We start from the raw sequence: 286,661 nt of genomic DNA, 5'->3' as shown, positions 1-286,661 counted from the left end.
CAGGGGTTGAGGGCCAAGTTCTGAATCCAGCCTGCTGGAGTTTGAATCCAGCTCTTTCTCTTGCTGTGTGGGCTTGGCCAAGCTGTTTAACTTCTCCGTGCTCGCTTCCTCATCTGTAACGTGGGGATAATAACACCACTCGCCTCCCACGGCTGCTCATGAGGATTAGCCGAGTTCACACCTGTAACTGTTTGGAATGGCGCCTGCTGCAAGGCAGGGCTCAGTAACTGTTGCTCATTATTTCTGTAGCAAGGTCTGCTGGCTTAGTGGAGGCAAATGGGTCTGGGTCAAAGTGCGAGGCTTCCACGTGGAGTTACACAGCTGCATCCAAGTGGCTCAACCTCTCTGAGCCTCAGTTTCTTCATCTGTAAAGCAGTTAGTGGTACGTGCTTCTCAGTGTTTTCAAGAGGAGTGCCCTATGTTACTAATGCTTGACAAGTTCCTGCTGCGTTTTTCGGTGCCTAGATCCTCGCTCCCTTTTGCTCCCGCCACTGTCCTCATTTGGAAATCCAGCTCCCTATGCCCAGGTATGGCCATCCCTGCAATCCCTTTCCAATGGATTACAGAATGCCAGACTTGGAAGAGATGTTAGACCTGGACTGTCTAGTCTAGGTTGCTCAGTTTACAGATAGGGAGACCGAGGCCTATAGTGGGCAGTGATAGTCCACAGTCACACACCTCACGGTTCTGCTCACTTTATACCTCCTTCTCTGTGACAACTTAGACATGTTCGGCCCCTCAAATGACCTGCTGTCCCCACTTGCCTGGGACCAAAGACATTCCTGGGACCAGGACTTTCCTGTTAACGCTAGGATGGGGTGTTCACTCTGGCCACCTCCAGAAGAAACGTGCTTGGAAATGTCAAATGCTGAAAAAACGTAATGGGCTTTAAGAACAGTGTTTAAGAATCACTGGGTCACGGGTGTGCACATATGCCCGAGCTCATCAAATCGTACACTTTAAATGTGTGCAGTTTATTTGATATCAATTATATCTCAATAAAGCTGTAAATGAAAGAAAAGAAGAAAGAGATCCATCAATTAATTGGCCCTGAGAGATAGCAGTTGGTCATAAAATTGCAGTGGTGAGTATTAGTTGAACATGTGTTATGTGCCAAGCACTTTACATGCATTGCCTCCTCCTCATGGTGGCTGGAAATCTCTCTTTGTTGTATCAAGAGGGAAACTGGGGCCCGGAGGGGTGAGTGAGTTGTCCAAAGGCCCACAGTCAGTCCTCCAGCAGTGTTTGCTTTATCTTCTATTTATCTCATATGTGTATTGAGAGATCTTCATTTCCTCATCAAGAAATGCAGACAAGGCCAGGCATGGTGGCTCACACCTACAATCCCAGCACTTTGGGAAGCCAAGGTAGATTGGCCCAGGAGTTCAAGACCAGCCTGGGCAACATGGAGAAACCCCACCTCTACTAAAAATACAAAAAATTAGCCAGGTGTTGTGGCGCAGCCTGTAGTCCCAGCTACTCGGGAGGCTGAGATGGGAGGATCCCTTGAGCTTGGGAGGCAGAGGTTCCAGTGAACTGAGATTGTGCCACTGCACTCCAGCCTGGGCGACAGAGCCAGACCTTGTCTCAAAAAAAAAAAAAAAAAAAAGAAAGAAAGAAAGAAAGAAAAAAAGAAATGCGGGTGAACACAAGGAAGTTTATGGCTTAAACTGCTTTATTATGCAACAGCCCATGCCAGAGACCCAGCAAGTGTCCTCCCAGACTCAAGGAAAGGAGCAACTGCAGTTCTTTGCTCAAGCCTGTCTTGGAAGCCACAGAGTACAGAGTCTACCAAATCTCCAGGCTTGGGTTCCCAAGGGAAACGGAGATGGGGCCTCATGGAGCTCAGTTCTGGTGAATCTTTCCTAGTAGAGGGTGTCTGGGTCTCTGGATCACAGAGTTGCAAGATTCAGATTCACCTAACTTGAAATCGGAAAGAGTCCCTAATCCCCCCCACTCCCCATTAGCAGATGGGATAAGCTAATGCCCAGAGAGGGGGCATGACTTTCCAAGGTCACACAGCAAGACAGCGGAATCCCAGGTGGGCCTCCTGACTGTGCTCTGACCATTTAGGTTCCCCTGAGCAGCACTGAATGGGATGTCTGCAAGGCAGAGACTTTGGAGAACTTACAGTTTTGGGGTTCCCTAAGCTGGATGCAGAATCACCTGAGAATCTTTGAAGAGATACCCATGTCTGGACCCCACCCCAGACCGATAAATCAAAACCTCTGGGGGTGAGACCTGACATAGACATCCTTCTAAAGCTCCTCAAGTAATTCTAATACGCGGCTGGCACTGAGCACCACTGCTCTACACAAACTAAGCGTGAGCCCCAAAGATGGGAAATGCCAGGCTGTAGTGAGAGCTCTGAAGACCAGAGAGGAGCTCACCCCTGGTCTTCAACCCCACCTTCAGGGATTTTTTTTTGAGACAGGGTCTCATTCTGTCGCCCAGGCTGGAGTGCAGTGGCCTGGTATCGGCTCTCTGCAACCTCTCTCTCCTGTGTTCAAGTGATTCTCTTGCCTCAGCCTCCTAAGTAGCTGGGATTATAGGCCCCCCCAACCATGCCCCGCTAATTTTTGTATTTTTAGTAGAGACGGGGTTTCGCCATGTTGGGCAAGCTGGTCTCGAACTCCTGACCTTGTGATCCACCCACCTCGGCCTCCCAAAGTGCTGGAATTACAGGCATGAGCCACTGCGTCTGTCCCAGGGCTCTTTCCAATCCAATACGCTGCTGCCTTCTACAAGGAGTCTGATGTTTGATCCCCATCAGAGCAGCGCCAAATCTGGCCGGGGAGGACGTTGTGCTCAGATGTGTTTGGAGCAGAGAGCCCCAGTGAGGGAGGCAGACTCCAGGTCAAGTCCCGAGCAAGTTGAGAATTCTAGTGTCACCATAGCTGAGTTCACTAATTTCCAGACTTGGAGAGACATAGCCACCCCACTATCCCCTAAGTCATTCTGTCCACCCTCCCAGTGGCAAGGCCTCTACGGTCTGTCATTCCAGCCGACCTGCAGTGTTTATTGCTAGTGCTAATCCACAGATGAACTGAATGAGGCCTCAGGGAGGTTAAGCAACTTGTCCATGGTCACAGGCCGATAAACAGGCCTTGGCCAATAATTTGAACCCAGTTCAGCATAAAACCAAAGAACATGTTCTTGTTCCAGTCTTTTGCCAACTCCGTTTGGGTCTTTCCTGGATAGGCTCAGATTAGCCATTTGGTCATCATGCACCCTGGTGTCTTTCTAGCCCCAAGTGCTCTTTTCCTTGAGTCTGGGAGGACACTGCCTCGGTGTCTGGCAATGGGCTGTTTCCTCCTGCTCCTCCTTGCCCAGAAACCACTGGCTGGATTATGGACCAGGGGCACACACAGCGTCTGTCAGGGTCTGAGACAACCTGAGGCTTGAGACCCATTAAGAACCAGCTCTGGCTCCAAAAATCTGCCTGTTGATCTCTGCAAAGAGCCGGTATAGCTGGAAGAGAAACAATTAAATCAGAGCCAAGATTCTGTGAGGCTTATGTTGCAGCAAATCCTGTCATCTGAAGCCTGGACTTTCTTTTTCATCTTCATTTAAAAGGAGGGTGTTTATGCAAATTTGTCATGAAGGTTTAGCAATCTTGGCTTGTCCTGGTGCCAAGCTCTGCTTCCTAATTGGATCAGAGGTAATTGTTAATGCTTACAACCAATGTTCCTCTTAAAATTGCATGCTTTGTAAGAGTGGCTCTTGAAAACATATAATTCTGATGTCGTGAAACCATTGCATCAATGCAGAGTTTTGAAAACATGGAAAAGTTCACCAGGAAACTGAGGGGGTTGTTATTCTTACTTGTGACAGTCTTGGATGTCACTGGTTGTGATGCTGTCTGGACATCATGGAGAAGGAGACACAGGCACTTGTGGGTTGATGTCTCAAAGGAAGATCGGTAATTCTGGGATGGGACACAAAGAAGAAAGAGAATCAGATTAGGAGGCCTGGCCATGCTGTGCCCCAGGCTGCTCAGCTGTCTGAGGCAAATCTTTGCAGCCTCAGTTTCCTCACCTGTGAAATGAAAGGGTTGGGCTAGATGCCCCCAAGTGACTTTGAGTCACTGAGAAACTTCACTTCTCTGGGCTTCACTTTTCCCATATGGCAGTCAAAGGTATTCACCTGGATGACTCAGAAAGAGCCTGGCCCTAAAATTCCATCACCTCTGAAATGTTCTAGTATTGCCAAATGATTCCCAACCTGCAAGAGGTGTTGCTGGGCATCCCCCTTCATCGTCTTCTTCCCTTCTTCCCAGCAAAGTTAGTGGAATATTTCCTTGACTGCACGTAGCTTGATCTTTCCAGTGCTGGTAATACGGGTGGATTTAAGGAAACTTCATTTTCTCCTTTCAGAGTCAATCACAGTTTAGCCTTTTTTTTTTATCCATTATAAATGTATCGATGGATGATGGGGGAGAATGAAAGGTGCAGAGCAGGCTTAGAGTCACATTCTTCCTTCTTTATTTTGAGACAGAGTCTCGCTCTGTCTCCCAGGCTGGAGTGCGGTGGTGCGATCTCAGCTCACTGCAACCTCTGCCTCCTGGATTCAAGCACTTTCCTGCCTCAGCCTTCCAGGTCACTGGGACTACAGGTGCACACCACCACACCCGGCTAATTTTTGTACTTTTAGTAGAGATGGGGTTTCACCATGTTGACCAGGGTGGTCTTGAACTCCTGAGCTCAGGTGATCCTCCGTCCTTGGCCTCTCAAAGTCCTGGGATTACAGGTGTGAGCCATGGTGCCCAGCTGAAACCCCCATTTATTTCTAAAGGGAAACATGGGAGTCTAGATGCCAGAATGCACACAAATCCTAGATTGAATTGGGGGAAAAACCTTGAAAAAGCAAGACCAAATTGGCAGAAATGTGGAAAATGTCACTGGAGGCCAGAAAGTCAAGAAAACAGAAATCCAGAGAGAAAAGTGGTCACTGAGGCTGGGGTTTGCCTGAACAGACACTGAGTCACATAGGTGGGATCCCAGCGACTCGTTCGAGGTGGAAGGTCACACTGGAGACCCACCCCCAACATAAAGCCACCACCACCACTTCCAAGAAAGGTGTTTGGGATTCTTGCCTGCCTGTGCCTGGACTCTGGCTTTAGGGGAAAAAAAGAAAAATTGTCCACTGAAAATGTGTAGCATAAGCCCCAAATCTTACTCAGGTTTAGGGCCAGAATTCTAGCAACCTACTGCCATTTTTTTTTTGTTTTGTTTTTCCTTCTAGCTGCCTTTTAAACAAAAATCCTGTTGCTGATTTAAATAAATGTTTGGCTTTGGGTCTTTCAGGCCACACAGATAGCATGAATTCCAATGCCTGGCTGGAGCAAACAGGAATCCTATCTGAGGGAAAAGCACTTAAAGCCAGGCCTCAGTGGATTTCCACAGATAAAATTCTAAGGAACATGAGCTGTCAACTAAAAATCACAAGACACATGCCAAACAAGTAAGCAGAAAAATCAATTCCAGAACCAGACCCTTAAGACTGCACATATTGGAAATATCAGACCTGGAATACAAAACAGGTAGGGTTGAGGTTTTGTTTTGTTTTGTTTTGTTTTTGAGAGAGAGAGGGTCTTGCTCTGTCACTCAGGCTGGTCTTGAACTCCTGACCCCAGGTGATCCACCCGCTTCAGCCTCCCAAAGTGCTGGGATTACAGGCATGAGCCACTGTGCCTAGCTGATTAATTTTAGATTCTATTTCAGAAACTATGCATATCAAGATATCTAGATAAGTACGAAAGGGGTAATAATTGGTGTGTAAACTTCCAAACCAAAAGGGGGAAAGAATGGAATGAGAAAATCAATCAATACAATACAAAAGAGTAAGACAGCGAAAAAAAAACAACAACAGAAAAAGTGGGATGATTAGAAAGCACAAAATAAGATGGTAGGAATGATTCAAATATGTCAATCATTTCCCAATAAATGTAAACAGACTAAATTATCTGGATAAAAGACAAAGATCATTGGAATGGCTGAAAAAGGTGGTTAGAAGAGATTTATTAATAACATAAGAAGAGAGGAAAGTCAAAAGTAAAAGGATGTTTAAAGATGTAAGTAAAATACTAACCAAAAGAAATGATATGAATATTTATTTAAAAATGAGAAAACAGACAATATGACCTCTATCACTATTTCTATTTTGAATTTCATGGAGTCTTAGTATAATAAAAATATTAAAATAAAACTTGTAAACACTAGAAAGAAAAAAATTGCCATTATTCACATATTACATAATTGTCTTCAAAGAAAATTCAAAATATACTACAAACCTACTCACATGGTAAAAATTTAAATGAGTATTGAGTGAAAATTAACTTCCCTGTTATCCCGGTCACCAGCTCTCCTTCCCAGCAGCAACTACTGTTACTGATTTTCTAGAGTACCCTTTCAAAGATATTCTATCTACCTATCTTCAGACTTAATGATTTTACTCCAAGACCCCCGTGTGATTCTTTTACAATCACACCCCCAGCAGCATTCTCAAAGGGCTTGTCTCCCATATTGTGTGTCTGGGGGAGCTGCATTCAATGTGTCGGCAAGGTTTTACTGAGCACCCACTATGTACCAGGTACTGTGCTGGGGACTAAAAGATGAAGAAAACATTATCCTTCCCTGAAGGTTCTCAGGATCAAGTGAGGAGAGACAGGCAACCAACTAAGCCTCATATGGCAGATCAAATGATAGATGTCAGATGTCATAATGGAGGTAGAGAGAGGTAAAGAAAGCCTGGGGAAGCCCAGAGGAGAGAGGAATGGACTTGGCATCAAAACAGGACTACAGAGGAGGAACTTGAAGAACAAGTAGGGTTTTCAGGTGTAAAGAAGGTGGGGAAAAGCACTCTAAGCTAAAGGAATAATGTGATGAAGTGCAGAGACACAGAAGAGCTTAGTGTGTTTCCCAAAGTGGGGAAGTGATCTGATGGGGCTTTGTGGTTTGGGGCAGGGTGGTGCTGGAATGGAGAGGCCAAAACGAGTCAGATGGTGAAGAACCTCAAATGCTAGGCCAAGGGTTTATGACTCAGGCACAGGCACAGGAGAGAGAAGAGAGGGGGGATGTGAGCAGGTCCATGTTTCCAGAAGCTTACTCTGCCTTGTTTAGGGGCCCCACATCCCTGTCCATTCCCTCTTCTTAGGCCTCCCCTCCACCAAGGTGGTCTTTGTTTTCTGGGTGCACTGGCAAGTAGTGTGGGATGGATTTGCTCTAATGCTGAGCAGTTCCCTGCAATTTCAGAAACACCTATCATCAAGCTTGAGGGGCAAAACTGCAGGAGAAGTTTAGGGGAAGAAGCCTGACCCCTATATAGGGGATGTTGTATCATAATTTTATCCCACGTGACTGTCATATTTCAAGGCCTTGGGCAAATGGCACCTCTTCCAAGAAACTACAATGTCACTATTATCTTTTCTGGAGAAACTTTCTTTACCTTCCTTATGCTCATCTAGCACGTCCCCTACTGACTTTATTGGAACACTTGCTGGGCCAGCCCTTGTATGAATTTAGTTGGATTATATGAATCCATCAAGTAACTGCAGAGGTCCACCCATGCCAGGACCTGAACCCAGCTCTGAGGATGTAGAAATGAAAACATTGAGTCCTTGTCTTCAAGGAAGGAAGCTCACCCCAGAGATCACCTGGGGATCTTTATCTGCGTAGTAAAACAACATTTGTTCCTGTGCAGCTCTGCCTTTCACCTTCCTGTAACTTGTCCCATCTAGCGCTGAAAGAGAATCAATTACCAACCATCGTCTGAGCATCGGGCCTAGTCATTTCCCCACGCCCCTCTCTGTTATGAAGAGGGCATTAAGCCTCAACCATCTGGTCCCTCTTCGAGTTCATGTTTTGTAAACACTGTTGCACATGTGTGCACATAATACCTTTGTTAAGATTTTCTCTTGTTAACCTGTTTTTTGTCATAGGGGTGTTGGCTGTGACCCTTTATGATGGGGAGAAAGGGGATCACCCCTTTCTGTCCCTACATTTTCAAGGTTTATTTACATTCTAGCATGTGTCAGAATTCCATGCCTTTTTATGGCTGAATAATATTCCATCACGTGAATATGCCACATTTCGTGTATCCATTCATCTATTGAAGGACGTTCGGGTTGTTTTGCTATGGTCAATAATGCTGCTATGAACGTGAGTGTACAAGTACCTGTGTGGGTCCCCGATGTTTTGGGTAGATACTTGGGAGTGGAATTGCTAGGTCACACAGCAGTTACTGTGCTGAACTGTGTGAGGAGATTCCTCCCTCTCAGCAGTTCTTATGCTCACCTTCCTTTCTGTGTCTACTGCTGCCTTCTGCCTTCAGAAGCCCCCTCCTTCTTTCTGCACCTGGGCTAAGACAGCAGCTTCCTATTTGGTGTCTACTTCCCACACCCACCTCCAGAGCTCATCCCAAAGAGTGATGGTGCTGTGGACCAAACTGTCTCCCAAATGCACGCATCGAAGATCTTACCCAGCTGTGACTGTATTTGGAGATAGGGCCTTTGTGGAGGTAACAAAGGTTAATGGAGATTATAAGGGTGACCTCAGTTACCTAATCCAATAGGACTGGTTTGGAAATAGATTTCTGTTGTCTAAGCTCCCAGCCTGTGGTATTGTATCATGGCAGCCCGCGCACATGAACGCAGGTGGTGAGCTGCTCTTCCCCTGAGCCACACTGCCAAGGCTGCCCTGCTGGAAATCTTTGGTGTTGCTGCCCTGCAAGACAGAATCCTAACGCTTCATCATTCGAGGCCGGCCATTCGCAGCCTTGCCTGCACTTCTGGGACTGTCTCTCCTTGCTCTTCCACCCCCAAGCTCTTCTTCAGCTGAGTCAGTGTATTGGCTCTTTCTGGAATAGGTGTTATGCATTCAGCCTCTGTCCAAATGTCCCCCTACTCCCCCGAGTGCCCTACTCTCCCTAGTACCCCCTACTTCCTCTAGTACCCCCCACTCGCCCGATGCCCTACTCCCTTTAGTACTCCCCACTCCTTCTAGTAATCCCCACTCCCCCAGTACCCCTCACTTCCTCTAGTACCCCTGACTCCCCCAGTATCCCCCACTCCCCCTAGTGCTCTACTCACTCTAGTCCCCCTGCTCCCTCTAGTACTCCCCACTCCCCCTAGTGCCCCCAAGTCCCTCTAGTACCCCCGCTCCTCCTAGTACCCCCACTCCCTCTAGTACCCCCAGCTCCTCCTAGTACCCCCACTCCCCCTAGTGCCCCCATTCCTCCTAGTGCCCCCCACTTCCTCTAGTACCCCCACTCCCTCTAGTGCCCCCCACTCCCTCTAGTACCCCTGACTCCCCCAGTACCCCCCACTCCCCCTAATGCCCCCCACTTCCTCTAGTACCCCCCAGTACCCCTCACTCCCCCGTTACATCCCACTCCCCCAAACCCCCCACTTCCTCTAGTACCCCCTACTTCCCCAGTACCTCCCACTCCCCCTAGTGCCCCCACCCCATCTAGTACCCCCCACACTCCCACTCCCTCTAGTACGCCCCACACCCCCTAGTCCCCCCCAGTCACTTTGGAATGCCTTCTCCTGCTTTCTGCTTATTCCCCTCCTACAGGAGCTGCCCTTGGGGGTGGGGTGCAGGAGTGCAGTGATGTCCACTCGAGAAGCTCCTTGGGACATTTGCATTAGTGCCATCTCTGTGCACATACAGTGGCGCACACAGTCGTTCAGCCCAGAAACTTGTGAACACACAGCTACTACTGACCGAGCACCTTCCATGCAGACTTTAAGAGGATACTTTGAGATATAAATAAGAGAAAAAGCTCAAAATGGCTTGTAATAGTCATAGCTGACCCTTACATAATACAACATGCCAGATGCGATTTGAATACTTTCTACACATTAACCCCTTCAATCCTCACGATGATCTCATAAACCAGATACAGTTATTATCACCATCCCCATTTCACAGATGAGGAAACTGAGAAGAGAGAGAAAATAAACAAGCCAAAAGTCCTTGGTGGTAGTGGTGGTGGATTGGGCCGTCAAGCTCCATAGTCTTTGCCCCTGGCCCCCACTATCCCATGTCTCTGACCTTGGGACAGCTTTCTCTCACTTAATGAGATGTCTCAAGGTGGGGACATCCCATGGGAAATTAATTCAACCGCTCAAGGCTGTCACCAAGGGCTTGGCTTCTTTTCATCTCGACACTCTGCCGCCGTTAGCCTCTTGGCTTTTATGTTGGTTATTATCCCTTTATGTCACAATATGGCTGCAGCAGTTCTAAGTATCATGTTCTCACCCAGCCACACCCAAAGGTCAGAAAGAGAGAAAGCCCCTTCTTTCTGGCTCTTTTTTTAAGAGTAAGGGAAACTTTCCCCAAATTCACCCAGAGATTTCCCCTCGTGTCCTGTTAGTCAGAATGAAGTTACACGCCTGTTCATAAACTAATCACCGGGTCACACTGACTGACTTAGACCAATCAAGACACTCTACTAGGCTCCCAGGGAGTCCTGCTTCTCCTGAAGCATGTGGCTGCCCGAAAACCTGAATAAAACAGGTGTCTGGCTTGCTGGTGAAGGAGAGGAACGGGAAGGGTTGCAGGCCTGTCACACACCATCGCTATTTCTGGCTGTCACATCAGCCTTGTGAGATCAGGACTTTTATCGTTTTATAAATAAGGAAACCAAGAATCAGAGACAAGGAGGTGCTTGGCCAAGGTCAGCGGCTGGTGAGTGAGAGAGTCCGCATGCTCAGCCCATCCCCAGGAGTCTGGCAAGGCTGGAAATTGGTCTTTCTTTTCCCATCCTAGACTGATTGCGTTGGAAAGATTCATGCTCTGTCAGCTGGCTCTTGCTGTCCCTTCCTGACGGCTGTGACTCTGAGAACAGTTTAATTTCAGAAACCCTCACAGGGTGGCTCCTCTCCCTGCCAGGCATCAGGAGGCCCCAGAGGAGCAGCAGAGACAACACTCGCTGTCCAGACTCCCTTCTGGAGGGACTGCGGTCAGGGAGCCCAGGCTGACCCTCGTGTTCTCATGCCTCGGTCCTGTTGATAAGACGGAAGTCTGTGCTGGGTTCCTATCCACAAAGCCCTTGCGGGGAGTGGGTCCCACGCGCTGCTTCTGCAGACCCAGCTCGTCCTGTTTCCGGTTTCTTTTTCTTTTTTTTGAGACGGAGTCTCGCTCTGTTGCGATCCGACCCCCTCAGCCTCCGGAGGTGCTGGGATTACAGGCGTGAGCTACCGCGCCCGGCCCTGTTTCTGGTTTCTAATTCTCTTAGGACGTCATTGCCTTTGATCTTCTGAGCCCCCGGAAGGGCTCATCCCTCTCACATCTGCCTTCCTCCTAGAGGTGTGGCGCCTGCTCTTCCGCCGCGCAAGGGAGGGGAGTGACTGGGCGCCCAAGTCCTGTTGCCCGTCCCCTCTCCCTTGCCTGTGCTCAGAGCCAGGGACTCTGCTATTTGTAGGCCCTGCAGGCTCTGTCTGGGGTCTTTCCCCAGGTGAGGCTGTGCGTCCGGGAAGCAGAGGCAGCCTGGAGTTCCTTCTGGATGCCGGCCAGGGCTGCGCTGTTTGCCTGGAGAGGCCATCGGCACCACTGAGAAGGTCCCTGGGACTCGCTGCTCAGACACAAATGTGGCAGCCAGTCAGGAGCTACGTTCTTCTTTGCTGGAAACAAGCAAGGATAGACTGTGATTTTCCTCTCCCTCTGTTGTGTATTTTTCACTCCTGTCTCTCCACCCACCCATCCATCCGCCCATCCACTCATCCATGCACCCACCCATCTATCCATCCATCCATCCATCCATCCATCCATCCATCCACTCATCCATCCACCCACCCACCCATCTATCCACCCATCCATCCACCCATCCATCCATCCATCCACCCATCCACCCATCCACCCACCCATCGAACCATCCACCCACCCATCGAACCATCCACCCACCCATTGAACCATCCATCCACCCACCCACCCATCTATCCACCCATCCATCCACCCATCCATCCATCTATCCATCCACCCACCCATCCATCCATCCATCCATTCATCCATCCACCCATCCATCCATCCATCCACCCATCCACCCATCCACCCACCCATCGAACCATCCACCCACCCATCAAACCATCCACCCACCCACCCATCCATCCATCCATCCACCCACCCACCCATTGAACCATCCACCCACCCACCCGTTGAACCATCCACCCACCCACCCATCCATCCACCCATCCATCCATCCATTCACCCACCCACCCATCCACCCATCTATCCACCTACCCACCCATTGAACCATCCACCCACCCACCCATCCATCCACCCATCCATCCATCCATTCACCCACCCACCCATCCACCCATCCACCCATCTATCCATTCACCCACCTGTCACATAGCATAGCAAATACAACAAAGACTCACGTATGGTTCCTGCCCCTACACCCTCAACACTCACATCCTGGTGGGGAACTCCTACAACCAACGAATGCAGAAGGTTTTAGCTCCCTGATGGGCATTTGTATTTGAAGTTGGGGGTGGGGAGCTGCACAAATGTGCACAACTTAATAGAGGTCTCTGGCATTGTGCCAAAGTGAAGCTGAGAAGGAGTTAAATTTTTGTCTTTTTGGTTGTTCAGCCTCTGTAGAGAGTCTCAAAAATTCTCGATGCCAACTATATTTCAAGTTGTCATGGCAAGGTATTGGGAAAAGTTTTCAATTAGCAATAATCATGCCTCAGGCAAACCTCATTGGCTATGGTACCGCCACTGCAGAAAGCTGAGGAGTTATTTTTAAGCAAGGGCGCTGCCTTCCCAGCATGTCTTAAATTTCTCCAGGGTGAGTCAGATCACCCCTGTTCTTGGGGACCTCTTACACTGGCTTCTGGTCACCAGGTCTAGGGGAGGTTAGTGACCTTAGCCCTGGAAGGGGAGCCTCAAAGTCACTGGTGAGCCTCAAAAGAGGCTGGCAGGGCTGCCTGCCCAGACCCATCTGCTACAGTTACAATGGGGAGTGTCCTTGGGTAATGAACTGCTATGTAGAGCTCATGATTAAGCACTAATTAATTATTAATGCACTGTGTCATAATTTTGCCTGGCCCTTTCTATGCCAAAGAATTGTATCCCGCAGTTCCATTTCTGATCCCACATTTTCTGATTTGTGGCCATGGTGGCCCCTTTTCAAGCTCACCTGTCTCTGCAGTGGCCGGATGGAGCATTGATGGTACCTGCGCCACGAGGTCATTGTCCACTGGTAGTAGGTGGCATGGATGATGACTCGTGGGTGTAACGTGTGTAAACAACAACAGATACACCAGCTGGGGTCAGCCACACCTGGAATTCTGGCTGTAATGCTGCTGTGGTTTGGATATTTGTCTCCTGAAACCTCATGTTGAAATTTGATCCTGGATGTTGGAGGTGGGGGCTTATGGGAGGTGTTTGCATCATGGGGACAAATCCCTCATGAAGGTCTTGGTACTGTCCTTGTCCTTGTTATAATGAGTAGGTTCTCACTCTATTAGTTCCCTCAAAAGCTGGTTGTTTAAAGAGCCTGGCATATCCCCCTCCTCTCTCTGGCTTTCCCTCTCCGCATGTGATCCTTACACATACCAGCTTCCCTTTGCCTTCTGCTGTGAGTGGAAGCAGCCTGAAGCCCTCACCAGAGGCAGATGCTGGCACCGTGCTTGTTGTACAGTCTGCAGAACCATGAGCCAAAGAAACCTCTTTTGTTTGTAAGTTACCCAGTCTCAGGTATATCCTTTATGGCAATGCAAATGGACTAAGGCAAATGTACTCACCTTGGTGTTACCTCAATCATGTTACTTAACCCTTTGAGCCCTTCTCATCCATACAGGAAGGAGAAGAGTAGCACCTGCCTCACATGTTTTACCAGAAAGAGGACCTCAGGCTCCAGTGATGGATTGGGACATGTCTTGTCCTGAGGTTTCCTTCGCTGTACTTCACTTGGGGCCATCTCAGGAACCTCTGAGACACCACTTGGAGGAGGCATTCAGCTCTGCCTCTGGCCTGCACCTGTCCTTGGTTTATGGGTGGGGTCAGTTGTTGGGACTATTTTAGTTACAGGTTCCAGAAATCCATCTTCAAGCTGCAAAGGGGAATTCTTGTAAGGATTTGGGGGTATCTCCCAGAATCTGAGGGTAAGAACTGAGCTGGTTTTCAGGAGCGATGGGAAATCGTGGTTCGGCTCCACCTATGTCTCGTCCTGGCTCCTCTTTGTGAATATGCATTTTTCTTTTCCTGGAGATGAGATTTTCCTCCTTCTCTGTCTATGTGGCATGACATGTAGTCACAAATGCTCCCAAAATTTAGCTTCTCGTAATCCCAATGCTTTGGGAGGCTGAGGCGGGTGGATCACCTGACTTCAGGAGTTCAAGACCAGCCTGGCCAACATGGTGAAACCCTGTCTCTACTAAAAACAAAAAATTAGCCGGGCCTGGTGGCAGGCGCCTGTAGTCCCAGCTGCTCGGGAGGCTGAGGCAGGGGAATCACCTGAACGTGGGAGGTGGAGCTTGCAGTGAGCCGAGATCTCACCACTGCACTCCAGTCTGGGTGACTAGAGCAAAGCTCTGTCTCAAAAAAAAAAAAAAAAAGAAAAGAAAAGAAAAGAAATGCAGCTTCTCTACTCAAGTTATTGGTTAAGACTGAGCTGACATGTCTTGGTCCTAAGTTCCAGATGTCCAGCTGGGGCCAGGGGTCTGTGACTGGCACATCACCTGCAGCCACAGATGGGGTCTGAGAGACCGGCGTTCGCTGGCAACACGCGAACAGTGGGAAAGCCGGGCCAGCAGTCCTCAATGAGGTGGGGTGGTGTTGGGACGAGCAGGGTCCCAGGAAAAGGGGTTGTGGAAACTGCTCTACCACCACCTGCCTGGGGCTGCTTACTGAGAGGACACAGTTTCCTGGAGTGTCATCATTCCCCCATGATGGCTTCCAAGAGGCTGAGTGAGCATGCACTTAGGGCACCAGCAAGGCCAGCAACAACACTGAAAACATTTTTTTTTTCCTGGTAAAAATTGTTTGGTAGGCCGGGCGCGGTGGCTCAAGCCTGTAATCCCAGCACTTTGGGAGGCCGAGACGGGCGGATCACGAGGTCAGGAGATCGAGACCATCCTGGCTAACATGGTGAAACGCCGTCTCTACTAAAACATACAAAAAACTAGCCGGGCGAGGTGGCGGGCGCCTGTAGTCCCAGCTACGCAGGAGGCTGAGCCAGGAGAATGGCGTGAACCTGGGAGGCGGAGCTTGCAGTGAGCTGAGATCCAGCCACTGCACTCTAGCCTGGGTGACAAAGCAAGACTCCGTCTCAAAAAAAAAAAAAAAAAAAAAAATTGTTTGGGTTTTTTTTAGATGGAGTTCTGTCACCTAGACTGGAGTGTATTTGCTAGATCCCGGCTCACTGCATCCTCTGCCTCCTGGGTTCAAGGGATTGTCCTGTCTCAGCCTCCCAAGTAGCTGGGACTACAGGTTCACACCACCATGCCCAGCTATTTTTTCTATTTTCAGTAGAGACATGGTTTTGCCATGTTGCCCCAGCTAGTCTCAAACTCCTGGCCTCAAATGATCCTCCTGCCTCAGCCTCCCAAATGCTGAGATTACAGGCATGAACCACCGCACCCAGCCAAAAATTGTTTTTAAAAATCAAAGTCATCATAAGAAAAAAATTAGAAGCCTTCTGGACTTTTCTTACGCTTCTTATAAAGTTGATGATTGTTTTTATCTTGAATGATATTATTGGGTGCATTGGATTGCAGAGTGTCCCCCCAAAATTCATGTTCTTCCCAGAAGCTCAGAGTGTGACCTTATTTGGAAATAGGGTCATTGCAGATGTGATTACTTAAGATGGAGTCATACTGGAGTAGAGCAGGCCCTAACTCCAAAAAAGATTGATGTCATATGAAGAGGAGAAGAGACAGAGACAACACACACAGGGAGAGAGCCACACAGGGAGGCAGGGACTGGAGGGAGGCACCTGCAAGCCAGGGAACGCCATGGCTACTGATGACACCAGAAGTTACAAAAGTCAGGAAGGGTCCTCCCCTGGAGCCTTCAGCAGGATCACAGCCGTGTGGACGTTTGTATGTCAGGTTTCTAGCCTCCAGTGTGTGAGGGGACACGTTTGTGTTGCTCTGAGCCACTCAGTTTGTGGTTCTTCCTCACAGCAGCCACGGGTTGGGTTGGGGAGGTTTATGCTTTTCAATACTGTAGTTTATTCCTGGATAGAGGTGAACAGCACAGGCTGGAGAGTTATCTGTGTCTGAATAAGAACCTTATCTCTGCTATTTACTAGTTATATTGCCTTGGCAGGTAATGTAACCTCTTTGTGCCTCAGTTTCCACATTGGTAAAATGAGGTGAATAATCCTACCCAGGTAACGGAGGTGTAAATCAGCTACTGCATGCAAAGGCTTGAAAAGGTGCCTGGCATGTGACAAGGCCTCAGTGTAAAACACGTGTTCTCATCACATCCCTCAGCAGGTCGGATGATGGCGGGGGTGGCCAGTCCAGGGGCTGTGGGCTCCCTTTCTAGGTGTGCAGGCTGAGAGGGGTCATCTGCAGGGACCTGGCTTTGTTGGGGGCCGCCTGGGAACCATGAACTTCCTGCAGGAAGAGCTCTTTTCCTGGGGCAGGCTGCTGTAGGAGGGGTCCTCTGGCACCGGGACAGGAACTGAAGCTGGTCTGGATCTGCTCAGGGACTCAGCAGAGCTGCCGCCCCGAGCCGCCTGGCTGCTGGTCTAGTGGGGGACGTGTTTACCACCAGACCCTTTGCCCCGTGATTCTCTGCCCGACGGAGAATTGGCCCCATCCAAGCCTTGCCCTGTACTTATGACCATTTTAAACACATCTGCAGATGCTGTCATATTCAATAAAATATATCCTTGGAAAGGCAATGTGAAATTTATAGTGGCTTTTCATTCTTGCACATTTTCTCAATTACGGATACTAAAAGCCTAATCATGATCGTGTGAGGCTTTGTAATAAAATGGTTTCATAAAATCTTGAGAAAGTGTCTGAAAAACGTTGGAAGCCTGTCCCACTGGAGGGTGACCCCTCCGCAATCCCGACAGGAGGTTGTGCAAGCTGGAGTCCACACCCGCCACAGGAACTCCTGCCTCCAGGGGAGCCTGTCTACAGGCAGCTCTGATTTTCAGAAAGCTGACAGCTACGCTGCCTGTGACCCTGCCTTTAAGCCGGCGACTACGCTGCCTGCAACCCTGCCTTCCTGTCACTGCACCCCACGGTCCTGTTATCCCTCCTGGAGCACCTGAGAACAAGGGTCCCTCTTTTCCCCACCACAGTCCTCCCCATCCCCCGCTTCTGCTGACTGCCATCTTCAAGGTCACTCCCTGGGCCACCTCACCAGGGCCTTTAGCCCAGCTCAGCCCCTTCTGCAGGCAGCACCATTGGCGCTGGTGGCTGCCCTGACTCTCGGTCCCCTGTGAGTGTCCTGTCTTTATTTGGCAGCAGAAGGGGAAGGATCCAAGGAGAAAGCCAATAGGTGTCCTCACGAATCCAGAAACGTCTCTCCCTTCCCACCACCTTGGAGAAGTGGTGCCTCCCCCTGCTACTGCCATCCCCTTTCCTCCCCACACACACTGTGGGAAGCAGCACGGTGCCATGGAAAGGCCTAGAACTGGGAATCAGGGCACGTTGGGTGTGCATTCCTTTTGTACCACTCACTAGCTTTGCAACCCAGGCAACTTCCTTGACCTCTGCCTTCAGTTTCTTCATCCAAAAATGAGATTGGCAATTCCGCCTCCCAGGGCTTTTATAAGGATTAGGTGCATGGTACTTAGTAGGTGCTTTGTAAATATTAGATAAGCCTCGACCTCCTGGGCTCAAGCAATCCTCCCACCTCAGCCTCCAGAGTAGCTGGGACTATAGGTGCACACCATCACACCCACCTAATTTTAAAATTTTTTATAGTGACAGGGTCTCGTTCAAGTGATCCTGCCACCTTGGCCTTCCAAAATGTTGAGATTACAGGCATGAGCCAAAATTCTTGAACAGGGGCCACAGGATCATATTACAACTTCATAATATTTACTTGGAGAGAATTAAACTGATAAGTGGATATAACAGGTGTCAGATTCATCTTTTCCCTGGCCAGAGCATCTCAAGAAGAAAAGAGTGATCCCAATCACCATTACTGAAGCAAATCCTATCCTCTGGTTCTATCTTCACCTGGAGGCCTCTAGCATCCTTCAAAGATGCTTCTCCGCAATTCCTTCCGGAAGTCTCTGCAGATGCTTGCCTGTGCTTGGCCATGCTGGAGTGACCACGTGGATCATGTCCTGGCTCTTCTTCTAGGTGCTCAGGACCGCTGGGGGTGGGGGTGGGGAAGTGAGAAATTGGAGGTTGATGCATTACCTATGGATCCTTAATAAGTACCCCAAAACCTAGCAGCTTACAACAGCTTTATGATCTTACACAGTTTCCGAGGGTCGGAAGCCCAGCTTAGCTGGGTGCCTCTGGCTCGGGGCCTCCTGGGAGGCTGTAGCCAAGTTGTTGGCTAGATCTGCATCACTGAAATCCCGGAAGGCTGGAGGATCCATTTCTAAAATGGGGAACTCCCATGGCTGGTGGCTGGTGTCCTCAGTTCCAGGATGGCTGTTGTCTGGGGCCCCCAGGGAACCCCCAGCCACCTCCAGACTCCATAGAGCTGTCTCCAGGGCAGTTGACTCCACAGAGTAAGTGATTTGGGAGTAGCAAGTGACAGTGCCACCAAAGCAGAAGCTGCAGTGTCCTTTATAACCTAACCTCAGAAGTGACATGCCCTCCCTGTGGCTGTGTTTACTGAGTTGAGTCCACACTCCAGGAGCAGGCTGTGAGGGCCAGGAAATGGGATCACTGGGCGCCCCCCTGGAGCCTGGCTCCCATGGCTGCTAAGCATAGCATCCAAGCAGAGAGGCCTGGGCACTCTTAAGTGACATTTCCCTCAGTCTGGGCAGCCTGAGGAGTTGTCGTCTACTCTGAGCCGGGGTGGGGGAGCCATCTGCTCCCAAGCTTTTCCCGGGGCAGTGCCAGATAATCCAGGCAACCCCCCTTTTCTATAATGTTTTTCCTACGAGCCATTACATTCCTCCTCTTTGATCTAGAAATCACCTTACTGTTGCCCTTACCATGAGCTTTCCAAACCAACAACCTCAAATTAATAATCAGCACAGCTCTCGTACTAATTACCATTTTAGTCCTAGTCCTAGTCCTAGGTCCTTGGTGCGGAACTCCCACCTGGGGAGGCTCAGCCAGTGACCCAAAGGACCCGTCCTCATGCTAATCTGCCCCCCCCGCCCGGTCTCAGGGGTTCCAGAAGGCAGAGCGTTCCTCGTGTGACCCACAGGGCAAACCTCCTGTCATGGCATCAGGACCAGGCTACATAGTTTGGGACGCCCAGTGCCAAATGAAATGTGTGGACCCTTGTTCAAAAATTATTAGGAATTTTGGCAGGGCTCAGTGGCTCATGCCTGTAATCTCAGTGCTTTGGGAGGCTAAGGTGGGAGGATCACTTGAGTCCAGGAGTTTGAGACCAGCCTGGGCAATGTAGTGAGTGAGACTCCATTTCTACAAAAAATTTAAAAATTAGCTGGGTGTGTTGGCATGCACTTGTAGTCCCAGCTATCTGGGAGGCTGAGAAGGGAGGGTTGCTTGAGCTGGGAAGGTAGAGGCTGCAGTGAGCCATGATTGCACCTCTGCACTCCAGCCTGGGCAACAGCGAGATCCCATCTCAAAAAAAAAAAAATAAATGTTTTAACATGATGACAACATCAAAGCAATTGCAGGAACCTTGTAAGTGCGGGGCTCTGTGCACCTCTGTGGGTCACATGGCCATGAATAGCATGCAGCAGGTCTGTTGGAGTGAAAGGTGTCACAGTGGGTTTGTGTCTCTGTCCCAGGGCCTGGCACTGGGATGTACTCCCTTGGCCAAGGCTGCTTATGTCCCTAGCCCTGGTGAAGATGTGGCTAATGGTCACAGCATCTTCACAGACCCCTCCCCTACCCCCATAGAGTCAATTCACTTCACTTCAAGGGTCATGGGAGTCTGAAATGTTTATGAAGCTGCCTGTTAATTCCTCCTTAGTTTTAAATGTGGCCCCTTTTTCTACAACTCAGATAGAAGTCACATCAGGCTTGAGGATAAACCCTGCCTACTTAATTTCAATTCTCTCAGACTCCTCAGCGTTTCAGAAATATATTTTATATATGTATGTATGTATGTACGGAGATAGGGTCTCACTTTGTTGTCAGCTGGAGGGCAGTGTGATCACAGCTCACTGCAACCTTGAATTCCTGGGATTAAGTGATCCTCCCGCCTCAGGTTCCCAAAGTGCTGGGATTAAGGGCATGAGCCACTGTCTTTCAATATATAGTAGCTGGTTTATTTCATAATTGCTATGTTTTGAATGTATCCCCCAGAAGTTAGGGCTTTAGAAACCTAATCCCTTTGCCCTCTTGAATGGATTAATGGATTCATGAGGGCTTTACCTTTACGAATGGGTCAATGTCACTATCACAGGAGTAGTTTCATTATCACAGGAGTGATTTTGTTATAACATGGAGCTCTCTCTGGCTCTCTCGCTCTTGCTCTCTCACCATGTCCCATGCTGGGATGCATCATCATGCAGCACAAAGGCCCTCGCCAGAGGCTGGTGCCATGCTCTTAGACTTCTCAGCCTCCAGAACTGTGAGCTAAATAACCTTTCTTTAAAAAAATAAATTACCCAGTCTGTGATATTCTGTTATAGCAATGGAAAACAGATTAAGACAGTAATTCTATGTATTATTTTATTTGATTTGTTATTGGCAGTCACCAAACTACCAAAGGGGTTCATGGCACAAAAAGGATAAGACTGTTAGGAGCAGATGACCTGGCAAATGCAGATGTGGAAAAGGAATAGGCTTGGAGCAAATGCAAGGTTTAATCGTTCTTTCAGGGTTTTATGCTCCTTGCCTCTATTAATTTAGTAAATGGCTTTGTCACGGGTGTGTTATTGTTTGCTTTTCTTTGATGGCATCCCTCATGTCTGGGCTGAGCAGGTGACTAAGCACTTGGGACTTGATGGGCTGAAGATGGGACATCCCCAGGCTCTCTGTTCTTGGAGAAACAGCTGCAGCAGGTTCCTTGAATATGTGTCAGGATCTAATTTTCCTAGGAGGAAAAAAACCCCCTGTGAAACTATATATGCAAATGTGAAAGAACAGAGGGGAGGTTATCTCCCTTGGGCATTCCCTTCTCCTCCTAGTCATTTGTTGAGCATTTACATGCATCGCCCCCATTTAATTCTCATAGAGCCTGGGAAGTAGTTTTCTATTTCTACCTAACAGAAGAGGAAACGTTACAGGAGATATTTCAAGACTTACTCCAGGTAAAGCTGTTTGCAAGTGACAGAGCTAGAACTTGGTGGTCTCAAAGCCTGTGTCACACTGTTCTCACTGCCTCTGTGCCCAGCCTATGCAGGGCAGGGAGAAGAGCACCAGGGTGGCCTTAGGCAACTCATGGGTATCTGGGGAATCAAACAAGGCAGCATATACCTGATGAAAGGAGCCTCAGAAATTCAAAGCAAGTGATTGCTTTCATCTAGGGTGGTCCGAGAAGTCTTTCTTGAGCTGGATCATAACAGATTCAGACATGGAGAGGTGGAGAGAAAGCTGTGGGGCTGATCGTGGGGGGCAGGGGCAGCAAGGGGATGGGTAAGCACACATCAAAGGAGGTGCAGGGGATCAGTAAGAGAGGAGGCTGGTGGCCTGGGATGGATGAATGCAAGCCTGATTCCCAAGTTGAGCAGTTTATACTTATTTCAGCAGGATATTGGGGAGCCACCAAAGGTTCTTGAGAGGGGAAGTCATACAATAAAGCTTCACTTTAAGAAATGAATTGGGAGTTGGAAGATGGTTTAGGGGGTGGCAGGCCTGGAGACTGTGAAACTGGTTAGGAAGTTATTGCAACTGCTTGGGTGAGAAATGCTGAGGACCTGAAATAAGGTGATGGAGGGGAGACAGGAAGGTCAGCAGGAGCTGGATGCCTGATTGCATGGCAGGGCACGGGTGGCTGGGAGGACCCAGTGGGGCATGTGGACAAGAGAGAAGTCAAGGGAGGCTGAGAGGACCAGCCATATGGCTCTTAGCATTGGAGTGACCGTGGGGAGTTTTAGCTCATTCATCCTGCAGTATCCCATAGGTCCTGCAAGGCAAGTCCAATTGGCCTGTGATAGAGACCTGTCTGGAGCCCAGGCTCTCCAAGCTGTCTCCTGGTTTTCAGGAGAGATCAGCCCTTGCCCCAGGCCTGCTACATTGGCTTTCACTTTTCCCACAATTTAGCCCCAGAAGTGGTGGGAGCAGAAGCTTTGACCACAAACTGGAGCCATGAAGCCAGTTGTGGTGGCATGAAATGAACGGCCTCAGACCTGCGGAAGTATTGCACCTGTTCATAGATGATCAAAGGAGCGGCAGGTGCATTTCCTTCCTCCTTTGCAAATGGCCAATTGCCCTGAGTTTTCCATGAAAGAAGGGCCATGGAGAGTAATAGTGCAGCTCTCAGACTCTGGAGCCCAACTATTACAGGTGGGCCCAAATCCCAGCTCTGCCGGGTACTTGCCGTGAGACTTTGGGCCAGTTACTTAATCTCTCTGTCCATCAGTTGCTTCATCTGTAAAATGGGAATAATATTGGTATGCCCCTCCATGGACTACGGAGGATAAGTGAGTTAAAACACATAATGCTAATCGTGCCTGGTATGTAGTTGGTACTTAATAAATAAATGTTGAATGAATTCGTTTTTTAGAATGAAACATCCCACGGAGAAGAATCAGAGGTGATTTTTTTTTCCCTTTTGCATGTGAAATGGAAAAATCTAGATAAGAAAGGGCCTAGCTTTGTTCTGGCCACTTCACAATAGTCCACTTGAGTTGGGGGAGAGGAGAGTTACTGGAGGGAGTACGCTAAAAACTCATGAAAAATGATTTCCTTTCTCTGCTTGTTGAAATTCTGCCTTCAAGGCCCAGTTTAAGTGTCACCTCCTCAGAGGAGCCCTCCTTGGTTTCCACCCTTCCTCACCCCTGTCAGACTCGTGGCTTCCTTCTCTATTCTCCCCAGTGTTCAGCATGTAGGTTGATGGTAGCACTCACTAATTCTGCTTTGTTTTACCTGTACTCAAGTTCATGGCTGTCTCCTCTCTGTGGCGGAGCTTTGCGTTGGATGGGTCTGGGAAGTCCCACCTACAGCTGACAAGCTGGGCTGGGCTCCAGGCCATCACAGGTCCTCCATCAGCAGCTCTGTCCACCCTGGCCTTGTTCCTTCAGACAAATGTGGCCAATGCGTTGAATTAACAGCACTTTTAGGATCAAATCACAAAGCAACTCCCGATTTAGTCGGTGGAATCACCTCTTCCCTGGCCACTGCTGCAAACTCAGGCAATCCTATAACTTTTCTGGTTGCTCTTAGTTAATAAAAACTGTCTCACTGCAGGAAGGTGAAATGTTCCGTCCAGAATCTGAGTTAAAATGAAGGCTTCTTGCCTCTGCCGTCCTGAGCTTGCTGCAGGTAGGAAGCCTGCAGCTGGGAAGGGGCTTAGCTTTTCCCTCCTTCCTCACCCAGCTCACTGTCCACATGCTACTCAGACTTCCCGGTATTTGACCCAGCGGACGGCTCCTGCAGGTGTCTCCCCTGGCTCCTGTGAGGCCCACTGGCCTTGGTTCCGCTCTTTCTGAGGCTGTGACATTGGAGTTGTCTCTTTGGCTCTTCTCTGTCCACACTCTGTCCCTGGAAAGCCGCACCCCAGCAACATTCCCATCTCTCCCTTCAACCCAGACCCTCCCTGAGCTCCGGACTCTGGTTTCCAGTACTGGATTCCAGCGTTCAACCTGACAACAGCCGCTGGCGCCAAGGCTTCCTGAACTCAGTAACTGCCCCCGCTTAATTGCTGAGATGAGAAACCCCTGGCAGTGCTTGTTTTCTCCCTTTCACTCCAAATCCATGCACAATCTAGCCCTAAGTTCTGCAGGCTCTGCAGCAATGGTTCTCAGCCCAGAGTGACTGTGGCCCCCAGGGGACATTTGGCAATGTCTGAAGACATGTTTTATTGGCTTAACTGGGGGTGGGTGGTGCTATGGGTGTCTAGTGGACTGAGGCCAGGGATGCTTCTAAACACCCTACAGTGCACAGGCCAGATCCCACAGTGAAGTGTCTTCCAGTCCAAAATGTCAGTAGCAGCACCCCAAGAAACCCGCTCTGCAGCCAGAATGCATCCTGCACCCCACGCTCCTCCCGCCTCCACTGCCATGGCCCGGCCAGAGCAACATCTCGTCTGGCCTGACTGACTGCAATGGCCTCTTCCACTCTTGCCCTCCCGTAGACTGGTTTCCACTGCACAGCCAGCAGTGCCTTTCTTTCTTTCTTTCTTTCTTTTTATTTTTTTGTTTTGAGATGGAGTTTTGCTCTGTCACCCAGGCTGGAGTGTAGTGGTGTGATCTCAGCTCACTGTAACCTCTGCCTCCTGGGTTCAAGCGATTCTCGTGCCTCAGCCTCTTGAGTAGCTGGGATTACAGGCACGTGCCACCACACCCAGCTAATTTTTTGGGTATTTTTAGTAGAAATGGGTTTTCACCATGTTGGTGAGGCTGGTCTCGAATTCCTAACCTCCTCGGCCTCCCAAAGTGCTGGGATTACAGGCATGAGCCACGGCGCTTGGCCAGCAGTGCCGTTCTAGAACAGGAAGATCCTGCCCTTCCCCAGCCTAAAACCTTCCGGTGGTTTTCCGTGGCTCTTAGAACCAAACTCATCTCTGGTCAGCAAAGCTCTGGACAGTCCCTGCTGCCCATCATCCTCCAGGCTCAGTCTCAGGCATGGCTGCCCTGGCCTGTCTCTTGTCCCTTGTTGTCCCTTGCTGGGGGACTTTGCTCTTGCCATCCCACGGGCTTAGCATGCTCCTCCCAGACCTCAGTGCCCCTCCTCATCTCTCAGGTCTCTGCTCCCACGAGCCAATCTCAGGAAGCTGGGGGGGCGGTGGGCGGGCTGTGGCCCAGGGCAGGTTTGGGGCTGTGCTTTGTGACTCAGCGCCGGTTCACTCCTCTGCACTGGGGTGTGGTGGGGGTGATGCTGCTTTGAGTCAAAGCAGCTACAAAACTCCGAGCGCAAGTCAGCTGTTTTCTACATCTGGAAGCGGGCCGGGCTCCTTCTCAGATTTATCGAAGGCAGGCAGCCGCTGACCCCTCCCTTTGCTGTTGGAGGTGAGGAGAAGGAAGGGGACACAGGCCCTGGGAACTCGCCCCTGCTGAGTTAGTCTACCTTTGGCAGCCTGAAGTTCGGGCTCCTGGCCCAGCATTGCAGGTCCCCCGCTGTCGGGATGGACCCCAGGCTCAGAACCCTCATCTGGTCAGGGCTCTCCCCCTGCCTGGAACCAACCCACAGACCTTCCATTCCCTCCCTTGACTCAGGACTCAGGCCAGGGCAAAAGTAAGGGGCACAAGTGGGGAGAAAACCTGTGGAGGTGCCTGCTTGGTGCAAGTTCAGGCAGAGGCGCTTGACGTGACACTTCCCCCTTTAACTGACTCATCACTCCCAGCGTCCAGGCTGCGTCATGGCCGTTATGCAGTGAAGTCAACCAAAGCGCAGAGAGTTCATTGACGGGACAGAGCCTTGCAGGGGAACAGATTCAATCGCAGAACTCAGGCCCAAATGACTCCGCACCATGCGTGCAAGTGCAGACACACACACACAGCCTGCCTGTGCTGCTGAGGGTGCAATAAGGACCAAGACCAAGAGAAAGAGTAGCCAAGGGAAGAGGGACAGGCCTTTGTTGGGACAGTCCTGGTGGCAAAGGGCATTTTGGCTGAGAAACCCCTAAAGTTAGATTTGACCCCATGACTGGGGTGGGGGGCACAGGCTTATCTCAGAGCTGTCAACTCCCCTGCTCTGGGGTCTGGTTGATCCGTGCAGGGACACAGCCCTGTGTGCTGAGAGGAAAGCTGGCCCTGTGGGGGGGGCGGGACAGGCACCCAAGGGCCCCGTGGCCCTCCCTTTTCTTCCCCAGGTGGCTGCCCCGCCCCAGAGGCGCTCCTGCCACTGGCCCCTGAGGGGGATGCCTCCAGCCACTTGTCCCAGCCTCGGGAGTCTCCACAGCAGAGACAGACGTGGGAGGGTGAGTTCTGAGGAGATTCGGAGTTCTGAGGAGATTGGGATCCTCTCCAGGGATGAGGGAGCCGGGCTGGAGGGGCTCGTGGGGAGCGGGGGGCCTCTGCTCCTGCTGATAGAAGAGGAGCGCGCTGTGGGCATCTAGTGAACTGAGGCTGATAGAAAAGAAGGGGCCCCTGGCCAGGCTCCGTGCTGAGGGCCAGGCACCTTTGTTGCTTTTGAAGAGAGAGAGTCTTGGGGGAGCAAGCCCGCGGCTGCCTCTTCCTCCCTCAGATGATCCCTTTGCCCTAATTGGACACCCGGTGGGGCTCAGAGTTGATGGGGTCACAGGGGATCTGCCAGCTCAGGAAAGAAGAAGGTGAGCAACAGGGACAACTTCGGTTCTCCCATTCAGGGATGGGGTGGCCTCGGGCAGGTTACCCCATGGATCTGCTCCTAAGCCTCCTCCCTGGGAAACCGGGCCAACACCTCCTACCTCACGGGCAGGCCGTGAGAACCAAACCTCGGGGTCATCCGCCACCAGGAAATGCAAACGAAAGCCACAGTGAGATGCCACCACACGCCCACGGCTACAGTGACCATCAGTAATGGCGGTGGGGGGGCGGGGGGCAGACGCCCCCCCACCTCCCCACTCCTCTCTGGCGGGAACAGAAAACAGCCTAGCCCCCTTGGAAAACAGTTTGACCATTTCTTAGAAAGTTCCACATCACCTCCTTATACTAGATGGAAGAAGAGTGTGTGCTGCATGATTCCATTCAGATAAGTTTCTAGAAAATGCACACTCGTCACAGTGACAGAGGCAGATCACAGTCTGCCTGGAGAGGGAGGGTACGCAGGGGCAGGAGGGACAGGCGACAGAGGGGCACATGGCTTCTGGAGGCGGTTTCACAGGTGTAGACATGTCAAACTCATCAAATTGTACTGCTTCATTAAATATCAGTTACACCTGGGTAAAGCTGTAGAAAATAGCTTTTTGGAGGCAATAAAGGGCGGATTTACGCTGCAAAAAAATGGCAAGGCAAGTGAGGCGCCTGGCACAGGACTGTTTAGTCAATGCCGGCCGCTGGACATGTGAGCCCAGACTAGTTTCTCACAACTTCCATTCATTCTTTCCTCCCCGAACACAGAAACGGAGCAAGGGGAGGGATGGGAGCTCCGAGCCCTGCCTGCAGGAGCGCTCAGAGACACGCACCACAGAACTGGGTCACGGTGCTGGGGATCCAGGACAGGAGGGCCTCACAGACGCCCGGAAGGTTCAGAGGAAGCGGCTGGAGAGCAGGCAGAGAAGAGGGTGAAGGAAGATTGCAGAGAGGAAATGGCATATGGGGTTGTGAGGGACTCTCCTCGAGGCCACTGCTTAGGGCTGTCTGGGCTGGTGAGTGGGGCCTAAGGGATCCTCTCCTCCACGTGGTGGGGTATGGAACACGGGACATGGGACAGGAGAGCTCAGTCCAGGAGTGGTCCCAGAGCCCCTGGGAGCAGAGCAGCCACAAGCAGATGAGGGGCCCGGAAGCAAGAGGGGCTGAAGGGCCAAGTCTTTGGTGGGGTATCAGTTTCCCAGGGCTCCGTAACGACCAGGTCAGGAAATGCACCGGGTGGCACTGCTTTGGGAGAAAGAGCCTCCCGTGCCCCTAATCCCTAACCCTTACCCGGGGGCAGGGAAGCCACTGGGATTCCGGGACGAGGCCTTCGCAGTCTTCTTTCGGGAAGTGGCTCCCGTTTGAGAATGAGGGTGGAACACAGGGAGATGGAGGCGGCACAGCGTGGAGCACCAGCTCCAGGGTCTGATGAAGTAGCTTCGTATTTGCCTTTGCCACATCCTAGCAAGGTGACTTTGGGCGCAGTACTTTGCCTTTCTGGCCCTCTGCGTGATTGGTTGTTACTTTTATTTTGTTCTGAACTCTCGGCAACATCTAGCATGTATATGAGCCTGACTAATGGTTCACTTCGTTCGTTCATTCAGACACTCATTGATCAAATCTGACCAGCTCACACTCTCCTGGGTTAGCCGTTAAATCCCAGCACCTGTAGCCAGGTGGACATCATTCCCCACAGCTGGGCCCTGCTGGGGACTCATCTCCCTGTGCTCTTGCCACACACCTACCTGCAGTTTCCAGAATGTGCCAGGCTCCCTGGTGCTGCTGAGCCTCTGCAAGTGTGGCTCCCCTGCCTGAAACGCCCCCACCCGCCCCCACCCTCCTGCTGGTCTGGCCGCCTCCCAGTCAGCCTTGTCCAGTTACATTTTCCTGCCTCACTTCCCCGCTGAGTGAGTGTGGCCCCTCTCAGCTCTCCCAGCCCCTTACCCTTGGGCCTCTAGTTTGGCAGCTGTCACACAAGCTACAGTCACAACTGGTCTGCCACCCATTGCAGACGGGGCTCCTGGAAGGGTGATGCTACGGCTCCCCCCACCTCTAGCACGGTGCCCAGCACAGAATGGGAGCTGAGGAAATGTTTGTAGCAAGAGGTAAAACTGCTTCACAGTGTGTGTTATGAGTTGAACTGTTTCCCCCAAAAAGGTATGTTGAAGTCTTATGACCTGAATTGTGTTTCTCCAAAATCCATATGTTGAAGCCCTAACCCCTGTACCTCAGAATGTGACTGCATTTGGAGAAAGGGCCTTTAAAAAGTAGTGTAATTAAGTTAAAATGAGGTCATGTGGGTGGGCTATAATCCCATCTGCCTGGAGTGCTTACGAGAAGGGAAGATATGGACATAGCCACACCTGGAGGAAAGGCCAGGTGAAGACACGGGGAGGAGATGTTCCTCTGCAAGCCAAGGAGAGAAACCTTGGAAGAAACCAGCCCTGCGAACCCCTTGGTCATGGACTTCCAGCCTCCAGAACTGGGAGAAATCCATTTCTATTGTTTAAGCCCCTGGGTCTGCAGTACTTTGTTATGGCAGTCCTGGCAAACAAATACAAAGTCCTAAGCCCCGGTGCCTCCAAAGGACCCTTATTTGGAATTAGGGTGATTGCAGATGTGATAAGTTAAGATGATGTCATACTGGAGTAGGGTGGGCCCTGATCCAATATGAATGTATCCTGATAAAAAGGGGAAATGTGGACACAGACACGCACACAGGGAGACTGCCATGTGGACACGAAGGCAGAGATTGAGGTGACACATGTAGAAGCCCAGGAATGCCAAAGGTGGCCAGAAAACCATCCAGAGCTGGGGAGGCCTGGAATAGAGTCTCGGTCACAGCCCCAGCAGGACCCATCCCTGCTCTCACCTCGATCAGAGACTTTTGGCCTGCAGAACTGCAAGGCAGTGAATTTCTATTGCTTCAAGCCACCTAGTTTGTGGTACTTTGTTAGGGCAGCTCTGGCAAACTAACAGAATATGGGAGATTAAAATATCACCCCACTACAAGTTCATCCAAACAAGGGGTTCTGCTGGCAGCAGCACAAAGCTACCATGAAAACACCTAATTATGAGAAATGAGCTCCCAGACCCTCCTGCCCGTCACTCCCTGATCTTATCAACTTCTGCCCCCTCCACTCACACAGACAACTGTTTACATGTCTGTGTTGCCCCCAAGCCAGCCACCCCCAGAACCATGCTCTGCCCATTGCTGGGCTCAGTAAATACTCTCACTTACGGCTAGGTCACTCATCCAGAGTCGTCCTCTGCTCCCTGAAATCCCATCTCCAGGAAATCCAGACCCAGGCGGCACTGAGCCCTCCCACGTGGGTACAAGAGCACATTTAGACCAAATTTCAGTCGGTCCAGGGAGGCCCTGGATGCCAAACTTTTGCACTTTCTGGTGCTTCCCGACATGCCACCCGTGGCTGACTTGCGTTCTACCTTGGCTGCTGCCTGTCCACCTGCACACCTGTCCACACCCCAGCTCCAAATAAGGAGAGGAACTAAACCCAGCACTGCCCCATGGCAAGCTGTGGAGAAGGAATGGGAGTGAGTGGAGATGTACCTCCCTGCTCCGTGGACGTGTGGTTAGGAAACGCCATTCCTGGCTAGGAGCAGAAGCTGGACTGGGGTGAGCCGAAATCTCGGCCAAGACTCGACCTTCAGGGAGTGCCTGAGACGCTGCACAGCCAACAAACTGAGGGGCCAAGGACACTTGCAGAATGAGGATTGGCCTACTTTAGCCCCCTGCCCAAGGCTTCAATCCCCTCTGCAGTCTCCCTGCTGAGGGGACACCGCTGTTTGAACACCTCAGCTGACGTGGGACAGCTGGCATCTTTCCTGCCTAGACCTGAGAATGGCTGGCCGAGGCTGAGGCTTGGGGGGACTCATTCCCTTCCAAACTTGCTCATATCCGTGCAGTGGGCCACAGTTCCTGTCTGGGAGCCCCCCACTCCTACAGGTCTTCCTCAGCAGCCTTCCCCATGGCTCCATGTAAAATTTCACCCCCATTTTTCCTGCCATGTTTCTCTTCTTGTCACTTTCCACCCTCTAAATCCTGTTTGTGTATTTAACTGATTGCTTTTGGTCACTGTCTGTCTCCTCCCCTTAGAGAGAGGCCGCCTGGGAGGGAGGGTTTATTTGAGGGCTTGGGGTTGCTATGGCAGGCACAAAGTCTGCAGCTGTGGCCTGCCCGAATAGAAGAGAGGCTGGAGCGCTAAGTGGGAGACATTTCTGCAGTGGGTCCACAGCCATGCAGGGCTGGCTGGAGGGGGCTAGGCGGGGGTCCCACAGGGAGGCAATGGGTCCTAGTAGTTGCTCCGGGTCTCCTGCAGAAGAGGTTGCAATTTCAGATCCGTGAGCTTCTCCTCATTCCAAACACTGGCTTCCTCCACTTCTTTTTCCTCTCCTGGGAATAATTGGAAAAATGATTCCTAAGCTGTCAGGAGAAAATAAAGAAACCATAGCGACCGATTTGCAGCCTCTCCTAAATCAGCCAAATGAGAAATGGATTTGGAACCACCTCTGGAGGGGGCGGCTAACATCTCCAGGAAGGCGATAACCATAGGTTGTGTTTCAGCAGGCGAGGAGGGGCAGGGCTGGGGTGGAGCTGCCGAAAGCCTCCCTCAGCCACCCCCTGCGCTTCTAGTCCCTTCCCTGGCTCAGGGCTGGCCAGAAAGACAGCGACGTTTCATGCAGGGCTCCGCAGACGGCAGGCGTTCCACACCCATTCCCTCCCTTCTCTGGAAATAGCCCTGGGAAGTAGGCAGTGTTACTGACTCCAGGTCACAGACCAGGACACACAGACCTGCCTGTGGCCGCAGAGCTGGTTCATGGGAGGAGGCTGGAGCCACTGCTCATGCTGACATTGGCCTGGTCCCCACAACTGTGCCTTTTCTGTCGTGTCCCCAGAATTTTAACATTCTCCAGCCAGACACAGGCCAAGACCAACAACGCTTCACTTGGTGAAGACCATTTCGTGTTCCTCCAGCAGCCTCTGTGACCTCGGGTGAGCCATTCTGTCAAGTAATCCTGAATTTACCTCCCAGTGACATTGTGTCTCTGGGTCATCATCAGACTTCTCAGGGCAGACCCACGGGACTGTGGAGAAAAGGGCTTGAAGGAAGGAGGAGATTTGTGCCAGAGCCCCTGGTGCTGTCAAAGTCAAATAAAATATACAGACGAATCTCTAAGTTTAAAATGTTTTATTTGGGAAGCAAGAATTTCAGTTTGGGACATACACACAGACTGGGCGGTCTTCAGTATGTCCAAAGAGCAAAGAGAAGGTTGGAGGTTTCATAAAAATGAGAAATGTTAACGGATCGTTAGGAAAGCAAGTTCGTTAGCGCTGGAAACGTTTTGGGGATCCAGCAAGCTCTGATTGGTGGGTGGGTGAAACTGGTCTTAGATTTCCGCAGGTCGTTTCAGTAGCTATTAGATCAAACTGGTTTCAGGTTGCAACACTTGTTCCAGCAGCCAGGGTTGGAGACAGTTATATTCTTGGAGCAATGTTACATGCTTTTTCCCCTGGTCTCCTAACTCTGCTGGCCTATGACAACAGTGACCTTTGTATGATCAACTTTCACAGTGGCAACAGGAGGAACCAGATCTGAGCCCACACCCATGCCTTCTGGCCGGCTTTCTCTCTCTTGCTCCTAGCAGGGAAATGCAGGGTGAGTGACAGAAGTGGACTCAGCTGCAGGCAACATCGAGTGATCTAGGTTCCAGGTTCAGCACTTTGACCATTGTCTTATCAACATAAAGAATTGGTGCTTTGAAATTTTGTCAAGTTCAGGTTTGAGCAGCCTGATGCAGAAGTTCCCAGGTCAGGGACTCCAGGGCAGGGAGTTGGAGGGGTGAGCTGGCTGCAAAGTCTCTGGTCAATGTAGGTTCTGGAAAGAAAGAAAGAAGGAAGGGAGTCTCCTCACTTTACCTCTCTGGTCTCTGAAACAGTGTCCGCCGTTCTGAGTCCTCAGCTGCCTGTAGCTCTTTACAGAACAGACCCTACCCTGCTGTCCTTACAAAAGGCCAACTTACTATCCAGCATCTCAGATGTTGCCACAAGGGGCAACACCAGAGGTTGGGTGACTCCCTAGCCAGAACTCCAAGGCTACACACAGCTATTTAGACAAAAGAAGTGTGCTTGTTTATTTGCTTTAGAATGCAATTTCATGAGTGACATTTAGCATTTGTTGAGCCCCTATGTTTACAAAGTGCTTCCACCCACATGGTCTCACCGGACCACCTGTGAGGGAGCACAATGTGATCTCCACCTTAAGGACTGAGGATGGGACTCAGCCAGGAGCCCAGGACTGTCCACCTCCTATTCTAGGGGGTTCTTTACATCCACAGAGGTTTCGAAACCAAGGAGCGTGCCTTACGGAGCATTTCAATTGCATTTGATGTTTAATGACTCTTATTTACTTATCACAAGTACGATTTTTTTTTTTTTTCCGGAGACAGAGTTTTGCTCTTTTCGCCCAGGCTGGAGTGCAGTGGCACGATCTCGGCTCACTGCAAGCTCCACCTCCCAGGTTCATGCCATTCTCCTGCCTCAGCCTCTTGAGTAGCTGGGACTACAGGTGCCCACCACCACACCCAGCTAATTTTTTTTCTTTGTATTTTTTAGTAGAGACGGGGTTTCACTATGTTAACCAGGATGGTCTCGATCTCCTGACCTCGTGATCCACCCGCCTCAGCCTCCCACAAATACGATTTTTAGTGATATGAGAGCCAAGTCGCAAAGACGAGATTAAACATGTCCTCTCTTCTGTTGCACTGGCTTCTCTACATCATGGTAACGGGTTGTCAGGTTCAACTGCAGCATTGCTGTTAGAGGCAAAGGTAGTCAGGAAGCTCATTCTTGCAATCTCTGGAACTTTAGTAAAAACTCAAGGATATCTATTTTTTCCTTTCCCTAAAATTTTCTCAGCATTCTCACTAACCAGATAATGTTAGCTTTATTTTGCATCCATTCATTTACTGAAGCCTACATGTGTTTCAGTAACTATGCTAAAAGATTCTGTTTGTCCCTATTTGAGGGCATTCTTAGTTCAGTGGGAGTTGGTGGCAGTGGCAGATATGTACAGTTACAAGGTGATGCAATGACAGTGGCAGGCAGAGGGAGGTCTGGGAGCACAGAGGGGAGGCACCTAATCCATACTGGTAATATCAGGGAGGGCTTCTTGGAGGAGGTGACATCTGAGTTTCCCAAAGGAGAAGGTAGCCAAGGGAAGGAAAAGAAGTTGCAGGAAGTAGAGAGGGGCTGTTGAAGGAACTGGGGCACGGGAGCATTGGGTACTCAAACAAGGAGTGGTCTGGGGAGACGGACCTTAGGGAACACAGTGGAAGTGGGAAAAGCTCAGCCCAGCCCTCTGCCATGGGTTTTGTATGCTGAATCACTGGGAGACTTAAAACAAAGAAGACCTTTCTTAAAGAGCAGTTTTAGGTTCACAGCAAAACTGAGCAAAAGGTACAGAGAGTTCCCACAGAGCCCCTGCCCCCAGCAGACGTTTGTTACAATAAGGAGCCTGCATCAACACATCATTATCATCCCACTGGAAGATTCTGAGCGGGGAAAACATTTTCACATTACCTTTTACAAAGTCTTCTTCCTGGCCCTGAGTCACAGTCGTTTTTAAAGAATTAATGGTGTAGGTTGTTACTTAGCATTTCCCCGGAGCAAATGTTTCTATGATCCCCAAAAGCCAGAGGCTACGATGTCTTCTTGTCCCACGCTGTAGATCTGTAAACCTAGAACAATGCCTGATCTAGCAGATGCTTAGAAAGTAGAGGAGGGTAGAGGCGGGAGAAAAGCAGGGGTAGAGGGAGGGAGGGAGGGAGGAAGATAGCAACAAGGTCTGTTGTGTATTTCCGAAACATCATTCTGGCAGCAAATAGAGGAAAGACGGCAGAGGGTGTGGCTTGTGGTCAGGGACAGTTAGGAGGCTACTGTCATGTTCCAGGTGCAAAGGGCAAGTGGTCTGAGTAGGTAGCTGTGGTGGAGAGGAGGGGACATTGAAAAGGTGGGCTCTACCCCATCAGGTGCCTGAGGACGTGAGTGCAGTAGAAAACCACCAGGAAGCTTTCGAGACCCAGGCCCAGCTCTCAGTCTTCTCTGAACCATCGAAGTAGAGGGAGAGTTTGTAAGGACTCCAAAGGGAAAGAGAACACGGGAGGGAAGGCGGGTTGGGGAGGGTCAGGTAGGGTACTTAAGTTGGATTGAGTTTGAAATATACAAACTAAGGAAAATGTCAGATGGTTCTTGTTTATTGTCTAAAGAGTAGAGGGGAGAAGAACAGAAAACAGACGTTTACGTTGGTTGGGTGTTAGATAAAAGGCCCCGAGTCCTCTGCTTCTGAGTGAGAATGACGATGCGCCATGGGATGATAGGGCCCTTTGGAGGTTCTGTCTGCAAGGTAATGTGTTTGCAGATGAGCTCAGGCACGGGGAAGGTGCATGGTGTGAGTGTGGCTTGCTGAACTCACAGCGAGCCATTTCAGGGATGCTGGGACGGAAGCCGCCCTCCCTTTCCTGCCTCTGCTTCCAAGTTCTTTCTCTGCAGCCCTGTCAACGCGCTGCCTTTGCTTCATAGCACATTTCCTAATGGGCTCTGGCGGCACTGAGGCAGCCTTCATATTCCATTTGTTCCTTGGATAATAAGCTTAGCCTCGAAGCCAAAAAGAGAAAGCTCTGATGATTGTTAAATACACATGCACGGGGCTGACTGCTCCCCAAAACCTCCAGTCAGACATTGCACCAGCTCAGCAAGGCCATTTGCATCCGGGCAAATGGCCCTCAATGACTAATAGAAATCCAACTCTATCTTGGCAAGGAAGGCCTTCAGTATTCAGCATTAATTTGGTTTGCACAGTGGAATGGAACACATCTTTAGTTCCTTTTAGGGAACCTGACTTACGGTTTCTCCAAAGGGTGCTTCCTGGGGGCTCCCAGGCATTGGAAATGCCGGCTGTAACTCATCTCGGGGGCTCCCTAGTCCCAAGCACAATCTGCCTTATTTTTTTTCCAGTTTTATAGCTCAGAGAGGATTGTGCTGACGAGGTCACCTGAATCCTAATCACGCTTCGAGTCATCATTAGGACTTGATGCATTTGTTCTGGCACGGACAGCACCGCTGCAGCTCATAGCCAGAATGATTCTGTCTGGCTTCCCACTCCGCACCAGAAGTCTGGAAATGCAGGCTGTTCTTTTCCATTTGGAGTCCTGGGATCTGGGTTATTATTGCCAAAGGCAAAGGAATGAGTTTCTAGAATTATCACTTGGAGGAGCAATGCACCAGGGAGTAAACCTAGGAAGTTTCCAGAAAACTAGAACGTGATGATCTCCACAGTATACTCTGAATGTGAAAACCCAACTAATAGAACATTCGGAGGTCAGTGCAGGACTCCTCAGCCTGTCTCCACCAGGCCTTTTAGTCAATCTAGGAGGGCGAGAAAAATCACTTCGATTTTAGGCTCTTACTGTGCTCTCAGGGCAAAAATAAGCCTGTGGCCTTCAGGGGTCTCCAAGACACCTGCTCAGTAAGGAAGTTTAGTCTCAACCTCCAGAATGAACTAGGCTCAATTCAAACAAAATTGGTGAGGACCCACTAGTGCCAGGTGGGAGGTGACTAAGGTGGGCATAGGGGAAGGGATACCCTCAGTCCTGTGGTCACAGACTTGCTAGCTGGGCCCTCACCCCAGAGAGCAGCCGCCCAAGGGCTGCAGCAACAGAAAGCCTTCCCCACTGTTAAAGCCTAAGGCCTTGTCCAGGGAAGACTAAGGCCTGGAGGAAATCACCTGGGGAAGAACTGGGACTAAAGGGCTGTGCTTTGTGCCAGGATCAGGCATACGGTTGTACGTGTTGTCCACTGTGCAAGGACATCCAGCTGAAAGGTGAGCAAGGGCTAGATTCCAGCATGCCTGCCACACACCACACTGTGTGCCCATGGTGTTGCATCTGTCCAGAAGGGGCATCCTTCTCTAAGTCACAGACAGACCCTGTGGGCTCACTAGGGCCCTGGACATGAGGAGAATGAAACAGCTTCGGGAAGGGGTCAGTGAAATTTGGCCGAGCAGCACAGGGCTGCAGACAGGACGGAAAATACTCCCTTTACCACACTGGCTGCCTTGCCTTTGGTGCTTTGGAAGGGAATTGAGGAATTAACAACCAAACTCACTCTATTCCATTCCTAGCACCTTGTACACATCCATGGCCATGTTAACTCTACCTATGCCTCCTCCTGGACTTGCGAGCGGTTATTCCCAGCAAATCCCTGCAGGTGCTGTACAAGACAGATCTCTGCATGGGCAGCTCATCCTGCCAGCTGGAGTCAAGGTTATCTCATCCAGGCTGGCTGAAACCCGTAAGCAGTCCTCTTTCGGAATTCTGCCTGCTGTGCTAACCAAATGTAGTTCATGTTACCTGTCTTTTTAAAATATTTCTAGCCTTTTTTCCCCTGTATATTCATGATTTAATTTTGTATGCCACTTTTGTCAGTTGCTACACGCTAAGCATTTTCCATAGTGCCACGTCATTTCCACACTACCATGTGTCAGTATGGCCGTATTATCGCCAGTTAAGCAGGGCTCTGTAGTCTGACTAATCATTATCAAATGGTTTACTTAGCAAACACATGTGCCCCTGGCAGGAAACATTGAGTGGTGGGTAGAAGATCTCTCCTCAACTCTGTTCTGTTCAACATTTTTGCTGATAGCCAGGATGAAGGTGTAGCATGCAGACCACTCAACAAATTGGCAAAAGACACAGAACTAGAAAGGGTGATACATTGTTTGGACAAGGTAGTCAAGATTCAAGATTGCCCAGCAATGCTTCCCTGGAAACTTTTTCTTACCTACCCCTGTCTGCATAGGGTTTTGTCAGAAAACATTTTAAATGGTCCATTTTCAAGGCATGATAAATCTAAGCACTGGCAGCCAGCCTGTGAATGTAACAAACAGCACAGCTCACGCTCCTAGAAGGTCACGATACACGAACAGAATGTAGAAGAGGGGTCAGCCCATAAAAGGGAAGAAACTTCCATTATTGGGAAATTGAAACTTAAGAGGGGGAAGAGGACAGGGTATAACCTTATAAGGGGGATAATGACACTTAGGCAACGTCCAGGAAGATTGTCACCCCACAGTACTCAGCCATGAGGAACTGGGGGAGGGACTTGCATGCTGGGAGATAAATTACCTGCTGTAGCTGCCCCCGGTGTGCCTACCAGCCACCCAATCTGGCAAGACCTCTATTAAAAGTCTCACTTTCGCTATTCTTTGTGCCTGAGTCCATTTCTTTGGGTCTGGACAGGTGAGCGTGTTTCTCACAGTTTTGCTCAGCAGCCGCAACCACAGCAGGTGGCTCATCGGTGCAAGGTGGGCGAGAGACCCGAACTGGGCCAGAGAAACTTCCTGATGATTTTGGAATTGGGGCTTACAGATTCCAGGCGTCTCCAGGTGGCTTGAGCATAGCACATCAGCTAGGGAGACACTGTGGCTGTGTTTTGTCTTGTGGCCCCGAAGCGGAGGAGGCTGGTTGGGAGAGAGACTCAGCGAGAAGGTGCAGAGAGAAGCAAGAGAAAAGAGAGGCAACTAGAACCCTGCTTCATTCGTTCTTGAAGCCCAGTCACATTTCTGCCCCCTTATTCAGAGAGTCCATATCATGAGAATACAATCCCCTCGGCCTGGGTTGGCATCTATGTTCATTGCAGCTGAGAAGGTCCCAATGAAGCCAGCCGGCAGATCTGCAGTCTTGGTCTCCAGTTGACAAAGTTCAACAGAGTCAATAGGCTGCAGAAGAATCAAGCCCCAAACTGGGGGGAAGACCACATTTGGAGGGTGACAGTTTTGGTGTGACCTTGGCAAACAGTAGGATGCCTAAGGAAGTCCCCTGGACAGTGAAATCAGGCTCTACACTCAATGGCTGAAAGAATCAGAGACATTTTGGCAGAGGAAGGGAAGAAGATTTGGCAGAAAAACACATTTGTCATATAGGGTGTGGAGAACCAAGGTCAGAACTAGGACAAACAAATGAAAGATGCCTGAATGCAAATTTTGGCAAGCTTTTTCTAGCAGGTATCTGCTAGTGGGCGGGGTTTCCTGGGAAGAGGCAGCCAATGGGCGGGAGTTTTAGCAGAGGCTGGACGACCGCATTGTGGGTAGGTGAACTTCCTGAACAGAGGTGGTTGGACGCATCCTTCCAGCCCATGGTTCTGGGGTTGGCGTGAAGTGGGCATTTTCCCTATCCTCTGTAGACTGAGGAGTGACCCTCTACAGATGTTTCATAAGTCCTAGGAGTAGAACGTTTGGCTTGAACTCCTCATCCCAAGCAGTCCCTCATTTAGGAAATCATTCGAGGGACTGGGGAGGTCCTGGGCGGTGAAGGACCTCACCCCAATGGAAGCAGCAAAAGAAGCATTCTCTGAGTGAAGGACAGTGCCCACAGTGGCCCGCCAAGAGTACGTGGCCCTCCCTGACTGTCCCTACCTCTGTTGGGAACCTAGAGGGGGCAGGAGGACATATGAGTAAGTGCACCCCCTGAAGAAGGACACGGGGGCTGTTGCCTTGCAGAGGGTCGCATGCTGGGCTTGTCTGGTGAACTGGAATCTCTCAATTCGAAGTCCACAGGCAGACGGGGAAGTAATTTCCTAGAAATTAAGTCTGAACACTCCACGGCCTCTCCTCAAAGAGTGAATATGGGCTGGCAGCTGGGGCGCACGGGGGCCTTGTGTGTGCACGTGTAAGGGTGTGTACTGTTATGTGTGTGCACATCCTCACACACATACACACCCTCACACATGCACATCTACACACACGTACCTGCCTCTACACACCCACATGTGCACACGCTCACACACCTGCCTCTACACACCCACATGTGCACACGCTCACACACCAGTGCACATCAGGGGAAGCTTTCTTCTCTCCTGAGGAAGTCCAGGAAGCTCCTGGCAGGAGAGTTGAGCTGGACCGACCTGAGGTCTGCAGGCCAAGGAGGCTGAGGACTGGGAAATGGTGCAGGGCCCAGCATAGCTGCAGAAATCTGACCCCAGGCTGAGCATGTCAGCACAGTGACCATGAAGCAGCAGCCCAGCAGGTGGGGGCTCCCTCCCCAGCGCAGAAGGTTCGCTATAGGGTGCAGAGCGGCCGGCCAGCCTCAGGCCCACTCCAGTTAGAGCTGAGCTGGCAGCGTCTGTCCTCCACCAGCCCTGCCCCAGTGGCCCAGGCTTGCCGTTTCCTCCTGCTCCTGCAGCAGGGCCCTGACTCATTCATACCTCTCAGGCCTGTCCCCCATCTCCCACTCGGTTCCCAGCACTGCCCACAGTCATTCTTTTAAAGGAGACTTTGCTTGCCTCACTCCCCTCCTTAAAACTCAACAGTGACCCATTCCTCAGCAAAAAAGCAGGCATTTTTCAGCCTAGCATTGTCTAGCGTTTTAGAATAATAACACACTTCTCAAGCCCGATCTGAGTGCTTTTACATACACAATTGACCCTTGAACAATACGGGTCCACTTATGCACAGATTTTTCTCCATCAAAGTTATACCATATGCCCGCCCTTCCTGCCTCCCCTCCCACCTCCTCTACCTCTTCTGCCTCTGCACCCCTGAGACAGCAAGACCAACCCCTCCTCTTCCTCCCCAGCCTACTCAATATGAAGACAACAAAGATGAATGTACTTCCCCTTAATGAAGGGTGAGCATGTTTTCTCTTCCTGATGTTCTTAATAACATTTTCTCCTCTCCAGCTTACTGTATTGTTAGAATATGGTGTGTATAATATATATATACTGTATAAAATATGTATTAATCAACTGTTTATGTTATCAGTAAGGCTTATAGTCAACAGTAGGCTAGTAGTAGTTAACTTTGGGGGGAGCCTAAGGTTATATATGTATTTTCTTTTTTTTTTTTTTTGAGACAGGGTCTCCCTCTGTCACCTAGGCTGTAGTGCAGTAGCATAATCATGGCCCCCTGTAGCCTCAACCTCCCAGGCTCAAGCAATTCTCTCACCTCGACCTCCTGAGAAGCTGGAACTCCAGGCGCAGGCCACCATACCAGAGTGGTTTTATTCTAATGTTTGTAGAGACAGGGTCTTCCTGTGTTGCCCAGGCTGGCCTTCAACTCCTGGGCTCAAGTGATCCTCTCACCTTGGCCATCCAAAGTGCTGGGATTACAGGTGTGAGCCACTGCACCGGCCTTTACATGGATATTCAACTCCATGGTGGGGGGGCAGTGTCCCCTAACCCCCCTGTTGTTCAAAGGTCAACCGTATTTGCCTCTTCGTCCTCACAATCACCCCCTTGAAGGAGGCATTATTATGACAATTATCCCCATATTATAAGTGAGGGAAATCAGGCAGGGGGAGGAGCTCATCACTTGCCCACTAGCACAGACAATAGGGGACAGATCCAAGTTCAAACTCAGTCTGACATCTCAGCCCACACCCTTGCAGCTCAAAGTGTGGTCCCTGGACCAGTGCATCAGCATCACCCGAGAGCTTGTTAGAAATGCAGAGGCTCAGGCCCCCAAACCTGCTGAGTCAAGAAGGTCCCTGAGATCTGAGAAGCTCTGCTTGGGCTTCAGAGCCAGGTCCCCTCTCACCCACCTGACTCAGCCCTGTCAGCCCCATGCCTTTGCTTGTGCCGTCCTTCAGCCTGGAGCTCTCTGCCCTGGTGTGGGGACCCTCCAGGCCCCCCACCACATCCACAAGTAGCTCGCGTGCTCCCTCCTCTTCTGACCTCCCTGGTCCATGGCTCCTCCATCCCCTAGGGAAGGATCGGTCCCTCCCACCTTGAGCTCTTGATGTGAGGTCGTGCCTCAGTTATTGTTCTGACATTGCAGAGGGTATTTGTGAGTGAGTTGGACTTGGACGAATTCCCCTTTTTGTGTGTACACATGCATGAGTGCACACATCTCGTGTTCCTCGTGGAACCGGACAGCTGGCCTCTGAACCCCAGTCCCTGTACCTGTCAGCCGGGGCTTCCCTCCTCTTTCCCTCCTCCTTGAATCCAGCTCTGAGGACCTTGATCCTCCATGCCTGGCCTGATCCCTAGTGAAGCCCTTGATCTCAGAACTCAGTGCATCATTCCCCACCAGCCAGGAGGAGCCGGACAGCTTTGCCTGCCTTTTGCCTTTCCCTTCTGATACTTTCCTCCTTGATCTCGAGCCCTGTCGGTAGCAAAGGGCAAGGAGGGGCCTCCCAGCAGAGCAGCTGGTGCCCTTCGCCACAGGTCACACCTCCCTGCCCCAACACCTGGCCTTGGTGGCTAAGGGCGATTGGGAGGGGTTGGCTGGGCAGTGGCAGCCAGCACAGAGGGCCCAATCTGGCCCGAGAGCCAGGTGGGCAGAGTGTTGGAGGGAGCAGGCAGGAGAAGAGCAAAGGCTTGGGAGTTGAATCCTGTCTCCACAGCATCTGCTGCGGCCTCACTCCTCAGCACTTCGGCTCCCTCCTTCTCAGCTGGGGAGAATGAGACAGCCCACGAGGCTGAGGCATTATGAGGATGAGAGGAAGCGCCTCGTGTCAAGAGAACTGAGTATTTAGCCAGTTGCCATTTGATGGACTTCTGGACAGTCAGAACTGGAGTTCATAAGGAATCACTACCAGGCAGGGAAGCTGTGTCCTGCGCAAGGGGGCACGGCCAGCTGTTAACAGAATGAGACGACGCTTCCCCCATCCTGGCGTCCTGCCCGTGGCCCTCTGTGGCTCCCCTTCGTTGATTAGGAAAATGGAATCAGGGTGGCGCCTCGGGAGAAAATGCTGTGGATCCCAGGGTCAAAGCTCATTGTGCCCTTGGTGAGCTGTTTGCCCTGAGAAGAACCCAGCGAAGATGGCTCCTGCGTTGTCTCCCTTGACCACTGCTGGGTCTGGACGTCCCTAGAGAGTGGGCTGAAGCCAGGTCATGTTCCCGTCACTGGAGAAGTGGAAAAAAAGGGGCTGCCATCCCGCCTCTCTGACAAACACAGGGAGGTGCCCCTGCGCCTCTGCCACTCTGCCAGGGATACAGACACTCAGGCAGCACCACAGGCCCCAAGAGGCACAGGCACACCGACAGAAGCAAACCCATACCAGGGACACAGACACCACACACATTTAGTCATTGCTGGCGGTCCCCAGGTCCCAGAGACCCTCACAGAAGCTCAAGGACTCGAATGAGGTGTTGGTATGTTCAACACCCAGGCCCCCCACACACACCTGTGTACGCCCACATGCTGCCACGCTGACCTGTGGGTGGGGGCAGGCACATGAGTGGGCACTGAGCCTTGGCCTGAGCAGGTGCGTGGGTGTCCCCCCACACTCAAATGGGCAGCTGGAAAGCAGGGTCAGGCCTCAGGTGCAGAGCACAGCGGCCATGAGCGGGGGTGGTGGGCGTTGCCATGGAGATGAGAGCCGGAGAGGCAGCACTGCAGGCGAGCTCCGTGTGGGCGGGTGAGCCCGCAGATCCACAGATCAGCTCCGTGTGGGCGGGTGAGCCCGCAGATCCACAGATCTCGGGAGGGACTGGGCAGTGCTGGAGGCTCCGGGACGGGAGGAGGCTCTTGAGGTGGGGGTGGGGCTGAGGGGCTCTGGAATGACGGGAGCAGCTGCTTGTGTTGCAGGCCTGGGTGCGGGGTCATGAACTTGTGGTCTTGGCTGGGAGCAGGGACAGACTATGGGGCCTCTGCCTCCCCCAATCAGTGCCACTCACTCCCACTCCTGTCCCCCACCGGCAACTGTGCCGAGCTCACAGCCAAGGCAAAGCTATCAGGGAGGGCGAGCAGAGGCGGGGAGCTAAGGATCACGGCTGGTTTGGGGAAAACAGCTGAAGAGGGTCTGGGTGATTCTCCCCACCTCCTGGCATCACCTAACCTGCTCTTTCTTTTCCACTGTCCCTCCTTTGCAGTCTAGTGGAATGGGAATCACACAGGATTGGGAGTTAAACAGTAAATCAGGATGCCGGTTCCTGTCGACCACCTCTGGGACAGTGAGCAACCTGCCCAGTGAATGTCAACCTGGGTCTTCACATCTGTAAAATGGGATGAGGAACCCTGATCAACCTACCTCCAGAGCTGCTAAGAAGGTCCAGTGACTCTCAGGAAATTCAACTAGACAGACATGGACAGACGCCTACTATGCACCAGCACGCTGCGGCGCTCCAGGGACGGAGAGGAGCACACTCTCGCAGAGCTCACCAGCCAGTGGGTGGGAGAGGAGTGCGTACAAACAGGACAGCTCGGACAAGCGCCAGGACTCAGCCTGTTGCCGCAGCTCCTGGGAGTGCCTGCTGAGGGCCAAGTACTGGGGTACAAGGAGGCAAGAGTGGCGGCAGAGGAGCCCAGGGACTGCGTGGGAGTCAAATCACAGAAGAGCGGCGGCTTCCCCCAGAGCGGCCTCACGTGCATCCGACTCGTTCATCCTCATAACCCGCCAGGTGGAGCCACTGAATGCTCTCCCCATTTTACACGTGAGAAAGCTGTGATCAGAAAGAATAAACAGCTGTCCCAAGTGCAAATCCCAGGTGTGGAGCTGGGATTTGACCCCCATCTGGCAGGTCCCAGAGTCCCTGCTTTGGGCCACTGAGCTCAGCTGCTTCTCCTGGCCTCACCCTTCCATGTGCCTATGGCCTCTGGGAAGAGTTGCCCGGTGTCAAAGGCCCTCCCCTGCTCCCTGCCCCGACCCTGGCCTGGGCTGCGGTTCCACCAGCCACTCACCCCTCCGCCTGCCCCGTTCCCTTCTCCTTGCCTGCCTTCAATAAGACAGTCCAGGGGCGCGGACAGATAGCACAGTGTCACAGAGCCCGACAGCACTGACATCGGCGTCCTGCACCACCACTTGCGAGCTGTGGCAAGGCCATGGAGGCTCTCTGAGTGCTGTTCCCGCACTGCAGTCCACACACGGGCAGTGCGGGGCATGAGCCAGGCCCTCAACACCTTCAGTGCTCACGAGGCACTCTGCACCCCCCTGTGCTTCCAGAAGAAGGGGCCATCTGTCCCCTGTTTCCAGGCAGTGGAAGGTGGAGTCTAGCCTGGCAGGACAGGAGGCAGACGCTGGGCCTTGTCTCCAGAGAAACCTGCCTCCTCCCTCACTCGCTGTGTGTCCTGGGGAAAATCACAAGGCCTCTCTGAGTTTTGTTCCTGGGGCCTTCCACCCCAGGGTCCCAGACGGGATCCAGCAGGACCCGAGGGCCATGGGTCTGAGCTGGCAGGATCTGAGCTTGGAGATCTTGCCCCTCTCCAGAGGACCAGCACCTCTCCCAGCTCCTCCAAGTGGCCCCCTGGTAGCCTCCCTGGGCCCTGTGAATGGGAGAGGGGGAAGAAGCAGCTGTCACCTGGGTTGGAGGGGGCACTGGCGGATGGCAGAGGAAGCCTGCCTGGGCTGGTAGTGGGCACCCTACGGCTCCCCTCTCTGGGCCTGGCTCCCCCACCGCTGACAGCCTGGGCTGTGAACAGGCCTGTGGGAGGGCCTGCACGTGGGGATGCCCCCACCTCCCCAGGGAGGATGTGAGGCCGAGGCTGACCCCGGTCTCAGGCACAGCCTTACAGTGGGCAGCTTTGAGAAACCCTGTGAGAAGGGCCAGCTCTGGGCTCAGAGGCCAGGGAGGGTGTGGGAGAAAGAGGCAGTGCCCCCGCACTGGCTGGCATCTCTTGAGGTTTCTGTAGAAATGTTTGCTCTGGCAGGAAAAAAAAATCTGTTGCCATGGTAACCTATGTCTTCTCTCCCCAGCTGAGTCCTCAGAGGGCAAATCGTCTCAGAATTACCAGGGATGCATGGCCGGCTACACTTAGGGGAAGCTTCCCGAACCCAGGCCTCCCTGCAGGGTGAAGGAGCCACATTCGCTCAAACACTGGAGCCTCATTCATTCATTCATTCATTCAACAATCACTGAGACTGTATGCGCCACCCTGTGCTGGCCCTGCGGATGTGGAAATTCATCCAATTCAGTCCCAGAACTCAAGGAGCTCGGAGTCTGGTGGGAAGATGGGTGTGTAAACGTGAATCCACGGAGGTGGTGAGATCTTTGACAGGGGATGGCGGAATGCTGCAGAAGCACAAAGGGAAGGTGGGAGGGCTTCCTGGAGGAGGCCTGCTTTGGCTGGGTCTTTGGGCTGCTCTAGACCCTGGAAGCCCTTAGAGCCCGACCCCCTGCCTGGTGCTGCACCCATTTTACAGAGGAGAGCACTGAGGTCCAGATAGGGTGAATGACTTGCCAGGGTCATAAAAGGAAAGGCAGCTTCGTATCCGACCTGAATAAATAATGTATTCTGGATTTTAATTATTTAAAAAGCTTCCATTTCACTGAGTCTCATCAAAAATAGAAACTCTCTTCCTTTCACTCTAGATTTCTCTTGAAGGTGGCAGGTGGGCGCAGAGGCGGGGCCCGGGCCTCTGAAGTGTCCTGCTTGTGGCAGCGGCTGTGATGCAGAGGCCACGAGCCCCCAGCCTCTGCCGGAGAAATGACAAGTGACCGTCATCCTGGAGCCTCCCCCTTGCCTTAGGCCACTCCATACCTGGTCCTCAGATGGGTGGTCAGCGCCCCGCTGTTCCCGCAGGACTTGGGTGGTCCCCCAAGTCCACCAGCCTCTCTTTCCTCCCGGGCACACGGGAGTCATGACAGCACCTCTTGGAGATGTTGAAAGAATCTTGCGTTGGGTGTCTGTGGGGGGAGGGGGTCCCATCTCTGTCCCCAGACCTGACACACCGTAGACCCCCAACCTATGGACATTTCCATCCTTCAAGGACAGGCCTTAGAGAAAGGAAGAAAACCAAATCGCCAAGAGGTGTGAGAAGAAAGGGCTGGGGAGGGAAAGCGAGGACACACCGGCCTACTGTTGGCCATTGGGGTGATCTTGTGGCTTTGAAAATCCAGATCAGTTCCCCAAAACTCAGCCAGTCAGGGGCTCCCGCTCGCCACTGTGCTCTGCAGCATTCCCGCCCCTTGTTCCTCGGTATCTTACCAAGCCCACATCACACAGATCAGCTTCTTTTCCATGGGAAGCAGCCAACGACAGCTCCAACCCAGCACCAGACAGACTCTCACTGAGGCTTCCAAGCGCCACCACCCCCATCTGTCTTCCTTGTCGTGTGCCCCTGGGGCTTAGCTCTGAACACAGACATCACCCAAACAGGGTAGGCCACCACAAGTCAAGGTCTCACTTCCAAACCAGAGCACACTCAACTCCAGTCCACCTCTCCCTGCTTCGCTGTCCCCAGACCCCATCTGTAACATTTGCATCTCTGTTGGAGAAGGTCGAAGGCCAACCACCAAACCCCAAGCCCCCTCCAGCTCCTGCCCCCGCCACACTGCCCTTGACATTCCTCCCTCACGCTGGGACCCTCCGCTGGGCTCTGTGATGAACAAGCACTGCAAAACTCTGGGGGGCACTGCAGCTCTCCAGGTGATTTCTATTGAATAAACACTGCCAGGTCCCTAACCGTCTGGGAGGTAAATACTATTACTAAGTAACGGGCAAGTGGTCATGAGCTTTGGCGTGGCAGAAGCAGGGCAGAAATGGAGGTCAGCGTCTCTGCCTCCAATTCCCGCCCTTCCCCTCTCTCCAGCCTTCTTTATCTCATTTGATCTGGACAGCTGTGGAGAGCTACCACTCCCCACTTTACAGGCTAGGGAGCCTCAAAAAGCAAAGCGACTTGCCCAGAGCTCTGGAACAAATCCCTCAACCTCCACAGGGGCTGCATGAATGTCGCTGGTGGCTTAAACCACCAAAACGTGTTGTCTCCCAGTTCTGGAGGCCAGAAGTCCAACAGCAACGTGCAAGCAGGGTTGGTTCCTGCTGGGGCTGTAAGGGAGACTGCTCCAGGCCTCTCCCTCCGTGTCTGGCGGTTTGCTGGCCATCTTCCACGTTCCTTGGCTTCTAGATGCATCTCCCAGTCTCTGCCTTCGTGCTCACATGGCCTGTGTCTGTGTCCAAATGTCCTATAAAAATAAGGACACTGGTCATCGTGGGTTAGGGCCCACCCTACTCCAGAGTGGCCTCATCTTCACAAATCACATCTGCAATGACCCTGTTTCCAAATACAGTCACATTCTGAGTTCCGTGGGGTTAATGTCAATGTGGGAATTGGGAGACACAATTCAGCCGTAAGGGAGGCTCAGGGGTCATCCCCGGAGGTCATCCCCAAAGGCAGGGTGTGCTCATCCCATCCTGACCCACAGAAGCCACTGTGCTCATCCCATCCCTACCCGCAGAAGCCACTGCAGAGGCAACTGGCCTGGCCCCAAGAAAGCTTCTCGAGGACCCCGACTTCTACCAAAAGGCTGAGGAGCACTTGGAGCGGGAAGGAAGGAGCTCATGTGGAGGCCGTCCCACTTCCCCCGGGAGTCCCACTTCCATCCTGAGAGCCTGGACCTGGACTGAGGGCAGAGTCTGCAGTTCCAGTCCCCGAGATCCACTCTCCTGCCTGTGACTCCGGTCCCAGGGCTCATCTCTGTGGTCCTTAAAGGCAGTGGCTGCAGCAGCAGGAGTGGGGATGGCAGAAGGACGTCTACACAGGACTGCTTGGGATCCCAGTTCCCACGTGTTAGCTGTGTATCTTCAGATAACTGACTTTTCCCTTCTGAACTTGAGTTTTCTCCTCCAGGAAAAATGAGGCTTTGCAGAGTTGCTGTGGGGACAGCGCCTGAGCTCACCTAGGCAGGGACAGCAAGTTCCCACCTGGCCCCCGAAGAGACCAAGCTTGCTTTTCTAGTGTCCAAAAAGCCCCCAAACCAAGATGCCAACCCCACACCCAGCATGCCCCCATACCTGGCTCCAGGCACAATCTTCTTCACTGGGTTAAAAAGAAAAATCTCTTGGGACCCCAAGGCAGATGGATTGCCTGAGCTCAGGAGTTCAAGACCAGCCTGGCCAAGATGGTGAAACCCAGTCTCTACTAAAATACAAAAACATTAGCCGGGTGTGGTGGCATGCGCCTGTAGTCCCAGCTACTTGGGAAGCTGAGGCAGGAGGATTGCAGTGAGCCGAGTGAGCAGAGGTTGCAGTGAGGCGAGATTGCACCACGGTACTCCAGCTTGGGTGACAGGGCAAGACTCTGTCTCAAAAAAAAAAGGAAAAAAAGAAAAGTGTCTCCCGAAAATGAGGTCAGATTGTAAGTCACGCTCCGTGTTCTTCCCCAGTGCCAGACAGAGTGGACCTGAGGGCTGGCTTCAGCCACTTCTGCCCAGAAGCCTTCAGACTGCCTCTGAGTGAGTTGGCCCAACCAGGAAGGTGGGGTTTAGATAAGAGAAAGGGGGATATCATTTCCAATGTATTCTGGGGGTGTCCTTTTTCCTTTCTCTTCCTTGGCCAGAATGAGTCCCTCTGGGAGGGGGGCACAAGAGGACCTCAGAGATTGGCCCTGGTCGGGGACTCAGGAAACAGAACATGTCGCCATTCTGCCTGCTCTCCGCTGTGGGACGAGTCCTCACTGCCATGGGACAAGTCCTCACTGCCATGGGACAAGTGAGGGTTCCAGACAGGGACCTGCCACGGACCAACCCAGCCACTTGGGGCAATGACTTTCTCTCCCTCAAACCTCTGTTTCCTCACCTGAGGTAGGGAGCTCTCTAACCTCACCCAGCCCCTTTCACGGAGCCATTGAGGCGATCAGAGGACCGGTGTCAAATGTGAAAAATGCCTCGGATGCCGCAGAGGTGTGAGCTTTGGGTGGGGCCACTAGAGTTCTCTGGCAACAAAGGGCTGCAGAAGCCATGCCAATGATGCACAGGGACTCTGAGCTCCAGGGAGAGAAGGGGGAAAGTTCAGTCTACATGGCAGGTAGGATAGAGCAAGCGGGGAGCCCAGACCTGCCGACCCCCAGGCCTGGCTGAACCAGCCCTTCCTCTGGGCCTGCGGGGGGGGCTCCCCTTTCACAGTAGAGGTGTTCCTGGGCGCAGCAGCCTGGCATAAAGCATTTTAAGCCCAGGGTGTTTGGGGACAGGTCTTACTGTTGGTTATTTTCACAGGGACAAGTCAGAGTCTGCATAACAGTGGGGACTGAGGAAGCTCCTGGCTGGCAGGGCTTGGCTGGATCTTGCACTGCCTCCCACCTCCCTCCTGGAGGCCAGGTACACCATCCTGCCCCAGAGGCCTTGGCCAGAGATGTCCCCTCAGCCTGGCTGTCCTTCCCACTCCTTCCCAGCTGGGGAGCAGCACCCTTCAACCACCTGCCCATGGCCCCTGCGCCGGGAAGCCCCCCTCACAGCCAGCCGGAGGTGACTCTGCCTTCCCAGCCCTGGCCATGAAGTGTGGAGCGGTGGAAAGGGTGAGGCCCGGCTCTGGAAACCTGGCTTTTCCTCCCACTGCACCATGACTGTGAGACGTGAGCAAGCACTTTGCCTCTCCGAGCCTGGTTCGTTATCTATAATTGAGTCTAATTCCCAGGAGTGCTGGGGGGAGGAGGGTTAAATTTGTACATGGAAGAAATACTTTTGAGCATCTATTAAATACCAGGCTTAAAAATGCACACTTATGTGTTAGTCATAAAAAAAAAAAAAGCCAGGCCTGACTTTAGGCATTTATCAAAAAAGACAAAGCCTGTATGAGTGAATATTCTAATGGGGGACACAGTGGACAGATGAACCACGACTCAAACAAGAATAACAGAGCAGGGCAAGGGTGTAGAGTCATCCACGGAGGGTGCTGTGCTGTCTATAGACACCACAGGCATTAATAAATGCTGAATGCATGGATGGATGGATGGATGGATCGATGGAGGCTGCCTCATACCCCCACCTCTCATAACCAACAATCGTCATGGTTGTCACCCACAGTATCTCCTTCTCAGAAGAGCTTGCCAAAGCCCCAAGTTGGGCCAAGGAGCAGCCAGAAGGGGGCTCTGAGTGGAGGTGGGCCTGGCGCCCCTCCCACACTGCCTCCTCCTCTCCTAGGACCATCTCGGAAGTAGCCTCCCCTTGCAAGGAGGCTGGCAGGGCAGAGAGGGTCACCCAAGGCCTGGAAAGAGCCCCAGCAGCTGACAGCAAGTGTCCCAGGCACAGGGCGAAGGCTCTGCCTGTTTCCTGTCTGGACGTCACAATGCCCTGGTGCAGCAGGCCTTCCTCCCAGGAGCTGGTGCTGAGAGGGTGGTGGAGGAGAGGAGGAAATCCCACCTCGGGGGATCGGGGGCCAGAAGAGTCAGCAGGGCCTTCAGAAGTCCCCTGATTCAGCTTTCTCAATTCTGGGTGGGGACATGGAGCCCGACAGAGGGTGAGGACTGCCAGAGGTAACACAGAGTCAGGGATGGGGCAGAATTAAGCCAGGTCTACCTGAGTCCCTTTACAATTCACCTTCAAAAGCCCCCAGGTGCTGCTGAATGTTTCCTCCCCTTTTAAATGCACGCTGCCCTTGGTCTTGTCCTTGATTAGGCCTTTGGTCCTGTCCCTGCCCTTGGCTCTGTCCCTGCCCTTGACTATGTCCTTGGCCTTGTCTTTGGCCCTGTCCCTGCCCTCGGCTCTGTCCTTAGTGGCCCTGCTCCCTGGCATGCCCCCTCCCTCACCCACCGCTCCCTGTCTTACTAATCCAAGGCCACCCTGCTTGTCTCTCATGTCCCTCAGGCCTTTTGTCAACTGTGGAGATGATGACACTCAGTGAGTAACTATGGCTTATGGCTTGTGGCTTAAGGAAAGGCACTCCAAGTTTCCACCCCACGTGCTCGGTCTCTAGCGGGTCCTAATGTGAGACCACAGTCTCAGGCAAACCATTCCAGGGCATGAGGCTGAAGAAGTGGCTGACAGCCCCAGGCCAGGCAGCACTGCCAGCTCGTCTCCTCAAGGTGGAGCTCTCCTCTCCGCCTCCGCAGGAGTCAGCAGTTCACTCAGCACGCGGGTGCACAGGCACATGTGGGCACACATGGGCACACACGGGCACACACAGGCACATGTGGGCACATGCAGGCACACACAGGCTCACATGGGCACACACACAGGAATACACAGGCACACATGGGCACACTCGGGGCACACACAGGCTCACGTGGGCACATGGGCATACACAGGCACATGTGGGCACATTCGGGGCACACATGGGCCCATGCAAGCACACATGGACACGCACAGGTGCACATGGACACACACGGTCACCCACATGGGCAAACACTCCCAGTTACTCCAACCTACCTCCAGACCTTCCCGACCTGGATCCTCCCCATCTGGGCATCCTGGGTGGAAGGCAGGGCTCCCCCAACACCTGCCTGACTGAATAGAAAAAGAAAATAAATAAAAATGGAGCCTTTCCTCAGCTTCTTGGGGAAGTCGTGGGCCGGCCAGGGGTTGGCAGGAACCAAATGGGCTGGTTCAGCACCACATGAATCAGGGGATTTGAGAATTGCTGGGCGAGAGGTTCTGCAAATCACCAGATCACAGCACTGTGGAGACATGGTGTTTAACTTCACAGAATTTAGAATTGCAGACTCTCGGGAACACGCACAGCTGTCCCCAGCCTCCTCCCTACAGACGTCTCCAAATCCCGGGCAGCACCCCCTGAAGCCCCTCCCTGGCTTCCCTGCTGCTGTCGGCTTCACTCCCTTCCTGTCCACGCAGCCTACCCTCCCCAGCGACCTTCTGCCCAGCCACAGCCATTAGCTTCCTGCTGCTCAGAAGCCATAGCAGGCTCATTTTAGTGAGGAGGACGGAGGTCGTTAGCTTACCCTCTGCCGACTCCCTCACTACCAAGCTTCTTTCCCTTCCAGTCTACCCTAGAGAGGCCACATGATGCATGCATAGGAAAAAACGTCCGGGCACGAGCCCTGATACACATCTATTGTGTGTTTGAAAATGATGTCCCTGACAGTGCAAGATGACTGGCCTCCTCCTGGGGTGGCTCAGGGCTCCCAGAGAGCATGAGAGGGGCTAGTGGAAGCTGCTGGCCTCCCGAGGCCCAGCCCGGCCACCACCCACCTTCCTTGGCTGCCTCTCACTGACCAGAGCGACCAGAGAATTTGCCCGGATTCGGGAAGTGGCATGGGGTAGGGTGGGGTGGGGGGGTGACGATGGCTCTAAGAAACAGCTTTGAAGATGCAGGGAGGGCCATGAGCTAAGGACCAGGGCAACCTCAGGAGTGGGGAAAGGCAAGGAACCAGCTTCCCCACTATCCCGGCCCGCGGGATAGTCGAAGCAGGCCCTGGAGGAGGGGGTGGGAATTTGGGGAACAAGAGATACGAGAAATGGAGACAAGACGGTGCTCTGATCAAGTCTCTCTCTTTTAATGGCGGTAATGCAGTGCCTTATATACACTTGGAGGGAAAGGGGTTGGGCCAGAGCGAAAATGATCTCATAGTGGAGGCGTGGCCAGATAGGTATTGGTTTCTCTGGTCGAATGTCATGTTGCACCTGCGCTGTCAGGTAGTAATTTTCGCGGGCGCGGGAAAAATGGGTGAAGAAGAAGCAGGAAGAGCGCCATCTTTTATGAGGTATTAATACAGGGAGAAAAGGCAAAGATAGGGAGAAGGCGTGGGGTGGAAATGAATAGAGCTCAGGCGTTCCCAATCGTCAGCTATCATTCGCTATGGCCGGGGCGCGCAGCTCCGGACAGGTCCCCCTTTTAATTATTTTATGATGAGAAAACAACCCCTCGGGAACTGCGCCTGTCTTAGGTTGGGTCAACTCATCCCCACCTTCTAGGCCCGTCATGGGATAAGGCAGCAGCAAGGGCGGCCCTCCTGTCTTAGGCTCCGATGGAGATAGTGTCCTCTTACCCGTCATTGACTGTCCAGTTCAGCACACAGGGGAGGTGGTCTTATTAAGGCAAATAAGACTCACCATTTTCAGTCATCTCAAGGCGATGATAATGGACCTGTATAGGTTTGGCCTGGAAGGCCTCGATTTGTTGTCTGACGAATGCCATAAGCTTATTAAAGATTATAGGCCCGAGAGTGAGAAAGAGTAGAAGAGTAAGTAAAGGACCAAGAAATGGCAGGAGATAGGGGAGAAGTCCATCGAGTCCAGTCCACAAGGGATTAGCGACCAGACCTTTTCTGCGCTCTTCTAGTTCTTCCTGTAAAGTCTTTATCTTATCTCTGACGATTCCGGATTTGTTGGGGTAAAAACAACACTTTTCATTTCCATGACTGGTCTGGCATTAGGTAAGCTGTCTTGCCCGAGCAAGTCACCTGGGTGATTCTGTCTGACGGAGGTTCAGATACCTGTCCCCCTCTGCAATCACAAGGCTGACCGTATTGTTTTCGTAATAATTCTCTTGCCTTACGAGGGTCACCAAAACCTGCATAGACTGTCACTATGTTATATAGAGCGATTATTCTCCAAAGGAATCTCATGTTAGGCTTCATTTTCTGAAAAACAAGAAGGAAAGAACTTCTCGGGGAGATTTATCTTCCCTGGACTGACAATGGTTATGATTTATTTGTCTTACCAATCTTTCAGGCAGCCATCTGGCTGCATCATTTTTTTGTGAGAAGATGCATACTGAGCCTCTTCCCCAAATTAAAACTGGATCGGGGCCATGCCATGAATTATCAAGTGGATCTTTCCATTTTACCATTGCAAACTGTTTTTGAGATTCAGGATGCCAGAAACGATCGGCAGCCGATTTTCCATGACCGTCCAAATTTAAAAAATTAAGGATAAACAGGGCATGATTGAGTATGTTTCTAGGGGTACCCTTCACGGGGTACCAGCTCCCCCCTTTTAATTTTGTGATAACAGTTTTTAAAGATAGATGAGCTCTTTCTACTATACCTTGTCCTTGGGGATTGTAGGGAATACCTGTGGTATGTTTAATTTGTAGGGTATTACAGAATTGTAAAAAGGTTTTGGCTATATAACCAGGGCCATTGTCTGTTTTGATTTGTTTGGGTATTCCTAAAATAGAAAAGCAATGCAATAAATGAGCTATGACATGTTTGGTGGCCTCTCCTGTTTGGAGAGTTGCACTGATGAATCCACTATAGGTGTCTATGCATACATGGATATATTTTAGCTGACCGAATTCTAAGTGGTGAGTAACGTCCATTTGCCAAATTTCGTTGGGGATGAGTCCTCGGGGGTTAACTCCTAGATAGGGAACAGGCAAATACGTTATGCAGTTGGCGCATTGTTTAACTATTTGTCGAGCTTGTTCTCTGGTAAGTTTAAACATGAGTCTTAAGGTTTGGGCGTTTAAATGATGCAAGGCATGTGCTTTTTGTGCTTGTTGTAAATTGTCTGTAGTGACTGTGGCTATTTTTGTTGCCGCGTCAGCTGTTGCGTTACCTTGTGTTAAAGGTCCCGGTAATCCTGAATGTGCTCTAATATGCCCAAGAAAAAAGGGAGTAGTCCTTTTTCGAATAAGTTGTTGACATTGTAAAAATAGGTCAGCTCTGTCTGAAATATGTTTAATTTGAGGCACGGTCTCTAAGAGGGGTATTGAATGAGCCAGGTAGGTGCTGTCTGTGTAAATGTTAAGTGGCTGACAAGGAAAAGCTGATAGTGCTGCAATTATAGCTTGCAATTCGACCAGCCGAGCTGATGTATAAGTGGTCTGGAATTTAACAACTACATTATTATAAGTGTAAGCGGCAAGTCCTGTGGAAGATCCATCAGTGAAAATTAATAATGCGTCATTGAGAGGTTCTTTGCTGGTAATATGGGGAAACACAAACGCATGAAGTTTACAAAATTAAATGAGTTTGTTAGGTGGGTAATTGTTGTCAATTGAGCCAGTGTAAGAAGCGCAAGCAATTGGCCAGGCTTCCGTATTTTGTAATAGCCAATGAATGTGTGATTGAGTGTAGGGCTGTATAATGGTAGAGGGTTCTTTTCCAAAGTATTTTCTACTGTTTTCTCTTCCCAAGATAATTAGATCAGCTATGGCATCATAATAAGGCAACAAAACCTTTTTAGGGGAGGAGGGCAGGTGTACCCACATAATGGGATTGTTCTGCCAAAATAGGCCAGTAGGGGTTATTGTTGTGTTAAAAATAAGGAATATTAATGGCTGAGAATAGTCAATACTGGTAACAAATTGTGTTGCAATGGCATGTTCTACCTGTTGGAGTGCCATTAATGCTTCTTTAGTAATGGACCTGGGAGATTTTGGATTAGAGTCTCCTTTTAATATATCGAAAAGAGGTTTTAACTCTCCTGTAGTGAGTTTTAAGTACAGCCGAAGCCAATTTATGTCTCCCAGTAATTTTTGGAAGTCATTTAAAGTTTTTAAATGATCACGACGTATAACGGCCTTTTGATTAATGATTTTGGGTCCATTAATTTGAAAACCAAGATAGGTGTATGGATCTTGTAATTGTACCTTTTCTGGGGCTATTTGTAGTCCAGCTGCTGCTAACTCTTGTTTGAGTTGAGCAAAGCACTGTAAGACTTGTTCGCCAATTTCTCCTGCTATTAAAATATCATCCATATAATGTATAAGACTTTCCATTGATAGCGTTTCATTGGTTGTTTAAAATTTGTAGATGGAAGACTAAAGGAAAATCTTTTTTGGTCAGCAGGATGAAGGGGAATTGTAAAAAAGCAATCTTTAAGGTCAATAATGATTTTAAAATATTTTTGAGGAATCGCAACCGGTGAAGGTAATCCTGGTTGTAAGGCACCCATAAGGATCATAGTGATATTTACTGCTCTTAAATCTTGTAAACGCAAAGCATGCCTACAAGACCAAAAACCTCATCACCTGGGTACATGGTAGATAAGTAAATAATGGTCTGCACCCCAGACGCAGCAAATCAGAAACTTGGAGGGCAGAGCTCTGCAAGCTGTGATTGAACAAGCCTCCCAAGTGAGTTTCATGCACACTGAAGGCTGAAACTCAATGAGAACCATTGTTTTAACCAATTAAAATACAATCTTCAGGTGGTTCATATACACTGCCAAAATTGAGAAAGCCTGAGAATCACTGAATAGTAATAATTATTTTCAGATGGTACTCGACAAATTTACAAAAACTGCAAACATGCAAGACCCGCCCAGCCATCCGCACATCCACTGGGATCCACTCCCACGATTACCCTCGAGGGAAATGAGACCCTCCCCCGTATCTTGCGGAGGCTTTGCAAGGTTAGAACGGGAGCTAACCTTTAAAATATGCTCTGTCTGAGCGACCGCAGCCATGACTTGAGGATCGACCTCCTTCCTATCTATTAAATCTCTAATGAGGTTCCAACAAGAGAAAACGGTCACAGGAATTTTTTCTGGCCCAAAAGTATTATAATAGTCCTGAAGACAATCCCCTACTCTACACCATATTTTGATATCAATAGTTCCTTCCTGTGGGAACCAAGGGCAAATATCTTTTACAAAATCAAAAAATTTAAACAAGTCATTACCTTTAACCTTTACTCCTCGTATCTTTAAAGCCTCTTTTAATTGTCCTACATATATTTGATGCTGACTTAATTCTTGTCCCATTTCGGACGCCTCACTTACCTTCGATCCTGACGCGGCAGGTTCCCGCGGTGATCAGTTTAATTCCTTTTGTCTTTGTTAGCGGTCAACCATCCTTTGGCGTCCTCTTCCTCACAGAGTCCCTCGTTTCCAGGTCCCTGTCCAGGCGCCACGTATCCCGGCCCGCGGGATAGTCGAAGCAGGCCCTGGAGGAGGGGGTGGGAATTTGGGGAACAAGAGATACGAGAAATGGAGACAAGACGGTGCTCTAATCAAGTCTCTCTCTTTTAATGGCGGTAATGCAGTGCCTTATATACACTTGGAGGGAAAGGGGTTGGGCCAGAGCGAAAATGATCTCATAGTGGAGGCGTGGCCAGATAGGTATTGGTTTCTCTGGTCGAATGTCATGTTGCACCTGCGCTGTCAGGTAGTAATTTTCGCGGGCGCGGGAAAAATGGGTGAAGAAGAAGCAGGAAGAGCGCCATCTTTTATGAGGTATTAATACAGGGAGAAAAGGCAAAGATAGGGAGAAGGCATGGGGTGGAAATGAATAGAGCTCAGGCGTTCCCAATCGTCAGCTATCATTCGCTATGGCCGGGGCGCGCAGCTCCGGACACCCCACAGAGTCTCCGGAAGGAAGATGGCCTGCTGATGCCCCCATTGCTGCCCAGGGAGACCTGCTACAGACTTCTGACCTCCAGAACTATAAGATAGTCAATGTGTCTTGCAAAATCACAAATTGGTGGCTTAAAACCACGAAATTTGTGGTAACTTGTGACAGCAGCAATAGGAAATTGATACAAGTATGTATCCAACTGTTATTGTATGTGTTAGTGTTGTCAGAGTGGCGAGAAACAGACATCAGCTTTAGCTACCTTTAGCAAAAAAAGCCCACAAAAAACCCAGAAAATGTATGAGAAGATACTGTCCCAGCTCACAGGGCCAAAGTGCTGAGCAGCGACTCACAGGAAGCAGGAAACACAGAGGCTCTGTGTGGATCAGCAGAGCAAGAACTTCCTGCCCTTCTCTCAAGGCACCCGCCTGGTGGGGGCTCCACGCAAGTTCCAGGCTCCATGAACCTGGATCCCAACTTCACTGGAAGGGGAAATCCAGACCCAGCCTGCCTCACCTATGATGGCTAGGAGGGGGAACTGCTGGGCCAGGAAGCCACCCCCATGGGTACCTGCTGGAGCCCAAAGCCCCATTCTAGTTAGTAAGCTGCAGCGGGTGCAGAACTTAAACCTGCATCCCCAAGGCCACGCCTCTCTCCAGGCTACAGTTGCTCTCAAAGGCAGGCCGGTCAGGCGGCTTGTGTGGCCTGAGCAGGATGCTAGACAGCCGGGGAAGGGGAGGCAGGAAGAGGCATTGGCTCCAGCTGGCAGAACCCTGGGGTCAGGAGGAGAAGACGGAGAAGCTCACGAAGTCCAGAGTCCGCATGCTAGAGACTTGCGAGGCGCATTTGGCCACAGACAGTTTTATTCAGCTTGCGTGGTTTTTGTTTGCCTGTCTGTATAATGGCTACAATATACTCAAGACATTAACAAGATGGATTTGCAATTTCCTTTCAAATCACGTTTCTTTGCAGCCTCCCATCTCCAAAGTGAGGAATGAGTTTATGGCTTCAGAGAAGGAGCTGAGGTTTCTACCCAGTGCCAAATAAAAAGTCTTCACTTTGAGACTGAAAGTTCACTTTTTAGAGCACAGAGAATTTTTAGCACATGTTTCTGCTGAGGGCTGAGTAGGAAATCTTTTAGGTCAGTGGGTTTGTGGTTGGCAGGTTTGTGGTCTCGGTTGCAGTTCCTCAACGCTGCTGTTGAAACACGAAAGTGAGCGGACATGGCAGTGATTCAATAAAACTTTATCGGTCGCAGACATGGCAGTGATTCAATAAAACTTTATCGGTCCTGGAATTTACACTTCATATAATTTTCACATGTTATGAAACATTATACTTGTTTTGATTTTTTTCAACTATTTAAAAATGTAGCAACCATTTTTAGGCAGCTGGCTATACAAAAGACATGGCAGGCTGGCTTTTGGTCCCTGAACTACTGTTTACATGTCTTTATTCTAAGACTAGAGTTAGAGTGACCACTTATCCAGGCTTGCCTGGGACCTTCTGCTTTAGCATGAGAGTGCTCTGCTCTGTCGGTGACTAGATGGAGGGATGACCCAGGTTTGTCCGCCTCGGGTCTTCCCTGACTCCCAGGTGACCCCACCTGCAGTTAGGAGGTTCTGAGGGGACAGGGGCTATGCCCTTGTAACAGAGGCTGCTGGACAGATGGACCAGGCCCAGGATGGGTTGGGAGGCACAGCCAGACCTCAGGGGGTTCCTATAGCACTGGTGAAAGTGAAGGAGGTTCCTGTAAGAAGGAAGGACCTCGAACCTGACGGGCTAAGAGACAGCAGATCTCAAACCTCAGAACTCTAGCCTCAGGCATCGCACAGGCTAAGCAAGGACAGGCAGACATGGGGCATGGGCCTAGTGGCTAGAGGAACGAGCTCGACAGTCCCCAGCCAGTCCATGTCACTTGGTTTTGTCCCCTGCCTGACCCCTGCAGACTCCAGATTTCCAACACCTGGTAGGCGGCTGGGAGGTGTGGAAAGTGAGTACTGGGCGCCAGGAAAATGGGGTTCCCGGAAGATGACTCAGGCAGCCCCAGAATATGTCTCCATCACTAATAAAGTCCAGAAGCAAGCCTGTGCCCATCCACTGCGATGATGGTTTCTATGTGATGTTACTGTCATGAAGCCAACCCTGCAGTAACACCAACCCCTAAAGGCAACCAGGACTTCAGCCAAGTCCAAGTCCTGCATTGCACCAATACATTCCGTGGACTTTGAGCAAGTCAGTTCTCCTCTCTAAGTTTTACTATCCTTGTCCATATGATGAGGTGGGGTGGGTTTCCCACTGGATCTGAACATCTGTTTGTTTGTTTTTTTTCTTTTCTTTTCCTTTTTTGAGACAGAGTCTCGCTCTGTTGCACAGGCTGGAGTGCAGTGGCGCGATCTTGGCTCACTGCAACCTCCAGCTCCCGGGTTCAAGCGATTCTCCTGCCTCAGCCTCTGGAGTAGCTGGGACTACAGGCATGTGACACCATGCCTAGCTAATTTTTGTATTTTTAGTAGAGACGAGTTTTCACCATGTTGGCCAGGCTGGTGTCCTGACCTCAGGTGATCCACCTGCCTTGGCCTCCCAAAGTGCTGGGATTATAGGCGTGAGCCACCTCACCCGGCCAACATCTCAGTTTTAAAATCTCAAGCTAGTACTGACTGGTAAGAAAGAAAAGCAACCTCTTCAAATGGCAAAAGCCTCTCTACTAACCCCTGTAGAATATAAAAAGAAAATCAGCTAGGTGAGCCCGGAAATCCTGTTTTTAGGGCAAATTTCCTTTGGGTTATAAATAACTGGTTCTTAGCGGAAGGTCCCCCACACTGGACCTGGGAGGCCCATACCACTTTACCCTTGACCCAGGCACGCTGATGTTGGCAATAAAGGATGTGACATGCCAGAGGGAGCTGAGGCTCCTGGTGACAGCTGTTGCCAAGGTAACAGCAGGCCAGTCTGCAAACAGGTAGAAACAACGGGCTCTTCTCACCTTGGAAATTGCCAGGAGGCTGATTAAGTGTTTTAGAATCACAGATGGGAGCCGAGAAGCCTTCTTCTCTGGAAACTCACAGCGCAGAGCCACCCTTGCGGGGCTGGGAGTAAGAAGCCTGGGTTCTCAGTCTGTGCCGCGATCACAGGCACTCCTTACTTTGTTGGACCTCGGATACTGTGCAGTTTTTACAAACTGAAGGTATGTGGCAATGCTGTGTCAAGCAGGCCTATCGGTACCATCCTTCCAACAGCACCTGCTAACCCTGTGTCTCGTGCCACATTTTGGTAATTCTCGCAATATTTCAAACTTTTCCCTTATTATTCTATCTGCTATGTTGATCTGTGATCAGCAACCTTTGCTGTTATTTGGTGTTACTACTGTAATTGTTTTGGGGCACCATGAACCGTGCCCACGTAAGATGGTGAATTTAATCAATAAATGGCATGTGTTCTCACTGCTCCACTGACCAGCCATTCCCGTCTCTCTCTCCCTCTTCTTCTCTTTCTCCCTCTCCTTGGTTCTTCTTATTCCCTCAGATACGACAAATATTGAAATTAGGCAAATTAACAACCTTACAATGGCCTCTGAGTGTTCAAGTGAAAGGAAAAGTCAGTCTCTCACTTTACTTCAACAGCTAGACGTGATGAAGCTAGTGAGGAAGGCATACTGAAAGCTGAGAATGGCTGGAAGTTTGGCCTCTTATGCCATCCAGCCCAGTTGTGAAGGCAGAGGAAAAGAAGTTCTTGAAGGAATTTAAAAGTGTTACTCCAGTGAACACATGGATAATAAGAAAGCAAAGCAGACTTATTGCCAAAAGGGAGCAAGTTTTAGTAGCCTGGATAGAAGCTCAAACCAGCCGCAACCTTCCCTTAAGCCACAGCCTAATCCAGAGCAAGGTCCTAACTCTCTATGAAGCCTGAGAGGGGTGAGGAAGCTGCAGAAGAAAAGCTTGAAGCTAGTAGAGGTTGGTTCATAAGGTTTGTATTAGTCCGTTTTCACACTACTGTAAAGAACTACCTGAGGCAGGGTAATTTATGAAGAAAAGAGGTTTGATTGACTCACAGTTCCACAGGATTAACAGAGAGCATGGCTGGGAGGCCTCAGGAAACTGACAATCATGGCAGAAAGCGAACTGGAAGCAAGGGCCTTCTTCACATGGTGGCAGGAGAGAGAGAGCCGGGGGGAAGTGCCACACACTTTTAAACCATCAGGTCTCATGAGAACTCACTATCATGAGAACAGCAGGGGGAAAATCTGCCCCCATGATCCAATCACCTCCCACCAGGCCCCTCCTCCAATTCGACCTGAGATTTGAGTGGGGACACAAATCCACACCCTATCAAGGTTGAAGGAAAGAAGCCAGAACATGAAAGTGCAAGGGGAAGCCGCAAGTGCTGGTGAAGAAGCTGCAGCAAGTCATCCAGAAAATCCAGCTAACATCCTTGATGAAGGCGGCTCCACCAAACAACAGGTTTTCTTTTTTTTTTTTTTTTGAGACGGAGTCTTGCTCTGTCTCCCAGGCTGGACTGCAGTGGCCGGATCTCAGCTCACTGCAAGCTCCGCCTCCCAGGTTTACGCCATTCTCCTGCCTCAGCCTCCCGAGTAGCTGGGACTACAAGCGCCCACCACCGCGCCTGGCTAGGTTTTTTTTTTTGTATTTTTTAGTAGAGACGGGGTTTCACCGTGTTAGCCAGGATGGTCTCGATCTCCTGACCTTGTGATCCGCCCGTCTCGGCCTCCCAAAGTGTTGGGATTACAGGCTTGAGCCACTGGGCCCGGCCCAAACAACAGGTTTTCAATGTAAATGAAACAGCCTTCTATTAGAAGAAGATACCATCTAGGACTTTCATAGCGAAAAAGGGCAAGTCAATGCCTCGCTGCAAAACTTTGGAGGACAGGCTGCCTGCCTTGTTAGGGGATAATGCAGCTGGTAACTTTAAGTTGAAGCCAGCGTTCGTTTACCATTCCAAAAATGCTAGGGTCGTTAAGAAGTGTGCTGAATCTACTCATCTGTGCTCTGTGAATGAAACACTCAAGCCTGGATGACAGCACCTCTCTTTACAGCATAGTTTATTAACTATTTTAAGTCCACTGTTAAGACCTACTGCTCAGAAAAAAAGATTCCTTTCAAAACATTACTGCTCATTGACAAGGTACCTAGTCTTTGATGGAAATGCTCCAAGAGCTTTGATGGAGATGTACAGGAGATTAGTGTTGTTTTCCTATCTGCTAACACAACATCCATTCTACAGCCCAAGATCAAGGAGTAATTTCAACTTTCAAGTGGAATTATTTAAGAAATCTTTTTCATAGACTGTAGTTGTCATAGCTGCCATAGATAGTGAATTCTCTGATGGATCTGGGCAAAATACATTGGAAACCTTCTGGAAAGGATTCACCATTCTAGATGCTATTAGGAACATTCATGATTTATGGGAGGAGGTCAAAATATCAACATTAACAAGAGTTTGGAAAAAGTTAATTCCTCCTCTCATGGATGACTGTGAGGGACTCAGTGGATGAAGTAACTGCAGATGTGGTGGAAACAGCAAGAGAACTAGATCCTAAGCAAATAAATGTGGGAACAGAAAACCGAATACCGCACGTTCTCACTCACAAGTGGGAGCTAACTGTCGGGTACTCGTGGACATAAAGATAGTAATGGACACTGGGAACTACTAGACGGGGAAAAGAGGGAAGGGGACAAGGGTTGGGTACTATGCTCAGTGCCAGGGTGACAGGATCAGTCATGCCCCAAACCTCAGCATCATGCAACGTACCCAAGTAGCAAACCTGCACATGTGGCCCCTAAATCTAAAATAAAAGTTGAAAAAGATAAAAAGAGAGAGAACTAGAATGAGAATTGGAGCCTAAAGCCATGAGTGATCTCATGATAAAACTTGAATGGATGAGGAGTTGCTTCTTACGGATGAGCAGAGAAAGTGGTTTCTTGAGACAAAATCTCCCCCTGGTGAAAACGCCATGGACATTGTTGAAATGACAACAAAGGATTTGGAATATTCCATAAACTTAGCTGATAAAGCAGTGGCAGGGTTTGAGAGGAGTGACTCTACATTTGAAAGCAGTTCTACCGTGGGTAAAATGCTACCAAACGGCACGGCATACTACAGGGAAACCTTCCATGAAAGGAAGCACCAATCGATGCAGCAAGCCTCACTGCTGTCTTACTTTAAACATTGCCACAGCCTCCCCAACCTTCAGCAGTCACCACCCTGATCAGTCAGCAGCCAGCAGCATCAAGGCAAGACCCTCCACCAGTAAGATTAGGACTCACTGAAGGCTCAGATGATCATTAGCATTTTTTAGCAATAACGTATTTTTATTTTTTGTTTTGAGACAGAGTCTTGCTCTGTCACCCAGGTTGGAGTTCAGTGGCACGATCTCAGCTCACTGCAACCTCCGCCTGCTGGGTTCAAGCGATTCTCCTGCTTCAGCCTCCCAAGTAGCTGGGACTACAGGCGTACACCACCACACCTTGTTAATTTTTGTATTTTTAGTAGAGATGGGGTTTCATCATGTTGGCCAGGCTAGTCTCCATCTCCTGACCTCAGCGATCTGCCTACCTCGGCCTCCCAAAGTGTTGGGATTATAGGCATGAACCATTGCGCCCAGCCACATATGTTTAAATTAATGTACATTAGATTTTTTAGACACAATGTGATCAATACTCTTGTACACTTAATAGACTATGATACACTGTAAACATAACTATTCTATGCATTGGGAAACTAAAAACATTGTGTGCCTTGCTTTAGTGCTGTAGTCTGGAACTGAATCTGGAATATATCCAAGGTATGCTTGTATTTGCTATGTTGCTCCAGGAAATTACTTTTTCTCTGTTTCTCCAACTGGAAGGATTATATTAAACCTGGGGAAAGGCCCTTGAAGAATTTCATGGCACCCTCGGGGACACTGTGGGCCTGAAAATGATATTGATTTATTTTTTTCAAGGGAATTCTTTTATTTTTATTGTATAAAATTTTGAAGCATTTAAGTGACAAAGAATACTATAAGCAGAATAATATTTTTTTAAAAAAAATGTAAAACAAGAAAGTAATGGTAGGAAAATGTTAAGTCCTTTAGCCTATGAATTTGTTGCAAAATGAATAAAACTACTGATAGGTTCAGTTAGGAGTATCTTTTGGGGTTTTTTGGTAGGGTTTGCAAAACTCTTTTGAGGTAAGTATTAGGGTGCTTTTGTGTAGTTCTGATAACAGTGCATAGCGTATAGAAATGTTCTTTGTGGTTTCTCCTGTCTCCATCTGGGCATGTCAAAGTTCAATTATGGTTTAAGTCATAGAGGACTTTTTATCACTCCTCGGCCTTTTGGCTAAGATTAAGTATAACAGTGGATCTTTTGTCTCAATCAAATTACCATACTTGCGTATCTCATTCGAGGGCCAATGAAAAAAAAGAATGTATTTACAAGGATTATATTAAAATCATCAAGTACATGGGCCAGGCGCAGTGGCTCATGACTGTAATCCCAGCACTTTGGGATTCTGAGGCAGCCAGAAGGATTGCTTGCGCACAGGAGTTCGAAACCAGCCTGGGCAACATAACAAGACCCTGTCTCTATAAAAAATAAAAAAAAAAAATTAGCTGGGTATGGTGGCACATGCCTGCAGTTCCAGATACTCAGGAGGCTAAGGCGAGAGGTTCGCTTGAGCCCAGGAGTTTGAGGTTACAGTGAGCTATGATGGCACCACTGCACTTCAGCCTAAGCGACAGTCAGACCTCATCTCTTTTTCAAAAAGTTATCAAATATATAAAGAACACTATTTTAGGAAATATAGTTTTGTTTTTTTGAGACAGAGTCTTGCTCTGTCACCCAGGCTGGAGTGCAGTAGTGCGATCTTGCCTTGCTGCAACCTCTGACTCCCAGGTTCAAACGATTCTTGTGCCTCGGCTTCCCAAGTAGCTGGGATTACAGGTGCCCGCCACCATGGCCAGCTAATTTTTGTATTTTTAGTAGAAATGGAGTTTCACCATGTTGACCAGACTGGTCTCGAACTCCTGACCTCAGGTGATCTGCCCGCCTCGGCCTCCCAAAGTGCTGGGATTACAGGCGTGAACCACCGCGCCTGGCTCAAAATTACTTTAAAGAGAAAAAACAGGCAAACATCCTCTGCCGTGGGGCCAGCTGCTGTAAGCGCTGAGTTATGCCTGCATGTGGCTCTGGGTCTGAGAACCCCCATAGCTTGACCCACCTCCTCCCTGGGGACCTGATGACACCCAGATCCCCGGTGATCCAGGGCTGTGCAGGGACAAAGGGCCCTTCAGGAAATGCTAGAATTTAAACTCTGGTTCCCCCAACTTCTCTCTGCTGTCGTCACTTTCATTTCTTAGTTTAATGAGCTTTCTCTCCGTGGAAAGAGCTGCCAGCCACCTTTCTTGAGTGGTTTGCGTAGGAGGAGGGGTTCCCTCCAGGTCCTTCCCAAGGTCTTGGGCATCTTCCTGCAGAATTGCGCTTCTCGGGTGTGTGGCTGAAGCTTTCAGGCGCACTGGAAAGTGTCTTCTCCATTTCTTAGCAGTAAATTTCTTCCTCGATGACTTTTCTGCGAGTTTCTCCTGATGTTCTTATTGTAGGGCAGGCAGGATGGGGAGTTTCGCCTGAAGCCTCTGAGTCTCACTTGCAAGCTGTGGCCTTGCAGACTGCAAAGATGCTGGCTCAATTTGCAGACTCTTCATTTCAGCTGGAAGCGCTTCATTTGTTTGATTTTCTTCACGTGGCTTTTATCTGGCTTTTCTCCCTCAAGTCTCCTTAAAGAATCGTCTAAGGTAACAGCATTGATTGTTTCTTCAAATCATTTTCTGACAGATTGTCTTGGTCTCCATTTTCCAGTGCCCTCTTTCTGTCTGATTCCAAGCTGCAATCTTCTCTAAAGCGAGCACGAAAGCTTATCTCCAGCATGGTTCAGTCAGAGGTCTCTGCGGGCTGTCACCACATCCTGTCCCACGCACATGTTCTGGTTTCCAAGACTTCTCTCCATGCCTTCGTTCCTTCGTTCCTGCCCTCTCCCCTTCTGTGCCATAGGTGCTGGGGAGAGCAGTTGGTATGATCTGGATGTTTTATGGTGTTTTTTTGTTTTGTTTTGATATGGAATTTTGCTCTGTCACCCAGGCTGGAGTGCAGTGGCGTGATCTCGGCTCACTGCAACCTCTGCCTCCTGGGTTCAAGTGATTCTCCTGCCTCAGCCTCCTGAGTAGCTGGGATTACAGGCGCCAGCTACCACACCCGGCTAGTTTTTGTGTTTTCAGTAGAGACAGGGCTTCACCATGTTGGCCAGGCTGGTCTTGAACTCCCAACCTCAGGTGATCCACCCACCTCAGCCTCCCAAAATACTGGGATTACAGGTGTGAGCCACCGTGCCCAGCCTGATCTGGATGTTTGCTCCCCGCACATCTCATGTTGAAATGTGATCCCCGGTGTTAAAGGTGGGCCTGGAGGGAGGGGTTTGGGTCTTGGAGGCGGATCCCTCATGAATGGCTCGGTGCTGTCCTTGCAGTAATGAGTGAGTTCTTACTCCATGAGTTCATGCCAGATCTGATTGTTTTTGTTTTTGTTTTTGTTTTTGAGACGGAGTCTCGCTCTGTCGCCCAGGCTGGGGTGCAGTGGCCGGATCTCAGCTCACTGCAAGCTCCGCCTCCCAGGTTTACGCTATTCTCCTGCCTCAGCCTCCCGAGTAGCTGGGACTACAGGCGCCCGCCACCGCGCCCGGCTAGTTTTTTGTATTTTTTAGTAGAGATGGGGTTTCACCGTGTTAGCCAGGATGGTCTCAATCTCCTGATCTAGTGATCCGCCCGTCTTGGCCTCCCAAAGTGCTGGGATTACAGGCTTGAGCCACCGCGCCCGGCCTAGATCTGATTGTTTAAAAGAACCTGACCTCTCCCCTCTCTCTCTTGCGTCTGCTCTTGCCATGTGACATGCTAGCTCCTTCTTCACCTTCCGCCATGACTGAAAACTTCCTGAAGCCTCACCAGCAGCAGATGCTGGCATTGTGCTTCCTGTTCAGCCTGCAGAACTGTCAGCCAAATAAACCTCTTTTCTTTTTTTTTTTTTTGACAGAGTCCTGCTCTGTCACCCAGGCTGGAGTGCAGTGGTGAGATGGCGGCTTACTGCAACCTCTGCCTCCCAGTTCAAGCCTCAGCCTCCCAACTAGCTGAGATTACAGGTGCCTGCCACCATGCCTGGCTAATTTTTTTTTTTTTTCTTTTTTCAGTACAGACAGGGTTTCACCATGTTGGCCAGGCTGGTCTCAAAATCCTGACCTCATGATCCGCCTGCTTCAGCCTCCCAACCTCTTTTCTTTATAAATTACCCAGCCTCAGGTATTCCTTTATAGCAATGCAAAATGGGCTAATTCAGCAGTTTCAGGTTTTCCTGAAGAAGAGTGAAGATGAAGGTTTTTAGCCAAACCATCGGTATCTCCTCTAGAAGTCATTCCGTATTATTCGGAGATGCTTTCAGGATGTGTCTGGCATCAGTCACTTGGGATTGGTGGGATTCTGATGCATCATTCAGGGGCCCTGTCTGTGCACCAAGGTGAGTCCACGTCACCACATGGAATGAAGGTTTGGGGGTTGTTATCTATTTTTTTTCTAAAGGGTCTCCCTCATCGTCAAGCGAAGAGGCAGACCCGCCACATCTTCATCAAGTGCTGCCAGCTGGTTGTATCTTCAGGGGCCTGACCTCCACAGCCGGGCATCGTGGGCTCCCCACCTGTGGCATCACTCCAAGCTGCTCCCTGACGTGACTCTTCAACTCAGGCGGAAAGTCTCTTGGCTAGTTCTTTTTCTCTTTTTAAAGGATGTCGGGTCTTTACATAAAGTCAATGATAGCAGCATTTACCAGAATCTTCCAAGCAAACCTAGAGCCTTGGGTCTTGTCTTTCAGACCACGCCAGCAGAACACAGTGCAGCTGCCCCAGGCCCAGCTGGAAGGACACACGCTGGCCATCAGCAGGTCCTCCTCAGCAACGAGGGGCCCTGCAGTTCTGCCCGTGTTTGCCAGTGTCCTGTTGACTACAACTGACCACACGGAAGCCCAAACAAGTGCCCAGCCACCAGGGCAGCCCGCCATGGGCTGGAGAGCAGAGGCCAGGCTCCTTCTGGTTGCTGCTCTGGCCACTGCTCAAATGGACTGTGATCCCATGTCCAGCACACTGGGGAAGTGGGAAAGGCCGAGGCAGCACAGGCCCTCCAGGAAACCTAAAGGAACAAAGCAGGGCCCAGCCAGGACCCCTTGTGTGCTCAAAAGCTCATGAGGGCACATGGAGGGTGCGGAGGCCGCCTAGGGGACTTGAGTGCCATGTCCCCAGGTGAGGCTCCACCTTCTCATCTTAGCCGTCTCCTGCAGCTGGAAGCCTAACCTGCCTACAAGGTCACAGGGCCCTCTTTAAAGTCCCCTCTCTCCCTGCCCCCTCTCCTTGTTCCTGAAGGCCCCTCCCTCATTTGTGTCTGCTTATCTGCTGGGCAGGGGCCAAGGACCAAAGGGCTTCATGAAAGGCCTACTTTTCACTCATGAGAAACAGGGAGAAATTCATGGAACAGGCCATGTCTTAAGGTTTTACGGGTGTTCAGTGGCGCTGCTTTGTCCCCATTCAATCTAAGCATTCCTGGAAGGGGAGAGGAAATTCTCCTGGGTGTAACCACAACCAGACCCCACCAGGTTTTGAGCATGCAGTCCCCCGGTTGCCTGGGGTCCACAAGGGCGCCAAGTCTTCAGAAGTGTGCTCTGTGGAGTGGCTGTCCCAGCAGTGGGGCCTTCCTTCCACTGAACTTGTCACCTCGTCTGTCTTTCTTTTGTCCTTTCTCTTTCTTTCCTTTCTTTTGTTTATTTCTTTTTTTCCTTCTTTCTTTCCTTTCTTTGAGACAGAGTCTCACACTGTCACCCAGCCTGGAGTGCAGTGGCATGATCTCAGCTCACTGCAACTTCCACCTCCTGGGTTCCAGCGATTCTCGTGCCGCAGCCTCCCAACTAGCTGGGATTACAGGCACGCACCACCACACCCAGCTAATTTTTGTATTTTTAGTAAAGACGGTGTTTTGCCATGTTGACCAGGCTGATCTCCAACTCCTGACCTCAGTGTTCCACCTACCTCGGCCTCCCAAAGTGCTGGGATTACAGGTGTGAGCCCCGCCCACCTCTTATTTCTTTAAACAACATCTCCCTCTCTAGGCCTCTCTGGCAGACTCAGATCAGAACCCCCTTGCCGATCACCCGCCCATCTGCAGTGATTTCCTCTTGGGTCTGGGGGACCGGATAGGCACCTAGAAGCAGGACACAGGTCCCCTGGGATGTCGGGGACTGGCCTAGAGGGGAAGAATGAGGGCACCAAATGCCTGATGAGGAGCCAAGAGGTCTCGGAAGCCGGGTGAGGGCTGCAGGGAGGACAGCCCACAGCCCCCGCTCCCTGCACCTGCACTCTGCAGCCCTGCTGCCAGCCTCTGGTGGAGGAGCTGGCCTTTGCTCCGGCTGTGGTTCCAGGGCTGGCAGTATGGTGCTCAGTTTTATATCAGGCTTCTGCTCAAGATTTCATCTGAACAAACGTTTCCTCAGCTACAAAAATCAGTCACCACTGAACAGGACACTTGTAAACGGTTAAACTGGTAAATCCTGTGTGTGTGTGTGTGTGTCTGTGTATATATATACACACACACACATATATATATACACACATACATATATATAAATACACACACATATATTTTCCCACAATAAAAAAAATCAATCAATCAAACATCAGACCAAGTCATCTCTAAGACTCTAAGGTACTCAGATTCTACACTGTAAAGTCTAAGATGTCACCTTTGGCCAAGCACAGTGGCTCACGCCTGTGATCCTCCACTTTGGGAGGCCGAGGAGGGAGGATTACTTGAGGTCAGGAGTTTGAGACCAGCCTTGCCAACATGGCGAAACTCCATCTCTACTAAGAAAAATACAAAATTTAGCCGGGAGTGGTGGCAGGCGCCTCCCAGTTACTCAAGAGGCTGAGGCAGGAGGATCACTTGAACCTGGGAAATGGAGGTTGCAGTGAGCAGAAATGGCACCACTGCACTTCAGCCTGGGTGACAGAGTGAGACTGTCTCAAAAAAAAAAAAAAAAAAAAAATCCATAAAGAGAGGTGGGAGAGACATTTTGGCAACAGCAGCCAAAAATCAGAGAACAGCCCTTATCTTATGTTTTGTTGTCTCCAAATGCAGTCTCCCAAATAGGATGAGAAGTCAAAGGACTAAATATATACAAAGGTGAAATCCAAGTACTTATATAACAAGGTGAGAAGGATTTTTTAAAAAACATCTCTTTAGCAATTGGCACCAGATTTCCTCTTGGCGAGGGGGAGAGGACTGTCTTTGTCCAGAAAATACTATGAGTGGCGCCTGGTGTGGGTGACAGGCCAAGGCTCTGGGCCTCCAGGAGGGTGGGGGCTGTTCTGCATAAGACCAAGGGGACAATCTGCTATTTTTGTTCCTAAGCAGGGCAGGGGTAGAGGAGGCCCCTGAGATGGGGGAGGAGGGGTAAGAGGGGGAGACGGAGCACCGGATGATGGAGAAGGCTGGCAGTGTGGAGGAGCAGCAACCTCAGTGCTGGGAACCGTGCCCACCGCACAGTGTGGAGGGGGTCAGTGCTGCCCAGGGAGGTCTTCTCGTCAGGATAGAGGCACTGAGAGGGGCTGAAATTTCCACCTGGGCAGAATTCCTGAGAGAACAAAGCCCAGAGGCTGCAGCAGTCCTGGGAACTTGGCAAACTTGGGCAAGACCTTGAACCTCCTCCAGCCATGGAGCGCAGAGGGTGGAGTGGACACGACCCAGGTTTCCAGGGTCCAGGCATCTGAGTGACACCTAAAGAAGGTATGGACAGCCCAGGCACAGTGGCTCACGCCTGTAAACCCAACACTCTGGGAGGCTGAGGCGGGTGGATCACTTGAGGTCAGGAGTTCGAGGCCAGCCTGACCAACATAGTGAAACTCATCTCTAATAAAATACAAAAATTAGTTGAGTGTGGGGGCAGGCGCCTGTAGTCCTAGCTACACGGGAGGCTGAGGCAGGAGAATCACTTGAACCCAGGAGGCAGAGGTTGCAGTGAACCGAGATTGTGCCACTGCACTCCAGGCTGGGTGACAGAGCGAGACTCCGTGGCAAAAAAAAAAAAAAAAAAAGGAGGTGGTGGGGACACAGCACCCTGGGATTCTCGTGGAAGATGATCTTCCTCTGCCTAAGCAGCCCCCAGACAGACCTGTGAACCTGGCTTCAGGATATACAAACCCTTGGGGGAAGTGAGGGCCCCTCCCCAAGAGGGGAAATCCTGCCTCACCTTGACCACACTCAGATGACTTTGTTGTTTCCACAGTGGAGAAGGGGGGGACCCTCTGGACACAGGGGGTTTCCCAGGCCTTTCCGTACTGAGGACTTGCTTCTCCCTCAAAAACATCCGGTCAGCCCAGTACAGCCACAGCTGTGCTCAAAATAACCTCACAGCAAGGGCTGATGGAGCCTCCTCAGTTAAAAATAACCTGCAGTGGCCGGGCGCGGTGGCTCACGCCTGTAATCCCAGCACTTTGGGAGGCCAAGGTGGGCAGATCACGAGGTCAGGAGATTGAGACCATCCTAGCTAACACGATGAAACCCTGTCTCCACTAAAAATACAAAAACTTAGCCAGATGTGGTGGCACGCACCTGTAGTCCCAGCTACTCAGGAGGCTGAGGCAGGAGAATTGCTTGAACTGGGAGGTGGAGGCTGCAGTGAGCCAAGATGGTGCCACTGCACTTCAGCCTGGGTGACAGAGCGAGACTCTGTCTCAAAAAATAAATAAGTAACCTGCAGCTGCTGCATCCGGACAGAGCTCGGGGCTCCCACGGGACTCACACTCTCCATGAGGGAAAGGCCTCCCCATCCCCTGAGGCTAAGGGACAGATAGCACACGCGGGGCTTCCTAGGTGCCAGCTGCTGCTCTCCATTAAACTCCGCATCAGCCCTGTGAGGTGGGCACTGGCCTGGCTTGGCTCTATGTCCTCACCCAAACCTCATCTTGAATTGTAATCCCCACGTGGGGAGGTTGGGGGATGATTGGATCATGGGGACGGTTTCCCCCTGCTGTTCTCGTGATAGCAAGTGAGTTCTCACGAGACTTGATGGTTTTATAGGGCAGTTTTCCCTGTTCTTGCTCACTGTCGCTCTCTCCTGCTGCCCTGTGAAGAAGGTGTTGGTTCCTCCTTCCACCAAGGTTCTATGTTTCCTGAGGCCTCCCCAGCCATGCAGAACTCTGAGTCAATTAAACCTCTTTCCTTTACTGGTCTCGGTTATTTCTTTATCGCAGTATGAGAAGAGACCGACACAGGCACCACTGTCATCATTGCACAAAAGAGGACGCATATGCACAGAGATGTTAATGAACCAGCCCAAAGTGCCACCGCTCCGGAGTGGCAGAGCCAGGCTCAAGCCCAGCAGTGTGGCCAAGTCTGTGGCCCTGTGTGTTGCCTGTTCCTCCTTCTTTTTTTTTTTTTTTTTGAGACGGAGTCTCACTCTGCCGCCCAGGCTGGAGTGCAGTGGCACGATCTCGGCTCACTGCAAGCTCCGCCTCCCAAGTAGCTGGGACTACAGGCGCCCGCCACCGCGCCCGGCTAGTTTTTTTGCATTTTTTAGTAGAGACGGGGTTTCACCGTGTTAGCCAGGATGATCTCGATCTCCTGACCTCGTGATCCGCCCGTCTCGGCCTCCCAGAGTGCTGGGATTACAGGCTTGAGCCACCGCGACCGACCGCCTGTTCCTCCTCCTGAGCCAGGAAATAGTGAGGGGCTGAGCCTACTCCCTCTACTTGAGTAAGTCTCTGCCCCTCAGCCTTACTCTCCTCACAGGCAAAGTCAGGTAAGCAGCCCATTCACAGCTGGGGATGTGAGGTCAGGTACAGCCAACATGGAGACTTGGTCCAGGCGGGGTGCCTCTGAGCGGTAGCCACGCCAGTTCCAGAGATGGGAACGCTGAGGTCCACAGGGAGGGGTGGGGTGCGTCTGAGCAGAGAACCAGCTCCCCGGACCCCCAGCCCGCACCCTCCACTGACATCTGTCCCTCATACCACTCACATCTTATATTTGTATTCTGTTTTGTACTTTTCAAAGCAATTTCTCATCTACCTTCTGAATTGAGCTTGATCACCCACAGGACAGTCAGGAGCACAAACCTACCCTGGTCGCCCCTGGCCTAAAGCTCTTCAATGGCTTCTTGTTTTCCCTAAGCTCAAGGCCCAAGCCCTCACCAGGGCACCCCCCTCCCCACCCACCGCACTGCTGGGCCCTCTGCTCTGCCTGCCACTCTCCCCCACATCTCGGATCTCCCCTCTGTGTGTGTTGGACTGGTCACCAGTCTTCCTCCATCCCTCACTGCGTTTGAGCTCCCTCTTCCCCTGGCCTAGGACACTCTCTGCCCTCTACCCAGTAGCCCTGCTCCCCTTTCTCAGCTCAGCCCAGCCCACCCTGACACCCTCACCCCCGCAGCCGCAGGTTGAGGCCCCTGTGATGGACTCACAGCCCACAGATTGCCCTTCCTTCCCAACCTTCTCAGAGCTGCCAATGGTGGCGTTATTTGCATTTTGTCTACTTCTTAAAAAACTTGTGTTTTAGGTTTAGGAGTACGTGTTCAGGTTTGTTCTATAGGCAAATTGCATGTCATGGGGGCTTGGTGTATGGATTATTTTGCCACCCAGGTAATAAGCACAGTAGGTGGTTTTCTTATTCTTGCCGCCCCCCCTCCCTCCACCCTCGAGTAGGCCCCCGTGTCTTGCTGTCCTCTTTGGCGTCTCCATGTGTACTTACATTTTACCTGTTTAACCTCAGTCCATCTCACACGGCCGTAAGCTCTAGGGGGAGGGTTTGCATCTGTTTTTCTCCAAGCTCTGGCCCCCCAGTGCCCTGGGCCTAGCTCAGTGCCCACCATGCCGTCAGCCTCTGTGATATTAACGTGGACAGGCCTTCCCCACTAATAGACGTGGCTGAACCCAGAACAATGAGGAGAGACTTGCCAGAGGTGGAGCTGGGCCCGGGGTGCCTGTCTATCCAGCCGTGGCCACAACAGCCAGCTGCGGAGTTGGGGACACAACCCTAGCGCCTCCCACCAGGCAGGAGGGGAGCCTGCAAGTGCCCAGAGGACAAAGGTCAACACTCCTGTCTGTGGTTTCTGATGTGTGAGATGATCTGTGTGATCACAGACCATCACAGACGTCACAGTTCCCTCCAGTCACGTAACACATGGCCCTGTTCTATTCAGTCTCAAGACGTTGTGGGTTAGGAATTCAGTGGGGCTGGACTGAGCAATTTTCTGCTCCTTGTGGCATTGACTGGGGTCACTAAGTGGTGTGCAGCTGGTGGAGGGGCTGGCCTGAAAGGTCTCAGACAGCGGCCCTCATGCTGGGCACTCAGCAGGGCGAGGAAATGACCGGGTCCTTGTCCCTCTCCATGGACTCTCAGGGCCTCTCCACACCTGGGGGTTGAGCTTGCTTCAAGAGACCAAGGTGGAAACCACCAATCCTTGTAAAGTCCAGGCCCAGTCTAGGCTGGCACAGTCACCTCTGCTGTACCCTACACAGGCCAGCCTAGGCTCAGAGGACCAGACCCCACCTCTCAAGGCAGATGTTATTGTCTCTGTCTTACAGATAGGTAGGTTGAGGCTCAGAGACGTGAAGTATCCAAGGTCACAGAACTTACCTGGGACTCACACCTGGAGATTCACACGTGGGACTGCAGCCTGGAGTGTAAGCCTAAAGTCCGGGCTCTGGGCTGGGCACAGTGGCTCATGCCTGTAATCCCAGTGCTTTGGGAGGCCAAGGCGGGAGCATCACTTGAGGCCAGGAGTTTGAGACCAACCTGGGAAACAGCAAGACCCTGTCTCTACAAAAATGAAAAATAAAATTAGCCAGGAGCGGTAGTGCATGCTTGTGGTCCCAGCACCTTGAAAGGTTGAGGCAGGAGGATTGCCTGATCCCAGGAGCCTGAGGCTGCAGTGAGCCGTGACTGAGCCACTGCCCTCCAGCCTGAGCGACAGAGACCTAGACTCTAAACAGATAAAGCCTGAACTCCCCTCCCAGGCCGCCCTCCCTTCCTCAATGCTTGCTACAGTGGCGTGGGTGGGTCAGGACTGACTGAGCCAACGCCCACATCTCACCTGTGGTTCCCAGCCTGGCTGCTCACTTAGCTAAACAACTTGTATCATCACAGGTCCCTTGGCCCTGCCTGTAGGGGGTTGACTTGAATTGGTCTGAGGTGGAGTCTGGACATTGGTATTTTTTAAAGTGCTCAGGTGATTTCCATTAAAGCCGAGGCTGAGAACTCCTGGTTACAACCAGAGGCTCCCCTCCCTTGCCTGCTCCTGCCTGGAGGGCCCCCCTGAGCATCCAGCCGCTCCCTCCAATCGTTGGGGAAGGGAGACTGGGACCTGCTCAGCAGTCGTCTCTGGTGGAGAGGGACACATATAGCAGGGGCTAGAACCAGTGACCCTCACCAAAGCCAGGCCGGGCCCGGCTCTGCCAGGGAGCTGAGGATGAGGGCTCCAGTCCCAGCACTGCCACTTGCTAGTTGAGGTTTCTTAACCTCTCTGACCTTCTACATATTGTGGTTAATAATGACCGCCATGCTGCCTTCACAGAGGGTTTTCAAGATGCAAAAGGGGGAACAAACATAAAAACGCTTAGCAAAACAATGCAAGGCTTTTACATGGAAATTACAAAACCTCATTGAAAGAAATTAAAGAACTAAATAAATGGAAAGACACCCTATGTCTGTGGTTTGCAAGATTTAACACGGGGAAGATTTTTAATTGTTCCTATTATTAATACTACCCAAATTGATGTACAGATTCAATGAAACATTAGGTTTAAACAAATTCTTTTGGTCAGAGAACCAGAAGGCTTTCAGACAGCAACTAGAGCACATGTGTCTCTAAATTGTGTCTTATAATTGAGGGTGTGTCACACTTTAAGTGTCACAGAGCCTCTTCAGCTGGGGTCCTCTCATGAGGTCAAGGGGTACGCCCTCCCAGAGCCCATGCTCCTCCCCGCATTTCCAGGGCCTTCTTGAACTTCTTTCCAGGGTCTGCCCTCCTGAGGCTGACCTGGTTTGCACAGGGCAGCTGTTCGTGGGACAAGGGGGTGTGGACGATGGCAGGCTGGGACACCGCACGTATGCATGAATGTGTGCATATTTGGGGTACAGAGCAGAAGGGGGCAGATGGGGCTGGTCCACCCCACACCATCGCGTTGTAGTGCCGAACTCCCAGGAGTCCAAAAATACTCAATTTAAAGCTGGCCTTCTAGATCCTTGTGAAGGCATATTTATAAGAGGCTGGAGTACATTTTATTTAATAGTTTGTCAGCTATATGACTTTTAAATATTTAGACTCAGAGTAGGTGGGCCTCCAATTCTACCTGTGCCTCAGTGCCTAGAAGTATTAGGGTAAAGTCTGCAAAGTACCCAATTCTCTAAAAACACCCAGCTCAGGCATTGGTACAAGCAGCCCCCTTTCTAGAAGGCCCTCCCCCACGTCTGCCTGGCTGATCTGGTTCTTCCCTCAAGTTTCAGCCCAGATTCTCACTCTCCTGAGCAGACAGGCCCCCATGGCCTTTGTTCCTTCCCTCCCAGCACTCTCTGGCCAGCTTGTGCGGTTGCATGAAGACCTACTAACAGCAGGAGCTGGGGACTCCTTGAAGACTCTGACCTTGGCCGACTCCCCCAAGAATTCTCAGACCCTGGCATGCATGCCAGCACAAGTGTTGCCCAGGGCAGGTTCGGTGGACACATCTACAGTTCATTCGCCCACTTTAGTCCATTTGCTTAAGATACCCTTCCCTGGCAATCTGTAAGGGGCACACATACTGCCTGGGGCTCTCAAACTGCAGATTCCAGTTCTGTAGTTCTGGGAGGGGCCTAAGATTTCTGCGGTTCTAACCAGCTCCCAGGTGAGGCCAATGCTGCCGGCTCAGGGACCACACTTTGCGTAGTGAGGCTTTAGAGCTCATTATCTTCCAGAAAGACAAATGCAACACAGGTGTTGCCTGTAGCCAATCCTTCAGCAAATGCTATGGATGCTGCGACTCTGAAATCGGGCTGCACCTGTGCAGCAGTCCCGTGAGAGAGTCTATTAATAAGTAGCAAAGTGGACTCCTCACTGAGGAGGGCAATTCAGGGACTTAGGAAGTCAGGGATGCCCAGAAGGTACACAAGGGGGCTGGGAATCCAGGCTGCCACCTCTGGGCCCAGAGGCCCGGGTGCCAGGCTCAACACAATTGCTGCTCGCCCAGTGACCTCGCGTGAGACACCTCCTCTCTCTGGGCCTCTGCACCTCGCGGGTACTATCTGCCATGAGAGTGAGATGGGAAACTCTTCCAAAGAAAGGAGGGCTGAACGCTGGTGAGCTGGCATTAGTGGCAAGAGCAGGTGTGATCAGCTCTGACCACGAGCCAAACACCATTCTGCCCACTTTCTCTGTATCCTTGTCTTTAACCCTCAGGGCGACCCCCAGAGGTGGGAACTGTTCTTATTACCTTTTCACCAGGAGAAAACTGAAGCCCAGAGAACACAATTGCTGTTAAGACCCCAGGCCGTCTGGCTCCCAGCCCTCTACTGAACCCTCTTGTCACTCTGCCTCTCCAGCCGGAAGCTGTGGAACCGTAATAGGTTCATTGCCTGACATGGGCAGGAAGTCAACACGCGAGATGCTGCATTGCAACAGAGACAGGTTTAATCAGTGTAGGGCCACCAAGTGAGGAGATGGGAGGAAACCCCCAATCCATCATCTGCCCAAGCAGTTCGGGGCTCGAATTTTTAAGGGTTTTGAAGTGGGTCAAAGTGTGGAGGTTCTTGATTGGTGGAAGAGTGCAGTTACAGGACAGGGAGATGAAGAAACAGTACTCTCACGTGGATTCCGTTCCTCTGTGGGGGTCTTCAGGCTGGTTAGCATCGGCTATTCTGATGGAATTCAGGATCTGCTTAAGCAACTCTTAAACAAAATTCCTATGATTCTAAGGTCAGAGATCCTATCAATTGGAACCATGGGGATGTGAACTGTCCGTACCTAGGGCTACGTGACTTTAGGTTACAAGGAAGTAGGTCAAAGCACAGCCCGATGAACGCTTAATTATAGCTACATGACTGTCCACAATTCTTGTTAACCCTGTGAGAATGGCTTCAGCTGGGGCTGCACTAGGTTAAAGAGAGAAGAAGGGTGGGGACCTCAGCCCTTCCTTCCTGCCCAGACCACAGCCTGCAAACCTCCTCGGGTCCCCTCTGTCCAGGGCTCTGGCTGCAGACAGATCAGAAAGGACCCGGGGTCTGTCCCACCCCAGCCAGGCAGCCTAGAGCCCTCAGAGCAGATGCTGCCCAAATGTTCCTGGACGTGGTGGGACCTTCTGCTAGGCAGGCTCTTACTCATAGATTTGGGGGCTGCTTGTTTTAAAACACCCTGTTAGGTTTAAAACAACCTGAGCTTCCCCCAGCCAGGTCCCTATCTCATTGTGTTGTCTGTTTGCTTGTCTGTCTTGTCCTCTAAACTTTGCACTCTCAGAAACGGCGCGGTGTTCCCTCCTCCCTAGGTCTCCAGCTCAGCGTCCGGCACACAGTGGGTACTGAACTGACTTGCTCCTAGTTTCCCCTTTAGAAGTGCTGGGATGCAGTGACAACGCGCTTCCGGATTTTGCCACCAGAGGGCAGGCGCGCACAGCAGCCGAGTGTGAGCAGCGCGGAAGAGAGCAGGTGGGGCTGGGAGGGTCCCTGGACATCCAGCAGGCAGGGCAGGGAAGGGCCAGGCGCAGAGGGTAAATGAGGACAGGGCCTTAGGGGAGTCTCTTCAATTCTCGTGCCGATTCCAGAGACTCCTTTTCTCTTCCTTCCCCTCCATTCCCCTGCCATCTCTTTTCCACTCCCTCCCTCCCCTTCAATGTTGACCAGGGTCCAGTTTTGACTTTGTGTGACTCTGGGCCAGAAATCTCTGCTAAGTTGTAGTTTCCTCATCTGTAAAATGAGGAAGTAGTGCTAATACCCAATTCGGTGCATTTCCCTATCTTTCCTTCCTCGGGCTTTGGGACCCTTTGTAGGGCCACGTTTCTCAGCTCTCCGTGGGGAGCTCCAAGACTGTGACCCAGGCAAAGCCAGGGGCCCTTTGGAGTGAGCTGCCTCCTCCTTAAGTCTCCTCTGCCCCCCGCCTGGGAGAGGACACCTGCAGGCCCGGCCCGGTGGGGCTGAGTGGGGCTGGCAGGGTGGATGGGCTGGGAGCTGTGACAGCCATGCTGGGTACACGCAGGACATCAGCTGGGCCTGTTCCACTCAAGCATAAATGAGCAGGCAGGCATGAATGAATGAATGAATGAGAATGAGAGAAACTCTGGCTTCAGAGTACTTGTAGCAAAGGGATTTTCATACCCACTGCCAGTGGAACCCGGAAACCTCCTAAGCCTCTTGGAGCTCAGCTCGAGTGGAGTCCACTGAGGGCTTGTCCTCTTTTTGAAGCCTCGTGTCCCTTTTGGACTCCTCACCGGCAGAGGCCTGAGAGGACCCTTGGTCTAAGCTTTCTGGGGGTGAGGGGAGGAGTCTGCTAACTGGGAGGGTTTACCCAACGTCATGTATTTATTCCTCATCAAACAAACACAACCTAGCCACCCCTCCGGGACTGTGCTGTGTCTGGGCTGTGAGCATCCCGAGGGACTGTGCAGCGGGAGGGGGTGGAGGAGCCGGAGTGCTCTGAGGGGAGCCGGGGAAGGCCTCTCCGAGGAGGGGGCTTTTGAGCAGGAGGCCTGTGCTTTGAGCAGAGATCCCACAGAGGGTCCCAGGTCAGCTGGACCGGCACTTCGGAGAAGTCACTGACCAAGGAATCAGAGGCAGGGGGCCTCATGAGCTGAGCCAGTCCCGGCCCTAGGGAATGAGGGCAAAGCGGCAGCCTGTGGTCGGACAGCAGTGCTGGGTCCAGGGGCTTCTAGCTCCCACGCCCACTCACAGCGCACTGTCTCCAGGGGAAGGGTTTCTGGGCGGGCCCAGGAAATGGGGATGTGTCATCGAGTGGGTGCTCAGTCCCCAGCAGAGCTCACGGCTGACAGCCAGGCCCAGTCTCTCCTGTCACTGGATCCCACCTGCAGGGACTTGCCCGGAGCTGACCTAAATTTCCTGGCCACTCTGTCGACACCTCCAGGGCGGGGCAAGGCATGGCTTCGCAGAAGCCCAAACAGAATTCGTGACCAACAGCGCAGAGACTCAACCACCACCTGGCCTGGGGAGCCCAGCTCCACCTGGGGCTCAAAGGGCTGCTGCGGTGGCTTCCTGGGCCCTGCCTGACCCTGACCTCTCCCGGAAGCTGGCCTCGCAGTGGGTGGGGGCAGACGGCACCGGGGAGGATTTAGAAACATGGCGGGCGTGGGGATCCAGGGCAGGGGGCACCGTGTGTGTTCCAGGCTCGCTTCCTCTTTGTGAGTCTTCCAGTTTGCTTTTCAGGGAAGTAGACTCATTTCAGACCCAGGAGAAACAGTGGGCTTCGGCAGGGCCGCCCCGGGCCCACCTCCCGGAGTCTCGCTCCCTGCTCCATCCAGGCTCCCGGCTCTCCGGCTGCTCTGGGGAAATCAGAGCCTCCCATCTTGGCAGCAGCGCCCACCCCCAACCTCCGCACACTCAGTTCTCTTGCCACACAGCCTAGAAAATTCTCCCTCTGGCTTGGGGCTCCATTTGCTGAGCCAAGATGAGGTATGAATCACAGGGTTGCGAACTGCCTGAGGCTGTCTGGAACCTGCAGACCTCAGAGCCTGCAGAACTGCAGCCCCTTCCCCCACCGCGTCCCTGGGCCCTGTCGTCGCTGGCTTCTCAGCTCTTCTCTCACTGAGCCTGCCGTAGTTAAAACAGTTCCAACCTCGAGGCAGGTCAGGTCTTGGGAGCCCAGACGGCTCCTGGGCACAGGGGTTTGTCGGCCTGATCAGAATAAGCAAATAGTATTCTTTTTAGATTCTTTTTTCTTGGATTACAAACTCACAATTAAGTCTTTCTAGGCTGGGCGCGGTGACTCATGCCTGTAATCCCAGCACTTTGGGAGGCCAAGGCGGGCGGATCACTTGGGGTCAGGAGTTGGAAAGCAGCCTGGCCAACATAGTGAAACCCTGTCTCACTGAAAATACAAAAATTAGCTGGGCATGCCTCTAATCCCAGCTACTCGGGAGGCTGAGGCAGGAGAATTACATGAATCCAGGAGGCAGAGGTTGCAGTGAGCCGAGATCACACCACTGCACTCCAGGCTGGGTGACAGAGCGACTTCGTCTCAAAAAAAAAAAAAAAAAAAAAAAGCTTTCTAAATAATTCTGGACTCCCAAATGCCCCCCAAACAGATCCAGGGCGACTCCAGTTTGAGCCCTGTTGAGAGAACAGGGAGTTGGTGTGGGATCAGCCTGGGGCTGGCTGTGCAGCATTTGAGGGGCCACCTTCTCTGAGCCAGCTATCTGAGGAGCTGCCTTCTCTGAGCCTTGGTTCTGAATCCAAGGCTCCTCATGCTCTGGCATCCTTGCCTCTGATTTCTCGGAAATGCCCCGGGCCCTGTGGCTGGTCAGACGCTGGGCTCCAGGCAAGGCTCGTGGCTGAGTCCAGAGGGGCTGTGGGCCCGCCTCTTGGCATTGGTAGGTCAGCAGCCCAGGAAAGCTCCGTGTTGCCCATCAAGGAGGGGACAGGGGTCTGGGCAGCACAGGGTGCTGTCCCTAGGAGGAATGCCAGCCACCTCCTCTAGGGCCCTGGGAGAGAAATCCTGAGAGCCCAGTACTTCCTCCTCCATAGCCCACCTGAAACCTGGCCTCAGTTCTTCTCCTGAAGCTAGGAAAGGGTGCTGCCTTAGTTTCTTACAAGAGGATTGGGAAAAAGAAATGTGAGAGCTGGAGAAACGGCTCCAGGGACCAAGCCCAGAGCTTTCTCTGCACACACAGCCACTGTAGACATTTGGACCGGAAGGTCTTCAGCGCACACTTGGCTGATTGCTCCACATAAGAGGGCGGGCCCACGTTCAAGGTGCACTGTCAGGGACACCTGGGCTTCTTGGCTCCCAGCCAGACGTTGGGCAACAGCTCCAATACCTGTGTGCCTCAGCATCCACATCTGCCGGTGCTCTCGGAGAATTAGGCCATGGAATCAACACCTAAGCATCCAGGCAGAGGTGGGAGAGTCACTTGAGAAGCAGGGCTGGCCACAATGGCTACCTGCCTCCCTTTCCTCTTCCTAACAGTATCCCAGGGTGCAAAATTGGAATGACCTCTTCCACACAGGAGAACATCTGGTGGGACCAGCATTCAAGGCCCTCCGTCCCCACCTGCCCACTGCCCCTGCCGCCCTCTTGCAGGTAAGGGACAGGCTCCTGCACAGCCTGGTCAGTCACTGCTCCCTTCTGCAGTCTGGCTCTTGAAAAGAGGGACAAAGAAACTGGCTGGGGTGCCTCACTCCTCTTGAGGGGCTAAGAGATAGCTGCCTGCCCTGATTGCTGGGCTCTGAGTCAGAGGTGGTGATTCCTGCTCCAAAGCCTCTGGAAATGTCCTGGGTGTTGGCCATGCCCAAGCCTGAGTTCCACCCTCCTCTGAACTTGGTTTCTGTTATTATTTGAATTATGTTCCGTTATGGTTTTTTTTTTTTTTTTTTTTTTTTTTTTTTTTTTTTTGAGATGGAGTTTCGCTCTTTTTGTCCAGGCTGGAGTGCAATGGCGTGATCTCAGCTCACTGCAAACTCTGCCTCCTGGGTTCAAGTGATTCTTCTGCCTCAGCCTTCTGAGTACCTGGGATTACAGGTGCGCACCACCACACCCAGCTAATTTTTTTTTTTTTTTTAGACGGAGTTTCGCTCTTGTCATCCAGGCTGGAGTGCAATGGTGCGATCTCGGCTCACTGCAACCTCCACCTCCCGAGTTCAAGCAATTCTCCTGTCTCAGCCTCCCAAGTAGCTGGGATGACAGGCGCCTGCCACTATGCCCAGATACTTTTTGTATTTTTAGTAGAGACAGAGTTTCACCATATTGGCCCGGCTGGTCCCGAACTCCTGATCTCTGATGATCTGCCTGCCTTGGTCTCCCAAAGTGCAGGGTTACAGGTGTGAACCACCACACCTGGGCCCGTTATGGTTTAATTTGTCTTGCTGTGCTCTGAATGTTTATGTCCCCCCAAAATTAATATGTTGAAATCTTATCCTCCAATGTGATGGTATTAGGGGGTGGGGCCTTCAGGAGGTGATTAGGTCAAGAGGGTGGAGCCCTTGTGAATGGGGTTAGTGCCCTTATCAAAGAGGGCCAAGGGAGCTCCTCCATGCCCCCTTCCGCTAAGTGTGGACACAGGTAGAAGGTGCCACGTATGAGCCAGAAAGCAGACCCTCACCAGCCATATCCGCCAGCACCTTGTTCTTGGACTTCCCAGCCTCCGGAACTGCAAGAAATAATTGTCTGCTATTTATAAGCTACTCAATTTATGATGTCTTATTATAGCAGCCTGAACAAACTAAGATGGTTCCCTCGAAACTCATATGTGGAAGTTCTAACCCCAGTACCTCAGAATGTGACCTTGTTTAGAACTAGGATCATTGCAGATGTAATTAGTTAACAGTAAGTGGGCTCCTGATCCAATATGGCCGGTGTTCTTATAGAAAGGGGAAATGTGGACACACGCACATATACAGGGAAAATGCCACATAAAGGTGAAGATTGCCGTCTGCAAGCCAAGGAGAGGGGGCCTGGAACAGACCCTTCCCTCAGAGCCCTTGGAAGGAACCAACCCTGTTGACACCTTGATTTCAGACTTCCAGCCTCCAGGACTTAAATTGGAGAGGAAATAGATAAATCGAAGAAGGAATTCTTGAAACTGCAACACAGAAGTCCTGCCTGAGTTTCCAACCTGCCATCCTGTGGAGTTTGGACTCAAGCTGCAACATCAGCTCGCCTGAATGTTCAGCCTGCTGGCCAAATTTCAGACTTGCCAGCCCCCACAATTGTGTGAGATCATTGTTAAAGTTGGTCTCTCTCTCTGCCTCAGTCTCTGTTTCTCTTGAGAACCCTAGTACAATCTCCCACATATCCTTCCAATAAATTATTTTTTGCTTAAGTTCATTTAAGTTTTATTGGTTTGCAATTAAAAAAAACCCCGATATGACAGAATGAGAGATTCTTCTATTTTAATTGAACTTATTAACACAGCTTTTAAAAATGCTAATCAGAACAGCCAAGTGCTTATTTAAGCTTGGAAATAGAAAAAGGAGACCCACGAGGCTGGAGCTGGCAAGCTCCCTCCCACACAGAGCAAGGAGCTCGGTCAGCAACACTTCACACATCTGTCCAGTTGGCAGAGCCCCTCTGTCCAGGAGTATCAGCTACACCGGTCTGACGCCATTGAATATCCCAGTGGCCCAATTCCCAGGTTCCGATTCCAAGTTTACCAAGCAAACTTCTGCTTCCTAGAAAGAAAAATGCTCTGGTCACGCCTATGCAAAAAGTCAGTTATTCTAACATTCACGCCTCAGCATAAATTGTCTACGTTACTCACAAACGCTTATTCTGTGTGGGCCTCTCCCAAGAGACAGATTCATCTTGGCAAGCTGACAATTCTGGTTCTGAGCCTGAAAGACTCTGAGCACCTGGAGGCTGTGTTGGGTAAACCTTTTTTTTTTTTTTGAGACGGAGTCTCGCTGTGTCGCCCAGGCTGGAGTGCAGTGGCCGGATCTCAGCTCACTGCAAGCTCTGCCTCCCGGGTTTTTACGCCATTCTCCTGCCTCAGCCTCCCGAGTAGCCGGGACTACAGGCGCCCGCCACCTCGCCCGGCTAGTTTTTTGTATTTTTTAGTAGAGACGGGGTTTCACCGTGTTAGCCAGGATGGTCTCGAACTCCTGACCTCGTGATCCGCCCGTCTCGGCCTCCCAAAGTGCTGGGATTACAGGCTTGAGCCACCGCGCCCGGCCAGGTAAACCTTTTAAGGTTCAGAGTGCTGAGCCCTGCAGCAGCCTTTCTGGGAGGGAGCGTGCCATCCGTTCCCCGCTGGGCATAGCCCCTCCCTGACCTGCCTGTGTTGGCCCCAAGCTGGGCGCTCCTTCCCACCATAGGCTATGGTTAAGAATGGCCACGCAATTAGGCGGGCGCGGTGGTGGGCGCCGGTAATCCCAGCTACTCTGGAGGCTGAGGCAGAAGAATCACTTGAATTCGGGAGGTGGAGGTTGCAGTGAGCTGAGATCGCACTACTGCGCTCCAGCCTGAGCGACAGAGTGAGACCCTGTCTCAAAAATAAAATAAAAATAAAGAACGGGGCATGATATGTTTGAATGGCTCCCCTCCGACATTCAGGTGTGGCCAATGTGATGGCTTGAAGAGCATGGCCTCTAACAGGTGATTAGGCCAAAAGGGTCTCTCCCTTGTTAATGAGATCAATCAAGGCCCTAGTAGAAGTGACTTCACATGGCCTCTGGCTCATTTGCCTCCCAGCCTCCCACTCTCCACCAAATGAGGACACAGTGCTCCTCCACTCTGGAGGGTGCAGCCCTCTCTGGATGACTGAGCCTACTGGAGCCTTGATTTTGGACTTCCCAACCCCCAGCACTGTGAGAAGTAAATTTCTCTTCTTTATAAGTCACCCAGCATCAGGTATTCTAAATGGCAGCATGAAACAGACTAAGGCCATGATGTTGCCCTTGAGTGCTTTGTAAAGGGTAAAGCATCATCCAGGCACGGGCTGTGCCTTCACCCCCGTGGGGCAGTCACAGGTGAATTTTTATTTTTAATTTTTTTTTTTTTAGACAGAGTCTTGCCCTGTTGCCCAGGCTGGAGACTAATGGCACGATCTCGGCTCACTGCAACCTCCACCTCCTCGATTCGAGCGATTCTCCTGCCTCAGCCTCCCGAGTAGCTGGGATTACAGGCACGTGCTACCACACCCAGCTAACTTTTTGTATCTTTAGCAGAAACAGGGTTTCACCATGTTGGCCAGGCTGGTCTCAAACTCCTGACCTTGTGATCAGCCCATCTCGGGCTCCAAAGTGCTGAGATTACAGGCATGAGCCACTGCACCCGGCCCAGAGATGATATTAATGGAAGTCTGAATACATCAGCTCTCCTCCTCTGAGAGCCTCCCACAAGTGGCAGAGCCCCCTTGTCTCTGAGCTTCCCCAGGAAAGGCTACCATGTTATTACTCCATTTACCATTGAGTGGCTTCCTTCAGAGTGACACTCAAGTCCTTGCAGTGTCTGTCTTCGTTTTTCTCCCATTCTGTGACTCTGCCCACAGGCCTTGCCTCCCCACAGGCCTCAGTGCTAATGGCCCACCTTGACCTGGTGCCATGATGGAAGGCCCAGGACAAACCAGCTCTGCTTGAAAGCAGAGTTCACCCTCAGCCCCAATCACAGGAGGTGCTGCTTCTAAACACCTGCTCACTGGCCTTCCCTGACCACCAGGTCCTGCACACCTCCCTCTCCTATCTTCTCTGCCTCCCAGCATTTAGCTCCTGGGCTGCTGGCTCTTCACAGTTTACCATCTCCCTCAGCCTCCTTAGGGCCCACCCACCTCGGACACCTGCTGGCGCTGCAGTCAAGTTCTTGCCTTTGAGGCCAGCCTGGACTGGTCACCCTGCCCTTGTCAAAGCCCCAGCCTCTGTGCACTCCACTCTGGACAGCCTGACACACCCACTTCTGAGGTGAGCCTGGCAGAGACCTGGAGCCTCTGCCCTCCACCTTGACTTATTCTCCCAAGCCCTGTCTCTGCGTGAGTCAGAACCCAACTCCAGTCCTGCCTCTGACCCCGGAGCTGACCTCAGTCCTAGGCAGGCAGATGGGAAAACAGAAAGAGCATTGGTTTCAGTGGAGATGGCAGACTGGCTTATGTGTTTATTACCTATGGTTTCCCAAGCCCTGCAGGAGGACAGGGCACAGAGACGAGGAGACAAGAGCGGGTGAGAGTTCACCCACTCTGCAAGACGGGAAACCAAGGGAACCACGGCAGCCCATTCAGCAGCACATGGTCAGGGCCAGCTTTGCCCTGCAGAACCACTGAGATTCCCAAAGCACCTGCAGCAGAGGGGACCCCAGAAGCCTGGCATGGAAAAGAGAGGTGTGGTGGCAAGTCTTTAAGAGAGAGCCCATCCCTCGGTCGGCATCCCATTCCATGCAGCAGGAAGGCTGTTCTGTCCCCACCCTATGGGAGGCCATCTGTAGTCTCTAGCGAAACTGAACCCAAAAGGCTTTAGGCATGGTGACAGGCTCAGAAATGGGATAAAGTCAGCGTGGGAGTAAGCCGAAGTCTCCACATCCACTGGAAGGCCCTCGGCGCCTGCCTCAGCTTTGCCCCCTGGAGTAGACGCTGTCCAGGCTCCACCCAGATGGCCTTGGATCCCTGGACTCTCTTGGGGTGCCCGTCCCTCAGCGTCTGCCTCTGGGGCTTCCCACGGCTTGCCCCTCAGCTCACCCTGGAAACTGGCTGTGGGCCCTGCATCCACTTGGCCTGCACTAGCTCCACCCCCCAGGGTGGTCCTCAGACAATGACTGGGGGTTGTGCCGCCTTCGTTATCCATCTAGAAGCTTCCATTTGAGCAACCTACCTGGAGCGAGTGCAGTGCTGTCACTGCAGCTTGTATCTCACCATGCTGGTGTGGCTGCCTTCTCCCCACTAGTTTAAGAGCTGTGGCCACCAAGGCCATTGTCCCTGCCCCCACATCCCTACCTCTTTATAAATGTCGTTTCCTTTTCTAAGAAGTTCACCTTCTTTTTAAAACTTTGGTTGTTTACAACTGCAGCCAGAGCCTAGCACCAGGTTATCTGTGCCCCCTGCCCCAGCAAAGCCGTCTCCACCCCTTCTGGTGCTGGGGACTCTTCTCATCTCCTCCCTCCGCATGTCCAGAGGGCACTTCTTCTTCGCTCTGCCTATTCTGGAAAGCCCAGAGTGGATGCCCCTGTGCCTTCCTTTGCCCCAGCCTGGGCTCCCCAGCAAGAGGGGCCTAGAGACAAGCTGGTGGTGCTTGGCCAAGCAGCTGTTCCGGAAACGGGTGTCAGGTGCACAGATAGGTGGATGTCTGGAGATACATCTGAGGTTCTGTGAGAGCCACATCTTGTGCTCAGTGCCCTCACAGCCATTGCCCAGGTCAGGGCTGAGGTGGCACAGTCACTAAGGTCGCTCTGATGGCAAACCTCCCCAGGGCCACCCAAGGGACCACTAGGGTCCCTCTCTCCACGTGGGCCAGCTCCGTGTACTCCTCTCCCCCCATAGCCCCTTCCTTCTCCTCTACTCTCACTCATAAGGGACGGCTCAGCCCCCTTTTGGGGTTTTGGTTGTGAGGACGGAGTGACTGGGGGAGTGGCAGCTCCATGCAAGGGGACCCACATCTATTTCTGGCCTGGCACTGCCACCCCTCACTGCTGCCTCCAGTACAACCTCCTCCCCATACAGATAATTGCATTTCAAAGCACAAGTTTCCAATCACACAGCAACCTTCTAGACAGCCAGTGGTGCTACTGAAAAGCCTTGGAGCCCAGGAGGAAGGCTCTAGCTCTCCCCACCCACCCGGAACTCTCTGGGCCTCGGTTCCTGCATGCCCAGTGCTGGACACAGCCGCTGCATGAAGGGGTCCTTGGGAGTGGCCATGGGTATTCATGGTGCTACGTCTGCTTGCCATGAAGAGATGCCATGATCTTGCAGGGACCTTCCTGGATGTGGACAACCAACCCCAGGCTTGGCATGCCAGGGTATCTCCTTTTCTGCAGCCCTCTCATCACCCTGTGTCCACTTCAACATCACCTCTTTCCCTTCGGTGTGACCCTGGGCAATTCCGGGTGTCCTTGGGGCCTCGGTTTCTCCTCTGGAACATGGAGGATGTAGTAGTGAGGACACCAAGACGCCCTGAGACACTGTTTACACCCCGCACAGGCCTGGCCACCGTGGGGGTCTCTGTTCTGCCGGTGCTGGAGGGCAATGGGTAGGCTTCCCTAGGACACAGGCAGAGTGAGTGATGCAGCCCCCCTGTCCCCCACCGGGAAGACACCCAGGTCGAGCAGGTTCGGGCGCCCGGCAAGACAGCGGGAGAGTTTCAGGCCTGTGGCCCTCCAGTTTCCTCCTGGCCTTTCTCACCGACACAGCACTGGCTGATTCCAGGAGACCCCTCTGCCCTTCGTGCTGAGACCCTCTCCCAGACAGGGACTGAAAGGCCGAGATTGACGAGAGACCACTGGGTGCAGCCCGCAGCCCTGCTCCACTTCAGCCTGGCTGTGTGATGCTGGCCAAGAAACTCAACCTGTGAGCGAGAAAACAGGCAAACCCTGCCAGGCCCTTCCCGCTGAGAGGATGCGCTCTCGTGTCTGTGATGAGCCCACACGGTGCAGAGCACAGAGATGCCCCGACAGAGTGGCCGACGTGCCCTCCCCCTCAGAGAGGGCCGAGCTGAATGCCTAAAGCCTCCCAAGCAGACCTGGGATTCACTCTCGTCCAACCAACCTGGGTGTTAGGCGCCCTAATTGTCTCTTTCCTCTGCCTTGAGAACCCTTGGAATCTGTGGGTGAAAACCAGCGGGCCTCACATAGCCCCCAAGCGGGACGCACCCAGCCCCCAAGCGGGACGCACCCAGCCTCTGGAGCAAACAGAGATACAGGCTGCCTGGGCCCAGCCCAGCTAAGGGAGATGGGACTCGCTGCCCTGACCCCTTGGGCAGGGGCTAGGGGGTCTCGGGTGTCCCAATACGATGTTCCTGAGTCATGGCCTGGATTACCCCAGGGGGTGGGCTTGGAACATGCACAGGACACGGTGCAGCAACCAGGCAGGTGCTTGCAGCTGGCAACAGGTGTCCTGGCTTCACCCAGCCCGGGAGGGGGGTCACAGGGCGTGGCCAGGTGACAGGCGAAACTCTGAGCAGACAGGTGGGGCTGATGGGCGGGTGTGTGCTTACACCCGCTTGCACTCTCAGTCTCTGTCTCTCTCGCGCACACACGCACACGCTGCACACCCACACAAGCAAACACACACGCAAACACACAGACATGCACCCAAGAACATGCATGCACGCTGTGGACAGGGCGGTTTCCGCAGCCTTCCCTTGTTCTCCAAGTGTTCTCTAGGACCCAGGTCACCTGCTGTGGCCACTGCTTCTCCCTGTATGAGCTTCTGATGGGCAGTGACCGTCTCCTGGCACAGGTGCCCAGTAAGGTCTGCAGTAAGGATGGGTGGATGGGTGAAAAGATGATGTGGGGGTGGATGAAGGCAGTCATGGGTGCCCCTCTCCTTAGTCCTCATGATTTCATTTAGATGGGCTCATAGCAGTGGCTGGAAACAACTCTGTTAACAACAACAACAAAAAAACCCACTTAAATGACCTTTAAAATAACTTCCAAATAACAAGCAGAACTAAAATGTAAAAGTGCTTCCTTCCCTTCTGCATGGAAGCACCGAAGGGCATTTCTGACACGGGCGTGTGGGTAGACAGACAGCACTTGAGTATGGTTGGCCTGAGTGGGTTTACGTTACCACTCCGTGGGAAACTGTCCAACTGTGTTTTTATTTCAGAATTCCCATCCCTGCTTTTCACAACAGGCATACAAATCTCTCTCCCAGGCTAGGGGGTGGTCACAATACTCTCTCTCTCCCCCCCGTTTTCTCATCTCCCTCATCATGCACTTAAGGTAAAAAACAAAACAGGCGGGGCGCGGTGGCTCACGCCTGTAATCCCAGCACTTTGGGAGGCCAAGGCGGGCAAATCACAAGGTCAGGAGACCATCCTGGCCAACATGATGAAACCCCGTCTCTACTAAAAATACAAAAATTAGCTGTGCGTGGTGGCGGGCGCCTGTAATCCCAGCTACTCGGGAGGCTGAGGCAGGAGAATCGCTTGAACCGAGAAGACGGGGGTTGCAGTGAGCTGAGATTGTGCCACTGCATTCCAGCCTCGGCGACAGAGCAAGACTCCGTCAAAAAATAATAAATAAATAAATAAATACCTAAACTGACCAAGAAGCCGAAAAAGAACTGAATTCTCACCTGGACCTCTCTACTATACCTATGAGGTATGACTTTAGCAGATTAACCCCTCAGTTTCCTCTTCTGTTAACTATGCATACCTCCCTGGGTTGTTCTGTTTGTGTTTGTTTGTTTGTTTTTATGAGATGGGGTCTCAGTCTGTTGCAGTGGTCTCCGCTGGGGTTTCACTGTGTTGACCAAGCTGCTCTGGAACTCCTGACCTCAGGTGATCCGCCCGCCTCAGCCTCCCAAAGTGCTAGGATTACAGGCCTGGCCTCCCTAATCCCATCCTGTCCAGGCTCTGCTAAGAGGCAGCCAGGGAGGCTCACGGGTGAATGTGCGGCTATGAGCAGGTGTTGTGCATGCAGACAGCCCTGCTTGGTGACGCTGAGCATTTTAACAGGAGCCCTTGGCAATCAATCTCTTAGTCAAGGGAGTGACCCCTAGTGACATTTCAAGCTTTGGGGGTGACCAAATCTGGAAGTCTTCTGAAGTCCCTGAAATCAGAGAAATGGGATCATTCTAATAACCAGAAAAATCAGCTTCCTTTGACCCTAGGCGTCTTCTCGGGTCCCCAAGGACCTCTCCTGCTTAATGCACATGACATCATGTTGACCCTCTGGCCCAGGGTTAGCCTTCAGCTCTGCCCCACCCTGGATCCCTACTGTAGCTGGAAGGTGGCAACCATTTGAACCTGGGGCAAGGGACCATTTCTCCCCAGCAAGATGAAGTCACTTACTCAAGCCTTTGTGACAAGTCTGCATCAGAGCCAGCCCAGAGCTGCATCTCTTCCAGCGCTAAGACTGATGAGATAGAGAGATATTTGCCTTCAGAAAAGGAAGCCTTTTTGTTAATGACTTGCCATAATAGTTTCAGGGAGAGGAGCAGAGGAGCTCAGTCCAGTATGATTGGCATTTGGTGAAACCTAGTGGCGCAAGTGTTCTGACTGGGATGTAACTAACACTCAGCCATCTAACCCCTCTCATGTAATCCAGAGGCAATGCACCATCTCGAGTCTCCCTCTGTCTTCAACACCCCACCTACCTCGCGTCAATATGGAAATACCTTCATTAAGGATAATTACCGAAGGAACAAGTGCCCTGAAGAGTACAACCATGAGGATAACATGCAAAAAGGAAAGCTTAAAACTCTCTATGAAAATTTACTAAGCTAAGGCAACAGAACCTTCTAACGGGTCCAGGTGCGGGCACCATGAGGTCTGTATGAGGAAGTCTGGTGACCCCTAAAAAGGGCAGCTGTGGAAGAGGCTCAGGCAGGAATGGCGGATCCACTCTCAGCCTTGCCCAGGAATCCGTTTTCATCTTGTCCCTTCTCATGAAGCTGTCTGTTGCCAGGCTGGCTGTGGTGTTGCCTTATCCACACAGGAAGCTCACTTTTTGAGAAGGCAACTGACCTCCTGAGCCACGTGATGTCAGACGCAGCAGGGACTTCTGTTTTTCAGTGTCAACCGCCTGGGAGCCAAAGCTGTTTCCACAACCACAAGAACCGGTTGAGATATTTAACTTGGATCTCCGGGCATTGCACACATCTGCGTTCCAGCAAGTGACCTCCATGCATGGAGGCAGCAGAGAGGGAGGGAGTCGGCTCCAGGAACCACAAAGCTCAGCACATTGACCACGACACAGCCAGCTAATGACTCTAACGCCAAGAAGGGAACTCTAGAAGGGAGGAGATCATGGTTTATGACTCTCTGTGTCCTCCACACAGACAGCAAAGCACCAACAAAGCCTAAAAAACAAAAACACCAAAGAGGCCGGGCGTGTAATACCAGCACTTTGGGAGGCCAAGGCTAACATGGTGAAACCCTGTCTCTACTAAAAATACCAAAAAAAATGAGCCAGGCGTGGTGGCACCTGTAGTCCCAGCTACTTGGGAGGTTGAGGCAGGAGAATGGCATGAATCCGGGAGGCGGAGCTTGCAGTGAGCCAAGATCGAGCCACTGCACTCCAGCCTGGGTGACAGAGTGAGACTCTGTCTCACAAAAAAAAAAAAAAAAAGAAAGAAAGAAAGAAAAGAAAAATATAACATTGATGAATTACAACTCCTTAACATACTCTGTATCCTGTGAGAGAAGTTAGTATTCTCCCATTCTCACCGATGAAAATCAGAGGCAGGAGGAGGCCCGGAGGTTTAACCACCCTGGAATGTTTTTGTGTATGTGTATGTGTATGTGTGTGAGACAGAGTCTCACTCTGTCACTCGGCTCACTGCAACCTCTGCCTCCTGGGTTCAAGCAATTCTCCTGCCTCAGCCTCTCAAGTACCTGGGATTACAGGCATATGCCACCATACCTGGCTAATTTTTTTTTTTTTTTTTTTTTTTTTTGCATTTTTAGTAGAGATGGGGTTTCACCATGTTGGCCAGGCTGGTCTCCAACTCCTGACCTCAAGTGATGTACTTACCTCGGCCGCCCAAAGTGCTGGGATTACAGGCCTGAGTCACCGTGCCTGGCCAGATGTTTCTTAAGGACAGCTTGCTGATGTCCAATCTGCAGGGGCCTACAGTCCCGCACACTAGTCTGGACTATTCCGAAAATCCACCAGGCACTTTCTGGCCTGCAGATCTTGCCCGTGGACTCCCTCTCCCCGGCATTTCTTTTCCTTTTCTCCCCCAGTACAGTCCTGGTCCTGATCATTGTTTATAGGTTTTTATTTTTATTTTTGAAACGGGGTCTCACTCTGTTGCCCAGGCTGCAATGCAGTGGCGCAGTCACAACTCACTGTACCTCCTGGACTCAAGCAATCCTCCCACCTCAGCCTCCCAAGTAGCTAGGACTACAGGCAAACGTCGTCGTGCCTGGCTAATTTTTAAATGTTTTATGTAGCTGGGGATCTCACTAGGTTGCCCAGGCTGGTCTTGAACTCCTGACCTGAAGTGATTCTCTTGCCTCGGCCTCCCAAAGTGCTGGGATTATAAGCATGAGCCACTGTGCCTGGCCTATGTATGGTCTTTTTAAGGGCACCTTCTCAAGAACCTTCTGTAATTCCTCTGGTCAGAGTTAAAAAAAATGATAGCCAAGCATGGTGGTTCACGCCTGTAATCCCAGCACTTTGGGAGGCCGAGGTAGGCAGATCACCTGAGGTCAGGAGTTCGAGACCAGCCTGGCCAACATGGTGAAACCCCATCTCTACTAAAAAATCAAAAAAATTAGCCAGGCATAGTGGTGGGTGCCTGTAATCCCAGCTACTCAGGAGGCTGAGAAAGGAGAATTGCTTGAACCTGGGAGGCAGAGGTTGCAGTGAGGCGAGATTGTGCCATTACACTCTAGCCTGGGCAACAAGATCAAAACTCCGTCTCAAAAAAAAAAAAAAAAAAAAAGATTGGCAGTGTCTACTAAATTGAATATCTGCATACCCTATGAGCCAGCAAGTCCAATTCTAGGTTTATAGCCAACAGAAATGCATGCAGATATGCCAAGAAACAAGTACAGTACTCAGCAGCCATTGCTCTTCCCATATGTCCATCAACAAGAGAATGGATAAATATATGTTTATAAAATGGAGTGCTATATGACCAGGAAGGGAAGCAAACTATTAATACCACTATGCACAATGACATGAACCTGGAGTCCAAGAAACCAGACCCGAGTGTGTATAAACTGTGACGACATTTATATAAAGTTCAAATGCAAACAAAACTAATGTATGGTAGTCAGGAGACTGGCTACCTTCGGCAGGTAAGGACTGGATGATGATAATATTATAATGTGCTGTTACTTAACATGGGTAGTGATTTACATGATGCATTCACTTTGTTAAAGTTTAACAAGTTATATACTTATGACTTGTGCACTTTTTTTATTTTTATTTTTATTTTTATTTTTATTTTTTTTTTTCGAGAGAGTCTGGCTCTGTCGCCCAGGCTGGAGTGCAGTGGTGCTATCTCGGCTCACTGCAAGCTCCGCCTCCGGGGTTTACGCCATTCTCCTGCCTCAGCCTCCCGAGTAGCTGGGACTACAGGCGCCCACCACATCGCCCGGCTAGTTTTTTATATTTTTTTTGAGTAGAGATGGGGTTTCAACGTGTTAGCCAGGATGGTCTCGATCTCCTGACCTCGTGATCCGCCCATCTCGGCCTCCCAAAGTGCTGGGATTACAGGCTTGAGCCACCTCGCCCGGCCGACTTGTGCACTTTTTGTATATGATTTGTACACTTTGACTTTTTTAGCTAGAAAGTAAGGTGTGAGTGTGCTTTCTTCACAAACCCTCTTCTCCCAGCTGCTTGCAGATGATGATGAGACCATAGGGGATGGTGGAGCAAAAGGCTGGGAGAACTTCAATCCTTGAGTCACTCGGTGGAGGAAAGCTGCCCATACCCAGGAATAGCCACCTTGACCAAGACCTGGCAAGTAGTAGACTTCTATCTACTATGTGTGTTTAAGCTAGAAAAAAAAAGGAAGGAAAGGAAAGGAAAGGAAGGGAAAGGAAGGGAAAGGAAGGGAAAGGAAGGGAAAGGAAGGGAAAGGAAGGGAAAGGAAAGGAAAGGAAAGGAAAGGAAAGGAAAGGAAAGGAAAGGAAAGGAAAGGAAAGGAAAGGAAAGGAAAGGAGGGAAAGAGACAGTGCTTAATATTTCAATAACAATGATTAGGAAAAGAAGAACATTAGGGTTTTGTTGTTACAAAGGTGGCAAACTCGCACTGACTTTCTGCCTCCATTACCCTAAAGCAACCCTAGTGAATTAAGAAGGCAGCTGAAAAAGGAATAAGAGCTCTATAAATTGTTATGGAATTATTTTCAGAATATGTTAGTAGGTAGAAAAAGTAAAATCCACATGTGGTACATTACTTTTTGTGTAAGAAAGAGAAATACACAAATCTGTTTATTTTTCAAAAACACAAGAAAGGTAAACTAGACACTAATGAAATTAATTAGTTTACAGAGGTGGGAAGGAATGGAGTAGAAGAGAAAAGGGGAAAGAAGGATATTTCTCTCACTATACCTTTTTTGCATAGTTTCAACAAACTTTTGTAACATTGTTAACATGTTACATATTCAATAAATAAAATTCAGTCAGATGGTATGGGGAGGGGTGATCCCTAAAACAGAGTAAAACCAAAACAAAGAAACTGAACTAAACATCAACCATAGGGGAAAAAAGAAAGCATCCCCTGCATCTGTGTTTATCTTCACATGGCATTTTCCTGTGTGTTTCTATGTCCAAATTGCATGCCCCCCACCCCTGATTTTTTTTTTTTTTTAAAGAGACAAGGTCTCACTCTGGCACCCAGGCTGGAGTGCAGTGGTGTGATTATAGCTCACTGCAGCCTCGATCTCCTGGGTTCAAGCTGTCTACCTGCCTTAGCCTCCCAAGTGTGAGAAATATTGAAAAGGGCTTCCTGGAGGTGGGGAAAGAGGATGTTTGCCTTTCAGGACCCGAGGCCCCTAGGTGGTTCCTGCCTTCAGAGAACTCCCTGCTCGGAGTCCCTGTTCCACAGGAACCATCCTGGGAGCTGCCATACTCGGCAATGTGTCATCCGTTGGGTGGCTGGGGCACAGAGCCAGGGAATTGAGTGATGTCAGAACCAGGCTTGACCATACCTCGGTGGAGCCATGGGTCCCCAGGCCTCCTCTGCAGCAACGCTGGGCCCACTAAAGATCCCAGGGTCCCTCCAGCGTTCTCGGCTCAAGCGTTTGGCATTCATGGTGAGGAGACATTAATGCTCTGCTGGTATGTGCGGATCTGGGGTTGTATATGCTTCTAGAACACAGGCCTGTGGGTTCCCAAGGGCCTGCTTGACACAGGGCCAACCTGGAGCCTGCTCTTCACACAGGGTTTGGTCTCAGGGAGACCCACAAACCCACACAGGAGCCCTGGATATCAACCTGCCAGGTGTCAGCAGCCATCGTGGGCCTCTCTTCTCCCTTCATACACCAGGAACCAACCCAGCGAGATTAAAGGACTTGCCCAAGGTCATGCAGAGGAGAGCCGGTTGGTGCCAAGTGGTTAGGAGAGAAAGGGTGAGATCATGAGAGCAAACCTAAGAGGGCTGCTACCGACTCCCAGGATGAAATCACAGATGAAGTCACAGAACAGGAATGCTGGCTTTGGGAGAGACCGCCCTGCTCCTTCAGGAAGCTGGGGGTGGAGGTGGGGGTGGGGAGCAGGTGCAGGGGAAGGGCTAAGAGCTCAGACTCTGGACTTAGAAGGATCCGATTAATGATTCCAGATCCCAGTGGCTTCATGAATATGGTTGAGTTACACAACTTCTCTGTCTCTTGGTTTTCTCCTTAGTAAAACAGCCCATGCCCCGTGGAGGTGCCGTAAAGACCGAATGACTCTGCAGACAGTGTTAAGCACGATGCCAGGCACCTTAGAGGTGCACAGTAAATACGGTTCATGGCATTTCAGGGAGAGGCCGGGCCAGTTGCTGCCACCCCGCCCGATGACTATGTCTGAGGTGGGATCTGGAAACCTCTCTGAGCCTCCATCTCCCCCACTGTCCCCTCGGGGTGGGGGAGCCCACTCTATAAGGAGACGATGCGTGTGGAAGCACCTTGGAAAGTGCGCATGGGCCGGGACCTAGGGCAGTGGCCCTCCTTATCCATGGATTCAACGAACTGCAGATGGAAAACATTTGAAAAAGATGTTTGAAAATAAAAAAATAACAATTTATTAACTTTTCTCTTTTTTTTTTTTGAGATGGAGTTTCGCTCTTGTTGCCTAGGTTGGAGTGCAATGGTGCGATCTTGGCTCAGTGCAACCCCTGCCTCCCGGGTTCAAGGGATTCTCCTGCCTCAGCCTCCCGAGTAGCTGGGATTACAGGTGCCCCACCACCACGCCCGGCTAATTTTTTGTATTTTTAGTAGAGACAGGGTTTCACCATGTTGGCCATGCTGGTCTCAAACTCCTGACTTCAGGTAATCCACCTGCCTCAGCCTCCCAAAGGGCTAGGATTGCAGGTGTGAGCCACCGCACAATTTAACAATTAAAAAAAATATATAAATGGCTGAGCGCGGTGGCTCAGGCCTGTAATCCCAGCTTTTTGGGAGGCCGAGGTGGGCGGATCACTTGAGGCCAAGAGGATAGCACGAGACCAGCCTGGCCAACATGGCAAAACCCCATCTCTATTTAAAATACAAAAAATTAGCCAGAAGTGGGGCATGTGCCCATAATCCCAGCTGTTTGGGGTGAGGTCCAAGAATCGCTTGAACCCAGGAGGCAGAGGTTGCAGTGAGCCGAGATCAAGCCAATGCAATCCTGCCTGGGTGACAGAAGGAGACTCTATCTCAAAACGAACAAACAACCCAAAAAGACATGGATACAGGATAACAGCAATTTACACAGCGCTTACATTGTACTAGGTATCCTAAGTCATCTTGAGAAGATTTAAAGTATACAGAAGACATGAGTAGGTTGTATGCAAATGCTACACCATTTCCTATTGGTGACTTGAGCATCCTTGGATGTTGGTATCCACAGAAGGTCCTGGGACCAATCCCCCGTGGACAGTGAGGAATGACTTTTCGGTGATTACTCCTATCGGTGATCTGGTTCTAAGTACAGACCTGGGTGGCTGTGATTTGTACGTTTGTCCCTTCTGAAACTCATGTTGAAACTTAATCCCCATTGTTAACGTATTAAGAGGTGGGGCCTTTAAGAGGTGATTGAGTGAGGGATCCGCCCTCCTGAGTGGGTGAAAGGATTAATGGATTATCCCGGGAGTGGGTTGGTTACCTGGAGAGCGAGCTCTCTCGTGCGTCCTTGCCCTGTGATGCCTCCTGCTGTGTTAGGAGGCAGCACGAGGCCCTCACCAGCAGCCCATCTGTCTGACTTTAATCTGAGAAGTCAATTCTAGCCCAAGGCAGCCCATGTCTGCACTGAGCCCCCACCCCAACTCCTTCAAAGAGTCCCATCACTGGGTCACCTGTGCTTGGGGACAAGGCAGAGGCCTTGGCTGTGATGTGACAGCACCAGCTCATGAGGGCCTGGCTGCCGTGCCAGCCGTCCGTGCAGGCAGAGCCCAGGGCAGGGCACAGGCCGGGCACTGTGAAGAAGCTGAGCTGGTGTGAGTCAGGGCGTGGAAGATTCCAGGCCTTCAGGTTCCTTTCTCTCCTGCCTGCCAGAAATGCCGGAATGGGACCCCGGAGGAGCCCATCTGCATCTGCTGCGTTGGCCCTTTTTAAACAGGGCTGACATGGAGGCTAACATCTGAGAACTTTGGAGCTGGAAGGAGGCTGGTTCAACCGTGTATATTCTTGATGAGAAACTGAGGCCCAGAGAGAGAAGAAAGAACTTACTCTGAGACACATGGCCCTGTGGTGGCAACACTGCGTTCTCTCTCTTCCACATGGTGTCCTTTGTATGAAAATTCTGATATGTGGAGACTGCAATGTGGATGTGGTTCATTCTGAACTCACAAATGCTTATCCCCCCAAAATAGTCTTGTTTTTGTTTTTGTTTTTGTTTTTTTGAGATGGAGTCTCTGGGCTCTGTCACCTAGGCTGGATGGAGTGCAGTGGCGCGATCTTGGTTCATTGCAAACTCCGCTTCCCGGGTTCAAGCGAGTCTCCTGCCTCAGCCTCTCGAGTAGCTGGGATTACAGGCACACGCCCCCATGCCAGGCTAATTTTTGTACTTTTAGTAGAGACAGGGTTTCACCATGTTGGCCAGGCTGGTCTTGAACTCCTGACCTCAAGTGATCCGCCCATCTCGGCCTCCGGAAGCTCTGGGATTATAGGCTTAAGCCACGGCACCCAGCCAGGGTTGTGGATCTTTTTTTTTTTTGAGACGGAGTCTCACTCTGTCGCCCAGGCTGGAGTGCTGTGGCCGGATCTCAGCTCACTGCAAGCTCCGTCTCCCGGGTTCCCGCCATTCTCCTGCCTCAGCCTCCCGAGTAGCTGGGACTACAGGCGCCGCCACCTCGCCTGGCTAGTTTTTTGTATTTTTTAGTAGAGACGGGGTTTCACCGTGTTAGCCAGGATGGTCTCGATCTCCTGACCTCGTGATCCACCCGTCGCGGCCTCCCAAAGTGCTGGGATTACAGGCTTGAGCCACCGTGCCCGGCCTTTTTTTTTTTTTAATTTATTTATTTTTTTTGAGACAGAGTCTCGCTCTGTCACCCAGGCTGGAGTGCAGTGGCGCGATCTCGGCTCACTGCAAGCTCCGCCTCCCGAGTTCACGCCACTCTCCTGCCTCAGCCTCCTGAGTAGCTGGGACTACAGGCGCCCACCACCGCGCCTGGCTAATTTTTTGTATTTTTAGTAGAGACGGGGTTTCACCGTGGTCTCGATCTCCTGACCTTGTGATCCGCCCGCCTCGGCCTCCCAAAGTGCTGGGATTACAGGCGTGAGCCACCGCGCCCGGCCGGGTTGTGGATCTTAAACCCAGAATCATCTAAACTTAGTGGTTTAAAGATATTACATATTGACATTATTATTTGTATATTAACACTCGGTACATTATTTTACAGTTTCCCCTACATCACCTTGTTTAACCCTCCCAACAGCCCTACAGGGTAGATATTATGGTTTTTGTCTTGCAAATGAGGAGCCTGAGGCTTACGCAGATGAAGCGGGTCCCTCTGTCGGCAGCAATCATTCCCCCACACCCCAGAGGTTTTGCCTCAGTAGTTGGGTGTCAAGAGCCTAGACTCGGCTGCCATCAGTCAGACGGATGTCCATCCTGGAGGTGGCAGACTACTGGACACCATGGTCAGACTTATTTTATTTGGCCTCATACTGTTCTAAAGCATCCTGAAACAGCATGTAAAAGTCCAAGGATGGCTGGGTGCAGTGGCTCACACCTGTAATCCCAGAACCTTGGGAGGCCGAGGCAGGCGGATCACCTGAGGTCAGGAGTTCAAGAACAACCTGGCCAATATGATGAAATCCTGTCTCTACTAAAAATACAAAAATTAGCCAGGCGTGGTGGTGGGTGCCTGTAATCCCAGCTATTCAGGAGGCTTAGGCAGGAGAATCACTTGAACCTGGGAGGCAAAGGTTGCAGTGAGCCGAGATTATGCCGTTGCACTCCAGCCTGGGCAACAGAGTAAGACTCCTTCTCAAAAAAAAGAAGTCCAAGGATGTCTTCAAAAGTAAGGACTTCTGTCTTTAAAAGCCTACCCGGGGCCAGGTGGGGTGACTCACACCTGTAATCCCAACAAGGCAGGTGGATCACCTGAGGTCAGGAGTTCGAGAGCAACCTGGCTAATATGATGAAATCCTGTCTCTACTAAAAATACAAAAATTAGCCAGGTGTGGCGGTGGGCCCCTGTAATCCCAGCTACTCAGGAGGCTGAAGCAAGAGAATTGCTTGAACCCCAGAAGGGGAGGTTGCAGTGAGCCGAGATCGCGCCACTGCACTCCAGCCTGGGCGACAAGAGCGAAACTCCGTCTCAAAAAAGATAAGATAAAATAAAAACCAACCTGGGAGCTCCGGCCACGTGGAGTCCAGCCCGGGCTTTCCCTCCCTCTGCTGGGCAGAGTCGTCCTTGTCCTTCAGTCCATCTGCTTTGCTTGATCTCACCGTCGTGATTTTCACTGTTGCTTCTACCTGTAATAGACCATGGTAGCCAATGTTTGTAAATCACTTCATGGCTTACTGAGCCCCACTGCTGGATAGGCAGTGGGGTCTTTCTTAGCCTGGAAAGAATCTCTTCTGGGGGCAGTAGTTGGGTGTCAAGGAAAGTGACATGCTGATGTCTCCTCATGCACAGTTGTGTCCAGCAAAGATTCAGGGGGACCAGCTGTGGTGCTGAGGGTATCAAGCAGAATGGAATCCCTGCTTCCCTAAAGCAATCTCAGCTGAAATGAACAACACTTGGGTAGGCTCTGGTTCCAGTGCCAGTTAGCTGCACTAATTAGCATATGCATTTGGTAAGCTGCTTCCCCACTTGTGGCTTCAGTGCCCCCTCTGAGGAATGGGAGGTGGTGGCCGGCCATCCTCTCGGTGCTCCTGGAGTCTGTTCAGTTGATGAGGGTCATGGGCAGGTGGACTTGCACACAGGTTGTTCTGGGCATCATCTTGCTTAGAGAGGTGGGGAGTGAGTGACTCTGCCCGGGGCTCCAGAGCCATCTTCAGTATACGTGTTTCTCTGGCCTAGAGTTTTCTTTTTTTTTTTTTTTGAGACTGAGTCTGGCTCTGTCGCCCAGGCTGGAGTGCAGTGGCCGGATCTCAGCTCACTGCAAGCTCCGCCTCCCGGGTTTACGCCATTCTCCTGCCTCAGCCTCCCGAGTAGCTGGGACCACAGGCGCCCGCCACTTCGCCCGGCTAGTTAGAGTTTTCTATCTTTAATAAGACTGAAGTGCACCCCTGGGCTGTACCAGAGCCCATGGATTACTGGCCTGGGGACTGGATGGCTTATGAAGGCCACAAGTCCTGGGAACAGCAGAGGCAAATCCAATCTTGATGAAAATCCTAGGTCCTCTGGAACACAGACCTTTGTGAAATCCCAGGTCTACCGTGAACATTTCAGGAGGCAAAGGGATTTTTGCTCTATTTTCAGAATTGGTGTAAGATTCAAATCAGCAGCCATGGTTGAGTGGGGCATCGTAGACAATGTGGGGTGACAGAGCCTCAGCCTCAAAGGGGACAGCTTCACACAGCTCACATTTCAAACGTGCAGCTCACATTCCAACATCCTTTTACAGTTTACAGAGCACATTCATGTTCTCTCATTTAATCCTGCAAGGAATCAAAAACTCAGAGGGTAAAGTGATTTACCAAGCCAGATAAATAACCAGAAACCTTATAATCCCAGTATGCAGGGGCCACCACTATACATTATTTACAGCGCTCCTTCCAGTTTTCTCTTTGCATTTTTTTCTTTAACTGGTTAAAGCTATACTCTCTGTGTAGTATACTTGAATATTGTTTACTGCTTTAACTTATTTTATTATATATATTTTGAATGGTTGAATTCCTATAGGAAGTGGTAGTGCGTGATTAGGGAATTCTGGACTAAGAACACAGCCCTTGAAAAGGTGTGGACCAGGGAACACAGGGTGTATTCAGGAAACAGTGAGTAATTCTTTGAGGCCAGAACTCGTGACCCTGATGAATTGAGGCTTAGCAAACTACTCAGCTACTCAGGTCTAGAAAGTCTAGAAAGACATTTTATGTCAGATGATGGAGAGTTTGAGTAACATACTAAGGAATTTTAATTTATTCTGTTTTCATTAGAGAATAATAATACATGCTACATTATACATATTTGGAAAAATACAAATGAGGGCAAACATCTAGAAATAATCCATAAGCCAATTGCACAGAAATAATTGTTATAAATATTTTGATATATGTGTAGCCTTCTGATTGTTTTCTTTTTCTTCCTTTTTTTTTTTATTTTTTATTTTTTTATTTGAGACGGAGTCTTGCTCTGTCACCCAGGCTGAAGTGCAGTGGCGCGATCTTGGCTCACTGCAACCTCCGCCTCCCAGATTCAAGTGATTCTCCTGCCTCAGCCTCCCGAGTAGCTGGGACTACAGGTACCCACCACCACGCCTAGCTAATTTTTGTATTTTTAGTAGAGATGAGGTTTCACCATATTGGCCAGGCTGGTCTCGAACTCCTGACCTCGTGATCCACCCGCCTCGGCCTCCCAAAGTGCTGGGATTACAGGTGTGAGCCACTGGGCCCAGCCCTGATTGTTTTCTGTACACATATTTCTTCTTTTTTTCCCCCAAAAGGGACATAAAACACATTCTTTTGTAATCTGCTTATAATTCTATTATCATCTTTCTCAGTCATTAAAAATTCTTTTTCAATAATGATCTTTAAAAATTTTCTTCATTGGCGCTCTGTTTGAAATAACATTTTACTAGGGACCTCAAAAGCCAAAATGGGTAAAACTAGAGCTCCTGGGATCAGGGCAGATGCAGGAGCCGTGACGCCTGCCTGACCCGGTGAGACACCCTGACTCCATCTGAAAATCATTGTTGCATAACGTGATTTGTATGACTGCACTGCAAGAATAGAGCATTGCTTAGTTAATCAGCCCGTTCAGTTGTTTCCAATTAGTCCCTTTGTAAATTGATTTTTCCCATTAAAGGTTTTTGAACATGGGGTGTGATATAATTTGAAGGTATTATTGTGAGTACCAAATATGGTAAAATCTTACCTAACTGGAATTCAGCTAACAGCAATCCTTAATTAACCAATTTTCTTTTGCTCAACTTTCAGAACATAAAGGAACCTCTCTCTCTCTCTCTCTCTCTCTCTCTCTCACACACACACACACACACAGAGTTATGAAATAGGAATAAATTTAACAAATATGTGTAATAGGTATACTCTGAAAACTATGAAACATTACTGAGAGAAATGAAGGAAGGTGAGTGTAAATGGTTATATCACACTCATGGATTGAAAGACTCAATATTCTTTAAATGCCAGGTCTCCCTAAAATTGATTCTCTAGATTCAATACAATAGTATGCAAAATCATATCAGGTCTTAAAAAAAAAAAATTTAGTAAGCAGACCAGGTGTGGTTGCTCACACTTGTAATCCCAGCAACTTTAAGAGGCCAAGATGGAAGGTTGCTTGAGCCCAGAGGTTTGGGACCAGCCTGGCCAACGCAGCAAGACCCCATCTCAATTTTAATAAAAGAAAGAAAGAAATTTAATAAGCAATTTAAAAATTTTTATGCATAGAATAGGCCGGACTTGGTGGCTCACACCTGTAATCCCAGCACTTTGGGAGGCCGAGGTGGGTGGATCACGAGGTCAGGAGATTGAGACCATCCTGGCTAACAAGGTGAAACCCCAACTCTACTAAAAATACAAAAAATTAACCGGGTGTGGTGGCGGGCGCCTGTAGTTCCAGCTACTCTGGAGGCTGAGGCAGGAGAATGGCGTGAACCCGGGAGGCGGCGGAGCTTGCAGCGAGCCAAAATTACGCCACTGCACTCCAGCCTGGGCAACAGAGCGAGACTCCGTCTCAAAAAAAAAAAAAAAAAAATTACACATAGAATAGCCAAAACAATTGTGAAGAGGAACAAAATTGGAAGACTTATGCTCTCTGGTTTCAAAACTTACTATGAAGCTAATAGTAATCAAGATAGTTTGGTATTCAAGTAAACTTTGACATACAGATCAATAAAACAGAATAGAAAGTTCAGAAATAGACCTACACATACGGTCAACTGATTTTCAGCAAAGGTGTCAAGACAATTAAATGGGGGGAAGGACAATCTTTTCAATAAAAGATAATGAAATAGTTGGTTGACTCCGTGTACAAAAATGAATCTTAACCTTACGTCATACCAATTCAAAAATTAACTTGAAGTGGATCATAAACTGTATGTAAGAGCTAAAAATTATAAATCTTCTTTAAAAGAAAAACAGAAGAAAATGTTAGTGATCCCGGGCAAGGCAAATATTTTAAAAATAGGCCACAAAAAGCAAAAACTACAAAAGAATACAAAACTACATCAAATTTGGACTTCATCAAAAATTAAAATGTCTGCTCTTTGAAAGCACCATTAGGAAAATGAAAAGGCGAGTCTCATTGGCTTGTACCAGACTATATACATGACTCGTACCAGAACATATAAAGAATTCTCATGGCTGGGCGCGGTGGCTCACACCCGTAATCCCAGCACTTTGGGAGGCTGAGGCGGGCAGATCACCTGCGGTTAGGAGTTTGAGACCAGCCTAGCCAACATGGTGAAACCCCGTCTCTACTAAAAATACAAAAATTAGCCGGGTGTGGTGGTGCGTGCCTGTAGTCCCAGCTATTTGAGAGGCTGAGGCGGGAGAATCACTTGAACCCAGGAGGCAGAGGTTGCAGTGAGCCAAGATCACACCACTGCACTCCAGCCTAGGCAACAAAGTGACACTGTCTCAAAAAAAAAAAAAAAAAAAAAAAAGAATTCTCACAACGCAGTAATGATAAAAGACAATTAAAATTGTGTAGAAGATTTGAGCAAATATTTTATTTAAAAAACCACAGATGTCAAATAAGCACATGAAAAAGATGCTGAACATCATTAGTCATTAGGGAAATATAAATTTAAACCAAAAGGAGATACCACTACATACACACTGAAATGGATAAAATTTAAAAGATTGATAATGCCAAGCATTAGAATGGAACAACTTGAACTCTCATACACTGCTGAAGAAAACTGTACAATCATTTTGGAAAACAGTTTAGCCTAGGCTGGCACAAGGCTCATGCCTAAAATCTCAGCATTTGGGAGGCTGAGGCAGGAGGATCGCTTGAGCCCAGGAGTTCAAGACCAGCATAGGCAACATAGGGAGACCCTGTCTCTACAAAAAAAAGTTAAAAAATTAGCTGGGCATGATGGCACATGCCTGTAGTCTTAGCTACTCAGGAGGCTGAGGTAGGAGGATCGCTTGAGGCCAGGAGGTCTAGGCTGCAATGAGCCGTGATTGCACCACTGCACTCCAGCCTGGGTGGACAGAGTGAGACCCTGTCTCAAAAAAAAAAAAAAAAAAAAAGAAAGAAAAAAAAGAAGAAAAAGAAAAGGAAAGGAGCAGAGGGGAGGGGAGGGGAAGGGAGAGGGGAGGTGAAGTGAGAGGGGAGGGGAGGGGATGGGGGAGGGGAAGGGAGGGGAGGGGAAGGGAGGAGAGGAGAGAAGTTTAACATTCACTTATAAACTTAACTATTCACTTACCGTATGACTTAGAAATTCTATTCTTTTTTTTTTTTTTTTTTTTTTTTTTTGAGACGGAGTCTCGCTCTGTCGCCCAAGCTGGAGTGCAGTGGCCGGATCTCAGCTCACTGCAAGCTCCGCCGCCCGAGTTTACACCATTCTCCTGCCTCAGCCTCCCGAGTAGCTGGGACTACAGGCGCCTGCCACCTCGCCCGGCTAGTTTTTTTTTTTTGTATTTTTTAGTAGAGATGGGGTTTCACCATGTTAGCCAGGATGGTCTTGATCTCCTGACCTCGTGATCCGCCCGTCTCGGCCTCCCAAAGTGCTGGGATTACAGGCTTGAGCCACCGCGCCCGGCCAGAAATTCTATTCTTAAATATTTGCTCAAGTGTAGTGAAAACATGTCTACACAAAGATTTGTGCCTGAGTTTTCACAGCAGCTTTGTTCAGAGTAGCCGCTGGAAGTGATCCAAATGTACATCAGTTGGTAAATAAAGAAAAGTTACTAAATGGAATACTACTCAGCAATTAATATGTATGAGCTGACACATGCAGCAAAATAGATGAATTGCAAAGCATTACTAAGGCAAAAAAGGCAACTCCCTGTATGCACCCCTATATGAAGTTCTAGAAAAGGCAAACCTATAGTGATAGCAGATCAGTAATTGCTAGCAGTGAGGGGATTTGGGGATAGAATTTAAAATTACATTTTTGGTACTGGTTGCACTGCTGTATACAGATGTCAAAACTCATCATTGTACACTTAACATCGGTCAATGTTGTTGTGTATAAATTCTTCTGCTGACATTTGAATTCCTCTTTGTCTACTTTTTTGTCATTCTTCCAGCCACTTAGTCGCTTCACATTTAATGGTTCAGGACTGCCATGTCTGCTGTTTCAAGGATAGAGTTTGTGTTTCTGTTTAGCTACTTTTCTTATTTTGAGGTAATTTTTCAGAGAAAAAATAAGTGGGAAGTTTTTTCCCTCACCATCTCAAACTTGGAAGTCCTATAGATGTCAGTTAAAGTCATGGGGCTGGAGTTATCCCTATTCCTTTGTGTATTAATGTACATTTTGAGACACTACGAACGAGTTCCCAAAATGATGAATAAGGTCTCCAATCTCCCATATCTCCCCACTTCCTCTGCACCATCCCCCCAATATAGTTATAAAACAGTGTTAGTTATATCAGTAGTTAGGATATACTTTATTATGACTGTGCAAATGTCATTCACTAGAAAACCAGTAACTTAATGCCCATGACACTTTTTTTTTCAGTTCTTCATTTTTACTAGAGTTGTTCATTCCCCACCTTTTTTTTCGTTTGTCTGATTTTCTACACACCCACCACTAATTTTTCCTAATGCCCCAACAAGTCAGCCTCAACTCCATCGGTAATGTTTTCCATAATCTCAAACATCGCATATTCCTCTAATTCCTGGAGACCTCTTTCTCAGAATCAGCCTTCCTTCCATGGATTCCGTTGAGACTGGATGCTGGGTGGATGTCATCCTGGTTTCTAGTCCCCATCATCCTGAGGGTTCACATTGCCTTGTATATTTTGGATCCCTTGCTTCCTGATATCTTGTTCCATGTGTTCTTTTCTTGGTTACTCCCTTGTTTTTGGTTTGTTTTTTGTTTCATTTGTTTGTTTGTTTGTTTGAGATGGAGTCGTGCTCTGTCACCAGACTGGAGTACAGAGGCGCGATCTTGGCTCACTGCACCCTCCGCCTCCCAGGTTCAAGCAATTCTCCTGCCTCAGCCTCCCGAGTAGCTGGGACTACAGGCATGCACCACCACGCCCAGCTAATTTTTTTGTATTTTTAGTAGAGATGGGGTTTCACCATGTTGGCCAGGATGATCTCGATCTCTTGACCTCATGATCCGCCCACCTCAGCCTCCCAAAGTGCTGTGATTACAGGAGTGAGCCACCACACCCTGCCAGTTACTCCCTTGTTTTGTTGGATCATTACCTCCAGTAGGTCACTAGGTAAGGGAACAAGAGAAGTAGATTATTTCAATTATTGCATGCCTGAAAATACCTTATGCTACCTGATTGGACTGATGGCTTGGCTAAATATAAAAGTGTAGGATGTAAATTAGAGTATTGAAGGAATTGGTCCCTTATCTACTAGATTCCAGGGTTGTTAAGAGGCCTGTTGACTTCTGATTTTCTTCTTTTCTCTCTGCAAATTTATAGCCTCTTTTCTGTATCTTGGATATTTTAAAATTTCCCAGTGGTGTACCTGACACTGGATCTTTTTCATTCCCTGTGCTAACCCTTTTGATTTGGAAAATCATGCTTTAGTTCTGGGAAATTTCCTTTGCTCTCCTTCTAGCTTTTTAGTTGTTGGCTTTCAACTTTCCAGACTTACCCTCTTGCTTTACTTTATCTCTTTGCTGCTATTTTTCATCTTTTGGTCTTTTTGCTCTGTCTTCTGGAAGTTTCTCTGGATTAATTTTTTATACTAAGTTTTAATTTTGGTTCTTATATCTTTAACTGTGTAGAAATTTCCCTTGTTTTTAGGATTGTTTTTAAGCTTTCTGGTTCTTGTTTCATGGATACAATATCATCTCTACCCGTTTTGTGGAAATTATTAGTTTGAAGTCGTTTCCAGTTTCTCCTGATTATTTTCCGTATTCTTTTGTTTGTTGTGTTTTCTGTCTTTCAAGTCAGAAGCTCTTCCTGGGTATCTGCAGGTGCTCAGCCATCTGCTCTCATTTTTTACTTGAGCCTAGAAGCTCTTTGCACGTCGCCAGTCTTGGGCCCTAGTGGGCTTTAGCCTCATAGGAAGAAGGAGCTTCAAACAGGCTTGTCATTGTGAAGAATCCCAAATGGCAGTCTCTGCCATCTACTTTAGAGAAGAGTAACTTCCTGCCTGGGGGGATGTAAAACTTGCTACAGGGATTCTAGAAAGGTAGATGGGGCAGCATTCAGATTTCCACTCAATTCCCATTTTCAATCCGGGGTTTCTCCTTTGGCACCTGCCGCCACTGCAAACTCCTCTACAATGACCATGCCTCCTCTTCCATTGTTTTGGTCCTTGTGGACATAATCCTCCTTATTTTACTGCTATTTTAGTGGGGGTGGGGAGAAAAAAAGAAAGAATGCATCTATCCAGCCTGGCCTCCCCTGTTTCTGTCATAAGGAGCTTGAATGGGATTCAGAGAAGGTTGGCTTCTCCAGGACTCCCCCCCTACTCCTAAGTCACCACTTCAATCTGGGTCTCGATTTCCTCATCCATAAAATGGAAGAATAGTGCCGCAAACACACTTCAGAGATACTGCAGGTTCCTTTCCAGATCACCGCAATAAAATAAATAATGCAATAAATGCGAGTCACACAAATATTTTGGTTTCTCAGCACATATAAAAATTGTCTTTACACTATGCTATCGTCTATTATTTGTGCGATAGCATTATGTCTAAAAAATACGTATCTTAATTTTAAAACACTGTACTACTAAAAAATGCCAACGATGCAATCAACAATCCAACCAGCAGGCTCCAATCCTTTTGCTGGTGGAGGGTCTTGCCTCAGTTTTGATGGCTGCCGACTGGTCAGGGTGGTGGCTGCTGAAGGTTGCAGAGGCTGTGGCAATGTCATAAAATAAGACAACAATGAAGCTTGCTGCATTGACTGGTGCTTCCTTTCATGGAAGATTTCCCTGTAGTATGCCATGCCGTTTGGTAGCATTTTACCCACAGTAGAACGCTTTCGAATTTAGAGTCACTCCTCTCAAACCCTGCCACTGCTTTATCAACTAAGCTTACGGAATATTCCAAATCCTTTGTTGTCATTTCAACAATGTTCACGGCATCTTCACTAGGAGCAGGCTCCATCTCAAGAAACCACTTTCTCTGCTCATCCATAAGAAGCAACGCCTCATCCATTTACCATGAGATTACAGCAAATCAGTCACATCTGCAGGCTCCACTTCTAATTCTAGTTCTCTTGTTGTTGCCATCACATCTGCAGTTACTTCCTCCACTGAGTCACTGAGTCTTGAACCCCTCAAAGTCATCCATGGGAGGAGGAATCAGCTTCTTCCAAACTCCTGTTAAAATGGATGTTTTGTCCTCCTCCCATGAATCACAAATGTTCTTAATGGCATTTAGAATGGTGACACCCTTCCAGCAAGTTTTCCATTTACTTTGCCCAGATCCATCAGAGGAATCACTATCTATGGCAGCTATAGCTTTACAGAGTGAATTTCTTAAATAATAAGACTTGAAATTTGAAATTACTCCTTGATCCATGGGCTGCAGAATGGATGTTGTATTAATAGGTAGGAAAACAGCACTAATCTTGTACATCTCCATCAGAGCTCTCAGGTGACCAGGTGCTGCATTGTCAATGAGCAGTTATTGTTTGAAAGACATCTTTTTTTTTTTTTTTTTCCTGAGCAGTAGATCTCAACAATAGGCCTTAAATATTCAGTAAATCATGGCATAAACAAAGGTGCTGTCATCCAGGCTTGGTCGTTCCATTTAGACAGCCCGGGCAGAATAGATTAAGCCTAATTCTTAAGGACCCTGGGATTTTCAAAATAGCAAATGAACATTGGCTTCAACTTAAAGTCACCAGCTTGTCTTAGCCTATAACACGAGAGACAGTCTGTCCATTGAAGCTTTAAAACCAGACATTGACTTCTCTTTAGCTATGAGAGTCAGAGATGGCATCTTCTTCCAATATAAGGCTGTTTCATCTACATAGAAAATCTGCTGCTGTTTTGTTTTTGTTTTTGAGACAGGTCTCACTCTGTCACCTGGCTGGAGTGCAGTGGTGTGATCTCGGCTCACTGCAAACTCCACCTCCCAGATTCGAGCGATTCTCCCACCTCAGCCTCCCAAGTAGCTGGGACTATAGGTACTCACCACCACGCCCAGCTAATTTTGTGTGTGTGTGTGGTAGAGATGAGGTTTCACCCTGTTGGCCAGGCTCGTCTCAAACTCCTGACCTCAAACGATCCACTTGCCTTGACCTCCCAAAGTGCTGGGATTATAGGCGTGCGCCACCATGCCTGATCAACATAGAAAAACTGTTGTTTCGTGTAGCCACCTTCATCCATGATCTTAGCTGGATCTTCTAGACGACTTGCTGCAGCTTCTCCACCAGCACTTGCTGCTTCTCTTTGTACTTTATGTTCTGGAGGTGACTTCTTTCTTTCAACCTCATAAACCAACCTCTGCTAGCTTCAGGCTTTTCTTCTGCAGCTTCCTCACCTCTCTCAGCCTTCATAAAACTGAGAGTTAAAGCCCTGCTCTGGATGAGACTTTAGTTTAAGGGAATGTTGTGGCTGCTCCGATCTATCCAGACCACCAAAAGTTTTCTCCACATCAGCAATAAAACTGTTTTGTTTTCTTAAAATTTGTGTGTTCACTGAAGTAGTACTTTCAATTTCCTTCAAGAACTTTCTCTTTGCATTCATAACTTCTGTGTTTGATGCAAGAGGGCTAGCTTTTGGGTTAGCTCAGCTTTCAACATGCCCTTCTCACTAAGCTTGATCATTTCTAGCTTTTTATTTTATTTATTTTTTAATTTTTTTTTTTTCCTGAGGCGGGGTCTTGCTCTGTTGCCCAGGCTGGAGTGCAGTGGTGCAATCTCAGCTCAATGCCACCTCTGCCTCCCGGATTCAAGCAATTCTCCTGCCTCAGCCTCCCAAGTAGCTGGGATTACAGGTTTGTGCCACCACGCGCAGCTAATTTTTGTATTTTTATTAGAGATGGGGTTTCACCACGTTGGCCAGGCTGGTCTCAAACTTCTGTGATCCACCCACCTCCATCTCCCAAAGTGCTGGGATTACAGGTGTGAGATTTTTATGTTCTGGAGGTGGCGTCAGCCCTAGATTTTTATTTAAAATGAGAGACCTGCAACTCTTCCTTTCACTTGAACACTTAGAGGCCATTGTAGGGTTATTAATTGGCTTAATTTCAATATTCTTGTGTCTCAAGAGATAGGGAGGCCTGAGGAGAGGGAGAGACATAAGGGAATGGCCGGCTGGTGGAGCTGTCAGAACATGCATCACATTTATCCATGACGTTTGCCATCTTACATGGGTGGGGTTTGTGGCACCCTCAAAAGTTACAGCAGTGACATCAAAGATCACTGATCACCATAACAGATATAATAACAATGGAAATGGCTGAAATAGTGTGAGAATTATTAACATGTGACACAGACACGGAGCGAGCACGTGTTATCAGGAACGCAGCGCTGGAAAACCTGCTCAGCACGGTCGCCACAAACCTTCGAGTTTTGTTTTTTTTAATGTAGTATCTCTGAAGTTCAATAAAGTGAAGCACAATACAACGAGGTATGTCTATAGATAAATTTTATTTTATTTTATTTTACTATTGTTATTTTTTGACACGGAATCTCACTCTGTCACCCAGGCTGGAGTGCAATGGCAAGATCTCATCTCACTGCAACCTCCGCCCCCAGGTTGAAGCAATTCTCCTGCCTCAGCCTCCTGAGTAGGTGGGACTACAGGTGCCTGCCACCACACCTGGCTAATTTTTGTGTTTTTAGTAGAGATGGGGTTTTGCCATGTTGGCCAGGCTGGTCTCCAACTCCTAGCCTCAAGTTATCCGCCTGCCTCAGCCTCCCAAAGCACTGGGATTACAGGTGTGAGCCACCAGGCCTGGCCGATACATTTTATTTTATTTTATTTTTTAGAGATGAGGGAGGGGGTCTCACTATGCTTTCCAGGCTGGTCTTGAACTCCTGGCTCAAGCAATCTTCCCATCTCAGCCTACTAAATTGTTGGGATTATAGGCGAGAGCCACTGCACCCAGCCAAATTTCAGGAACTCTTTCTATTCTGAAATTGCATGCTTCAGGAAACCAGACCTGGTCTCCATGGGTATTTTATTTGTTTGTCATATTTTTGGTGTTCCCAAAATGTGCCGCCAGCCTCCTTTTCTGGATTTCTTCTACCTTTCTCCAGAATCAATGGATCCTTGAGCAGAGCTGGCTCCATGGGTTTTGTAAAGGCTACAGAGTCCCAGGACCTCGTATTCAGGAGGGCCTCGTGCTTGGTTTAATCTTCCGCTCTCACTGTCTTGAAATTCTTACTAACTTTTGAGCAACGGGCTACATATTTTCATCTTGTGTTGGTTCCCACAAATTAGGTAGCCAGTCCTGGCCATGGGACAGTCACAAGCCAGAAGTCACCTTTCAAAGATCTTAACGCTCATGGCCAGAGACAGAACTTCTGTGGCTCTGTTACCCTGCTTCCTGGAAGGGAGGGAGGAGCAAGACCGGTTTGCCCCAAGCCTATAAATGGATAAACCAGTCCCCAACAGGTTCTGCAACTTGCCTGAGATCTTATCGCTCATGAGTTTGGGAAACTCTTGAGTTATTTAAGCCACACTCTTAGAAGGTTGTTTTGCTTCTGTTTAACTGGTGCTGTGCCTTCTGGCTATTGAGCTCCTATGACAAAGTGATTTTGCATCCAGAGTACTTTATTCATTCATCCATTCATTCACTAAAGAAACCTTTATTAAGCACTTGGTCTGTTAGCAGAAAAAGTAGGCTCTTTGGAACAGGCAGAATGGAGTTAAGTTCCCTCTTGGCCTCTTGCTGGTTGGGTGACCTGATTACACCTCCTGAGCCTCAGTTTCCTTTACTGTTTAATGACAACAGTTAAGAGATCATTTGGGTAATGGGCCTGGTACAATGCCTGACAGAGTCTGTGCCTAGCAAATACCCACTCCTTAGCCTTCCTCAGGGCTATGCAACCTGCAGGTGGTTGCAGTTTTAGTTATGGGCAGACCAGGCTACCAGCAGGCCTTGGAGCTCCTGGAGGAGCCATTCAGAGGGCAAGTGCTGGATACTCTCTTCTCTCTAGCAGGAACATGGAGGGTGGATGAGAAGCAGCAAGGATGATGTTTGCCTTCTGGATCATGCCTGTGTCTTGTGATTAGCATTTAATAGGCTCCCAGAAAGCTTTGAAGATAATCATATGTCTACCCCTCCCTTTTGACTGATGATCTTGACGTGATATACACTTATGTCAGTGAGGAAATTGGGACGCCCTTGCAATGAGCCAAGAGTTGCTCTTTAGCTTTCAAAAACTTAAAGTCTAGTGAAAATTCAGCCCACAATAGAGTGGCACAGGAATTTGTCTTCAGAAATGCCTCCTCCACAAAGCTGTTTTGTGGGATGAATGGGGGACGATATGGTAAAATAAGCTTAATGACAATTTATGGTATTCGTACCTCACTTTTCCGTGTACAAAGTTTTGACAAAGTCCTTGTATATCCATCATCCCATTCGTGCCTTCAAGCCCCATAAGGTGGTCTGATAAAGTTATCACTCCCAGACTGCAGATGAGAAAACTGAGACTCATTGAAGTGATTCGTCCAGGCCATATAGCTAGCAGGGAAGTAGCAGGGCCAGGACTTAAATCTACTACTCTCTTGAGTCCAGAGACCCTCCTCTGTTGCCTCAAGGTAGTATTTAGCGATTGCCACACCTCTTTAGCTAAACTTTTAGCTGACTTGTTCTGAGTTCTAAGCCCTGGGATGTTGGCAGTATCAGGGGGTGAGGAGGAGGCGGTGAGACCAGCTCCAATGGGGCCACACCCTGAATATCAGGGCTGCAGCCCAGTTGAGTTGTGGCCACATTCCTTGAATTCCCATGACCTGGTCACATAAGAATAATGCAGCCCCTGGGGTGGTCTCATCAGAGCCAGATCTGTCCCTCTCACCACTCAAGGGCTCACTCCTGTAATTCTGCCTCTCTCCTATGTAACCCACGCTTGATTTCCATTAGCATACAAAATGCTGCAGTCCTTCAAATTCTCTTCAACTCCCTTCAGCTCTTGCCCAAGTCTTGCTCCCCCTTTCAGGGAGTTGTCACCACTTGTGTCCCCTTTCCCTCCTCTCATTCTGCCTTAAACCTGCTCCAATTAAACTTTCATCCTTATCACTTTCCTGAAATCACCGTGTCAATGCTGTGTATCTTGCTAAGTCCTATGCTGAACTCACTCAAACTCTTAATAGCATTTGACATTTCTTTCTTCTTGAAACTTGCTTCATGTAGCTTACGGTCACCACACTCCTCTGGTTCTCCTCCTTCTCCACCATCTTTGCTGGATGTTTCTGCTGTCCCTGACTTCTAATGCTATGGTGTCCTGCGACTTAGCCCTGGGCTCTCCTCTCCCACCTGCCATCTACCCTCACTTCCTAGGTGTCTTCACTTTGTCCATGGCTTTATAGCCCCCATAGACACTGATGACTTCCAAATTCATATCTCCAGCCAGAATATCTCCTTGGAATTCCAAACTCATGTGTTGACTTCCTCCTCAATATTTTCTCTTGTATTACCGATAGACATGTCAAATTTTGTCCCAAATCTTGAGTTTTCACCCCAACATCTGCTCACAATCATCTCGTAGTCTCCTCCACTCACTACAGTATGGCATCCTTGATTCCTCTCTTTTGCTCACAACTACATCCAGTCCATTGTTGGCTCCACCTTCAAAACACACCTGTTTCTCATTGCCCTTCTCTAGTGCCCTACACCAGGCACCACATACATCTTTAGGCTGGATTCCTGGTACAGCCTCCCAATTAGTCATCTCCATTGTGCCCTTATCCTTTATAGTCAGCCTGAGTAAGACTTCAAGGCATAAATCAGACTGCATCATTCCTCTGTTCAAAATCCTTCAATGACTTCTCCACTGACTTAGAATTAGATCAAAATACCTAACCATGGTCCCAGACAGAATATTCAAAATACCCATATTTAACATCTGGTAGAGGAATGCATAGTCATATATAAGTTTCTATATAAATCAAACATTTTAAATATATTATCTTCTATTTTCCAAATGAACCAAACTATATTTATCTATATAATAAAACTGCTGGCTGGGTGTGGTGGCTCACACCTGTAATCCCAGCACCGTGGGAAGCCGAGGTGGGAGGATCACTTGAGGTCAGGAGATCAAGGCCAGCCTGGCCAACATGGGGAAACCCCATCTCTACCAAAAATACAAAAATTAACTGGGCATGGTGGCACAAACCTGTAATCCCAGCTACTTGGGAGGCTGAGGCAGAAGAATCGTTGGAACTCAGGAGGCAGAGGTTGCAGCAAGCCGAGATTGTGCCACTGCACTCTAGCATGGGCGACAGAGTGAGACTCCATCTCAAAAAAAAAAAAAAAAAAGCTTAAAAAATGATATTAATATAACACAGAGCATGCATCAAATCAGCCTAATACTCTAAGTCATTTATTGGTTTTCAGAAATAATTGGTGTGAACAGTGAACAATCTGAAAAAGAAATTAAAAAACTAATCCCATTTACAATAGCCAAAGAAAATGAAATACCTAGGAATTAACCAAAGAAGTAAAAGATCTCTATAATGTAAACTACAAAACAGTGATGAAAGGAATTGAAGAGGACACCAAAAAATGGAGAGATATTCTATGTCCATGGATTGGAATAATCAATGTTGTTAAAATGTCCATACTACCCAAAGCAATCTACAGATTCAATGGATTCCCTATCAAAATACCGATGACATTCTTCACAGAAAGGCAAATAACTGCCGTAAAATTTATGTGGAACCACAAAAGACCCCGAATGCCAAAGTTATCCTAAGCAAAAAGAACAAAGCTGGAGGTATCACATTAACTGACTTCAAATTATACTCAGAGCTATAGTAATCAAAATAGTATGCTATTAGCATAAAAACAGACACATAGCCCAACAGAACATAATAGAGAACACAGAAACAAATCCACACACTTACAGTAAACTAATTTTTGACAAAGGGGCCAAGAACATACACTGAGGAAAAGAGTCTCTTCAATAAATGGTGCTGGGAAAACTAAATATCCATAAGCAAAATACAAAACTAGACCCCTATATCTCACCACATACAAAAATCAAATTGAAATGGATTAAAGACTTAAATCTAAGACCTCAAAATATGAAACTACTAAAAGAAAACATTGGGGAAATTCTCCAGGACATTGGTCTGGGCAAAAATTTCTTGATTAATACCCCACAAGCACAGGCAACCAAAGCAAAAATGGACAAATTAGATCACATCAAATTAAAAAGCTTCTGCACAGCAGAGGAAACAATCAACAAAGTGAAGAGACAACCCGCAGAATGGGAGAAAATATTTGCTAGCTATCCATCTGACAAGTGATTATTAGCCAGAATATATAAGGAGCTCAAACAAGTCTACAGGAAAAAAATTCTAATAATCCAATAAAGAAATCAGCAAAATATTTTAATAGACATTTCTCAAAAGAAGACATACAAATGGCAAACAGGTATATGAAAAGGTGCTCAACATCATCGATCATCAGAGAAATGAAAATCAAAACTACAATCTCGGCTGGGCATGGTGGCTCACACCTGTAATCTCAGCACTTTGGTAGGCCGAGGCAGGTGAATCACGAGGTCAAGAGATAGAGACCATCTTGGCCAACATGGTGAAACCCCGTCTCTACTAAAAAAATACAAAAATTAGCTGGGTGTGGTGGCACGTGCCTATAGTCCCAGCTACTCGGGAGGCTGAGGCATGAGAATCGCTTGAACCTGGGGGGCGGAGGTTGTAGTGAGCTGAGATTGTGTCACTGCGCTCCAGCCTGGGCAAGAGCAAGACTCTGTTTCAAAACAAACAAACAACAACAACAACAACAAAACCCTACAATCTCATCCCAGTTAAAACAGTTTATATCCAAAAGACAGGCAATAACAAACACTGGTGAGGATGTAGAGAAATCAGAACCCTCAAACACTGTTGGTGGGGATGCAAATTAGTACAAGCATTAGGGAGAACAGTTTGGAGGTTCCTCAAAAAACTAAAAATAGAGTTACCATATGATCCAGCAATCCCACTGCTGGATATATACTCAAAGGAAAGGAAATCAATATATTGAAGAGATACCTGCACTCCCATGTTTATTGCAGCACTGTTTACAATAGCCAAGGTTTAGAAGCCACCTAAGTGTCTGTCACAAGATGAATGGATAAAGAAAGTGTGGTACATATTCACAATGGAGTACTATTCAGCCATGCAAAAGAGTGAAATCCTGTCATTTATAATAACATGAATGGAACTGGAAGTCATTATGTTAAGTGAAGTAAGCCAGGCACAGAAAGACAAACGTCACATGTTCTCACTTATTTGTGGGATCTAAAAATCAAAACAATTCACTTTATGGAGATAGAGAGTAGAAGATTGGTTATCAAGAGGCTGGGCCAGGTAGTTGGTCAGGGGCAGGGAATGGTGAAGAGGGAGGTGGGGATGGTTAATGAATACAAAAGTAATAGAAAGAATGAATAAGACCTAGTATTTGCTAGCACAACAGGGTGACTATAGTCAATAATAATTTACTTGTGCTTTTAAAAATAACTAAGAGCGTATATGGCCAGGCGCGGTGGCTCACACCTGTAATCTCAGCACTTTGGGAGGCCGAGGCGGGCAGATCATGAGGTCAGGAGATTGAGACCATCCTGGCTAACACAGTGAAACCCCATCTCTACTAAAAATACAAAAAAAGTTAGCCAGGCATGGTGGCGGGTGCCTGTAGTCCCACTACTTGGGAAGCTGAGGCAGGAGAATGGCATGAATCCAGGAGCGGAGGTTGCAGTGAGCCAAGATCTTGCCACTGCCCTCCAGCCTCGATTACTGTATGATTTATTTTTTCTCTTTTATTTATTTTTTAAATCTTTATTCTTTTTTCTCTACTTTTTCTTTTAACATTTTTTAATTTTGAGAAAAGGTCTTGCTTTGTCACCTAGGCTAGAATGCAGTGGCATGACCACAGCTCACTGCAGCCTTAACCGATCCTCCCACCTCAGTCTCCCTAGTACCTGAGAGTATGGGACTGTGCCACCACACCCAGCTAATTTTTTTAATTTTTTGCAGAAATGAGGTCTCATTATATTGCCCAGGCTGATCTCAAACTCCTGGGCTTAAGTGTTCTGTCCACCATGGCCTCCCAAAATGCTGAGATTACAGGCTTGATGTTAAACTAACCTTGCATTCCTAGAATAAACCTAACTTGGCTATGATTTATTATCCTATTTATATATTGCTGAATACAACAGGATGTACATTCAATTTACTGATGTTTTGTTTGGAACTTTTGCATGTATGTTTATAAGAGGAATTGATCTTTAATTTTGACTTTTCTTGAAATATCCTTGTCAAGTTTTGGTGTCAACGTCATGCTTGTCTCCTAAAATGTGTTGGTAAATGCTCCTCTTTTTTCATTATTTGGAAGCATCTGTATAAGATGGGTGTTCTTTCTTTCTTTTTACAATTATTATTATTATTATTGAGACAGAGTCTCACTCTGTCAACCAGGCTGGAGTGCAATGGCACGATCTTGGCCCACTGCAACCTCCGCCTCCCAGGTTCAAGCAATTCTTGTGCCTCAGCCTCCCAAGTAGCTGGGATTACAGGCATGCAACACCACGCCCGGATAATTTTTGTACTTTTAATACAGATGAGGTTTTGTCATGTTGGTCAGGTTGGTCTCGAACTCCTGGCCTCAAATGTTCTCCTGCCCCAGCCTCCTAAAGTTCTAGATTACAGGCACGAGCCACCATGACTGGCCTATTTCTTTCTTAAAAATTTGGTAGAATTTGGCCAGGCGTGGTGGCTCATGCCTGCCAGTACTTTAGGAGGCCGAGGTGGGCAGATCACAAGGTCAGGAGTTCGAGATCAGCCTGGCCAGTATGGTGAAACTCCATCTCTACTAAAAATACAAAAATTAGCCAGGCATGGTGGCAGGTGCCTGTAGTCCCAGCTATTCAGGAGGCTGAGGCAGGAGAATTGCTTGAATCCGGGAAGCAGAGGTTGCAGTGAGCTGAGACTGCACCACTGCACTCCAGCCTGGGCAAATGAGTGAGACTCTGTCTTTAAAAAAAAAAAAAAAATTGGTTGAATTTTCACATTTATTGGCCTAGAGTTGTTCAGAATATCCCCTTATGATCTTTTTAATGTCTGTGGTATTTGTAGTGATGCCCCTACATATTGGTTAGTGATGCCACCGTTATCAGTTACTTTGATTTTCTTTGCTCCATTGCTCAGACTGAAGCACAGTGGCCTGATTATAGCTCACGGCAGCCTTGAGCTCCTGGGCTCAAGCAAACCTCCTGTCTCATCCTCCCAAGTAGCTAGGACTGCAGGTGTGCACCACCAAGCTGGGCTCTTCTTTTCTTTTCGATCAATCTTTCCAGAGTTTATCGAATGTATTAGTCTTTTCAAAGAGTTAATGTTAGTTTGTCGAGACTCTTTTCTTAAAAAATATCTTTTAAGCTGGGCGCGGTGGCTCACGCCTGTAATCCTAGCACTTTGGAAGGCCGAGGCGGGCAGATCACTTGAGGTGAGGAGTTCGATATCAGCCTGGACAACATGGTGAAACCCCGTCTCTACTAAAAATACAAAAATTAGCTGGGCGTGGTGGCACGTGCCTGTAATCCCAGGTACTTGGGATGCTGAGGCAGAAAAGAGAATTGCTTGAACCTGGGAGGTGGAGGTTGCAGTGAGCTGAGTTGGTGCCATTGAACTCCAGCCTATAGAGATGAGGACTCAATATGTTGGGCAGGCTGGTCTCCAACTCCTGCCCTCCAGCAATCCTCTGGCCTTCACCTCCCAAAGTGATGGGATTACAGGCACCAGCCACCACAGCCTCTGTGGAGCCTCTCTATCGAAGCTTGCTTTCTCTTTTTTAAACATTTCCTTCATCCCATTATTTTTCAGTTTAACCTTTTATCTAACTTCTTGAGATATATGATTATATCAAAAGATCTTTCTTGAACATCCCATTTCAGACTGAAACCACTCTCCTCTTTTTCTCCTTGGCACTCACCACCATTTAACATACCACATATTTTCCTCATTTATTTTTGTCTCTCCCCATCAGAATGGAATCTCCACGAAGGCAAGGACTTTTGTTTACTGCTGAATCCCCCGGACCGAAACCAGTTCCTGTTTAATAAATAAAACAAGGAATGAATGTGTTAAATGAAGAAACAATAAGAGCTAAATTTATTGAGCAGTTACTGAGACTCAATTATATTCACTCATGCATTTATTTATTCAGTTATTTACTTATTTAGAGAAGGGGTCTCGCTTTGTTGCCCCGCAGGTCTCCAACTCCTGGCCTCAAGCAATCCTCCCAGCTCAGCCTCCCCAGGATTACAGGCGTGAACCACCACGCCTGGCGGAGACTCAATTATAAGGGGCTCACAGATAACATCTAATTCTTACAGAGGAGGAAACTGAGGCACAAGTAAGCAGGAGAGCCGTGATTGGAAACCTAGGTCTAACTCACGGCCCGTGAGCTTTCCTCCAAGTCCCGAGGCTTCCCCTTAAAAAAGCCAGCGAGGAATGAGACCCGGAGGGCAGAACCCACGGAGGGCGGAGCCCACGGAGGACAGAAACCGCGCTCGCAAGCTCGGCCTTGCGCGGCCCCTAGCAGCCAGACGAGCAAGCCGGCCTTGGAATGAATGACCTTCGGAACGGAGCTTGATCGAATCACTCAGCAGTAGGCGTCGCCCACTTTCTTATTGGTTGGTTTTGGTTCTCAAGAGTAGGAAACGAAGATAGTCCGCGAGGGGGCTGCGGGCTTCGCGGAGCCTCGCCCCCGGGCGCGCTGGTTCCCTGCCGCGCAGGCGCACGGAATCCTCGGCTCGGATCTCGCGTTTCCGGCCGTAGGGCTTCTCCCGCCTCTCCCGGAAGCTGCGCTCGCTACCCGGGTAACGGGTCCCGGCTGTGAAGCTTCCGCGGCGCCCCGATGGACCTCGAGGAGGCGGTAAGGAGGCGGTGCGCCTGGCGGGCCCCTACTGCCGGGGCCGGAGGGGAGAGAAGCTGAGGAGGAGCGGCGGAGAACGCCTCGGGTTGGGGCGGCCACCGGTTGGAGGAAGGCGGGGCGGCGGGCTGCGGGGCGGGGTGACGACTGGGCGCTGGCCGGCCGCATGCGCGGGCGGCGTTGGTAAAGAGGCTGGAGTTTCTGGCTCGGCGAGGTTGTGGGCGAGGGAGGGTGTGGGGTTTGTCGTTATGGATGTTTGTGTTTAAGGATGAAGTTGTGGGTTTTGTGGGGTGGCCACCCACAGGGCTCATCCTCTAGACTGGACCACCCACAAGTTCCCTTTAATGCTGGGGTGGGTGAAGGGGGAGCAGGGTTTGGAACCTGAGATGCCCCCGGGTAACCCCTGTCGGTCTCTCCGGGAATCCTCGCCGCTGTCTCCTGCAGGGATTCTGAATTCGGGTTTGGGAACTCCCCCAATTTTCCAGCTGTCATTTATCGTAGTGTTAGTACGGGGTCATTGAACACTTTACCAAGTTGCCAAAATTAATTTGGCATGCACTTTTTTTTTGTTTTAGGTGCTACGTAAAATGGCACATTTTTGTTTTTTTCTTTTTGAGACAAGGTCTCACTTTGTCCCCCAGGCTGGAATGCAGTGGCACATCACGATCACGGTTCACTGCAGCCTCGACCTCCTGGGCTCGAGAGATCCTCCCGCCTCAGCCTTCCAATTAGCTAGTACTGCAGACGTGCGCCACCACTCCCGGCTAATTTTTTTTTTTTTTTTTTTTTTGGTAGGGGCAGGGGTCTCGCTATGTTGTCCAGACTGGTATTGAACTCCTGGGCTCAGGCGATCTTCCTGCCTCAGCCTTTGCAAAGTGCTGGGATTACAGGGATGAGCCCCCGCACCCGGCCAAATGGCAAATGGCACACACTTTGATGGTATTAAATGGTACTTGATAATTAGATCAACGCTAACAACAAGTCAAACTCCAAAGAGTTGGGAATCAGAGAATTAGGCCTGTATATACGGAAGCAGTACGGCCTTATAATACGGGCTTAAAAAATGTTTATTGAATGATGGTTGGCTAACTTCTGTAGATGCTAGGCTGATGAAATTAATCATTGTAACTCACCATTAGCTAGTGTATCCCCAGACTAGGGACCATGTCTGGTCTGTTCTGCTCACCATTGAATCCCCAGCACTTAGTAAAAAGCCTAGTACACCCAGAGTTGATACTCTTTATGCTCCCCAGTGGATAAATCGAAACTGGAAACCAGTACAAATCTAGTTCCTCTGTGGTATGCGCTTTTAGTGTCCTGGAGGAGTTCCAAATGGTATTTGCATTTTTAAAGTCTTCTCTATACTTATTTGTCATCTTCTTTCTCACAGAATTTTCAAGGAGCTTTGTTTACTCATCTTTGGTTCCAGTTTACCCCTACTACCTCCTTTTCTTTATTTTTCCTCTCACATTGCATATTTCAATAAATTTTCTCCAGCAGTTTAATTCGATTTCATACCGCTCCTCTCCTTGTTTGCAGACAATCTCTCTGATATATTTTCTATTGTGTATGATTTTTTGTTTATAAAGTTGCAAGGAACACACTAAGTAGAACTGCAGGGTTTAGGTACGATGTATTGAATGTGGCTTGATGGGAACACCTTTTCTGTCCTCTTCTCCCATAGGAAGAGTTTAAAGAACGCTGCAGTCAGTGTGCTGCTGTCTCATGGGGCCTTACTGATGAAGGCAAATATTATTGCACTTCTTGCCACAATGTTACAGAGGTAAGTAACAAATACCATTTATGAGTTTGCTTATGTTTTAAAAATTACTATTTCAGCCTGCTATGTAGTCTAAGTCCCAAAGAATTTGGTTAATTTTTGTCACTCGTGCAATGCCAACATTCCAAGGATGTGAGTGGTCTTGGGTACTTACACATAGGTTAAGGGATTTGTGAATTAGATTGAGGATGAGTTTTTGAAATTATGTTGGGCCACATTTATAAATGATTTCTTATTCAGAGTATATGGTTGAGGGAAATAATTAAAATTGTACTTAGAAGATGATGCATTTCTTTTTATTAGTACTTATTTACATTTTTAAAATGTGTCATGGTGGCTTAGAGGTTTGGAAGATGGAATGTTAGAAAACTTGAGGACTGGGCTGGGCGCGGTGGCTTATGCCTATAATCCCAGCACTTTGGGAGGCTGAGGCAGGTGGATCACCTGAGGTCAGGAGTTCGAGACCAGCCTGGCCAACATGGGAAAACCCCGTCTCCACTAAAAATACAAAAATTAGTCGGGCGTGGTAGCATGCGCCTGTAGTCCCAGCTACTCAGGAGGCTGAGGCAGGAGAATTGCTTGAACCTGGGGGCAGAGGTTGCAGTGAGATGAGATCACGCCACTGTACTTCAGCCTGGGCAACAGAGCAAGACTCCATCTAAAAAAAAAAAAGCTTAAGGACTGTTGGGAATGTTGGAACTACACTTCATTATCCTTTTATCTTTGTATAGTACCGTACAGATTACAAAGTGTTTTTGGATTCATTATCTCATTTCCTCCTCATCACCAATGTGAGAGCCTATTGATAGGGCTCACAATTTGAGTGAGTTTGCCAAAGTTACGCAAGTTCCAGGACTTGAATATGAGTCTTCTGACTTCAGCGTTCATTTTACCCATCTTGTCATACTGTCCTGTGTAACCTTGGTAAACAAGGCTACCTTCACGTTGTGAGGGCTAGGTCCTATTGTGGTGAACACACCTGCAGGCCAGCATCACCAAAATAATCAAGGGTGTAGAGAGTCTGCTAGTAGACGGGCTAAATGTGGCCAGGACTCTCCTCTGTGGAAAAGGATTTCCTCAAATCTACAGAGCCAGGAAGGGACAAATGTTACCTTCACCGTACGGGCTTAAGAAAGGCAAATTTGGGACGATAAAAGTAACTGTAGACTTCTGCTTCTGGCTGAGATGGAGTAGCAGAGACCAGACTTAACTTTGTCCGCTAAACAACGAAAAACCTGGACAAAATATATGAAACGAGTAAAAGGAAAAAAATTTTCCCTTGAAAAAACTGGTGAATTGAGCTTGCAAGTCTGTCACACAAGTGCTTTTCCTTGAGACAGTGTTCTTGAGTCTGCAGCTGGAATGCTTATCTCTGCTTCCTATTTAGTCACACAGAATATTAAAAAGATATGTGCTCACTTGATGAAATTGTTGGGGTGATGGAGATATTTATTATCTTGATTATAGTGATGGTTTCGTGGAGATATATTTTGTGTGTGTGTCTGTATGTCAGATTGTGCACCTGACAGATATGCACTTTGGTCCTCACCCTCAGTGTGTATTAAGGAGCTAGCAGTTTTACTTACTGTTGCTTTTGTACTATAGTGCAGGTGTAAACACAGTGAAGAAAGATTGTGTCTAATGGAGTATTTGCCGTTAGTAGATGAAGTCCACATACTATTTTTATAGGAGTTGAACTACATTAACTAATTGCTTTTCTATTTCTGGTTTTGATAGTTTCCGTTTGATTCTGTTTGATCAAATCTGCTGCAGTCATTTTTTAGTTTGAAAGATCCTAATACCACTACCTAGCTCCACATTTGAAAGACTGTCAACTCCTGTGAAGTAATTTGTCAAGAATGTAGAGTTCATGAAGATGGACAACATCTTTATAAAGACCAAAAACCTAGCTCAGTGCCTTCCTTTCAGACAACAGGCTTAAAGGAAAAAAAAGTTATGCGTTGCACAACTTCAGTAGTTATTCTCGGCTTTATGGTGATCCAGGCATGTTCTTCACATGGACTGTGAGAATATGATGTGGTTGGGGCTCCCTGGAGCTGAGCAGTGTGGTGATGGTGATGCTGAAATACAGTGGGCGGAGAATGACGAGTGAGACAGTTACAGCTAGAAGAATGGAAGTCATGGTGCAACTTGCCTTATTTTTCTGCCCCTTTTACTGCCCCCTCTTCCTCAGCATGTAACTCTCAAGTTCCAGACACGCTCTGCAATCTGGGAAAGGACTTCCGAATTGATAAAGGAACCAAAATGTTATCCTGATATATTTTATCCAGGAAAAAAAATATATAAGGTCATAAATCTGTTCAATTTAGACAATAGATATTTTTGCAAGAGTTTCACGGATATTTACAAAGATATAGGCTAGACTTGTGTGAGTTTAATAGATTTTTATGATTATAAGAGCAATGCATGTTTACTATAGAAAATTTGGAAATTATGAAGATGAAAGCTAAAATCACCAGTAATCTCTACATTTGTCTCTTTTTTCCTGTGTATGAAATGGAGAAAGGGACGTGTGAGTACTGTTCAATCTGTTGCCATAACAATTTGGAAAACTACTTTATCTAAACATTTGCAGACATTTTTTATAGACTAAATATTCTGTAATAGCCATTCGGTAATTTAATTAATTATAGCTCTAGTTTTGGATGTTTTACTTTTTCACGTTTTTTGCTCTTTCACATTTTGTCTAGTACAGATTTTAAGTCTTTTTTTCCTGGCTACCCTTCGTAAGTTTTATTGTCTTTGCTAGATAATGGCTTTTGTATTTATTTTGACGTGTCTTACGTTCTCAGTGTGGCCAACCCAGTATACCAAAATTGCTTTGAATATGGTTTCTGTGATTAGAGAGGTTACAATTCAGAACTCCTGTTGATAGAGACATATCTTTTATTCTTATGGAGAGTTAAAGATAAATTTCATTCCAAATCTCTACATTTAGAAAAGCAGTATTGTCCTCTGTTGGTTAAAAATCCTCACCTTTCTTCTGGCATTAAGACTCAATAATGGGGGCTGGGCACGGTGGCTCACTCCTATAAGCCCAGCACTTTGGGAGACCGATGTGGGTGGATCACCTGAGGTCGGGAGTTTGAGACCAGCCTGACCAACATGGAGAAACCCCGTCTCTACTAAAAATACAAAATTAGCCAGGCATGGTGGCGCATGCCTGTGATCCCAGCTACTCGGGAGGCTGAGGCAGGAGAATTGCTTGAACCTGGGAGGCAGAGGTTGCAGTGAGCTGAGATAGTGTCATTGCACTCCAGCCTGGGCGACAAGAGCGAAATTCCCTCTCAAAAAAAAAAAAAAAAAAAAAAACCTCTATAATGGGAACATTTATTCTACTTTATGGAATAAAGTGTGGCCTCATTTTAAAAAAAAGACTCAACACTTTATTTTTAGTTGTGGGAGAGCCAGAATCTTTGATACTTGCCCTTGAGAGCAGTTAGGATTGAAGACTCTGGTATGAATTATACCAACCATTTTAGTCATTCTAAAATTCTGTAAGTTTGATTAAAAATAAAAGGTAATATGTACTTTTATAATTTCAGAAATGAAAGCAGTTTTAGAGTATTATTCAAAGACATGGAAAAGTAGGCCAGAAGTAATCTGTCTGTAGTTTAGGCATTACCACTTACAATAAATACATAAACTGTTTTAATACCAAAGTGTATTTTGCGTGGAGAAAAAAGTGAGTAAATTTAACTTTTGGTTTGGCTTGGTTTGTAAAAGTTAAAAAGTGATTTAAAATAAAAGTTTATTCATTTTACAAACACTTTATGGTTGCTGTATTCCAGGCACTGTTTTAGTTACTGAGAAATTTTGAATGAAAAAACAACATCAACATTAACTAGAATGTTAAATGTTTATAATTTTCCCAAGATTTTACCATCCTTCGTCCTGGTACTCACAATTTGGTTCATTATACATTCCAGAAAATACCTGGAAATATGCTTGGGGGGATGTAAAACTATCTTTTTAATGGTCTTTTTCTGTTCCTGCAGAGATCTCAGGAAGTTATAAACACTGATCTTATTCCTAATACCCAAATAAAAGCCCTCAACCGGGGGCTTAAAAAAAAAAACAACTCTGGTAAGTTCTTTCTTCACATGTGCTTAACATTCTTTATTCACATCTTCACCTTCATGGTGAGGACATGGAATGGAATTTTAAGTAGATTCTAGAGAAAATGCCAGATTTTATCTACTGGCATACGTTCTTCTGGCCTATGTTTGTTATTCACTGTGGTGAATATGATTTCCTGTACTTTTATAGAAAAAATGCTTATTTTCTGAAATAATTCAACCGTGGAATTGTTAGGTGAGTTAAATATAATATTCAACTTCTAGAAATCCATTTCTCGTATTGAATTTTGAACACATCCTTTTAAAAGTTGGGAAAATTATTTTCCCTTAAAATGGCCTCAGCATGAGTGTGCTTTGAAAGGTAAAGTCTTTCATTAATCCAGTGAGTACATATAATTAACCATTATTGAGAAGGATCGTAGGTAAAGTCTAACTGATGGTTTTTATTTTTGACTAAGTACCGAGGACCAAATCCCCAAGTTTGAAACCCGGGTAATGATAATGGGGACTCTTCTACATGAGATAGCTTTAAGGATACACACACATTTTTAAAAATGTGTATATTTATTTGTGTGTGTGTGTTTATGAAATATATGAAATACGTTAACATTCTTAGATGAATAACAGTGAATGCCTAAATGCTATCTCATGTTTCTGTTTAGCCTTTAGTAGTGACTTTTTATTAGGCTAAAACCTGATTAACTTTTGTTAAATTTTATTGGAGTGAAACCCGATTAATTTTGCCTTGACCTACTTAAATAGTTAAAATGTGTAGTTTAAACATGCATTTCTTAAGGAACTTCAGGTGCTTTATATTAGGTGTTAGGTGTCTTATAGTCAACCTTGTCACCCTTAGTTTCTTCATTGGTAAAATGAGAATAAAATGCCATCTGTTATGGAAAACAGGAACACAGACTCAAAATTTAAAATACAACTTTATCAGTTTCTAAGAACAGTATGCAAGAAGAAGAGGGAGTATATATGCATGTAGCTTGAAGAGTTTAAACTTCCTCAGCTTATGGACCATTCAGAATTATTGGGTTTTCTGTTTTACTCTTACAACTTGAGACCCTTTCTGGGAAGGAATTGGGTTAGTCAGCAGAGGTGGGGAGACTTTGTGACATTTAGGTAAAGGAGAAGAGTTGAAGTCGTCTGGCATTCTGCGGAGAAGAGATCTTGAAGTCAGTAACTGACCTCAAGCTCTGTGTAAAAAGTACGGATAACAAGCTTTTGGAAGAGTTACAGTATTTGTCCAGCGGTGAGGGGCAAAACGTAAGGGTCTTCATAGACTTTTCCTTCAGCTCGTAGTTGTCATTAAACACGTAGCTCTGTCTATTGTGGTGGCAGATTTCTTCACAGTCTCTTAGGGTGGTTTTCAGTATTCAAGAAAATAACCCACTTAAAATACCCAGCACACACTTGGCACCTAGGTTGAAATCAGTATTAGTACCTTGCTTTCATTTTCTCCCTATAACCTAGAACCATTTCAGGAAAAGCAGAATGCCATTGAGCATTTTATTTTCTTTGAATGTTCTTACTGCCCTTTTCTGTACTCCTGTATCACAAGATCTTGACATTCGTCTATTCATTCACTAGAAGTTCACCGTTCCCTTGTGAGTTGGAACAGAAAAGCGGTGGAAGCGGTAACTTAGTACTTTCATTTAGGATTCCGCTGGGCATCGTTGGTCATTTAGGATTCTGCCGGGCATCGTTCGGGAAAACAGACATTTTAAAAACTTGTTTCACTTTTTTTTTTAACGTGGTGACTATTCATTTTTCTGCCTCTTAGGTTAGTATTTTCAGAAAAATACAGATAATGGAAAACATTTGAAATCTGAAATTATACAAAATATTTGGTTTCAGCATTTGTATACACATTTGCCAGGTTGGAAACAAGAATATAAGAATGGAAACCCTCTTCAGTGGTACAAAAACATTCAAGTTGCTAAGCTGCTAAGTTCTGGGTTAATTTAAAAAAAAAAAAAAAAAAAGAAAACTTCAAGTCGCAATATGTAAAACACAAATTGTAACTGTAGTAGCATTAAAGTTTGTAAATTAGAAATGTAAATGCTAAAACATGCTATTTGTCATTTAGAAAAAGGCTGGGATTGGTATGTGTGTGAAGGTTTCCAGAACATTCTTTGTCAACAAGCAGAAGCCTTAAAGAACCTTGGAATAGGCCCAGAGTTAAAGGTGAGTACATTTGTGACTAGATGTTAGCTTTACATATTGTTGTTTAAAGAACAGTAAGACTTAAGAGTGGAACTAAGGAGAAATCAGTAATAACACTAGGGCTACTGGAAGAATAATTTTTCTGATGTTTTTGCTTTAACCTTTTAGTAGGTTAGCAGTTCTGGAAGTGTATTCTACAGGATGTAAATAAGCAATACATCCAAAAGAAAAATTTAAAGGTTTTAGTCTTCAGATACTTTGGAAACAACAGGTTAAACAAAGTAAAACTCAAGTAACTTTGGGAGTTTATTAGTACCATTTATGTGTTAATGTGCTTGTTTAATTTCCAGGGAATGTCCTGTGTGGTATTCACAATTTGAGAACAGAGTCATTTGGTGTATGTACATAACGTCTTTCAGGACTTGAGTTCCACAGAATGCATTTTGGACAGTGATATGCTCAACCAGTCGTTCACCTGAGTGTGCATCAGAATCACCTGGAGGGCTTGATAAAACACCAATCACTGGACCTTAACCCCTGAATTTCTGAGTTAGTATGTCTGAGTAGGGCCCAAGAATGTGCATTTCTAACAAGTTCTTATGGGACACCGATGCTTCTGGTCCGGGGACCACACTTTGACTTTCCTGCCTTCCTGGAGCAACGTAGTATTTCTGCAATTATTTGAATTTCACATTCGTTCATCTAGTAAAAGCCATTTAAAGAATCCTTTAAAAAGCCAGTTATGGCTGGGCGCGGTGGCTCAAGCCTGTAATCCCAGCACTTTGGGAGGCCGAGACAGGCGGATCACAAGGTCAGGAGATCGAGACCATCCTGGCGAACACGGTGAAACCCCGTCTCTAAAAAAATACAAAAAACTAGCCGGGCGAGGTGGCGGGCGCCTGTAGTCCCAGCTACTCGTGAGGCTGAGGCAGGAGAATGGCGTAAACCCGGGAGGCAGAGCTTGCAGTGAGCTGAGATCCGGCCACTGCACTCCAGCCTGGGCAACAGAGCGAGACTCCATCTCAAAAAAAAAAAAAAAGTGAGTTATTTAGCAACAAGTTGTTCCCTTGCTTCATATGCTTCATTGGAAACCAAGTGTTGAGAGGTCCAGCCTAGTTGGGGAGAGGCATTTGGGCGTATGTGAAATGAATAGACATGAATTTATATGGTGATATACTCATAAGGGAATTTTTTTTTTTTTTTAAGAGAGGTAGTCTTGCTCTCGTTGCCTAGGCTGGAGTGCAGTGGCACAATCTTGGCTCGCTGCAACCTCCACCTCCCGTGTTCAAGCAATTCTCCTGTCTCAGCCTCCCGAGTAGTTGGGACTACGGGCGCACGCTGCTACACCTGGCTAATTTTTTATGTTTTAGTAGGGATGGGGTTTCACCATGTTGCGCAGGGTGGGCTCAAACTCCTGAGCTCAGGCAATCCACCCACCTCGGCCTGTCAAAGTGCTAGGATTACAGGCGTGAGCCACTGCACCTGACCCTCATAAGTGATATTAAAGGCAAAAAGAGAACAGATAAAGATCAACGTGGGCTGCAGTCACCAAGGAAAGATTTGTAGAGGAGCCTTTGCTGTTCAAACTGGTGGCTGGGGCAAGCCCAAACAGAACAACTACACTTCCAATGCATGGCCTAAATGGATGCTGGGCCTACCCTGAAAGGCGTTAAGTATTAAAAATTCAGAAGCATGAAGCAACAGAGGCTTACCCATAATAGTGTTTGCATTAGGTATGATAGCTGATAGTGGGGGTTTGTGATCTGGTTTCTGCTCACGTAGTCATTCTGTGTATACATGTTTAGAAACAATTTTATATAATTACACTGTATAGCTGTAGCAGGGTTTATTCCTATGTAACTTTATGCTCAACCTCATTAGGGGTTAATTCTGAAAACAATTTTTCTGAAATTAGCCAATGAACATAACTGTTCAGACCTCATCAGTTGAGTGGCATTATGCCATGTACGCAGGCTCCAGAATCAAAACTGACTCCACATCCTATTGATAGTTTTTCTACTTACCGGCTGGGTAATCTTGGACAAGTTACTCATTTTCTTCAATGGTAAAATGAAGCTAATAGCTGTCTTACAGTATTGTGTTGGAGCTAAGGGATGCCTGGTACCTAGTAGATGATGAATAAATGGAAGAGTCTTTTTGTTTGTTTTTTTTTTCTTTGTGAGACAGGGTCTTGCTCTGTTGCCCAGACTGGAGTGCAGTGACCTGATCATGGGTCACTGCAGCCCCAACCTCCCAGACTCGAGCGATCCTCCCACCTCAGCCTCCCAAGTAGCTGGGACTACAGGTGTGTGCCACCATACCTGGCTAACTTTTTGATTTTTTGTAGCGATGAGGTCTCACCATGTTGCCCAGGCTGGTTTTGAACTCCTGGGCTCAAGCAGTTTCTCCTGCCTCAGCCTCCCAAAGTCTGGGGATTACAGTAGTGAGCCACTGCCCGGCCGGAAAAGTTTTTTGTTTAGTTTTACTTTCACCTGGGACTGGTTAGTAAACCTGGTAACAACTTTGCCCCTAACTAAAAGTGTAGTCATGTATCAGTTGCTTTCCTACTCTGATCCTTAATTTACTAATATGCAAAAGAAAAGGACTCAACTAGGTTATTTTAATGTCTTTCTCTAAAATCTAAAATTAAGAAGGATTTTTTCAACATTTCTCATGTACCTGATACTATGATGATATTATAATTCTTTTTAAGGAAAAGCAGGTAAGAATACGTGTAGATGGAAGACTTAACCAGCCCTCCAGGTGATTCTGATGCACACTTAAGCTTGAGAACCACTGGTTCAACATATTAATCCCCAATGTGCATTTTGTGGAACTCATGTTCTGATAGATGCTACATACAGACACCAAAGATTTTGTTCTCAAATTGTGAATACCACGTAAAACATATACTGGAAATTTATATGTAATATGTAAAATACAAGAGAGCTGTGGTATAGATGTGCCTGTACATTTGTCGTCATAACCTGAATCACCCCCCACTCATTTCCCTTCCTCCTTAGAATGACGTTTTACATAATTTTTGGAAGCGCTACCTTCAGAAGAGCAAGCAGGCATATTGTAAGAACCCAGTTTATACCACTGGAAGGAAACCTACAGTAAGTCACAAGTCTGAAAGTTGGATTAAAAAACATGTCTGTTGAGATGTAGAGATGAAGATGGGTTCCTGACCAGTTTGAGTATCTGAGATTATGATGCTTGTCAGAGGATTTTCAGTTAAGAGGCTTCTGTTACAGTCCAGAAGGACAGGGTCACTGACATATAAATATTTTGGGGTTAACTTAAGATTTTTTTTAAAAAAGGTTTTGCTAGAGTTGAGTAATTTCTTGTGTAAAGCAATATTAGCATCTCGCTAAAATCTTAGTGAATAAGTAAGCAATAAGTAAAATATTAAGCTGATACGTGAATTGGTAAGATAATTTCTACTTCAATTTTGAAAGGAAATGGGAACAATTACTTTTAATTAGAAGCATAGTTTTCTCAGGTATATCCATTAAATATTTCCTTAGTGCTTTGGATATAACTGTTTTGAGAACAGTAAGAGGCCTGCTTCTGAATCCTGGTCCCTACTTTTGAGCTGTATCATCTTTCGTGAGGTAAATTACTGAAAATATGCAGAAGCAGCAAATTAACAAGCAAACATAGAGAGCGGGACAGTGGGGAAGGGTGCTATTTAATAAAAGGTGGTCATGGAGGCTCTTGCTGATGAGGGAGCTGAAGTGATGAAGAAAGTGAGAGAGTAAACCATGGGATATCTAGAGTAAGAAATGCAGAATTTCAGGTCTTACCAAGACCAGTTGAATGCAGGTATGCATTTTAAGAAGTCCCTGGGTGCTTCCTATACACTACACTGAAGTTTGAGAAGCACTGGTGTAGATGAGAAGTGATGGTGGCTGGGACCAGGAGGTAGAACTGGAGGTGTTAAGTGATAGGATTCTATATAAAGTCTGAAGATAGAGCCAACAGAATTTCCTGATGGATTGGATGTGGGGTGTGGGAGAAAGAGAGGAATAGGAGTCAATGATGACTCTAAGGTTTTTGACCTGAGCAGCTGGAAGGAAGGAGTTGCCATCAACTGAAGGGTAAGTGGGCCAGGAACATCAAGGGTTCCGTTTTAGACATGTTAAGTTTGAGACAGCTGTTAGCATCTGTGTTAGTCCATTTTCACACTGCTATAAAAATACTACCTGAGACAGGGCAATTTCTAAACAAAAGAAGTTTAATTGACTCACAGTTCCACATGGTTGGGGAGGCCCTAGAAAACATGTAATCATGGCCCAAGGATAGGGGAAGTAAGGCATGTCTTACATGGCAGCAGGAGAGAGAGAGGGAGAGAGACAGAGAGAGAATGCGTGTGTGTGAGAAAGCGCATGCAGAGGGAAACTGCCACTTTTAAAACCATTAGATTGCATGAGAACTCCCTCACTATCATGAGAACAGCATGGGGGAAACCACCCCCGTGATCCAGTCGCCTCTCACCAGGTCCCTCTCACAACATGTGGAGATTACAATTCGAGATGAGAAATTTGGTTGGGGACAGAGCCAAACCATATCATTCCATCCCTGGCCCCTGCCAAATCTCATGTCCTTCTCACATTGCAAAATCAATCTTGCCTTCCCAACAGTCTACCAAAGTCTTAACTTGTTCCAGCATATTAACTCATTAACTCAAAAGTTCAAGTCCAAAGTCTCATCTGAGACAAGGCAAGTCCTTTCCACCTATAAGCCTATAAAATCAAAAACAAGTTAGTTACTTCCAAGATGAAATGAGGTTACAGGCATTGCGTAAATGTTCCCAATCCCCATGGAATAAATTGGCCAAAACAAAGGGACCACAGGCCCCATACAAGTCTGAAACCCAGCAGGGCATTCACTAAACCTTAAAGCTCCAAAATAAGCTTTGACTCCATGTCTCACATCCAGGCATGCTGATGCAAGGAGTGGTCTCACAAGGTCTTGGGCAGCTCTGCTCCTTTGGCTCTGCAGGGGCCACGTGGTCCAGAGTTTCATGGACTAGAGTTGACTGTCTGCGGCTTTCCAAGCGCATGGTGCAAGATGTCAGTGGATCTACCATTCTGGGGTCTGCAGGACGGTGGCCCTCTTCTCACAGCTCCACTAGGCAGAGCCCCAGTGGGGACTCTGTGTTGGGGCTCCAATCCCACATTTCCCTAGAAGAGGTTCCCCATAAGGGCTCTGCCCCTGCAGCAGTCTTCTGCCTGGACATCCAGGCATTTCCCTTCATCCTCTGTAATCTAGGCAGAGGTTCCCAAACCTCAGCTCTTGTCTTCTATGCACCCACAGGCCCATCACCACATGGAAGCTGCCAAAGCCTGAGGCTTGCGCCCTCTGAAGCCATGGCCTGAGCTATACTTTGGTGCCTTTTAGCCATGGCTGGAGCTGGAGTGGCTGGGATGCAGGGTGCCATATCCTGAGGCTACACAAAGTAGCTGCGCCCTGGACCTGGCCTGCAAAACCATTTTTCCCTCTTAGGCCTCTGGGCCTGTGATGGGAGGGGCTGTCTCAAAGATCTCTGACATGTCCTGGAGACATTTTCCCCATTGTCTTGAGTGTTAACATTCACTCCTCATTACTTACGCAAATTTCTATAGCCGGCTTGAATTTTCTCCCCAGAAAATGGGTTTTTCTTTTCTACCTTGTGGTCTGGCTGCAAATATTCCAAACTTTTATGCTCTGCTTCCCTTTTAAATAAAAGTTCCAGTTTCAGATAATCTCTTTGTGAATGCACATGACTGAATGCTTTCAGAATCAGCCAGGTCACCTCTTGAATGCTTTGCTGCTCAGAAATTTCTTCCGCCAGATACCCTGAATCATCTTTCTCAGCTTCAAAGTTCTACAGATCTTTAGGGCAGGGGCAAAATGCCACCAGTCTCTTTGCTAAAGCGTAGCAAGAGTAACCTTTACTCCAGTTCCCAATAAGTTCCTCATCTCCATCTGAAACCACCTCAGCCTGGACTTCATTGTCCATATCACTATCAGCATTTTTTTTTTTTTTTTTGAGATGGAGTGTTGCTTTGTTGCCCAGGCTGGAGTGCAGTGGCACCACCTTGGCTCACTGCAACCTCCGCCTTCTGGGTTCAAGTGATTTTTGTGGCTTAGCCTCCTGAGTAGCTGGGACTGCAGACGCATGCCACCATGTCCAGCTACTTTTTTGTGTTTTTAGTAGAGATGGGGTTTCACCATGTTGGTCAGGCTGGTCTTGAACTCCTGACCTCAGGTCAGGCCCACCTCCACCTCTCAAAGTGCTGAGATTACAGGCGTGAGCCATCACACCTGGCCACTAACAGCATTTTGATCACAATCATTCAACAAGTTTCTAGGAAGTTTCAAACCTTCTTTGATCTTCCTGTCTTCTTCTGAGCCCTCCAAACTGTTCCAACCCCTGCTTGTTACCCAGTTCCAAAGTTGCTTCCACATTTTCAAGTATCTTTATGGTGGTATTCCACTTCTGGTACCAATTTCCTGTATTAGTCTGTTTCCACACTCCTATAAAGATACTACCTGAGACTGGGTAATTTATAAACAAAAGAGGTTTAATGGGCTCAGAGTTCTGCATGGCAGGGGCCTCAGGAAACTTTTTAAATCATGGTGGAAAGCAAAGGTGAAGCAAGGCATGTCTTCCAGCAGGGGAGAGAGAGCGTGCAGGGGAAACTGCCACTTTTAAAATGATCAGATCTCATGAGAACTCCCTCACTATCACAAGAACAGCCTGGGGGAACCTTCCCCCATGATCCAGTCACTTCCCTCTAGGTCCCTCCCTCCAGACGTGGGGATTACAATTCAAGAGATTTGGGTGGGAACACAGAGCCAAACCATAGCAGCATCCAAGAGGAAATTTCAAGTATGCAGTTAGATATAAAAGTCTGCAGTTCGGGAGAGAGGTCTGGGCTGGAGACATAAATTTTGAAGCTGTTAGTTTATATTATAATCATGAAATCTTAACATGCCATTGTTTGTAAGATACACCATTATTTTAAGTACTGCTAAGAAAGAAAAGAGTGCTGCAAATTCAATTGTGACATGCCAGTGATTGTAAGATAAATCTCAATTTCTAGGATGTTAAAATGTGGTATGGGGGGTACATTTTACGATTTGAAGATAGTAGCTAGTATTTAAAACCATAAGACCAGATGACATCACCAAGGTGTGAAGACAGAGAGAGGACCAATAACTTAGCTCTAGGTTATTCTAGGGTTAAGATGTTTGGGATAAAAAAGGAACCGGCAAAAAAATTCTTAGGAACAATGTGAAGTAAGAGGACAGCTGAGAGAATGAGCACTCTGGAGACCAAGGGAACAAAGTGTTTCAAGAAGAGAACAGTGATCCAGCTGTGATAAATGCTGTCACTAGGTCAAGAAGGAAGAGGGCTGCAAAGTGGTTAGTGGAGCAGTGGGATCAAAACCTTAATTGGAATGGAATATAAGGTAGACTGAAAGGAGAGAAATTGGAGACAACAAATCTGGACTTTTTCAAGGCATTTTGCTGCAACAAGTACAAAGAAATTCCATGGTTGCTAGGGTCAAGGGAGAGCTTTTAAAAAGTGGGATAAATGGTAGCATATTTGTGTAGTGATAGGAATGATGCAGGAGAGAAGAAAAATTTGCGATGGAGAGAAAGAGTTGATGTGAATCTTTGAACAGATATCTTTGAATATACAGAGAGGTGGGATCATGTGTGCAAATAGAGAAACTGGCTTTAGACAGGAGTTTGAATCATCCAGAAGAATCAGACGGAGGCAGAGTATGTGGTAGAGTTGCTGGCAGTGGTTACCTGTGGGAACCTGTGGAAGTTTTCTCAGTGTGTTCATGCTCATCAGCCAGCTTCCTGGTGTAGCCTCCTTCTCATGGGTCTTCCCTGTGGGGAGGGGATATGTTTGCCAGAGGACACAAGCATCTTATTTCATTCTGAGTGTTTTTTTTTTTTTTTTTTTTTTTTTGCTTCATTGTCTTGTGAGCCTCTTTACCAGGAGTCTTATCTTCCTGTAATAAGATCAAGTTTATTGGCCTGCAGGGTTGAAAATCATGGCTTTTTGACTGCGATCGGTTTACCTAGGTAATGTCAGCTGATGAGGTATTTAGGTAGCTGACCTTTTTAGGGACACTCATTTCAACAGTACATGTGTGAACAGTTAAACAGTAGTATAAGATAGTATATCCTTGTTGATTACATGTTACAAATCATATGTGCTATAGAAGTTCAAGGAAAGGAGAAATCACTGAAGAGTGGGTTGGAAAGATGGCATGATGAGTAAGTAATGAGTTAGAGGGAGGAAAAGGGATGATAGTTCAGGCGGGAGAACCAGAGTTAACAAAGATACCAAGCAAAAATTTCCCAGGTAGGTTTGGTAAAAAGGAGCCAGCCAGCGTGTGTGGAGTCATTGATGTGCAGTGTTTTCAGTGGTGAAGATACTAGCGCTGTAAGAGAGATGTTCATGGAAGAAGGAGACCTGATGGCAGGGCTGGCAGCGGTTTCCTTGCCCATCCTTGTCTGTGACTCTTCTCCAAGAAGCACTGCTGGGAGCTGTCAGGAACATGTTTCAGAAGTAAAGGGACTTGGCAGACAGTTGCACTTCTCTAGGAGTGGTTTCTTTTAGGGTGTTTGTGATAGTCTGGAGTTGTTTTAAGTTCACAGAAATTAACTGTTTAAAACTGTTATGCAATGATTTTATTTATATTATTTTGCAAACAGGTATTAGAAGATAATCGAAGTCATTCAGACTGGGCTAGTGAGCCTGAGCTGCTAAGCGATGTCAGCTGTCCTCCTTTTCTTGAAAGTGGAGCGGAGTCTCAGTCTGACATCCACACTCGAAAACCTTTCCCCGTCAGCAAAGCATCACAATCAGGTAAAAATGAGAACCAAACCATTTAGAATTTTAAAACTGGTATGCTCCTTAAAAATAATTTAGTCTGATCTTCTGATAATCCAAGGAAAGGGAACTTGGTCTAGCAAGGAAGAATGACTTGCTGAATCATGTGGCTAAGACAAACTAAGTGAAATCTTAGTGCAGTTTTTTAAAAGACACATTGTCTCCATGTGAGTTTTTTGTGTGTGACTTTAAAGGGACATAAAGTTCAAGTGGATCCAGAAAGAAAGAGGCTACTTCAAAAAGATCATATATGTGTGGGCTCAGAGTTTTCAAAGAAAAGTTGTAGCAGAAGAATTTTATCATGTATCTGTATAGTAAAATAGACAAAGATGATATGTCCGATTTCTAAGCATAGACTAAAGCAAGCTGAGTAAAATTTACCTTGCTACATGTGTGTTTTACTTTCTGATGTAATCCCATAACTTGAAATAAATAAGGAATATATTTAGGATTAAAATATTAGGCCTTCTTCCTAAAGAATTCATTCATTTTAGTTTTTCCTTCACTACATTTTTTTTTTTAGATGATGGAAAACAGACCAGGCTTTCCAAACCCTCTGGTATTAGGAATTGTTTATTGCTATCTGGGTTAAGTGTAGTTATATAAAATTTTCAACAAACATTCCTTGCCCTTCAAAGATTAAGAATTCCTTTATCAGTTTATCCACATCTCTTGCTGGACTGCACAGTGACATGGATATCAAGTAAGTTACTTTTTGTGTAAAGTGTTAGGATCATCGACTAATTGGGCAACAAGGAATTTCTAGAGTTTTCTTCACCTTTTCAGAGAGGCCTGAGCTCAAATAGTCCCAGAAGACCGTGACTGTAAAACGATCGAACCTTTTTTAAAAAAGATATCATCTCCCTTTAAAGCATCATGATTGTTTTGTTTACCTGTGTTTAACGGTTTTGTTTGCTTATTTGTTTCTGGTTTTGTTTTTGGTTTCTGGAGACAGAGTCTGGTTCTGTCACCCAGGCTGGAGTGCAGTGGTGCAATTTTGACTCACTGCAACCTCCGCCTCCCAGTTTCACGCAATTCTCCTGCCTCAGCCTCCTGAGTAGCTGGGATTACAAGCGTGCGCCACAACACCTGGCTAATTTTTTTATTTTTAGTAGAGACGGGGGTTTCACCATGTTGGTCAGGTTGGTCTCGAGCTCCTGACCTCGTGATCGGCCCGCCTCAGCCTCCCAAAGTACTAGGATTACAGGCGTGAGCCACCACGCCTGGCCTGCTTATTTGTTTTTTTGTAAATGATGATCCCTAGAGCTTTCTTTTAGTTTTTACTTTAAAAGTAATCATTGACCGGGCGGGATGGCTCACACCTATAATCCCAGGACTGTGGGAGGCTGAGGTGAGCAGATCACTTGAGGTCAGGAGTTCAAGACCAGCCTGGCCAACATGGTGAAACCCCATCTCTACTAAAAATACAAAAATTAACTAGGCATGGTGGTGCGCACCTGTAGTCGCAGCTTCTTGGGAGGCTGAGGCAGAATTGCTTGAACCGGGAGGCAGAGGTTTTAGTGAGCCAAGATTACACCACTGCACTCCAGTGTAGGCAACAGAGCAAGACTCCATCTCAAAAAAAAAAAAAAAGTAATTATTAATGAAACTCAATATAAAACTGTAAAATGCAGATAGTCACAAAGAAAATAAAATCACCAGTTATTGTACCCTCCAGAAATTACTGCTACTGCTATTGTAGATCATTCCAGAAAGTTTTTCTTCATGTATGTATAGGGAGTTTATTTGGTTTTTGTAAAAATTTGAATTATTTCTTCATTCTTTAAATTTTTAAATCAAAATTCTACAAATCATTCTGTAAATCTTGTTATAAAAAATTGCAAAAATAAAAAATTGGTTAAAGTTTTAGTCCACTAGTCATGGCCATGGACTACACCTATCGTAATCCCAGCATTTTGGGAGACCAAAGAGGAAGGATCAGTTGAACCCAGGAGTTCAAGACCAGCCTGGGCAACATAGTGAGACCTCCATCCCTCAAAAAATAAAAAAATTAGCTAGGCATGGTGGTACATGCCTATGGTCCCAGCTACTCAGGTAGCTGAGGTTGCAGGAGTGCTTGAGCCAGGAGGTCGAGGCTGCAGTGCGCCATGATCATGCCACTGCACTCTAGCCTGGCCAACAGAGCAAGACCCTGTCTTAAAAAATAATAATAAAATTTGTAGTCTACCTTCAGCTAATGTCCTATTCCCAAGAGGCATTCATTTTCAACTCTTTTGTAACTTCCATATTTCTGTATCACACGCTTCTAGTATTACATCTTGATTTCTGGTTTGGGACATCAGCTATTGGATTCCATTTTAGCTCTTTCACACATTCCTCACTGTCCCTTATCTTCACATAGTCACCAGTACATGAGTGTACATTTCTCATTCTCTCTCTTCCCAATATAATTACTGTAATCTTTTACTAGATCAGTATTTACTGCTTAAATTATTATAAATGTATAAACATTATTTAGACTGAGCCATATAGCTTACTATGATTACTTTTTCTGTATATCCTGTGGTTTTCTTAGAGTTGATCATTGTTATTTACTTAGTTTTCTGTTTATCACTAATCTATAATTTATTACTAATGTATCTCCACACTTCCTCCCAGTTCTTATAATCTCTTAATACCTTACGTATTCTATCAATTTCATCTTCTGGAAGAAGTCTGCCTGGAGCCTCTGATCTGCTCTGATCTAGAGTGATGTCTCTAGACCTGTGGCCTGGCTGACTCAGGATCTCTCTGGTTTTTTTTGTTTTGTATTGTTTTTTTGAGATGACATCTTGCTCTGTTGCCCAGGCTGGAGTGCAGTGGTGTGATCTTGGCTCACTGCAAGCTCCGCCTCCCAGGTTCACACCATTCTCCTATCTCAGCCTCCTGAGTAGCTGGGACTACAGGCACCCACTACCACGCCCAGCTAATTTTTTTTGTATTTTTAGTAGAGACGGGCTTTCACCGTGTTAGTCAGGATGGTCTTGATCTCCGGACCTTGTGATACGCCCGCCTTGGTCTCCCCAAGGGCTGGGATTATAGGCATGAGCTACCGCCGCCCAGCCAGGATCTCTCTTTACCACCATCCTGAGATTCTATCATTTTTCTTTTGTTGGAATTTTTTATTTTCCACATCCCATTTCTTCTTTCCTGGATTACCCTCTCATTTTTGTGGAACATGTTTTATTTCACAGAGAATATTAATGATATTTCACCCCTGACTTGATTGTTTTGGCCTCTGCTTTTTGTATGAAAGGCTTTAAATGTTTAGTGAACCTAAGATAGCTATTCTTACTCAACCATGGAGACTAAAAAGTTGATAGAAGGCTTTGTTTCCACGGTGAGACTTGTCAGCTCTGCTCTGTATGCAAGGTTATTTTCTCAGTGAACCCCAGCATTATCATCTTTAAATCTTTTCCCCCCGGAGCTGATCAGATTCCTCAGAGAAATCTCTTTGAGTCTTCTGTTTGGCAGGTTTGTAATCCTGGCTGTCACTGTTCTGGGAACTGGTTAGGAAGAAGAAGGCCTGAGGGGAATGGAGGATTGTTTTAGTATTCAGTATGTAAACTTTCACTTAAGCCTCCTGTTTTCACTTCTCAACGGTGCATGTGACTGGCATGCCTTATTCTAGAGACCCTTCTCTCTGGAGAAGAAATTTCCAGTTTTTGGCCAAGACTAGGGAGGGGCATCACTTGGCTGCATGGGTTTGGGATAAGAATCTGGATGTCTGGCTGGGCGTGGTGGCTCACGCCTATAATCCCAGCACTTTGGGAGGCCGAGGCAGGTGAATCACGAGGGCAGGAGATTGAGACCATCCTGGCCAACATGGTGAAACTCCGTCTCTACTAAAATACAAAAAATTATAGATGGACATGGTGGCGCCTGCCTGTAGTCCCAGCTACTCAGGAGGCTGAGGCAGGAGAGTGGCTTGAACCCGGGAGTTGGAGGTTGTGGTGAGCTGAGATCACACCACTGCACTCCAGCCTGGGCAACAGCGAGACTCCGTCTAAAAAAAAGAGAGAATCTGGATGTCTTAACTGCTTCTTAATTTGGATTTTAAGCAGTCATCCTGGTGTTAGGCCTGGCTTCATCCAGTTTCTAGGGGTATGAGCGTCTCCAATTCCTGAGCCTTCTTTAGGGGTCCCCAGTGAAAACTGCTTTGTGGCATTCCCTACTGCTGGCTTTGGATCTAGCTTTCTCAGGACTGCTAAGCCAGTAACACCTATCTGTATGCTTTCTGACTTCTAAAATTTTATTGTTCTTGTCACCTTTTTCATGTTGTCCTCAGGTTTACGTGTTTAAAAAATTCTCTTTATAGTTGTTGTAGCGGGAGAGAGCAGAGGCTAACATGTGTTTTCAATTTGCCACCTTAACTGGAAGTCCTTACATATTATAAGGAATATACAAAAAATTGTGTATGTGTACGCACACACATTTGTTTTATGGAAATCTGTGACTTTATATATTCATTTAAAACTGATAGTCCTTAAACTTCAGCATCCATTGGAATCAACGGAAGAGCTTGTTAAACCTCAGTAATTTGCATTTCCATTAGGTTCTCAGGTGATATTAATACTGCTGGTCCAGGAGTATACTTTGAGAACCACTGATCTAAAAGTATTATGGACATTGTTTTGTAGTATACCATTGCATGGAATTACTTAATTAAACTTCTATTCCTGGCATTTAGGTTGTTCTAAATTTTTTTTTATATTATAAACAGTGCTGCGACAACATTTCTTGATCCTAAACCTTTGCATGGCTTTCAAATCATTTCACTGGGATGAAATCTTCAAAGTAGAACTGTTGGGCCTATTTGCACATCGGGTTTCTACTCTGTGCTAGAGACTGTTCTGGACACTGGGACGTAATATGGTGGCAAGACCGTCCACCTTCAAGGTGTTTAGGAGAAGATAGGCAATAAATGACCAAATAAAGAACATTTTAGTTGCTGATAAGTGCCGTGAAGCAAGGACTTACAGAATTTGGAGAAAGAGGTTTTGAGGAGTGATTTTGAGAGTTTATGTTTAAGAAAGCGTAGATTCTCAGGGTCATTCCTAGTCCTGCTTCTTTATCTACCCTTACACCTTATGTGACTTCACCTAATACCGTAGCTTCAACCAACCACCAACTATATGCTGAAACTAAAATTCGTATCTTTAGTCCCACCTCTCCTCCGAAGTATAGATTCTTACATTCAGCTGCTGACTCAACATTTCTATTGATGTATTTAATAAGATTCATACTTAACACATGTAATTCTTTTTTGTTTGTTTGTTTGTTTTTTTTGTTGTTGTTGAGAGGGAGTCTCGCTCTTTTGCCCAGGCTGGACTGCAGTGGTGCTGTCTCACCTCACTGCAAGCTCCGCCTCTTGGGTTCACGCCGTTCTCCTGCCTCAGCCTCCCAAGTAGCTGGGACTACAGGCACCTGCCACCACGTCTGGCTAATTTTTTATATTTTTAGTAGAGACGGGGTTTCACCGTGTTAGCCAGGATGGTCTCGATCTCCTGACCTCGTGATCTGCCCACCTCGGCCTCCCAAAGTGCTGGGATTACAGGCATAAGCCACCGCGCCTGGCCAGCACATATAATTCTGACATTGTGATTTTGCTCATCAAACCTGATTTTGTTTTTTTGTTTTTTTTGCCATCTTCCTTGTCGTGGTAAATGACAGTGCATGCTACTTGTTGCTCAGTCCAACAACCTCAGAATCATACTTGTTTTCTCCTTTTCTCTCATGCTTCACATCCAATCTAGGAGCAAATCCTTTGACTCAGCCTTTAAAATCTGTCTAGAATCCAACCATTTCTCACTAGCTGCAATGCTACCACTCCAGTCCAAGTACCAGTCATGGGTTTCCTGGAAGAGTGGTCTTGCGTTTCTACTCCTGTCCTCCCATAACTCCATTCTTCCCACAGCAGCTAGAGTGACCTCATACATAAATGAGGTCCTGTTGCTTCCATGTTTTAAAACTCTCCCGAAATTTCTTATACTTAGAATAAAATCCAAAGTACAAATCATGACCTACAAAATTCTACATAATATAGTTCTTACTCTCTCTTCAGTATCATTCCTGCTACTTTCTCTCAGAAATTTCTGTTCTTATAAAGAAAAAGAGGTTTAATGGACTCACAGTTCCACATGGCTGGGGAAGCCACACAATCGTGGCAGATTTATGTAGAAACTGTATTTTGTAGCATCCCATGATGCTGTCACTACACTGGCCTTTTTCTGTTCCTGCAGTTCACTCCTGCTAATATACTTGGTATTCTTCCCAACATCCTTAAGACTTACTTTCTGAATTAATTCAGGTCTCTCCTCAAATGTCACCTTCTCAATGAGGTTTCTCTGACACCCATGTAAAATAGCACATCTCTCTTCCCTTCCCATCACTTTATATGACTCTACATTGCTATCTTTCTATGTAGCATCACTATCTGTCAATTGTAATTTTTTTTTTTTTTTTTTGAGTTAGGGTCTCTCTGTGTTGCCCAGGCTAGTCTCGCATTCTTGGGCTCAAGTGATCCTCCTGTCTCATCTTCCCTAGTAGCTGGGATTACAGGATTACAGATGCACACCATGGCACTTGGCTCTGCCAGTTTTATTTCTTGTTTGTTTGTTTATTGGTCTGTCTCCCATTACTAGAATATAGGTTCTAAGAGAGATGAGACATGGTTCACTTGTCATTTCCTGAGACATAGAAGAGTGGCACAAAGAATGAGATGAATAAGCATCCGGTGAATGAATGAAGATACCATAATGTCATATGGTAGAGGATACCTGGAGGATGGGGATAGGAGGAGGTGCTGCTCTAGCTAAGTTTTGGAGTTTTGGAGAGGCCTTGTAGAGAAGGGGACATGGGAGTTGAGGCAGTTACACATCTGTTGCTGTGCATTGTAATTGCATATCCTTTCCTTTATTTAAAAAATTGTTTATGTTCACTATTAAAAAGATCAAACAGTTCAAATCCTTTATTTTTTATTTTTTTATTTTTTTTATTTTTGAGACGGGAGTCTCGCTCCGTTACCCAGGCTGGAGTGCAATGGTGCGATCTCGACTCACTGCAACCTCCACCTCCCGGATTCAAGCGGTTCTCCTGTCTCAGCCTCCTGAGTAGCTGGGATTATAGGCATCCACCACCACACCCGGCTAATTTTTTGTATTTTTAGTAGAGACGAGGTTTCATCATGTTGACCAGGCTGGTTTCGAACTCCTGACCTCAAGTGATCTGCCCACCTTGGCCTCCCAAAGTGCCAGGATTACAGGTGTGAGCCACTGTGCCTGGCTCAAATCCCTCTTTAGAATCCTGTCCCATCCCACTCCCACAGATATTCCATGATTACATTTTTGGCTGATTTTATTCTAGTCCTTCATTACTCTTTATTGCCAAATTGCTCTTTGTAAAGGTTTTATAACTAGTTTTAAGATATTTGTATTACTCTGTTTTCTTACTGCTATGAAGAAATACCCGAGACTGGGTCGTTTATACAGAAAAATAAGTTTAATGGACTCACAGTTCCACATGACTGGAGGTGCCTCACAATCATGGTAGAAGGTGAAGAAGGAGCAAAGGCACATCTTACATGGTGGCAGGAAAGATGAGCGTGTGCAGGGGAACTACCCTGTATAAAACTATCAGATTTCGTGAGATTTATTCACTCTGATGAGAACAGCGTGGAAAAAACCCGCCCCCGTGATTCAGTTACTTCCCACCGGGTCCCTCCCATGACGTGGGAATTATGAGGACTACAGTTCAAGATGAGATTTGGGTGGGGACACAGCCAAACCATGTCAATATTTAAAATGTCTGTTTAGATTTTTTGTTGTTTTTCTTTTGTTATCCAAATAGTTACGTGGATTTTTTAAAATCTCCATTTATCTCCTAAGAAACGTCTGTCTGCTCTGGATCTCTGGATGGAGTTGAATACTCACAACGAAAGGAGAAAGGAATTGTGAAGATGACCGTGCCACAGACACTCGCCTTCTGTTACTTGTCCTTACTTTGGCAGAGAGAAGCAATAACACTTTCAGATCTTTTGAGGTTAGCTAGACCTCTTGTGTGATAATATTTTTGCTGGTTACTACATGAACTAAGTACACAAACTTTGGATATTTTGATTTTTATAAGAAGGCCTAACTTGAGGAAGGAACTGGAAAGGTGGAGTAGCCTGAATTCTAATTTGGAAATGTAATCCCCCCGGGCTAGTAATTCATCTTCTTGATTTTCTTATTTATGTAGTAGAAATTATAGTACTTATAACACATGGGCTATTGAAAAATTAAGTATCTAATCTTTTGAAGAGAAAAGTGACATTTAAGTACTTGAGTAATATTAGTCAATATTTTTCATTTCTAAGAAAAGATAAACAGGTGATCTTTACATTAGCAAAATGGTTATTCATAGTTACACAAAACCATATGTTGGCGTTAAGAGCTAAAATATAGGTGGTCTGTGTTTATAAGGAAAAGTTGAAGACAAAACTGTTGAAAGGATGTGTTATCCAGATAGTAAGCGTTTATATTTTTCAGGGTAATCTACAGAGTGTTTTGGTTAATGTAAGAATTTCTTATGTAATAGATGTGCCAAACTTGTTAATGTGCTGATTTTTTTCCTCCTTGCTTTATATGTGTTCTGAATAGTAACATTTGGGTTTAATCAACGTGTAGAGTGCCTTTAAGAGCACAAATTATGAACCGAACTGCTGGGTTTGAATCCTGGCTCTGCCACTTATTTATTATATGACCTTGAGTAAGTCATTTAATTTCTCTCTGCTTTTGTTTCCTCATTGATAAAATGGGGCTAATAATAATAACTACCTCATAGGGTTGTAACTACTTTCAATAATTAGTGCTACATGGAAAGCACTTAGAGCAGTGTCTGGCACATAATAAGAGCTCAATGCTAGTCATTATTGTTTTTGTTTTCATCATCATCACCATCATCATGATTATTGGCACAACCCCTTTGATTAAATATAATGCCTCCAGTAAATGATGATAGTGCCTTTGAATTTGGCCACATCAACCAAATAAAAATGCTTTCCTCAGGTCTGATTAACTCTGCAAGCAGATAGCCCATGATTCAGTGAATTTTACTATTAATTTAAAAACCTGGTCTTGCTTTGTATGCCCCCATTGGGTGATCTCATCTTTTCCCAAGGCTTTAATTACCACTATATGCTGATGACTCTCAAATTTATATCTCTAGCCCAGACTTGTCTACTGAGGGCCAGACCCGTAGATTCATATATACAGCTGCCTGCTGGACATGGCTACTTAGATGTCTTTATGGTATCTCAGAATCAGCATGACTAGAGGTTCATCATCTGTCTCCTTGATCCAGCTCCTTCTCCAGTGTTCTCTTTCTTAGTAAATGCCATCCACCCTGTTGCATCCTATCCAGAAGCCTAGGGATCATCCTTGACTCTTTCCCTTCTATGTACACTGTTGGTCTTTATGTCCACTCAATTATACGTCCAAAAACTCAAAAAACCATTCTTCTCTGCATTCCCTCTCTCTCTGTCCTCTCTACCCTCATTTGGATTGCTTAACAGTCTGCCAGCTGAGCTCTGTGTCTGTAATCTTGTGTCATTTCTATCCATTTTCCTCCTGATAACCAGAAGGATCTTACAAAAACATAAATCTAATGATGTCATTAGAGCTGGATAAAGGGGCTAGCCATCCTACCCAGGACAATCTGTAAGGGGCTAACAGAACTCTCCTAGAAATCTAACAAGATGGAGAAAGTCATATTTACCTGGAATTCTTCTCAGGGAGAATATTATATGTGGTTGAAAGAATAGGGGTAAGATGCTACCCACCCGTCTTCTCTCCCTCCCTCTTTTCTCTTCTCTCTCTCTTTCCATCTCCTCCCTCACCAGGGGGAATTCTGAAATGCCTTCAAGGAGATTAAATCTAGTTAGCTTGAGGGCTTTTGTTTTGCCCTGTGGAATATACAAGTTTGGGAACAGAGCTTAGTTGCTTGGGGCAATAGGAGAAGAGACTGTCACCATATTCTTTCTTTGCTTTTCTCCCAGAAAGAGCTCTAAGTCATAAGGTCTCAAAATGTGGCCTTCTGACTTACAGCTTCAGTATCATCTGGGAACTGGTTAGAAATGTGAATTCTTAGACCTATCCTACACCTTCTGAATCAGGAACCCTGGGGTAGGACCTGGTAATCTCTGCTTTAAAATAAGCCCTTCAGAGGATTTTTTTTTAATTGTTTATTTTTATTTTTTTGTAGAGATGGGGTTTTGTGATGTTGCCCAAGTTGGTCTCGAACTTCTGGCCTCAAGCAAGCCTCCTACCTTGGCCTCCCAAAATGTTGGGATTGTGGCGTGAGCCACCGTGCCTGGCCCAGGGGATTCTTATGGATGGTAAAGTTTAAGAACCACTGCCAAACTTTGAAAAAATATTTAAAGAACACTGGTTTTAAGGGAGTACATTATTAGCCTGGCCAAAATACCCACATACCTTAACACTGTGCATGTCACTCCTTTTTTAAGTACTCTAGCAGCATCCATAGTCCTTAGCATAAATTCATTACCCTGCAAATAGCCTGTAAAGGACCCTGCCTACCTAGCAATAATGGCATTAATAAATAAAAATAGCCAGCATTTATTCATTCTGTGAATTTGTGTTGAATATCTACTATATGCAGGTGGTTTTCTGGCATCTAGACCCTTGTGATACAGTTGTGAATCATGTAGGTCCAGTCCTTGCTCTCATGAATTTCAAGACCAGAGGAGGACACAGATAAACAAACACATAAGTATGGTTGGTGCAAAGATCATTGAGGTTAATGGCAAAAACCACAATTACTTTTGCATCAACCTGATAAGTAAGAAAAGGATCAGACAGGGAAAGGCTATTCAGGAAATTGAAATAGGATGGTATGATAGAAAATGACTAGATGGCTACTCTAGATTGGTCATTTGGGAAGGCCTCACCAAGAAGGTGGCATTTACTCTGCACCTTAAATGAAAATAGAGCCAGTGTGAATATCAAGAGTACGATAGACCTCACTTACCACAGAGGATATATTCCAAGACATTGGATGCCTGAGAATGTAGATAGCACGGAACCCTATATACACTGTGTTTTTTCCTGTGCATACATTCCTGTGATAAAGTTTAATTTGTAAGTTAGGCATAGTAAGAGATTAATAATAAAATAGAATAATTATTACGGTGTACTGGTACTCCTACTCTTGAGCTTTGAGTCTGTTATTAAGTAAAATATAAGGGGTACTTGAACACAAGCACTGCAACACTCTGACAGTAGATCTGAGAATGAGCCAACAAACTACGAGTAACTCATGGCTGGGTGGCGCCTGCAGCTTGGCTGTGCTGAACAAAGAGAAGATTCGCGTCTCACACGGGTCAGAGAGAGATGGCGTGATATTTCATCATGCTCTTTAGAATGGCGTACAGTTTAACACTTAGGAAACCATGCAGCACAAAAAAGAGGATGAGTGGGGACTGCTGTACTGGCATTCCAGTACAGGGAGGTTGCTTTTGCCAAGCCCTAAAGCAAGAGCTGTGTGATGAAGGAGCAGAGGAGAGCTAGTGTGACTGGAGTCAGAATTCTAAGGCAGAGTAGGAGGATGAGAGTGAACAGATCATCAGGGGCAGATATCTGTCTTTGTAAAACAAGTTAGGAATTTAGATTTTTAAAAATTGAGGCATCATTTATATATAATAAAATTCACTGTTTAACAATATACAGTTCAGGCCGGGCACGGTGGCTCACGCCTGTAATCCCAGCACTTTCGGAGGCCGAGGCGGGCGGATCACGAGGTCAGGAGATCGAGACCATCCTGGCAAACACGGTGAAACCCCATCTCTACTAAAAATACAAAAAAAAAATTAGCCGGGCGTGGTGGCGGGCGCCTGTAGTCCCAGCTTCTCGGGAGGCTGAGGCAGGAGAATGGCGTGAACCCAGGAGGCGAAGCTTGCAGTGAGCGGATCGCGCCACTGCACTCCAGCCTGGGCAACAGAGCGAGACTCCGTCTCAAAAAAAAAAAAATATATATATATATATACACACACACACACACACACACACACACAATTCAGTGGTTTTCAATACGTTTTCAAAGTTTACAAAGCTGTGCAGTCTGCTGTTTTCAGGACACATCACTCCGGAAGGAAACCTCATAACCAGGTGGACTCCGGGTTTTAAGTGTGAGAGTAAGCCCCTGGAAGGTTGCAGCAGGAGAGATACAATCCGATTGATGTTTTTTAAAGATCATTCAGGCAGCTGTGGAAAATGAGTTCTAGGAAGGGAAGAGTGGAAGCATGGAGACCAGGTGGTCTTTTGCTATCCTCCAGGCAAGAGGTGGTAACTTGGATTATGGCAGTGATAATGGTGACTGGGTTCAGGATCTGTTTTACAGGTAGACACGACTTAACTCTAATTCAGTGCTTTTTCAGTGATCTTAGATGAAGAATGAGTTTATTAAATTTCTAACCCTTCATAGGTTGAAACTTGGGAAAATTACATAATTATAAGTAAGGACAGTGTTTCCAGGGGACAGGGCTAAAGTCTGTTCGTCAGGAGAGGCATATGAGATGCTTTTAGTCTATGCCAATTTTTCTATCAACTTCCTGGACTGATCTAGAGAACCAGTTGTTAACACCTAGGAAGGGAAATAGATTGTTCAGAACTTTGAGTAAGCAGCTTTTTTTTGTTTTGTTTTTGTTTTTGTTTTTGTTTGGGGGGGAGGGAAATAAATACTTTTCTAAAAGGAAATTCAAAGTTAAAAAGAAAAAAAACTTTGAATGAGGCTAAGAGCAGAACTGTTTATAAATGGTGAAAAAAACTGTTAGAACTCCAGATGCCAAAGACCTGCTCTTTGTGGACATTTCTGCTTCCCCTAGGCAGGTCTCATTTCTTCTGCTCCTATGGATCTGACTGTTCCTCTGTTGTGCTGCTTGAGACAGTACCTCTGCTGACTCATGTGCAGGCTGTTTGTCCGACCTATTAGGGTGGGAGTGCGGAGGACCCTTCATCTCTTACTTCTCTCTGCAGACTCCTAACACTCCACACAGTCCTGGCATGTGTTATCACATAGTGAAGACTACATAAATAATGAGCACATTAACATAGTAGAGTACTAGGTAGTTTAAAAAGTGACAGGTACACATTACATCTTGTATATAAAATGATATTAAACCAAAAATATAATTGCAAAATAATACAAATACTGATTACTGCACATAAATACTTTTATATAAACTGAATATACTAATAAAAACTTACCTGGGGAAGCTTTAACACCATTTTTATATAAATATTTAATTCTCAACTTTCAGTAGACTAAAAATTAAAGCACATTTTTAATTTGAAATTAAAGTTGAGGCTGGGACTGGTGGCCCACTTCTGTAATTCCAGCACTATGGGAGGCTTATCAGGCAGATCACCAACCTGGTGAAACCATGTCTCTACTAAAAATACAAAAATTAGCCAGGCATGGTGGTGGGTGCCTATAACTAATTCTAGCTAATCGAGAGGATGAGGCAGGAAAATCACTTGAACCCGGGAGGTGGAGGCTGCAGTGAGCTGAGATCATGCCACCGCATTCCAGCCTGGGCGACAGAGTGAGACTCCGTCTTAAAAAAAAAAAAAAAAAGTTAAGTCAGTTTTATCCTTTAAGTGCTACAAAGCTGAAAGCCAAATGTCAGCCCAGCTCTAGCAACAGCAAAGTCCTCAAGGCAATGCAGTTTGTATACTTATTCCTGTCTTTAGCTCACTTTCCTTAATTTTCTTATTTTAAATATCTTGTATATAGATATATGTATATATTTGACATGGTCGCAAGACCCCCATTTCTCATTCTCAGTTCTCCTTGTTTTTCTCCTTAACATTTCACTCTACCTAACATACTATAGATTTTACTTATCTGTTTTGTATCTTTCTTTTCTCACTAGAATGTAAACTCCATAGGAACAAGAATGTTTTTCTGTTTTGTTCACTGCCATTTCTCTGCAGTCTAGAATAGTACTGGATATATAGTATTCAATAAATTGTTGTTAAATTAATGAATTGTAAATAAATATATTTGTGTATTTATGTATATGTGTTATTTTCTTCAAACTCAATAATCGACTCAAAATATTTGATCCACTGTGTACCAGGCATTGGGGTGCAGTGGTGAGCAAACAGGCAAGGTCCCTACCCTTAATGGTTCTTTCAGCAACAAACATCTAACATGCACTATTGTAGGTATTGGAGACAGAAGGGTAGACAAGGGAGGTAGGCTTTCACAGAAAATGGGGATCAAGGTAAACCTCCTTGCAGGAGTGATTTATGAGTAGGAGCCTGTCATGTGAGGGGAGCTAGGGATACACGGAATGCCATGTTGGAAAGCCTGGTGGTGAACTAACAAGTAGGATACACACTTCTTGCACACTTTTTTTATTTTGAGACTGAGTCTCGCTGTGTCACCCAGGCTGGAGTCCAGTAGTGTTATCTTAGCTCACTGCAACCTCCGCCTCCCGGTTTCAAGCGATTCTTCTGCCTCAGCCTCCGGAGTAGCTGGGACTACAGGCATACGCCACCACACCTAGCTAATTTTTGTATTTTTAATAGAGACGAGGTTTCACCATATTGGCCAGGCTGGTCTTGAACTCCTGACTTTGTGATCCACCTGCCTTGGCCTCCCAAAGTGCTGGGATTACAGGCATGAGCCACTGCGCCTGGCCGGACACTTTTTTTTTTAATTTTTTTTTTTTTTTTGAGACGGAGTCTCGCTCTATCACCCAGGCTGGAGTGCTGTGGCCCGACCTCAGCTCACTGCAATCTCCGCCTCCCGGGTTTAAGCCATTCTCCTGCCTCAGCCTCCCGAGTAGCTGGGACTACAGACGCCCGCCACCTCACCCGGCTAATTTTTTGTATTTTTTAGTAGAGACGGGGTTTCACTGGGTTAGCCAGGATGGTCTCGATCTCCTGACGTCGTGATCCGCCCGTCTCGGCCTCCCAAAGTGCTGGGATTACAGGCTTGAGCCACCGCGCCCGGCCCTTTTTTTTAAATTTTTAACACAGGATCTCACTCTTGCCCAGGCTGGAGTGCGGTGGTGTGATCATGGCTCACTGTAGCCTCAAACTCCAGGGCTCAAGCAGTCTTACTGCTACCCCTCCCAAATAGCTGGGGGTAGAAGCATGTGCCACTGTGCCCAGTCCTTCTTAGACATATTTATTTAGTCAGGAACTTAAGAGAATCATTCAGTAATTGGCTGAATAGGCCAACATATGGGTAAAGAGAATAATAGATATGATCAGATTTATTATCCTTAAAAACGTGGGAAATAGAATATGCTTAACTAATTCTTACCATGTCTGTGAATTTTAAGAGATTTTCTTAAAGCATTTACTTTGCTATATCAGTATGTAGCTCTCGTTAAACCTTTTTCTTTTTAAAAATACAGATTTGTTGAAGAAGACCATATTCCTTACATAAATGCTTTTCAGCATTTTCCAGAACAGATGAAATTGTATGGGCGTGACAGAGGAATCTTTGGTATAGAGGTAAGTTATTTCCTTTTTGACTTTCTAGTCTGTGATAAAGACAAAAGAGTGATATGATAATTTCTATTTCTTGCTTGACTTGTTATTTGTTGTTCTGTGTTCTATCCAAATATGGAACATAAGTCATAATTTAATGAAGAGTAGAGTTTTTATTTTTTATTTTGCTTATGTGGATTCCTCTAATCCTTTAGGTTATCCTCAAAATATAGCTGTAATGTGATGTGTGTGCATGGCAGATAGGTATATTGTTGAGACTAAACTTGAGAACTTTTATCTAGAGACCTTCAGGTAATTTCAATTTTTTTTTTAAATAAAAGATGTGTTTTGTTGTTGTTATTTGCACACTATATTGCTGTGGAGGAAAGAGAAGAAAGTTATTGTCATGTTTCTAAAGGTACTATTTTAAGTTCTTCACTTACGTTAGTTTATCTTTTTCTAGATCTGTTTTCAGATGTCTCCAATGGAAGGGTTTCTGTCCTTTGATTATGAGTTTGTGTCACTATTGGTGGTACTCAAAGGTTATTTCCCCTTGGTTCTCATCAGAAGTTTTTTTTGGTGTACTAAATGTTAAATATTTTCCTCCATTCACCTATTTAAGGAATTATTTTCATAGAACTTCATGAGCCTGACATTGTTGGCGGTGTAAGAGTCATTTGTTGAGTGCTGTTTAATAGTGGCCTGACTTTGATGCAAGATAACCTCTTTTCAGATATCCTTTGATGTTCAACTTAATGTTGAGGTTTATCCCCTTCCAGCCTGTCAGTGTTAATATAATGCAGACATAAAGTGAAATTGCAAATTTTATGGAAGTTTCAGCATTTCATGTTATCTTTGAAATTAATGCAGGAGAATTGCTAGCAAATCGGTTGACAAACACAGAGCTGACAGAATTAGATAATTTAAAATTGAAAAAGAGAAAATCAATAATGAGGATGGCACGATAGTGCTTCCAAAGGGAAAATTCGAATGTCAAAGGATTAAGAATACTCCTGGCAAAGCTGATAGAGCCCCTGAATATTTTGTAAAATAATTCTCTTTGTAGTTATGCTATAATATCAAAGGCAATAGGAAGGATGTCATATTGTTGCAGGATCTTTGGGGTGCCGTTTTTCTGGCTGGAAACCTTTGTGGCCAGTGGCATCTTTGCCTGAGTTTTGCACTAGGCTTATTTCACCCACTCCACTTGGCAGACTGTGCTTGGCTCACGCTACTGGCCTGGGTCTCATGCCAGCCAAGGGCAAGTCGGGCATGGAATGGTGATGGGTGTGTGAGCAAGCATGGGGTCTGGCCACTGCACACAGTCAGATATGCCACCTGCTGCAGCGGGGCAGACAGCTCCAGGTGCCAGCATGATTGCCAGCTCTCTGCAAGGCTGCAGCCGGACCAGTCACGCTGCAAGCAGTTTCCACAGCTGGCACTGGGGAACATGGTGGTGCCTGGGAGCTTGGAGATGCCAGGAGCCACAGGGCCTCAAAGAGGGAGTCACAGCCCTGGCTCGGGGAGCTCCCACGTCTGGACTCCCCGAAGGGCTTCGGCTCTTCTTTCCTTCTCTTTGCCCACAACATGGCGAGCAAGGGGCATGTCTCAACCCTGTTTATGTTACGGATGTTTTAGCCTTGCCATTCTGTGGGTCCTGAGTTCATGGCCTGCAACCAGGAAGAATGAGGTACACAGATAAGTGGAGGGTGAGCGAGATGAAGAGGAGCTTTATTGAGTGATGGAATAGCTCAGTCTCCCACAGCGGGCAGCTCCTTTCCGCAGCCAGGGTGTCCTGATGAGTGTTCAGCTCCTAGCAGAAAGGAGACTCTGGAATGGGAAGCGCCTTTCTGCAGGCAGGTCGTCCTATTATCTCTGCAGCTCTCTCAGCAGAGAGGAGGCCCTGAGTGGGTTATTCCCCTCTACATCCCATCGTCTTCCCAGCTCTCAGCAGAGAGGAGGCCCTGAGTGGGTTATTCCCCTCTACATCCCATCGTCTTCCCAGCTCTCAGCAGAGAGGAGGCCCTGGAGTGGGTTATTCCCCTCTACATCCCATCGTCTTCCCAGCTCTCAGCAGAGAGGAGGCCCTGAGTGGGTTATTCCCCTCTACATCCCATCGTCTTCCCAGCTCTCAGCAGAGAGGAGGCCCTGGAGTGGGTTGCTTCTCTCTAAGGTTGGTCATCCCTTCTCAGTTGAGGTGGGAGCTCCCTGGGTGCTGCTGCAGCCACCCAAGCCACAGCTATGGACCTGCGCTTCCTTGTGCTCTCAGGACGACCTGCCCACAGAGGAGCTTCCCACTCTGAATCACTCATAATGACCCACATTCTAACTCAATGCAAATTCTGCCAATATTTAATAACCTGAGATATAAAATGTTATGGTATGTTCCATGCATATTCAGCTGTATTTCTAGTCATCCATTTCCTTCTGGCTCAATGCTCCAAAATTAGTACTTTATAGAAGTATAGTGTAACAAATCCTTACTATATCTTCATAGAACCTGTTTAAGTGTTTTGAAGAACAAGGATAGTGACAAGGACAGAAAAGTAGGCAAACAGGCTGAAAGATGGTACAATGAATAAAAAGCCTAAATACTGTAGTTCCAAGTCAGACTACCATCTGTGTGACCTTGGCGAGGCATTCTGTCTTTCCGAGATGTCTGCTTTGTATGTAAAATTGGGATATCAGCTGAACTATTTATCTTACAGAGGTTTAGCAGGGATCACATAAGATCACAGGTGTGAAAGAACTTTGTAAACTATACATGACACAAATAGAAGGTGACACTGGTACAGAAAGAATAATTGATCCTCCACATGAAAAACATTATATAAATGTAATTAATTCATGGTTTATTTTGAATGTGGGTCATTATGAGTGATTTGCAGAAACATTAGATTTTTAAAGCAAAACTGGTTTCACCCTTAGAACAACTTGAGTGGGAGCAATTCCAATAGATTTGGAGAGCAGAAAGCAAGCTTGGGCGTTTGGGTCCCTCATTCTAGGTGTGTATCGTTATGTCTTCATAGTTCCTCAGTTTTCCTAGAGTGACGAGTGGAACTAAGTTATTACTTTTGCATTAGCTATAAGCTTTGTCTTGGTGAATAAAAATGTCTGCTGTATGTCTCCCTTCTTTCTCCCCACCCTCCTTCCTTCCCTCCACTTTCTCCTTCTCTCCCTTAATCTCCAACAATTCTCAGAGCTATTCACTACTCAAGTTATATTGATAGTTTTTGCTTAGTTAAGGTTATTTGAATGTTTTGCTAGTGCCTGAAATCATCATGTTGTTATCTTTAACTCACTAACCAAATTATAAGCTTCTCAGGAACAGACACCAGAATATTTTATGTAGAATCATGGATTATTAAAGCTGGAGGGAAATTTGGAAATCATTTAGTCCACTTTTCTTATTTTTCCAATAAGGAAACAAACCTAAGAAGAAATATGACTTGGGAATAAGTAAACCTATTCTTCATTAGGATTTTTCATGAGGATTATTTGAGACAGTATATTCAAAATGCAGACATATTGCAGATATTCAAATGGCAGTAGGCTCCCTTCCAGACTGGAAAAACTTTTCTCCCAAGATAGGGATTAAGAGGGTAATTAAGCTGTTTGGATAAAAAAAATATATATATACCATTTTGGAAAATAACGTTTCCATTTTAAGATTCTGTTAATTTTTTACTGTGTTCATTTCTAGGTTTTCTCTTGATCTGCCGTCCAATGCTCTACTTCTGAGCTATACCCCCTCCTTCATTTCTAGGTTTTCTCAAATTAGGTTCCAGGAAGCCCATGGATATGGGAAAGGATAATGTATCTTGTTTCTCATGATGGTATTTTATAATTTCAGTTACCATATATTCAACTTTTTGCAGAGAATATTGCTTCCTGTGCTGAGTTTGTATGCTTGGAAATGGTATCTAACCAGGAATTTCCTTTTTAAGTTTAGTTTCATTTTAAATATACTCACATAGACACTCAAATTTCACTATTTAAAAGTAATTATTTTCAAAAATTTATTCTATGTGTTCTTTTAAATAGTAATAGATCCCATTATTACTAAATGTTTAGGGGACTGTGAGAGAGAGATATAATACACCAAATTAAGAGACTGTTTCTGTGATAGCCATCGTGGCTTACATTTCCCAGAAGCCTAGCTCATGCCTTTAGTTAAGATTTACATTGCCGGCCAGGCGCAGTGGCTTATGCCTGTAATCCCAGCACTTTGGGAGGCTGAGGCATATCACGAGGTCAGGAGATCGAGACCATCCTTGCCAACATAGTGAAACCCTGTCTCTACTTAAAGTACAAAAATTAGCTGGGTATGGTGGTGCACACCTTTAGTCCCAGCTACTGGGGAGGCTGAGGCAGGAGAATCGCTTGAACCTGGGAGGCGGAGGTTGCAGTGAGCCGAGATCGTGCCACTGCACTCCAACCAGGCAACAAAAAAAAAGATTTACATTGCCCACCTATGGGCACTGTGGTCAGAAGTACCTACAACTGTAATAGCTGCACTTATTTCTGACAGCAATTCACAGTTTCAACCTAAAATATTGTTTTCTCAGTATTGTATCACATCTAAACTGTTTCCTTCCTCTTCTAAGTTTTAACAATTTGCGACAAGTTTTGTAAATTAAGAGGTTAAATGAGTTATGTTTACTTGCTGTTTGATCTGAAACCATTCAAATACTAATTTTTACTCATCTGTTACTGAGAGAAGAGTTTTGAAATCTCCAACTATGATTGCAACTTTTTTTTCACATCCTATCAGTTTTTGCTTGTTACTGGAACTCTGTTACTAGGTGTGTAACATTTGTAGTATTTTGTCTTCTAGATGAATTGACTCCTTTATCATTATCTAATGTCATTTTTTTCTCCTGGTGCTATTTCTACTTGTCTGATATTAATATAGCCACTCCAGGTTTTTTTTAATTGATGTTTGCACAGCATATCTTTTTCCAATCTTTTATTTTTGACCTATCTGTGTCTTTATATTTAAAGTGGTTTTCTGTAGTTAGTATGTCATTGGGTGTTGATTTTTAAACATCTAAGTGATAATCTCTGCCTTTTAATTTGTGTGTTTAAGCCATTTACATTTGATGAAATTATCAATATAGTTGGGTTTGAATCCACCATTTTGCTATTACTTGTCTCATCTCTTTTTTTCTTTTTTTCTTCTTTTCCTGCCTTTTTTTGGATTAAGAATTTTTTTGTTTTGTTTTTTGGTTTATGTTTTTTTTTTTTTTTTTAAGGGATAGGGTCTTATTCTGTCACCCAGGCTGGAGTACAGTGGCATGATCATAGCTTACTGTAACCTCAAACTCCTGGGCTTAAGCAGTCCTTTTGCCTCAGCCTCCCTAGTAGCTAGGACTACAAGCACATACCACCATGGCCAACTAATTAAAAAAAATTTTTTTAGAGACATGGTCTTGCAATGATGCCCAGGCTTAATTAAGAATTTTTTTTATAATTTCATTTTATCTCCACTGTTAATTTATTAACTATACCTCTTTTTTTTTTTTTTTTTTTAATGTGGTTGCTCTAGGGTTACAGTGTTCATCTTTACCTTTTCTCAGTCTACCTCAACTAATAACATACCATTACTTGTATAGGGTAAGACCTTACAACAGAATACTTCCACTTCCCTCCTCCCGTCCTTGAGTGTCAAACATTTCACTTCTACCTTACTGTAAGTCCCATAATGCATTGGGATTTTTTTTTTTTTTCTGTAAGCAATCATTTATCTTTTCAAGAGATTTAAAATGAGAAAAATTGTTTTATGTTTACCTGTGTATTTGCCATTTCTGGTAATCTTTTTATTTAGATTCCAATTTCTGTCTAAAAAACATCGTTTAACATTTCTTGAGTACAAGTCTGCTGGCAGTGAATTATTGTGGCTTTTCTTGTTCTAAAAAAGTCCTAACTTTGCCTTAATTTTTGAAAGACATTTTCAGTAGGTATAGATCTGGTCTCATACCTTTTTTTCAGTACTTTAAAGATATCATTCCATTATCTTCAGGCCTGCCTAATTTCTGATGTCAATCTGCTATAATTCTTATCTTTACTGTTCTCTATATAATGTGCCTTTTATCCTTTAGCTGCTTTTTAAGATTTTCTCTTTATCATTGGATTTCACCAATTGGATTATTATGTCCCTTGTCACAGTTTTCTTTATTTTATGTTTCTTCTGCTTGGGTTTGTTTTTTTATTTTTTTATTTTTTTTAAGACAGAGTTTTGCTCTTGTCACCCAGGCTGGAGTGCAGTGGCATGATCTCGGCTCACTGCAACCTTCGCCTCCTGGGTTCAAGTGATTCTCTTACCTCAGCCTCCCGAGTACCTGGGATTACAGGCATGCGCCACCACACCCGGCTAATTTGGTATTGTTAGTAGAGATGGGGTTTCACCATGTGGGCCAGGCTGGTCTTGAACTCCTGACCTCAGGTGATCCTGAGGGATTACAGGTGGGAGCCACTGCACCCAGCCTTCTGCTTGGGTTTTATTTACCTTAGATTTATGGGTGTGCAGTTTTCATCAAACTTGGATGTTTTTCATCCATTATTTGTTTAAATTTTTTGGCCTCCACTTGCATTTTTTTGGGACACTAATTACATGCTAGACCACTTGATATGGTACCATAGCTCCCTGAGCTTTTCCTTCTTTTTATTTTTCCAGCCTTTCTGCTTAGTATGTTTTGTTTTGATAATTTCTATTGTTATGTCTCCAAATTCAGTGATCTTTACTTGAGTATCTTCTAATGTGTCGTTAAACCCATTCAATATGTTTTTCATTTCAGATACTACATTTTTCATTTCTGGAACTTCCATTTTAGTCTTATTTCTTCTCTTTCTCTTCTCATTATGTTGTTTTCTTTTATATTCTTGACTATATTGACAATATTTGTAATAGATGTTTTAAAACCCTTGTCTACCAATTCCATTGTCTTTGTTATGTCTGGGTCTGTTTTTTTGTTTTTTTTTTTTTTGAGATGGAGTCTCACTCTGTTGCCCAGGCTAGAGTGCAGTGGTGCGATCTCCGCTCACTGCAAGCTCCGCCTCCTGGGTTCACGCCATTCTCCTGGCTCAGCCTCCCAAGTAGCTGGGACTACAGGTGCCCACCACCACACCTGGCTAATTTTTTGTATTTTTAATAGAGACGGGGTTTCACCGTGTTTTGCCAGGATGGTCCTGACCTCGTGATCCGCCCGCCTCAGCCTCCCAAAGTGCTGGGATTACAGGCATGAGCCACTGCGCCCGGGCTGTTTTTATTGATTGGTTATGTATCATATTTTCCTGCCTCTTTGCATGACTGGTAATTTTTTATTAGATGCAGTCATTGTGATTTTTACGTTGTTGAGTGCTAGATTTTTTTGTTCTGGTATATAATTAAGTAACCTGAAGAACAGTTTAATCCTTTAGAAGCTTGTTTTTAAGTTTTTTGTGGTTTGTTATTAATAGTCCCTTTTTTCTGGGACTATTTTAGCCCTACTACTAAGGTATATCCATACTAAAGACTCTACCCAGTGCCCCTGATATTACGAGGTCTCTGCAGTTTGACTGTTTGCCTTCTGTGAGCTTTGGAAATTGTTTGCTCTACTGCTTTTCTGTTATTTTTTTTGCTGGCCTCAGATATTTTCTCATACATGCACATATTGATACCCAGCCAAACATGTGAGAGGGCTCCTTTGCAGGTCTCTGGATCTCTGTCTATGCAATTTTGTCCTTTCTGGTACTAAGCTTGCAAATTTTAGCCACCTCAGCTTCCAGAAACTCCAGTCTCTGTCTCCTCAGCCCATCAAGACCACCTAGCTCTGTTTCACTTCCCACCCTTGCACTGCACTGCAGTTTGGAAACTGCCTCCAGGCAGTAAGCTGGGGCCATTTGTTTCTCTTCTCTTAGGATTAGTGTCCCATGCTGTCTGTTGTCCAATGCTTGAACCTGTTCTTTCATATATATTTTCCAGTTCTCTGTTGGATACGGTGGAAGGTCAATTCCCATAGTCGGTAATCCTTCATGGGCAGAAACAGAAGTGTTCCAAATACTGATTTTTAGACATTTAGAAATAGAGTCAGTATTCAGATGCTTTTTAGGTATTACCCAAACAGTTCTTTCTCAAATGCCTAAAAGCATCTTGTTGCTCATTCATTCTTAGATTTTTTTAAATTGTAGTCTCTATTCATGAATATTGTCACTAATCTGATCTTTACTTAAATCTTTTCCCCTAAATATCTGCCCTAGTAATAATCCCTTTTGTTGATCTATTTTTTTCTTTTTTGAAGTAATATTGTTTTTAATTGACAAATTATAATTATATACATGTACGGGGTACAGTGATATTTTGAGATATATATACCATGTGAAACGATTACATCAAGCTAATTAACATATCTGTCACCTCACCTATCATTTTTATGGTGACACATTTGAAATTTACTCTCTTATTTTATTTTTTATTTTATTTTTTTTCGAGACGGAGTTTTACTCTTGTTGCCCAGGCTGGAGTGCAATGGCACGATCTGTGTTCACCACAACCTCCACCTCCCAGGTTCAAGCGTTATCTCCTGCCTCAGCCTCCTGAGTACCTGGGATTACAGGCATGCACCACCACGGCGGACTAATTTTTTGTAGTTTTAGTAGAGACAGGGTTTCTCCATGTTGGTCAGGCTGGTCTCGAACTCCCAACCTCAGGTGATCCGCCCACCTCGGCCTCCCCAAGTGCTGGGATTACAAGCGTGAGCTACTGCACCTGGCGTACTCTCTTACTTTAAATTATACAATACAGTCATGTGCTGTATAACTGTTTCAGTCAACAATGGATCACATATACAGCGGTGGTCTAATAAGATTGTAATGGAGCTGAAAAATTCCTGTCACCTAATGATGTTGTAGACTTCATAACCTCTTAGCACAATACATTACTTGTGTGTTTGTGGTGATGCTGCTATAAACAGACCTATACTGCCAGTGGTAGAAAAGTATAGCATATATAATTATGTATGATACAGAATACCTTTTTAAAATTACTGTCCTGTTTCTTTTATTCCCCAACTTTATTTCCTTCTAAGGTGTAAGAATTTTTTTTGGTATGCTTAATTTTTTTAATTAAAGATTAAAAATGATGCCTGATGTATCTCCCTGTTTCTGCGGTACATGTGATAATTTAATACATTTATATAATTTGGAGTACATAATACTTGATAATAACTGTGTTAATGTTACTGGTTTATGTATTTACTGTACTTGTAATCATTACTTTAGAGTGTACTACTTCTACTTATTAAAAAAAAAAGTTAACAGCCTCAGGCAGGTTCCTTAGGAGATATTCCAGAAGAAGGCATTGTTACCACAGGAGATGACAGCTCCATGCGTGTTACTGCCCCTAACCCCATATAGGCCTGGGCTCATGTGTGTGTTTGTGTTTTAGTTTTTAACAAAAAAGTTTAAAGAGTAAAAAATAAAAATAAAAATTTTTTAAATAGAAAAAAGTTTATTACGGAATAAGGATATAAAGAAAAAAACATTTTTGTATAGCTGTACAGGATGTCTGTGTTTTAAACTAAGTTTTATTACAAGAGTCAAAAAGTTAAACTTTTTTTTAAGTTTATATAGAAAAGATACAGTAAGCTAAGATTCATTTATTACTGAAGAAAGAAGCATATTTTTTATAAATTTTGTGTAGCCTAAGTATACAGCATTTATGTAGTGTGCAATAATATTGTAAGTCTTCACATTCACTCACCACTCACTCACTGGCTCACCCAGAGCAACTTTCAGTCTTAAAGGCTTCATTCGTGGTTAGTGCCCTGTAGAAGTATACAGTTTGTTTATGCTGTATTTTTACTGTACCTTTTCTATGTGTAGATACATAAATACTTACCATTGTGTTACAGTTGCCTACAGCATTCAGCAGTATATAACATGCAATACATGTTTGTAGCCTGGGAGTAATAGGCTATCTCATATAGCCTAGGTGTATAGTGGGCTGTACCATAAGCACACTCTTCACACAATGAAATTGCCAATGATGCATTTCTCAGAAAGTATCTCTGTCATTAAGCTACGCATGACTATACATTATTATTGACTGTAGTCACTCTGCTGTGCAGTAGATCTCAAAACTTGTTCCTTCTGTCTTCTGAAACTTTGTACCCTTTGACCAGCAACTCCCCATTCCCTCCCTCCTCAGCTTCACCCAGGCCTGGATTCTTCATATAAGTGAGATCGTGCGGTATTTGCCTTTCTATGCCTGGCTTATTTTACTTATGGGCCTTCCAGGTTCACCCATGTTGTCGCAAATGACAGAATTTCCCTCTGAATTTAAGGCTGAATAGTTTCCCATTCAATATCAGTACTATGTTTTCTTACATTCATCCATCGATGGACACTTAGGTTGAGTCCATATCTTGGCTTTTGTTAATTATGCTGCAGTGAACCCCTTCAACATACTGATTTTGATTTTTTTGGATATATATCCAGCAGTAGGATTGCTGGGTCATATGGTGGTTCTGTTTTACGTTTTTCCGTGATGGCTACAGTAATTTACATTCCCACCAACAACGTACAAGAGTTCTCTTTTCTTTGCATCCTTACCAGCGGTTACCTTTCATCTTCTTAAATTAATTTTGAGTGAAGGGACAGGGTAAAAAGGTAGAGAGACTTCTTAGAGATTTTGGTGGAAGATACAAGCAAAGAAAATAATACGAGATTATGTCTTGGTAGCAACCATTGCACTTTGCTTTTTTCCGCTTACATCTTGGAGAGCACTTTAAAAACATTATTTTGGAATAATTTTAGATTTATAGAAAAGTTGCAAAACTAAGAATAGTACAAAGAATACCCATGTATCCTGTACCCAGATTTAACTGTTGTTAGCATTTTATACCATTGTTTGATCATTTGTGCCATTTTCCCTGTCTACTTACCTACGTGTGTACCTGTGTAATTTTATTTCTGAATCATTGATTATAAGTTATATCCATCCTGACCTGATTATAAGTTATAATCATTGATTATGTTATATTACTCCTGAGTACTTTAAAAGACTAAAACAAGGTAGCTAAGTAATGAAAAAATAAGCCAAACCAGAAACAATCTTAATGTCTATCAACAGGAAAATGGATAAAATGTGATATAGTCATATAATGATACATTAAACCACTATGAAAATTAATGAACTGCAACTACAAGCAAAGTGAATGAACCTAAGAAACATTATATAGAGTGTGAAAGGCAAAGCTCAGGCTGGACGTGGTGGCTCGCCCTGTTGTCTCAGCTACTAGGGAGGCTGAAGTGGGAAGATTGGTTGAGCCTTGGGAGGTCAAGGCTGCAGTGAGCTATGATCATGCCACTGCACTCCAGCCTGGATGACAGAGCAAGACCCTGTCTCAAATAATAATCATAACTTAAAAAAAAAGGCAAAGCTCAGAAAACTACATACTATGGTATAATAGTGTCTTTTTAAAAGGCAAGTTAACAATGAGCAAAATTCAGTAAAGTAGTTACCTCTGGAGGGGGAGACAGAGGGATGGGACAGGGAAGAAGTACGCTGATAGATACAACAATATTGATAATGTTTTAGTTCTTAAGTTGGGTAGTGGATTCATAGGCGTTTATTATTATCATGCTTCGTAGCTTACAGATATAGTGTATGTATTATTTTGCATTTTTCAAAATTTCAAAGGCAGCAAAGGATGTTGTCTAAATAGAATTTATAAAAGAGAGGAGTAAAAGAGAGCATGTCATGCATGGTTTGATTGTGTATGTCTTACATCCCTAACTAAAAGTGTAAATTAATTGAGCATAAAGACCATATTTAATGCTTCTATTTTATTATCTATATTATAGATTCTATAAAACCTGTAATTCCGTCTACAAAATAAGGATAGTCTGTGTTTATTGATTACGTGATTTGAAATAGCTATAAAACAGTAAGTTTAAACACTTTATTTTCAGTAAAATTCACATTGTTCTGTTGGGGAGTTTTTCTCACACAGGTAGGAAATTTCCAAACTGCTTCTGATGTATTTATTACACAATATATCAGAAGGCCACTAAATAGTAGCATTTGGTTAAGAAAAATTTAAAGAAAAAACATTCTGTTAAATTTTAGTGGTAAATATATAAGGGATATAACTTCTGCTTGTAAGCAAGGACATTTAAAAATAAGAGTTATGGGTGTGTCAGTATCATTCATATGAAAAAGTTACCAGTTCAGATTCTTACCGATATGCTGAAACCAATAGTGAGTTACTCAGGCTAGAAAATATATCTGAGACTACATTTATATTTCTTTTAGAATCATACCTCATTGTTTGCTAAGTGAAGCTGATGATTTTGTGTGGATTACCTGTGATTTTGTTTCATCCTGGGCCAGTATGCCCCAGTACCCAGTATGCCTGGGGTGCCCTCACCTCTCCCTCCCAGGAGGAGAGAATGGGAACTTGGCTTTACACTAGCCTAAACTAAACCGAGTAATGGCAGAGGTAAATCTGCTGCAACAGTAATCATATAACCCTTCCAAAATCAAATAGAAATTATTTTGAGATTATCTACTCTTCTTGATACCATCTTTTAAACTTCATTGCTACAGATATGTGAAATTGGAACATGGCTGTGCAACAATCAGCAGAGTGTTTGGAGAACAGACACATAATAAGGAGGACCTCCAGTAGGTTTTTACCAGCTCTGATCCTGGGGCCAAAACAAATTATTATCTCCTGTTCAGTTGGCAAATCCTCATTGGTCAGCAGTTCATAATTTTGTATTTGTTTATAAGGTTTGTGTTTGCCTGTGCAAGCTGACAACACGTTTCTAAAAAGGCCTCGTCCTCAGGGCCAAGACTATATTTCACATAAAGCAATATGTTCACCACAAATCCCCAGAAGACTAGATTTTGAACATAAAAAAAATATTTTTTGTGGTTGGGCATGGTGGCTTACGCCTGTAATCCCAGCACTTTGGGAGGGTGAGGTGGGAGTATCCGTTAAGCCCTGGAGTTTGAGACCAGCCTGGGCAACATGGTGAAACCCTGGCTCTACAAAAAATACAAACATTAGCTGGATGTGGCGGCACCTGCCTGTGGTCCCAGCTACTCAGGAGGCTGAGGTGAGAGGATCACCTGAGCCCAGAAAGTGGAGGCTGCAGTGAGCTGTGATTGTGCCACTGCACTACAGCCTAGGCAACAGAGTGAGACCCTGTCTCAAAAAAAAAAAAAAAAAAAAAAAAAGTATTTTTTTCTACTACATAGTAGGTTTACTGTCCTTAAGAAAAGTCTAGCAGATTAAAAATGCAGGGTGAACTATTTATGCATCATGATACATGTGGAATTCATTTTATTCTTTTTCCATAAATATAGTGCTTTGTCATTACTTCTGGTAGTTTTATTCCTCGTTAATTTTCCTTTGTTATGGAGAGTCTTGATATCTGTTTGGATTAACAGGTGCACTTAGCATTAGCTTTTTCTCTGCTGAATCTTTGCCTCAAAACAACAATAAGAGTAAGTAAGGGTGAGGCACTGCACTCTTTTTTTTTTTTTTTTTTTTTTTTTTTTTTTTAAATAGCTGAGCAGGAAGTTTGCCTCTGACAGGGTATTGTAATCAGGTTTATCACAGGAGCCTGCTGTTGTGTAACAGAAACTCTAGCCTGTCCTTACCTGTCTTAAAGTATTGCTTCATGAAGGAAAATAAACTCGCTGTAAATTTGTGAAATTCAATAAAATGCTTTCCCAAGCACTCTGTTTTTAATGCGTGCTGGAACAATTTATTGTAGCTTTGTGGTCTTTTAAAAAAAGTATTAAACTTGTAATTTCTTACTATTGTAATGAAATGGACCTGTATCACTCTAGAAGCCCTGTATGTCACATTTATTATACCTTTTAGACACATCCTCAGCCAAGTGTAGTAAATGTCCACACTCCCTCCCTTCTTCCCTCCCTTCCTTCCCTCTTTTTTCAAGAAGAGGTGGTTTGTGTTGCCTTCAGATGACTGTTGATTTAATTGACAGGCAGCTTTTCTTCATTGTGTGCTTTTTGCTTTTGCTCACAAAAGTGCATTCACTATTCTATAGTATGTTGAAACTTTTAAATGGAAACGGCTTTTCATTAACAAAGGACGCCTTTTCTTCCCTGCTTCCATGCCTTAGCTTTCTCCACTAAGTCTTGGCTTCTTCAGCAGCTGTACCTCCACCAGAAATGACAAAAGGTGCAATTGTGCTAGGAGATGGCGATGAAGATATGCCAGTGGAGTTTTGTGTGTGGGCTGCTGGGGACTGTTTTCCTTCTGTGTTTGGTTTTGTTTTATTTTTGTTATTCCAGAAAGTTGAGAGCACATCTAAAAACCAAAAAAAAAAAAAAAAACAACAAAAAACAAAAAAACCCTTTTCAAACCTTTATCCCAGGTGAGCTGTTTCTTTCCATTAAGTTGTTGTGTTAGTATTTCAGTGGCCCCTCTGTCTTAATTACAACAAAATCTGGCAAACCTCACTTAAAGCAGAGGGACATGGCATACAGAGAGAGTTGATGTGGTTTGTTTTCTTTTTCCAAGCAGCGTGGGAGTCTCAGTCTTCCTGCCATTACCCTGACTTAGGAGCAGAGCTCAGGAGAAGTGTGCAAATTAAATTTTAGTCTTTCCAGCCATCTCCTTTTTCTTAGTTGTGATTCGTGAGCCCAGGTAGATAGCCAGTTCATTTCATTTACTTAAATTAATTTGGAGATAACCCTCTTCTCCTTTTTCTGCCTCTGCCTCTTCTGCTGCTCCATTTGTGACTCAACTTTCTGGAGTGTGGTGCTGACTTGAAGCCCTATTTACTTCTAGCAAAAATCTTTCAGTTTACCTCGTAGAATAAACTGAAAATCTAGTTATCTTTCAGGGGCACCATCTCTTCACAGCATACCAAATAATCAGATCATTGATTGAACCGAAGTATTTGGTCTAGACATACTTGTCTGTATTAGATACAATTTATTCTGTCAGTGACTTACAATAGGTCTACTTCTATCTTTTCAGCCTTGATTTTCTTTATATATTTTAAACCTACAGATGAGTTTAAAAATAGATAATATGTAACATAGATAGTGTTCTACCACAGTCCTTGGCAGTGTTTCTCAATCCTCTCAAGAGTTAGTCATTTCATCATCCCTCGCTAGACTCAGCAAGAAGGGATAAAGAGGAAACTGGAAATTTATTCTGAAGTACATCTCCAATATTTTGAATGTTGATCAACAGCATTCTGATCTTCTCCCTGAATGAGTAAAAAGAAAAGATGTAATACTGGGTCAGCCAAACCCACTGCGTGGCACTTAGCCAGGATGATTCATTTTGCCTTGGAGCAATCTTACACCCTTTGTGAAACTGGGTTTCTTTTGGTGGAAGGAAGAAAAAGTCTCCTCCAGAGCTGTCAGTCACTTCTTAAGCACCTTCAAATGAAGGCCTTATTGGATTGTTTTGATCTGCCCGGAGTCTTCAAACCTGACTCTGGATTTATTCACCTTCTTACTCTGCAGGCCACATGTAGTGCTTGGGATTGTTTGTGCAATCTTTATTAGCATAATAATCTGACAGGTTTCAAGTCTACTTGAGGGAAATTGAGGTGAGCATGATGATCGGGTTCCCTCATTTCTACTCTTCCCTCCCAGACAGCATGAGGGAGACAAGCCAGCTGGTGTTTTCTTGTGTTCCTGGCCCACTTCCCCGTGCCCCCGCCCCCCACCCCCCTGCCGCCCCTGGCTACCATCATCTCGGCCTCACTGGAATGTGTATATGTGCCTCTCTTTCCAAACTTGGAGAGTTAAACTATCTGAGCACTCCCTCCTGTCTACAAGAAAAATAGCCTCTGCATTTTATTTTTTGTTTCCTGAAACTGGCATATTCTGTTTTCTGGGGATCCATAGCAATTTCATTAATCTCTGGACGCTCTCAGGCTTTAGTGTGCTTAAGAATATCCTGGAGAGCTTGTTTAAACTGCAGATTCTTAGACCCAGTGTCAGAAATGGATTCAGTAAGTATAGTGTGGGCTCTAAGAAGATGTTTTTTGGAAGCATCTTGCAAGGGATTCTGATGGAGATTGTGCTTTGAGCAGTGCACATAAGCCTTATCTGTATCTCTGTCTGTCTTTTGTTATTTCACCTTGTCCCACAGAAGAGTTGAGGTAGAATTAGCAGATAACCAACGGGTCAGTATAAAACAAAATGCTGTTATACCTTATTAAGTATGTGTTGTTTTAAACAGGATTCTGTTTAAAACTGTTTGGGAACTATGTCTATGTAGAGACTGGTCTATGAGTTTAACATATATGAAAATAGTGAAAATCAAGGCTAAAAAGATAGCAGTATCCCTACTCTCTGTGTAAGTCATTGACAGAGTACATTGTATCTGATGGATAAGATTCTGGCAGGCTTCTTATTCTGGGAAATGCAGACACATCTCTTGGTGTTACATTTTTAATAATTATAGTTTAATAACTCCGTATTTCCCCCAAAGGTATATTTCTAAGAGGTTTTGTGTAAGATAAAAGTAGATATTAGCAAATGGTATAAATTTTGAATGTCTGTATATTTCATATATGCTGAATTTTTAAAATTTTTCAGCTTTATTACACTTCTAATTATGACCTCTTTAACATGTTGTGTGTGTGTGTTTTTCCTTTAGACAGACATTACTTAGATTCCTTTTTTCTTTTTTTTTCTCCTGCCACCTTGTCTGAGAACTTAGGTTCCATTTTATACTTTTTTTGGTGGCAATATATACGTAAAAGTTACCATTTTAGCCATTTGTAAGTGTGCAGCTCAGTGGTATTGAGTGTATTTACATTTTTGTGCATCCATCACCACCATCCATCTCTAGAATTTTTTCATCTTCCCACATTGAAACTCATAGGCATTAGACACCAACTTCCCATTCTCCACTTGTTCCATCCTCTGGTAACCCCCGTTCTGCTTTCTGTTTCTAGGAATTTGACTTCTTTAGGTATCTCATAAATGTGGACTCATACAACATTTGTCCGTTTGTGTCTGGCGTCTGGCTTATTTCACTTAGCATAATATCTTTAAGGATCACCTATAGTGTAGCTCGTGTTGGAATTTCATTCCTTTTCAGGCTGGATAATATTCTGTGATATATATAAAACATTCAAAATCTATACTACTTGCTAATATCCAGCTTTATCTTATATAAAATATATATACATTTATGTACATACATACCACATTTTGTTCATCCATTCATTGGTGTACATTTGGGTCATTTCTACCTTTTGGCTATTGTGAGCAATGCCAACAGGAACATTGGTATACAAATATTTGTTCGCGTCCCTGCTTTCAATTCCAGAAGTGCTATTATTGGATCATATAGTAAGGCTATGTTTAATTTTTTAGACAACCATAATATATTTTTGAATGTTTTTTTTTCTTATTATAAAAGTAATGTATTCAGAATTAGAAGAAATGTAGAAAATAATGAGAAGTATAAAGAAGGAGATGAAAATTACAGTCTGATTTCTCATGAATGCCATTAACATTTGCTATTTTTGATTGTCTTATTTAATGTGCATAAACATATTTGCAAAATTAGGATTGAAGCGTATATACAAATTTGTCTCCTGCATTTTAAAAATTGAGTATTGTACTATGAATATTTTTCTAAGTCATGAAACAGCCTTTCAAAGCACGTTTTCTTAGCTGCTTAATATGATGCATGATATGTATATCTAACATAAATATCCAGTAATAAGGAAATGATGGATTCATAAAGAAGAATATTTTACAGTCACTCAAAATGATGTTCTCACAGGTTATCTCGTGGCATTAGAAAATTCTCACAGAACATAATGTTAGGTCATAATTCAGGAGATGAAACTATATTCTTTTTTTTTTTTTTTTTTTTTTTTTTGAGGCGGAGTCTCGCTCTGTCGCCCAGGCTGGAGTGCAGTGGCGCGATCTCGGCTCACTGCAAGCTCCGCCTCCCGGGTTCCCGCCATTCTCCTGCCTCAGCCTCCCGAGTAGCTGGGACTACAGGCGCCGCCACCACGCCCGGCTAATTTTTTTGTATTTTTAGTGGAGACGGGGTTTCATTGTGTTAGCCAGGATGGGAAACTATATTCTTAATCTAGTTTGTACAAAAGCTCTCAAACAGGCAGGAGCTTGGCCTAAGAGCAATGTAAACTATTAGAGGGATTTTAGTATGGGAAAGACATACCCGATTTTCATTTTATAATCTTACCCTGGGCTGGGTGCAGTGGCTCATGCCTGTAATCCCAACACTTTGGGAGGCCAAGGCAGGCGGATTGCATGACCCTAGGAGTTCAAGACCAGCCTGGGCAACATGACAAAACTCCATCTCTACAAAAAATAGAAAAAAATTAGCTGGGTGTGGTGGCGCATGCCTGTAGTCGCAGCCTACCCAGAAGGCTGAGGCAGGAGGATCACTTGAGCCCAGGAGGTCAAGGCTGTAGTGAGTGTGATCATGCCACAGCACTCCAGCCTGGGCAATAGAGTGAGACCCTGTCTCAAAAAAATAAAATAATAAAATAAAATAAAATCTTACCCTGGCTCCCAGTTGCAAAGAGGTAGAAGCAGATATAGGGCTGTCAGGAGGTTTTTGATAGTTCGGGTCTGGGGTAGAGTTGTGATGAGAAGGACTATCACTGAAGACCAAGCTTGCAGGTGGAGTGAAGTCTGTGGAATGGAATGAATGTGGTGTGTGAGGGAAGGGAGGTGTCAAGGATGTTCCTAAATGTTTGCTTTTTGTGACTGGGTAAGGAACACTGCTGGAGGGATTAAAATTTAGGGATGTGGAAGATGTTGGGATATATAAGTTTGACATACTAGAGAGATAATCCAAGTAGAGATGTCAAATAGGCTGTTGAATTTAAATCCCAATGTTATAAATATGGATGTGCCCAAATGAACTGAGAGGAAAGTCCACCCAGATCCTAACAGAGGGTTTCTCCAAGTTGTCAGAGATTTTTATTATCTTTTAGTATAGAATTTTGTATTTCCTAAATTTTCTATAATGTTGATGTGTTATTTTTATAATCAAATTTAAATGTTGCTAACATACATTCATCATGGCTTTATTTATACTGGTTTAAAAATGGGAAATAACCTAAATGCATAACAATGAGACAAGACTGGTTAAAAGAAAATGGGATGGGATTGAAAACCCTTTAGCCACCTTTAAAAAAATATTTTCAGTGTTACTCAAAAAGGAAAAGTTAGTTCTGTTTAAAAATAAAAGAAATTTTTAAAAATGAAATCTATAATACTGAATTGAGACTAGTAGAATGTGGAATCTAATCTATAGGATAAATAGATAAGCACACTTGATAATTATTTTCTCCTCAATTCATATTGGAAAGAATAGTGGCCTCTTTGTCACCAGATGCTGAGTTTGATGTATCAGCTTTTAGTGTGGAAGTTCTGAAAATATGCTAAATCCTTTTAACCTACCAGGTTGCTTTTCATTAATGACCTTACACATACTTGTCATGAATTTATCATCCATTAAATCATTTTTTAGATGATTTTTTTTCTAAGGGGAACATTTACCGCTCTAGTGTTTTGTTTGCAGATAAAAGTACTTAATTGCATCTCTTACCTGCATTATTTAAAAGGATTAAGATTGCCGTAAATCTTATTAGTAATGTTAAATTGTCTCAGCTTGAAAAGATGTTTCAAATTCTGTGCAGAATGAACCAGAGGTCTAAATTAATTAATTTTATAAATAAAAAAGAGGTCACGTTCTTTTCAAAGGTCACTGAGAACTTATTTTTCTTTTCTCTTTTTAAAATTCACAGATTAAAATACAATCAATAGTATTTTAGTGTACAAGTAGATTAACTGTATCCCAACGTTAAAGAAAATCTTAAAATGCCACATTGCTACTTTGGATTAACAGAAAATTACTTTGTATTCTTTAGCTACAGATCAATCATATGTTGATAATATAACATAAACTGAAGGCATTTTTCCTAAGGAAATGTAAGAGTTTAGCTATTGAAGTAGTTGTACCAAAATAAATATAATACAGAGAAGATTTTAACTTCAGACAAAGGAAAATCACGCATAGTTATAAATTCTAAAAACTCACAGTATGCTTGTTTCTGTATAAGCACATACCCCTGCACCATTAAGGTCTTTCCACCTTTGTATTTGAACGATGATTTCTCTCACAAAGGTGATGCATGAAGCTTTTTTTTTTTTTTTTTACTTTTTATTGAGGTAAAATAGACACATAGGAAAGTCTACACATCATAAATGTATATACAGTGTGATGAATTTTCACAACCTGAACACAGTCACATCCCCAGCACCCAGCTTCATGGAGAAGCATTACTAGCACCCCAGGAGCTCTGCTGCGTGCTCCCTTCCAGTCCTGTCCTACCCACCCTTAGAGTAATCAGGTTCTGACTTCTAACAGTACAGAAGCTGGGGACAGAGTTACTGAGTTTTATACTTTATATAAATGGAATTGTTCTCTTTTGCATCTGGCTTTTTTCTTTGAACATTATGTTTTGAAGATTGACTCATTGTTGCATGTAGCACATTCACTTACTGAATACTGTTCCATTGTGAGATTATATCACAATTTACTGATCTATTGTAGATAAGTAATTTACGGACATTTGAGTAATTTCCAGCCTAGAATTGTCACAAATAGTGTTGTTATGAACATCCTAGTACATGTCTTTTATGGTCATGCATACACATTTCTGCTGGGTATACATAGCTAGGAGTAGAATTCCCTTGACCTAGGGGGTACATATGCTCAACTTTAATAGATACTGCAAAATGGATTTTCAAAATTTTTATATTAGACTCAATTTTAATAGTGTTCTACCATATCAGAAATGTTAGTTTTTTGAAATCTCGCAAGCACATGTGTGTTATAACCCGATAATTTCTATTTTGTACTATAGTTATTTATCCAAGCCTTATCTCCTTTCTCGATTGTCAACTCTTTAAAGAAATTGTCTTATTCATCTTTTTATTTCTGATATTATCTTATTCATGTTTTTATTTCCCAAAGTACTTTGCACAATTCCTTGCATATAATAGGCTCTAAACTAATTTTTTTTTTTTTTTTTTTTTTTTTGAGACAGAGTCTCGCTCTGTGCCCAGGCTGGAGTGCAGTGGTACGATCTCGGCGTACTGCAAGCTCCGCCTCCCGGGTTTACGCCATTCTCCTGCCTCAGCCTCCCGAGTAACTAGGACTACAGGTGCCCGCCACCACACCTGGCTAATTTTTTGTATTTTTAGTAGAGATGGGGTTTCACCGTGTTAGCCGGGATGGTCTTGATCTTCTGACCTCGTGATCCACCCACCTCAGCCTCCCAAAGTGCTGGGATTACAGGCATGAGCCACCACGCCCGGCTGCTCTAAACTAAATTTTTTATGAGAATAGATGAGTAAATGAAAAATTACATGCAGTATTAATATTAGGAATGTTTATAAATTGCAAAAATACAAATGGTATATGCAAAAAACTGAGTTCTTAAAGTAAGTGCTAGACAGAATTAATATATTAATATTTGTTCATAGCTTTCCTGAACTTTTATATACTTTTTATATGCTTTTATGTGGGCCAGTTTAGTATAAAGTTGAATTGTGGATTTTTAACTACTAGACTTAAAGCCTGGCGTTACTCCCATATAGAAAAGCACGTGAATATTATGTAACAGTGATCTGCATTTGTTAGCTCTGAATTTGAAGAGCAATGAGAGAGTGCAGGTGAGAAAGGTGAGAGGGAAGTTGTGTATCAGAGCAGTCATGAAAACATTTTAACTGTGATCGGGTTGTATGAGCCAAATGGAATTTTAGTGGCTTTTAACATTTAGTATGTATCATTTAAAATTGCTGAGTTAAAATATTAAGGATTTGTGGGGGTTTTCTCCCTTCATACTTTTCTCCAAATTCCAGATTTTTTTCCGTGAATGCATGTTAGTTTTATCTGTTCCTTTTTCTTTTCTTAAGCATTCTAAATACTCTGGCTTGGAACATATTACTTGCTAAATCAGAAAATTTTTTTTTCTTTCTGACTTTGAGTTTAGGTTCAAGGGGCACATGTGCAGGTTTGTTACATGGGTAAATTGCATGTCGTGGGGGTTTGATGTATAGATTATTTTGTCACCCAGGTAATAAGCGCAGTAAAGGTAGTTTTTTGATCCTCACCCTCCACCCTCAAGTAGGCCCTTGTGTCTGCTGTTCCCTTCTTTGTGTCCATGTGTACTCAATGTTTAGCTCCCACTTATAAGTGAGAAATGCAGTATTTGGGTTTTTGTTACTGAATTAATTTGCTTAGGATAATGGCCTCTAGCTCCATCCATGTCGCTGCAAAGGACATGATCTTGTTCTTAGGGCTGTGTAGTATTCCATGGTGTATGTGGATCATAATTTCTTCATCTGGTCTGCTGTTGGTAGGCATTTAGGTTGATATTATGTCTTTGCTATTGTAAATAGTGCTGTGATGAACACACATGTGCATATATCAATGACTTATATTCCTTTGGGTATATATCCAGTAATGGGATTGCTAGCTTGAATAGCAGGTCTGTTTTAAGTTCTTTGAGAAATCTCCAAATTACTTTCTACAGTGGCTGAACTAATTTACATTCCCACCAACAGTGCATAAGTGTTCCTTTTTATGCACAACTTCACCAGCATCTGTTATTTTTTGACTTTTTAATAATAGCCATTCTAAATCAGAACATATTTTTTAAAATAATTTTTGTTGCAAAAATTGCGACTATGATGATCTCTCTTTTATTTCAGTCTTGGCCTGACTACGAGGATATCTATAAAAAAACAATTGAAGTTGGCACATTTTTAGATTTGCCTCGTTTTCCAGACATAACTGAAGACTGCTATCTTCATCCCAACATACTGTGTATGAAATACTTGATGGAAGTCAACCTCCCTGGTAAGTGTGTGGCATATATTGTGGGGACACTTTAACTATTCGAGTTACGGTAAGCAGACTTTTCAAATCACAGAGTATTAGAACCACCTGAAAAGGTCCATGGTAACATGAAACTTAATTTCAAAATTCTTTCTTAAAATAATTCAGACCCTTTAAAATCGTTAAAGGGACAATATTCAGAAATAGAGTTTTCAGAAATAGAGTTCTGTTTTGGTGTGAGGGATTTATGCTTGAAAGAAGATGTTTGATTTTTATAGTAAGTTTGCTAAGTGCAAGTAAAGTACCAAATGTTTCAGTGTATGTTTTTAATGACCTGTCCCCCATCCCAAAATGGTACTTTTTAATTTGCATGAAGCATTATTATTACGTAATGAATTCTAATTTTTAAAAAATCCTAGAAGCTAATCTCTGTAACATTTTTATTGTTTGATAATATATTCAGTCCATAAAACAAATGGAGATCAAAGTCTGGTCAGATCATATTGAGCTCTTTAAGGCAGTGAAACATAAAATGTAAAAAGAGCCTCACTATACCTGGTTCATAGTATACCAACACACAGGTAACCTCAATGGAATCTGCTGGTGGAATCCAGTCCTGAATTTCTTGTTAGACTAGAAATATGAGAAATTTTGGACTTATATTCTTAAGAGAAAATAAACATGGTGTGACTATACCATTGCTGAAGCAATGTAAAAAATGTAATTGAATGTGTTGTTAATAGGAGAGTAAAATACGTGTGTTATGTGGAAAAAGCAATATACAAAATTGTATGCACAGTAACTATAAATATGAATATAAATATGTAGTAACATGTATATAAATGTAAGTATTGTAATAATTTAAAATTTTTTTAAAAACAGGAGCAAAAATAATTTAAATTTTTCAAATGTAACATTTCTAAAGCTAAGGAATATGGCTCTTATTGACATTCCAGAAATCAGTAATTATTTAAGATTCTAGAATTTAGAAGATTTTATTTCTGCATTTGGACATGTTGTATATCAGAATTACTATTTTGGATTTTTTTTTTCTTTCTGCTGCTTTGATGGGTCTCTCAAGTACGGAAAGTTCTTGTATGCTGTCTTATATTCTAAATCCTGAGTTTATAGAGCGAATACTGGTCTATGGAAGGAACACCAGGGATTATCAAAATATAACTGATGCAGCCTGGTTAATAGCAAACAAGCATCTATCTCAAGTGTTTGTTGTTGGACAGAGAGGGGATGGTAGGTTTTCTGGCTGATATCTATAGTTTAACTATTTTTCTTGCCTAACGTTTCCTGTAAGGAGTAGAAATAAATCCATTATAATATGCAGAGAGACGTTATTGTCATTTGATATTTATTAAGTGACTTTTTGGAGGCAGTATTATAAAAAATGTAGGTAGAAAAATTTCACTTCTCACAGTCTGTTCAATAGAAATAATTTGAAATATAGAAAAAAATTACACATAAATGTTATTAGTCTCTTTATAATATTGAAAAATCAGAAACAACTTAAATATCCAAAAGAAAGGGAAGGGTTATGTAAACAGTGGTGTGTGCATTCAGTGGAACATTAGGTATGTAGCTTTTAAAATAATGTTTATGAAGAGTTCATAAAAGCATGGAAAATGTTTATGTTATAATAAAAAGTCAAGCCAAATTACAAAATTAACGTATAACATAACCACAGCTACATAAAATGAAGACATTCATGAAAAGATTAGAAGTAAATATACCAAAATGTTAAAGTGGCTGTTTCTAAGTTAGGGTAACACATGTTATTTTTTTTCTCCTACCTTTTTGTGTCTTATAAATATCCTATATTGAGTTGTATTACTTATTAGTGGGCACGGGGAGTGCAATAAGCTTTTTCTTTTTTTTTTAAAGACAAAGTCTTTCTCGGTTGACCAGGCTGAAGTGCAGTGGCGTGATGGTAGCTTATTACAACCTTGAACTCCTGGGCTCCAGTGATCCTCCCACCTCAGCCTCCCGAGTAGCTGAGACTACAGGCACGCACCACCATACCTGGCTAGCTTTTTTTGTTATTATTTTTAGTAGAGACGAGGTCTTGCCATGTTCCCCAGGCTGGTCTTGAACCTCCAGGCTCAAGCCATCTTGCTGCCTTGACCTCCCGAAGTGCTGGGATTACAGGCATACGCCACCAAGCCTGGCCTATTTCTTTTTAAACAAAAAATAGATCTACAAATTAAGTTATGATACTCCCTATATCTTAGGATTTAGATTCTAAAATGTTTACAGTTGGTATGCAAACCACCCATACATAAGATTATAAGAGTATTGGCCGGGCGCGGTTGCTCAAGCCTGTAATCCCAGCACTTTGGGAGGCTGAGATGGGTGGATCACGAGGTCAGGAGATCGAGACCATCCTGGCGAACGTGGTGAAACCCCGTCTCTACTAAAAAATACAAAAAACTAGCCGGGCGATGTGGCGGGCACCTGTAGTCCCAGCTACTCGGGAGGCTGAGGCAGGAGAATGGCGTAAACCCGGGAGGTGGAGCTTGCAGTGAGCTGAGATCCAGCCACTGCACTCCAGCCTGGGCGACAGAGCCAGACTCTGTCTCAAAAAAAAAAAAAAAAATTATAAGAGTATTTCCAGAATGTGCCATTTGTAATTACAAATATTGCTCTCGGTAATGCCATCAGTTGTGCGGTGCCATTGATCAAAAAGAAAAGATCTGTGTATGTGGTACTTTTACAAAGATAGGGTTTAGTGTTCCCAGAAAGCTAAAAGTGGTTTTAAACATGCTGGGGCAATAGCCGCCTCTCCTCAATGCCTTTAAAGGTGACCAGGTAGCCTCTGGGGCTCGGGGAAAGGTTTCGGCAAGTATGTCACACACGCCCTGCCTGAGTAAGCGCTACCCCTTTGATGGCCATCAGTGAGCTCAGATGCACTCTCCACCCTCTGGTATAGTTCCTCCCATTGTCACCCACAAGCCTGCTGGAGAGAGTTTCTGACGGTGTTCGTGATCATTTATGTAATTTCTGTTTCATGTATGTAATTTCTGAAGTTTCCAAAGTGCCCATGTATAAATTCTCTCCTTTGTGAAGGTGGGAAGGGAGGACAGGCAGGCTTCCCCTTGACAGATGAGACTTAGGGCGGTTCAGGGACACCCAGCTGGTAGATGGCAGAGTAGATTCCTACAACCCAGTCTTACCCTTCCAAGGCCTGTGCTCTTCCCATGCTCTGCTCCCTTCCAAGACCCTATACTGTCCTTGCTACCATTCTCATCATTTCTTCCAGTTGCTTTTTAGTTAGTCTGTACTTTTGGCATAAGGGGAGCAGTTCAAGATCTTAATTCTTTTTTTTTTTTTTTTGAGACAAAGTCTCACTCTGTCACCCAGGCTGGGGTGCAGTGGCATGATCTCGACTCACTGCAACCTCCACCTCCCGGGTTCAAGTGATTCTCCTGCCTTAGCCTCCCAAGTAGCTGGGATTACAGGTGCCCATCACCATGCCCACCTAATTTTTGTAATTTTTTTTTTTTTTCTGGGACGGAGTCTTGCTCTATCGCCTAGGCTGGAGTGCAGTGGCATGATGTCCACTCACTGCATGCTCTGCCTCCCGGTTCATGCCATTCTCCTGCCTCAGCCTCCCGAGTAGCTGGGACTACAGGCGCCCGCCGCCACACTCAGCTAATTTTTTGTGTCTTTAGTAGAGACGGGGTTTCACTGTGTTAGCCAGGATGGTCTCGATCTCCTGACCTTAGGTGATCTGCCCACCTTGGCCTCCCAAAGTGCTGGGATTACAGGCGTGAGCCACCACACCTGGCCAAGATATTAATTTTAAAAGAAGAGAAATATTTCAAGAAATGTCATTTTTTAGAATAACAATACTAATATGGTTTTGATTTTTAAATTATCTGAGAAGAGACTATAGCTTCTACAACCCAATATAAATAATGTTTAAAATTTTAGTACATGTATTTTAAAATTAATTCTTTCCCATGTTTGAAGTGTGCATGTTTGAGTGTAAGAGTCCTGTCTATCACTCATTTCTCTAATTTCCTTCATTATATTAATGCACAGTGTCTTGTACCTAGTAGACACTCAGTAAATGCTTGTTGAATTGAGCTTTATTTTCTATCTCCTCATCTTTTTGCATCTGAATGAAGCCCGGGAGTAAATTCAGGTGAAGCCTGTAAATTGAAATTATCTTGATAGTATAATAGTCCAAATTCTCTGCCTCACAAAGACCTGTACTGTCTGGCCCTGCCAACCTCTTCACATTCAGTACTAAAGCCTTGTTGGACTGTTCGCATTTCCTGAAAGCACCTTCCCATCTTTGTCATAGCCTGTACCGTACTGCATTCTCATTAGGAAAAGGACTTGAGGAAAAGGACTGTGTCTGTATCTTAAGTACCCAGAACACAGTAGTTGCTCAGTAAATGGTTGCTGGAAGAATAAAAGCCAAGTGAAAACTTTAGCCAAGCTATCAGAATCTGGTAGACATAAAAATTCTTTGATGCTGTATTTTGAATTATCATTGTTATATGTGTTCTGTTTCTATGTTAACAAAGCATTTTTTAATCAGCAAAAATTGTTTTTACTTAAATGTTTCAAGAAAGAAATTAATTTTGTGTTTTATTTATTCTTTATCATAAACATGTAATTAGTACCAATTATGTGTGGGTCGTAGCAGTTAGGAAGACAAATAAAACAAGATTGAGTCACCCTCAAGTTTAAGAGGGAAACAGAAAGATAAACCCTTAACTGAGTGCAGTAGAAGGGTACATGCCAGGAGATCTGCTTTAGCACTCAGAAGAGGGCCAGTCACAGGAGGCTGTGGTATCATGTCTGTTCTTAGAGGAAGTCACTGGTATAACCAAGTTCTCTAAGATGAGTGAGCTTCAGCCAGGTAAAGCCTGAGATGAGGAATGCGGGGAAAGAAACTGGCTTTCTAGGCAACGGGGCAAAAGTAGCTGTGCAAAGCCGAGAGGCAAGTGACAATATGGCTTGTTTGGGGGAACTATGGAGATTAGGCTGGGAGCTAAAGGCTTTAGTGAGTTCATGAGAGCAGGGGAATACGATCTTTGGGCCACAGGAGAGTAAGACTAGAGAAAGGGAGAGCAGTTCTAAGGGTGGCCCAAGGAGCAACAGTGAAGGGAAGAAAGGGGATGGATTGGAAAGCAGTCAGCACTGATCCAAGTGCCTTAGGTGTATTCATTAATTCAGTCTTCACAATCGTTATGAAGCACATACTATTCTTATTCCTATTTTAGATAGATTGTTTAAAAACTGAGGCACAGAAAGGTTATATAACATGTCCAAGGTCACAGAGCTAGTAAGTGATGGAGCAGGGACTCTAGTCCAGGCAGTTTGGTTCCATAGTCTCTTCTCAACCATGGTACTGTATGCCACCTTGAGAGAATGGAATTAACAGGACATGGTGGCTGAATGCATGTAGGAGATTTAGTTCAGTTCCATACAAGCTCATTATCTCTTATAAATAATGGCTATCATACTTGAAATTGATTAGAGTAGGCTGTGGTCACATCTTACATACTTAGATTGGGAAGTACAGAAATTCTTTGTTTAGTAACTTTAAGAGTTTTCAAAGTCTATTCGCTTGAGCATAACTTCAATTTATTCTCATTATAACCCATTTTAGAAGTGAAGAAACTGATGCTAAGTGACTCTGATCCAAGAGTCACAAAGCTAATGATTGGAAAGCTTAAATATAGGTCCTAGGTTTTCTGGTTCCAAGTCCCATGTTATTCAGTCTTGAGTAATAGGTGTAGTCTATGCTTAAGATATAATTTCTTTAGGAAAGTAATATATCTAGTTAAACACTTGTTGAGGGCTTCCAGTGTGCCAGCCAGGATGCCAGCCAGTGCACATACATTGCTAGAGAAGCTTTTGATCTTATAAGGGAGTGGAGTTAGTTTTAGGTGAGCACACACTGCTGTAGAAACACAGACAAGAGATGTGGATGAAACAACTGGTATGTGGCTGCCAGATGCCAGGATATGTCCTAGAAATAGTAGATGTTTTAGGAAGTCGGAATAGGGAATGATACGCCATTTTAAGATTCTACCATTCATTTTTCTATACGGATGCCGTGTTTTGTTGTTTTATTCACAGAATGTGTGTCTCTGAGTTCTTGTATAGTGTTGTGTTTTAAGATAAAGGGTTTTTTATGGATATATACATTGGGGATGATCTAGTTGCCAGATAATTTAATTTACATTTTACTGTTTTGTTCTTCAGATGAAATGCATAACTTAACTTGCCACGTGGTGAAAATGACTGGAATGGGAGAAGTGGATTTTCTGACATTTGATCCTATAGCTAAAATGGCAAAAACTGTTAAGTACGATGTACAAGCTGTAGCTATCATTGTGGTGGTATTGAAACTGCTTTTTCTGTTGGATGATAATTTAGAGTGGTAAGTGTATGTCATTTTTATGACAAGTAACGTTTTATGGTGCTGATCTTAGTTTTTTAAGAAAGCTTTAAATGTCATGAAAACACTTTAAAAAAAGAGATAAAGAAAAAATGTGTACTGTATTTACCTAATTATATGTTATCTCAAAAAATGGAGACTCTCAATTGTTATAGAACATTGACTAGTAGTCACAATTACTTCTTACACAGTACTTTGACTCAGCTGGTTGTCAGTTGTTTGATCATGTTTTATACCTGTATTCTTTAGGTAGCAATGTTCCTCATTGCTCCACTGATTTCCTAGTTTTAAAGTATCTTCATAAATCTCTGTCTGTATCCCTTTAGGCTCCTGGCAATATGTGTTCTCAAAGATTATTTTAGAAAGTAAAGGAATCTTAATATGTCGCCCCTCCCAAATGCCAACAAAGAGTGACAGTATAATTTATAGTGTCTCCTTCTCTGTTTCAGTGATAGCTTCTCCATGAAAACTTGGTATCAGTTTCAAATACTATTCTATACTTTTCTCTCAGAAGAATTCAGAATGTATCTTTCCAAATACATGACTTCTAAATAAATTGATTTGTTTATTGTTATCTCCAGGTCCTTGTCTAATCTTGCTGAAAAACATAATGAAAAGAACAAAAAAGGTATTTTAATTTTTTATCATTCAAATTCAAAGTGGTCATAGATGATAGATTAAAAGATGGAATAACTGTAGGCAAACAACTTTGAAAAATATACACATACACATGCACATACACATGTATACAAACTAAATATTGTACCAGTATTGTTTTTTCATATAATTACCTACTTGTATCTCTAGGGTACTAAAAAATACCAGTGAGTCCCTATTATATGTAAGACCAGCCAGCTTTGTATTCCCAACTTCTACTCACCAGCCATGCTAGATCATGAATTTACAGGTAGCTTTGTGACCATCCTGTCTATTCTGATGCTTTCAGCCTTTGCTCTTGTTGGTCCCTCTATCTGAAATGTTCTTTCTTTCTTACCCCAACTCCTGTTCAGTCCCTGGCAAATCCTCCTTTATGCTTCAAGATGCAGCATAAACACCACTCTTCTGTCTCATCTTCACACCTATCCACTTCACAATGCTTCACCTCTTCCCAAATCAGAACTAATAACCCCTGCCACAGTCACTCTTGTTCAGACTTCTGCTAGATGTTTAGTACCTTGAGGTCTAACTAATGGCCTAAGTACATCTGTCCCTATTAGATTGCCAATATTTGTAAAGTGCTTAGAAGAGCATCTGGCATCTAATAAGTACTTTATAAGTGATAGACAGACAAGTGAAGTGTGAACTTCTGGAAGGAGGGATCATATCTTTTTTTCTTTTTTTCTTTTAATGTATTTTTAGTGCCTAACATAGTGACTAGCCTAAGAGCAGCTCAGTGAAGTATGGTGAATATGTGAATTATTAAATTCAATTCCAGTTTATTAATGTTCTCATTAGGATTTATGTTCATTGGTTTTAGAGGCTTGAATTTATTGGTAGCAATCAGTTTGTGTGTTCTTTCCAGAATATGTGCAAAGTAAAATACTACTTTCTGTACGTTGCTCATGTTGGCTTCTATGTAGAGTGAAAGGTTGAACTAGCTGTCTTCTAATATCCCCGCTAATGCTAAAAGGTGGTAATTTACTACGTAGACATATAGAATAAACAGAGTACTTTGACCTGTCTCCCTTGTAAGCCTCAAAATAAATCCATGCTGTCAGCAGGGCGAAGATCACTGTCGTTTCTCTCTGCTCTTCCTGCTAATTACCATCCCCTGCCCCTAGCATTGTTGATGGGGAGACTGAGGTTTCGAAAAGTTGTGACTTACTCCAGGTCAAAGAACCATGAGTTCTATCGATTACTATAGTTTTCCTCTATTCTTATAATTCTTTTGGTAGTTTTCTCTCCTCTGTGGCTGTATGATCTACAAGATCATATTGGATTAAACAATTATTATATTGGCGAGTTGAAAAGATTTTTAGTTAGACATGGAAAGAGACTACCTTCCCAGAGAATAATGGAAAATAATCCCTATATGGAGTGAAAGAGTGAGGAGTGAGTTTTTATACTTTACTACATTCAGTTCTGTTGTCTCTCTGACGTCTACATCTTAATCACACACTCACACCAACTGTCTGATGCAGTCCACTTTCTTACATGTCTCTAGATTCTTTGAATTAAAATTAGGAGGAATGGGAATAGGAGCTGATGAAACTGGAAGTCTGGGTTCAGCTACTATAGTATCATTTTACACATTTATCAGTAATTTTTTCCATAATACACATATTCATCATATTGGAACACCACTGTGTGCCAGGCACTGTGCTAGGTGTTGGCTTTCAGGGGAGGAGCAGGCCTTCTTTGTAGTGGCAAACAAAATATGTGTTCTGTTCTCAAGGAGGTAATAGTCAAGTCTAGGAGAAGCAGACATGTAAGAAGATGATTTCAGTATAATTTAATTGGGGCTACAATATAAGTAGGAACTTAGAGGAGGGAGTGACAGATTTCTCAGGAGAGTCCTGTTAGAGGAGAGAGACAATGACTCCATCCGTAGATTCCAAGAGCTAGTATATAAATGTTTAGCTATGTCAATGAATGAAAACTCAAATGAACAGTGTATATTATAGTGTGATTTATTTGGTTAATAATCTTGGATTTTATTTCTTTCAGATAAACCATGGTTTGATTTCAGAAAGTGGTACCAAATTATGAAGAAAGCTTTTGATGAGAAAAAACAAAAGTGGGAAGAAGCAAGGGCCAAGTATGTTCTCTTTCCTGGTTTAGATGCACCTGCTTTACTTCTGTGTCTGTTACTTTACATTTGAAAGCTGAAGCTTCATCAGTATACGCTGATCTGCATTGTGACTTTTTTTTCTGGAAATATTAGCCCTACACTCTTAACTTTTCTCTTTTTTATATTACTATTAACCAAACTTTAGATTTGATGTGAATTTCACCAGTGTTTTTATTAATGTCCTCTTTCTGTTCCATGATCCAATGCAGGATACCACAGTATACTTTTTATAATTTAACTTTTTGTAATTTACGTGAGACTTGCCTATATTTCTAATACTCCTCCCTCTTCCCCTTTCTCAAATATTTAGTCGTTTCTCGTCTATGCTTCCCAATATTAAAAAGATTACATATGTTACCTTGCAACACGTGTAATTGGAATGTTCCCCCAAAATAAAGACCCCTGTGAAAGTTAAAACAAAGCAGACAGCAAGTCCATTTGATTCAGCCAGTGTCACCGCCTTTCTTTGAACTGTCATTCTGATGTGGGCTTGTTGTGGTAGAGTAGAGAGAGCATAAGCAGTGCTAGGTTTGAATCCTGTCTGCATTACAAGCTAGCTGTGTGCCCATGGGCGTTACTTAACCTTTTGTTGAGTCTGAGTCTCTATGAGGCTTTGAAGAAAAAGGTAACATCTCTGTATTTAATGTAAATTTACAGTAATACTAATTCGACTCAGTAATTTTATATCCTTTGAGAAAAATCAAGGTTCCCCAAATTAGTTGAAATGAGAATTCGTTCAGCTCCTATTTCTTCAGTTAAAAAAAAACATAATAATGCCCACTTATATACCGTAATTAAGACTCAATTTTCCAGGATGAGAGTAGAACTAGATTATTTTTCCTCTGAATTCCAGAGGGCTTTTAAATAGAAAAACAGACTCTTGGAATGGAAAAGGCACTGTGGAGATGATCCTTTCCAAAGTAGGGAAGTGTGACAGGTTCCCTGTTAGTAGGCAGGATCGATGCACAATGAAGAAGAGGGGTGGAGGTGAATTTATCCCAACAGCCCATGGATTTCCAGGAAACCGGGCCCCCTCCTCCTCATCAGAGGAGTGGCTCTTCAGTCAGTGGCTCTCAGTGGGCACAAGAATAGCAGCAGGAATGAGAGTTTGTTATGTGTCTTAGGTCATTTTGGAGAATCGGCCTTCCTTTCTGTGGTGCTAGCTGGGGTTAGTCCTGACAGATCCTGAGGACTGGGTGTTTAGGGGCCATTCCACCCTGGTGTCTCAGTGGTGACAGGGCTTTCCTTACCCCAAGCCAGACACCAGCCTACACTTTAAAACATAGCTCTTGGAGGCCCAGTTCATTATTGCAGTGTTATATCAGTTGCACATTTAAGACTTCCTGGCTTTTAGCTACTTTAGGGAATAATTTATCGGCCAAAGAAAGTAAGTCTGGTTATAAAATGGCACTTTCCAGGGAGGTACCAGGCCCCACGGTGGAGGCTGTCGAGGGGACCCCTTTCCAAGGTCCTTCTTCCTAGAATATGTGCTGAAGGCTGACACACACGTGCAGTGTGAGTTACTGCTGAGTAACATGTGAAGCACTACCAACTGCTGCTCAGGCACAGAGCTCTGGTGCATGATGGTCACCTGTCGGTTTCACCCTTCCCCACCCCCATGTTGACATAAATTTCCAGTTTTTCTCTGTTTCTCTGAATATTATCATTCATATTGTCAGATGAAAATTATTAAAACATTTTCTATATCTAAGCATGGGTTCCTATGCATGACATTATGAAAAACACTAATAAACAATAGTTGAAAGCCTGAAACAGCATAAGAGGCTGCTTTGATGACTTCTAGCTGTTATAGAAGATGTTGAGAAGAACATGGAGAAAAATTAAGCCTGTGCAGAAAATCTCTATGCCCTAATTGGTGTATAGTGATATCTCATTGTGGTTTTAATTTACATTCACCTGCTAATTTTTGCCTTACCTTTTGGATTAGGCAGAAATTTCTTAGATGTGACACCAAAAGCATGATCTGTAAAAGAAAAAAAATTGGTAAATTGGACTTCATCAGAAGTAAGAACCTCTGCTCCACAAAAGACACTTAAAAGAATAAGAAGCTACAGACCAGGAGAAATTAAATGTAAATCACATATCCAATAAAATATTTGTATCTAGAGTATGTAAAGAATTATTAGGCAATAAGAAAAAAACTCCATTTTTTTAAATGGGCAAAATATTTGAAAAGACGTTTTACCAAAGATGATATCAAGATGACATGTGAAAAGATGTTTAACATCATTAATAGGGAAATGCAAATTAAAATGACAATGATATATCATTATATACCAATTAGAATGGTTCAAAACAAAACAAAAACAAAAACTGATCATTCCAAGTGTGGGAATTCAAAATGGTACAGCTATTTTGAAAAGTTGGCAGTTTCTCAGAGTTAAACATACATTTATTATGTTATCCAGTGTTTTTCACTCCTAGGTATTTACCCTAGTGAAATGAAAACAAGCTCACACAAAAATCTGCGTAGGAATGTTTCTAATGGTTTCGTTCATAATTGCCAAAAACTGGCAACAAACCACGTGTTCTTCAACTGGTGACTGGATAAACTGTGTTCTATCCATACAGTGGAATACCATTTAGCAGTACAGACTTCTGATGCATCCAGCAATATGAGTGAATCTTAAATGCATTATGCTACGTGAAAGACTCAAAAGGTTACTTATGCTGATTCCATTTATATAACATTCTGGAAAAGGCTAAACTATAGGGACAGAAAAACAGACCAGTAGTTGCCTGAGATCAAGGATTGACTGTCAAGGGATGTGGGAGGTATTTTGGAGTGATGGAATTGTTCTGCATAGTAATTGTAGCGAATACACACGTGCAACTGTATGTGTTTGTCAATGCTAGCAGAACTACACTGAAAAGAGTAAATTTTACTGAATGTAAATTATACCTTAATTTTTAAAAATGAGGAAACATGACATGCAGACAGATGAGAGAAGTATATGGATAACATCTAGCTGGGAAACATGGTTTGTGGTGTGTCTCTTTTTGTAGTTTTATGTAATGAGAAAAGGCAGGCAAGGTAAAGTCAATTTTGGAAGAAGCTTTCATTTCAGGTCTCTAAACACTTAGCGTAGTTTTATTTTAGATCACCCTTCCCATTCTTGGAGCATGCCCTCCAAGGACATAATAGTGCTCTCTTGATTTACGGCATGATTGCCACTTGTATAGGCATTTACTGTAAACACATGAGAAACTTCTATTTAGATTAGGTATTCACAAGGAATGTTTAGCAGTGAGTGTGCCCAGGGATTGGGATTAGACTGTTTAGGGAAATTCTTTATCCTTTGAGATTTTATTATTTAAGAAAATTAATAGCAAAAAATATATTTTAAAGATTCGCTGACTCATTTACCATAACGTTAAATGACAAACTCTCTGATATATTTTAAATGTGGTGTGGTTCACTAAAGTTTAATTTCACATAATTTTCAGGAAACCATCTCCTGTATAACATTAATTACATCTCTACTGCTACCTAATGATTAGAAAAATTACCTTTCTGTTCTTTTTTTTTTTTTTTTTTTTTTTTTTTTTTGTGAGACGGAGTTTCACTCTTACTCTTGTTGCCCAGTCTGGAGTGCAATGACACGATCTCAGCTCACCGCAACCTCCGCCTCCCGGGTTCAAGCGATTCTTCTGCCTCAGCCTCCCAACTAGCTGAGATTACAGGCATGCGCCACCACGCCCTGCTAATTTTGTATTTACTACAGAGATGGGGTTTCTCCATGTTGGACAGGCTGCTCTCAAACTCTCAACCTCAGGCGATCCTCCCGCCTCAGCCTGCCAAAGTGCTGGGATTACAGGCATGAACCACCGCACCCGACTCCTTTCTGTTCTTAACATTTAATATCATTGCAGAAATTCAAAATAAAAAGTCAACATCTGTTTTATATATAGTCATGATTTTACTGACTTGATCAAGTATTTTTAAAAATTCTTGAAAAAAATCAGTTCTTAAATTGGTTAAAATGATTATTTGCTAAATGATATTACCAAAATATTGTTTAAAATGTGTGCTTTTATATACGTATTACTTCCTAGTATTAAAAATAAATGGTGAGAAATTATTACAGATACTACAGATGTTTAAAATATTTGTATTTCTGGCTTCCTATTTTTAATCTTTTTTTCTGGAAAGTTCACAGATATTTCTTGAGTATCTGCTAGCCAGGCACTTTGTCAAGTACTAAATAATAATTCTAATTATTGTATAGGATTTAAAGAACCCATATATACATTATCTTATTCCTCAGAATAACCCTGTGAAAGTAGAGGATGAGTTTAGAGATGCTAAATTCATTTCTTTGTTCATTTATTCATCCAGTTATTCTTCAACAAATGTTTAAATGAGTTCCTACTATCTGCCATTCCCTGACAACACTAGGGGCATAAGGATGGCTGAGACAGTCTCTGCCTTTGAGAGCCTCCATAATTTGTCGTTCAGATTATGCTAGCTCTACCACTAGAAAGTGGTGGGCCAGGTCTTCTGATTCAGTACTCTTTCTTGTTGCCACAGTGTCTTTCAAAATAAGAAAATGGCCTGGGATCAAGAAGAAGGTGGATTTTTTTATTATTATTATTATAAGTTATGAAAGTCCTCTGCACTAGGGAACACAGAAATAATGAAAATGAGACTAAGAATGAACATTGTTATCTTTGTTGCAGAGCTGCAGTGTCTCCTTGGCAAAGTTTAGCAACAACCACTAGAACCAGAAATAGAACATGTCACTTCCTTTTGGAGTCTAGAACTGATCACCCTAATCTGTAGGAACCTTAGGTGGCTCTTAGTGTTTGTCCTGGAGGGAACCCCAAGAGCCAGAGCAATCCAGGATCCCCATTTTACAGTGGAAACTCCCTGGCTGCCCTTCCCTTGGCAAGAATAGGCTGAGTCAGGACAGGGACTGTTGGGACTGTGTCATCCTGGAATCCAGTCTCTTCCTCTCCTTTACGCCAGGAGTAGAATAGATTTCCTGGCATCAGGTGCCAGAGAGATGCATTTACTGTTCACTCCGTGTAAGTTATTCAGAAGTACTACTAACAACTCTCAGCAAAAAGGCATTGGGGCAAAGGCAATGAGGAACAGTTGTTTCGAGGTGGCTTCACTTTATGAGAACGAGCAGCAAGGGAAATTTATGGTGGAGGAAACTGTTTCTGTGTTTTGTGTGTAATTAATAGCTTCTTCAAGATGTCACGGCATCTGGGCAGCTTTTGAGAGGAGCATACCATTCTCTTGGCCTGGGCTCTCGGTCAGTGCCTCCTTCTAGGGCCTAAGTTCAGTAGACAATATAGACATGTGCCAATAAGCCATTCTAAGCCAGAACTGTAACGAAATATCGGAAATCTCAGATAGTGCTTCAGACAATGTGTTTATGTCCGTTTCATCTCCATCCTGCTCCAGCTGTTTCTTTACCATGTACAGATACCTGTGGAAAAGTGAAAAGCCACTCTACTACTCGTTTGTCGACAAACCAGTAGCATATAAAAAAAGAGGTGAGTCCAGTTTTGTCTTAATACCAAGTAGCAACACAACTGTAGAAAAATTAAATATCTGGACTTGAAATGTTGAATGCTTACGTTTTTTACTTTTTTTAAACAAATGTTCCGGGGCACGTATACATCCAAAGGAGCATCATGCTCTGCAAGCAATCTCTGCAGGAATCTACTTCAGGAACATGCCGTTCTTCAAAACAGAGCCTCAGTTCCTGCCAAAATCTAAAATCCTAAATCGTTCTGATTTTGGGAATTCTTTGCTTATAGAATTCTTTTTGGATTGTACATTCTTTTTGAAGTAGTTTTCCACATGCACCTCATCCAGTTTCATTTTCTCTTAAAGTTATCCTGTTACATTACGGTGGTACATTTGCCAAAACTAAGGAACCAATATTGGTACACTCTTATCAAGTAAATTCCAGGCTTTATTTGTGATTTAATATAACTTGTTATTTTGTTTCCTTTTTTTCTCCATTTCCAGAAATGGTGGTGAATCTACAGAAACAATTTAGCACACTGGTTGATTCAACAGCAACTGCTGGAAAAAAAAGCCCTTCAAGTTTTCAGTTCAACTGGACTGAAGAAGACACTGATAGAACATGTTTCCATGGACACAGCCTTCAGGGAGTCCTGAAAGAGAAAGGCCAATCACTGCTAACTAAGAATTCATTATATTGGCTTAGTACACAGAAATTCTGCAGATGGTAATCAATGCTTTTAGAAAAAGTCACATATAATTGAAGCAGTTGCCTATATAAGAGCCAGATAGGTTTTCTGTTGGAATTAGAAGCTGGTGAGCTTAAAGTCACGAAAATCAGAATTATACATTGAGTCTTGTGTAAGAGTTCTAGGAAAGCTGGTAAAAAGAAAGAGGATACAAGGCAATTAGCACAACTGTTGCCTCTAAATTAACCTGCAGTGCAGCAGGCAGGCAATAGAAGTGGCTGTAACTGCTGATCAGGAGAATGCGCTGTATTTTTTAGTACATATCACTTCTCTGAGTCAGTTACCTTTTTCATGTCTTTCTACCTCTTAATACTTCCTTAAGTATTTCCTAAAAATAAGGATATTCTCTTAAGTGACCACCGTACAGTTATCAAACTCAGGAAACTTAATATTGATACGATACTTTTATCTCACCCACAGTCCATATTCCAGTTTTCTCATTAGATCCCCAGTGTCCTTTTATAGCAGGATCAAGTTCAGGAGTAGGTATAGCATTGATTGATTTTATCTCTTCAGTCTCCTTTAATCAGATTGTCCCTCAGCCTTTCTTTGTCTTTCATGACATTGACCTGTATTTTTCAGAAATGTCAGTGGTGTTATACAATGTTTCTGAGTATGGTTGTGATGGTTCCTCATATTTAGATTCAGGTTCTGCATCCATGGCAGCTTATGTCGTGATCCGTACCTTTGTGCTTTTTCACAGGGCATGAGGGTGGATTGTGGATGATCTCAGATTTAATACTGCAGTATAACGCAGTGAGTGATACATAGAGCTTAGTATAGTCAGTGATGAAAATGCTGAGATTTTTTTCTCTGCATGAAGTATAAAACTAAATTCTGATTGTATGAAGTTTCAGTGATACCATGACTTTAGACACCAAACTTATCTGTCAACCTTCCCTGTTCTAGACCAGAGCCTAGAACTGCAGAGCAAGCAAAAAAGGCTTCAGCTGGGCAGTAAAAATGCCACAGAGACCGTAACTAAAACTCAGCCTCTTTCCTTAGAGAGCCCCTTAGCCCCTCGCTCAGAGCCCCTGACTCTGCCCTTAGTCTGAGTTGTCTGATTTCCAAACTCCTCATCATCAAAGAAACAAAACCAGAGGTCCGAGAAGCACTCTGCTGATAGACATCTTGACGGTAAACATAAATGACACCCTTTGACAACGATAGGGGAGCCAGCCTCAGAATCCAAAGCAGACAGAGCTCCAGTCGCAGAGCCTGAAGTTCATGGCTCTGTGCCACTAAATAAGGGGACCACATCCCTGCTTCAGCACAGCGCATGTCCCAGGACGCTGTGTGCCTTCGTGTCCATGCCACTAAATAAGGGGACCACATCCCTGCTTCAGCACAGCGCATGTCCCAGGACGCTGTGTGCCTTCGTGTCCATGCCACTAAATAAGGGGACCACATCCCTGCTTCAGCACAGCGCATGTCCCAAGATGCTGTGTGCCTTCGTGGTGGGTTTTAATAGCATGTTTTCTACTGTTTCTACAATAAAAACAGGCAACTGTAAAGGCTAAAATATGCTAAATATGCTCTAAGACAACAATCAAAAATGGTTACAATGAAAAGCGATGCTTTTGAGAGCAGATATTTAGCTATGTAGAGAATTTCATTAGGCAGAAGGACTCATTTCTGAGGGTTCAGAAGAAACAAAACATTTGCTGTAAAATTGTGAAAACACTCAGAGCTTGGGAACTAAGCAGAGAAAGGCCACAAGAGTACTTCAGGTATGGGAGGCTGTTGATTCTTCCTAGCTGAGGCAGAGTTAACAATTTCAATGAATTGAAATGCCCTTTCTATTCCCAGTTGTTATAATAGTTGGCTGGGTCAGAAGACCTGACTTCTTGTAGGTGGCCATGACCTCCCTGGGAGTTCCATAGATGAGGCAGAGCAGTGGTCTTTAGTTGTATTCCACAGGAAATGGAGGTGCTTTGGCTGCCCCACAAAAATTTGATTTGAATTTGTAAAATATTATTTTTAACTATTTTTTTAAACTATAGTGAAAAAACAGTACTCAGGCCGGGCAGGGTGGCTCATATCTGTAATCCTGGGAGGCCGAGGCAGGCGGATCACGAAGTCAGGAGATTGAGACCATCCTGGCCAACATGGTGAAACCCCGTCTCTACTAAAATACAAAAAATTAGTCGGGCATGGTGGTGCATGCCTGTAGTCCCAGCTACTCAGAAGGCTGAGGCAGGGTAATCACTTGAACTCGGGAGTTGGAGGTTGCCATGGGCCAAGACTGTACCACTGCACTCCAGCCTGGTGACAGAGCGAGACTTAGTCTCAAAAAAAAAAGTACTCAAATATGTCATATGCTTAGCTTAGGCAGGTGTGGTGGCACATGTCTGTAGTCCCGGCGACTTGAAAGGCTGAGGTGGGACAATCACTTGAGGCCAGGAGTTTGAGGCTGTGATGTGCAATGATTGTGACTGTGTGTAGCCACTGCACTCCAGCCTGGGCATAGTGAGACCCTGTCTCTTAAAAATATATATCTCTAAGCCGGGTGTGGTGGGTGGCTCATGCCTGTAATCCCAGCACTTTGAGAGGCCAATGCAGGTGGATCGGAATTCAAGACCAGCCTGGCCAACATGGTGAATCACCATCTCTACTAAAAATACAAAAATCAGCCAGGTATGGAGGGGCACGCCTGTAATCCCAGCTACTTGGGAGACTGAGGCATAAGAATCGCTTGAACCTGGGAGATGGAAGTTGCAGTGAGCTGAGATCTCACCACTGCACTCCAGCCTGGGTGACAGAGTGAGACTCCATCTCGAAAAAAAAAAAAAAATATATATATATATATATATAAAAAAAGCAAGAGGCCAACATTTTTGTGAGAATTACTATAAATGGCTTATTTTTTATCTTTATTAAACCAATCAATGAACAAACATTTGAGGCCTTTATATTTCCTACTAGTAATAAAGCATTTGGTTTACTGTATAGTATTAAAATAGCCTTAAGATTCTGAGTAAATACAAAAAAAATTAATTTTAAAGGACTGTAGAGGAAGTGAACATTTTTGAGCCCTTGCTGTGTGCCAAGAATTGGGTTAAGTGTTTAATATACATTCTTATTTAATCTTGTCTACTCTGTCAAGTGTAAGTACTGTTGGCCGGGCGCAATGGCTCACACCTGTAATCCCAGCACTTTGGAAAGCCGAGGCAGGCAGATTACGAGGTCAGGAGATCGAGACCATCCTGGCTAACATGGTGAAACCCCGTCTCTACTAAAAATACAAAATATTAGCCGGGCATAGTAGCGGGCGCCTGTAGTCCCAGCTACTCGGGAGGCTGAAGCAGGAGAATGGCGTGAACCCAGGAGGCAGAGCTTGCAGTGAGCCGAGATTGTGCCACTGCACTCCAGCCTGGGTGACAGAGTGAGACTCCGTCTCAAAAAAAAAAAAAAAAAAGTATAAGTACTGTTATTTTTTTCCTGTTTTACAGATGAGAGAACCAAGAGTAGTTATCCATAGTCACAGCTGATGGGTGGCAGAGGGTTTTGTTTGGTTGGTTGATTGGTTTTGGGGTTTTTTGTTTTGGGGTGTTTGTTTTTTTGAGACAGAAGCTTGTTCTGTCACCCATGCTGGAGTGCAGTGACACAGTCTTGGCTCACTGCAGCCTCCCCGGTTCAAACAATTCTTGTGCCTCAGCCTCCCAACTGCCTGCTACTACAGACATGCGCTACCACCCTGGCTAATTTTTGTATTTTTAGTAGAGACGGGTTTCATCATGTTGGTCAGACTGGTCTCAAACTCCTGATCTTGTGATCTGCCCACCTTGGCCTTCCAACGTGCTGGGATTACAGGCATGAGCCACTGTTCCTAGACAAGTGGCAGAGTTTTGCAGTGCAAACACAGACATTAAGGAATTTAGGGCCATATATGTTATGTAAGTCATAATATCTCAATGTTTATAGCTTCTATATGTTATTTCTTTACTTGCTTTTTAAAGTTGAAAATGGGGAATTTCTGGTATACTCAGAAGTAGAGTAGTATAAAGAACCCCCGTCTCTGTCACCCAGCCTCAGCAACTGTGACATGGCAAGACTTGCTTCACCCAGGCTCCAGCTTACTCTACCCCTCTACCCCCCATTATTTGGAAGCAGATCTCAAACATCATATTTTTTAAAGTAAAACCGTAATACCATCAATCAGATATAAAAAATTAATAGTAATTTCTTAATATTATCCACCATGCAGTCAGTGGTTAGATTTTCCTAATTGTCATATAATTTTTTAAATGAGTTTAACTCAGAATCCAAACCAGGCCCATATATTGCAAGTGGTTGACATGGCTTGTAAGTGTTTCAGTTCTTCAGAACCCCCCTCTTTATCTCTCTTTTTTCTTCTTACAATGTACGTATTGAGTAATCCTGGTCATGTGTCCCATACAATTTCTCATAGTCCGAATTTTGCATATAGACAGTGCCATGTGATGCCATTTAGCCTCTTCCTCTGTCCCTGGATAGCCTATATGTTGGTGTAGTTAGAGTTTGAGATTGGCAGTTATGGCCGGGTGCGGTGGTTCATGCCTGTAATCTCAACACTTTGGGAGGCCAAGGTGGGTAGATCACCTGAGGTCAGGAGTTTGAGACCAGACTGGCCAACATGGTGAAACCCCGTTTCTACTAAAAATACAAAAATTAGCCAGGCATGGTGGTGCATGCCTATAGTCCCAGCTACTTGGGAGGCTGAGGCAGGAGAATCGCTTGAATCCGGAAGGCAGAGGTTGCAGTCAGCAGGGTGAGACTCTGTCTCAAAAAAAAAAAGAGATTGGCAATTAGCATTAGTTAGAGATTTGATCAGATTCAGGTTTAACTTTTTTTTTTTTTTAATACTTTAAGTTTTAGGGTACATGTGCACAATGTACAGGTTTGTTACATAGGTATCCGTGTGCCATGTTGGTTTGCTGCACCCATCAACTGGTCATTTACATTAGGTATTTCTCCTAATGTTATCCCTCCCTCTGCACCCCACCCCATGACAGGCCCTAGTGTGTGATGTTCCCTGCCCTGTGTCCATGTGTTCTCATTGTTCAATTCCCGCTTATGAGTGAGAACATGTGGTGTATGGTTTTCTGTCCTTGTGGTAGTTTGCTGTTTCAGCTTCATCCATGTCCCTACAAAGGACATGAACTCATCCTTTTTTATGGCTGCATAGTATTCCATGGTGTATATGTGCCACATTTTCTTAATCCAGTCTAACATTGGAGGACATTTGGGTTGGTTCCAAGTTTTTGCTATTGTGAATAGTGCCACAGCAAACATATGTGTGCATGTGTCTTTATAGTAGCATGATTTATAATCCTTTGGGTATATTCCCAGTAATGGGATCACTAGCTCAAATGGTATTTCTAGTTCTAGATCCTTGAGGAATTGCCACATTGTTTTCCACAATGGTTGAACTAGTTTACACTCCCACCAACAGTGTAAAAGCGTTCCTGTTTCTCCACATCCTCTCCAGCATCTGTTGTTTCCTGACTTTAATGATCGCCATTCTAGCTGGTGTGAGATGGTATCTCATTGTGGTTTTGATTTGCATTTCTCTGATGACCAGTGAGTTTCTTGTGTCTGTTGGCTGCATAAATGTCTTCTTTTGAGAAGTGTCTGTTCATATCATTTGCTCACTTTTTGATGGGGTTGTTTGTTTTTTTTCTTGTAAATTTGTTTAAGTTCTTTGTAGATTCAAGATATTAGCACTTTGTCAGATGGGTAGATTGAAAACAGTTTCTCCCATTATGCAGGTTGTTCATTCTGATGGTAGTTTCTTTTGCTGTGTAGAAGCCCTTTAGTTTAATTAGATCCCATTTGTCTATTGGCTTTTGTTGCCATTGCTTTTGGTGTTTTAGACATGAAGTCCTTGCCCGTGCCTATGTCCTGAATGGTATTGCCTAGGTTTTCTTCTAGGGTTTTTATGGTTTTAGGTCTAACATTTAAGTTTTTAACCCATCTTGAAATAATTTTTGTGTAAGGTGTAAGCAAGGAATCCAGTTTCAGCTTTCTACATATGGCTATCCAGTTTTCCCAGCACCATTTATTAAATAGGGAATCTTTTCCCCATTTCTTGTTTTTGTCAGTTTTGTCAAAGATGAGATGGTTGTAGATGTGTGGTATTATTTCTGAGGCCTCTGTTCTGTTCCATTGGTCTATATCTCTGTTTTGGCACCAGTACCATGTTGTTTTGGTTATTGTAGCCTTGTAGTATAGTTTGAAGTCAGGTAGCGTAATGCCCCCAGCTTTGTTCTTTTTGCTTAGGATTGTTTTGGCACTGCAGGCTCTTTTTTGATTCCATATGAACTTCAGTTTTTCCCAATTCTGTGAAGAAAATCATTGGTAGCTTGATGGGGATGGCATTGAATCTATAAATTACCTTAAGCAGTATGGCCATTTTCACGATACTGATTCTTCCTATCCATGAGTGTGGAATGTTCTTCTGTTTGTTTGTGTCCTCTTTTATTTCGTTGAGCAGTGGTTTGTAGTTCTCCTTGAAGAGGTCCTTCACATCCTTCACATCCCTTGTAAGTTGGATTTCTAGGTATTTTATTCTTTTTGTAGCAATTGTGAATGGGAGTTCACTCATGATTTGGCTGTTTGTATGTTATTGGTGTATAGGAATGCTTGTGATTTTTGCCCATTGATTTTGTATCCTGAGACTTTGCTGAAGTTGCTTATCAGCTTAAGGAGATTTTGGGCTGAGACGATGGGGTTTTCTGAGTATACAATCATGTCATCTGCAAACAGGGATAATATGACTTCCTCTTTTCCTAATTGAATACCTTTTATTGCTTTCTCTTGCCTGATTGCCCTGGCCAGAACTTCCAACACTATGTTGAATAGGAGTGGTGAGAGAGGGCATCCCTGTCTTGTGCCGGTTTTCAAAGGGAATGCTTCCAGTTTTTGCCCATTCAATATTATATTGGCTGTGGGTTTCTCATAAATAGCTCTTACTGTTTTGAGATACATTCCATCAGTACCTAGTTTACTGAGAGTTTTTTGCATGAAGAGCTGTTGAATTTTGTTGAAGGCCTTTTCCACATCTGTTGAGATAATCATATGGTTTTGTCGTTGGTTCTGTTTATGTGATGGATTACGTTTATTGATTTGCGTATGTTGAACCAGCCTTGCATCCCAGGCATGAAGCCAACTTGAACGCGGCAGATAAGCTTTTTGATGTGCTGCTGGATTCAGTTTTCCAGTATTTTATTGAGGATTTTTGCATCGATGTTAATCAAGGATATTGATCTAAAATTCTCTTTTTTTTTGTTGTGTCTCTGCCAGACTTTGGTATCATGATGATGCTGGCCTCATAAAATGAGTTAGGAAGGATTCCCTCTTTTTTCTATTGATTGGAATAGTTTCAGAAGGAATGGTACCAGCTCCTCTTTGTACCTCTGGTAGAATTCAGCTGTAAATCCATCTGGTCCTGGACTTTTTTTGGTTGGTAGCCTATTAATTATTGCCTCAGTTTCAGAGCCTGTTATTGGTCTCTTCAGAGATTCAACTTCTTCCTGGTTTAGTCTTGGAAGGGTGTATGTGTCCGGGAATTTATCCATTTCTTCTAGATGTTCTAGTTTATCTGCATAAAGGTGTTTATATTATCCTCTAATGGTAGTTTGTATTTCTGTGGAATAGGTGGTGATACCCCTTTATCATTGCATCTGTTTTATTCTTTTCTCTTTTCTTATTTATTAGTGTGGCTAGTGGTCTATCAGTTTTGGTGATCTTTTCAAAAAACCAGCTCCTGGATTCATTGATTTTTTTTTTTAAGGGTGTTTTGGTTTTTGTGTCTCTATCTCCTTCAGTTCTGCTCTGATCTTAGTTATCTTCTGCCAGCTTTTGAATGTGTTTTCTCGTGCTTCTGTAGTTCTTTTAATTGTGATGTTAGGGTGTCAATTTTAGATCTCTCCTGCTTCCTTCTGTGGGCATTTAGTGCTATAAATTTCCCTCTACACACTGCTTTAAATGTGTCCCAGAGATTCTGGTACGTTGTGTCTTTGTTCTCATTGGTTTTAAAGAACATCTTTATTTCTGCCTTCATTTCGTTATTTACCCAGTAGTAACTCAGGAGCAGGTTGTTCAATTTCCAAGTAGTTGTGCGGTTTTGAGTGAGTTTCTTAATCCTGAGTTCTAATTTGATTGCACTGTGGTCTGAGAGACAGTTTGTTGTGATTTCTGTTCTTTTACATTTGCTGAGGAGTGCGTTACTTCCAGCTATGTGGTCAATTTTGGAGTAAGTGCAATGTGGTGCTGAGAAGAATGTATATTCTGTTGATTTGCGGTGGAGAGTTGTGTAGATGTCTATTAGGTCCACTTGGTGCAGAGCTGAGTTCAAGTCCTGGATATCCTTGTCAACTTTCTGTCTCGTTGATCTGTCTAATATTGACAGTGGAGTGTTAAAGTCTCCCATTATTACTGTATGGGAGTCTAAGTCTCTTTGTAGGTCTCTAAGGACTTGCTTTATAAATCTGGGTGCTCCTGTATTGGGTGCATCTATATTTAGGATAGTTAGCTCTTCTTGTTGAATCTATCCCTTTACCGTTATGTAATGGCCTTCTTTGTCTCTCTTGGTCTTTGTTGTTTTAAAGCCTGTTTTAACAGAGAATAGGATTGCAACCCATGCTATTTTTGCTTTTCATTTGCTTGGTAGATCTTCCTCCATCCGTTTATTTGAGCCTATGTGTGTCTCTGCACATGAGATGGGTCTCCCGAATACAGCACACTGATGGGTCTTGACTCTATCCAATTTGCCAGTCTGTGTCTTTTAATTGGGGCACTTAGTCCATTTACATTTAAGGTTAATATTGTTATGTGTGAATTTGATCCTGTCATTATGATGTTAGCTGGTTATTTTGCCTGTTAGTTGATGCAGTTTCTCCCTAGCATCGATGGTCTTTACATTTTGGCATGTTTTTGCAGTGGCTGGTACCGGTTGTTCCTTTCCGTGTTTAGTGCTTCCTTCAGGAGTTCTTGTAAGGCAGGCCTGGTGGTGACAAAATCTCTCAGCATTTGCTTGTCTGTAAAGGATTTTATTTCTCCTTCACTTGTGAAGCTTAGTTTGGCTGGATATGAAATTCTGGGTTGAAAATTCTTTTCTTTAAGAATGTTGAATATTGGCCCCCACTCTTTTCTGGCTTGTAGAGTTTCTGCTGAGAGATTCGCTGTTAGTCTGATGGGCTTCCCTTTTTGGGTAACCTGACCTTTCTCTCTGGCTGCCCTTAACGTTTTTTCCTTCATTTCAGCCTTGGTGAATCTGACAATTATGTGTCTTGGAGTTGCTCTTCTCAAGGGGTGGTGTTCTCTGTATTTCCTGAATTCTCCCTGTCACTTTCAGGTACACTAATCAAACGTAGACTTTTCACATAGTCCCATATTTCTTGGAGGCTTTGTTTGTTTCTTTTTACTCTTTTTTTCTCTAAACTTCTCTTCTCACTTTATTTCATTAATTTGATCTTCGATCACTGATACTCTTTCTTCCACTTGATTGAATCGGCTACTGAAGCTTGTGCATGCATCACATAGTTCTCGTGCCGTGGTTTTCAGCTCCATCAGGTCTTTTAAGGTCTTCTCTGCACTGTTTATTCTAGTTAACCATTTGTCTAATCTTTTTTCAAGGTTTTTAGCTTCCTTGCGATGGGTTCGAACATCCTCCTTTAGCTCAGAGAAGTTTGTTATTACCGACCTTCTGAAGCCTACTTCTGTCAGCTCGTCAAAGTCATTCTCCGTCCAGCTTTGTTCCGTTGCTGGCGAGGAGCTGCAATCCTTTGAAGGAGAGGAGGTGCTCTGGTTTTTAGAATTTTCAGCTTTTCTGCTCTGGTTTCTCCCCATCTTTGTGGTTTTATCTACCTTTGGTCTTTGATGTTGGTGACCTACAGATGGGGTTTTGGTGTGGATGTCCTTTTTGTTGATGTTGATGCTATTCCTTTCTGTTAGTTTTCCTTCTAACAGTCTGGTCCCTCAGCTGCAGGTCTGTTGGATTTTGCTGGAGGTCCTCTCCAGACCCTGTTTGCCTGGGTATCACCAGTGGAGGCTGCAGAACAGCAAATACTGCTGCCTGATCCTTCCTCTGGAAGCTTTGTCCCAGAGGGGCACCCACCTGTATGAGGTGTCAGTTGGCCCCTGCTGGGAGGTGTCTCACAGTTAGGCTACATGGGGGTCAGGGACCCACTTGAGGAGGCAGTCTGTCTGTCCTGAGCTCAAATGCTATGCTGGGAGAACCACTGCTTTCTTCAGAGCTGTCGGACAGGGACGTTTAAGTCTGCAGAAGTTTCTGCTGTCTTTTGTTCAGCTACGCACTGCCCCCAGAGGTGGAGTTTACAGAGGCAGCAAGTCTTGCTGAGCTGCGGTGGGCTCTGCCCAGTTCAAGCTTCCTAGCTGCTTTGTTTACCTACTTAAGCCTCAGCAACAGCAGACGCCCCTCCAGCTGCCAGGCTGCTGCCTCACAGGTTGATCTCAGACTGCTGCACGAGCAGTGAGCAAGGCTCTATGGGCGAGGGACCAGCTGAGCCAGGCTCAGGATATAATCTCCTGGTGTGCTGTTTGGTAAGACCGTTGGAAAAGTGCAGTATTTGGGCGGGAGTGTCCTTATTTTACAGGTGTAGTCTGTCACAGCTTCCCCTGGCTAGGAAAGGGAAATCCCTTCCCAGGTGAGACGATGCCCCACCCTGATTCAGCTTGCCCTCCGTGGGCTGCACCCACTGTCCAACCAGTCCCAATGAGATGAACTAGGTACCTCAGTTGGAAATGCAAATATCACCTGTCTCTGCATCGATCATGCTGGGAGCTGCAGACCAGAGCTGTTCCTATTTGGCCATTTTGGAATGGAAGGCTTTACTATTTTAAAATAAGGGAAATTGCTTGGTAAACTCTTCTCCTACAGTACATATAGTATTGCAAGCTACATTATAAAGTCTAGTGTCTTATGTTGGGTGGAAGTCGGGGATTATTTGTTTTCTTTAGTTTGTTTTAGAAATATGTTCAGAGCCGGGCGCGGTGGCTCAAGCCTGTAATCCCAGCACTTTGGGAGGCCGAGACGGGCGGATCACGAGGTCAGGAGATCAAGACCATCCTGGCTAACACAGTGAAACCCCATCTCTACTAAAAAATACAAAAAACTAGCCGGGCGAGGTGGCGGGCGCCTGTAGTCCCAGCTGCTCGGGAGGCTGAGGCAGGAGAATGGCGTAAACCCGGGAGGCGGAGCTTGCAGTGAGCTGAGATCGGGCCACTGCACTCCAGCCTGGGCAACAGAGCGAAACTCTGTCTCAAAAAAAAAAAAAAAAGAAAGAAAGAAATATGTTCAGAATATCTCCTTGTATGCTTTTGTTTGCCTTGACCATGGTAAGAAGGTGGAGTGGTGCCCCATCTGGAGTGAAGAAACTTCGAGCAGAGAGTTGAAGGACCAGCTCCTAGCACCACCTGTGGCCCTTGTGTGGTGGCCGTGGACAGTGTGAACATGTTTTCCTTTGTGCAGTTAAGGAGTTACCAAATTCTTCTAGGTTTCTTTCCAGCTCAGGGTCCTGTTTTAAGCCTAACCATATATATTTGTTATTTGGGGAGATGTTCAGGGGTTAGTGTGTGCCTTTCTTGGTTACCATCTAAAGAGAAATTATTTTTTCTTTTTCCCTTCTAGCTATTGTACACACGTGACAACCTATGAAGAATCAAATTATTCTCTGAGTTATCAGTTTATACTAAATCTCTTCTCCTTCCTGCTCAGAATAAAGACTTCCCTTCTCCATGAAGAAGTGAGCTTAGTTGAGAAGAAACTTTTCGAGAAAAAATATAGTGTAACAAAAAAGAAATCAAGATCCAAGAAAGCGAGACGACATTGAGAAAATGAAATAGAAACTTTCTGGAAAAATATTTTAGTATTGATATAACATCAGATTTTAATATAACATTCCAGAGAATTGTAGAAAATGCTGCATATATATGTATATGCTCTGACACATATTTACATATATGTCAAGTGTGCTTAGAAAATTGTATATTATAAAGCAGGTGAGCTTTGATTTTATTTTTCAGAGTATGAATATTCTAAGAGAAAGTTAAAACAACAGTAAATTATATGATTGTATTTATTTATTTATTTTTTTTTTTTTTGAGACAGAGTCTTGCTCTGTCGCCCAGGCTGGAGTACAGTGACACGATCTTGGCTTACTGCAAGCTCCATTTCCCAGGTTCATGCCATTCTCCTGCCTTAGCCTCCCAAGTAGCTGGGACTACAGGTGCCCGCCACCACGCTAATTTTTTTGTTTGTTTTTAGTAGAGATGGGGTTTCACCATGTTAGCCAGGATGGTCTTGATTTCCTGACCTCGTGATCCATCCACCTCGGCCTCCCAAAGTGCTGGGATTATAGGTGTGAGCCACCGTGCCCGGCCAGTAAATTGTATAGTTGTATCCAGAAATGTATACTCGTTGTATTTTAAAGCTAAATTTATTTTTTAAAGTAGATCTCTTCCTTATTCTTTACACCCCAGAGTAAATCCCAGATGGATCAAAGATCTAAACGTAATATTTCATATTTAAAAATATAAAAGTATTAGTAGAAAACAAATATGAATGTTTTGCTCTTGGAATGGCATAGTCAATTTTTGCAGCATATGATGGACAAAGGAATAATTTCTTTAATGTGTCAATAGCTCTTGCAAAGCAAAAGGAAAAAAGCAAACTGAATAAGGGATATGAAAAATTAGTTTTCTGAAGGTCAAGCCAAAAAACATGGTAGGATACTCTACCTCACTCATACTCAAGAAATACAAATTGAAGCGAATACTGTTTCCCACATATTGGATTGGCAAAGATTATAAAGATGTATAAAACCTGGTAAGGACATTGGAAAATCAGGCATTCTTGTTCTGAGTTCATTTATGCATGCAACAGATAGCAACTCCTGTGTTCCAGACACGTTCTAAGCACTGGGAATACAGCACTGAACGAGACCCCCACCTTTAAAGATCGTAGGTTCCAACTGGGTGGAGGCTGATAGTAAAAAATATATATAATGTTTTGGGGAACTCAGTACAATGAAGAAAAAGCAAGAAAACAGATAGATGATAAGGTAGGCCATTTTATAAAGGGCGGCTGAAGGAGGATCCTCTGGGGCAGTGGCATTAGAGCAGAGACCAACTTGCATGGAACACAGTAGCGTGAGCAGCCATGCAGCCCATCCAGGGGGAGATCAGCACAGGCAGAGGAAAGATGTGCAGAGGCTGTGAGCAGGGGCATGCTGGGTGCAGTCAAGGACTGGCAGGCCGTCCAGAGTGGCTGCAGCAGTGTGGTTGAAGGGGAGGAGAGCAGATGGGCAGATGGGATGGTAGAGGTTGCTCTGAGGTCATGGGAAGGATGACCTTACCGTGGTTGGCTTTTATCTCAAATGTTACAGGAAACCATTCGAAATTTTTAAACAAAAGAATGATGTGATCCAACCTATATCATAAAAGTATCACTGACTATCTGATGAGTACACTGTAGTGGGGATGTGGGCAGTGGTTAGAGAGTTCATTTTGAATTGAATATATTTTGTTACTCTCTACCTGTTTCACTTATTGTAAGGTTTTCTTTTTTCTTTTTCTTTTTTTTTTTTTGAGACAGGGTCTTGCTGTGTCACCCAGGCTGGAGTGCAGTGGTGTGACCTTGGCTCACTGCAGCTTTGACTCCCCGGCTCAAATGCTCCTCCTGAGCCTGAGTAGCTGAGACCACAGGCATGTGCCACCACATCCAGCTAAATTTTTTGTTTTTCGTAGAGACAGAGGTCTCACTATGTTGCCTAGGCTAGTCTTGAACTTCTCGGCTCAAGTGATCCTCCTGCCTCAGCCTCCCAAAGTGCTGGGATTACAGGTGTGAGCCACCACGCCTGGCTGACTACAACTTTTAATATTTTTTAATTTTTGCAACTTTTTTTTTTTTTTTAAATGGAGTCTCGCCCTGTCGCCCAGCGTACAGTGCAGTGGCGCGATCTCAGCTCACTGCAAGTTCCGTCTCCTGGCTTCACGCCATTCTCCTGCCTCAGCCTCCCAAGTAGCTGGGACTACAGGCACCTGCCACCACCCCTGGCTAATTTTTGAATTTTTAGTAGAGACGGGGTTTCACTGCGTTAGCCAGGATGGTCTCCATCTTCTGACCTCGTGATCCACCCGCCTTAGCCTCCCAAAGTGCTGGAATTACAGGCGTGAACCACCACACCCAGCCTAATTTTTGCAACTTTTTATAGTGAGACTTATACAGTGATTTAAATTATATACAGGGTGCTCAGCCAGCACAAAGCTGTGGTGAGATTTGGGTCCAGGTCTCAGGCTCCAGATTCCAAACCACATTTTAAAAAAAAAAAAAAAAATCACCTGCAGACTGCCTGTAGCTTTAACAGTCTCTGTCTCCCCTTCATTCACATCCTTCGGGTGGAGAAAGGTTTGTGAATATTTTAGTAAATTTGATTCAATAGACATTTCTTGATTATCACATTGATTCTCAAAGTGTGGTCCCTGGACCAGCGACATCAGCATTACCTGGGCACTTATTAGAAATGCACATGTAGAATTTTGATTTAAGGCCGGGCGCGGTGGCTCAAGCCTGTAATCCCAGCACTTTGGGAGGCCGAGACGGGCGGATCACGAGGTCAGGAGATCGAGACCATCCTGGCTAACACGGTGAAACCCCGTCTCTAATAAAAAATACAAAAAAAAACTAGCCGGGCGAGGTGGCGGGTGCCTGTAGTCCCAGCTACTCGGGAGGCTGAGGCAGGAGAATGGCGTGAACCCGGGAGGCGGAGCTTGCAGTGAGCCGAGATCTGGCCATTGCACTCCAGCCTGGGTGACACAGCAAGACTCCGTCTCAAAAAAAAAAAAAAAAAAAAAAAGAATTTTGATTTAAAGAATTAATAAATAGTTCAAGTTTTTACAAAAAATAATAAAACTCTTTCCCTTTATATATACATGAAAAAAACTTTCTGGAGTGGTATAGCAATAGTGGTAATTTCTGGTTGGTACGATAACTATAGTGATTTTATTTTCTTGGTGACTCTCTGCATTTTATAGTTGTGTATTAAGAGTTGTATTAATTTTTTTTTTTTTTGAGGTCTTTTTCGCTCAGTCTGGAGAGCAATGGTGCATTTATGGCTTGCTGCAGCCTCCACCTCCTGGGCTCAAGTAATCCTCCTACCTCAGCCTCCAGAGTAGCTGGGACTGCAGGCCCATGCCACCATGCCTGGCTAATTGTTTATTTTTTTGTAAAGCTGATGGGGTCTCGCTATGCTGCTCAGGCTGGTCTTGAACTCCTGACCTCAAGCGATCCTCCCGCCTCTGTCTCCCAAAGTGCTGGAATTACAGATGTGAGCCACTGTGCCTAGCCTGGTTTGGTAGTTTCTTAAAAGTGAAAATTAGACCTAGCATGTGATGCAGCCATTCCACTACTGGGTATCTACCCAAGAAAAATAAAAGCATGCTTCCACACAAAGACTTGTATACAAATATTCATAGCAGCTTTATTTGGAATAGCAAAAAAAAGGAAAACAACCCAAACAGCCCTCACCGGGTGAATGGATAAACACATGGTTGATACATCCATACAGTGAAACACTCAGCTGTGAAAAAGGAACAAACTATTGAAACAACAATAGCCCTGCTCAGGAGCAGGATTTGGAGGAGAATATAAGAAGCATATCTTTTGTAATTTAAAAACTTGCTTTCTAAGATTAGAACTGAAAGATCTTTTCTGAAGATGAGTGTCATGGAATTGACATGATTTGAAGTGTTACGGCACTTCATTTGAATAAAAAATCGAAGTTGATAACAAGTTCCATGTACTTAAAAATATTGGGACAGAGAGTTCAAAGCTATGAAAACTTTTGGGCCACCCATGAATATGAAATAAGATTAATAAGAGAGGAGAAGATTAATAAGAGAGGAGAAGTCAGTGAAAAATCTGGCTTTCCATGCATTTCAAATTTTATGAATTACCATTGAAGGCTAGTGATGAAATGTTGCACTCTAGGCATCAGTGTTTTCACATCTAACATAGTATCAGTCATAGAAAAAGCTTATCTGTCTACTGCCAAAAAGGGAAGAGGGTAATAGCACGTATCGAGCACCTACTATATATTCAGATGAGGTCCTGCCATACGAAATTCAGTCTCCGCTGCTCTGAGGGCCATGCAGTCAGTCATCCTTGGATAATAGGCATGGAGCTAGGGGTTGCGCTGTGAAGTAGCCATCCTTCCCAGGGTGCTCAGCCAGCACAAAGCTGTGGCAAGATTTGGGTCCAGGCCTCGGACTCCAGATTCCAAACCACATTTTTTTAAAAAAATCACCACCTGCAGACTGGCCTATAGCTTTAACAGTCTCTATGTCTCCCTTTCATTTGCATCCTTCGGGTGGAGAAAGGTTTGTGAATATTTTAGTACATTTGATTCAAAAGACATTTCTTGATTATTTATCACATTGGTTCTCAAAGTGTGGTCCCTGGACCAGCGACATCAGCATTACCTGGGCACTCGTTAGAAATGCACATTCTCAGGCCTACTTCTGACTCCCAATCGGGAAACGCAGTGTGGGTCCAACAATCTGTTTTAACAAGTCCTTCGTTCGCTCCAGGCTCCAAGGTGGGACAGTCACTGGTGCTGCTTCTGGCTGGGACAACAGGGCCCCACTGTGGAACTTGCAGCCCTTGATCCCCTCCTAACGGCTCTCTCAGTTCCCATGGTCCCAAAAGTCCTCCATCCCCTGCAGGGCTGCCCCACAGTGGCCTTCCACATCCTCCTGGGAGCAGAGGTCCCCGCCACCCCCAGGGCCGCCTCTGCAGCTGCGCTGCAGCTTCTCTGCCCAGGCACCTGCACTGGCACGGAGCACCCTGTAGGTTGTCTGCTTGAGGCCTCTACGTAAATGCTTGCCTCAGCTGTTTCTAAACTACAAAAGCACACAATCATGAAATGAGGCAGAGGTGGGCTGGGTGCCACAATGGATGCCAAGAGGAAGAGAAATGGACATGGTGCTGGGAGGCTCTCGGAGGGAGGCACTCAGTTCCCAGGCTCCCCCGGCTGGGAGAGGAGTCGAGTCTTAATCTCCTTTCAGGGGACATAATAAATAAACTACTTTGCCACTAGAGTGATTTGTGTGTTGATTTGGGTGGAATCTGTTTCATGAACAAATTTTATGTTTTAAAAAAAAAAAAAGATTATTCCTTGGCCAGGTGTGGGCACAGGGTGGCTCACGCCTGTAATCCCAGCACTTTGAGAGGCCAAGGTGGGTGCATCACTTGAGGTCAGGAGTTCAAGATCAGCCTGGCCAACATGGTGAAACCCCATCTCTACTAAAAATACAAAAATTAGCTGGGTGTTGTGGCAGGTGCCTGTAATTCCAGCTACTTGGGAGGCTAAGGCAGGAGAATCGCTTGAACCCGGGAGGCAGAGGTTGCAGTGAGCCAAGATCACGCCACTGCACTCTATCCTGGGCAACAGAATGAGACTCTATCTCATAAATAAATAAATAAATTAGATTTCTTACCCCTACAGTGAAGCATAATTTTATGATTTAGGCAACTACCCTAAAGGGAAATAAAACCAAGTGAGATTGCACATGGTCTCAGATTTAGTAACTACTGTAATATCTGTAGTTCAAAACCAAATGCTTATAGTGAGTGAAACAAAATGCAGCCCAAAGCTGTGGAAAAGAGTGCTTCAATTGTCTTAGGTCTATGACCAGCCTAAGCTTACAGCCATACAAATATATATATACACCATACATGTGCTGAAACTAAGTTAAATTTCTTGTTTTTAATTGTCTTAAGTATCAAGCTTGGATCCTCAGAACATGTTGGAAAAACACGGCTCTGAAACCCACTTATTAAGTGCTTGTGCTGTATCGAACATTTTACATTTGTTCATTTAACATACCTAGATAAATCTATGTATTTATAGCTATAGTGGTCCAAGATTTGGTCACAGCAGATTAAAACAAAACCTTTAAGTTAAAAATAATGTTAAAATCAGTGAGTATTTTAATACTATGCGAGTCTTTGCCTATGAGAATACAGAACGTTGGCCCAAATATTTCATTAATCTACGGGGTTATATACATTTGGAGCACAGTGTTGTTGTTTGTGTGTTTGTTTGTTTTTAATCCTCTTCCCAAAAATGGGTTTCTTCAGGCAGCTGGAGACTCCTGTGTTAGACTTAAGAGGAAAAGGAGTGGGTGCCTCTCACCTGGAACCAGTGGACATTATTAGGGGAATATACCAATGGTGGCAGGTTGATGACCTTATCTCCCTGCTGGGTGGCATTTCTCTCTGGGCTCTCAGCAGGTCTGCCTGTCACTGTCACCCAGAAGTGGAGCCACCTTCTGAAGCCCAAACTGAGGAGGGAGAGCCCAGGGTCCTCAGGCACCTCGCAGCAGGAGGCCGGGAGTTCACCCGCAGTGGCTAGTTCTTTGTTATCTTTTATTTTGCCGTCTATTGGCGCAAAGCCACCTAGAAAAAAAAAAGGAGTATTAATTCATCCCTCTATTCACACGAAAAGACAAATTGTTTAAATAAGAAAGGAGCATGATTTCCCAAATCTTCAGCAAGACCTTGAATAGAGTTTCCAAAGTATGGCTGCCGTAAAAGTTCTGTGTATTATTATAAAACTGCAGATAGTTAAGAATGTGTGTTTTTATCTTGAGTATATAGCTGGTGACTTTTTAAAAAATTTAAAATGCCTTTTGTTCCTGAAAGCTGAGTAAATTCACACAGTATTAAGTCTCTCACAAAACGAATTCAAGAAGCTCTAAGTGTATGTTCCCTTGTTTTGTGCCCTTGTGAAGTATTTAAGCATAAAGGGCTTTAGTGCCAGACTTACTTGATAATATGCTATGACTTCAGAAGAGCTTACAAAAGAGTGCTTTTATTGACTTTATAAATTAAGAACCTGGTATTTCAGCTCACTTGGCCTTCTGCCCTTCTGAAACAATCATTCCCTTCTGGGACAATTAGTACATGTTTTATGGATATTTGCGTTGAACTGGGTGACTTGCAGACACTCCCAAAGGAATTTTTAGTTAGAATAACGCTTCAACGCAGTTGCCTTTTGTCACCATTGTTGTCCACATTAATTTAAATTAAGTAAGTTAAACATTACCTACAATGAAGAAGGTGGTCTCTGAATTTTAAAACTCCCCCCAAGGTTTAAAGTAGGAAAAAAAAATATGTTCTTTGCCATGTTCGAGGATAAGAAAATGTTGTAAAACATGATTACTTATTTTTACCTTTCTCTCCTTAGCAATTGACACCAGAATAAAAATCTCCCTGGAAAGATTCCTCCGGTCCCAAGCAGTCACCCTGCTCAGGCCGCAGAGCCCCCGGGGGTAGGGAGGTGGGCTCTGTGCCTCTCCCCTCCACGTCCATCCTGCCACAGCAGTTTGCAGGGTCAGCTGCTCCACTCCAAAACTGGTTTTGTTTTTTGTTGTTGTTTTGTTTTGTTGCAATTGCCCCATGGTCTCTTAAGTGCAGCCCACGGCGCTCATGTGGAATGGGAATCAGGTAGTAAAGTCAGGAATGTTGGTTTCACCTGCCCCTCCTCACCACAGCCCAAGGGTCAGAGCTGTGGGATGGCCTGTAAGAACCCAGCTCTATCACACCCTCCTATCTCCCGCTGCTGCCCAGGAAGGGTAGGGACCCAGGCTCCTGCACCCCTCGGATCATTCTGTCTCCACTCACTTTCTTCAATTCCTCCGTACCTACAGCACAGCCTATTTTTTACATTATCATAGCCTGCTTATGTGTGTCCTGGTTTACTAACTAGACAGGCTTTCATGAGACATGGCTTCTACAGAACCCTAAATCCAACAGATGTTGAGTAAATGCCTTGATGAAAGTAGTGATGAGAAAGGGGAAAATTACAAAAAGCTTCCCACTTTCTGATTAGCTACTGCTGTGCTGTTTTCATTATTCAGTGATTTCACCATTCCGTGAATGGGCTCAGTTGTCTGCCTACAAATGTTGGTTTTGAGTCAAACTGAAGTTATTTTAAGACAGAAGGAGGAAATGGGCCTAAGTTTCGCCCCTGGCGTTCCTGTGGCCATATCAAATATTTATATAGTGCTTAGAGTGGGCCAGGCACTTCACATGTATGGGCACTTTTATCCATACTTTCAGCAGCCCTACGGTCCTGTAATATTGTACAAAGGAGGACGTGGAGACACAGAGAGGTTCAATGACATGCCCAGGGCTGTGTTGGTAAGCATGGAGCCGGGCTCTGATTCCAGGCTGTTGACTGAAGTCTGTGGGCTTGACCAGCCTACCGCGCTGCCTCACCAAGACTCAACCTCGGTGATGTCAGTTTGGAATCTAAGGAGCCCAAAAGCTGCTCAGAAGAAAACTAGAGCATTTACAACTAGCATATATCCTCACCACCCCTCCTCCATACCTCCACCCCAAACCTGTTCTTCCTCTGCCTTCCCTGACTCTCAGTGACAGCCCCATCCACCTAATTGCACCAAGTCATAAATCTCCAGCCCCTCCCTCCCTGTCACCTCCAAATCTCATCCTCACTTCGCTGACTTTCTACCAGCAAGCACCTGTGGACTCCACCCTCCTTCGGCAGTCACTGCCTAGCTCTGATGCTCCGCGTGTTCTCCCTGGGGCTGCACAGCTCACTGCCCTCCAACACACATTGCCCCTCTGCCAGTCTTCCCAAATCGGGTCTAAAACCCCTCAAGATGCAGCATCCTCCCACGGCTGCTGTTGCCTAGAAGCCAGACAGTGTGTTGTGGTTAAGCCATCAGAGCGTGGCCCCAACACTTTTCCCGTCCCCTGCCGTGCCTTGCGCCCTTGATCTCAGGCAAGCCAGGGTCCCTCCCACCCCGAGGCCTTTGCCTGTGCTGTCTGCTCTCTCAGAAATGTCCTTCTCTCTCTTCTTCCTTTAGGACCCTTGCTCAATGCCATCTCCATTCAACCTTCCCCACCTCAGCTCCCCAAGCAGAGTTCATGGTTTCCAAGCACAGAGCTCAGACCTCCGTAAGGGCATGAACCATCTGTGTCACGTGCCCAGGTCTGTAGATGGGGCCTCCTCGTGCTGGCCCATGAGCTTGCTGTGCATACAGACGCCAGTACCGCCAGGGCAGGCAGGCACTCAGGTTAGCGCTCCCTCCCCAACCTGATGGCTTGGTAGATTTTAAGATTAAGAAACTTGAGATCTTACAGGAAAAACATCACAACGATAATAGAGGCCACATGCCAAAGAAGCATATCTAGGAAATGTTACACATCTAGTTTGTAATTACGAGTTTTTTGTTTTGTTTTGTTTTGTTTTTTTTCACACGGAGTCTCGCTCTGTCGCCCAGGCTGGAGTGCAGTGGCCGGATCTTGGCTCACTGCAAGCTCCGCCTCCCGGGTTTACGCCATTCTCCTGCCTCAGCCTCCCCAGTAGCTGGGACTACAGGCACCCGCCACCTCGCCTGGCTAGTTTTTTTGTATTTTTTAGTAGAGAGGGGGTTTCACCGGGTTAGCCAGGATGGTCTCGATCTCCTGACCTCGTGATCCGCCTGTCTTGGCCTCCCAAAGTGCTGGGATTACAGGCTTGAGCCACCGCGCCCGGCCAATTACGAGTTTTATACAATTAATTTCCACTTACCAGCTCATCAGAAACTTCAGGTTTGCTCTTCTCTGCATTTTCAATGCAATGACTACATTTATTTAGGTTTATTAAGAATCCTATGCATACTAAGATTTGGCTTTTGTATTTTGGTCCTCCATCTACATGAACAGCCCTCTAATTTCATGTCAGAGTTAGTGCCTGCCGTCTGCTGATCCCCATAATGGCCCCAGAGCAGAGTAACTTGAGGTTTTATGATGCCTTGAGGAACTTTTATTAAAAGGACCACAATACCTAAGTAAATAATGCTCCAGGAGCTCCCCAGTTCCAAACCAGGAAAGCATGGTTGTGCCCATGATAATTTCAGGCCAAACACGCACATGTCTCTGCCACTCCTGAAGAGCAATCCCAAGACTCCAAGACCTGCTTCCCTTCTTGTCCCTCACCTGATGCTTCTCACAAAATTCTCCTGATTTGCCTTGGCACAGTGGTTCACACTTGTAATCCCAGCAACTTTGGGAGGTCAAGGCCGGCGGAACACCTGAGGTCAGGAGTTCAAAGAGCCTGGCCAACACAGTGAAACCCCGTCTCTACTAAAAATAAAAAATTAGATGGGCATGGCAGCAGGCTCCTGTACTCCCAGCTACTCGGGAGGCTGAGGCAGGAGAACTGCTTGAACCCAGGAGGCAAGTTGCAGTGATCCAAGATTGTGCCACTGTCCTCCAGCCTGGGCGACAGAGCTAGACTCCATTTCGGGGGAAAAAAAAAATTCTCCTGATTTTTCCTTTACCTTTTTTCAACCTCTAGCTCTTCCTTTTTCTAATCATCACCAACAGTGATGCCCACTTATTTGAAAGCTCCTGTGCTGTATTGAACATTTTACATTTGTTCATTTAACATACTAGATAAATCTACTTATTTACAGCTATCGTGATTCAAGATATGGTCACAGCAGATTAAAACAAAACCTTTAAGTTAAAATTAATGTTAAAATCAGTGACTATGTTAATACTATGAGAATCGACTCAAAAGTACAGATATTGAAATCCTGTACATGATATTGTAGTATCATGGTTTAGAAAAGACATATCAATGTGGGTTGCAAAAGGCTCAGACTTCAAGTAAGGGAGCTGGCAGCTGGGGATGGATTACTGTAAAAACACAGTTAATAAAATGTCAATTTTGGCCGGATGAATTAATCCCTCTTTGCTTTTTCCCTACCTATAAAGCAAAGATAAATCTCTCTTGTACTAAAATGTGGTGAGATGCTCCAACAATTTTTTTTTTAAGATGGAGTTTCACTCTTGTCACCTGGGCTGGAGCGCAATGGTGTGATCTTGGCTCACTGCAACCTCTGCTTCCCAGGTTCAAGTAATTTTCCTGCCTCAGCCTCCCAAGTAGCTGGGATTACAGGCATGCACCACCACGCCCGGCTAATTTTTGTATTTTTGGTAGACATGGGGTTTCACTATGTTGTTCAGGCTGGATGGTCTTGAACTCCTGAGCTCGAGTGATCCACCCGCCTTGGCTTCCCTAAGTACTGGGATTACAGACGTGAGCCACCACACCCAGCCGCTCCAACAATTTTAAATGGACACTATTTTATAATAGAGATGTTTGATCACGAATAACCCTTTCTTCAAAGAGTGAAATATGCACCTGTGAGCCAGCAAGCCTCACCACGACCTCTCAGCTCCCCTGTCTAGGGTGTTTGCTTGAAATGGCATTGAGCCTAATGGTTCTGCCCTGCTCGGTGTCAGTCAGAGGCAAGAGAGGTTCACTGGAGGTTAAGGCCAGGGCCCTTGAGCCCAGGGCTTTTTGGTAACTGTGTTGCAACTATTGAGCCTTCCTTGGAACGATCAATCTACAGTGAAGCCACAGGAGAAGAATGTGAGAGACGGAGGTTCTTCTAGCTGCCAACAAGTGGGTGACACTCAACATAACATAGCTGCTTCTGGCTATATTCTGAAACGGGGACAGCTGGCTGCTGGCTTCTTGGCGACTGGGTCTGGGTCAAGTCCCAAGTATTTGACAAGACTCACCTTAGACTCCAGTCATCCTGGCAGTGGCAGGCAGGTATGGTGGGGACAGGCGTCAAACCTTCATAAGCAAGCACGCTCAGGACAGCGTCACAGAAGACACAGGAAAACAGAGCCTGTGCATACCAAACAACCGAGAGCTAATCCGCAGAGCCAGTGTGTTCTCCAAGAATCAACTTAGGGAGTGATCAAATGCCATCTTCCAAGCCAGACACTGTCACTAGCACCTGCCATGGCTGCCACATGCATCCAGGTACTCTATAATGAGTGCTGTGGGCTGAACCCAAACTCTCATGCAGAAACACCCACTCACTGGCAGTGCCACCACTAGAAGGAAAATACGGGGTTTGGAAACAAGATATCTGGGTTCTAGTCCCAAACTTATTGACTACGAGACTTACATGCATTATTTGATCTCTCTGGACCTTGTTTCTCCATCTACAAGTTGGGTAGAACTCTGCCTACTTTCAAAGGGTTGTTTTAAGAATCAAATGAGCTCAGGTATATGATCACATTGAACACTGAATTCTGCCAGAAGAAGGTACATGTCATCATCCTGAATAACAACAGTGATTGTTGATCATCTACCATGTGCTTGTGTCTATGCCAGATGATGAGGGCGTTTTAAAAATATGAGATATAGTTTTTGTTCCTTAAGCAGCTTATGCTACAGTGAGGGAAAATGGGGAAATGGAAAGTTTCATACTGATTGAGTTCCTAAAATGTGCCTGGCATTGTCTGAGATACTTTTCTTAAACCAAAACAAACACAACCTTTGGTGATAGGAATGATTATCCCAATCCCACAGCTGAGGAAAGTGAGGCTCAGAGGGTAAGAAAGTCTCCTTGTCACAGAGCTGGTGGTGAGGGTGGAGATTTTACACTCCCTGCCTCCCACACCAGTTTCTCCAGAGCAGAAAGACTTTCATCTCGCACTGGCACGACCATGAGACCCCGGGTTCTGGTGAACTGGGGGGACAGGTGCTTGGATGTCAGGATGAAGGCTCTGCCATCATCTTTCAGCCCCCTGAGATGTCCCTTCTCAATATGGGCTGTTTCATCAGGGAATCCCACAAATGGATTAGGTAACATGTCCAACCAACAAGGATGTGGAGGAATTGGACAGGGTTCCTGCCGCCTAGTCTTTAAAGAAGATGAACGCTATCTGCCAGTGTCTCTCTGCCAGGCATTGTGTGAGTCTTTAAGTACTGTATTCATAGTTAACTCCACATCTCTTGATGTATTTTCCATGTTTTACAGATAAGAAAAGCAAGGGCTGGCAGTGAAGTAGACTAAAGATAAAAATCAGAGGCAGCCCTGGCATGCGAATCTGTATCTGCCTCAGTTCCCTCCGAATCGTGCAGAACCGAGTCAAGTAAAGGCAGAGCCACTTGTGATAAGTGGCTTCATGAAGGACAGCGGGGAGGTGCTTGGGGAGTCCTCCTACCGGGATGGGAAGGGTTCCTAGAAGAGCTGGCATTTGAAGTTGGTCACTAAAGATGTAACTTGGGTAGCAAGGGAGAGAAGAAAAGCACAAGTAATGCCAGGGGCCTGAGATTCAGGATGTGCTCAGAGAACTCTGTGACAGGGGCACAGTGACTCTACTGAGATCACCCTGCTGGTCAATAGAAGAAGCTGAACTAGAACCCAGGTCTTGTAACTCTAAATCTACTATCCACCTCCCGACACCATTCAATGCACCCATGAGCCTGTTAGTACTGTACCATATGGTCTCCAATGGGAGTGGGGGTCCCAAATTAGTTCTCTACTCTGAAACTCATGACTTGGGAAGGTACCTTCAAAGATCCTCTTTCTTTGAAAAAACACTAGCTTGCAGCTTAAAAAGTTTATTGCCAAACAAATAAAAAGATGGAAAAACCTCACTCATAACTTTAAAAAAAGCAAATCAAAACAATGAGATCCCATTTTTCAACTAATAGGCTAGCCAAGCAAACTTCGATGGTTCCCATGGTTGTCTAGGGTGTGGCATGGTAGGCAGTCTGATACTCTGTGGTAGGAGTCTAAATGAGAGCAGCCTTTTGGAAAACAATCTGGCAAGAACCAGTAAAATGGCAGCTGTAGGCCAGGCGCGGTGGCAGTGGCTCATGCCTGTAATCCCAGCACTTTGGGAGGCTGAGATGGGTGGATCACCTGAGGTCAGGAGTGCAAGACCAGCCTGGCTAACATAGCAAAACCCCGTCTCTACTAATAATACAAAAATTAGCTGGGTGTGGTGGCAGGTGCCTGTAATCCCAGCTATTCTGGAGACTGAGGCCTGAGAATCACTTGAACCCAGGGCGTGGAGGTTGCAGTAAGCCAAGATCGCACCACCGCATTCTAGCCTGGGCAACAAGAGACAAACTCCATCTCAAAAAACAAACAAAAAAAAAAACCAAATGGCAGCCGTGCATTCCCTTTTCTCAGTAACTCCGATTCTAGGAATTTATCCTATGGCAATACCTGATCAAGTGTGCAAAAATGTAGTTAGAGGAATGTGTTATTGTGAATGTTTGTAATTAACAAAAGCTAGGGGAAAAAATCCTAATTGTTCACCAATACATTCTAGTTATTATATGGCCATTCAAAGAAACACTAGACAGCCATTTTTTAAAAGTGTACTGGATTTCTATGTGCTGATGTGGAAAATGTTAAACCATAGAAAGGAAAAACAAGCAAGCTGTGGAAGATTGTGCAGTCCGAATCCCATTTGTCTAAGAAAATAAAGCATGTGAGTGCTTGTGCAGACAGAAGATATCTGGAAAGATAAACACAAATTGTTCATAGTGGTTATCTCGAGGACGAGGAGCTAGGGATGGGGGAGGCCAGGGACTGTATTCTGTATCTTTCTGCAGGGCTTCAATTTCTTCCTTTCTCCCTTTCTTTGTCCCTTTCCTAATCCCTTTCTATCTTTTTTTCTTTTTGAGATGGGGTCTTATTCTGTCGCCTAGGCTGGAGTGCAATGGCACGATCTTGGCTCACTGCAACCTCTGCCTCCTGGGTTCAAGTGATTCTCCTGCCTCAGCCTCTCGAGTAGCTGGGAATACAGGTCCCCACCACCATGCCCAGCTAAGTTTTGTATTTTTGTTAGAGATAGGGTTTCACCATGTTGGCCAGGCTGGTCTCAAACCCCTGATCTCAGGTGATCCACCTGCATCAGCCTCCCAAAGCTCTGGGATTACAGGCATGAGCCACCACACCCGGCCTTTTTTTTTTTTTCCTTAAAAAACTATATGCACATATTGCTTTTATAATTTAAACAAATAGTAAAGAAATTAAAAATGAAGAGGATAGGCCAGGCGTGATGGCTCACACCTATAATCCCAGCACTTTGGGAGGCTGAGGTGGGAGGATCGTTTGAGCCCAGGAGTTCGAGACCAGCCAGGGCAATATGGTGAGACCCTGTCTCTACAAAACACACACAAACACACACACACACACTAGCCGGGTGTGGTGTGCACGTGTAGCCCCAGCTACTCAGGAGGCTGAGGTGGGAGAATCACTTGAGCCTGGGAATTCAAGGCTGCAGCGAGCTGTGATGGTGCCACTGTATTCCAGCCTAGGCAACAGAGCAAGACCCTGTCTCAGATAAAATAAAATGAAATAAACAGGGTTAATGGCAACAGGTCATAGATAGAGACTTGCATTTCTGTTTTAGAGAGCTATTAGAGACAAACTAAACAATCCCATATTCAAATTGACAAAATAGACCCAATGTTTTTAATTACTACAGCTATGGTTTAATAACCTCAGGCCTTTCCTGTTCTTGTTTTTGGCTTTATGATTTGAAATTTCTTCATTCATCCCCTATTTATTTTGTGCCTACCATGTATTAGGCTCAAGGGCTTTCATCTTCTGCAACGGGAGGGTCATTTAAAAGAGCCCCAGCTACACTACAGAAGGGAGGAGACTGAGGGCAGAATGCATGCCTGCAGAGGACTGGATCCATTCAGTAGACGTTTGCTGGTTATTTTCTATGTATATACCAGGCATCAGGAACATAAAATGAAGGTGGTGCAATCCCTGCCCTCTCTGGAAAAGCTCACACTTGGTGGAGACAGACACAAACAGGAAAGACAAACATGGTGATGGGTAATGCAGAAGGCGCTGTGGATCCCACAGGACACTTTGCCCAGCCTAGAGAGTTGGGAAGGCCACCTGGAGGAAATGAGCCAGTCTGAAAGTTGAGTGGAGTGGGCTAAGCATGGAGGAGAGGAGCAGGGAATGGGGGGACAGTGCTTGGGAGTGAGCAGTAAGGGAAGTGTTGGACCGCCAAGGGGAGGCTGAGCTCAGGAGTGTGGACTTTATGGTGAGTATAACTGAGTGACAAGAAATCTGTGTTTTATAAAGGTCACTCCAGCGGCAGTGTGGAGCCGGATCAGAGGAAAAAGTGGAAAGGCAGGTGGAAGGACACTGTTCCCAAGTCAGTTACTTTGGCACCACCCTGATGATTCGTACACTATTTGGGACCACCTATGCTGTTATTGAGTAGTAGTTTTCTTAAATTAGCTTGCTTAGAAAATATAATGATTTGGCGGGCGCGGTGGCTCATGCTTGTAATCCCAGCACTTTGAGAGGCCAAGGCGGGCAGATCGCCTGAGGTCAGGCGTTCAAGACCTGCCTGAGAGAGAGAGAGAGAGAGAGCGAGGAAGAAGAAGAAGAAGAAGAAGGAAGAAGGAAGAAGGAAGAAGAAGGAGAAGGAGAAAGAGAAGGAGAAGGAGGAGAAGGAGAAGGAGAAGAAGAAAGGAGGAGGAGGAGGAGGAGAAGAAGAAGATAATTGATTTAAACAGGAAACTAGTGATAAGAGCAAACAACAGGCTGCATGGATCCAGTGCTGGGACCAGGGTCAGAGGACAGAAACTGCGAAGGGTGGCCTCAAATGAGGCTGCCCATTCGGGTCCCTGAAGGCCTAGGACCAGGGCACAGAGGAGGGGGCTGCTGGCTGCAGGAGGGCCCTATGACCTCATGCTGCTCCTCACCTCACCTCCTTCCCTTGGCTTCCATGCTTCCATTGCTTCTGACCTCGGTGTCCCTGTCTTCTGTCTCCTCCACTGGCTCTTCTTCCCAGCCTTTCTGTGTCGGAGGCTCCTGGATCCAGCATGGGTCCCATCCTCTTTCCTCCCTGCCTTTCATGGCTTTAAATGGCCTCTAGATGTGGGCGGCGCCCAGACGTGAGCTTCAGCCCAGACTTCTCCCCTGCACTCCAGCCTCGTACTCAGGAGCCCACCTGATACATGGATTTGGATCTCCCATACATCTTGAGCTTAGCACGTCCAAAATGGACTCTTGTTCTTCCCCAAATCTTCTATGCCCTAGGTCTTCCGTATCCCAGGGGATGGCAAATCATTCCTCCAGTTGCCCAGCTGGAAACCCTGTAATCATCCTCGATTCCCTCCTCCTCTCACACCCCATATCCAATTTTCAGACAATCCTGTTGGTCCCACCTTCAAAGCATATCCAGAATTCGGCCACTTCCCACCACCTCACTCTATCATGGCAGTGGCCTCCTACCTGGTCCCCACCACGCAGCAGCAAAGAACTATTTTAAAATGTGAGATCCTGTCACTTCCCCGCTCCAAGCCCCTCCAATGCGTCCCCACCTCGCCCAGAGAAAAGCCACAGTCCTTACGGAAGCCGGCAAGGCCCTGCTCAATCCGCTCCCCTGCGACCACTATCTCTGACCGCAGCTCCCGGCTCCCTGTGTCCCTCCAGCCACCTGGGTCCCTTCACGGGTCACTGAACACACCAGGGTCCCTGCCTCAGGCACAGTCCCACCTTCGTGGCCCCTCATCTCCTTCAAGCCTGGCTCCTCCCCGCCTCCCCAGGGCCTGCCTGCTTTACCTTTCAACCAGCCACACCATTTACTTATTTTTGCATTGCCCGTTACCCCAACTAGGAAGGCGAGGAGTTGTGTCTGTTCTATTGACTGCCCTGTCTCCGGCGTCTGGGGCCGCGCCTGCACTAGTGTCAGGTCCGACGCTGGGCATGTGGGGACTCAGTGGGCAGACCCTGGGAAAGACGGCAGCTCGGGAAGGACAAGTGGGGGCTGTCGCAGTGGAGTGGTACCCGGGGCCGGCCCGGGGCGCGCGGCTGTACGGGCAGCGTGGGGCGGCCGCGCGGGGAAGTGGCGCCCGGGAGGCTGCGGGGCGGAGACATCGCGGAGCCCCAGGGCCTGCCGCCGAGGGGACCGCGGGAGCCGCGAGGGCAAGAAATGCTAAAAGCGCGCGGCCGCGGTGGGCCAGGAGAAGGGACATTCCGGAGATGGCTCTCGGGGGAAGTCACGGGACCCGGGTGTGACAGCCTGCGAGAACCGAGAGGTGAGACGCGCGACCGGGGAGCGCGGAGACCGGCAGAGGCGCCTCGGCCGGGCGAGCGCAGTGGCAGCGCGGGGCGCTGGGGCTGGAACAGCGGGCAACGTGGGCACGGGGTGCGGAGGCCTGAGTGAGCGAAGAAGGAGTCGGCTCCACGGCCCAGGCTCGTCGCGGAGGGGATGGCCGGGGACGCCGGGGGCGGCGGCCCGGCGCGAGCGGGAGCGCTCTAGGTGCGCGCGGAGGTCGGCGGGTGCGCGCCACAGCCGCCGCGCTCCCTCTCCAGTCAGGGCAGGCGCGTAAGACCGCGAGCCGGGCGCGCAGTCCCGGGCGCAACCTCGCGGAACGCGCGGCACTTGCCCCCAGCCCGCGCCGCTCGACCCCGTCAGCCCCGCCCCAGCGCCCCCTCTCTGACCAATCAGGAGGCTCGGCCGGCCTCCCAGCCCCGAGGCCCCACCCCCAGCCGGCGCATCGCCAGCCAATGAGCGGCCGAGCCCGGCGCCCAGTGCGCGCAGCCCGCGCGGAGCCGGCTCAGAGCGAGAAAAGCGAACCCAACCCGTCGGGGCCGCCGCTCCGGACCCGCAGCCACCGCCGCCTCCTCCCCCCGGATCGGGTGTACTGTCCCAACCCGAAAGTCCAGTTCTGCGGCCCGGCAGCGGCGAGCGGGCGCGATGACACAGGAGTACGACAAGTGAGTGAGGCGCGGGAGTCCGGCCGCCGCGGGGGGGCCGCGCTGAGGGGCCGCACCTGCAGCGAGCGAGCCGGGCGCAGACCCGAGGCCTCGCGGGCGGGCGGGCGCCAGGCACGGGCCGGGGGCCGGGGGCCGCTGTCCACTCCACGCCGCCACGGCCTCTGCCCCTTAGCCCTGCCCGGCTCTTTGTTCGGTCGGAGCGTCGGGAGGAGAGACCCCGTCCTCGGGGAAACTCGACACCGGAGGGGCCGCCCTCCTCGCCTCCTCCCCGGCCAGGTGGGGCCCACTCGGGCGCGCACCTTGGGCTCGGGGTCCCTGGCGCGGTCAGGTGCGGCGCGAGGTCGGGGCGCCGCCAACGCCCCCGGGCCTCCCCGCCCCAGTCTCCTGCCCGGTCGGCCTCGGGAGCCCGGTGGGGAGCTCGCCGCGTCGGGACAGGTGGACTTCTCCAGGTAATCTGTGGTCTCAGGCTCGTCACTCGGCGACCTGCTGGAACTTCCAAAACAGAAATGTAGGGGAAGGTTGAAGTGCCCCGATGTCCAGGCGTTTACTTTTCACTGGCTGGCGGTATGAGTGGGAAAACGGCTGTAGGAGTTTGCCACTTGCATCATTGATGGTAATTACAGATTACCGTGTTTTTAGTGCTCGAGAGAATCAGGAGGATGAAACTTTGAAATCCGGGTGTTAAACGAGAAAGTACTGTACAAGCTAATATGCCTTTTAGGGTTTGTGATTTAAAAGCATATTTTGACAAATATAAGGTGGTAATGTAATAAAGCATGGGGGATTAACTGGGCGAGGGATATTTCTGTATTTGCAGCTTTTCTGAAAATATAAAGTTGTTCTAAAATTTTTAAAAACTTACTAAAGGAAAAAAAAAGGGAAATCGCACCAAGTCAGTCAGTATATTTCAGACCAGTAAGTTTAAGGCAGATAGGTCTGCCAGTTTCTTAGTTGTGAAGGATCGGTTTTTGTCAGTGTGTTCTTTTTCTGGATGAGATAGATATTTTGTATGCAGTATCTTAAATGGATTACTCTTGTGTTGTAGAATATGCGGTTAAATGATTGCCTGAAACATATTTCAGAAGTCTGAGAGATCGCTGACGCAAGGTTTAAGGCTCACCTGAAAGTAATGATGAGCCTTCAGCGACTGAAGCCTTCTTCCTGACTGTCATGAGGAAGTAGACAAAGGCAACTGGTTTTGTGTTTATTTCTTGACGTATAGTTCAGATAAGGCAAAATTTCCAAAGCTAACATTTTGGCCTTAGGCAGGCTTTGGAAATATGAAACAGCTTCAGGGCGATTCCAAACATAAAGCCATTTCTCTATTTTCTGTTGCTTGTACAAATTTGGGATGTGGGTGGGAGAAGGAGGAAGTTGAAAACTAGCATTAAGGGAATTGAACAGCCAAGTGCTGTCATAGTCTTCTGGAGGTAGCTATTACGCTATTAATTATAGCTTAGCAATACACCAGTAAATCAGTCCATGGCACCACCCGTTCAGTAGCTGTTGTACTCTGGTACTGATGGCTCAGGGAATGCCACTTTGTATATTTCTTTATTTTCTTAAAAGTTGAGATTTGCGTAAGCAATCTCCGTTTTTAGACAAATGATCTGCTCGCTTTGAATAGCCTTTTAGGTTTGTTTTGTGTTAAAATAGTATACCACCTCAAGACTTCCTTACCAAATGTAAGATTTATGCCATGAGTGAGTAAAAACATTGGCTTTCAAATAACACTTCATTTTAACTGAGGACACTTTGTTGGATTTTTCCCCCTTTTTTGAAGGTGTTCTCCTTTTTCTAAATCTATCTGTTTTTAAAGGCCTTGGGTGATTCCCAAACCCTAACCTTTGTTGATTACTTGAAAAGATAATCAGTCTTTCTACATTCACATTTAAAATAGGTAGGTCACCTTTAGGCCATTTACATATTTCATTTGTGTGTTGCAATGAGAGCCAGTCCTTCAATTTGCTTGTTAGAATAGTAATAATTCAGAGAAGTTCCAAACATTTAAAATTTATTTTTCTCCTTGAAAATAAACTGCTTTGTTTTGCTAGAGTCAGTGTTCCATTTTTTCTCTTTATTGACTTATTAAATAGTACCAACTGAACAGTTGTTGAGACTGTTTACATTTCAGGTTTTTGGAATTAGTAATGTTTGCTTTAATCTTTTAAATTAAATCTTCTATAAGGTTTCACTAAGATCGCCATTGATTTTCTTGGATTTTTCCCACCAAACTACAGTGTTAAAATGAAACAGTTCTTGTGCAGTGTGTAAAACTAGTAAAGACTTTTTAAAAGCCAGATTTTCCCACCTATTTTTTTTTAAATCTTTTTGTTCAGTGGCTTCATTTATTGTTGGAGATTCTTAAGTGTTTATCTCTAAGATAAACAGTTAACTCCCATGCCAGAAAATTATGCCTCTTTATTGATTTACAGTCCCCTTTGGCCACATTCCATGCTCAATCTGCTGGTAATCAGTAGAATATTCTGGCTTTCTCATATACCCCCGAGGATTGCGTGAAGTATCCCTTTTTCTTTCTGCTGCTTCTCCCCTCCCCACTGTGTTCAGGTAGGAATTTTTAAGGCATGGCAGCCACAGTAGAAAGAGGAATAACGTAGCAGTGTGATGAACGGCACACGCTCTTCTCAAGAGGGGACCGTCCTGATTGTTGTTGGAAGAGAACAGATATTCTCTTTTCCTTATTGTGTCCTCCTGTTTGTTTATGGAAAGTATTTGAATAGCGTGGCATTTTCTCAGGGATGGTTTTGTTTTGCTTTTTTGCCAAATTGTGTATCCTGGGTTCCATGTGTAAGTGAACTGCCAGTTCTCTGGCTGCCTAGACACTTTATGTCTTACTGTGGGACCCACTGGTCTGCACTTAGGTGGTTTGTCTTCTGGTCTTGTCTTAATTTAACTTCCTAGGGTCGTTGATGAAACAATAGGCTGTTTTATAGGAATGTCAAGGAATTGGTAGCTTATGATGCCTTGCAGTAGAAAAGTATGTGTTTTTTTGTTTTTGTTTTTTTAATTTCTCTGAAGCAAACGGCCAGTGTTGGTTCTTCAGAATGAAGCACTTTATCCACAGCGGCGGTCCTACACTAGTGAGGATGAGGCCTGGAAATCCTTCCTGGAAAACCCTCTCACTGCAGCCACCAAAGCGATGATGAGCATCAATGGAGACGAAGACAGCGCTGCTGCGCTGGGCCTGCTCTATGACTACTACAAGGTGGGTTTGCCTGCCTTTAAAACCCTTAACAGCAGTCTCCAATGCACTTGATTCAGCAGCATATAAAACAGTCATTTGCTGGTAGAATGCCATGCAAGTTGCTTCTGTAGTGACTATAAATAGTTTAATGAGTACTTTGACTTACTGTGGTTCAAAGCTAAAAATCTGTGATTGTAGAATCAAAGGGTTGTTTTTAAAACATGCAAAGCAGTCAGCTGCTGTGGCTGTATCCAGAAGGTGAAACCACCATAAAAGAGGATGCTAGATGTGCCTTCTTGGGTTTGAGCATCTCACTGAAGGTGGTTCTTAGTGCCATGGAAAGTGGGCAGGGCTCATTTACCTTTCACCTTTATTCCTGTGTAGTCAAGATGATTTCCTTTCCCGAAATGATACTACAGAGCCTTTGAAACCATATTCTCTAGTCTAGGACTGTCTAGTTCCAAGATCAGGATATGTTTTGTTGCCTGTTTCTAGAGATTTGGAGTAGTCTTAATTCAATATAATCTATACTCTGCATGGAATTTTACATGGTTTTCATTATCTGGAAATGACACTACTGATCTATGTCATCATCATCATTGCCCTGATAACACTAGCTGTCACTGTTACGCTAGACATGTTACCAGCCTGTGTGCGACTTCACACTCAGAGGTCATAGCTAGGATGTGTGTATCTGGGGCCCTAGTCTGGTTCATGGCCGAGGCCACTGTCTTTCTAATGCAGGGTGCATACCGCTTTTCTTCTGGATTCACCTCTCCATTCTTCCTTCTGACCAGGAACACACATTTGGGGGTGGCTACGTCTTTAGGGTGCTACTTAAAACAGCAGACTACGTTGAAGCACAGCTTTGCCATGGGGCCTTTGTCTCATTGTCACTCTGTGTGACTAACTTGTGTAATCATTGTGTTGTCATCAGTACCTGTATGAAAACAGGATCTGTTTGGGATTACCAGAAGTTTCTGAATGACAAGCGTCTTCTCATGAATATAGTGTATATTTTTTACAGTTTATTTTTGCTATATTTTTGTTTTAAAAACTTTCAAACCTACATAAAACTTAAGAGGATAATTAATTCTCGAATACCTTTACCCAGAATTGCCAGTTGCTAGCCATTGGCTACATTCTGGCACTGTATTCTTTCCTTAATATAAGAAATACAGAGGTGAAAGAAGCCTAGGAGATAGTTTTATTATTAAAATTAGGGTGATTAGCCTGAGCAACATGACGAGACCCTGTCTCTACTCAAAAATAAATAAATACATACATACAGAAATTCGCTGGTTAATACATGCATGCCTGTAGTCTCAGCTACTTAGGAGACTGAGGTGGGAGGATCACTTAAGCCTGGGAGTTGGAGGCTACAGTGAGCTGAGATCATGCCATACCCCTACACTCCAGACTGGGTGACAGAGACAGACCCTATCTCAAAAAAAAAAAAAAAAAAAATTAGGGTGATTATTTCCTAGTATGGGGCCATGTGTCTAAGTAAGTTGGAGCTAGGGATTGAGATAAGCTCTTTTTTCTTTGAATATGAACAGAAACTTGTGTAATAACTAATGATGCTAGAAGAAACCCTTACCAGGGAAACATAGCCATGAAGAGTTCCTTTGAAGTGGAAATTATTATATATCTGTTCTTATAGCTTGTTTTATTGACTTACAATAAATTACGTTTCTAAAACATTTATTATGAAGTTACACATTTTTAACTGAAACTTTTGAGAATGGGAGAAACTTGTTGGTACAAGTTTCGTGCCAGAAAGACCAGTGTAATAACACTAGGTATACTACTCCTGTGTCTCATAAGCAAATAAATCCTCACATCTGTCTGTGAAGGGTGACAATTTTAGTGGTCTTATTTGTCAGACTTCTTGTGATAGGTGTAAATTTATTTTCTCTTCTTCTTCTTCTTCTTTTTAATTTTTCATTTAGTAGTAGTATTATTTTTAGCAGCAGAGTCTCACTCTTACCCAGGCTGGAGTGTAATGGTGCAGTCATAGCTTGCTGCAACCTCAGCCTCCTGAGGTTGAGTGATTCTCCTGCCTCAGCTTCTTGAGTAACTAGGACTACAGGTCATGCCTGGCTAATTTTAAAATTTTTTGTAGAGACGGAGTCTCACTATTTTGCCCAGGCTGGTCTCAAATTCCTGGCCTCAGGTAATCTTCCTGCCTTAGCCTCCCAAAGTGTTAGGATTACAGACGTAAGCCACTGTGCCTGGCCTATTTTCTTTTTTAAATAAACTAAATTGTTTGTTTCAGGTCTTTGGTTGTAAGCATCAGTCATTATTACATAATAATTTTGATAAAGTTTGAAAAGCATATTGTTAATACATGAAGCAGTGGTTTTTTTGTTTGTTTGTTTTTGGTTTTTTTGTTTTTTATGTGGAGTCTCGCTCTGTCGCCCAGGCTGAAGTACAGTGGCACAATCTCAACTCACTGCAACCTCCGCCTCCTGGGTTCAAGCGATTCTCTTGCCTCAACCTCCTGCCTACAGGAGGCTGTAGCTGGGACTACAGGCATGCGCCACCATGCCCAGCTAATTTTTTGTATTTTTAATAGAGACGGGGTTTCACCGTGTTGGCCAGGATGGTCTTGATCTCTTGACCTCGTGATCCGCCCGCCTCGGCCTCCCAAAGTGCTGGGATTACATGTGTGAGCCACCGCGCCCGGCCAGCAGTATTTTGTCTTTAATGGTGAAAACAAGAATGCAGGAATAGAATTTTCATGCTGAAAGCCATTTTTAAGCACCTTAGCCATTTTGGAGCGTGCAGTGGTGTAAAATCTCAGTTGAGTTATTTCTACAGGACACTAATGTTTGCCTGCTTTTCACTTCCCTTGCAAAGAAAAGAACCAAAAAAGGAACAGAACACTGAGTTAGACTTGTCCTTTGGGTGATGGATGTATGAATCCCAGCATATCTGAAGACAGTGATCATATGAAGCCCTCATTTGGATCTTAGAAGAAATGAACGGTTAACATGGCTGTTCCTTCTGCTTTTGCATTTGATCTGAATGGAGAGTAGTAGGAAAGAGCACTGAGAAAGTTGGAAGAGCTCTGTTGTGTTTTCAGTAGCTTCTTCTCTAATGTTGTGTAGATAAACCAGTAAAACCAGGGCAGAAGTATTTCTTTTTTTCTTTTTGTTTTTGAGTCAGGAAGGGTCTTGCTCTGTCGCCCAGGCCGGAGTGCAGTGGCACAATCTGCTCTCTGTAACCTCTGCCTCCGGACTGAAGCGATCTCCTCACCACAGTCTCTCTTGTGTAGCTGAGACTCTAGGCACATGCCACCACGCCCGGCTAATTTTTAATTTTTTTTTTTGTAGAAATGAGTTTCACTATATTACCCAGGCTGGTCTCAAACTCCTGGGCTCAAACAGTCCTCCCACCTTGGCCTCCCGAAGTGGCTGGGATTACAGATATGAGCCACCAGCTTCGGCCAGTGGAGGTATTTCTTTTAAGAGATGAGACCCAAACTCCATGACAGAATAAATGTATCATGCCCTGAGTTTATTTGGCAACTCAATAACAGTTACTTTTTACGTATCAACCAGTGACTAGATTTTAAGCTCATTGAGGGCAGATACTGTCTTTTTCTTCGTGTGTCCCCATAGCCTGGTGTTTGTTAGGCAACCAGTAGGTAAATGAATGATTGAATTGACTGAAAAATAAAAGGCTGTATCTTTGGGTAAACTGCACTTCACTGAATAAGAGCCAAATTATTTTCATGTGTGCTAATATCAGGTTCCAAGAGAGAGAAGGTCATCAACAGCAAAGCCAGAGGTGGAGCACCCCGAACCAGATCACAGCAAAAGGTAACGTTCAGTGCATAACAGCGTAAAGAGTGCAGGGGGAAATGCCACGTTTCTGTAACAGCAAAATGGGAGTTTGTTTAAATGAACAACTAGTGGAAGAGATAGGTAAGCTGGACTCTTACTATCTAAATTCAGATTTCATCACTGATTTGCCTCTGTTGCTCTGAAAAGTTCCTTTTTTCTTTGGGCACAGTAGTTGCCTTTTCTAGGATGAAAGCACCAACTTTCTCCTCCTCCAAAGGGATAGTTTTAGTAATAACAAGTATTTGCTTATTTGTTTTTGAGGTTTTCTTTAGGAGATGTGGCAGTGGTCCATTAAAAAAATTAAGTATCAATTGACTCTCGAACAGCTGCCTAAGTAAAATTGAATAAAGCAAGTTAAATTGTATTCAAATTCCTGTTGAAATTATTTGTGAAATATTTTAGATTAAAACTTTCAGAAAATTTAATTAATGTTTGTCTTTGTAGCCATGAAAAACTTTAAAAAGACACCTTTTAAATTGCCTGTGTTTTATTATCAGTCAAGGAATAAAACATATTTAAAGGAAGAATGATCATCACCCAGTATCCCATTATCCTGATGATTGCTTTATTCTTTGTTTTGGTGTGCATGCAAATTTTATGTAGCGGTGGTTTTGTTCACAGATAGGATTTGGTGGTATACTTTCTTCTTCTTAGTTTGTTTCATAAACATTTTCTCTGTGTTTTAATCTTCATAATTATCCTTTGGAAGAGGACTTGTGACTTTTTTACTTTTCATTATGGGCATTTTCAAACATAATAAAAATAGAGAAATAGTATAAGCCCACGTGTATCCATTACCAGCTTCAACAGTTATCAACACAATTCTTCGTTTGATGTATTCTTCCCGCTTCTTCAACTTTGAGATTAATTCATGTTTTTATTTTATTTATTTTTGCTGGAACATTCTGAAGCAAACTAAATATCCTTATAATTGCCGCTAAACCTAGTTTTCACTATTTTGAAGCCTTAAGGAGCAACTTTCTAGATTTTTTTCCATTTTAGGATAAATTCCTGGGAGTGAATTTATGGTTCAGGGTTCAAACAGTTTTGTTGATCTTGAAATGTACAGAATTCCCCATTTGCCTGTTTCTTAAAGCTTCAGCCTGTAAGATTTCTGGGGGCTTTGAAAATTCATTCATTTTACCCACTGGAAATCATCTTGTATTGCTCAAATTATTTATCAAACCAAAATTTAATTTTATAAAAAGCAGATGTGTCTACTGATATAATGTAACAATAGGTTTTCTTGGGTGAAAGAGAAAGCCAGGCCGGGTGCGGTGGCTCACGCCTATAATCCCAGCACTTTGGGAGGCTGAGGCAGGTGGATCACCTTAGGTCAGGAGTTCGAGACCAGCCTGGCAAACATGGTGAAACCTAGTCTCTACTAAAAATACAAAAATGAGCCGAATGTGGTGGTACGTGCCTGTAATCCCAGCTACTTGCGAGGCTGAGGCAGAAGAACCGCTTGAACCCGGGAGGTGGAGGTTGTAGTGAGCCAAAATCATGCCATTGCACACCAGCCTGGGCCACAAGGGCAAGACTCTGTCTCAAAAAGAAAGAAAAAAAAATAAGGAGAAAGCCAAATATCATAGGTGGTTGGAAAAGTGGTGACCAAGTAATAATGGCTCATACTTCTTGAAGACTGTATGTCAGGCCTTATTATACGCATTTTAGTGTATCATCTCATCTCAACCTGATGAGAATGCATGCCATTATTGTCCCCATTTTACAGATGAGGATTCAGTTACTAAAAGATGAAGTAACTTGCTCAGGTGACACAGAACTTGAACCCAGGCAATTTGACCCTGGCGTCTATGCTGTAACCCCAGTTGATCAGATCACATAGCTTCAGATTTCTAGTAAAACATAGTAATTTTTTTTTAGGATTATGGAAAGTAAAGCTTGTTAGAGGAGAGCTCTGAATACTTAGTATTTCAAATGAAATTTTACTTAATATGTTGGATTTTATTTGACCGATAACCAGAAAGCCTTTTCCCCTTTATCTAGTAATGGGTAGTTTTGATGTTTTCTGTTTATTCCCTGTCAAGTGTATTGTTATTGCACAGGACCCAACAGCTCAGTGCCATTAGGAAAATAAAAATTGTCAAAGAACTACATCAACATCGAGTTTGAAAGCAGTTTTCTTTTCTTAAAGAAACAGCATACCAATTGTGACAGAGCAGCCCCTCATTTCTGCTGGAGAAAACAGAGTGCAAGTACTGAAAAATGTGCCGTTTAACATTGTCCTTCCCCATGGCAACCAGCTGGGCATTGATAAGAGAGGCCATCTGACAGCTCCAGATACAACAGTCACTGTCTCCATAGCAACGATGCCTACCCACTCCATCAAGACAGAAACCCAGCCGCATGGCTTTGCTGTGGGAATCCCCCCAGCGGTGTATCATCCTGAGCCCACTGAGCGGGTGGTGGTTTTCGATCGGAATCTCAGTACTGACCAGTTCAGCTCTGGTGCTCAAGCCCCAAATGCTCAAAGGCGAACTCCAGACTCGACCTTCTCAGAGACCTTCAAGGAAGGCGTTCAGGAGGTACAGGAAACAAACATCTTCCTAAGACGCCTGTGTGTTTGTATAAGTATTGGGTTCCACCTTTTCCTTGTTATGTAAGCGTGAAACTCAGCCTGAAATGAATGGATTAGGAATAAAAGATTTTTTTTTTTTAAGAGAAAAGGCCGATGGGTATAATTTGGAAGCTAAACCTATAAAACCAGAAGTTGTTATCAAGGGTGCATGGCTAATCTTACCAGCAGCTGAGTTAACAATTATGATTTCAGCTAAGTAATTTGCTGGAGAAAGAGAAAGAGAACCCCATACATAATCTTCTGTTGACCACAGGTAGATTCTCATAGTCTGTTTTCAGCACTTCTCCCAGTGCCAAACAAGCTCCCTGGAACTGGTCTTAATATAAAATGAGTTATTCTGTCTTTGCTTGATGTTTCTTGGTTGGTAATGTAGTCAGGGAGAGCACAAATGCATTGTGTGAAGTTTACAGATTAATTCCAAATAGTTCTGGGGGTTCTATGGTGATGAGTACCTCACTCAGCTAAAAGTTAGGGACTGAAGGTGTTCGAAACCATACTTAATGACTCGGTGAGGTAAAGAGCATCCATCCCTGCATGTGGAGTTGGGGCAGAATGTTAGCCTTTCCCAAGAAAATGCACCACGTCTCTTCAGCTGTGGTGTGAACTTGATGCTGTGTCTTAACTTGATATAATGATAGGGTGACTCTTTAAAGTCATGACATTTTGGTTGCAGATCCTAGTGTTTGAACAGAGTTGGGATGTGTGTGAAAGACAGAAAAGGGGGTCGTGAGTCAGAAGCACTTAGTGGGGATACCTACACGGCTTGTTGTCATTTACTTGAGTGGCATATAAAAGTGGATATTTTCTCTGTTTTAATTTTTTTAATATTTGTAGCTTCAAAATTTTTATTCAAAAATAAATATGGAAAGGATAGTGGGTTGCTGTAAGCCACATACTTTTATGCGGTACCAGAGCTTGGTCTTTAGTAACCATGATAACCAGTTAAATAGTTGTGGCTTATCACATTGATATTTCAGGTTTTCTTCCCCTCGGATCTCAGTCTGCGGATGCCTGGCATGAATTCAGAGGACTATGTTTTTGACAGTGTTTCTGGGTAATAGATGTCTTTTAATTTGATTTTTAATTTGCAGCTTTTATAACTTACTCCTTTCACATTAACTTGATAAATCAAAGGTGGCTTTAGCAGGCTTTCCCCTTATCTTACTACTTTTACTGTGGTATAGTCTTGGGTAGAGGACATCTGCTTCAGTGCTTTTAATTTTGAACTCTTTAAACTATGTTTCAAGTTTCCTTAATTCTTGGTGTTGGTGCTTTTTCTTTCTTTTGGTTTCTTTATGTGATGGTAGTAGAATGGAATCTAATAGGAGAGATGACGGGATTAAATTAGGTCTCTGAGGTCCTTTCTGTTGCCAAAAATATATAATTAGATGAGAATTTAGGAAGAATATCAAGTGATAAAAAAGTGATAAAAGCTTGTTTTTTTTTTTTTTTATCAGCCTCACTAACGATAAAATAAATGAAGTCAACTTTTTTCTGAACTGACAACTTTCTGTTGACCTCACAAAATCGTATCTCTGGCAATATGAATATTTTCCAAGTTAATTAGGAACTCATATTTTGTTTTATGTGTTTTTTACATGTGTTATATTTTATGGTTTTAAAAGTGTCTAAGATTTTATGGGAATTGAGACTTCCCTTAGAGATCTGCCTCAAGATGCAGGAGTCACAAACGGAAATGCCTTTAGGGTTTGGGATAGGGGTCAGCTAACTTTTTCTGTAAAGAGTCAGAGAGTAAATATTTCAGGCTTTGTGGGCCATACAACCTCTGTATGTTTTCGCAACTACCCTGGTCTGCTGCTGTGCAAAAGCAGCCATAGGTAATATGTAAACAAATGATGTGGCTATGTGCTAATAAAACTTTATTTACAAAAATAGGTGTAATCTGCTGAGCCGTGGCCTGGGAAGGTTCTTAAATAACTTTAGGGGCACATATGAGTGGTAGTGTTAGGTAATAGGTAATGTCGAGAATTGGGGAGTGCCTGCTATTAAAGACATTTAAATTACAAGTAGAAACAACAAAAAAGTGCTATATAGGCCAAAAGGAATGTAGTCAAAGGAACACCAGCCACCTGTCTGAAACCTCTGCTGGAGAAATACCAGATTGGCAGCGTGTCTTGTGAGAAGTTCCTTCCAAAGTCCTTTCCACCTATTAGTATCTTTAATATCTCGAGCCCTCGAACTCAGGATGTCCGATTGCTAACATCCATCACATCATAGAATTTTTAATCGGCAACAATTTGTACTTCCACATCTGAGAGACTTGAGAATTTTCAGCTGCTGAGTACTTTTGTTTCAGATTTTCTTTATCATGAAAAAGATAGCAAACGTTATTTATAATATGATGTATAGCAAACTTCCATGAGAGTAGATTTAGAGACCTGTGACTTTTTTTGTCCTTTAGGAACAACTTTGAATATACCCTAGAAGCTTCAAAATCACTTCGACAGAAGCCGGGAGATAGTACCATGACATACCTGAACAAAGGCCAGTTCTATCCTATCACCTTAAAGGAGGTGAGCAGCAATGAAGGAATCCATCATCCCATCAGCAAAGTTCGAGTAAGTTCTGATCTTAGTCCTGTTCTCTAGGAAAGCTAGTCAGAGTCTAACATTTCCAGGTCTGAAGCAGCTCTGAATGACCGCCTGAAATTGCAGCTTTAAGCCTTCACTGTAAAATATAATATTAAATGCGTTTTCCAAGACATACTCACCCTTCAGTATCTTTATGTTGTAATGCATTCTCTTTCACAGAGTGTGATCATGGTGGTTTTTGCTGAAGACAAAAGCAGAGAAGATCAGTTAAGGCATTGGAAGTACTGGCACTCCCGGCAGCACACTGCTAAACAAAGATGCATTGACATAGGTAAGCAGCTCAAGAGCCCGCTCTTATTCCCAGAGGTACAGCCATCCAGTTTCTAAATCCAGTTATTTTTGGCAGTGATCAGCTTCCTGCCGAAAGCATTTGAATTTTTATGCCAGCTACTGATCTGTTCCAAACACTGTCCTCGGCCTCCTGGAACCAGTGCACTCACCATTCCTCCCATGCAGTAATGGGACATGTGCCCACGTGGTGGCTTTCCACAGGACACTAGGGCCAAAAGCCATGTAGCTGGCTAACCTGAGAATGTCCCCACTTTTCAGTCTGCAATTGCTTTAAGGGGTAATATCTTCTTTAATAGATTCTGATTATTATTTGGACATGATGGAGATAGAGAAAAAAACAAGTAAAAGAAAATAAGTAAAAAAAGATACTGCTGCTGTGCGGTTGCCTAACAGTCTTCCCTAGATATGCTAAACTGTGTAACTAACCTCTCTGTGAGCTGTAGTGGCAAACCTGTGCAAGTTCGTATTTACTGAAGTAGCGTTACACAGACCTCTATCCTTGCCATGTATGTTATTTTCATGTAAAACCATTGTCTGTATCACAGATGGCTGTTAATATTAGTGTTACTTTTTTCCTTTACCTTTTGTAATGCTCTTGTTGCCTTTTCAGGAGAATGAGAACTCAGTTCTAATCTTGGTTCTACAGAGTAGTTTTGTGACCTTGGGACTGTTATTTAAACTTTTTAGACCTAAATTTCCTAATTGTGACATAATGAGATTGAATTAAATATGTCTAAGCTTGCCTCTATTACAAAAACTCTGTGATGCTTTTTCTTCATATTTTCAACTTCTTCTAACCAAACAAAATGTTAAGTTGTCCATAGGTGATAATGTTAAAAAATAGATCTTGGCCAGGCGCGGTGGCTCAAGCCTGTAATCCCAGCACTTTGGGAGGCTGAGACGGGTGCATCACGAGGTCAAGAGATCGAGACCATCCTGGCAAACACGGTGAAACCCCGTCTCTACTAAAAAATACCAAAACAACTAGCTGGGTGAGGTGGCGGGCGCCTGTAGTCCCAGCTACTCGGGAGGCTGAGGCAGGAGAATGGCCTAAACCCGGTAGACGGAGCTTGCAGTGAGCCGAGATCTGGCCACTGCACTCCAGCCTGGGCAACAGAGCAAGACTCCGTCTCAAAAAAAAAAAAAAAAAAAATAGATCTTATTTTGAACTGCTGGGATCCCATGTTGAAACTGAAACTCATGAGTTTTCATTTTCTCTTCCCCTGCTTCCTATAGCTGACTATAAAGAAAGCTTCAACACTATCAGTAACATCGAGGAGATTGCATATAACGCCATTTCCTTCACGTGGGACATCAACGATGAAGCAAAGGTGGGTGGTGAGGTCTGGGCGCCTTATGTCCAGCCATTTGAGAATGGGTGGAGTTTAATGATTTGACAACTGATTTTTTTTTTCCCACAGTTTTATGTGTTTTCATTCTCAGGTGTTATGAAACTATCCTCTCCCCTTTCTATTCTCCCCTCCTCCAAAACAGATCATTTTTGTTGCCATCCTTTGCGTGGAGTCCACTGTGTGAAACATTGCGATTAAGTTGCAGTCTGCCACTCCTGCCTGTTCAGCCTTGAGTCTGACTCCCCATTCACTTTGCCTCATTTCCTCATTTGCACAGTGGAGGTGCTTTCTGTCTCCTCCCTCTATTCAAGGAAGTGTAAGGAGTAATGAAACAATGCCCATCAAACTGTTGGAGTGTCTTTGAGAAAGGCTCTTAAATATAAGTGATTATTAGTAGTACTCTGTTTCATATCATCACCTTGTAAATATGATTCTGTGTTAAGATTCTTCTGTCTTGTGCTTTTCCCATTGAAGAATTGCCTCCAATTCAGATGGAGTAACTCTAATTGGCTAGAGTTACTCCATCTGGGTGACTCTAATGAGACTTTTTGTGCCCTTTAAGAAAAATTCATCATATTTTTAAGTCCCTTCTGCCTTTCCTCTGCCTTCTTCCCTGTGAGTGTGATCCTTCTCTTCACTCAATTATTAGAGTTCCTGTATTTCTTTCTTTGGATTACTTTAAAAACTGGGAACTCAAGAAACTGAATAGAGGCCAGAAGTGGTGGTTCACACCTGTAATCCCAGCACTTTGGGAGGCTGCGGCGGGTAGATCACTTGAGGCCAAGAATTTGGTGAAACTGGCCAACATGGTGAAACCCTGTCTCTACTAAAACTACAAAAAGTTGCCAGGCATGGTGGCATACGCCTCTAATCCCAGCTACTCTGGAGATTGAGGCAGGAGAATCTTGACCCGGGAGGCGGGGGTTACAGTGAGCTGAGATCACGCCACTGCTCTCCAGCCTAGGCAACAGAGTGAGACCCTGTCCCAAAAAAAAAGAAAAAGAGAAAAAAAAAAAAAAAAACTCAATAGAAACATAGGTCATTTTTCAGACAGTTGTTAACAGAAGGCTGATCTTTAGTTTTCGTTACAATATTAGGTATAGCATTCTCTCAGAGACCTGGTAGAAAGAAGTTATGTTCATCTTCTTGTCCTTTTTAACTCTGTTTTTTACTTTTTATGTATTCAATGAGAATTTTAGTAACTTTAAGAATATGATACTGTATTAGGCGCTGACTATTAGGGTTTCATTTTATCCTGCCCAAGAATGCTTTCGAAAATCACGTGACTGGGTCTTGAGAGTCACGTTAAGCTTGTATTAAAATTGCTTTTCTTTCTTATCATTGTCATCATGTCCAAGACAGACACGTGCCTTTCAGACTGCAGACTCTAGACAGTTGGGCCCACCAGGCAGTAAGGAAGCTTAGGTAATTGTAGCTTTAGATGGGTTTTCCTGCCAACCACCTCAGTCACATACAATTGTCAGGTGGCTGCATAGTCCAGAGTTTGTTGCTTGGCTAAGCAATAAATAGATAAACTTTCCATTTTATATAATTGTTGTTACGGTTGTTTTGAAATTAAATATCATAATAGGACTTAGTCCACTGGCTACTAAGAACAGCCTATAAAAAGTGTTGGCCTTGTGCCCCAGGATGCTTTTATTCTTAAAGCAAACTGGAGTGTTACTTGCTATTTGCCATTGGGGCCTCACTGAGAAATTGTGGAGGAGGTGATAAAGAGCCCGTAAGTCCTGAGTTCCCTTTTCCAACTTATCCATGACCTTGGGTTAGTCCCTCAGTTCACTACTTCAGTCCTTTCCCCTTGATCCCCCAGGAGAGTCACAAGGTTAGAGTGGCCAACTCCTCTTTATTGGGTGTTGTCAGGATTAATAAGCGCTTGTCAGAGGCGTGGAGATCTTGGCCGAAAAGCCCAGTGCATGGGCAGGGTGCTTTGTTTGTTTGATGTGTCACTCTTTGGGGTGGGAGTAATGAAAGCCAAGATGACGGGTAGGGATAATGGCTTGTTTTATTCTGAAGGCCTGCAGCGTATTTGTATTAAAAATATTGTTGGAGGAGTGGCTTAAGTAGCCTTAATAGCATTGCTAATTGATGTAGGTAAACTCAGTTTCATTTCCCCTTTCAGACCCCCAGCACTGACGTGATTTGAAGCCTTTGCCTGCCGCCAGAAGGGTATTGTGCCATTTCTTAATGAGGCTACCGGCTTTTGAAGCTAATATCAGGCAGCAACTTCAAGCGCGTGTTCTAATTAAGTATCGAGGTTTTTTGCTTTCCCTGGCCAACTTGGTGTTTTCTGTTTTTGTTCTTAAAGTAATTAATGCCTCAGGGCAGCAAGAGTGAACAAGTATACATGCAGAATCCTGTATAGTTGGGTTATTTTTGTTGTTGTTTTTACTATTTTCTGAAAATATCTACTTTCTTGTTCTCATTTAGGATACATTTGTTGATTTTTTTAATTTTAAGATTTATACTTGGCACATAATAATTGTACGTATTTATGTGGTATTTGTTAATGTGACTTCCAGTTCTTTCTTCCTCACAAACATAAGGGTTTATTGGAGCTATGTGGCATTTCCTCCCCTCCCCTTTTAGTGATTTCTAATGTACTGTTTTGGCCATGCCAGGATGAGTAAAACTGAAAATCTGGCCCAGTGTCAACATCTGAATCTTACCTGTAGCTTCTGCTTCTCCATTTGGAAATGATGATAGTTTGAGGATGTTTTGGGTTGAATCGTGAATGCTTTGGTTTACATTCCACTTTGGGAAAAAACTGACGAAGCTAGGACCCATCTACACTGGCCCTGTGTGCACTCTGTTCATCACCATAAACACATGTCTACCATTGTCATGGAAACTTTTGGAAGTTTTGGAACTTGTGAAAATTTGTTCCTTTTCGAAGTGGTGGAAGAGAAGGAAGTTGCTTTTTGAGAAGCAGAAATGTCTCAGAAACAGGCCCTTAGTGGGATCTGTCTGTCGCGTAGGTGTATCTCATTCCTTCCATGGTCCTCCCTCAAAATTAGATTTGTTTGGGCAGTTAAGAGTCAGAGGTCTCTGGACAGGTTAAAGGCCATCAGGCATTCACATTTCATTGTGAAATAATCAGTTTTCTTCCTGATGCACAGCTGAGATTAGCTGCTCGAGGTAATTTTTGCAGGGAGAAAAAGCAATTGCCTTTGAAGCATTAAAAGATGGAGCTCTGGTAAGATGCTGAAGTTTGGGATTTGTAGGACAAGGTGAGGGCACTGGTCTCCTGCAGAAGAGAGGCCTATGAGCTGAGGGCAGGGGTGCATACAGCGAGGTGGGAGAAAGATATATACAAACTCAGCTGGATCAACATTTTCTCTGGAGCCAGCCGTGCACCTTTGCAGGAATTCAGAACTGAGCCCAGCACTTATCCCAGAGCCTGCCGTGGACAAGGCGTGGGCTAGATCTAGGCTCCTGCCACTAGTTCCACCAGCCAGGTAGATAGTGGCATAAGTTTGTGGGGACAGCTCGAGATCTTATATATGACATCATGTTTTCTTAGGAAAAATGTTTACGCCACTTTAAAAATGAACTTTGGGAATGCGGTTTATAAATTGGGGCTGTTTGTTCTGCAACAATTTCAGTATTTTCTAAACCAAGCGAGTTTAGAATAGGCTGAACTGGCCGGGCGCGGTGGCTCAAGCCTGTAATCCCAGCACTTTGGGAGGCCGAGACGGGCGGATCACGAGGTCAGGAGATCGAGACCATCCTGGCTAACACGGTGAAACCCCGTCTCTACTAAAATACAAAAAAAATTAGCTGGGCGAGGTGGCGGGCGCCTGTACTCCCAGCTACTCGGGAGGCTGAGGCAGGAGAATGGCGTGAACCCGGGAGGCGGAGCTTGCAGTGAGCTGAGATCCGGCCACTGCACTCCAGCCTGGGCAACAGAGCCAGACTCCGTCTCAAAAAAAAAAAAAAGAATAGGCTGAACTGAATGGGCTGTGCATCTTGGCCTAGAGTGTAATTTCTTGCCTGAGTTGTAAATCTTAAGAGTCTACAACAGCATTGAGATTTGCTGAATGATAAGAAGCAAGGGCCTCTCAAAGCCTGAAGATCTAAAATAAACAGAGGAAAAAGAAGTTAGGGAAAGAGCATTAACTTCTTTGAGTGCCTGTTATATGCTAGGTGCTGTGCTAAGCTGCCTCACCTGTGTTCATAGTTAGTGGGGCATGGCTGCCTGCCCAGCACCCATAAAAAGCACTCAGTACTCCATGCAATTATGTGCTTGGTGCTTGGTCATCCAAATGAGGTCTTCTGAGGAAGCTAAACTCTAGACCTTGAAATGAATAGAAAACGTTATTGGCAGGGAAGATTACTTAAAAATGTAGGTATTATTATTAATAGAGCAACTTTATGGACTCACTAATATAAATGAGAGCACCTTTGCTCGTAAGAAATAATTTATGTTGGATTATATTATAACGTTTAAGTTGGATGAGTAACATTTAAGCACGGAAGATAAATTATAAACTAAAAAGCTGCTGTATTGGAATCCAGTGAAAACTGGGCCAGCCAGCTCTGAGGGAGACCTGTGAGCCAGCAGGCACTAAAGAAGGGGATGTCTGGGGGTGGTGTAGGGACACCTTTGGTAGAGTCAGCTACCCAGTGTGGCAGATGGGAAAACAGCTGCGGTCAAAGGAAATTGCAGGATTTCTTTGATCATCTGTGCATAGGTATGATCTTCATGAATAGTAAGCACAGTTTTAAAGGATGTAATGAATCCTGGGAATACAAAATAAGAGGTTTTTCCAGTGGTAACACCTAAATCCTTACACTGTAAAGTGAATTATGTTGTAGTTTTCATTCACACATTTAATTTTAAAAATAGTAACAGCAAGAACTTTCTGCCAGACGTGCGCCAAGCTCCCGCTGGAGTAAGTAGCGTCAGAGAAGTAGATAGATGTAGAGTCTGACTTGGTTTTACTGTGTTGTGCGTTCCGTGGTAAAACACGCTGAAGATTTGGGCGTTTCTCCTGAAGTGCTGTGTTTGGAACCTGGTTGCTTTGGAAAGTCTTTATCAAACCTTTGGAAGGAAGCTCTTTGTCCCAGTTTGTGAGCAGGTTGCTCGCCGACAGATGGAACTGCGTCTTTTTCTTGATGGCGTGATCTTATCTCTGGGTGTGCCAGAGCCAATTTCAACATACTTTTGTCTCTTCCCAGTTCAGTCCCTGTCCATTTTTTCCCTTCAGTGTGGTGTCTCAGCCTGTGGAGAAGAAGAAGGGGCAGTCAGAGACAGGACAAAATCAGAGAGCCTTGTTTCCTGGGGGAAGAAAACCCTGTCAAATCAGAGGACGCTGTGCTTTTGCTTTTAATTATGATCTATCAGCTCTAAGAAGGAACTCTGAGGCCTTTGGAAGGGTTGTCCTTCAGAGTCCAATGGTTTATGTCATGGAAAGACTCATGTTACAAAGGAAAGAGGATTAAAGTAGAATTTGGAGCCCAGCTAAGTACCAAGAAGCTTTTCTGTGGGGGAGTCTGTGTTTGGATGGGAAATCAGTATCTCTCTGTTTTGTCTCCTTGTCTCGGCAAAAGCCGATAGAGTTCTTGGTGAGGGATTATTGAGGCTTGTAGAGTCCATTCTGTAAAAGGGGGGTGTAACCATCCTGGTAACCTGAACGAAAGTCTTTCTGCTTCTGGGATGCAGGTTTATGAGTTTAATAAGTTTGTTGTTTTGTCTAAGCCTAATATTTGGAATTCATTGTGAGAGTAATTTTTAGTTTGTTTGGACTGAACATATTGCTTGCATTTAGAAGGATTCCATTCTAGTGAAGCACCCATCAAGTGTGCCATTAAAATAAGGTGTTGCCACGTTTGGTTCCATTAGGCAGGGACAGGTTTGGTTTGTTTCACAACTTTAAATTTCCAGTGTGATGGGAGGAAGGAGGGGGGAGAGAAGTGAGTCAAACATCCTACTTGCAATTGCAATTAAATGAAGACAGGAGATTTAAAACTAAAGGTATACTCCCTGGCCTAAGTAGAAAAAGATGTCAGGAAGCACTGTTACTTTTAAAATGCAGGAGAAGAGGCTTTTAGTGTCTAGGCAGATCACGAAGCTGACTAGACTGAGCTGGATTATTCATGCATTTCTATCCTTAAACCCCAAGGAAAACCCAAGGTATAGCCGTGGAGGCTTCTGAATTGAGATTTGTTTGATCCCAGGGGTTTTCTCTTACGCAGTTTAACAATACATACCTGTTAAAAGAAAAAATGAAATGTTTTGTACCAGAGTCGAGATAGTCACATTCCTTTATACGGAATGAGTAGTTTTTAGAGTTGTAGCTTGATCAGTATTGGAAATAACAAGAAAACTTCCTCGATTGGAAGTTTGTAGAGAATGCCTTTAATTAGCTGATATAGAATAAAGTCTTTATTTAGCAATTGGACATTTTTCTTTGACGAAGCTGCTGTTTTCGGGGTGATTGTGAGGATGATTTCTCCTAGAAACTTCTCGTTTTTTTTAAAGCTAAGTCTGTTGGACTTTGGCTTGAAGACATGTTCCATGCAGATGTAAAATAAAGTCCATCGAACCACGGTAGAACTTGGAATCCACAGGTAACGAAGCGTACATTTGTCATCGCGCAGGCCGGGGGGTAAGGGCCAAGCGGAAGCTGTCTCTGGACCAGGGAGGGACTTGGCAGCTGAAGAAAGCTGTAGTTTGGTAGTGAAACTTGCGTCTTGTGAAACGGATTTCAAGCACCCATGTCTGTGTAGCCTGCATCTGGGCTGCTACTTGAATTCCTTTTTCTTTTTTTTTTTGGTTGAATTTTCCCCCTTCCTCCACCCTGCCACTGTCAAGAAACAATTGACTCCTCTATAAAACTTTCTTTTTTGATAGCTTGTCACCTTAACCCTCCTTCTCCTAGGTCCTTCCTGGAAATTCTATCTGTGGTAGCTTTCTCAAGCTGTCTTTTCAACCAGTTTTGCTACTTGGAAACTAAAGCAGAGAGCCTGACTGTGACCTGACATCATTAGTAGTAACTGAACTTACCCAGCACAGCAGTTTCAAGGCAGCATGGGGCCTTGGAGTTCAGATTTCTTTTATGTGGAGCTCTTCTGCACGCAAGACCCTCAATCCTTTAGTAAATACAGGGCACTCCCTACATTAACTTAGGGATTTTGTTTTTAGCTTTTCCTTGTAAATGAAAGAGAACTTCTGATTGGAAGGCAGCCTGCCCGCCAGCTCTTCCTTTCTGGCCCATGGGCTTGCCTGCCCTGTTCCGTGCCTGGTGAGGATGGAATGTGGCCTGTGTGCCTTGTGTCACACCTGCATCCAGTTCTGCATATTTCAGAACAAACACTGTACTTACTTGGGACAACAGGTGCCAAATCACTGTATATGCCAAGTGTCCTTAGGTTCACCAGGTCCTGCTTACAGGACCGTGACACGGGAGAAGAGTGTGCAGGTACCTCCACAGTGGTGGTGTGTTTTTTTTGGGTTTTTTTTTTTTTGTCTCTCTTTTTATCTCTGTGACTTTTTCCCTGGCTCCCTACACTCCACAGAAACCAAGCCCATATGTGGGCGGTGTGGGAAGGTGGTGCTGAGGCAACAGCCAGGCTGCTGACTCGTTCTTGTTTTTCTTCAGGGAAACGCCCCACATAGATGTGGGAAGATTTCAAGTTAGTGCCTCTTTATTCCCACATCCCTGTCCTCCCTGCCCGCCTCCTGCCAATTCTTTTTCTTTTTCCTTGATGGTGATTGGATAGTCTGAGAAATAACACAAATGCTGGCTGCCACTGGAAGTCTTTTATTTCTTGGGGGTAGCATTCTTCCCTGGGATAGGCTGGTCTCCTCCCACCATCAGAGCAGGCATGCTGGGGTTCTCTGAGTGGGACTGGGTTCTGCTTCTGAGTCTGTGACTCAGTCCCCAATATCTTCTTGGGCCACATGAATTAATGGAGCCCACACAGATGGAGGACTAGCAGGGGACCACAAGGCCCAGAGAGAAGGAAGGTCATCAGTGTTTGTTTGTTTATTTTGGGTTGGGGAAGGAATGCTATGATGATTATGTGTCTGCCATATCATACTTAGTAAAATGTTCCTGAACAATCTGACTTTGATTTGTTAAACTATTTCCCACTCTCCTGGCTTCAGTTGAATTGTATAACTGTATATAAATGTCTTAGAAAATGGTGATTTCATTCTCTTTTAGTGCTGTTGGATTTGGGGTTAGAATAACTACATTATGGACCTCACATTTTAATTTTGGTTGTTAGGTTTCTATTAACTCTCTTAGAGCAATCTTTTTCACTGATTTAGAGAATTAAAGTAGAAATTTCCCTAGGGTTTCTACATTCAATTTAGTAGATTGATTACTTTCTGAAATGATATTATGCGGCGTTTGACTAAATTGAATTTATTTATTTATTTATTTTATTTTATTTTATTTTATTTTTTGAGACGGAGTCTGGCTCTGTCGCCCGGGCTGGAGTGCAGTGGCCAGATCTCAGCTCACTGCAAGCTCCGCCCCCCGGGTTTACGCCATTCTCCTGCCTCAGCCTCCCGAGTAGCTGGGACTACAGGCGTCCGCCGCCTCGCCTGGCTAGTTTTTTTTTGTATTTTTTAGTAGAGACGGGGTTTCACCGTGTTCGCCAGGATGGTCTCCATCTCCTGACCTAGTGATCCGCCCGTCTCGGCCTCCCAAAGTGCTGGGATTACAGGCTTGAGCCACTGCGCCCGGCCCTAAATTGAATTTAAATACTAGGATGGGTTAAAGTGATAAAGACTCCCAGAGGCAACTGGGCCTGTGTCCACGACCGCTGCTGCTGTCTCATGGAGCCACGTCACCAGCTAGACTCATGACTTATGTGAAGTCAAAGAGGAAGTTTGAAACAGCCTAGCTCTGTGGTTCGAAATGCAGAGACCTTTAATTTCATGCCTCGTGACCAAAAAGCAACCTGCTCAGAACCATTCGGGGTTCGCCCTTTTCTCTACGTTCGTCTACTTCACCAAACAATTTTTCCACAAGGTACTTCTCTGGCTTTCTATTTGTCACTGTTGCAGTGTGGTTTTGAGAAAAGAGCCTTGAGGTTGGAATCAGGAGACTTGGGTCCTGGCCTTGGCTTTGTCACCTGTTTAACTGTGTGTCTTTTGCCATCTATATCTTCAAAGCCTGAGGCTCAGTCACAGCTTGACACCGTCTCTTTTGAGTTTAAAGATACTGATAGCCAGAGACTGTGCGCTGTGTGATATTCTTGTGAAAGGTGAATGTTTTTAGGGTAGGCAGTGAGGATAAGTGCATTTCTCTCCACAAATTAAATTCACTTGTTAAAGTTCACATTCCTGACTACTCTCTTTAGACTACACGGTTAGCATGCTTTATTGGAATTGTGTCTTGGTTTGTAGTGTTGATGATAAAGCTCAAAAGGAGTGGGTGAGTTGGGGATTTTATAAAACTGATTCTCAGTTACTTTCCTTATACCTGCTGTGAAATGAACCTCTGATGGTGATCTCTGTTTTGAGCACAGTGGGTTTTTTTGTTTGTTTGTTTTGTTTTGTTTTGTCTTTTTCCTCCTTGTTTTCTCTTTGAGGACTAACTTGGCGGAAGCAGCCAAGTGTGAACAGCGCTGATGTGGCTGCCGCAGTGCTTCCTGGAGGAATCATTATAAATTCAAGATCTGATTTCTTGTTGGTTTCCGTGCTTGAGAGCATTTAGAATAAAAGTCTGTATCAGTTAATCCTTTGATCATTTAAATCATCTTATTTTGTTTTCCTCTCATTTTCAAACTGAGGTTTGAAAACAAAATTAAATACTTTGAAACATTCTAAGGGCATAAATTATTGGTCAGGAATGAGGAACTGTCCTTAGAAAAATGGGCTAGACGTTTTAAAAGGAATCTTGTAGAGCACCTTGGATTGTTCAGCAGTTTATGTTTGTGGTTAGTTTTTTTCTCTTCCAATAATTTGGGTGGGAATAATATTAGTTGCTCATCTTTTGACATTAATGTTCTAATTATTTGAATACAAATGTTTTCTCTCAAAATAAGTGGGAAGCATGAAAACAGAAAAGGTCATCTTTTGAGTTCTTAAAGTTTTATGTCAGAGATCTTCACATCTTTCTAGAGAAGGAAGGTTGTAAATCTTCAGCCTACTCCGATTCTGAAATGGGGCTTTTTAAGCGTGTGTGTGTGTATACATGCACTCCCATATGTTTTATAAAGGAGGAGTTGGATGTGTCCTCATTCATCGTACTTTTTACCTCTTTCCCATCCTCTGTAAAGATAGTGGAGTGTTTTCTGTAATCACATTGATACTATTTGTCTGCAGGATAGGAACAGTCCGAGCCTGGTTTTACCTGGATTTGGGTGAATAGCCCTGTGCTCTTGCTCACTCGGGGCTCCCCATTAGGTAGAATCCATGCAAAGTGTTAAAACTGAGGAACAAAGTGTGCCCATCTTGTTGCTCCCACTGGACCCAAGGGAGAGCTCTGGCTTGTGTTTCTACACTCGCCTTATATGTATGCCAGCAGGTTTTTAACATTAAACAAAACTGTTTAGTTGCAGACTAAAGAAGGCCGCCTCCTGACCATGAAGCTCCCCAGAAGCTGCACTTCTCCCTCAGAACTTGCCTGGTCCCTCCATGAGCGTGGGCTGTGCTGATAGGGACAGTGTGTTTCCACAGGGGAGCGATGCATGGGCACAGCACACACTGGATGTCTTGCCAGGAAGTCACTTATGCGGAAAGTGGAAATACTCAATTACAAACAGAGAAATACACCTCCTCCCTGTTTACTCCATCATGATGATGTAAGGATAAATTAATGTCCAAGCAACTTAGAGGATGGTTTAGATCAGTGGTCAGCAGATGACACCTCTGAGGCTGGGCCAGCTAGCTGCCTGTTTATATAAATCAAGTTTTATCAAAACACCACCACACTCATATCCGTGGCTACTTTTATACTATTACTGCAGAGTTGGGTAGTTGCATGTGGCCCACGGATGTGAAAATACTATCGGGCCCTTTACAGAAAAATAGTTGCTTCTGGTTTAGATAAGGGGATAAAAAATATTTTATATATCTACTTTGTACTTATTCTTAGGCATACTTATTCAATACCCAGTATGTATTTTCCTCCTTTTATTAAAAGCATATGTTAAGCATATGTTATGATCCAGGCATGAGACATAGAGATGATTATTAAGACAGGGTCGGCCAGGCGCGGTGGCTCAAGCCTGTAATCCCAGCACTTTGGGAGGCCGAGACGGGCGGATCACGAGGTCAGGAAATCGAGACCATCCTGGCTAACATGGTGAAACCCCGTCTCTACTAAAAATACAAGAAAATTAGCCAGGCGAGGTGGCGGGCGCCTGTAGTCCCAGCTACTCGGGAGGCTGAGGCAGGAGAATGGCGTGAACCCGGCGGGGCGGAGCTTGCAGTGAGCCGAGATCGCGCCACTGCACTCCAGCCTGGGGCACAGAGCAAGACTCCGTCTCAGAAAAAAAAAAAAAAAAAAAAAAAGACAGGGTCATCTCAAGGAGGTTGCCATTTAGTGAGGAAGGCAACACATCATGCTTTGTCCTGTGGTTCAGAGTTACAACCTCAGCCTTCAGCTGAACACACAAGTTCACCACAAATGCCAATCCCTATGAAATCAAACATAACATGAGTAATAAAAATAAGCGGGAGAGTTTAATATGTGTGTAATTGGTTTTTTTTTTTTCCTGGTTAATATCTTAAGAACTTTTGAGTATATGAGGATTTGCATGATCTTATTGAATAGCAGGGTTGAACAAAATGGCTTTAATCTAGATCTTTCTGTATGTGTGTGCCACTTTTGCCTATATATCTAGATCTAGGTATTATTTAAGTTAAATTACATGAATATTCTTATTTGATAGGGCTATGCCTCTGTAAAATTTTGTTTAATGTTAAAAACCTGCTGGCATACATATAAATACATAAAAAAATATCTTCACTCTTTAAGGAAAGGAAGCCATGTATTGGAACTTGCTTTAATAATCTCAGAGTTTTAGAGCCAAGGGAGACCTTTTGTGGATCCTAGTGTGTAAGCAGCTAGAAGACTAATCACTTCACTGCAGTGGTTTCTATCTTGGCCAATCACTCAAATTACTCGAATTTGGTGCAGAGCCCAAAAAAAAAAAAAAAAAAAAAAAAAACAGTCCCAGCATCTCGAACCCACCCCAGGACAATGAAATCAGAATCTCTGGGATGTGGCCAGGATATCCGACATCTGTATGTTTTTAAGTCCTGCCAGGCACAACTAATTCAGTCAGGGTTGTGAGGCACTGTTGTACAGACAGGATTCTGAAACTTTAGTGTGAATTAAATTTGGAATTAACTGGAGAGCTTGTTAACCTCCCCTTCCACTCTCCCTGAGTTTTTGGATTCAGTGAGTCTGGGGTGGGCACCAGGATCTTCATTTCCAACAAGTTCCCTCATGCTATGCTCCTGGCATCACACTTTGAGAGCCATTGCTGTATGAGATTCTTAAGTTTTACATAAGTAGTTATTGTGATGACTTTAACTGGCAACTTATGTGGTATTTTTAAACTAATATGACTTATAAAAAGTTGATAGATAAATGTATTACACGAAACTATTGTCACCAGTAAAAACAGTATAGATATAGGATTCATCCTTTGTCAATGTAAGTATATAATCATGGAAGTCCAGAGGTAGTCATCCAGAGATCCACGAATTCACCTTGCCCTTTGACAGGTAAGGACCCTTGCACTGGGTCGCAGCGCTAGTTAGGGGCCAGCTCAGATGCTTTGATGTTTAGACCTAAGCTGCTTCTGTTGGGAATGTGGCTCTGCTTGTAGACTTTGGTTGAGGGTTAAACCCAGCACACATGTCCCCTCTGCACCAGCATGTCCCCTTGATCGTCTGTGTTCTTACCTTGGATCCTTTCTTAAGAGCAGGGGCATCGCGACCACCGGCCCCATCTTCTGTCTGGCATCTTCAGCCCACTGTTCCTGTCTCTCATGTTCGTGGCCTGCAGTGCTTACGTTTCACAGCTTTGTCATCTTCTCCTGGGATGTTTGTGTATTTATCTAGGCAAGGTAGCATTTTTTTTTAATGTTGAATTAGGACCATTGTAAACTTTCTTTAATACATTTAGAAAACTGCCAAGTTTGGAAATAACTGATTTTTTAAAATAAGAGAGAAATGTATATCAGTAAGAGACCACAGATCATCACAAATGCACACCAGCATGGGCAAAGCTGTGCCGAAGCTCTGTGTTTGCCCTGATCCTGGGATTTGGCCCCTGCTCATTTCTTTTTTGAATAGAAACTTGAAACCGAGAAGCAAGGGGAGGTTAGGTTTTGGGTTGGATTACTGTGAAATCCTCTTGTAAAGGTAGTATCACTTTGGGTCGAAGACTTCCTGGAATCGTGAGGGTAAAGTTGAACTTTCCCAGGCAGCTAGCTGTTTTTGAACTAGAAATTGAGCCACATGGCCTAGAATGACAGAAAAAATTCGGATTTTCCATTTGGTTGTAAATTGAAAAATATATGGTGGTTTGGTTACTTTGCTTAGTTGTTTGCATGGACTTTTTTAGAAACCTGAATGCATTCCGCAGACTCTCCATACCTCTGATTTGTGGATTTAGGGATTGTACTTGAAGTGTTTTTTAAAAAAACGTGGCTGGCAGCAGTTACTCACACCTGTAATCTCAGCACTTTGGGAGGCCGAGGCGGGCGGATCATGAGGTCAGGAGTTCGAGACCAGCCTGGCCAATATAGTGAAACCCCATCTCTACTAAAAATACAAAATTAGCCAGGTGTGGTGGTACAAGCCTGTAATCCCAGCTACTCGGGAGGCTGAGGCAGGAGAATCGCTTGAACCCGGGAGGCAGAGGTTGCGGTGAGCTGAGATAGCTCCACTGCACTCCAGCCTGGGCGAAAAGAGCGAAACTGAATCTCAAAAATAAATAAATAAATAAATAAAAGATATAAAGTCAAAGCACATATTTTCTGTAATGTATGTGCCACTTTTGCCTATATATCTAGATCTAGGTATTCTTTAAGTTAAAGCAATTTATTTATTTACTGGAAATAAATTTAAGTGGAAAGAAAACTTATAGCAGGCAGGATAAGGTACTGTGCTCGGTGTTAGAAGGGACAAAGCGTAGAATTACGGACCCGGCCTGCTAAATATTTACAGTCTAGTCAGGGAGATAAACCATGCACATATCAAAAGGCAAACCATCCCAGGTAGGAGATCAGAGCCAGCTATTTGTGGAAGATGTTGGTTTGGGAGTCGTAGTGGGGTGTGAAGGGGAAAGCCCTCCAATGAACCCCAGTGCATCGCTTTCTACCTTGGGACAACTTTAAACACCGTTGTGGGCTTCATCTGTGCAAGAAGGATGATAGTCCCTTTCCCTGTGGGTGATTCGGTGAGACCGTGCTTGACATGCCCAGCACAGGTCCTGACGCCAGGTGCACAGTGTGTGGTCCCTCTGCTGTGTGGCCAGCCCGTGCTGCCATCTGCGTGCTTGTGACCGTGTGTGGGGTGGGACTTGGGCCGGCCTTACAGATGGAGACAGACGGGGGGAGCTGTGGAGGCGGGCCTGCCTGGGAAGTCATGAGCAAGAAGCCTGGAGCAGGAAGCGGACGAGGACCGAGGTGAGGCGGGAATGGATGTGCAGATTGTGTTCGGGGATGGTGAGGAGACCAGCTGGGGTGGAGGGCTTGTGAAGGGACAAGATCAGAAATGACTTTGAAATCTGTTAACTTGGACAAGTCCTTCCTCTTTTTAGGATGTGTTGGTCTTTTCCTGCTGAGAAACAGTGTGTAGCCTAGAGTGAGGGTAAAATCCCGACCTCAGCTTTTGCATTTTGCATGCCTTCTGGGGAGCCATCTTTGTCACCATGATCCTGACTTTCCTCTTCTCCCTCCCTTCCTTCTCTTTCATCTTAAAGTTCTTATAGCTGGGCCGGGCGTGGTGACTCACGCCTGTAATCGCAGCACTTTGGGAGGCCAAGGCGGGCCGATCACTTGAAGTCAGGAGTTTGAGACCAGCCTGGCCAAAATGGTGAAACCCCCCCTCTACTAAAAATACAAAAATTAGCCAGGCGTAGTGGTGAGTGCCTGTAATCCCAGCTACTCAGAGGCTGAGGCAGGAGAAGGACTTGAACCCAGGAGGCGGAGGTTGCAGGATTGCGGTGAGCCGAGATTGCACCATTGCACTCCAGCCTGGGCAACAAGAGCAAAACTCCATCTCAAAAAAAAAAGTTATTATAGCTGTCCCCCACCCCCGTTATAACTTAAATTTCTCCCCATCTGCCCTGGTTCAGCCAGTGACACCCAGTGCTGCTCCTGGTGGACCCATTCTTGGTTGTTGACCCAGGGGCTAGAAGGAATCTTCCCCTGTCAGCTCTTGGGTCTGAAATGGGCCAGTCTTAGTTTTAAAAACTGTTAATTCCAATAATGTCCACTATGTGGTACACATGCATCAGAAATAAATTCTAAAACTAGTTGAAAGGGAGCTCAAAAACATTTTAAAAATCCAGAATGATAAAAATAGCTGGGAAATGGCACATGTTTATTTGCTGTGCACTGGGTTCCTCTTAAGTAGCAGCTTCCAGTGTCATATTCATAATGTGACTCAGTTTATTTTAACTTTTGAGAAAGTGTGCTGGGAGATAACTGATTTGGAGCCCAGGAGAGGAGAGAAGGGTATGACATCTTCTGCCTTCCATTTCGATGGTGGGGGATCCCCCTGGATGGCTTCTCGCCGGCTTAGTGCATAGCTCAGGCACACGCTAACAGCTGGAGTGAGTGTACCTGGTACTAACCTACTGCACTTGGAAGTCATCTTTAAATATTGTTCTTGTGGGCTGGGTGTAGTAGCTCCTGCCTGTAATCCCAGCACTTTGGGAGGCCAAGATGGTAGGATCACTTGAGCTCAGGAGTTCAAGACCAGCCTGGGCAACATAATGGAACCCTGTCTCTACAAAAAAAATACAAAAATTAGCTGGGCGTGGTGGCACACACCTGTGATCCCAGCTACTTGGGAGGCCGAGGTGGGAGCATGGCTTGAGCCCAGAAGGCAGAGATTGCAGTGAGCTGAGATCACACCACCACACTCCAGCCCGAGCGACAGAGCCAGACTGTCTTAAAAAAAAAAAAATTGCTCCCATGGGAAGTGGTGGCTTGGGCCACCACTAGGAAAGCAGACTTTTGAAACTGTGGGTTGAGAAGCTCAAAGTCTGGTTTAGACAGTTTCTCTAAAGTAATTTCATGATTGAATAGTAGAACTGTGGCTTAAGGAATTGGATTCTTCTTTTCTCTCATGGAAATAGACCCACCAGCATAACATCTTCCCAGGTTATTCTAGGAAGTTTTGACCGCATCTGTGTGGAACGTCTTGAACGAGGAACACATTCCTGAGTGTTTAGTGATCGTTAAGTTCTCAGTCTATTAACAAACTTCACCACTTTTGTTTTAGGTTTAATCTGAGCATGTAAAGAATCCAGTTATGTTTAAATAAAAGACCCTTGCACTGATATTTCCGTACCTAGAAAGGAGTGTGGAAATAATTGTAAATTATAAATTATTCCTTGAAGACTGGGCCCAATGTGATTTGTTAACCAAAAGATTAATAAGAACAAAGTGGAAAGAAATGAGGACTGTTTAGTCTGGATGGGCAGAGATTGAGAGAGAACTTCATTAGAATCTTATAAAAATTGTGGATTAGAGGAACACCGATTTCATAAGTTCTAAAATATGAGGACATATAGTACTACAGGTTATCCTAAGAGGTGGTGTCAACGTAAACATAGGTGGATTCCCAGGAAGTTTTTACTAAGTTACAGAACAACTGCAGAGGGAGCTATGCTATTGGTAAGTTTGGAAAATGGCATCGGGAAAGCTAATCAGCCTCTTCCCCTGTCCTAGCTGATATTAGGGATTCTGGAAGGAAACATGAGCAGAGGTTCAGAGCTGCCGACTCTTCCTCCTCTTTAAGGTCTGCTATTTCTATGACCAACAGCAGTTTTAAAATAAACCCCTGATCACCTCTTTTTAAAAACCCATTTTTAAAAAATGAGAAACTGAACTTCTCATTTAAAATAGACTTGAGTAATTTCAGTGATGTTAATATTTTCATGAGCTGTGCTAGGTTTGACTTGGTGCCTGTTGCTTATGGAACCTTCTCTTCCCTTTGCAGGTTTTCATCTCTGTGAACTGCTTAAGCACAGACTTCTCTTCCCAGAAGGGAGTGAAGGGGTTGCCTCTTAACATTCAAATTGATACCTATAGTTACAACAACCGCAGCAACAAGCCTGTGCACCGGGCCTACTGCCAGATCAAGGTCTTCTGTGACAAGGTAAGGTCGGCAGGGATGCTTGGAACAAGTGTTTGAGACACACTCACGGAAAAGGACCAGGGTCTCTTTAATATTTAATGTCAAAATGAGAATATAGCTGCTAATATAGAATAACTTTTAAAATTATTTTATTTATTTATTTATTTATTTATTTATTTTATTTTGTTTTTGAGACAGTCTCGCTCTGTCGCCCAGGCTGGAGTGCAGTGGTGCAATCTCAGCTCACTGCAACCTCTGCCTCCTGGGTTCAAGCAATTCTCCTGCCTCAGCCTCCCCAGTAGTTGGGATTACAGGTGCACACCACCATGCCCGGCTAGTTTTTTGTATTTTTAGTAGAGATGGGGTTCCGCCATATTGCCCAGGCTGGTCTCCAACTCCTGAGCTCAAGTAATCTGCCCACCTCGGCCTCCCAGAGTGCTAGGATTACAGGTGTGAGCCACCGCACCCAGCCTTTATCAGAGATGAGGTCTCACTCTGTCATCTAGGCTGGAATTCCGTGGTGCAATTACTCCTTACTGTAGCCTCAACCTCCTGGGCTCAAGCGATCCCCCGAACTCAGTCTCCTAAGTGGTTGGGACTACGGCACATCCCATCACACCCAGCTAATTTTTTAATTTTTTTGTGGAGAAGGGTTCCCGCCATGTTGCCCAGGCTGGTCTTGAACTCCTGGCCTCAAGTGATCCTCCCACCTTGGCTTCCGAAAGTGTAAAACAGCTTTTTTTTTTTGAGACAGAGTCTGGCTCTGTTGCCCATGCTGGAGTGCAGTGGCGAAATCTCAGCTCACTGCAGCCTCTGCCTCCCGGGTTCAAACGACTCTTGTGCCTCAGTCTCCCCAGTAGCTGGGATTACAGATGTGCACCCACCACACCTAGCTAATTTTTGTATTTTTAATAGAGACAGGGTTTTGCCAGGTTGGCCAGGCTGGTCTTGAACTCCTGGCCTCATGTGATCTGCCCACCTTGGCTTCCCAGAGTGCTGGGATTACAGGTGTGAGCCACTGTGCCTGGCCTAAAATAGCTTAATTATTGTTTTGGCCTTGCAAAGACACATTATAGAGAGATTTTTAAAATTACTTTTTAACTGAAAGATTAGAAGGATTGATGAGTACATTTTGTTGGGCATGTCTGATAAGTAAAGGAGGTGCGCACAGGCCCCTCTGAGCCCAGCTGCTGGAGGTGTAGGCAGTCAACCCTGCACGGAGGCTCTTCTTCAGCTGTGTCTGATTGGATGAATCACAAAGGGCTGTGCCTTCACAGTGCAAGGCCCAGAGGGATCTCTGCATGACCTGTTTTCCCTGGTGTGGCTCCTTTTTATCTGGAGAAGAGAGGCTTACTTTTGCCCAGTGCAGAGCCAGGGGCTGAGCTGAATTCGATGCAGGGAGAGTCTGGAAGGTGCGTCGAGTCTTGAGGGGAAAGTTTGTGCTGGCTCGGAACTGGGGAGCAACTGCAGATGAGTGGACGGTCCATTGAACTAAGACAGCAAGATCTTGACTTTTTCCAACTCAAAAATGTTGGACCTATTTTCGGCGGGGGAGGGGGGCAGTTCTTTTCATCCTGTTAAGGGAGCTTGTCTTTTATTGAGATTTTTAGAAGGGGCTAGGTAACTGGAAGTATGTTTGCTGTCAGAGTCCTGGTCTTTCACCCTGGCTTTTGCATCAGGTATACAAAGCACAGTGGCTGAGCACAGTAAATGAGTCTGAGGCCTTTTTCGGGTTTTTTGGATCGTGTTTACTCTTTGTGTGGCATTCGGTGATTTTCACCTTCCTGGGTGCTCGACATTTTTATATTATTGTGAATCTCCTTGAATTTTGTCCTGAAATCTGGTTAAGTTGCTTGGAAACCATTTGATCTTTCAGATCTTATGTCTATGATTTGATAGGCGGATCTGGAGCTGTGCTCAATGTAAGGCTAATCATTCTGTGCTCCTGAGCAGGATTTTCCTGAATATTCTACCAAGTGTCCTGCTCATTACAAGTTTTTCCAGTCATATTGTTTCCTTGTAATAATCCTCATTACAAGGATTTCCAGTCCACCCCATATGGTGGGAACAGGTACTGTTTCTGGCTCTGTGTGAGTTTCGGGAACTGTTTCTCTAATCTTTTCAGATGTCAGTTCCCAACCCTGACCCCCAGCCTTGGGCAACTTCCTGGTACCTCTGTACCTGTTGGTGCCTGGCCACCCTAAAGATCTCGGAGCTTTTTCCTCTTTGGTACTTTGTCCTGCTGCCCTGATCTCTGTGGACTTCCAGCTCTGTCTCCTCAACCCTGGGCACCTGGACTGAGAATACATGGGCTCCCCCTCCCATGCCACAGCCTGGGAACTCTGAAGGCAGCAGCCAGCATGGTTTTAGGACTTGCCACGCGTTCTTGTTCTCCCTGTTGTTTAGTTGCCTACTGGTCAGGGCCTCGCATTCTTGTTTTATGCATTTTGTCTGGTTTTTGTTGTTGTTTCAGGGTGGAGGGTAAATGTGATCTGTGTTACTCCATGTTATGTAGAAGCAGAAATGCCTTATTCTTTATAGATACACAGGTAAATAAGGAGGGACAGTCCTGTTTTGTAATACGGGACTGCACCCTCCACCTTTTGGAGGAGGGTGGTGTTTATCATCAGAATGAAGTTATGGTTATACTATTAGAACGGACAGGGAGACCCAGACCAACTTCATACAATAATGGCTAGGAGATTGGGGTATTTACCTGTTTTTCTGTGTCAAGGAGGGACTGTTATGTCAATGTTACATAGCAATTTTTATAAGCAGGTTGTATATTTACTATGTTAATATGCTACCACCTTCTAGAAAAGGCAGAAGGTGGTTTTCTGTTTTTAAAGTGTTTTATTGTATAATAATGCTACGATCAGTGGGATTTTTATTGCCTCTCTTTGCTATCCGCAAATTTATTTAACAGAAAAATAAGCTACCAGTTCATCCTTAACTGGATAACTATGTAAAGAAATCTGTACCATCCAGAAATTCCAGTAAGTCAAGCAAAATGATTAAATGTAATGTTTTTAAATATGCTTAATTGCTTGCCTTTAGGTCGTGTTTATTACTAATATGATTCTTTTGAAAATTGTTGTGGGTTCAGTTGCGTGGTACTATCAGTCTTTGCGCGGTTAGTATACAGAGTACATGAGTGTCCTTTTTCTGGGACTCTGAGTACACTTTTTCTCTTTTTTCTTTGAGGGAGTCTCACTCTGTCACCCAGACTGGAGTACAGTGGTGCGATCCCAGCTCACTGCAATCTCTGCCTCCCGGGTTCAAGTGATTCTCGTGCCTCAGCCTTCTGAGTAGCTGGGATTACAGGCATGCACCACCACGCCCAGCTGATTTTTTTGTATTTTTAGTGGAGACAGGGTTTCACCATGTTGGCCAGGCTGGTCTTGAACTCCTGGCCTCAAGTGATCTACCCACCGCGGCCTCCCAAAGTGCTGGGATTACAAGCGTGAGCCCCCGTGCCCGGCCCACTTTTTCTCTTTTAAGTGATTATGCAGATTTCTCGTTCCATCTTCACTTTGTGAATTCAGCTTGGTCAGATCTGCTACATGGTTGATGCCAGGCCCTTGGACTGAATTACAGCTTTCAGTGATAACCTTGGCCGTATAGGAGAGTATACTCAACAGTAGGGCCGACTTAGTTTTTTCTTTCATTTCCTTTTCCTACTGGACAAAGGGAAGATACGCTTGTGTCTTTGCAGGCGTGTGGTATACTCAGATTTTCTCAGCTTTCATTTAACATGACCACATCCGTTATAAGGAGGAATTTTGCTTTTTTTTTTTTTTTTTTTTTTGAGACTAGTTTCGCTTTGTCACCCAGGCTGGAGTGCAGTGGTGTGATCTCGGCTCACTGCAACCTCCATCTCTCAGGGGTTCAAGCGATTCTCCTGCCTCAGCCTCCCAAGTAGCTGGGACTACAGGTGCCCGCTACCACGCTTGGCTAATTTTTGTATTTTTAGTAGAGGTGGAGTTTCACCATGTTGGCCAGGCTAGTCTCAAACTCCAGACCTCAAATGATCCACCCACCTCAGCCTCCCAAAGTGCTCGGATTACAGGCGTGAGCAACCGCTCCCGGCCGGAATTTTGCTTTATTTGTTTTTCAAATAAATGTTGTTCCCTGTGATTTCATCGAATTAAATATAATTTTTAAGACTAATCTTTTTAGAAGAAACTACTATGGTAAGCCTCATGAATATAGTAAGTAATGGAGTTCCTGTCCAGAGAAGGGAGAAGGGCTTTTTCTAAACTCCATTGGTCAGGATAAGAGTTAAATATTTTAAAGATCAGAAAACAGAATCATATCTTGTCTTCTCTTGACCTACAGGGAGCTGAGCGGAAAATCAGGGATGAAGAACGAAAGCAAAGCAAAAGAAAAGGCAAGTGTCCTGACCCCAGCTCCCAGTTGAATGCCTGTAAGTAGAAATGTTCCCGGCAAGCTTCAGACCTTTTCTGTTCAGAATGGTGGCTGGAGTTTGCACACAGAAGACAGTGGGTGTTCTTCCTGTCTGCAGTGTGGTGCTGCCTCTTCCTCAGATCAGCAGCAGATGCCGCTCAGCGGGGGGTTTTCCTGGGGACCACAGGGTAGATCCCCGGGTTTTCCCGACCTCAGCGTTTTTGGCTGTCAGTTCTAGTTCAGACTCCTGCTTCCAGTCTTGAAAAATGACAACACGTTCTGCATGAATCACTGTTAAAATTGGGACTTGTCTAGATTTTTTAAAGTTATAATAACGGTCTTGAGAATTCAAGATGCCTTGACTCCAAGTAGGATCATATTTTGTATCTTAAGTATAGTATTTTAATATTTGCAGAATCTATAGGGCTGCTGTTTGGACATTTCACCAGGAAAGCTTTGTTTTCTTGTTTTCTTTTTTTTTTAACTGTGACCAGTATTCATATTCACAAAACCTTGTCTCTACAATGAAGAAGGGGCTGCTCGTGCCTGTAGGGTTCCATCCGTAGTACGTGGGCTTCTGGCACGCTCTTTTGAATGGTCTGTCTGGCTCAGCAGACATTTGCCCTGCAACACCTTAGTCAGGATTCTCCCACTGGTATCAAAGTGCAAACTCCCAGTGACACTTCAGAGAGCAGCTGACGAACTAGGAGACCTCATTACTGAGTACTTCAGGGCCAGATTATTGGGGAAGATGAAGTCTATAATTTACTAAATTAAAAATTGGATGGACATGCTTACACTTCACCTTATTGTTGAGTTTCTTGGTATGTTCTGAAGTCAGTGGGTCCGTGAGTGTTGGAATGTAAATTATTTAATGAGGACAGCTGAGGTGAAATTTCTCCCAAATTATGTTTATATAATTATAAATTTTAGCCTTTCCAATGAAAACTAAATACGCTCCGCCTCTGTCACAAATCTTCTGTGGATATGTGTCTGTGTGTGTTTGAAGATACCTTTTCCCTTTTGATTTGATAAAACATTCAGTTGATTGGCTGGGCGCGGTGGCTCAAGCCTGTAATCCCAGCACTTTGGGAGGCTGAGACAGGCGGATCACGAGGTCAGGAGATCGAGACCATCCTGGCTAACACGGTGAAACCCCATCTCTACTAAAAAATACAAAAAACTAGCCGGGCGAGGTGGCGGGTGCCTGTAGTCCCAGCTACACAGGAGGCTGAGGCAGGAGAATGGCGTAAACCTGGGAGGCAGAGCTTGCAGTGAGCTGAGATCCGGCCACTGCACTCCAGCCCGGGTGACAGTGCAAGACTCCGTCTCCAAAAAAAAAAAAAAAAAAAAATTCAGTTGATTTTAGTGGAAATACATACAGCAAATTCCTTTACATAAACTGGGATTCTTAGGCAGCGTGCCCTGTTGTATCTTACAGAGTGCTACACTTGGAGTGTCTTACACGGAGGCGACGGCTCTGTGGCCTGCATCCAGTCTGTATGTAATCCTTTGACCTTGGCTTCCTCTTTGTTAATTTTTTTTTTCCAGTTTCTGATGTTAAAGTACCACTGCTTCCCTCTCACAAGCGACTGGATATCACGGTTTTCAAACCCTTCGTTGATCTCGATACTCAGCCTGTCCTCTTCATTCCTGACGTGCACTTTGCCAACTTGCAGCGGGGCACTCATGTAGGTAACCAGGATCCCGGGGGAGGCTACCAGGAAGGAAGGCATGGCAAAAGGAAATTCTTTGGCATTATTCATGGGAAAAAGAAGCCAAAATTGAGTGAGGTTTGACCAGTTAGTCAGCTGTTTGGCATATTCTGCTGGGGTGACATGATGCCCGTGCAATAAAAATGGTAAGCATCATTGATTGGAAGGTGCAGTGCAGCCTGTCAGCTTTATTCTGTTTGTATTCATTCATTCGTTCATTCTTCGTACCTACATATCCTAACTCATTTAAAAGATTCTGGAATAGTCACATAATTTGGAGTTTGAGCCTGTGATCTTTTTGGATTTAACTTGGGGGAATACCTAGGTTAAGGAGCTCTCATAACATAAGAACATTCGAAGGCTCTTCTTACGGTTCCAGTTACTGAGCCATCCTTGCCACATGTAGTTACCAATGGCCATGTCTTGGCATGTCTTAGCTTTAAAATTTAAAGCTAAATTTTAAAAAATAGTCACTCCCTGTTTTGTGGCAAAGGCTTACAAGAGATAGGAGCTTCAGTAGAATGAAGCATGGTTTTATGCTGAGTGCAAATAAATATCAAAAAGACAGTCTTTCATGCACTTGGTGGACAGATTCGTAAGGACTAAAGATTTGTCAGAGTTCTTGGAGCCGTGGCCAGTACGTTTAGTTTCTAATGGGAAGCTGGAGGTGAGCAGGGGTTCGCAGACTGTTTTTGTGAAGGGCTAGGCAGTAAAGGTTTTCGGCTTTTGGGACCCCGCGGTCTCCACTGTGCCGCTCAGCTCTGCCGCGCTAGTGTACACGTGGCCATAAGCAGCATGTGAATAAATGAGCATGGCTTTGTTTCAGTAAAGACTCTATTTACCTAAACTGGCTTTAGACCAGATTTGGCGCAACCACTGAGTTAGGGGAGTTCAAGACGTCTGTAAGAATCTGGTTATTGAAAAATAAGGTTTAAGGATTTTATATTAGATTGATCAGATTCAAAATTATTTCCATTTTAGGAATAATTCATTTATGGTCAAACATTTTGAGCATACATTTGAAAAGCAATCTATTTCTTTGGTCTTAGGTCCTTCCCATTGCCTCCGAAGAATTGGAGGGTGAAGGGTAAGATTTATGTTTTGTTTTGTTTTAATAATGGAAAAAATATTAAACTTGTAGAAAAACTGCAAGTAGAGTACAAAGAACTCATTTTTCCCTGAGCCATTGAGGGTAAGTTGCCAACCTGATGGCCCATCACTCCTGAATATCGTGGGGTATATATCCTAATATCCTAGCAACAAGGACATCCTGCTGTGTCACAGTCAAGACCAGAGTATTCACATTGCTACATTTGCACCAATAATGTCCTTTATAGCAAAAAAGGATCCAGTTCAGGATCACATGTTGTAGTTAGTTGTCATGTTTGTTAATCTTCTACAGTCTAGAACTAAACACTCCTTAACTTTTCTGACCAAATATTTTTGAAGATTGCAACCAGCTGTTTTGTAGACTCTTCTCAGTTTGCCTGTGTCTGCTGTTTTCTCATAGTTAGATTCCAGGCCTGGCAGGGATGTCACAGAGGTGAGACTGGGTTCTCCGTGCGTCCTAGCAGATGGCGCTTGATGTCGGTTTATCTGTTACTAATGGTGTTCTTTGGTCACTTGATTAAGGTGGTATCTGCCAGCTTCTCCACTGCAGAGTGGCTCCTTTGATAATAAGTGTTGCCTGGGGAGGTGCATTGTAGCTTTGTAAATATCTCATTCCCCATCCAACTTTCAGTTTACTCGTTCATTTATGGTTATCAGTATGAACTCATAGTTTCCTGTTTTATTCAATAAGTTGTGATTCATTAGTCATTTACTTTGATGTGCAGGTTGTCCCAGAATTGGGCTCTGCCTTCCTGTGCCGGGCAGCCCCCTACTCAGACACTCTGCCTAGTGGAGGGGGCTGACACTATCCCTCTTTGGGCCATCAGAACCTTCTTGATGGCTCTGGGACTTTTTCAACAAGGCAAAGATTATTTTTGTTTTTGTTTCATTTTACTTTTAGAGACAGGGTCTTGCTCTGAGGCCTATGTAGGATTGCAGGGGTGCAATCGTAGCTCACTGCAGCCTTGAGCTCCTGGGCTCAAGTGATCCTCCTGCCTCAGCCTCCCGAGTAGGCGGGACTACATGCACATGCCACCACACCCATCTAATTATTGTTGTTGTTGTTGTATTATTATTATTATTATTGTAGAAATCCTGGTCTCAGGCAATCCTCCCGCCTCAGCCTCCCTCTTTCTGTTATCTACCCTCAGAAAGGTGCATTCTGATGGAAAGAGCCAAGGTTTCCATGGGAAGTTCATTCCTCAGCATCCTTGTTCCCTCATGTTCCATTCATTCCCAGGGGTTAAACCATCATACTGGGGACATTCATGCCCCACACGTTACCCACCGTGCCTCTCTCTGAAGGCGAGTCCTGCACTGCCCCTTTGATTCTTAGTGTTTCAGGCTTGAGTCCTGCAGGCACCTTCACTAGATGGCTGCTGTGTGCTAGGAACGGAGATGGCAGAGTCTCAGAGGCTTAGCCCCAGCTCCTGAAGTGGCCATTCTGCTCCAAATCCAGCACTCCCTCCCTTCACTTTCAGTTATTTACCTCTTCTCTTGCTCGCCATGACAGCGCCTGCTGGACCCTCCATGCCAGGTGCCCCTGGTAGTCAGGTGCTCGATCTGAGCTTTTCTCTCCTCAGACTCTCCTTGGTCTGTTCTCCCCTTCTGGCTTCCATGATACCACCGTATTTTAAACCCGTGGAACCCTGTGCCCGGATCGCACCAGCCTCTCCTTCCCCTGGTTTCATGACACCACCGTATTTTAAATGCGTGGAGTCCTGTGCTCGGATCGCACCAGCCTCTCCTTCCCCTGCTTTTTCTGCCTGAAGGTCCTGGGGTCCCCTCCAGTCTTGACCACGCTTTGGGGACCACACTCTGTCTCACAGAACTTTCAAATATTCCCTCTTCCCTGCCATGTAAAATTTAATTCCTTAGAACTGAACAATCAGGACATTCACGGTAGAGTGGGCTTCCCAAAATTTCTAGATATGGCTTCTTGTGGGCCATTCTGTTTGAGCCAGGCTGGCCCTACGTTTTCCTGCTCACACTTCCTAAGTGTTTTGAAACATCATCTCTTTTGTCACTGCCTGTACAAGGTTATCTCAGATCCTACCTCCACCATAGTGTTTCCTGAAAAGAAGCACCCAATAGCCAGGCACGGTGGCTCACGCCTATAATTCCAGCACTTTGGGAGGCCAAAGTAGGAAGATCGCTTGAGCCCAGGAATTTGAGAACATCCTGGGCAACATAGGGAGAACCCATCTCTACAAAATTAAAACAATTAGTTGGGCGTGGTGGTGTGCGCCACCTGGGAGGCTGAGGTGGAAGGATTGCTTGGGCCTGGGTGGTTGAGGCTGCAGTGAGCCATGATCCATGATTGCACCACTGCACTCCAGCCTGAGCAACAGAATGAGGCCCTGTCTCAAAAAAAGAAAAAAAGAAAAAGAAAAAAACCAAAGCGCCTCATCTTCGAGAAGGCAACTTTATCTAATGAGAGTGCAGATAGCTGCAGGGAGCCTGAGTGTGGTCCCATGTCTGCCTGTGAATATCCATGAGCCCCGGAGTCAGGATTTTCCTTCAGCCCGATTTTTCATCCACAGATAAGGAAGCTGGACCAGATAAAGAATGAAAGTCACTTTAAATCTAGTTCCATGATAGGCTCTAAAACACCTTTTGTTGATGCAGCTGGTTAAGTTGAATCGCTAACGGCATATTTCGGATCACTGCAGCTCTGTCTTGAAAAGGGGGCCGTACGGCACAGAAGATGACTTTGCTGTCCCTCCTTCTACCAAGCTGGCCCGGATAGAAGAACCAAAGAGAGGTGTGTTGGTTTCCGTGTCTCAGTGGGAATTTTAAATCAGAAATGGGTTCGGAGTCTATCAAAAGCATAAAGGGTTCAAGCACATTTTTTCCAGTTTCACTTGCTTGGGAATTCTTCCATCAGACTGACATCTAGCTTGAGCTAGGACTTACAGCAAAGTTCAGAGAAGCTGAAACCCATGTTCTTAAAACAGAATTGAGACTGGCTAATGCTCGCCATCCTTGATGTGAATGTGGTTTTTATTTTAGCTGGTACCGTGGTCTGTTTTCCTCTTTTGCTCATGTGAACTGTATCCTTTTTTTCTCTCTCTTCCCTTCGTCATTCCTGGTTGGGGATTGATTAGTGCTGCTCTACGTTCGAAAGGAGTCAGAAGAAGTCTTTGATGCCCTGATGCTCAAAACCCCATCTTTGAAGGGCTTGATGGAAGCTGTAAGTAGGATCAACTCTGTAATCCCCTGTACAAAATGAAAGGACACATACATAGGATTTCACTGAAACACTTTATCAGATGATCCAAATCCTTTGTCAGACCTTCTGGAATCCTTGACACCTTTCTTGAATCATTGTGCGTCCCACATTTTATCCTCACCCAGGGATCTTAACTCACATAGTCACTCAGTCATACCTGTTCCACTGAAGTGAATGCATTTGTGATGGCCTATGAAATCGTTTAATTTTTATATACGTGGTTAAAGGGAGATTGCCATTTAGCAAGCCACTTAGAAGCTAACAAAAATGATTTTTAATCAGGTACAATCTTAAAAACTTCATACATAATAAAAACAGTGGCTCCTCAGTCTACCTTTGAAACTCCCAATCCTAGGAAATTACTGAACTTGTATCAATACCTCACCACAGCCTATTGCAGAGAAAGTAGACGTGTAACCAGTGATGGCCATATGTCCATCTTACAAGGATCTCAGCATGAGGCTGGAATAAACTGACCCCATGCTCCCTGTGGGGATATCAGTAAGAGAGGAAACGTGGAAAGCTGCTATGTTAATTTCCTGTTCCGGCTGGGCCCTGGAAAAACGCATGTTAGCAGCCCTGAGTGCAGGTATTTACCAACCTGTCTCCTATAGACTGTAGAGATCTTTAAGCTCAAAGTGTGTCCATAATTGGGCTAAAAGCATCTCCCCTAGCTCCCTCTGATTACTGTAGTATGTTGAATTCATTTAACACATCTTTTAAAGGGCTCGCTTCATACCAGGCACTGTGGCGGGCACTGGAGTTACGAGCGTCAGTGACAGTGCTGAATGGAGTTTATGTTCTAGTTAGGAAGACAGAGACACCAAAATGAGCAAAGAAGTTGAGGTCATTTTTCAGGTACTGATAAGTGCAATGAAGATGATAAAGCGGGGAGATGGGGCGTGGGTTTGGGGAGCTGCTGTGCGGTCTCTCAGCCAGGCGGCCCAAGTCCACGGGTGTCATTCAGTGCATCCCTGCCTGCCCACAGCACAGGCAGTGCCGTTCCCACTGTCACTTCCTGCCTCCTGGGACGTCCCCTGAGTTTCTCTTTTCTTGCCTTTTGATGACCCTTCATCATGTTTTAAGAATCATGCAAACTGGCCAGGTGGGTGGCTGTAATCCCAGCTACTCGGGAGGCTGAGGCAGGAGAATCGCTTGAACCAGGGAGGTGGAGGTTGCAGTGAGCTGAGATCCTGCCACTGCACTCCAGCCTGGCATAGCAAGACTCCGACTCAAAAAAAAAAAAAAAAAAAAAAAAGAATTGTGCCTACTCTGATTACAGGGAGAGAGGAGAGTGAAGAGGATGCAGAGTTACTGGGCGAGCATAACTGTTCATGGCTCACAGGGAACTCATGACAGGTCTTACATATCAGAACACAAAGTATTATCCACTGGTACAGAAAAGAAAAAGGGTTTGTGTGGTGAGAACTCGGAGCTAGGGTCTGGTCTGAAACACATGTGTTTGGAAGGTTGGCGGGATCTACAAGTTCGCCACCTGAGGCTCCGTTTCTCAGCACCACCTTGAGCTTTGCTCTGTGGCTTGAGGTTAAGCTGGTGATGCCAACCTGAGGATGGTCTGGATGACAAGTGCAATGTTTGATCTAGAGTGAATCAGCTGTTTGCCCATTCTCTTTTAAAATATTAAAAATCGCCTCTATGCCCTGAAAGGAAGACAACCGGAGTTTACACAGAGAAGCTCATTACAGCAAGGGCAGCCGGGCTGAGGAGAGGGGAGGCCCCCAGCACGCGAGCTGGGGCTTTTCCATGTCTTTGTGTCTGCGTTTTGGAAAAACAAAGTCGAGTGACTATGCACATGTGTATGTATTTGTTGTTTGGTTTCTAAAGCCTTGATACAGGGTTTTGTAATTATTTTTCTTTCCTCTTTTAGATCTCAGACAAATACGATGTTCCCCATGACAAGATTGGGAAAATATTCAAGAAGTGTAAAAAGGGGTAAGCAGCCACTGTGTCCTGTCTGAAGGGCTGAGCGAGGAAAGTGCCGATGCCCCCCGCAGTGCCAGTGAGACGCACCCCCCAGTGCTGTTGACACCCCCAGCACCAGTGTAACACACCGCGCACGCTAGTGACACACCCTCTGTGCCAGTGCGCCTTGTGTCCAGTCCAGAAGCAGCCAAAGAAACCTGGGTGCTAGAATGTGGCTTTTCTAAATTATATACGAAATGACTTAGATAAAATTGATCTGCCTTGAGGAGATCTTTGTGTATTGTTTCTCCAAGTCACCTTCTTTGCCCTCCACATGCCTGGCAGCAGTGCCATGGCTCCACACTCCAGGGTGTGTGACCAGCGACACTGAGGATGGCCAGGGCAGCACCTTCGTGCGTCAAGCCCGTTGGAGCCACGCACTGGGTTGGGCACGTCCCACGGTGCTGTGCTGGGTCTTCACGTCTTCTTTCTCAGCTGGTCTTAGGGCTTGTTCATAGTTTATAGACAGTCGGCTGAGGCTCAGAGCTCGAGAGGCTTGTAGGAGCCACGGTTGGTATCTGCTCCCTCTGCAGCCCATGCCCTGCTCTACCCTCCTGCCCAGGATCCTATTTCCAAGTTATATCATATTGCTGCTTTGTCCAGGAATTAGTATTTTTAGTTCTTTTTTGTCTGTCTATGATGTTTGGCATGGATAAGCAGTGGCTAGCATAAGAATTTTTTGGCTTAGTTTTAAAACAAATTCTAATGGGAAATTTCTAGATGGTTCTAGTGGAAAGAGTTGGACTTAATAGTAGTTAATTTGTTTTTGTTTGTTTTCTTGTTTTTTTGTTTATTTTTTGTTTGATAATAGTTCATTTAAACTTGGAGGCTAACTTGCTGGAGTGTGCAATATGTCAGGGGGCTGTGGCTTCACATCGTGTAAGTTAGTGTTATTGATGTGCTTTTGCTTTATTCGTTTAGAGATGGTTTCACTCTGTCGCCCAGGCTGGAGTCCAGTGGTGCAATCGTAGCTCACTGTACCCTTGAACTCCTGGGCTCAGGCAGTCCTTTCACCTCAGCTTCCCAAGTAGCAGGAACTACAGGCATATACCACCATGTCCAGCTAGTTTTTAAAATTTTTCTGTAGAAATGGGATCTTGCTGTATTATCCAGGCTGGTCTCAAACTCTTGGGCTCAAGTGATTCTCCTGCCTCAGTGTCCCAAAGTGCTGGGATCACAGGTATGAGCCAAGTACCATTTAGCAAGTGACTACTATTAAATACATGCTGGAGATAGTAATCATAAATAAGCTAGTATATTTCATTTTCCAAATGCTGTGATAGAAATGTATCACCTAATTTCCTCCTAACTCAGTTCTCTCCACAATCCTGTAAGATGGGTACTACTATTATCCCCATTTTATAGATGAGGAAGTTGAGGCTTAAGGAGATTTAAATAATTTGCCTCACATACCGCAGCTAGTAAGTGGGAGAGCTAACAGTTAAATCTAGGTCTGACTTCAGAACCGAGTGGGAGTGAAGTTGGCTTGTCTTGTCCCCCCCTATCCAGGATCCTGGTGAACATGGACGACAACATTGTGAAGCATTACTCCAATGAGGACACCTTCCAGCTGCAGATTGAAGAAGCTGGGGGGTCGTACAAGCTCACCCTGACTGAGATCTAAAGGCCCGCAGGCCACAGCTCCCCAGGAGTTCAGTGCAGGTGTTTCTAGATCTTATGGTTTGGCAAGTGCAGGTAACCCCAGTCAGCCATGTCGCCAGCACAGCTCTATGTCAAGGGAAGGGGTTCCTTGCAGGTTGGAGGCGGGGCTGCATCTGGCTTGGTGGTAGCATTTAATCTATTGCATTGGCGTTTTTCAGATGAAAGAGAAATCCATATACCATTATGTTTGAATGTCCTGATATATACAGGATTTAAAGTGAAAACTTTATTCCAAGAGTTAACAGAGTCTCTGGGAAGCTTTAGGACATCTGCTACGTTATTTATCAAAATATTGGGATATCTGCCTTGTGCCTACAATGTTGTGGGCCTGCTCGCTAGCGGAAGTCAGAAAAGGCGATAGGCTTGGCTTTAAGATTTCGTGCCCTTGCCTGAATTCAGTACAACTCCACTGCCTCAGGTTAGTGGGAGCGCACCTGAAGAGTACAGGGGTGAGCCCTCTCTCCCTTAACCTCTCACTCTCCACCAGATGTTTACTAAACAGGGCATGTTACTGAAATCTTCCTTGGCGACTTTCTTGGACATATCAACTGCCTTTCTCATGAAGAATGTTAATGGGTTACAGTATGGATTCAGTTCAGATAAAGCTGCATTGTATATAAGTGCAATATATTTTTGAAGGTCTGTAAATGTGTACATACATGTCTTATATAAATATATAATATATAAATATGGTGTCTGTGTACATATAGTGAAGATATGCAGTAAGAGCTACCTTAAAGACTTGCCCTAAACAAAGGTTAAGTTATTTTTGATGATGTATACCAAGCAGATAGAATACTGTGCTTAGTGAAACCCACTAAAAACCTTTTTCTCTGTTTTTCTAAACACAGTCATTCTGTAGCATAGCAAAACCTTCTCAAATGACAGAGATTCTGTTTGCTATTGAGAATGTTGTTAATTGGATTTCTGCACTGTTTAACAAATGAAGTGAAAGAAAAACACTACTGCAATCACGTCTTTTGTTATGCTAGTATCAGTCAGATGCACTTAGAGTGAAGAAACACTGTAATTACAGCACACAGATTGCAAGTATTGTGTACCAAGTGATACAACTCGAAATGGGGTTCTCATCTTCCTGTTTTGAGAAATGATTGTTTTTTCACACATCAGAGCCTTCGTGCTTTGATTATCTTGTATGTTAACAATTCTAGAAAACATTCATGAATTTATAAAAATACATTACTGTGGCAGGGGAACATTTTGTACACATTTAAATATATAAAAATACTAAAATTTGGAATTTTATAACAAAGTCACGGGTATCTTTAGGTTCAGGGAACTAGGCTAGGTCATTCGTGTAAATGGACTGGTAGTAACAGTCTTAGGTTAAAGTATTCTAATGACGTATGGGAACTCAATTGCTGGTTTTCTAAGATAAGGTATGGGATATGGGTCATATAACTATTTTATATTTTTTATGAAATTGATTTTGTCTTGTGTGTTATTTTTAATTGTATCATTGAAGATGTATTTTAAACCAAAGGGATTAAATTTTATATGTCTATTTCGTAATATGTCATTTCCTGTTTTTCAGTTTGACTTTGCATTGCTCAGTAAAACATGAGAGCGGAAAAGCATCTCATTGCTAGCACTTTCTCCTTATTTCTTAATGTGTGTGCTTAGGTCGTTTCCTTCGTGTTAACTTTTCCTTACTGATGCCTGAAATGATCCACATAATTGTTAAGTCAGGATCCCTGAATGATTTTCCAATTCTTACCAAAATTTAACCACCAAGGCTGAATGCTTTCGTACCTAAAATCTTAGTATTCTTAGTTTTTAAAAGCCTAACAGAAAATATTTAGTTAAAAAATTTAGCAATATTTAAATCATCAGAATCTCTAAAACAGGCATCCTGAATGTATTCCAGGGTAATCCAGGGCCTAAATATGGTAGACACTAGAATGTATTTTAAATGGATACATGGTCAGATTAATGAAGCAAGCTCCCTGGTAGAGCTCCTGGGACATCAGCACTTTTCACAGTAACCCTCGGGCCAAAGTGAAGACTCTCCTGCAGCCTGGGTTCCCGTTCACTCAGCGGTTCCGGCGCATCCTCTCCGTGGGAGCCCTGCCTCACTCCATGGGTTTCCTTCACCCCCTGCCTTCCCAGGACTTACCTTTGCCTCAAAACTCGCCTTTTCCCGGGCCTCGCCAGGGACATTACCCCTGGTTCCTCAGCCAGCACCCTCTCCCTGCTCTCACGGCTCCCAGTACTGACAGACACCTGCTGGCTGTCTCCACAGCCTCTGGTTTCCTGGAGAGCAGGTTCTGGTGTCTGTCAGCTTTGGATCTCTGGCACCCAACCCAATGCTGGTTACGTAGTCGATGCTCAGGGAATGATTCTGTAATGATAAAGTGACTAGTTTATCAGCAAAGCATCAGCAGGGAGCGTTTTTAGACATTACAAGCCCAGAAGTCAGTCAGGGCTGGACTTGGACCAGTAGGCCACAGAGTAGGACCAGTAGGTGGAACTGTCTGGGGGTCAGGCGTGTGCCACTGTGCCTGGATTTCTGGCCTGGATCTTTGCAGTAACCCAACTGCACTCATTGTTTCCACCACCCCGGGCCCCTTTGTTTTATTCCTAATCTGGGAGCCATGATGATTCTTCTAAAATAGAAATTACGACTCTGCTCAGAACCCTGCAGTAGCTCTCTGCCTCACTCATAATGTGGACGGGATCTGTCCTCCAGCCACTGACCTCAAATTCCACCACAGCTGAAGGTCCTGCAGAGTTAGGCCTGCTGAGGTTATGCCATGTTGAGAGCAAATGTAGGCATTCAGGTAATAAATGCCTTTGACTCTTAGTTTCTGTTGCTCAAAGCCACGTTGGAGACGTTTGCCCAATCTTGGTCATGTTTCCAGGAAGAAAGACTCGTTTTATGAGCCTCATGGGATATTGGTGGTATTAGTAACAAGATGAGTTGAAGTCTGAGTGTTAAGATTGCCATTCTTAGCAAATACTTCTTTCTCCCTATTAAAATTCATCAGAAGCAGTTCACTTGCGGCTGGCAGGGCCAACGATACACCTTCAGTGTCCCCCTCGGCTCGCCTGGATTCCTTAGCCCAGCATTCACTGTGTGAGGGGGTCTGGTCTGCAGCGACTGTGGTCACCTTTCCAGCCCACAGGGCGTCAGTCAGCCCATCCCATTGCTGAGAGTGCAGGAAAGACCTGGAGAGCAGGGGGTAACATCTTCCCCAGACAGTGTTAGGAGGTTACGGGAATGTCAAAGGGCAGAAAATAATCCCTGCAAAAATGCAGGGGCTGCCTCAGTAGCATTCCAGGGGCCCAGCAATCTGGGGCATGTAACAGACCCCTCCAGGGTGAAGCACAAATGCTCAGCGACAATCTAGTCACAGCCCCTCGTCAGTTTCCGGACTTGAGCTAGTTTACAGAGCCAGGACCTCTTGAATAAGGGGAGCCCAAGACCCCTCAAGGAAGGACCTTAGTACATTACCAAAAATTGATACTGTCAATCTCTCTCCCAGCCTTCCCCGAAGGGAACCACCCTGGCCAGAGAAACTGTGTACTGGGGAAAAGGAAACAGACCTTTTGTTGACTATTGGACACTGGCTTTATCTAAACTGATACTGGTTCCAGGAGACTCAAAGCGGCACTGGCCTTCTAGTCACAGTGAGAGCTTATGGAGGTCAGGTGATCAATGGAGTATTTGCTCAGGTCCATCTCAAAGTGAGGCTGGCGGGGCCCTGACCCCCGGTTCCAGATGTGTAATTGGAGTAGACATACTCAGCAGCTGGCAGGACCCCCACACTGGTTCCAGGACCTGTGGAGTGAGGACTGTTATGGCTGGAAAGGCCAAATGGAAGCCACTAGAACCGCCTCTACCCTGGAAAATAGAAAATCAAAAGCAATATTGCATCCCTGGAGGGACTGCAGAGATCAGTGCCACCATCGAGGACTTGAAAGATGCAGAGATGTTTAATGGGTGTGGCACACCAACGTGGCACATGTATACATATGTAACAAACCTGCACGTTGGGCACATGCACCCTAGAACTTAAAGTATAATAAAAATTTTTTTAAATGTAGAAAACAACAATAATAATAATAATAAAAGAAAGATGCAGAGATGGTGATTCCCAACACATCCTCACTCGGTTCTATTTGGCCTGTGCAGAAGACAAATCGATCTTGAAGAATGACAGTGGATTATCATAAGCTTAACTCAGTGGTGGCTGCAGCTGCAGCAGCTGTACCAGGTGTGGTTTTATTGCTTAAGTAAATTACCACATTTCCCAGTACCTGGTACTGTACCCAGCTATTGATCTGGCAAATGCCTTTTTCTTCGTACTTGTCCCCCAGGCCCACGAGAAGCAGTTTGCTTTCGGCTGACAAGGCCAGCAGCCCCCCTTCTCTGCTAGGGGCACATCCGCTCTCCAGCCCCACATCGCACTTTAGCGCACAGGGATCTTGATCTCTCCCTCCCACAAGATGTCACATGGGTCTAATACATTGATGACATCATGCTGACTGGACCTGGTAAGCATGAAGTAGCAACCCCTCTTGACTTACTGGAAACATATTTGCGTATCAGATGGTGGGAAATAAATCCAACTAAAATTCAGGGGCCGTTTCCTCAGTGAAACGTCTAGGAGCTCGGTGGTGTGGGGTATGTCAAGGTAACGCTTCTCAAGGAGAAGTTGCATCTGGCCCTTCCTACAACCAAGAAAGAGGCACAATATCTAGTGGGCATCTTTGGATTTTGGAGGCAATACAAATCTTCATTGGGGTGTGTTACTCCAGCCTGTTTACCAAGTGACCCCAAAAGCTGCTAGTTTGGAGTGGAGCCCATAGCTAAGGCAGGCTCTGCAGCAGGGCCAGGCTGCTGTGCAAGCTGCTCTGCCACTTGGACTATATGATCCAGCAGATCAATGGGGCTCCAAGTGTCAGCGGCAGATAGGGACGCTATCTGGTGGCCACCATTGGTGAACCCCAGTGCAAGCCTTTAGGATTTTGGAGCAAGGCCCTGCTGTCATCTGCAGATGGTTACTCTCCTTTCAAGAGACAGCTTTTGGCCTGCTACTGGGCCTTAGTAAAAACTAAATGCTTGACCAGGGGCCCCAAAGCTACTATGCGACCCAAGCTGCCCATCGTGACCCGGGTGTGATCTGAACCTCCAGGCCATAAAGTTGGGTGTGCACAGTAACACTGTCATGAAGTGGAAGTGGTGACTACAGGACCGGGCCCCAGCAGGCCCCGAAGGCACAAGCAAGTTACGTGAAGAAGTGGCCCAGATGCTCCTGGTCCTCACCCCTGCTGCCCTGCCTTCTGTCTCCCAGCCTGCACCTATGGCCTCGTGGGGAGTGCCCTGCATTCAGTTGACAGAGGAAGAGAAGACTCTGGCTGCTTTGCAGATGGTTCTGCATCATATACGGACACCACCTGAGGGTGGACAGTGGCAGCATCCCAGCCCCTCTCTGGGACATCCTCCCAGTGGGCAGAACTCCAAGCATTGCAACTGCCCATTTACTTTGTGTGGGAGGAGAAATGGCCAGATGTGGGTTATATTCATGGCAATGGTTTGGCTACATAGGAACTTGGAAGGAGCTTGATTAGAAAATTGATGACAAAGAAATTTGGGGAAGAGGTAAAACCTCTCCAAATGAGCAAAAATGTGAAGATATTTTTCTCCCATGTAAATGCTCAACAAAGAGTGACCTCAGAAGAGGAGGACTTTAATCAGCAGGTGGAGAAGATGACCTGTTCTGTGGATGGGCTCATGAACAAAGCAGCCGTGGCGGCAGGGATGGAGGCTGTGCGTGGGCTCAGCAACATGGACCTCCACTCACCAAGCCCAATCTGGCTACAGCCACCGCTGAGTGTCCCATCTTCCAGCAACAGAGGCCAACAAGGAGCCCTGATAGGGCATCGTTCCCCAGGGTGATCAGCCAGCTACCTTGGGGCAGGTTGATTACATTGGACCATTTCTATCATGGAAGGGGCTGTGTTTTGTCCTTCCTGGAGACACTTACTCTGAATATGGATTTGCCTTCCCTGAACACAATGCCTCTGCCCAAACTGCCATCTGTGCACTTACAGAATGCCTCATTCTCACCTTCATGCTACTCCACAAAGCATTGCTTCTGACTAAGGAACTCACTTCATAGCCAGAGAGGTTTGGCAGTGGGCCCATGCTCATGGGACTTGCTGGCCTTACCATGTTCCCCATCATCCTGAAGCAGCTGGCTTGATAGGACAGTGGAATGGCCTTCTGAAGCCACAGTTACAGCACCAGCTAGGTGGCAATACCTGCAGGGCTGGGGCAAGGTTCTCTGGAAGGCTGTGCCTGCTCCACATCCACATCCAATGGATGATGCTATTTGTCCCATAGCCAGGATTCGTGCATCCAGGAATCAAGGGTTGGGAATGGGAGTGGCATCACTCACCATTACCCCTAGTGACCTGCTAGCAACATATTTGCTTCTCGTTCCCACAACTTCATGCTCTGCTGGCCTAGTGGTCTTAATTCTTGAGGGAGAAATGCTTTTACCAAGACACACAACAACGATTCCATGAAACCGTAAGTTAAGACTGCCACCGCGTACTTTGGGGTCCTCATTCCTCTGAGTCAGCAGGCAAAGGAAGAGAGCTGTGGGTGATAGAGCCAGACTACAAGGGGAAATTGGACATTCCTGCACAAAGGAGGTGAGAAAGAGGATGTCTGGAATGCTAGCAGTCTCTGAGGGCGCCTCTTAATATTCCCGTGCTCTGTGATTACTGTCGATGGGAAATTGCAACAACTGAATCCAGGCAGGATTACCAAAGCCCCAGACCCTTCACAGGAATAAAGGTGGGGTCATCCCACCAGGTATAGCGAGTTGCAGCCAGCTGAGGGGCTTCCTGAAGGCGAAGGCAGTGCAGGATGGAGAGTGGCAAAAGGCAGGAATAAAGCCCAGCTCCGACCCCACACAGAAATGGGACCGCCATTGTCATGAGTGTTTCCTCCTTAGCTTTGAGTACATTCATGGTATACATATAGTACTCAAATAGCTTTGTTTCCGTTCTTCTCTGATCCCCTTAGCATGTAACATACACGTGTTGGCTTTCTGTCAGTGGTTAAGTATGGTTAATTTCACATCATAATATTTAGAGTATGGGATACCAGGAGAAGAGTGAACATCCAAGGGCTCTATGATGACCTCGTTATTGCCTTCATTTGGAGATTAAGTGAGGTTTAAGGACATGCAAATGGGTGCTAAGTTGACAAGGGGTGGGCGAGGGGCTGAGGGATGCCCAGGTCGCTAGTGAAACCTCATTTCTGAGCATCTGTGAGGATGTTTCCGAAGAAACCGGCATCTGAATGAGTAGACTGAGGAGGAGTCACCTCCACCCATGTGGGCGGATGGCCCTCAATCCTCTGAGGACCTGAATAGCACAAAGAGGCCAAGGAAGGGTGAATTCACTTTCTTCTTGAGCCAGAAAACTCTTCTTCTCCTGCCTTAGACACCGGTGCTGTTGGTTCTCAGGCCTTCTGAATGGGACCAGGATTTGTCCCACCCTCCCCTCCCTGCCCACCTCCATCCCCAAGTTCTCAGTCTCAGACTCAGAGTGAATGAGCTCCCCTGGTTCTACAGTTTGCAGATGGGAGGTCATGGTAAACCAACTTCTATCATCTCTCTCTCTCTTTCAGATAGATGGGTGATAGATAGACAGATAGATAGATAGATAAATAAATAGATAGATGAGGGATAGATAGATGGATGAGGGATAGATAGATGAGATAGATGATAGATAGATAGATAGATAGATAGATAGATAGATAGATAGATAGATAGGGGATAGATGAGATAGATAGATAGATAGATAGATAGATAGATAGATAGATAGATAGATAGATAGATAGATAGGGGATAGATGAGATAGATGATAGATTGATAGATGAGGGATAGATGAGATAGATGATAGATAGATGATAGATAAGGGATAGATGAGATAGATGATAGATTGATAGATAGATGATAGATGATAGAGAGATAGAGGATTAATGAGGGGAGTTGGGCCCCACATTTATGGAGGCTGAGAAGTCCCATGACAGGCCGACTGCAGGCTGGAGCCCTGGGATACTGACAGCTTGGCCCTGTCCAAGTGTGAAAGTCAAAGAACCAGGGAAGCCGATGGTGTAACTTTCAGTCCAAGGCCAAAGGCGTGAGAGCCCGGGCACCACAGGCATAGGTCCAAAGCAGAAGGATCCTGGAGTTCTCCAAGGACAGGAAGGGTGTGTGCCTCAGCTCCTGCAGAGTGGCCCCCCGCAGAGTGGATGCCGCCCGCCCACGCTGAGGGCAGGTCTTCCCCACCCAGCCCACTCAGACTCACACGCCAGTCTCTGGAAACACCCTCACAGACACACCCGAAAACAAGGCTTTACCGAGTTTCCAGGTATTCCGTAATACAGCAAGTTGACACCTAAAATTAATATCACTGCAGCCAAGGTCAAAGAAGGCTCATTTCGGGGGTGGACAGACTGCCTTCCCCACTCTGTATCCCTGGGTAGTGTCTAGGGGTGGTCCTGCTCCCAGGGTGGGCGCTGGGAGTGGTCTGTTTGCCCAGAGCTTGGTCTCAGTCATGGGGTAAGGAGGGTACCTGGGCAGAGGCCCTGCCTCCCACAGCCTCCCAGGGCCTGTGGCAGCCTCTCTGCAGCTGCTCCCCACCCCTAGCTGGCTAGGTTTCCCCCTGGCCTCCCCCTCCCTTGTCTTCGTCCCGTTGGGCCTGTGTGGGTTGGTGGACTCCCTCCCCTGTCACTGCAGACAGAGCACAGGGAAAGCATGGCAGCCAGCAGGGTGACCCAGTTGCCAGGCGCCCACACGAAGCACTTGGCTCTGTGCACAGGGCTGGTCTTGATAAGAGTAAGGAAACATCCTGCAAGCCGTGCAGGCTGGGGGTGAGGCTGCCAGGGTGCCCCTGAGACCAATAGCCCCTCTGGAAGCAGCCCCTGAGAGAGACCAAAGGAGAGGAGAACCCCACCCTCAGGCCGCTCTGGCACCTTAAGGCAGACAGGGCAGAGCTGACCAGGCAGGATGGTCATCCCCAAGGCTGTGGGCAGTGACTCGTCACAGCAGCAGACACAGCGGCAATCTCTTGACTGTCCCCAGAACCCTGCACGGTGTACAAAGGCTGTGCCCTTTCCAGTTTCCGTCCCACACCCGATACCCATCTCCTTTTTTTTTTTTTTTTTTTTTCCTTGACAAGGTCTCGCTCTGTCACCCAGGCTGGAATACAGTGGCGTGGTCATAGCTCACTGTGGCCTCGAACTCCTGGGCTCAGGAGATCTCCCGCCTCGGCCTCCCAAGTAGCTAGGACTATAGGGGCAAGCCTAGCTTATTATTATTATTATTATTATTATTATTATTATTTTGGAGAGACAGGGTCTCACTATGTTGCTCAGGCTGATCTCGAACTCCTAGCCTCAAGCAATCCTCCTGCCTCGGCCTTCTGAGCGGCTGGGATTACAAATGTGAGCCACTGTGCCAGGCTCTTTGTCATTTTTGTTCTTTTGGATCCAGCCTCAAAGCAGGGTGTGCCCAGCTCAACAGTGCCTGAGGACTGCCCCCTCCGCCTGCAGCCACCACCTCCTCGGAGGCCAGGCTGGCTGCGGCTTTCATTCCAGCTCCCTTGGACTTGAGGGGGCTCCTAGTGCCTCCCCAGCCCGATTTCTAATCTGGTAGCTGTTTGCAGGCAACTTTTGGAGGGCGGGGTGGCTCTGGCCTGCAGACGGCACCTCAGAGGTGCTATGCAGTGAGATCATCGTCCTCATATTTTCTTTTCATTCTTTAGACATGCTTTCTTTTATTTTCTTTAGCATATTTTAAAAAACAGATTTAATGTCTCTGTCTAATAAATCCAGTCTCTGGGATATTTCAGGAAGTTTCTGTTGATTTCTCCCCTGTACATGGGCCGTACTTTTTTGTTTATTTGCATGTCTGGTGAGTTTTTGTTAATAACTGGACATTTTAGGTAACGTAATGTGGCTACCGTGGAAATCAGATTCTCCCTTTCCCCAGGTTTTGTGGCTGCAGTTTTGTTTGATTAGTGACTTCTCTGGACTAATTCCGGAGTCTACTTTCTGTGTTGTGTGGACCCTGCAACCTCCACTCAGCAGTGCGGTGGGTGGCTAATGATTGGACAGAGATGGCCTTCGACACCAAAGCTTCCTAGTCCTTGCCAAGAGCTCTGTGGGGTGTTGGGGTACCTTCAACACTGAGCCAGGCCAGCGGCATCTCTGCCTCAGCCTGCACTTCCTGCTGCTCAGAGCCTCAAGATCACCCAGAGATGAGATCTCAGCCGCTCCAGGTCCTTCCTGAGCATGTCCACAGCCCAGGAATGTGCACGGCCTCCCGGGTGCCTGGGAGTGTGCACGGTCTCCTAGGAGCCGGGAACATGTTGGAGCCTCTGAACGCACCTCTGCACCTTTCACTGCCCGGTTTTTCCTCCTAAGCCTTTTGGTGAGCCCAGTGTCTACTCCAGCTGCCATGTGCCTCCTCAGCCGTGAAATTAGGCAATTTCTTCCAAATCGTTTTTGACAAATCCCCTTGGGAAAAAGGCTTTTCTTACTGGGGGAGCTGCCCAGCAGGTCAAATGAGGGCAGCCTTGCAAGCAGGGTTTTCCAGGGAACCACCAGACGGCAAAATAATGACAGTTCTCCGGATTAAGCCTTCGAAGGAGCTCCCACCCCGATGTGCCACTTCTGGGGCTTCCAGGCTGCTGGCTGTTGCTGTGATTGTGGCTTTTGGTTTTCAAGGCTCCCGCAGGAGCTGAAGAATACAATGGATGCCACTCAGTGAGAGGAACAAACCACTGACCACACAGAAACATGAATCTCAAAATAACTGCGGAACTCAAGAAGCCAGACAAAAAGAACACGTTCCATGTGGCCCAATCATCTACAACTCTAGAAAACGCAAACTGATCTGTGGCGACAGAAAGACGGGAGGCTGCCTGGGCTGGGGGCGGGGCGGGAGAGTGGGAGTGAAATGGGGCTCAAGAGGACATCACCCTCTGTGAGGGTGATGGAGATGCTCGGTATCTGATGTGAGGAGAGTTTCAGGAGTGCATACATGAAAACTTACCAAATGGTATACTTTTTTTTTTTTTTTTTTTTTTTTTTTTTTTTTTTTTTGAGACGGAGTCTCGCTCTGTCGCCCAGGCTGGAGTGCAGTGGCGCGATCTCAGCTCACTGCAAGCTCCGCCTTCTGGGTTCACGCCATTCTCCCGCCTCAGCCTCCCGAGTAGCTGGGACTACAGGCGCCCACCACCGCGCCCGGCTAATTTTTTGTATTTTTAGTAGAGACGGGGTTTCACTGTGTTAGCCAGGATGGTCTCGATCTCCTGACCTCGTGATCCACCCGTCTCGGCCTCCCAAAGTGCTGGGATTACAGGCTTGAGCCACCGCGCCCGGCCCCAAATGGTATACTTTAAGTAGGTGCAGTTCATTGTATATGAATTATATCTCAACGAAGCTGGGTTTTTTTCGTGAAAAGATGACCTGGATCTCTGTCTACCTGAAAACAGCTGTCTCCTTCTCCCGGCTTCCCCCAACTCCAGTCTGCCTGCATCCGGAGTTGGCAGGACCACATCTCTGTGTGACAGCAACTCCCTCCCCGTGGGTCCCTGTGGACACAGCTCTGCCCTTGCCCACCTCTGCCTGCACAGCTCCCTGGGGAGAGTGCCCCCTCACCCTTGCCCTGGTGAACACCTACGGACTGCCAGCCAAGCCCATGCCCGCAGCCCCTCCTGCTCTCCCTGTCCAGGGCTTGCCTCTGGTTGTTCTGGAATCCTCTGTGTATGCAACTGCTTCTGTCCACAGCAGGCGGTTTTGGAAGGGCACTAGGACGCGGTGGCAGGAGCCGGGCTTCCGCATCTGCTGTTGAAACAAACTCAGCAGCAATCTGGAAACAACCTAGCAGCTCAGCACCCTGGGCCTGGCGGAGCGCCCGGCACCTGCGCTGGGTGGGGGCTGTGCAGTCCTGGTCGTGGTCTGGAGGGGACAGGCCTAGCTGAGGGACAAGCACGGTTCGCTGCTCTCCTTCCTGCCTCTGCCTCTCTCCTCCACGAGCCCCTGCCCATGGGTGAGGAGGGCCGGATGGTTAGCAGGGGCCCCATCGGGGGGCCCCACAGCCACCAGACCCCTGTCCAGCCAACTCCTCCCCTCCAGCCATCACACCCTGGCATGGCCCCAGAATGCCCTCCTGTTGGGACAGCAAGGGCTGGGGCCTGGAGGAGCCTTTCCAAGCAGGAAGAGGGAGGTGCTGCCATGGGGCCTCCTCTTTCCACGGCCCACAGCCCTCCCTCCCCACGCTGGCCTGCACCTGCCCTGGAGACCAGAAGCCAGCCAGCCTGTCTGCAGGTCTGTGTAGCCGGCCCTGGTGGCTGGCAGCCAGGCCAGGACTGGCCTGTGGGTGTCTGGCCCAGCTGGCCACCGGCCACCTTTCTCCCACTGGCCTTGGCCACAGCCCCACAGCTGGCGTGATGCTGCGACCTTTCCCCCACTTCCAGCTCTGGCTTCCAGATGATTCCAGGCCCCTGAAGTTTCCACGAGTCACATGTTGCTGGCAGGCTCCCACCCCGTTCCCTCTCCTTGCTCTGGGTTTAAAGGGCCACTCTGGAGAGCAGGCACGGGGCCTTGTGCCCCTGAGCAGGGCCAGGTGTGGGACCAGAGTCTCTGTTGCGCCCAAGGCCCTCAGGCCTCAGAAGCCCCTGCCCCACACCGTGCCGGTGCTCCCAGCTTTCCCTGAATGTCATTTGTCATGAGGGCTGAGGTTCAGTGACCCACTTACTCTGGTGGCCGACAGGATGGTGTCCATGGGCCACACCCCTCCCAAAAGAGACTCTGACCTCTGCCCCTGATTAGTGCCCACAACCACCACCCCAGCCACTTCTCTGCTCCCTGCAGCATGGCACAGACTCCCAGGCACCCCCTCCTGCACGCCTGTCCCCAACACAAGAGTGACAGGTGGGCCCCTCATCTGCCCTGAGGAAGCCTGAGGCCCAAGCGATCTTCCCAGAGACCCGCAGCAGGGGCACAGGGCTGTCCGCCTTCAGAGCAGGGGCTGCACCACATGGGCCAGATGGAGAAACTGAGGCCCAGAGAGGGAAGGCTTCCTGAAAGCAGGGCCAGATACATGAGGCCCTGGTGACCCGCAGCCCCTCGCTCTGCCTTGATCAATACCTGCGGACCCAGGGGCACAGAGCCGAGGGTGGGAGGTGTAGGGGGAGCTGATGACTCGCACACCTCTCACACCTGCCTGAGGGTGTGGGGCAGGAATGTGGGGAGGTCATCTTGGCCCTCCCCCGGCCTTAGGGGAGGGAAGCAGGGTCCTGGGCAGAAACTACTGCCTGCCATGGAAGCCTCCAGACACCACCCGCCTCTGCCTGGCTTCTGCATTCTGAGACCTTCCCTGTCTCCAGCCTGATGCTTTGTAGCCCTTGGGCAGGGGGTTCCCCCGATTGCATGTTGATTGCAGGGTAAACGGCACCAAAGTAGGTTCTCGGCTTCTACCCACTCTCCCCTCCCTTCTGGCAATTCTTGTTCTTCAGGTCTGGGACAGGACTCAGTAAGCAAACTTAGGAAGTGGCATCCACCAGGCCACCCCAAAGAGCCTCCTGTCTGCGCCAGGTCCCTTGGGTCTGTGCCCTTCCCAGGCTGAGGCTCCTCGGCCTCCCAGCAGGCAGTGGTCCACCTGCCCCTGCCCAGCTCCTGGAATGGGCTCGCACTACTTTCCCGTCCCCCAGGGAGATCCCCCATGGGCACACAGGTTGCAAGAGGTCACTGCAGTCCCTAAGAGGAACCTTCTCATCTAAAACTTGCAAGGACCACCACACCTGTGTGAGGAGACCCCAGAGCTCAAGGGCCTGGGACAAGTAAGAAAGGGAATCTAACTGTATTTCTAGAGGTATTCCAAGCCTGCAGAAACAGGCAGGGAGGTGGCCCGTCTGCCTGCTGCACTTAGGCTGTGACAGGTGACTCACTGCACCCCTTCTGAGCTTCCATTTCTGCAGTTTGAAAATGGGAGCAGTGATGAAACTGACTCATGGGCTAGCGTGGAGACAGAGATGGCGCACAGAGCTCGTGGAGCACGTGGTGGGTGTTCGGTGCAGCTGAATGAGGGTTGCTATGGCAGCGCTTCTGAGCGCAAAGCACTGGCCTCCGGCTCCTATCCAGAAATACCATCGGCTGCACACGGGGACTCATGCCTGAAATCCCAGCTCTTTGGGAGGCCAAGATGGGAGGATCACTTGAGGCCAGGAGTTCGAGACCAGCCTGGGCAACACAGTGAGACATCTCTACTAAAGATTTTTTAAAAATTAGCTGGGCATGGTGGTGTGTGTCTGTAGTCTCAGCTACTCGGGAGGCTGAGGTGGGAGGATCACTTGAGCCGGCGAGTTTGAGTTTGCAGTGAGCCGAGATTGCATCACCGCACTCCAGCCTCGGCGACAGAGCGAGACGCTGTCTCAAAAATAAAAGAGTGGGCATGCGTGTGTGTGTGCGCGTGTGTGCACCCACGTTGCTGTTGTGAGTGTGTGTGGCTGCTCTCTCAGGGGCAGGGGGACACTCTGATGAGAATAATCACCCTGGTGCCCAAGTCTTGGCTTCTAAGTGTCGTTTTTCACTAAAAGAAACCAAACCTCCTTGGAAAAATGGCTGACTCCAGGGACAGGCCTGGGAAAGGGGCAGGTGGGCCTGGAGTATCTTGTTGAGCCAGAGCAAGGACTTGCTGGAAGAATGATGGGACATGTCAAAAGGCGACAAGAGCCAGGGCGGAGGGGCTCTGTCTTAGTCTGTGCGCACCTCCATGACAAAATCCCATAACTTGCTGGCCTCTCCATAATAGGAACGTATCTCGCGCAGTCTGGAGGCTGGGGAGTCTGCGGTCCGGGCCCGCATGGCTGGCTCTGCTGTGGGCTGTCTTCAGAGTTGCCAACGGCTGATTTCTCACGGTGTCCTCCTGTGATGGAAATAAAGGAACTAGCTTTCTGGCCTCTTCCACCCCCATGACCTAATCACCTCCCAAAGGCCCAGCCTCCTAATGCCATCACCCTGGGCTGAAGGCTCAGCCTCCTAATGCCATCACCCTGGGGAATGAGGGACTTTGACACTGGAATGTGGGGAGGGTACAGATGTTCAGACCACGAGGGCTCCCACCAGCCAAATCTAGGAGAGTTTTGAGCATCTAAGTAAATAAATAATTATAACACATCTGAACAAAACAGAATATCACCCCTCCACACGGATATAAACTAATACATAAATAAATTGAAATGTTAACGAGAAATAGATATTTACATAATTTCAGTGTTTACTAATTTACAAAATAAAAAAGAGTAACTTTACGCGGAGATGCCTGGCAGACGGCACTTCATCAAAAGACCACGGTGAACGCTGTTGGTAACAGGAAAAATCAATCCTGTTAGGCACCGTGAGCTGCAGTGAGAAGAGCATAGCCTGGCTTGGGAGATTTCCTGCCAAAGATGCAAACTCTGAACCAATCATAGGGAAACATCGCACAAACCCAAATGCAGACCCGCCGAGGGCATTTTCCCTCGCGGGACACCACAGAGAACCCTCTGGCCTGAGAGCGTCCTAAAGCACAGTCCACTGCTGTCTCTCCCGGGGCACAACCACCTCTGCCTCACCTTGCCGGTGCAGATAGGGGTGTCCGTGCACAGGGTCTCTCTTATGGATGTCGTGCCTGAAGGGCTGCATGAGAAAGAGGGGAGGAGTTGGACCCCGAGGAGTAGAGGGGAACTGAGGAAAGACAAGGAGAGAGATCGGGCTTTGTGTAGTCAGGGAACCCAACCGAAAGTGGCCCGTCACTGGGGGAGCCCCAGCAAAGCAGCCCCACAGCACCCCTGCTGTTGTGTGCTGATGGGGGCTGCCCTGGGAGGGGCAGAGTCTCATGTGGCAGCCAAGGACTTATGCGGACAAGGAGGGGCAGTGAAAGGTGCATGCATGTGTGTGTGCCCCTGTGCACACAGCCTGTGTGTATAATTGCATGCATGCATGTGTGTGTGTGTGTGTTGGGGGGTGGGTTCCCTTGGCTGGTGCCGGTAGCTTAACTGCTAACTTTGCGAAGGGAGGCCATGTGGAAGGGTGGGCCCAGGGCTTCTCAAGAATCCCTGTGTCATGGGACATTTTTAGCTGTTCTGTTCCTTCCCGAGGGCAATTTTCCATCGGGGGGGCCTGTCAGCCTGGAGAAAGAGGGATACCTTCCCAAGGAAAAGAGGAAGAGGAAGGAGCTCACCTTCCTGGGCTGTCACCTGGTTCTGGGCCTTGCACTGGGTGCTGGGGATTCAGCTAATTCACACTGATGTCAGTCAGCGCTCTTGGTCGCAAGCAACAGCAAACTCTCCAGCTAACGTGGGCAGAAAGGCAATTCTAAAAATCTATAGGAAGGCTGGAAAAACAGACAGGAACACGGCGGAGGCCTCGGCCCAGGAACTGTCCAGGACACAGCCCGCTGTACTGGGAGAGGCAAAACTGCAGGACAAGGGTTTCCTGGAGACAGGAAGGGAGGGGTGAGGGCACCCATGAGTGACACAAGTCCCTAGGCTACCCCGGGTCTCTCTAAAGGGGGAAGGTGGCAGTAGAGCACCTGGAATGGCAGGAACCGGGCAGGGAATCCCAAGGTAGTCTTGGGGACCTTCACAGAAGTGGTGACGTGGTGGCAAAGGCTGGGCCAGAGGTGGGAGGAGAGCGTGGAGAAGGGCACTCTGGGGCTGGGTCAGGTGGTGTGGGAGCCTGGCCTGCCTCAGAGTGGCACAGCTGTGATGTGAGGGCTCCGGGCGGGCTGCGGAACTCGGGAGAGGAATGCAATGAAACTGTTTGCCTCTTCCCTCTTCGAGGGTCTCCTGTCACAGGAAAGGGGGTGGGCACCTGTGCAGCTCCTCAGGCTGGAGTCTCCTCCTCCGACCTCTCTCAGTTGATGCAGGCCCCTCCCCGTCATTCCCTGGAACACCCGCATCATCTCCAACGAGAAACAGCAGGGCCGGGGCCCACATCCAGGCCTGGGACTCTGCATTCCTCACTGCTGCTGAATGTGTTTGGAATTGGTCCAGAGGGAAGGGGGGAGCAGAGAGGGGTTTGAGCAGGAGAGTTCCAGAGCCGCTGGGCTGTGGAGAGCTGATTTGGCTACAGCTGGACAATGGACAGGAGACAGTGAGGCAGGAGGCAGAGCTC

At 45.8% G+C, this 286,661-nt stretch overlaps 2 protein-coding genes, 7 long non-coding RNA genes and 1 other non-coding gene across 24 annotated transcripts; 3 read left to right on the top strand and 7 right to left on the bottom strand.

Annotated features, from left to right (window-relative positions):
- Window positions 1–12,596: 12,596 nt before the first annotated feature.
- LOC114672069 (U4 spliceosomal RNA) lies at window positions 12,597–12,737 on the bottom strand. Its single transcript, XR_003722259.1, has one exon. It is a non-coding gene; the product is annotated as a U4 spliceosomal RNA (small nuclear RNA).
- Window positions 12,738–20,766: 8,029 nt separating this feature from the next.
- Window positions 20,767–29,780, bottom strand: LOC144333919 (uncharacterized). The gene is made up of 3 exons (XR_013403067.1): window positions 29,699–29,780; window positions 23,114–23,262; window positions 20,767–21,119 (listed from the first exon to the last, which is right to left on the bottom strand). It is a non-coding gene; the product is annotated as an uncharacterized LOC144333919 (long non-coding RNA).
- A 1,885-nt stretch (window positions 29,781–31,665) lies between these two features.
- Window positions 31,666–34,302, bottom strand: LOC106992835 (uncharacterized). Its single transcript, XR_001438916.3, has 2 exons — window positions 34,058–34,302; window positions 31,666–32,354 (listed from the first exon to the last, which is right to left on the bottom strand). It is a non-coding gene; the product is annotated as an uncharacterized LOC106992835 (long non-coding RNA).
- A 6,034-nt stretch (window positions 34,303–40,336) lies between these two features.
- On the top strand, window positions 40,337–45,726 carry LOC144333915 (uncharacterized). The gene is made up of 2 exons (XR_013403063.1): window positions 40,337–43,006; window positions 43,346–45,726. It is a non-coding gene; the product is annotated as an uncharacterized LOC144333915 (long non-coding RNA).
- On the bottom strand, window positions 45,679–51,689 carry LOC144333916 (uncharacterized). The gene is made up of 2 exons (XR_013403064.1): window positions 51,551–51,689; window positions 45,679–47,374 (listed from the first exon to the last, which is right to left on the bottom strand). It is a non-coding gene; the product is annotated as an uncharacterized LOC144333916 (long non-coding RNA).
- A 480-nt stretch (window positions 51,690–52,169) lies between these two features.
- LOC144333918 (uncharacterized) lies at window positions 52,170–57,377 on the bottom strand. Its single transcript, XR_013403066.1, has 2 exons — window positions 56,810–57,377; window positions 52,170–53,721 (listed from the first exon to the last, which is right to left on the bottom strand). It is a non-coding gene; the product is annotated as an uncharacterized LOC144333918 (long non-coding RNA).
- Window positions 57,378–84,455: 27,078 nt separating this feature from the next.
- LOC106992837 (uncharacterized) lies at window positions 84,456–122,580 on the bottom strand. 6 transcript variants are annotated; one of them, XR_013403060.1, is made up of 7 exons: window positions 122,410–122,580; window positions 121,780–121,883; window positions 101,722–101,848; window positions 92,752–93,016; window positions 92,077–92,140; window positions 90,455–90,659; window positions 84,456–84,816 (listed from the first exon to the last, which is right to left on the bottom strand). It is a non-coding gene; the product is annotated as an uncharacterized LOC106992837 (long non-coding RNA). The 6 variants fall into 6 exon arrangements; XR_013403062.1 differs by lacking the exon at window positions 92,077–92,140; XR_013403061.1 differs by lacking the exon at window positions 92,752–93,016.
- A 64-nt stretch (window positions 122,581–122,644) lies between these two features.
- On the top strand, window positions 122,645–205,605 carry TAF1B (TATA-box binding protein associated factor, RNA polymerase I subunit B). Of its 7 annotated transcripts, none has more exons than XM_002799137.4 (15): window positions 122,645–122,709; window positions 124,391–124,489; window positions 128,506–128,593; window positions 130,682–130,779; window positions 133,782–133,877; window positions 139,486–139,639; window positions 147,550–147,703; window positions 155,091–155,190; window positions 177,929–178,076; window positions 184,290–184,467; window positions 185,067–185,113; window positions 187,153–187,243; window positions 192,732–192,802; window positions 193,284–193,506; window positions 205,161–205,605. In XM_002799137.4, the coding sequence occupies exons 1-15, from the start codon at window positions 122,692–122,694 to the stop codon at window positions 205,360–205,362; spliced, it is 1,767 nt and encodes a 588-aa protein (XP_002799183.2). In that variant the 5' UTR covers window positions 122,645–122,691; the 3' UTR covers window positions 205,363–205,605. The 7 variants fall into 7 exon arrangements, with proteins under 7 accessions (XP_002799183.2, XP_014967172.2, XP_077816280.1 ...); XM_015111686.3 differs by having other exon boundaries at window positions 192,711–192,802; XM_077960154.1 differs by having other exon boundaries at window positions 147,512–147,703.
- A 3,793-nt stretch (window positions 205,606–209,398) lies between these two features.
- Window positions 209,399–222,959, bottom strand: LOC144333917 (uncharacterized). Its single transcript, XR_013403065.1, has 2 exons — window positions 222,111–222,959; window positions 209,399–211,988 (listed from the first exon to the last, which is right to left on the bottom strand). It is a non-coding gene; the product is annotated as an uncharacterized LOC144333917 (long non-coding RNA).
- A 114-nt stretch (window positions 222,960–223,073) lies between these two features.
- GRHL1 (grainyhead like transcription factor 1) lies at window positions 223,074–270,985 on the top strand. Of its 4 annotated transcripts, none has more exons than XM_001090260.5 (16): window positions 223,074–224,125; window positions 227,165–227,351; window positions 231,087–231,157; window positions 233,337–233,727; window positions 234,758–234,834; window positions 236,203–236,359; window positions 236,552–236,663; window positions 237,920–238,014; window positions 255,206–255,364; window positions 259,682–259,733; window positions 261,302–261,441; window positions 262,515–262,552; window positions 265,248–265,339; window positions 265,683–265,768; window positions 267,696–267,760; window positions 269,300–270,985. In XM_001090260.5, exons 1-16 carry the CDS (start codon window positions 224,106–224,108, stop codon window positions 269,412–269,414), a joined length of 1,857 nt encoding a protein of 618 aa, XP_001090260.2. In that variant the 5' UTR covers window positions 223,074–224,105; the 3' UTR covers window positions 269,415–270,985. The 4 variants fall into 4 exon arrangements, with proteins under 4 accessions (XP_001090260.2, XP_077816275.1, XP_014967173.1 ...); XM_077960149.1 differs by lacking the exon at window positions 261,302–261,441 and adding an exon at window positions 261,192–261,250; XM_015111687.3 differs by having other exon boundaries at window positions 259,682–259,769.
- The last annotated feature ends 15,676 nt before the right edge of the window (window positions 270,986–286,661 follow it).

The sequence above is a fragment of the Macaca mulatta genome, chromosome 13, assembly GCF_049350105.2.
Source record: "Macaca mulatta isolate MMU2019108-1 chromosome 13, T2T-MMU8v2.0, whole genome shotgun sequence".
NCBI lineage: Eukaryota > Metazoa > Chordata > Mammalia > Primates > Cercopithecidae > Macaca > Macaca mulatta.
The sequence above is the reverse complement of the archived record's forward strand: the minus strand, read 5'-3'. Positions and strand labels throughout refer to the sequence as shown.

Excerpts from the sequence above, each read along its gene's own strand:
- TAF1B (XM_015111686.3), top strand. Across the intron at positions 178,077-184,289 it reads GATGGAAGTCAACCTCCCTG|ATGAAATGCATAACTTAACT; the intron begins GTAAGTGTGTGG and ends TTTGTTCTTCAG. Across the intron at positions 184,468-185,066 it reads TTGGATGATAATTTAGAGTG|GTCCTTGTCTAATCTTGCTG; the intron begins GTAAGTGTATGT and ends TGTTATCTCCAG.
- GRHL1 (XM_015111687.3), top strand. The coding sequence starts at position 224,106 with ATGACACAGGAGTACGACAA. Across the intron at positions 236,664-237,919 it reads ACAAAGATGCATTGACATAG|CTGACTATAAAGAAAGCTTC; the intron begins GTAAGCAGCTCA and ends TGCTTCCTATAG. Across the intron at positions 259,770-261,301 it reads CAGCTCCCAGTTGAATGCCT|TTTCTGATGTTAAAGTACCA; the intron begins GTAAGTAGAAAT and ends TTTTTTTTCCAG.